This window comes from Equus caballus, chromosome 13 (genome assembly GCF_041296265.1).
Source record: "Equus caballus isolate H_3958 breed thoroughbred chromosome 13, TB-T2T, whole genome shotgun sequence".
NCBI classification, from domain to species: domain Eukaryota; kingdom Metazoa; phylum Chordata; class Mammalia; order Perissodactyla; family Equidae; genus Equus; species Equus caballus.
Genome location: NC_091696.1, coordinates 7,165,867 through 7,454,224, shown reverse-complemented (window position 1 = coordinate 7,454,224; position 288,358 = coordinate 7,165,867). Strand labels below are relative to the sequence as shown.

General features: G+C 50.0%; 5 protein-coding genes, 2 long non-coding RNA genes and 1 pseudogene across 57 annotated transcripts; 5 read left to right on the top strand and 3 right to left on the bottom strand.

Moving 5' to 3' along the window:
- Window positions 1–119,654: 119,654 nt before the first annotated feature.
- On the bottom strand, window positions 119,655–127,900 carry LOC138917082 (uncharacterized). The gene is made up of 2 exons (XR_011424527.1): window positions 127,793–127,900; window positions 119,655–119,812 (listed from the first exon to the last, which is right to left on the bottom strand). It is a non-coding gene; the product is annotated as an uncharacterized lncRNA (long non-coding RNA).
- On the bottom strand, window positions 120,306–141,133 carry LOC138914998 (olfactory receptor 2AE1-like; annotated as a pseudogene).
- Window positions 141,134–141,151: 18 nt separating this feature from the next.
- LOC138917079 (skin secretory protein xP2-like) lies at window positions 141,152–145,401 on the top strand. The gene is made up of 3 exons (XM_070231552.1): window positions 141,152–141,567; window positions 143,090–143,914; window positions 144,381–145,401. The coding sequence occupies exons 2-3, from the start codon at window positions 143,783–143,785 to the stop codon at window positions 145,380–145,382; spliced, it is 1,134 nt and encodes a 377-aa protein (XP_070087653.1). The 5' UTR covers window positions 141,152–141,567; window positions 143,090–143,782; the 3' UTR covers window positions 145,383–145,401.
- Window positions 145,402–148,886: 3,485 nt separating this feature from the next.
- Window positions 148,887–153,324, top strand: LOC138917076 (collagen alpha-1(I) chain-like). Its single transcript, XM_070231500.1, has 2 exons — window positions 148,887–149,160; window positions 149,610–153,324. The coding sequence occupies exons 1-2, from the start codon at window positions 149,029–149,031 to the stop codon at window positions 153,300–153,302; spliced, it is 3,825 nt and encodes a 1,274-aa protein (XP_070087601.1). The 5' UTR covers window positions 148,887–149,028; the 3' UTR covers window positions 153,303–153,324.
- Window positions 153,325–165,073: 11,749 nt separating this feature from the next.
- Window positions 165,074–169,094, top strand: LOC138917077 (collagen alpha-1(I) chain-like). Its single transcript, XM_070231501.1, has 2 exons — window positions 165,074–165,347; window positions 165,797–169,094. Exons 1-2 carry the CDS (start codon window positions 165,216–165,218, stop codon window positions 169,073–169,075), a joined length of 3,411 nt encoding a protein of 1,136 aa, XP_070087602.1. The 5' UTR covers window positions 165,074–165,215; the 3' UTR covers window positions 169,076–169,094.
- On the bottom strand, window positions 169,068–272,107 carry LOC138917078 (heparan sulfate glucosamine 3-O-sulfotransferase 4-like). Of its 50 annotated transcripts, none has more exons than XM_070231534.1 (21): window positions 271,849–272,053; window positions 270,715–270,886; window positions 270,363–270,567; window positions 259,663–259,760; window positions 251,405–251,499; window positions 251,056–251,238; window positions 248,938–249,415; window positions 248,722–248,841; window positions 246,875–247,080; window positions 241,898–242,170; window positions 229,193–229,348; window positions 227,800–227,925; window positions 223,982–224,031; window positions 222,481–222,582; window positions 221,655–221,778; window positions 220,660–221,245; window positions 200,291–200,366; window positions 199,801–199,951; window positions 196,634–196,727; window positions 196,379–196,554; window positions 193,308–193,880 (listed from the first exon to the last, which is right to left on the bottom strand). In XM_070231534.1, exon 16 carries the CDS (start codon window positions 221,132–221,134, stop codon window positions 220,709–220,711), a length of 426 nt encoding a protein of 141 aa, XP_070087635.1. In that variant the 5' UTR covers window positions 221,135–221,245; window positions 221,655–221,778; window positions 222,481–222,582; window positions 223,982–224,031; window positions 227,800–227,925; window positions 229,193–229,348; window positions 241,898–242,170; window positions 246,875–247,080; window positions 248,722–248,841; window positions 248,938–249,415; window positions 251,056–251,238; window positions 251,405–251,499; window positions 259,663–259,760; window positions 270,363–270,567; window positions 270,715–270,886; window positions 271,849–272,053; the 3' UTR covers window positions 193,308–193,880; window positions 196,379–196,554; window positions 196,634–196,727; window positions 199,801–199,951; window positions 200,291–200,366; window positions 220,660–220,708. The 50 variants fall into 50 exon arrangements, with proteins under 50 accessions (XP_070087648.1, XP_070087649.1, XP_070087650.1 ...); XM_070231514.1 differs by having other exon boundaries at window positions 196,379–196,524; window positions 199,906–199,951; XM_070231542.1 differs by having other exon boundaries at window positions 196,379–196,524; window positions 199,906–199,951; window positions 241,898–242,167.
- Window positions 173,246–188,665, top strand: LOC138917080 (odorant-binding protein 2b-like). Of its 2 annotated transcripts, XM_070231553.1 has the most exons (8): window positions 173,246–175,288; window positions 182,110–182,321; window positions 185,787–185,920; window positions 186,199–186,269; window positions 186,829–186,939; window positions 187,625–187,726; window positions 188,042–188,068; window positions 188,478–188,665. In XM_070231553.1, the coding sequence occupies exons 2-7, from the start codon at window positions 182,265–182,267 to the stop codon at window positions 188,065–188,067; spliced, it is 501 nt and encodes a 166-aa protein (XP_070087654.1). In that variant the 5' UTR covers window positions 173,246–175,288; window positions 182,110–182,264; the 3' UTR covers window position 188,068; window positions 188,478–188,665. The 2 variants fall into 2 exon arrangements, 1 of the variants encoding a protein (XP_070087654.1); XR_011424525.1 differs by lacking the exons at window positions 173,246–175,288; window positions 182,110–182,321; window positions 185,787–185,920; ... (1 more) ...; window positions 186,829–186,939; window positions 187,625–187,726 and having other exon boundaries at window positions 187,934–188,068; window positions 188,483–188,665.
- LOC138917081 (uncharacterized) lies at window positions 230,586–236,903 on the top strand. Its single transcript, XR_011424526.1, has 4 exons — window positions 230,586–230,820; window positions 231,567–231,612; window positions 232,211–232,271; window positions 232,550–236,903. It is a non-coding gene; the product is annotated as an uncharacterized lncRNA (long non-coding RNA).
- Window positions 272,108–288,358: the final 16,251 nt, after the last annotated feature.

The following is a 288,358-nucleotide window of genomic DNA, read 5'->3' as shown; positions in this document are numbered from 1 at the left end:
GCTTTCTTTGCCAGACTTTCAAGTGTGGGACACACACCTGTGCTCACAACGCTCCCCGGACAGCCCCCACTGCACCCCTAACGGGTAGACTTCCGCACAGTCCAGGGCTTTGGAAAGCACTGGCTCTGCACACAAATATTATGTGGCCCTCGACAGGCCACTTCCCCTGAACCGGCCTGAGCTTCAGGGGCACAACAGGCTTCAGGAAAACCCCAACGGAACGTAGCCTCGAAAAGAGGGAGACCTGCACTCCTCAGAATGCATGGAGACCAGTGTCCTTATCGACTTCGCGCCTGTCCTTCCAAGATGCCAAGACCACGGGGGCCGCTTCAGCGCCCGACTCCCGGGCACCGCACCCCCAGGCTGGCCCCGTGCCAGGCACACACCGCCCGTTCCATGAACGCGTGAAGCGCACGAAGAGACCCCCTCGCTCCCCGCGCCACACAGCTGTCCCGCGACCTGACGGGCACCTCTCGGCGCACAAGCCTATTCCTCAGGGACACGCTCGCCTCCCACCAGCCCCCAGGCCCACGCCCCCAGGTACCTCTCCCAGATGGCATCATCTTCGCAGGCGCCCTGGTCGTCCGTGTCCGGCGAGCAGGAAGAGCGGGAGCTGAAGGAGGGCCACCTCAGGCTAGCGGCCGTGGCTGTGGAGGGCCCGGGCTGCCGTGCCCAGCGGGGACACGGAGCGGCGTCCACGGACGAGCCCGGCCCGGGAGAGAGCCGCAGAGCGCGGCCGGACTCCGCCGGGCTCGGCTCTGCGCAGGCAGGCGCGGCTCGCCGCCTCCTCCCACGCCTCCCGCGACGGTGGCCCAGCAGCCGCGCGGGCTCCTCTCCTCGCGAGGGCGCGCGCGCGCGCGCGCGCCGCCGCCCAGGCGCTCCCCGGCCGCTGCCCCGCCCCCCCCTCGGGCGGTGCGCAGCGGACAGGGACAGGGACACCCTCCTGGGAGAACTCCTGGGGCCCCGCCCACATGCTCTGGACCTTCGCGGAGCCGCAAGGTGCGCTGACAGGGACGCAGGGGCCCCGCCAAGCTCGCTCTCGGGGAACTGCAGCCTCCTCCCTCGGGTTTTACTTGGACGTCAGACCCCAAACCATGCAACGTCTACAAGAAAACATAGGCAGTCAGCCCTTTGACATCAGTCTTAGCAGCCTATGTTCAAGTACCACGGCTGACTGGGCAATGGAAACAAAATACCAAATGAACAAATGGGACTACATCAAAGTAAAAAAATCTTCTGCACGGCAAAGGAAACCATCCACAAAACCAAAACGCAACCTAACACCTGGGAGAAGATACTTGCAAACCGTATATCGGATAAGGGGTTAATTAATACCCAAAATACAGAAAGAACTCATACACCTCAACAACAAAAGAAATCAACAACCCAATTAAATAAACGGGCAAAAGATCTGAGCAGTGACTTCTCCAAAGAAGATACAGGGATGGCCAACAGGCATATGGAGAGGTGCTCAACATCATTAGCGATCAGAGAAGTGCAAATGAAAACTACAATGAGATGTCACCTTACTCTGGTCAGAATGGCTCTAATCAACAAGACAAGAGACAAGCGTGGGAGAGAGGATGTGGAGAGAAGGGGAACTCTCCTGCACTGCTGGTGGGAGCGCAGACTGGTGCAGCCACTATGGAAAGCAGTAGGGAGTAGCCTCAGAAAACTAAGAACAGACCTGCCGTTATGATCCAGCTAGCCCACTGCTGGCTATTCATCCAAAGAACTCGAAGACACCAATGCAGAAAGACCCGTGCACCCCTAGGTTCACTGCGGCATTATTCACAACAGCCAAAACTTGGAAGCAACCTAGGTGCCCATCAAGGGAGGAATGGATAAAGAAGATGTGGTATGTAGACACAATGGAATACTACTCGGCCATAAGAAATGATGAGACCCGGCCATTTGCGACAACCTGGATGGACCCTGAGGGTATTATGTGAAGTGAAATAAATCAGAGGGAGAAAGTCAAACACCGTGTGATCTCACTCATGAGCAGAAGATAAAAACAATCACCAACACACACAGAGCAACGGAGACTGGATTGGTGGTTACCATAGGGGGAGGGGGGAGGGGAGAGAGCAAAAGGGGTGATGAGGCTCCCATGGGAGGTGACGGACTATAATTAGTTTTCGGGTGGTGAACACGATGTAATCTACACAGAATTCGAAATATATTACAACGTACATCTGAAAGCTATACGATGTTAGAATCCACTGTTACTGCAATAAAAGAAAAGAAAAGAAAAGAAAAGAAAAGAAAAGAAAAAAGAAAAGAAAAGAAGTGTAGGAGCCTCAAGAGGCTAACAGGCTTTTCAAAAGTTATTCTAGGGACTTTTATGGCTTAGCTCAGGGCGGCAGACAGCAGCCTGAGACACAGCTGTGACATCGCCACTAACTTCAACTAAATTATATTCCGACTGGAGGGAAATCAAAACTACTGTAATCATAATTTATTGAAGGCTTCACTTTGTGCCAGATCCTGTGCTAACCGCTTTGCACCAACTGTCTCATTTAATCCTCACATCCGAAAGGCAGGTTGCCGTTATTCTCCCCATTTTAAAGGTGAGGAGGCGGAAGCAGAATGATGGCAATCTGCCTGGAATTCACAGAAGGATTCTCTATGTCATGACATGACTTTTGGACAAGATTTAAAGGTTTAACACATTACAGTGAAGATGCAGATCACACTATCACAGAACGTGAAACACACTGACTCCTGCCAAATGTATTAAAACACTAATTATGGATCCTCACAGTCTCTTGGCCTGTTTTTTCCGATGAGGGAAAACCCAGTGTGAAAAACCGTTGATGAGATGTCTGCAGATGAGGACTACTTCTGGTCTTTAAAGCCGGGAACTATCCCAGTAGATTCTGAGTCAGTGGGTCCAGAGCAGGCCTTGAGCGTCTCTGTTCTTTTCAAAAGCCCCACAGGCTACACTTCCGTGCCCTTGGAGTTGGGAAGTACAGTCATGCCCTACATCGGGACGTTTCAGTCAACAACGGGGGTCCCATCAGAGTAGTCCCGTAGAGCCTAGGTGTGTAGGAGGCTCTGCCCTCTAGGGTTAGGAACTCCGTGGTGTTTGCACAGTCTCGAGATTGCCTGACCATGACACACTCCTCAGAACTTATCCCCACTGTTAAACAAAGCATGACTGGACTGCCTTAGATTCTCCACGGTTCCAGACCCTGCACTGTTTACAGGACTGCACACGCAGAGGGCACCGTGTCTGAGGCAGAGAGCAGCTGGAATCACACAAGCTCTCGACAGAGAGTCAAGGAAAGGCGTGCTCTGCTTACACGACTCTCTACTTTTCTCTGTGTCTGAACCATTTCATAGCTAATCTGCTTTTTTTAACCGAGCAGCTTTGCAAAGAAAGAAAAGAGGTTACCAACAAATACTAAACAAACCAATATAAACGATACATATTAGATAAACCTAACCCTACTATGCTACTGAAAAGGCTCTTATTTCCCTGGGATAATTTGGACAGCATTAGAGTGTTTTACCAAGAGCAGCCAAGTTGAGGGAGATTATTTCGAATTCCACAGTGCTACAGATGCGGTCAGTAGCAACTGCAAGCTGGAAAGGAAACAAAGTTGGCTGTAATCCATTCCAGTTCACACGCTTCACCAGGGACAGCCTCCAAGCCTTTAATACTTATGTATGCGTGTATCCATTTCTTTAATCAACCACTGCTAACGCCTACTAACGGCCAGACACTGCTCTAAGTACTTTACGGCTATGAAATATCCTCTCACCTTTACACTCACCTATGGAGTGTGTATGATAATCATCCCCGTTTGACAGATCAGGAAACTGACACACAGAATGGTACGGTAACTTGCCCAAGTTCACACAGCCCGTGGGTGGCAGAGCCAGGACCCATTTGACAGAGTCTGGCTGCAGAGCCCACGTTCCCAATCACCACGCTTGGTCTCCAAAAACCTACAGAAAGCGCCAGCCTTAACCGAAAAGTTGTGTTTTCCCCACCCCCCTACAGTCCCTACGTGGCCCCAGGCTCCAGGGCACTCTCTCAGCTCCTCTGACAGGCCATACTCCTCCCTTGCCCTGTCCCAACACTCTCCCGCACAAGTCCTCCTTTTCTTTTAGGCATCTGCTCTCAGCTTAAACATCACTGCCTAAGTCACAAAGTCTAACGGGAAATGCTGTATTTCTCAACACTCCACACAAAATTGCTCTCACGTATCTCCTAGGTAATTAGTTGCCGCCTATCTGTCCTTTCCAACTAGGCTGTGAGGTCCAGTACGTCAAACACCCTGTCAGTCTTGCTCCTCAAGTGTCCAGACCACTGAACCCGCACTGACCAGAGGAAAGGAAGGACTTGGCCCAAAGTCAACTCTCCAGACTTTCCGTGGCAGGAGGCAACGAACGGAGCACCCTCGAGCCTCACGCTTTCTTTGCCAGACTTTCAAGTGTGGGACACACACCTGTGCTCACAACGCTCCCCGGACAGCCCCCACTGCACCCCTAACGGGTAGACTTCCGCACAGTCCAGGGCTTTGGAAAGCACTGGCTCTGCACACAAATATTATGTGGCCCTCGACAGGCCACTTCCCCTGAACCGGCCTGAGCTTCAGGGGCACAACAGGCTTCAGGAAAACCCCAACGGAACGTAGCCTCGAAAAGAGGGAGACCTGCACTCCTCAGAATGCATGGAGACCAGTGTCCTTATCGACTTCGCGCCTGTCCTTCCAAGATGCCAAGACCACGGGGGCCGCTTCAGCGCCCGACTCCCGGGCACCGCACCCCCAGGCTGGCCCCGTGCCAGGCACACACCGCCCGTTCCATGAACGCGTGAAGCGCACGAAGAGACCCCCTCGCTCCCCGCGCCACACAGCTGTCCCGCGACCTGACGGGCACCTCTCGGCGCACAAGCCTATTCCTCAGGGACACGCTCGCCTCCCACCAGCCCCCAGGCCCACGCCCCCAGGTACCTCTCCCAGATGGCATCATCTTCGCAGGCGCCCTGGTCGTCCGTGTCCGGCGAGCAGGAAGAGCGGGAGCTGAAGGAGGGCCACCTCAGGCTAGCGGCCGTGGCTGTGGAGGGCCCGGGCTGCCGTGCCCAGCGGGGACACGGAGCGGCGTCCACGGACGAGCCCGGCCCGGGAGAGAGCCGCAGAGCGCGGCCGGACTCCGCCGGGCTCGGCTCTGCGCAGGCAGGCGCGGCTCGCCGCCTCCTCCCACGCCTCCCGCGACGGTGGCCCAGCAGCCGCGCGGGCTCCTCTCCTCGCGAGGGCGCGCGCGCGCGCGCGCGCCGCCGCCCAGGCGCTCCCCGGCCGCTGCCCCGCCCCCCCCTCGGGCGGTGCGCAGCGGACAGGGACAGGGACACCCTCCTGGGAGAACTCCTGGGGCCCCGCCCACATGCTCTGGACCTTCGCGGAGCCGCAAGGTGCGCTGACAGGGACGCAGGGGCCCCGCCAAGCTCGCTCTCGGGGAACTGCAGCCTCCTCCCACGGGTTTTACTTGGACGTCAGACCCCAAACCATGCAACGTCTACAAGAAAACATAGGCAGTCAGCCCTTTGACATCAGTCTTAGCAGCCTATGTTCAAGTACCACGGCTGACTGGGCAATGGAAACAAAATACCAAATGAACAAATAGGACTACATCAAAGTAAAAAAATCTTCTGCACGGCAAAGGAAACCATCCACAAAACCAAAACGCAACCTAACACCTGGGAGAAGATACTTGCAAACCGTATATCGGATAAGGGGTTAATTAATACCCAAAATACAGAAAGAACTCATACACCTCAACAACAAAAGAAATCAACAACCCAATTAAATAAACGGGCAAAAGATCTGAGCAGTGACTTCTCCAAAGAAGATACAGGGATGGCCAACAGGCATATGGAGAGGTGCTCAACATCATTAGCGATCAGAGAAGTGCAAATGAAAACTACAATGAGATGTCACCTTACTCTGGTCAGAATGGCTCTAATCAACAAGACAAGAGACAAGCGTGGGAGAGAGGATGTGGAGAGAAGGGGAACTCTCCTGCACTGCTGGTGGGAGCGCAGACTGGTGCAGCCACTATGGAAAGCAGTAGGGAGTAGCCTCAGAAAACTAAGAACAGACCTGCCGTTATGATCCAGCTAGCCCACTGCTGGCTATTCATCCAAAGAACTCGAAGACACCAATGCAGAAAGACCCGTGCACCCCTAGGTTCACTGCGGCATTATTCACAACAGCCAAAACTTGGAAGCAACCTAGGTGCCCATCAAGGGAGGAATGGATAAAGAAGATGTGGTATGTAGACACAATGGAATACTACTCGGCCATAAGAAATGATGAGACCCGGCCATTTGCGACAACCTGGATGGACCCTGAGGGTATTATGTGAAGTGAAATAAATCAGAGGGAGAAAGTCAAACACCGTGTGATCTCACTCATGAGCAGAAGATAAAAACAATCACCAACACACACAGAGCAACGGAGACTGGATTGGTGGTTACCATAGGGGGAGGGGGGAGGGGAGAGAGCAAAAGGGGTGATGAGGCTCCCATGGGAGGTGACGGACTATAATTAGTTTTCGGGTGGTGAACACGATGTAATCTACACAGAATTCGAAATATATTACAACGTACATCTGAAAGCTATACGATGTTAGAATCCACTGTTACTGCAATAAAAGAAAAGAAAAGAAAAGTAAAGAAAAGAAAAGAAAAGAAAAGAAGTGTAGGAGCCTCAAGAGGCTAACAGGCTTTTCAAAAGTTATTCTAGGGACTTTTATGGCTTAGCTCAGGGCGGCAGACAGCAGCCTGAGACACAGCTGTGACATCGCCACTAACTTCAACTAAATTATATTCCGACTGGAGGGAAATCAAAACTACTGTAATCATAATTTATTGAAGGCTTCACTTTGTGCCAGATCCTGTGCTAACCGCTTTGCACCAACTGTCTCATTTAATCCTCACATCCGAAAGGCAGGTTGCCGTTATTCTCCCCATTTTAAAGGTGAGGAGGCGGAAGCAGAATGATGGCAATCTGCCTGGAATTCACAGAAGGATTCTCTATGTCATGACATGACTTTTGGACAAGATTTAAAGGTTTAACACATTACAGTGAAGATGCAGATCACACTATCACAGAACGTGAAACACACTGACTCCTGCCAAATGTATTAAAACACTAATTATGGATCCTCACAGTCTCTTGGCCTGTTTTTTCCGATGAGGGAAAACCCAGTGTGAAAAACCGTTGATGAGATGTCTGCAGATGAGGACTACTTCTGGTCTTTAAAGCCGGGAACTATCCCAGTAGATTCTGAGTCAGTGGGTCCAGAGCAGGCCTTGAGCGTCTCTGTTCTTTTCAAAAGCCCCACAGGCTACACTTCCGTGCCCTTGGAGTTGGGAAGTACAGTCATGCCCTACATCGGGACGTTTCAGTCAACAACGGGGGTCCCATCAGAGTAGTCCCGTAGACCCTAGGTGTGTAGGAGGCTCTGCCCTCTAGGGTTAGGAACTCCGTGGTGTTTGCACAGTCTCGAGATTGCCTGACCATGACACACTCCTCAGAACTTATCCCCACTGTTAAACAAAGCATGACTGGACTGCCTTAGATTCTCCACGGTTCCAGACCCTGCACTGTTTACAGGACTGCACACGCAGAGGGCACCGTGTCTGAGGCAGAGAGCAGCTGGAATCACACAAGCTCTCGACAGAGAGTCAAGGAAAGGCGTGCTCTGCTTACACGACTCTCTACTTTGCTCTGTGTCTGAACCATTTCATAGCTAATCTGCTTTTTTTAACCGAGCAGCTTTGCAAAGAAAGAAAAGAGGTTACCAACAAATACTAAACAAACCAATATAAACGATACATATTAGATAAACCTAACCCTACTATGCTACTGAAAAGGCTCTTATTTCCCTGGGAAAATTTGGACAGCATTAGAGTGTTTTACCAAGAGCAGCCAAGTTGAGGGAGATTATTTCGAATTCCACAGTGCTACAGATGCGGTCAGTAGCAACTGCAAGCTGGAAAGGAAACAAAGTTGGCTGTAATCCATTCCAGTTCACACGCTTCACCAGGGACAGCCTCCAAGCCTTTAATACTTATGTATGCGTGTATCCATTTCTTTAATCAACCACTGCTAACGCCTACTAACGGCCAGACACTGCTCTAAGTACTTTACGGCTATGAAATATCCTCTCACCTTTACACTCACCTATGGAGTGTGTATGATAATCATCCCCGTTTCACAGATCAGGAAACTGACACACAGAATGGTACGGTAACTTGCCCAAGTTCACACAGCCCGTGGGTGGCAGAGCCAGGACCCATTTGACAGAGTCTGGCTGCAGAGCCCACGTTCCCAATCACCACGCTTGGTCTCCAAAGACCTATAGAAAGCGCCAGCCTTAACCGAAAAGTTGTGTTTTCCCCACCCCCCTACAGTCCCTACGCGGCCCCAGGCTCCAGGGCACTCTCTCAGCTCCTCTGACAGGCCATACTCCTCCCTTGCCCTGTCCCAACACTCTCCCGCACAAGTCCTCCTTTTCTTTTAGGCATCTGCTCTCAGCTTAAACATCACTGCCTAAGTCACAAAGTCTAACGGGAAATGCTGTATTTCTCAACACTCCACACAAAATTGCTCTCACGTATCTCCTAGGTAATTAGTTGCCGCCTATCTGTCCTTTCCAACTAGGCTGTGAGGTCCAGTACGTCAAACACCCTGTCAGTCTTGCTCCTCAAGTGTCCAGACCACTGAACCCGCACTGACCAGAGGAAAGGAAGGACTTGGCCCAAAGTCAACTCTCCAGACTTTCCGTGGCAGGAGGCAACGAACGGAGCACCCTCGAGCCTCACGCTTTCTTTGCCAGACTTTCAAGTGTGGGACACACACCTGTGCTCACAACGCTCCCCGGACAGCCCCCACTGCACCCCTAACGGGTAGACTTCCGCACAGTCCAGGGCTTTGGAAAGCACTGGCTCTGCACACAAATATTATGTGGCCCTCGACAGGCCACTTCCCCTGAACCGGCCTGAGCTTCAGGGGCACAACAGGCTTCAGGAAAACCCCAACGGAACGTAGCCTCGAAAAGAGGGAGACCTGCACTCCTCAGAATGCATGGAGACCAGTGTCCTTATCGACTTCGCGCCTGTCCTTCCAAGATGCCAAGACCACGGGGGCCGCTTCAGCGCCCGACTCCCGGGCACCGCACCCCCAGGCTGGCCCCGTGCCAGGCACACACCGCCCGTTCCATGAACGCGTGAAGCGCACGAAGAGACCCCCTCGCTCCCCGCGCCACACAGCTGTCCCGCGACCTGACGGGCACCTCTCGGCGCACAAGCCTATTCCTCAGGGACACGCTCGCCTCCCACCAGCCCCCAGGCCCACGCCCCCAGGTACCTCTCCCAGATGGCATCATCTTCGCAGGCGCCCTGGTCGTCCGTGTCCGGCGAGCAGGAAGAGCGGGAGCTGAAGGAGGGCCACCTCAGGCTAGCGGCCGTGGCTGTGGAGGGCCCGGGCTGCCGTGCCCAGCGGGGACACGGAGCGGCGTCCACGGACGAGCCCGGCCCGGGAGAGAGCCGCAGAGCGCGGCCGGACTCCGCCGGGCTCGGCTCTGCGCAGGCAGGCGCGGCTCGCCGCCTCCTCCCACGCCTCCCGCGACGGTGGCCCAGCAGCCGCGCGGGCTCCTCTCCTCGCGAGGGCGCGCGCGCGCGCGCGCGCCGCCGCCCAGGCGCTCCCCGGCCGCTGCCCCGCCCCCCCCTCGGGCGGTGCGCAGCGGACAGGGACAGGGACACCCTCCTGGGAGAACTCCTGGGGCCCCGCCCACATGCTCTGGACCTTCGCGGAGCCGCAAGGTGCGCTGACAGGGACGCAGGGTCCCCGCCAAGCTCGCTCTCGGGGAACTGCAGCCTCCTCCCACGGGTTTTACTTGGACGTCAGACCCCAAACCATGCAACGTCTACAAGAAAACATAGGCAGTCAGCCCTTTGACATCAGTCTTAGCAGCCTATGTTCAAGTACCACGGCTGACTGGGCAATGGAAACAAAATACCAAATGAACAAATAGGACTACATCAAAGTAAAAAAATCTTCTGCACGGCAAAGGAAACCATCCACAAAACCAAAACGCAACCTAACACCTGGGAGAAGATACTTGCAAACCGTATATCGGATAAGGGGTTAATTAATACCCAAAATACAGAAAGAACTCATACACCTCAACAACAAAAGAAATCAACAACCCAATTAAATAAACGGGCAAAAGATCTGAGCAGTGACTTCTCCAAAGAAGATACAGGGATGGCCAACAGGCATATGGAGAGGTGCTCAACATCATTAGCGATCAGAGAAGTGCAAATGAAAACTACAATGAGATGTCACCTTACTCTGGTCAGAATGGCTCTAATCAACAAGACAAGAGACAAGCGTGGGAGAGAGGATGTGGAGAGAAGGGGAACTCTCCTGCACTGCTGGTGGGAGCGCAGACTGGTGCAGCCACTATGGAAAGCAGTAGGGAGTAGCCTCAGAAAACTAAGAACAGACCTGCCGTTATGATCCAGCTAGCCCACTGCTGGCTATTCATCCAAAGAACTCGAAGACACCAATGCAGAAAGACCCGTGCACCCCTAGGTTCACTGCGGCATTATTCACAACAGCCAAAACTTGGAAGCAACCTAGGTGCCCATCAAGGGAGGAATGGATAAAGAAGATGTGGTATGTAGACACAATGGAATACTACTCGGCCATAAGAAATGATGAGACCCGGCCATTTGCGACAACCTGGATGGACCCTGAGGGTATTATGTGAAGTGAAATAAATCAGAGGGAGAAAGTCAAACACCGTGTGATCTCACTCATGAGCAGAAGATAAAAACAATCACCAACACACACAGAGCAACGGAGACTGGATTGGTGGTTACCATAGGGGGAGGGGGGAGGGGAGAGAGCAAAAGGGGTGATGAGGCTCCCATGGGAGGTGACGGACTATAATTAGTTTTCGGGTGGTGAACACGATGTAATCTACACAGAATTCGAAATATATTACAACGTACATCTGAAAGCTATACGATGTTAGAATCCACTGTTACTGCAATAAAAGAAAAGAAAAGAAAAGTAAAGAAAAGAAAAGAAAAGAAAAGAAGTGTAGGAGCCTCAAGAGGCTAACAGGCTTTTCAAAAGTTATTCTAGGGACTTTTATGGCTTAGCTCAGGGCGGCAGACAGCAGCCTGAGACACAGCTGTGACATCGCCACTAACTTCAACTAAATTATATTCCGACTGGAGGGAAATCAAAACTACTGTAATCATAATTTATTGAAGGCTTCACTTTGTGCCAGATCCTGTGCTAACCGCTTTGCACCAACTGTCTCATTTAATCCTCACATCCGAAAGGCAGGTTGCCGTTATTCTCCCCATTTTAAAGGTGAGGAGGCGGAAGCAGAATGATGGCAATCTGCCTGGAATTCACAGAAGGATTCTCTATGTCATGACATGACTTTTGGACAAGATTTAAAGGTTTAACACATTACAGTGAAGATGCAGATCACACTATCACAGAACGTGAAACACACTGACTCCTGCCAAATGTATTAAAACACTAATTATGGATCCTCACAGTCTCTTGGCCTGTTTTTTCCGATGAGGGAAAACCCAGTGTGAAAAACCGTTGATGAGATGTCTGCAGATGAGGACTACTTCTGGTCTTTAAAGCCGGGAACTATCCCAGTAGATTCTGAGTCAGTGGGTCCAGAGCAGGCCTTGAGCGTCTCTGTTCTTTTCAAAAGCCCCACAGGCTACACTTCCGTGCCCTTGGAGTTGGGAAGTACAGTCATGCCCTACATCGGGACGTTTCAGTCAACAACGGGGGTCCCATCAGAGTAGTCCCGTAGAGCCTAGGTGTGTAGGAGGCTCTGCCCTCTAGGGTTAGGAACTCCGTGGTGTTTGCACAGTCTCGAGATTGCCTGACCATGACACACTCCTCAGAACTTATCCCCACTGTTAAACAAAGCATGACTGGACTGCCTTAGATTCTCCACGGTTCCAGACCCTGCACTGTTTACAGGACTGCACACGCAGAGGGCACCGTGTCTGAGGCAGAGAGCAGCTGGAATCACACAAGCTCTCGACAGAGAGTCAAGGAAAGGCGTGCTCTGCTTACACGACTCTCTACTTTTCTCTGTGTCTGAACCATTTCATAGCTAATCTGCTTTTTTTAACCGAGCAGCTTTGCAAAGAAAGAAAAGAGGTTACCAACAAATACTAAACAAACCAATATAAACGATACATATTAGATAAACCTAACCCTACTATGCTACTGAAAAGGCTCTTATTTCCCTGGGATAATTTGGACAGCATTAGAGTGTTTTACCAAGAGCAGCCAAGTTGAGGGAGATTATTTCGAATTCCACAGTGCTACAGATGCGGTCAGTAGCAACTGCAAGCTGGAAAGGAAACAAAGTTGGCTGTAATCCATTCCAGTTCACACGCTTCACCAGGGACAGCCTCCAAGCCTTTAATACTTATGTATGCGTGTATCCATTTCTTTAATCAACCACTGCTAACGCCTACTAACGGCCAGACACTGCTCTAAGTACTTTACGGCTATGAAATATCCTCTCACCTTTACACTCACCTATGGAGTGTGTATGATAATCATCCCCGTTTCACAGATCAGGAAACTGACACACAGAATGGTACGGTAACTTGCCCAAGTTCACACAGCCCGTGGGTGGCAGAGCCAGGACCCATTTGACAGAGTCTGGCTGCAGAGCCCACGTTCCCAATCACCACGCTTGGTCTCCAAAGACCTATAGAAAGCGCCAGCCTTAACCGAAAAGTTGTGTTTTCCCCACCCCCCTACAGTCCCTACGCGGCCCCAGGCTCCAGGGCACTCTCTCAGCTCCTCTGACAGGCCATACTCCTCCCTTGCCCTGTCCCAACACTCTCCCGCACAAGTCCTCCTTTTCTTTTAGGCATCTGCTCTCAGCTTAAACATCACTGCCTAAGTCACAAAGTCTAACGGGAAATGCTGTATTTCTCAACACTCCACACAAAATTGCTCTCACGTATCTCCTAGGTAATTAGTTGCCGCCTATCTGTCCTTTCCAACTAGGCTGTGAGGTCCAGTACGTCAAACACCCTGTCAGTCTTGCTCCTCAAGTGTCCAGACCACTGAACCCGCACTGACCAGAGGAAAGGAAGGACTTGGCCCAAAGTCAACTCTCCAGACTTTCCGTGGCAGGAGGCAACGAACGGAGCACCCTCGAGCCTCACGCTTTCTTTGCCAGACTTTCAAGTGTGGGACACACACCTGTGCTCACAACGCTCCCCGGACAGCCCCCACTGCACCCCTAACGGGTAGACTTCCGCACAGTCCAGGGCTTTGGAAAGCACTGGCTCTGCACACAAATATTATGTGGCCCTCGACAGGCCACTTCCCCTGAACCGGCCTGAGCTTCAGGGGCACAACAGGCTTCAGGAAAACCCCAACGGAACGTAGCCTCGAAAAGAGGGAGACCTGCACTCCTCAGAATGCATGGAGACCAGTGTCCTTATCGACTTCGCGCCTGTCCTTCCAAGATGCCAAGACCACGGGGGCCGCTTCAGCGCCCGACTCCCGGGCACCGCACCCCCAGGCTGGCCCCGTGCCAGGCACACACCGCCCGTTCCATGAACGCGTGAAGCGCACGAAGAGACCCCCTCGCTCCCCGCGCCACACAGCTGTCCCGCGACCTGACGGGCACCTCTCGGCGCACAAGCCTATTCCTCAGGGACACGCTCGCCTCCCACCAGCCCCCAGGCCCACGCCCCCAGGTACCTCTCCCAGATGGCATCATCTTCGCAGGCGCCCTGGTCGTCCGTGTCCGGCGAGCAGGAAGAGCGGGAGCTGAAGGAGGGCCACCTCAGGCTAGCGGCCGTGGCTGTGGAGGGCCCGGGCTGCCGTGCCCAGCGGGGACACGGAGCGGCGTCCACGGACGAGCCCGGCCCGGGAGAGAGCCGCAGAGCGCGGCCGGACTCCGCCGGGCTCGGCTCTGCGCAGGCAGGCGCGGCTCGCCGCCTCCTCCCACGCCTCCCGCGACGGTGGCCCAGCAGCCGCGCGGGCTCCTCTCCTCGCGAGGGCGCGCGCGCGCGCGCGCGCCGCCGCCCAGGCGCTCCCCGGCCGCTGCCCCGCCCCCCCCTCGGGCGGTGCGCAGCTGACAGGGACAGGGACACCCTCCTGGGAGAACTCCTGGGGCCCCGCCCACATGCTCTGGACCTTCGCGGAGCCGCAAGGTGCGCTGACAGGGACGCAGGGTCCCCGCCAAGCTCGCTCTCGGGGAACTGCAGCCTCCTCCCTCGGGTTTTACTTGGACGTCAGACCCCAAACCATGCAACGTCTACAAGAAAACATAGGCAGTCAGCCCTTTGACATCAGTCTTAGCAGCCTATGTTCAAGTACCACGGCTGACTGGGCAATGGAAACAAAATACCAAATGAACAAATGGGACTACATCAAAGTAAAAAAATCTTCTGCACGGCAAAGGAAACCATCCACAAAACCAAAACGCAACCTAACACCTGGGAGAAGATACTTGCAAACCGTATATCGGATAAGGGGTTAATTAATACCCAAAATACAGAAAGAACTCATACACCTCAACAACAAAAGAAATCAACAACCCAATTAAATAAACGGGCAAAAGATCTGAGCAGTGACTTCTCCAAAGAAGATACAGGGATGGCCAACAGGCATATGGAGAGGTGCTCAACATCATTAGCGATCAGAGAAGTGCAAATGAAAACTACAATGAGATGTCACCTTACTCTGGTCAGAATGGCTCTAATCAACAAGACAAGAGACAAGCGTGGGAGAGAGGATGTGGAGAGAAGGGGAACTCTCCTGCACTGCTGGTGGGAGCGCAGACTGGTGCAGCCACTATGGAAAGCAGTAGGGAGTAGCCTCAGAAAACTAAGAACAGACCTGCCGTTATGATCCAGCTAGCCCACTGCTGGCTATTCATCCAAAGAACTCGAAGACACCAATGCAGAAAGACCCGTGCACCCCTAGGTTCACTGCGGCATTATTCACAACAGCCAAAACTTGGAAGCAACCTAGGTGCCCATCAAGGGAGGAATGGATAAAGAAGATGTGGTATGTAGACACAATGGAATACTACTCGGCCATAAGAAATGATGAGACCCGGCCATTTGTGACAACCTGGATGGACCCTGAGGGTATTATGTGAAGTGAAATAAATCAGAGGGAGAAAGTCAAACACCGTGTGATCTCACTCATGAGCAGAAGATAAAAACAATCACCAACACACACAGAGCAACGGAGACTGGATTGGTGGTTACCATAGGGGGAGGGGGGAGGGGAGAGAGCAAAAGGGGTGATGAGGCTCCCATGGGAGGTGACGGACTATAATTAGTTTTCGGGTGGTGAACACGATGTAATCTACACAGAATTCGAAATATATTACAACGTACATCTGAAAGCTATACGATGTTAGAATCCACTGTTACTGCAATAAAAGAAAAGAAAAGAAAAGAAAAGAAAAGAAAAGAAAAAAGAAAAGAAAAGAAGTGTAGGAGCCTCAAGAGGCTAACAGGCTTTTCAAAAGTTATTCTAGGGACTTTTATGGCTTAGCTCAGGGCGGCAGACAGCAGCCTGAGACACAGCTGTGACATCGCCACTAACTTCAACTAAATTATATTCCGACTGGAGGGAAATCAAAACTACTGTAATCATAATTTATTGAAGGCTTCACTTTGTGCCAGATCCTGTGCTAACCGCTTTGCACCAACTGTCTCATTTAATCCTCACATCCGAAAGGCAGGTTGCCGTTATTCTCCCCATTTTAAAGGTGAGGAGGCGGAAGCAGAATGATGGCAATCTGCCTGGAATTCACAGAAGGATTCTCTATGTCATGACATGACTTTTGGACAAGATTTAAAGGTTTAACACATTACAGTGAAGATGCACATCACACTATCACAGAACGTGAAACACACTGACTCCTGCCAAATGTATTAAAACACTAATTATGGATCCTCACAGTCTCTTGGCCTGTTTTTTCCGATGAGGGAAAACCCAGTGTGAAAAACCGTTGATGAGATGTCTGCAGATGAGGACTACTTCTGGTCTTTAAAGCCGGGAACTATCCCAGTAGATTCTGAGTCAGTGGGTCCAGAGCAGGCCTTGAGCGTCTCTGTTCTTTTCAAAAGCCCCACAGGCTACACTTCCGTGCCCTTGGAGTTGGGAAGTACAGTCATGCCCTACATCGGGACGTTTCAGTCAACAACGGGGGTCCCATCAGATTAGTCCCGTAGAGCCTAGGTGTGTAGGAGGCTCTGCCCTCTAGGGTTAGGAACTCCGTGGTGTTTGCACAGTCTCGAGATTGCCTGACCATGACACACTCCTCAGAACTTATCCCCACTGTTAAACAAAGCATGACTGGACTGCCTTAGATTCTCCACGGTTCCAGACCCTGCACTGTTTACAGGACTGCACACGCAGAGGGCACCGTGTCTGAGGCAGAGAGCAGCTGGAATCACACAAGCTCTCGACAGAGAGTCAAGGAAAGGCGTGCTCTGCTTACACGACTCTCTACTTTTCTCTGTGTCTGAACCATTTCATAGCTAATCTGCTTTTTTTAACCGAGCAGCTTTGCAAAGAAAGAAAAGAGGTTACCAACAAATACTAAACAAACCAATATAAACGATACATATTAGATAAACCTAACCCTACTATGCTACTGAAAAGGCTCTTATTTCCCTGGGATAATTTGGACAGCATTAGAGTGTTTTACCAAGAGCAGCCAAGTTGAGGGAGATTATTTCGAATTCCACAGTGCTACAGATGCGGTCAGTAGCAACTGCAAGCTGGAAAGGAAACAAAGTTGGCTGTAATCCATTCCAGTTCACACGCTTCACCAGGGACAGCCTCCAAGCCTTTAATACTTATGTATGCGTGTATCCATTTCTTTAATCAACCACTGCTAACGCCTACTAACGGCCAGACACTGCTCTAAGTACTTTACGGCTATGAAATATCCTCTCACCTTTACACTCACCTATGGAGTGTGTATGATAATCATCCCCGTTTGACAGATCAGGAAACTGACACACAGAATGGTACGGTAACTTGCCCAAGTTCACACAGCCCGTGGGTGGCAGAGCCAGGACCCATTTGACAGAGTCTGGCTGCAGAGCCCACGTTCCCAATCACCACGCTTGGTCTCCAAAGACCTATAGAAAGCGCCAGCCTTAACCGAAAAGTTGTGTTTTCCCCACCCCCCTACAGTCCCTACGCGGCCCCAGGCTCCAGGGCACTCTCTCAGCTCCTCTGACAGGCCATACTCCTCCCTTGCCCTGTCCCAACACTCTCCCGCACAAGTCCTCCTTTTCTTTTAGGCATCTGCTCTCAGCTTAAACATCACTGCCTAAGTCACAAAGTCTAACGGGAAATGCTGTATTTCTCAACACTCCACACAAAATTGCTCTCACGTATCTCCTAGGTAATTAGTTGCCGCCTATCTGTCCTTTCCAACTAGGCTGTGAGGTCCAGTACGTCAAACACCCTGTCAGTCTTGCTCCTCAAGTGTCCAGACCACTGAACCCGCACTGACCAGAGGAAAGGAAGGACTTGGCCCAAAGTCAACTCTCCAGACTTTCCGTGGAAGGAGGCAACGAACGGAGCACCCTCGAGCCTCACGCTTTCTTTGCCAGACTTTCAAGTGTGGGACACACACCTGTGCTCACAACGCTCCCCGGACAGCCCCCACTGCACCCCTAACGGGTAGACTTCCGCACAGTCCAGGGCTTTGGAAAGCACTGGCTCTGCACACAAATATTATGTGGCCCTCGACAGGCCACTTCCCCTGAACCGGCCTGAGCTTCAGGGGCACAACAGGCTTCAGGAAAACCCCAACGGAACGTAGCCTCGAAAAGAGGGAGACCTGCACTCCTCAGAATGCATGGAGACCAGTGTCCTTATCGACTTCGCGCCTGTCCTTCCAAGATGCCAAGACCACGGGGGCCGCTTCAGCGCCCGACTCCCGGGCACCGCACCCCCAGGCTGGCCCCGTGCCAGGCACACACCGCCCGTTCCATGAACGCGTGAAGCGCACGAAGAGACCCCCTCGCTCCCCGCGCCACACAGCTGTCCCGCGACCTGACGGGCACCTCTCGGCGCACAAGCCTATTCCTCAGGGACACGCTCGCCTCCCACCAGCCCCCAGGCCCACGCCCCCAGGTACCTCTCCCAGATGGCATCATCTTCGCAGGCGCCCTGGTCGTCCGTGTCCGGCGAGCAGGAAGAGCGGGAGCTGAAGGAGGGCCACCTCAGGCTAGCGGCCGTGGCTGTGGAGGGCCCGGGCTGCCGTGCCCAGCGGGGACACGGAGCGGCGTCCACGGACGAGCCCGGCCCGGGAGAGAGCCGCAGAGCGCGGCCGGACTCCGCCGGGCTCGGCTCTGCGCAGGCAGGCGCGGCTCGCCGCCTCCTCCCACGCCTCCCGCGACGGTGGCCCAGCAGCCGCGCGGGCTCCTCTCCTCGCGAGGGCCCGCGCCGCCGCCCAGGCGCTCCCCGGCCGCTGCCCCGCCCCCCCCTCGGGCGGTGCGCAGCGGACAGGGACAGGGACACCCTCCTGGGAGAACTCCTGGGGCCCCGCCCACATGCTCTGGACCTTCGCGGAGCCGCAAGGTGCGCTGACAGGGACGCAGGGGCCCCGCCAAGCTCGCTCTCGGGGAACTGCAGCCTCCTCCCTCGGGTTTTACTTGGACGTCAGACCCCAAACCATGCAACGTCTACAAGAAAACATAGGCAGTCAGCCCTTTGACATCAGTCTTAGCAGCCTATGTTCAAGTACCACGTCTGACTGGGCAATGGAAACAAAATACAAAATGAACAAATGGGACTACATCAAAGTAAAAAAATCTTCTGCACGGCAAAGGAAACCATCCACAAAACCAAAACGCAACCTAACACCTGGGAGAAGATACTTGCAAACCGTATATCGGATAAGGGGTTAATTAATACCCAAAATACAGAAAGAACTCATACACCTCAACAACAAAAGAAATCAACAACCCAATTAAATAAACGGGCAAAAGATCTGAGCAGTGACTTCTCCAAAGAAGATACAGGGATGGCCAACAGGCATATGGAGAGGTGCTCAACATCATTAGCGATCAGAGAAGTGCAAATGAAAACTACAATGAGATGTCACCTTACTCTGGTCAGAATGGCTCTAATCAACAAGACAAGAGACAAGCGTGGGAGAGAGGATGTGGAGAGAAGGGGAACTCTCCTGCACTGCTGGTGGGAGCGCAGACTGGTGCAGCCACTATGGAAAGCAGTAGGGAGTATCCTCAGAAAACTAAGAACAGACCTGCCGTTATGATCCAGCTAGCCCACTGCTGGCTATTCATCCAAAGAACTCGAAGACACCAATGCAGAAAGACCCGTGCACCCCTAGGTTCACTGCGGCATTATTCACAACAGCCAAAACTTGGAAGCAACCTAGGTGCCCATCAAGGGAGGAATGGATAAAGAAGATGTGGTATGTAGACACAATGGAATACTACTCGGCCATAAGAAATGATGAGACCCGGCCATTTGTGACAACCTGGATGGACCCTGAGGGTATTATGTGAAGTGAAATAAATCAGAGGGAGAAAGTCAAACACCGTGTGATCTCACTCATGAGCAGAAGATAAAAACAATCACCAACACACACAGAGCAACGGAGACTGGATTGGTGGTTACCATAGGGGGAGGGGGGAGGGGAGAGAGCAAAAGGGGTGATGAGGCTCCCATGGGAGGTGACGGACTATAATTAGTTTTCGGGTGGTGAACACGATGTAATCTACACAGAATTCGAAATATATTACAACGTACATCTGAAAGCTATACGATGTTAGAATCCACTGTTACTGCAATAAAAGAAAAGAAAAGAAAAGAAAAGAAAAGAAAAGAAAAGAAAAGAAAAGAAAAGAAAAGAAGTGTAGGAGCCTCAAGAGGCTAACAGGCTTTTCAAAAGTTATTCTAGGGACTTTTATGGCTTAGCTCAGGGCGGCAGACAGCAGCCTGAGACACAGCTGTGACATAGCCACTAACTTCAACTAAATTATATTCCGACTGGAGGGAAATCAAAACTACTGTAATCATAATTTATTGAAGGCTTCACTTTGTGCCAGATCCTGTGCTAACCGCTTTGCACCAACTGTCTCATTTAATCCTCACATCCGAAAGGCAGGTTGCCGTTATTCTCCCCATTTTAAAGGTGAGGAGGCGGAAGCAGAATGATGGCAATCTGCCTGGAATTCACAGAAGGATTCTCTATGTCATGACATGACTTTTGGACAAGATTTAAAGGTTTAACACATTACAGTGAAGATGCACATCACACTATCACAGAACGTGAAACACACTGAGTCCTGCCAAATGTATTAAAACACTAATTACGGATCCTCACAGTCTCTTGGCCTGTTTTTTCCGATGAGGGAAAACCCAGTGTGAAAAACCGTTGATGAGATGTCTGCAGATGAGGACTACTTCTGGTCTTTAAAGCCGGGAACTATCCCAGTAGATTCTGAGTCAGTGGGTCCAGAGCAGGCCTTGAGCGTCTCCGTTCTTTTCAAAAGCCCCACAGGCTACACTTCCGTGCCCTTGGAGTTGGGAAGTACAGTCATGCCCTATCGGGACGTTTCAGTCAACAACGGGGGGTCCCATCAGATTAGTCCCGTAGAGCCTAGGTGTGTAGGAGGCTCTGCCCTCTAGGGTTAGGAACTCCGTGGTGTTTGCACAGTCTCGAGATTGCCTGACCATGACACACTCCTCAGAACTTATCCCCACTGTTAAACAAAGCATGACTGGACTGCCTTAGATTCTCCACGGTTCCAGACCCTGCACTGTTTACAGGACTGCACACGCAGAGGGCACCGTGTCTGAGGCAGAGAGCAGCTGGAATCACACAAGCTCTCGACAGAGAGTCAAGGAAAGGCGTGCTCTGCTTACACGACTCTCTACTTTTCTCTGTGTCTGAACCATTTCATAGCTAATCTGCTTTTTTTAACCGAGCAGCTTCGCAAAGAAAGAAAAGAGGTTACCAACAAATACTAAGCAAACCAATATAAACGATACATATTAGATAAACCTAACCCTACTATGCTACTGAAAAGGCTCTTATTTCCCTGGGATAATCTGGACAGCATTAGAGTGTTTTACCAAGAGCGGCCAAGCTGAGGGAGATTATTTCGAATTCCACAGTGCTACAGATGCGGTCAGTAGCAACTGCAAGCTGGAAAGGAAACAAAGTTGGCTGTAATCCATTCCAGTTCACACGCTTCACCAGGGACAGCCTCCAAGCCTTTAATACTTATGTATGCATGTATCCATTTCTTTAATCAACCACTGCTAACGCCTACTAACGGCCAGACACTGCTCTAAGTACTTTACGGATATGAAATATCCTCTCACCTTTACACTCACCTATGGAGTGTGTATTATAATCATCCCCGTTTGACAGATCAGGAAACTGACACACAGAATGGTACAGGAACTTGCCCAAGTTCACACAGCCCGTAGGCGGCAGAGCCAGGACCCATTTGACAGAGTCTGGCCGCAGAGCCCACGTTCCGAATCACCACGCTTGGTCTCCAAAGACCTATAGAAAGCGCCAGCCTTAATCGAAAAGTTCTGTTTTCCCCAGCCTACGCTCCCTACGCGGCCCCAGTCTCCAGGGCATTCTTTCAGCTCCTCTGACAGGCCATACTCCTCCCTTGCCCTGTCCCAACACTCTCCCGCACAAGTCCTCCTTTTCTTTTAGGCATCTGCCCTCAGCTTAAACATCACTGCCTAAGTCACAAAGTCTAACGGGAAATGCTGTATTTCTCAACACTCCACACAAAATTGCTCTCGCGTATCTCCTAGGTAATTAGTTGCCGCCTATCTGTCCTTTCCAACTAGGCTGTGAGGTCCAGTACGTCAAACACCCTGTCAGTCTTGCTCCTCAAGTGTCCAGACCACTGAACCCGCACTGACCAGAGGAAAGGAAGGACTGGGCCCAAAGTCAACTCTCCAGACTTTCTGTGGAAGGAGGCAACGAACGGAGCACCCTCGAGCCTCACGCTTTCTTTGCCAGACTTTCAAGTGTGGGACACACACCTGTGCTCACGACGCTCCCCGGACAGCCCCCACTGCACCCCTAACGGGTAGACTTCCGCACAGTCCAGGGCTTTGGAAAGCACTGGCTCTGCACACAAATATTACGTGGCCCTCGACAGGCCACTTCCCCTGAACCGGCCTGAGCTTCAGGGGCACAACAGGCTTCAGGAAAACCCCAACGGAACGTAGCCTCGAAAAGAGGGAGACCTGCACTCCTCAGAATGCATGGAGACCAGTGTCCTTATCGACTTCGCGCCTGTCCTTCCAAGATGCCAAGACCACGGGGGCCGCTTCAGCGCCCGACTCCCGGGCACCGCACCCCCAGGCTGGCCCCGTGCCAGGCACACACCGCCCGTTCCATCAACGCGTGAAGCGCACGAAGAGACCCCCTCGCTCCCCGCGCCACACAGCTGTCCCGCGACCTGACGGGCACCTCTCGGCGCACAAGCCTATTCCTCAGGGACACGCTCGCCTCCCACCAGCCCCCAGGCCCACGCCCCCACGTACCTCTCCCAGATGGCATCATCTTCGCAGGCGCCCTGGTCGTCCGTGTCCGGCGAGCAGGAAGAGCGGGAGCTGAAGGAGGGCCACCTCAGGCTAGCGGCCGTGGCTGTGGAGGGCCCGGGCTGCCGCGCCCAGCGGGGACACGGAGCGGCGTCCACGGACGAGCCCGGCCCGGGAGAGAGCCGCAGAGCGCGGCCGGACTCCGCCGGGCTCGGCTCTGCGCAGGCAGGCGCGGCTCGCCGACGCCTCCCACGCCTCCCGCGACGGTGGCCCAGCAGCCGCGCGGGCTCCTCTCCTCGCGCGCGCACGCGCGCGCCGCCGCCCAGACGCTCCCCGGCCGCTGCCCCGCCCCCCCCCTCGGGCGGTGCGCAGCGGACAGGGACAGGGACACCCTCCTGGGAGAACTCCTGGGGCCCCGCCCACATGCTCTGGACCTTCGCGGAGCCGCAAGGTGCGCTGACAGGGACGCAGGGTCCCCGCCAAGCTCGCTCTCGGGGAACTGCAGCCTCCTCCCTCGGGTTTTACTTGAACGTCAGACCCCAAACCATGCAACGTCTACAAGAAAACATAGGCAGTCAGCCCTTTGACATCAGTCTTAGCAGCCTATGCTCAAGTACCACGTCTGACTGGGCAATGGAAACAAAATACAAAATGAACAAATGGGACTACATCAAAGTAAAAAAATCTTCTGCACGGCAAAGGAAACCATCCACAAAACCAAAACGCAACCTAACACCTGGGAGAAGATACTTGCAAACCGTATATCGGATAAGGGGTTAATTAATACCCAAAATACAGAAAGAACTCATACACCTCAACAACCAAAAAACCAACAACCCAATTAAATAAACGGGCAAGAGATCTGAGCAGTGACTTCTCCAAAGAAGATATAGGGATGGCCAACAGGCATATGGAGAGGTGCTCAACATCATTAGCGATCAGAGAAGTGCAAATGAAAACTACAATGAGATGTCACCTTACTCTGGTCAGAATGGCTCTAATCAACAAGACAAGAGACAAGCGTGGGAGAGAGGATGTGGAGAGAAGGGGAACTCTCCTGCACTGCTGGTGGGAGCGCAGACTGGTGCAGCCACTATGGAAAGCAGTAGGGAGTAGCCTCAGAAAACTAAGAATAGACCTACCGTTATGATCCAGCTAGCCCACTGCTGGCTATTCATCCAAAGAACTCGAAGACACCAATGCAGAAAGACCCGTGCACCCCTAGGTTCACTGCGGCATTATTCACAACAGCCAAAACTTGGAAGCAACCTAGGTGCCCATCAAGGGAGGAATGGATAAAGAAGATGTGGTATGTAGACACAATGGAATACTACTCGGCCATAAGAAATGATGAGACCCGGCCATTTGTGACAACCTGGATGGACCCTGAGGGTATTATGTGAAGTGAAATAAATCAGAGGGAGAAAGTCAAACACCGTGTGATCTCACTCATGAGCAGAAGATAAAAACAATCACAAACACACACAGAGCAACGGAGACTGGATTGGTGGTTACCACAGGGGGAGGGGGGAGGGGAGAGAGCAAAAGGGGTGATGAGGCTCCCATGGGAGGTGACGGACTATAATTAGTTTTCGGGTGGTGAACACGATGTAATCTACACAGAATTCGAAATATATTACAACGTACATCTGAAAGCTATATGATGTTAGAATCCACTGTTACTGCAATAAAATAAAATAAAATAAAATAAAATAAAATAAAGAAGTGTAGGAGCCTCAAGAGGCTAACAGGCTTTTCAAAAGTTATTCTAGGGACTTTTATGGCTTAGCTCAGGGCGGCAGACAGCAGCCTGAGACACAGCTGTGACATAGCCACTAACTTCAACTAAATTATATTCCGACTGGAGGGAAATCAAAACTACTGTAATCATAATTTATTGAAGGCTTCACTTTGTGCCAGATCCTGTGCTAACCGCTTTGCACCAACTGTCTCATTTAATCCTCACATCCGAAAGGCAGGTTGCCGTTATTCTCCCCATTTTAAAGGTGGGGAGGCGGAAGCAGAATGATGGCAATCTGCCTGGAATTCACAGAAGGATTCTCTATGTCATGACATGACTTTTGGACAAGATTTAAAGGTTTAACACATTACAGTGAAGATGCACATCACACTATCACAGAACGTGAAACACACTGAGTCCTGCCAAATGTATTAAAACACTAATTACGGATCCTCACAGTCTCTTGGCCTGTTTTTTCCGATGAGGGAAAACCCAGTGTGAAAAACCGTTGATGAGATGTCTGCAGATGAGGACTACTTCTGGTCTTTAAAGCCGGGAACTATCCCAGTAGATTCTGAGTCAGTGGGTCCAGAGCAGGCCTTGAGCGTCTCCGTTCTTTTCAAAAGCCCCACAGGCTACACTTCCGTGCCCTTGGAGTTGGGAAGTACAGTCATGCCCTACATCGGGACGTTTCAGTCAACAACGGGGGGTCCCATCAGATTAGTCCCTTAGAGCCTAGGTGTGTAGGAGGCTCTGCCCTCTAGGGTTAGGAACTCCGTGGTGTTTGCACAGTCTCGAGATTGCCTGACCATGACACACTCCTCAGAACTTATCCCCACTGTTAAACAAAGCATGACTGCACTGCCTTAGATTCTCCACGGTTCCAGACCCTGCACTCTTTACATGACTGCACACGCAGAGGGCACCGTGTCTGAGGCAGAGAGCAGCTGGAATCACACAAGCTCTCGACAGAGAGTCAAGGAAAGGCGTGCTCTGCTTACACGACTCTCTACTTTTCTCTGTGTCTGAACCATTTCATAGCTAATCTGCTTTTTTTAACCGAGCAGCTTCGCAAAGAAAGAAAAGAGGTTACCAACAAATACTAAGCAAACCAATATAAACGATACATATTAGATAAACCTAACCCTACTATGCTACTGAAAAGGCTCTTATTTCCCTGGGATAATCTGGACAGCATTAGAGTGTTTTACCAAGAGCGGCCAAGCTGAGGGAGATTATTTCGAATTCCACAGTGCTACAGATGCGGTCAGTAGCAACTGCAAGCTGGAAAGGAAACAAAGTTGGCTGTAATCCATTCCAGTTCACACGCTTCACCAGGGACAGCCTCCAAGCCTTTAATACTTATGTATGCATGTATCCATTTCTTTAATCAACCACTGCTAACGCCTACTAACGGCCAGACACTGCTCTAAGTACTTTACGGATATGAAATATCCTCTCACCTTTACACTCACCTATGGAGTGTGTATTATAATCATCCCCGTTTGACAGATCAGGAAACTGACACACAGAATGGTACAGGAACTTGCCCAAGTTCACACAGCCCGTAGGCGGCAGAGCCAGGACCCATTTGACAGAGTCTGGCCGCAGAGCCCACGTTCCGAATCACCACGCTTGGTCTCCAAAGACCTATAGAAAGCGCCAGCCTTAATCGAAAAGTTCTGTTTTCCCCAGCCTACGCTCCCTACGCGGCCCCAGTCTCCAGGGCATTCTTTCAGCTCCTCTGACAGGCCATACTCCTCCCTTGCCCTGTCCCAACACTCTCCCGCACAAGTCCTCCTTTTCTTTTAGGCATCTGCCCTCAGCTTAAACATCACTGCCTAAGTCACAAAGTCTAACGGGAAATGCTGTATTTCTCAACACTCCACACAAAATTGCTCTCGCGTATCTCCTAGGTAATTAGTTGCCGCCTATCTGTCCTTTCCAACTAGGCTGTGAGGTCCAGTACGTCAAACACCCTGTCAGTCTTGCTCCTCAAGTGTCCAGACCACTGAACCCGCACTGACCAGAGGAAAGGAAGGACTGGGCCCAAAGTCAACTCTCCAGACTTTCTGTGGAAGGAGGGAACGAACGGAGCACCCTCGAGCCTCACGCTTTCTTTGCCAGACTTTCAAGTGTGGGACACACACCTGTGCTCACGACGCTCCCCGGACAGCCCCCACTGCACCCCTAACGGGTAGACTTCCGCACAGTCCAGGGCTTTGGAAAGCACTGGCTCTGCACACAAATATTACGTGGCCCTCGACAGGCCACTTCCCCTGAACCGGCCTGAGCTTCAGGGGCACAACAGGCTTCAGGAAAACCCCAACGGAACGTAGCCTCGAAAAGAGGGAGACCTGCACTCCTCAGAATGCATGGAGACCAGTGTCCTTATCGACTTCGCGCCTGTCCTTCCAAGATGCCAAGACCACGGGGGCCGCTTCAGCGCCCGACTCCCGGGCACCGCACCCCCAGGCTGGCCCCGTGCCAGGCACACACCGCCCGTTCCATGAACGCGTGAAGCGCACGAAGAGACCCCCTCGCTCCCCGCGCCACACAGCTGTCCCGCGACCTGACGGGCACCTCTCGGCGCACAAGCCTATTCCTCAGGGACACGCTCGCCTCCCACCAGCCCCCAGGCCCACGCCCCCACGTACCTCTCCCAGATGGCATCATCTTCGCAGGCGCCCTGGTCGTCAGTGTCCGGCGAGCAGGAAGAGCGGGAGCTGAAGGAGGGCCACCTCAGGCTAGCGGCCGTGGCTGTGGAGGGCCCGGGCTGCCGCGCCCAGCGGGGACACGGAGCGGCGTCCACGGACGAGCCCGGCCCGGGAGAGAGCCGCAGAGCGCGGCCGGACTCCGCCGGGCTCGGCTCTGCGCAGGCAGGCGCGGCTCGCCGACGCCTCCCACGCCTCCCGCGACGGTGGCCCAGCAGCCGCGCGGGCTCCTCTCCTCGCGCGCGCACGCGCGCGCCGCCGCCCAGACGCTCCCCGGCCGCTGCCCCGCCCCCCCCCTCGGGCGGTGCGCAGCGGACAGGGACAGGGACACCCTCCTGGGAGAACTCCTGGGGCCCCGCCCACATGCTCTGGACCTTCGCGGAGCCGCAAGGTGCGCTGACAGGGACGCAGGGTCCCCGCCAAGCTCGCTCTCGGGGAACTGCAGCCTCCTCCCTCGGGTTTTACTTGAACGTCAGACCCCAAACCATGCAACGTCTACAAGAAAACATAGGCAGTCAGCCCTTTGACATCAGTCTTAGCAGCCTATGCTCAAGTACCACGTCTGACTGGGCAATGGAAACAAAATACAAAATGAACAAATGGGACTACATCAAAGTAAAAAAATCTTCTGCACGGCAAAGGAAACCATCCACAAAACCAAAACGCAACCTAACACCTGGGAGAAGATACTTGCAAACCGTATATCGGATAAGGGGTTAATTAATACCCAAAATACAGAAAGAACTCATACACCTCAACAACCAAAAAACCAACAACCCAATTAAATAAACGGGCAAGAGATCTGAGCAGTGACTTCTCCAAAGAAGATATAGGGATGGCCAACAGGCATATGGAGAGGTGCTCAACATCATTAGCGATCAGAGAAGTGCAAATGAAAACTACAATGAGATGTCACCTTACTCTGGTCAGAATGGCTCTAATCAACAAGACAAGAGACAAGCGTGGGAGAGAGGATGTGGAGAGAAGGGGAACTCTCCTGCACTGCTGGTGGGAGCGCAGACTGGTGCAGCCACTATGGAAAGCAGTAGGGAGTAGCCTCAGAAAACTAAGAATAGACCTACCGTTATGATCCAGCTAGCCCACTGCTGGCTATTCATCCAAAGAACTCGAAGACACCAATGCAGAAAGACCCGTGCACCCCTAGGTTCACTGCGGCATTATTCACAACAGCCAAAACTTGGAAGCAACCTAGGTGCCCATCAAGGGAGGAATGGATAAAGAAGATGTGGTATGTAGACACAATGGAATACTACTCGGCCATAAGAAATGATGAGACCCGGCCATTTGTGACAACCTGGATGGACCCTGAGGGTATTATGTGAAGTGAAATAAATCAGAGGGAGAAAGTCAAACACCGTGTGATCTCACTCATGAGCAGAAGATAAAAACAATCACAAACACACACAGAGCAACGGAGACTGGATTGGTGGTTACCACAGGGGGAGGGGGGAGGGGAGAGAGCAAAAGGGGTGATGAGGCTCCCATGGGAGGTGACGGACTATAATTAGTTTTCGGGTGGTGAACACGATGTAATCTACACAGAATTCGAAATATATTACAACGTACATCTGAAAGCTATATGATGTTAGAATCCACTGTTACTGCAATAAAATAAAATAAAATAAAATAAAATAAAATAAAGAAGTGTAGGAGCCTCAAGAGGCTAACAGGCTTTTCAAAAGTTATTCTAGGGACTTTTATGGCTTAGCTCAGGGCGGCAGACAGCAGCCTGAGACACAGCTGTGACATAGCCACTAACTTCAACTAAATTATATTCCGACTGGAGGGAAATCAAAACTACTGTAATCATAATTTATTGAAGGCTTCACTTTGTGCCAGATCCTGTGCTAACCGCTTTGCACCAACTGTCTCATTTAATCCTCACATCCGAAAGGCAGGTTGCCGTTATTCTCCCCATTTTAAAGGTGGGGAGGCGGAAGCAGAATGATGGCAATCTGCCTGGAATTCACAGAAGGATTCTCTATGTCATGACATGACTTTTGGACAAGATTTAAAGGTTTAACACATTACAGTGAAGATGCACATCACACTATCACAGAACGTGAAACACACTGAGTCCTGCCAAATGTATTAAAACACTAATTACGGATCCTCACAGTCTCTTGGCCTGTTTTTTCCGATGAGGGAAAACCCAGTGTGAAAAACCGTTGATGAGATGTCTGCAGATGAGGACTACTTCTGGTCTTTAAAGCCGGGAACTATCCCAGTAGATTCTGAGTCAGTGGGTCCAGAGCAGGCCTTGAGCGTCTCCGTTCTTTTCAAAAGCCCCACAGGCTACACTTCCGTGCCCTTGGAGTTGGGAAGTACAGTCATGCCCTACATCGGGACGTTTCAGTCAACAACGGGGGGTCCCATCAGATTAGTCCCGTAGAGCCTAGGTGTGTAGGAGGCTCTGCCCTCTAGGGTTAGGAACTCCGTGGTGTTTGCACAGTCTCGAGATTGCCTGACCATGACACACTCCTCAGAACTTATCCCCACTGTTAAACAAAGCATGACTGCACTGCCTTAGATTCTCCACGGTTCCAGACCCTGCACTCTTTACATGACTGCACACGCAGAGGGCACCGTGTCTGAGGCAGAGAGCAGCTGGAATCACACAAGCTCTCGACAGAGAGTCAAGGAAAGGCGTGCTCTGCTTACACGACTCTCTACTTTTCTCTGTGTCTGAACCATTTCATAGCTAATCTGCTTTTTTTAACCGAGCAGCTTCGCAAAGAAAGAAAAGAGGTTACCAACAAATACTAAGCAAACCAATATAAACGATACATATTAGATAAACCTAACCCTACTATGCTACTGAAAAGGCTCTTATTTCCCTGGGATAATCTGGACAGCATTAGAGTGTTTTACCAAGAGCGGCCAAGCTGAGGGAGATTATTTCGAATTCCACAGTGCTACAGATGCGGTCAGTAGCAACTGCAAGCTGGAAAGGAAACAAAGTTGGCTGTAATCCATTCCAGTTCACACGCTTCACCAGGGACAGCCTCCAAGCCTTTAATACTTATGTATGCATGTATCCATTTCTTTAATCAACCACTGCTAACGCCTACTAACGGCCAGACACTGCTCTAAGTACTTTACGGATATGAAATATCCTCTCACCTTTACACTCACCTATGGAGTGTGTATTATAATCATCCCCGTTTGACAGATCAGGAAACTGACACACAGAATGGTACAGGAACTTGCCCAAGTTCACACAGCCCGTAGGCGGCAGAGCCAGGACCCATTTGACAGAGTCTGGCCGCAGAGCCCACGTTCCGAATCACCACGCTTGGTCTCCAAAGACCTATAGAAAGCGCCAGCCTTAATCGAAAAGTTCTGTTTTCCCCAGCCTACGCTCCCTACGCGGCCCCAGTCTCCAGGGCATTCTTTCAGCTCCTCTGACAGGCCATACTCCTCCCTTGCCCTGTCCCAACACTCTCCCGCACAAGTCCTCCTTTTCTTTTAGGCATCTGCCCTCAGCTTAAACATCACTGCCTAAGTCACAAAGTCTAACGGGAAATGCTGTATTTCTCAACACTCCACACAAAATTGCTCTCGCGTATCTCCTAGGTAATTAGTTGCCGCCTAATTGTCCTTTCCAACTAGGCTGTGAGGTCCAGTACGTCAAACACCCTGTCAGTCTTGCTCCTCAAGTGTCCAGACCACTGAACCCGCACTGACCAGACGAAAGGAAGGACTGGGCCCAAAGTCAACTCTCCAGACTTTCTGTGGAAGGAGGGAACGAACGGAGCACCCTCGAGCCTCACGCTTTCTTTGCCAGACTTTCAAGTGTGGGACACACACCTGTGCTCACGACGCTCCCCGGACAGCCCCCACTGCACCCCTAACGGGTAGACTTCCGCACAGTCCAGGGCTCTGGAAAGCACTGGCTCTGCACACAAATATTATGTGGCCCTCGACAGGCCACTTCCCCTGAACCGGCCTGAGCTTCAGGGGCACAACAGGCTTCAGGAAAACCCCAACGGAACGTAGCCTCGAAAAGAGGGAGACCTGCACTCCTCAGAATGCATGGAGACCAGTGTCCTTATCGACTTCGCGCCTGTCCTTCCAAGATGCCAAGACCACGGGGGCCGCTTCAGCGCCCGACTCCCGGGCACCGCACCCCCAGGCTGGCCCCGTGCCAGGCACACACCGCCCGTTCCATGAACGCGTGAAGCGCACGAAGAGACCCCCTCGCTCCCCGCGCCACACAGCTGTCCCGCGACCTGACGGGCACCTCTCGGCGCACAAGCCTATTCCTCAGGGACACGCTCGCCTCCCACCAGCCCCCAGGCCCACGCCCCCACGTACCTCTCCCAGATGGCATCATCTTCGCAGGCGCCCTGGTCGTCCGTGTCCGGCGAGCAGGAAGAGCGGGAGCTGAAGGAGGGCCACCTCAGGCTAGCGGCCGTGGCTGTGGAGGGCCCGGGCTGCCGCGCCCAGCGGGGACACGGAGCGGCGTCCACGGACGAGCCCGGCCCGGGAGAGAGCCGCAGAGCGCGGCCGGACTCCGCCGGGCTCGGCTCTGCGCAGGCAGGCGCGGCTCGCCGACGCCTCCCACGCCTCCCGAGACGGTGGCCCAGCAGCCGCGCGGGCTCCTCTCCTCGCGCGCGCACGCGCGCGCCGCCGCCCAGACGCTCCCTGGCCGCTGCCCCGCCCCCCCCTCGGGCGGTGCGCAGCGGACAGGGACAGGGACACCCTCCTGGGAGAACTCCTGGGGCCCCGCCCACATGCTCTGGACCTTCGCGGAGCCGCAAGGTGCGCTGACAGGGACGCAGGGTCCCCGCCAAGCTCGCTCTCGGGGAACTGCAGCCTCCTCCCTCGGGTTTTACTTGAACGTCAGACCCCAAACCATGCAACGTCTACAAGAAAACCTAGGCAGTCAGCCCTTTGACATCAGTCTTAGCAGCCTATGCTCAAGTACCACGTCTGACTGGGCAATGGAAACAAAATACAAAATGAACAAATGGGACTACATCAAAGTAAAAAAATCTTCTGCACGGCAAAGGAAACCATCCACAAAACCAAAACGCAACCTAACACCTGGGAGAAGATACTTGCAAACCGTATATCGGATAAGGGGTTAATTAATACCCAAAATACAGAAAGAACTCATACACCTCAACAACCAAAGAAACCAACAACCCAATTAAATAAACGGGCAAAAGATCTGAGCAGTGACTTCTCCAAAGAAGATATAGGGATGGCCAACAGGCATATGGAGAGGTGCTCAACATCATTAGCGATCAGAGAAGTGCAAATGAAAACTACAATGAGATGTCACCTTACTCTGGTCAGAATGGCTCTAATCAACAAGACAAGAGACAAGCCTGGGAGAGAGGATGTGGAGAGAAGGGGAACTCTCCTGCACTGCTGGTGGGAGCGCAGACTGGTGCAGCCACTATGGAAAGCAGTAGGGAGTAGCCTCAGAAAACTAAGAACAGACCTACCGTTATGATCCAGCTAGCCCACTGCTGGCTATTCATCCAAAGAACTCGAAGACACCAATGCAGAAAGACCCGTGCACCCCTAGGTTCACTGCGGCATTATTCACAACAGCCAAAACTTGGAAGCAACCTAGGTGCCCATCAAGGGAGGAATGGATAAAGAAGATGTGGTATGTAGACACAATGGAATACTACTCGGCCATAAGAAATGATGAGACCCGGCCATTTGTGACAACCTGGATGGACCCTGAGGGTATTATGTGAAGTGAAATAAATCAGAGGGAGAAAGTCAAACACCGTGTGATCTCACTCATGAGCAGAAGATAAAAACAATCACAAACACACACAGAGCAACGGAGACTGGATTGGTGGTTACCATAGGGGGAGGGGGGAGGGGAGAGAGCAAAAGGGGTGATGAGGCTCCCATGGGAGGTGACGGACTATAATTAGTTTTCGGGTGGTGAACACGATGTAATCTACACAGAATTCGAAATATATTACAACGTACATCTGAAAGCTATATGATGTTAGAATCCACTGTTACTGCAATAAAATAAAATAAAATAAAATAAAATAAAATAAAATAAAGAAGTGTAGGAGCCTCAAGAGGCTAACAGGCTTTTCAAAAGTTATTCTAGGGACTTTTATGGCTTAGCTCAGGGCGGCAGACAGCAGCCTGAGACACAGCTGTGACATAGCCACTAACTTCAACTAAATTATATTCCGACTGGAGGGAAATCAAAACTACTGTAATCATAATTTATTGAAGGCTTCACTTTGTGCCAGATCCTGTGCTAACCGCTTTGCACCAACTGTCTCATTTAATCCTCACATCCGAAAGGCAGGTTGCCGTTATTCTCCCCATTTTAAAGGGGGGGAGGCGGAAGCAGAATGATGGCAATCTGCCTGGAATTCACAGAAGGATTCTCTATGTCATGACATGACTTTTGGACAAGATTTAAAGGTTTAACACATTACAGTGAAGATGCACATCACACTATCACAGAACGTGAAACACACTGAGTCCTGCCAAATGTATTAAAACACTAATTACGGATCCTCACAGTCTCTTGGCCTGTTTTTTCCGATGAGGGAAAACCCAGTGTGAAAAACCGTTGATGAGATGTCTGCAGATGAGGACTACTTCTGGTCTTTAAAGCCGGGAACTATCCCAGTAGATTCTGAGTCAGTGGGTCCAGAGCAGGCCTTGAGCGTCTCCGTTCTTTTCAAAAGCCCCACAGGCTACACTTCCGTGCCCTTGGAGTTGGGAAGTACAGTCATGCCCTACATCGGGACGTTTCAGTCAACAACGGGGGGTCCCATCAGATTAGTCCCGTAGAGCCTAGGTGTGTAGGAGGCTCTGCCCTCTAGGGTTAGGAACTCCGTGGTGTTTGCACAGTCTCGAGATTGCCTGACCATGACACACTCCTCAGAACTTATCCCCACTGTTAAACAAAGCATGACTGCACTGCCTTAGATTCTCCACGGTTCCAGACCCTGCACTCTTTACATGACTGCACACGCAGAGGGCACCGTGTCTGAGGCAGAGAGCAGCTGGAATCACACAAGCTCTCGACAGAGAGTCAAGGAAAGGCGTGCTCTGCTTACACGACTCTCTACTTTTCTCTGTGTCTGAACCATTTCATAGCTAATCTGCTTTTTTTAACCGAGCAGCTTCGCAAAGAAAGAAAAGAGGTTACCAACAAATACTAAGCAAACCAATATAAACGATACATATTAGATAAACCTAACCCTACTATGCTACTGAAAAGGCTCTTATTTCCCTGGGATAATCTGGACAGCATTAGAGTGTTTTACCAAGAGCGGCCAAGCTGAGGGAGATTATTTCGAATTCCACAGTGCTACAGATGCGGTCAGTAGCAACTGCAAGCTGGAAAGGAAACAAAGTTGGCTGTAATCCATTCCAGTTCACACGCTTCACCAGGGACAGCCTCCAAGCCTTTAATACTTATGTATGCATGTATCCATTTCTTTAATCAACCACTGCTAACGCCTACTAACGGCCAGACACTGCTCTAAGTACTTTACGGATATGAAATATCCTCTCACCTTTACACTCACCTATGGAGTGTGTATTATAATCATCCCCGTTTGACAGATCAGGAAACTGACACACAGAATGGTACAGGAACTTGCCCAAGTTCACACAGCCCGTAGGCGGCAGAGCCAGGACCCATTTGACAGAGTCTGGCCGCAGAGCCCACGTTCCGAATCACCACGCTTGGTCTCCAAAGACCTATAGAAAGCACCAGCCTTAATCGAAAAGTTCTGTTTTCCCCAGCCTACGCTCCCTACGCGGCCCCAGTCTCCAGGGCATTCTTTCAGCTCCTCTGACAGGCCATACTCCTCCCTTGCCCTGTCCCAACACTCTCCCGCACAAGTCCTCCTTTTCTTTTAGGCATCTGCCCTCAGCTTAAACATCACTGCCTAAGTCACAAAGTCTAACGGGAAATGCTGTATTTCTCAACACTCCACACAAAATTGCTCTCGCGTATCTCCTAGGTAATTAGTTGCCGCCTAATTGTCCTTTCCAACTAGGCTGTGAGGTCCAGTACGTCAAACACCCTGTCAGTCTTGCTCCTCAAGTGTCCAGACCACTGAACCCGCACTGACCAGACGAAAGGAAGGACTGGGCCCAAAGTCAACTCTCCAGACTTTCTGTGGAAGGAGGGAACGAACGGAGCACCCTCGAGCCTCACGCTTTCTTTGCCAGACTTTCAAGTGTGGGACACACACCTGTGCTCACGACGCTCCCCGGACAGCCCCCACTGCACCCCTAACGGGTAGACTTCCGCACAGTCCAGGGCTCTGGAAAGCACTGGCTCTGCACACAAATATTATGTGGCCCTCGACAGGCCACTTCCCCTGAACCGGCCTGAGCTTCAGGGGCACAACAGGCTTCAGGAAAACCCCAACGGAACGTAGCCTCGAAAAGAGGGAGACCTGCACTCCTCAGAATGCATGGAGACCAGTGTCCTTATCGACTTCGCGCCTGTCCTTCCAAGATGCCAAGACCACGGGGGCCGCTTCAGCGCCCGACTCCCGGGCACCGCACCCCCAGGCTGGCCCCGTGCCAGGCACACACCGCCCGTTCCATGAACGCGTGAAGCGCACGAAGAGACCCCCTCGCTCCCCGCGCCACACAGCTGTCCCGCGACCTGACGGGCACCTCTCGGCGCACAAGCCTATTCCTCAGGGACACGCTCGCCTCCCACCAGCCCCCAGGCCCACGCCCCCACGTACCTCTCCCAGATGGCATCATCTTCGCAGGCGCCCTGGTCGTCCGTGTCCGGCGAGCAGGAAGAGCGGGAGCTGAAGGAGGGCCACCTCAGGCTAGCGGCCGTGGCTGTGGAGGGCCCGGGCTGCCGCGCCCAGCGGGGACACGGAGCGGCGTCCACGGACGAGCCCGGCCCGGGAGAGAGCCGCAGAGCGCGGCCGGACTCCGCCGGGCTCGGCTCTGCGCAGGCAGGCGCGGCTCGCCGACGCCTCCCACGCCTCCCGCGACGGTGGCCCAGCAGCCGCGCGGGCTCCTCTCCTCGCGCGCGCACGCGCGCGCCGCCGCCCAGACGCTCCCTGGCCGCTGCCCCGCCCCCCCCTCGGGCGGTGCGCAGCGGACAGGGACAGGGACACCCTCCTGGGAGAACTCCTGGGGCCCCGCCCACATGCTCTGGACCTTCGCGGAGCCGCAAGGTGCGCTGACAGGGACGCAGGGTCCCTGCCAAGCTCGCTCTCGGGGAACTGCAGCCTCCTCCCTCGGGTTTTACTTGAACGTCAGACCCCAAACCATGCAACGTCTACAAGAAAACCTAGGCAGTCAGCCCTTTGACATCAGTCTTAGCAGCCTATGCTCAAGTACCACGTCTGACTGGGCAATGGAAACAAAATACAAAATGAACAAATGGGACTACATCAAAGTAAAAAAATCTTCTGCACGGCAAAGGAAACCATCCACAAAACCAAAACGCAACCTAACACCTGGGAGAAGATACTTGCAAACCGTATATCGGATAAGGGGTTAATTAATACCCAAAATACAGAAAGAACTCATACACCTCAACAACCAAAGAAACCAACAACCCAATTAAATAAACGGGCAAAAGATCTGAGCAGTGACTTCTCCAAAGAAGATATAGGGATGGCCAACAGGCATATGGAGAGGTGCTCAACATCATTAGCGATCAGAGAAGTGCAAATGAAAACTACAATGAGATGTCACCTTACTCTGGTCAGAATGGCTCTAATCAACAAGACAAGAGACAAGCGTGGGAGAGAGGATGTGGAGAGAAGGGGAACTCTCCTGCACTGCTGGTGGGAGCGCAGACTGGTGCAGCCACTATGGAAAGCAGTAGGGAGTAGCCTCAGAAAACTAAGAACAGACCTACCGTTATGATCCAGCTAGCCCACTGCTGGCTATTCATCCAAAGAACTCGAAGACACCAATGCAGAAAGACCCGTGCACCCCTAGGTTCACTGCGGCATTATTCACAACAGCCAAAACTTGGAAGCAACCTAGGTGCCCATCAAGGGAGGAATGGATAAAGAAGATGTGGTATGTAGACACAATGGAATACTACTCGGCCATAAGAAATGATGAGACCCGGCCATTTGTGACAACCTGGATGGACCCTGAGGGTATTATGTGAAGTGAAATAAATCAGAGGGAGAAAGTCAAACACCGTGTGATCTCACTCATGAGCAGAAGATAAAAACAATCACAAACACACACAGAGCAACGGAGACTGGATTGGTGGTTACCATAGGGGGAGGGGGGAGGGGAGAGAGCAAAAGGGGTGATGAGGCTCCCATGGGAGGTGACGGACTATAATTAGTTTTCGGGTGGTGAACACGATGTAATCTACACAGAATTCGAAATATATTACAACGTACATCTGAAAGCTATATGATGTTAGAATCCACTGTTACTGCAATAAAATAAAATAAAATAAAATAAAATAAAATAAAATAAAGAAGTGTAGGAGCCTCAAGAGGCTAACAGGCTTTTCAAAAGTTATTCTAGGGACTTTTATGGCTTAGCTCAGGGCGGCAGACAGCAGCCTGAGACACAGCTGTGACATAGCCACTAACTTCAACTAAATTATATTCCGACTGGAGGGAAATCAAAACTACTGTAATCATAATTTATTGAAGGCTTCACTTTGTGCCAGATCCTGTGCTAACCGCTTTGCACCAACTGTCTCATTTAATCCTCACATCCGAAAGGAAGGTTGCCGTTATTCTCCCCATTTTAAAGGTGGGGAGGCGGAAGCAGAATGATGGCAATCTGCCTGGAATTCACAGAAGGATTCTCTATGTCATGACATGACTTTTGGACAAGATTTAAAGGTTTAACACATTACAGTGAAGATGCACATCACACTATCACAGAACGTGAAACACACTGAGTCCTGCCAAATGTATTAAAACACTAATTATGGATCCTCACAGTCTCTTGGCCTGTGTTTTCCGATGAGGGAAAACCCAGTGTGAAAAACCGTTGATGAGATGTCTGCAGATGAGGACTACTTCTGGTCTTTAAAGCCGGGAACTATCCCAGTAGATTCTGAGTCAGTGGGTCCAGAGCAGGCCTTGAGCGTCTCCGTTCTTTTCAAAAGCCCCACAGGCTACACTTCCGTGCCCTTGGAGTTGGGAAGTACAGTCATGCCCTACATCGGGACGTTTCAGTCAACAACGGGGGGTCCCATCAGATTAGTCCCGTAGAGCCTAGGTGTGTAGGAGGCTCTGCCCTCTAGGGTTAGGAACTCCGTGGTGTTTGCACAGTCTCGAGATTGCCTGACCATGACACACTCCTCAGAACTTATCCCCACTGTTAAACAAAGCATGACTGGACTGCCTTAGATTCTCCACGGTTCCAGACCCTGCACTCTTTACATGACTGCACACGCAGAGGGCACCGTGTCTGAGGCAGAGAGCAGCTGGAATCACACAAGCTCTCGACAGAGAGTCAAGGAAAGGCGTGCTCTGCTTACACGACTCTCTACTTTTCTCTGTGTCTGAACCATTTCATAGCTAATCTGCTTTTTTTAACCGAGCAGCTTCGCAAAGAAAGAAAAGAGGTTACCAACAAATACTAAGCAAACCAATATAAACGATACATATTAGATAAACCTAACCCTACTATGCTACTGAAAAGGCTCTTATTTCCCTGGGATAATCTGGACAGCATTAGAGTGTTTTACCAAGAGCAGCCAAGCTGAGGGAGATTATTTCGAATTCCACAGTGCTACAGATGCGGTCAGTAGCAACTGCAAGCTGGAAAGGAAACAAAGTTGGCTGTAATCCATTCCAGTTCACACGCTTCACCAGGGACAGCCTCCAAGCCTTTAATACTTATGTATGCATGTATCCATTTCTTTAATCAACCACTGCTAACGCCTACTAACGGCCAGACACTGCTCTAAGTACTTTACGGATATGAAATATCCTCTCACCTTTACACTCACCTATGGAGTGTGTATTATAATCATCCCCGTTTGACAGATCAGGAAACCGACACACAGAATGGTACAGGAACTTGCCCAAGTTCACACAGCCCGTAGGCGGCAGAGCCAGGACCCATTTGACAGAGTCTGGCCGCAGAGCCCACGTTCCGAATCACCACGCTTGGTCTCCAAAGACCTATAGAAAGCGCCAGCCTTAATCGAAAAGTTCTGTTTTCCCCAGCCTACGCTCCCTACGCGGCCCCAGTCTCCAGGGCATTCTTTCAGCTCCTCTGACAGGCCATACTCCTCCCTTGCCCTGTCCCAACACTCTCCCGCACAAGTCCTCCTTTTCTTTTAGGCATCTGCCCTCAGCTTAAACATCACTGCCTAAGTCACAAAGTCTAACGGGAAATGCTGTATTTCTCAACACTCCACACAAAATTGCTCTCGCGTATCTCCTAGGTAATTAGTTGCCGCCTATCTGTCCTTTCCAACTAGGCTGTGAGGTCCAGTACGTCAAACACCCTGTCAGTCTTGCTCCTCAAGTGTCCAGACCACTGAACCCGCACTGACCAGAGGAAAGGAAGGACTGGGCCCAAAGTCAACTCTCCAGACTTTCTGTGGAAGGAGGCAACGAACGGAGCACCCTCGAGCCTCACGCTTTCTTTGCCAGACTTTCAAGTGTGGGACACACACCTGTGCTCACGACGCTCCCCGGACAGCCCCCACTGCACCCCTAACGGGTAGACTTCCGCACAGTCCAGGGCTCTGGAAAGCACTGGCTCTGCACACAAATATTATGTGGTCCTCGACAGGCCACTTCCCCTGAACCGGCCTGAGCTTCAGGGGCACAACAGGCTTCAGGAAAACCCCAACGGAACGTAGCCTCGAAAAGAGGGAGACCTGCACTCCTCAGAATGCATGGAGACCAGTGTCCTTATCGACTTCGCGCCTGTCCTTCCAAGATGCCAAGACCACGGGGGCCGCTTCAGCGCCCGACTCCCGGGCACCGCACCCCCAGGCTGGCCCCGTGCCAGGCACACACCGCCCGTTCCATGAACGCGTGAAGCGCACGAAGAGACCCCCTCGCTCCCCGCGCCACACAGCTGTCCCGCGACCTGACGGGCACCTCTCGGCGCACAAGCCTATTCCTCAGCGACACGCTCGCCTCCCACCAGCCCCCAGGCCCACGCCCCCACGTACCTCTCCCAGATGGCATCATCTTCGCAGGCGCCCTGGTCGTCCGTGTCCGGCGAGCAGGAAGAGCGGGAGCTGAAGGAGGGCCACCTCAGGCTAGCGGCCGTGGCTGTGGAGGGCCCGGGCTGCCGCGCCCAGCGGGGACACGGAGCGGCGTCCACGGACGAGCCCGGCCCGGGAGAGAGCCGCAGAGCGCGGCCGGACTCCGCCGGGCTCGGCTCTGCGCAGGCAGGCGCAGCTCGCCGACGCCTCCCACGCCTCCCGCGACGGTGGCCCAGCAGCCGCGCGGGCTCCTCTCCTCGCGCGCACACGCGCGCGCCGCCGCCCAGACGCTCCCTGGCCGCTGCCCCGCCCCCCCCTCGGGCAGTGCGCAGGGGACGGGCACAGGGACACCCTCCTGGGAGAACTCCTGGGGCCCCGCCCACATGCTCTGGACCTTCGCGGAGCCGCAAGGTGCGCTGACAGGGACGCAGGGTCCCCGCCAAGCTCGCTCTCGGGGAACTGCAGCCTCCTCCCTCGGGTTTTACTTGAACGTCAGACCCGAAACCATGCAACGTCTACAAGAAAACCTAGGCAGTCAGCCCTTTGACATCAGTCTTAGCAGCCTATGTTCAAGTACCACGTCTGACTGGGCAATGGAAACAAAATACAAAATGAACAAATGGGACTACATCAAAGTAAAAAAATCTTCTGCACGGCAAAGGAAACCATCCACAAAACCAAAACGCAACCTAACACCTGGGAGAAGATACTTGCAAACCGTATATCGGATAAGGGGTTAATTAATACCCAAAATACAGAAAGAACTCATACACCTCAACAACCAAAGAAACCAACAACCCAATTAAATAAACGGGCAAAAGATCTGAGCAGTGACTTCTCCAAAGAAGATATAGGGATGGCCAACAGGCATATGGAGAGGTGCTCAACATCACTAGCGATCAGAGAAGTGCAAATGAAAACTACAATGAGATGTCACCTTACTCTGGTCAGAATGGCTCTAATCAACAAGACAAGAGACAAGCGTGGGAGAGAGGATGTGGAGAGAAGGGGAACTCTCCTGCACTGCTGGTGGGAGCGCAGACTGGTGCAGCCACTATGGAAAGCAGTAGGGAGTAGCCTCAGAAAACTAAGAATAGACCTACCGTTATGATCCAGCTAGCCCACTGCTGGCTATTCATCCAAAGAACTCGAAGACACCAATGCAGAAAGACCCGTGCACCCCTAGGTTCACTGCGGCATTATTCACAACAGCCAAAACTTGGAAGCAACCTAGGTGCCCATCAAGGGAGGAATGGATAAAGAAGATGTGGTATGTAGACACAATGGAATACTACTCGGCCATAAGAAATGATGAGACCCGGCCATTTGTGACAACCTGGATGGACCCTGAGGGTATTATGTGAAGTGAAATAAATCAGAGGGAGAAAGTCAAACACCGTGTGATCTCACTCATGAGCAGAAGATAAAAACAATCACAAACACACACAGAGCAACGGAGACTGGATTGGTGGTTACCACAGGGGGAGGGGGGAGGGGAGAGAGCAAAAGGGGTGATGAGGCTCCCATGTGAGGTGACGGACTATAATTAGTTTTCGGGTGGTGAACACGATGTAATCTACACAGAATTCGAAATATATTACAACGTACATCTGAAAGCTATATGATGTTAGAATCCACTGTTACTGCAATAAAATAAAATAAAATAAAATAAAATAAAATAAAGAAGTGTAGGAGCCTCAAGAGGCTAACAGGCTTTTCAAAAGTTATTCTAGGGACTTTTATGGCTTAGCTCAGGGCGGCAGACAGCAGCCTGAGACACAGCTGTGACATAGCCACTAACTTCAACTAAATTATATTCCGACTGGAGGGAAATCAAAACTACTGTAATCATAATTTATTGAAGGCTTCACTTTGTGCCAGATCCTGTGCTAACCGCTTTGCACCAACTGTCTCATTTAATCCTCACATCCGAAAGGAAGGTTGCCGTTATTCTCCCCATTTTAAAGGTGGGGAGGCGGAAGCAGAATGATGGCAATCTGCCTGGAATTCACAGAAGGATTCTCTATGTCATGACATGACTTTTGGACAAGATTTAAAGGTTTAACACATTACAGTGAAGATGCACATCACACTATCACAGAACGTGAAACACACTGAGTCCTGCCAAATGTATTAAAACACTAATTACGGATCCTCACAGTCTCTTGGCCTGTGTTTTCCGATGAGGGAAAACCCAGTGTGAAAAACCGTTGATGAGATGTCTGCAGATGAGGACTACTTCTGGTCTTTAAAGCCGGGAACTATCCCAGTAGATTCTGAGTCAGTGGGTCCAGAGCAGGCCTTGAGCGTCTCCGTTCTTTTCAAAAGCCCCACAGGCTACACTTCCGTGCCCTTGGAGTTGGGAAGTACAGTCATGCCCTACATCGGGACGTTTCAGTCAACAACGGGGGGTCCCATCAGATTAGTCCCGTAGAGCCTAGGTGTGTAGGAGGCTCTGCCCTCTAGGGTTAGGAACTCCGTGGTGTTTGCACAGTCTCGAGATTGCCTGACCATGACACACTCCTCAGAACTTATCCCCACTGTTAAACAAAGCATGACTGGACTGCCTTAGATTCTCCACGGTTCCAGACCCTGCACTCTTTACATGACTGCACACGCAGAGGGCACCGTGTCTGAGGCAGAGAGCAGCTGGAATCACACAAGCTCTCGACAGAGAGTCAAGGAAAGGCGTGCTCTGCTTACACGACTCTCTACTTTTCTCTGTGTTTGAACCATTTCATAGCTAATCTGCTTTTTTTAACCGAGCAGCTTCGCAAAGAAAGAAAAGAGGTTACCAACAAATACTAAGCAAACCAATATAAACGATACATATTAGATAAACCTAACCCTACTATGCTACTGAAAAGGCTCTTATTTCCCTGGGATAATCTGGACAGCATTAGAGTGTTTTACCAAGAGCAGCCAAGCTGAGGGAGATTATTTCGAATTCCACAGTGCTACAGATGCGGTCAGTAGCAACTGCAAGCTGGAAAGGAAACAAAGTTGGCTGTAATCCATTCCAGTTCACACGCTTCACCAGGGACAGCCTCCAAGCCTTTAATACTTATGTATGCATGTATCCATTTCTTTAATCAACCACTGCTAACGCCTACTAACGGCCAGACACTGCTCTAAGTACTTTACGGATATGAAATATCCTCTCACCTTTACACTCACCTATGGAGTGTGTATTATAATCATCCCCGTTTGACAGATCAGGAAACTGACACACAGAATGGTACAGGAACTTGCCCAAGTTCACACAGCCCGTAGGCGGCAGAGCCAGGACCCATTTGACAGAGTCTGGCCGCAGAGCCCACGTTCCGAATCACCACGCTTGGTCTCCAAAGACCTATAGAAAGCGCCAGCCTTAATCGAAAAGTTCTGTTTTCCCCAGCCTACGCTCCCTACGCGGCCCCAGTCTCCAGGGCATTCTTTCAGCTCCTCTGACAGGCCATACTCCTCCCTTGCCCTGTCCCAACACTCTCCCGCACAAGTCCTCCTTTTCTTTTAGGCATCTGCCCTCAGCTTAAACATCACTGCCTAAGTCACAAAGTCTAACGGGAAATGCTGTATTTCTCAACACTCCACACAAAATTGCTCTCGCGTATCTCCTAGGTAATTAGTTGCCGCCTATCTGTCCTTTCCAACTAGGCTGTGAGGTCCAGTACGTCAAACACCCTGTCAGTCTTGCTCCTCAAGTGTCCAGACCACTGAACCCGCACTGACCAGAGGAAAGGAAGGACTGGGCCCAAAGTCAACTCTCCAGACTTTCTGTGGAAGGAGGCAACGAACGGAGCACCCTCGAGCCTCACGCTTTCTTTGCCAGACTTTCAAGTGTGGGACACACACCTGTGCTCACGACGCTCCCTGGACAACCCCCACTGCACCCCTAACTGGTAGACTTCCGCACAGTCCAGGGCTCTGGAAAGCACTGGCTCTGCACACAAATATTACGTGGCCCTCGACAGGCCACTTCCCCTGAACCGGCCTGAGCTTCAGGGGCACAACAGGCTTCAGGAAAACCCCAACGGAACGTAGCCTCGAAAAGAGGGAGACCTGCACTCCTCAGAATGCATGGAGACCAGTGTCCTTATCGACTTCGCGCCTGTCCTTCCAAGATGCCAAGACCACGGGGGCCGCTTCAGCGCCCGACTCCCGGGCACCGCACCCCCAGGCTGGCCCCGTGCCAGGCACACACCGCCCGTTCCATCAACGCGTGAAGCGCACGAAGAGACCCCCTCGCTCCCCGCGCCACACAGCTGTCCCGCGACCTGACGGGCACCTCTCGGCGCACAAGCCTATTCCTCAGGGACACGCTCGCCTCCCACCAGCCCCCAGGCCCACGCCCCCACGTACCTCTCCCAGATGGCATCATCTTCGCAGGCGCCCTGGTCGTCCGTGTCCGGCGAGCAGGAAGAGCGGGAGCTGAAGGAGGGCCACCTCAGGCTAGCGGCCGTGGCTGTGGAGGGCCCGGGCTGCCGCGCCCAGCGGGGACACGGAGCGGCGTCCACGGACGAGCCCGGCCCGGGAGAGAGCCGCAGAGCGCGGCCGGACTCCGCCGGGCTCGGCTCTGCGCAGGCAGGCGCGGCTCGCCGACGCCTCCCACGCCTCCCGCGACGGTGGCCCAGCAGCCGCGCGGGCTCCTCTCCTCGCGCGCGCACGCGCGCGCCGCCGCCCAGACGCTCCCCGGCCGCTGCCCCGCCCCCCCCTCGGGCGGTGCGCAGTGGACAGGGACAGGGACACCCTCCTGGGAGAACTCCTGGGGCCCCGCCCACATGCTCTGGACCTTCGCGGAGCCGCAAGGTGCGCTGACAGGGACGCAGGGTCCCCGCCAAGCTCGCTCTCGGGGAACTGCAGCCTCCTCCCTCGGGTTTTACTTGAACGTCAGACCCCAAACCATGCAACGTCTACAAGAAAACATAGGCAGTCAGCCCTTTGACATCAGTCTTAGCAGCCTATGCTCAAGTACCACGTCTGACTGGGCAATGGAAACAAAATACAAAATGAACAAATGGGACTACATCAAAGTAAAAAAATCTTCTGCACGGCAAAGGAAACCATCCACAAAACCAAAACGCAACCTAACACCTGGGAGAAGATACTTGCAAACCGTATATCGGATAAGGGGTTAATTAATACCCAAAATACAGAAAGAACTCATACACCTCAACAACCAAAGAAACCAACAACCCAATTAAATAAACGGGCAAAAGATCTGAGCAGTGACTTCTCCAAAGAAGATATAGGGATGGCCAACAGGCATATGGAGAGGTGCTCAACATCACTAGCGATCAGAGAAGTGCAAATGAAAACTACAATGAGATGTCACCTTACTCTGGTCAGAATGGCTCTAATCAACAAGACAAGAGACAAGCCTGGGAGAGAGGATGTGGAGAGAAGGGGAACTCTCCTGCACTGCTGGTGGGAGCGCAGACTGGTGCAGCCACTATGGAAAGCAGTAGGGAGTAGCCTCAGAAAACTAAGAATAGACCTACCGTTATGATCCAGCTAGCCCACTGCTGGCTATTCATCCAAAGAACTCGAAGACACCAATGCAGAAAGACCCGTGCACCCCTAGGTTCACTGCGGCATTATTCACAACAGCCAAAACTTGGAAGCAACCTAGGTGCCCATCAAGGGAGGAATGGATAAAGAAGATGTGGTATGTAGACACAATGGAATACTACTCGGCCATAAGAAATGATGAGACCCGGCCATTTGTGACAACCTGGATGGACCCTGAGGGTATTATGTGAAGTGAAATAAATCAGAGGGAGAAAGTCAAACACCGTGTGATCTCACTCATGAGCAGAAGATAAAAACAATCACAAACACACACAGAGCAACGGAGACTGGATTGGTGGTTACCATAGGGGGAGGGGGGAGGGGAGAGAGCAAAAGGGGTGATGAGGCTCCCATGGGAGGTGACGGACTATAATTAGTTTTCGGGTGGTGAACACGATGTAATCTACACAGAATTCGAAATATATTACAACGTACATCTGAAAGCTATATGATGTTAGAATCCACTGTTACTGCAATAAAATAAAATAAAATAAAATAAAATAAAAAAGAAGTGTAGGAGCCTCAAGAGGCTAACAGGCTTTTCAAAAGTTATTCTAGGGACTTTTATGGCTTAGCTCAGGGCGGCAGACAGCAGCCTGAGACACAGCTGTGACATAGCCACTAACTTCAACTAAATTATATTCCGACTGGAGGGAAATCAAAACTACTGTAATCATAATTTATTGAAGGCTTCACTTTGTGCCAGATCCTGTGCTAACCGCTTTGCACCAACTGTCTCATTTAATCCTCACATCCGAAAGGAAGGTTGCCGTTATTCTCCCCATTTTAAAGGTGGGGAGGCGGAAGCAGAATGATGGCAATCTGCCTGGAATTCACAGAAGGATTCTCTATGTCATGACATGACTTTTGGACAAGATTTAAAGGTTTAACACATTACAGTGAAGATGCACATCACACTATCACAGAACGTGAAACACACTGAGTCCTGCCAAATGTATTAAAACACTAATTACGGATCCTCACAGTCTCTTGGCCTGTGTTTTCCGATGAGGGAAAACCCAGTGTGAAAAACCGTTGATGAGATGTCTGCAGATGAGGACTACTTCTGGTCTTTAAAGCCGGGAACTATCCCAGTAGATTCTGAGTCAGTGGGTCCAGAGCAGGCCTTGAGCGTCTCCGTTCTTTTCAAAAGCCCCACAGGCTACACTTCCGTGCCCTTGGAGTTGGGAAGTACAGTCATGCCCTACATCGGGACGTTTCAGTCAACAACGGGGGGTCCCATCAGATTAGTCCCGTAGAGCCTAGGTGTGTAGGAGGCTCTGCCCTCTAGGGTTAGGAACTCCGTGGTGTTTGCACAGTCTCGAGATTGCCTGACCATGACACACTCCTCAGAACTTATCCCCACTGTTAAACAAAGCATGACTGGACTGCCTTAGATTCTCCACGGTTCCAGACCCTGCACTCTTTACATGACTGCACACGCAGAGGGCACCGTGTCTGAGGCAGAGAGCAGCTGGAATCACACAAGCTCTCGACAGAGAGTCAAGGAAAGGCGTGCTCTGCTTACACGACTCTCTACTTTTCTCTGTGTCTGAACCATTTCATAGCTAATCTGCTTTTTTTAACCGAGCAGCTTCGCAAAGAAAGAAAAGAGGTTACCAACAAATACTAAGCAAACCAATATAAACGATACATATTAGATAAACCTAACCCTACTATGCTACTGAAAAGGCTCTTATTTCCCTGGGATAATCTGGACAGCATTAGAGTGTTTTACCAAGAGCAGCCAAGGTGAGGGAGATTATTTCGAATTCCACAGTGCTACAGATGCGGTCAGTAGCAACTGCAAGCTGGAAAGGAAACAAAGTTGGCTGTAATCCATTCCAGTTCACACGCTTCACCAGGGACAGCCTCCAAGCCTTTAATACTTATGTATGCATGTATCCATTTCTTTAATCAACCACTGCTAACGCCTACTAACGGCCAGACACTGCTCTAAGTACTTTACGGATATGAAATATCCTCTCACCTTTACACTCACCTATGGAGTGTGTATTATAATCATCCCCGTTTGACAGATCAGGAAACTGACACACAGAATGGTACAGGAACTTGCCCAAGTTCACACAGCCCGTAGGCGGCAGAGCCAGGACCCATTTGACAGAGTCTGGCCGCAGAGCCCACGTTCCGAATCACCACGCTTGGTCTCCAAAGACCTATAGAAAGCGCCAGCCTTAATCGAAAAGTTCTGTTTTCCCCAGCCTACGCTCCCTACGCGGCCCCAGTCTCCAGGGCATTCTTTCAGCTCCTCTGACAGGCCATACTCCTCCCTTGCCCTGTCCCAACACTCTCCCGCACAAGTCCTCCTTTTCTTTTAGGCATCTGCCCTCAGCTTAAACATCACTGCCTAAGTCACAAAGTCTAACGGGAAATGCTGTATTTCTCAACACTCCACACAAAATTGCTCTCGCGTATCTCCTAGGTAATTAGTTGCCGCCTATCTGTCCTTTCCAACTAGGCTGTGAGGTCCAGTACGTCAAACACCCTGTCAGTCTTGCTCCTCAAGTGTCCAGACCACTGAACCCGCACTGACCAGAGGAAAGGAAGGACTGGGCCCAAAGTCAACTCTCCAGACTTTCTGTGGAAGGAGGGAACGAACGGAGCACCCTCGAGCCTCACGCTTTCTTTGCCAGACTTTCAAGTGTGGGACACACACCTGTGCTCACGACGCTCCCCGGACAGCCCCCACTGCACCCCTAACGGGTAGACTTCCGCACAGTCCAGGGCTCTGGAAAGCACTGGCTCTGCACACAAATATTATGTGGTCCTCGACAGGCCACTTCCCCTGAACCGGCCTGAGCTTCAGGGGCACAACAGGCTTCAGGAAAACCCCAACGGAACGTAGCCTCGAAAAGAGGGAGACCTGCACTCCTCAGAATGCATGGAGACCAGTGTCCTTATCGACTTCGCGCCTGTCCTTCCAAGATGCCAAGACCACGGGGGCCGCTTCAGCGCCCGACTCCCGGGCACCGCACCCCCAGGCTGGCCCCGTGCCAGGCACACACCGCCCGTTCCATGAACGCGTGAAGCGCACGAAGAGACCCCCTCGCTCCCCGCGCCACACAGCTGTCCCGCGACCTGACGGGCACCTCTCGGCGCACAAGCCTATTCCTCAGGGACACGCTCGCCTCCCACCAGCCCCCAGGCACACGCCCCCACGTACCTCTCCCAGATGGCATCATCTTCGCAGGCGCCCTGGTCGTCCGTGTCCGGCGAGCAGGAAGAGCGGGAGCTGAAGGAGGGCCACCTCAGGCTAGCGGCCGTGGCTGTGGAGGGCCCGGGCTGCCGCGCCCAGCGGGGACACGGAGCGGCGTCCACGGACGAGCCCGGCCCGGGAGAGAGCCGCAGAGCGCGGCCGGACTCCGCCGGGCTCGGCTCTGCGCAGGCAGGCGCGGCTCGCCGACGCCTCCCACGCCTCCCGCGACGGTGGCCCAGCAGCCGCGCGGGCTCCTCTCCTTGCGCGCGCACGCGCGCGCCGCCGCCCAGACGCTCCCCGGCCGCTGCCCCGCCCCCCCCTCGGGCAGTGCGCAGGGGACGGGCACAGGGACACCCTCCTGGGAGAACTCCTGGGGCCCCGCCCACATGCTCTGGACCTTCGCGGAGCCGCAAGGTGCGCTGACAGGGACGCAGGGTCCCCGCCAAGCTCGCTCTCGGGGAACTGCAGCCTCCTCCCTCGGGTTTTACTTGAACGTCAGACCCCAAACCATGCAACGTCTACAAGAAAACATAGGCAGTCAGCCCTTTGACATCAGTCTTAGCAGCCTATGCTCAAGTACCACGTCTGACTGGGCAATGGAAACAAAATACAAAATGAACAAATGGGACTACATCAAAGTAAAAAAATCTTCTGCACGGCAAAGGAAACCATCCACAAAACCAAAACGCAACCTAACACCTGGGAGAAGATACTTGCAAACCGTATATCGGATAAGGGGTTAATTAATACCCAAAATACAGAAAGAACTCATACACCTCAACAACCAAAGAAACCAACAACCCAATTAAATAAACGGGCAAAAGATCTGAGCAGTGACTTCTCCAAAGAAGATATAGGGATGGCCAACAGGCATATGGAGAGGTGCTCAACATCATTAGCGATCAGAGAAGTGCAAATGAAAACTACAATGAGATGTCACCTTACTCTGGTCAGAATGGCTCTAATCAACAAGACAAGAGACAAGCCTGGGAGAGAGGATGTGGAGAGAAGGGGAACTCTCCTGCACTGCTGGTGGGAGCGCAGACTGGTGCAGCCACTATGGAAAGCAGTAGGGAGTAGCCTCAGAAAACTAAGAATAGACCTACCGTTATGATCCAGCTAGCCCACTGCTGGCTATTCATCCAAAGAACTCGAAGACACCAATGCAGAAAGACCCGTGCACCCCTAGGTTCACTGCGGCATTATTCACAACAGCCAAAACTTGGAAGCAACCTAGGTGCCCATCAAGGGAGGAATGGATAAAGAAGATGTGGTATGTAGACACAATGGAATACTACTCGGCCATAAGAAATGATGAGACCCGGCCATTTGTGACAACCTGGATGGACCCTGAGGGTATTATGTGAAGTGAAATAAATCAGAGGGAGAAAGTCAAACACCGTGTGATCTCACTCATGAGCAGAAGATAAAAACAATCACCAACACACACAGAGCAACGGAGACTGGATTGGTGGTTACCATAGGGGGAGGGGGGAGGGGAGAGAGCAAAAGGGGTGATGAGGCTCCCATGTGAGGTGACGGACTATAATTAGTTTTCGGGTGGTGAACACGATGTAATCTACACAGAATTCGAAATATATTACAACGTACATCTGAAAGCTATATGATGTTAGAATCCACTGTTACTGCAATAAAATAAAATAAAATAAAATAAAATAAAATAAAATAAAATAAAGAAGTGTAGGAGCCTCAAGAGGCTAACAGGCTTTTCAAAAGTTATTCTAGGGACTTTTATGGCTTAGCTCAGGGCGGCAGACAGCAGCCTGAGACACAGCTGTGACATAGCCACTAACTTCAACTAAATTATATTCCGACTGGAGGGAAATCAAAACTACTGTAATCATAATTTATTGAAGGCTTCACTTTGTGCCAGATCCTGTGCTAACCGCTTTGCACCAACTGTCTCATTTAATCCTCACATCCGAAAGGAAGGTTGCCGTTATTCTCCCCATTTTAAAGGTGGGGAGGCGGAAGCAGAATGATGGCAATCTGCCTGGAATTCACAGAAGGATTCTCTATGTCATGACATGACTTTTGGACAAGATTTAAAGGTTTAACACATTACAGTGAAGATGCACATCACACTATCACAGAACGTGAAACACACTGAGTCCTGCCAAATGTATTAAAACACTAATTACGGATCCTCACAGTCTCTTGGCCTGTGTTTTCCGATGAGGGAAAACCCAGTGTGAAAAACCGTTGATGAGATGTCTGCAGATGAGGACTACTTCTGGTCTTTAAAGCCGGGAACTATCCCAGTAGATTCTGAGTCAGTGGGTCCAGAGCAGGCCTTGAGCGTCTCCGTTCTTTTCAAAAGCCCCACAGGCTACACTTCCGTGCCCTTGGAGTTGGGAAGTACAGTCATGCCCTACATCGGGACGTTTCAGTCAACAACGGGGGGTCCCATCAGATTAGTCCCGTAGAGCCTAGGTGTGTAGGAGGCTCTGCCCTCTAGGGTTAGGAACTCCGTGGTGTTTGCACAGTCTCGAGATTGCCTGACCATGACACACTCCTCAGAACTTATCCCCACTGTTAAACAAAGCATGACTGGACTGCCTTAGATTCTCCACGGTTCCAGACCCTGCACTCTTTACATGACTGCACACGCAGAGGGCACCGTGTCTGAGGCAGAGAGCAGCTGGAATCACACAAGCTCTCGACAGAGAGTCAAGGAAAGGCGTGCTCTGCTTACACGACTCTCTACTTTTCTCTGTGTCTGAACCATTTCATAGCTAATCTGCTTTTTTTAACCGAGCAGCTTCGCAAAGAAAGAAAAGAGGTTACCAACAAATACTAAGCAAACCAATATAAACGATACATATTAGATAAACCTAACCCTACTATGCTACTGAAAAGGCTCTTATTTCCCTGGGATAATCTGGACAGCATTAGAGTGTTTTACCAAGAGCAGCCAAGCTGAGGGAGATTATTTCGAATTCCACAGTGCTACAGATGCGGTCAGTAGCAACTGCAAGCTGGAAAGGAAACAAAGTTGGCTGTAATCCATTCCAGTTCACACGCTTCACCAGGGACAGCCTCCAAGCCTTTAATACTTATGTATGCATGTATCCATTTCTTTAATCAACCACTGCTAACGCCTACTAACGGCCAGACACTGCTCTAAGTACTTTACGGATATGAAATATCCTCTCACCTTTACACTCACCTATGGAGTGTGTATTATAATCATCCCCGTTTGACAGATCAGGAAACTGACACACAGAATGGTACAGGAACTTGCCCAAGTTCACACAGCCCGTAGGCGGCAGAGCCAGGACCCATTTGACAGAGTCTGGCCGCAGAGCCCACGTTCCGAATCACCACGCTTGGTCTCCAAAGACCTATAGAAAGCGCCAGCCTTAATCGAAAAGTTCTGTTTTCCCCAGCCTACGCTCCCTACGCGGCCCCAGTCTCCAGGGCATTCTTTCAGCTCCTCTGACAGGCCATACTCCTCCCTTGCCCTGTCCCAACACTCTCCCGCACAAGTCCTCCTTTTCTTTTAGGCATCTGCCCTCAGCTTAAACATCACTGCCTAAGTCACAAAGTCTAACGGGAAATGCTGTATTTCTCAACACTCCACACAAAATTGCTCTCGCGTATCTCCTAGGTAATTAGTTGCCGCCTATCTGTCCTTTCCAACTAGGCTGTGAGGTCCAGTACGTCAAACACCCTGTCAGTCTTGCTCCTCAAGTGTCCAGACCACTGAACCCGCACTGACCAGAGGAAAGGAAGGACTGGGCCCAAAGTCAACTCTCCAGACTTTCTGTGGAAGGAGGCAACGAACGGAGCACCCTCGAGCCTCACGCTTTCTTTGCCAGACTTTCAAGTGTGGGACACACACCTGTGCTCACGACGCTCCCCGGACAACCCCCACTGCACCCCTAACGGGTAGACTTCCGCACAGTCCAGGGCTCTGGAAAGCACTGGCTCTGCACACAAATATTACGTGGCCCTCGACAGGCCACTTCCCCTGAACCGGCCTGAGCTTCAGGGGCACAACAGGCTTCAGGAAAACCCCAACGGAACGTAGCCTCGAAAAGAGGGAGACCTGCACTCCTCAGAATGCATGGAGACCAGTGTCCTTATCGACTTCGCGCCTGTCCTTCCAAGATGCCAAGACCACGGGGGCCGCTTCAGCGCCCGACTCCCGGGCACCGCACCCCCAGGCTGGCCCCGTGCCAGGCACACACCGCCCGTTCCATGAACGCGTGAAGCGCACGAAGAGACCCCCTCGCTCCCCGCGCCACACAGCTGTCCCGCGACCTGACGGGCACCTCTCGGCGCACAAGCCTATTCCTCAGCGACACGCTCGCCTCCCACCAGCCCCCAGGCACACGCCCCCACGTACCTCTCCCAGATGGCATCATCTTCGCAGGCGCCCTGGTCGTCCGTGTCCGGCGAGCAGGAAGAGCGGGAGCTGAAGGAGGGCCACCTCAGGCTAGCGGCCGTGGCTGTGGAGGGCCCGGGCTGCCGCGCCCAGCGGGGACACGGAGCGGCGTCCACGGACGAGCCCGGCCCGGGAGAGAGCCGCAGAGCGCGGCCGGACTCCGCCGGGCTCGGCTCTGCGCAGGCAGGCGCGGCTCGCCGACGCCTCCCACGCCTCCCGCGACGGTGGCCCAGCAGCCGCGCGGGCTCCTCTCCTCGCGCGCGCACGCGCGCGCCGCCGCCCAGACGCTCCCCGGCCGCTGCCCCGCCCCCCCCTCGGGCAGTGCGCAGGGGACGGGCACAGGGACACCCTCCTGGGAGAACTCCTGGGGCCCCGCCCACATGCTCTGGACCTTCGCGGAGCCGCAAGGTGCGCTGACAGGGACGCAGGGTCCCCGCCAAGCTCGCTCTCGGGGAACTGCAGCCTCCTCCCTCGGGTTTTACTTGAACGTCAGACCCCAAACCATGCAACGTCTACAAGAAAACATAGGCAGTCAGCCCTTTGACATCAGTCTTAGCAGCCTATGCTCAAGTACCACGTCTGACTGGGCAATGGAAACAAAATACAAAATGAACAAATGGGACTACATCAAAGTAAAAAAATCTTCTGCACGGCAAAGGAAACCATCCACAAAACCAAAACGCAACCTAACACCTGGGAGAAGATACTTGCAAACCGTATATCGGATAAGGGGTTAATTAATACCCAAAATACAGAAAGAACTCATACACCTCAACAACCAAAGAAACCAACAACCCAATTAAATAAACGGGCAAAAGATCTGAGCAGTGACTTCTCCAAAGAAGATATAGGGATGGCCAACAGGCATATGGAGAGGTGCTCAACATCATTAGCGATCAGAGAAGTGCAAATGAAAACTACAATGAGATGTCACCTTACTCTGGTCAGAATGGCTCTAATCAACAAGACAAGAGACAAGCCTGGGAGAGAGGATGTGGAGAGAAGGGGAACTCTCCTGCACTGCTGGTGGGAGCGCAGACTGGTGCAGCCACTATGGAAAGCAGTAGGGAGTATCCTCAGAAAACTAAGAATAGACCTACCGTTATGATCCAGCTAGCCCACTGCTGGCTATTCATCCAAAGAACTCGAAGACACCAATGCAGAAAGACCCGTGCACCCCTAGGTTCACTGCGGCATTATTCACAACAGCCAAAACTTGGAAGCAACCTAGGTGCCCATCAAGGGAGGAATGGATAAAGAAGATGTGGTATGTAGACACAATGGAATACTACTCGGCCATAAGAAATGATGAGACCCGGCCATTTGTGACAACCTGGATGGACCCTGAGGGTATTATGTGAAGTGAAATAAATCAGAGGGAGAAAGTCAAACACCGTGTGATCTCACTCATGAGCAGAAGATAAAAACAATCACAAACACACACAGAGCAACGGAGACTGGATTGGTGGTTACCATAGGGGGAGGGGGGAGGGGAGAGAGCAAAAGGGGTGATGAGGCTCCCATGGGAGGTGACGGACTATAATTAGTTTTCGGGTGGTGAACACGATGTAATCTACACAGAATTCGAAATATATTACAACGTACATCTGAAAGCTATATGATGTTAGAATCCACTGTTACTGCAATAAAATAAAATAAAATAAAATAAAATAAAATAAAGAAGTGTAGGAGCCTCAAGAGGCTAACAGGCTTTTCAAAAGTTATTCTAGGGACTTTTATGGCTTAGCTCAGGGCGGCAGACAGCAGCCTGAGACACAGCTGTGACATAGCCACTAACTTCAACTAAATTATATTCCGACTGGAGGGAAATCAAAACTACTGTAATCATAATTTATTGAAGGCTTCACTTTGTGCCAGATCCTGTGCTAACCGCTTTGCACCAACTGTCTCATTTAATCCTCACATCCGAAAGGAAGGTTGCCGTTATTCTCCCCATTTTAAAGGTGGGGAGGCGGAAGCAGAATGATGGCAATCTGCCTGGAATTCACAGAAGGATTCTCTATGTCATGACATGACTTTTGGACAAGATTTAAAGGTTTAACACATTACAGTGAAGATGCACATCACACTATCACAGAACGTGAAACACACTGAGTCCTGCCAAATGTATTAAAACACTAATTACGGATCCTCACAGTCTCTTGGCCTGTGTTTTCCGATGAGGGAAAACCCAGTGTGAAAAACCGTTGATGAGATGTCTGCAGATGAGGACTACTTCTGGTCTTTAAAGCCGGGAACTATCCCAGTAGATTCTGAGTCAGTGGGTCCAGAGCAGGCCTTGAGCGTCTCCGTTCTTTTCAAAAGCCCCACAGGCTACACTTCCGTGCCCTTGGAGTTGGGAAGTACAGTCATGCCCTACATCGGGACGTTTCAGTCAACAACGGGGGGTCCCATCAGATTAGTCCCGTAGAGCCTAGGTGTGTAGGAGGCTCTGCCCTCTAGGGTTAGGAACTCCGTGGTGTTTGCACAGTCTCGAGATTGCCTGACCATGACACACTCCTCAGAACTTATCCCCACTGTTAAACAAAGCATGACTGGACTGCCTTAGATTCTCCACGGTTCCAGACCCTGCACTCTTTACAGGACTGCACACGCAGAGGGCACCGTGTCTGAGGCAGAGAGCAGCTGGAATCACACAAGCTCTCGACAGAGAGTCAAGGAAAGGCGTGCTCTGCTTACACGACTCTCTACTTTTCTCTGTGTCTGAACCATTTCATAGCTAATCTGCTTTTTTTAACCGAGCAGCTTCGCAAAGAAAGAAAAGAGGTTACCAACAAATACTAAGCAAACCAATATAAACGATACATATTAGATAAACCTAACCCTACTATGCTACTGAAAAGGCTCTTATTTCCCTGGGATAATCTGGACAGCATTAGAGTGTTTTACCAAGAGCAGCCAAGCTGAGGGAGATTATTTCGAATTCCACAGTGCTACAGATGCGGTCAGTAGCAACTGCAAGCTGGAAAGGAAACAAAGTTGGCTGTAATCCATTCCAGTTCACACGCTTCACCAGGGACAGCCTCCAAGCCTTTAATACTTATGTATGCATGTATCCATTTCTTTAATCAACCACTGCTAACGCCTACTAACGGCCAGACACTGCTCTAAGTACTTTACGGATATGAAATATCCTCTCACCTTTACACTCACCTATGGAGTGTGTATTATAATCATCCCCGTTTGACAGATCAGGAAACTGACACACAGAATGGTACAGGAACTTGCCCAAGTTCACACAGCCCGTAGGCGGCAGAGCCAGGACCCATTTGACAGAGTCTGGCCGCAGAGCCCACGTTCCGAATCACCACGCTTGGTCTCCAAAGACCTATAGAAAGCGCCAGCCTTAATCGAAAAGTTCTGTTTTCCCCAGCCTACGCTCCCTACGCGGCCCCAGTCTCCAGGGCATTCTTTCAGCTCCTCTGACAGGCCATACTCCTCCCTTGCCCTGTCCCAACACTCTCCCGCACAAGTCCTCCTTTTCTTTTAGGCATCTGCCCTCAGCTTAAACATCACTGCCTAAGTCACAAAGTCTAACGGGAAATGCTGTATTTCTCAACACTCCACACAAAATTGCTCTCGCGTATCTCCTAGGTAATTAGTTGCCGCCTATCTGTCCTTTCCAACTAGGCTGTGAGGTCCAGTACGTCAAACACCCTGTCAGTCTTGCTCCTCAAGTGTCCAGACCACTGAACCCGCACTGACCAGAGGAAAGGAAGGACTGGGCCCAAAGTCAACTCTCCAGACTTTCTGTGGAAGGAGGCAACGAACGGAGCACCCTCGAGCCTCACGCTTTCTTTGCCAGACTTTCAAGTGTGGGACACACACCTGTGCTCACGACGCTCCCCGGACAGCCCCCACTGCACCCCTAACGGGTAGACTTCCGCACAGTCCAGGGCTCTGGAAAGCACTGGCTCTGCACACAAATATTACGTGGCCCTCGACAGGCCACTTCCCCTGAACCGGCCTGAGCTTCAGGGGCACAACAGGCTTCAGGAAAACCCCAACGGAACGTAGCCTCGAAAAGAGGGAGACCTGCACTCCTCAGAATGCATGGAGACCAGTGTCCTTATCGACTTCGCGCCTGTCCTTCCAAGATGCCAAGACCACGGGGGCCGCTTCAGCGCCCGACTCCCGGGCACCGCACCCCCAGGCTGGCCCCGTGCCAGGCACACACCGCCCGTTCCATGAACGCGTGAAGCGCACGAAGAGACCCCCTCGCTCCCCGCGCCACACAGCTGTCCCGCGACCTGACGGGCACCTCTCGGCGCACAAGCCTATTCCTCAGGGACACGCTCGCCTCCCACCAGCCCCCAGGCCCACGCCCCCACGTACCTCTCCCAGATGGCATCATCTTCGCAGGCGCCCTGGTCGTCCGTGTCCGGCGAGCAGGAAGAGCGGGAGCTGAAGGAGGGCCACCTCAGGCTAGCGGCCGTGGCTGTGGAGGGCCCGGGCTGCCGCGCCCAGCGGGGACACGGAGCGGCGTCCACGGACGAGCCCGGCCCGGGAGAGAGCCGCAGAGCGCGGCCGGACTCCGCCGGGCTCGGCTCTGCGCAGGCAGGCGCGGCTCGCCGACGCCTCCCACGCCTCCCGCGACGGTGGCCCAGCAGCCGCGCGGGCTCCTCTCCTCGCGCGCGCACGCGCGCGCCGCCGCCCAGACGCTCCCCGGCCGCTGCCCCGCCCCCCCCTCGGGCAGTGCGCAGGGGACGGGCACAGGGACACCCTCCTGGGAGAACTCCTGGGGCCCCGCCCACATGCTCTGGACCTTCGCGGAGCCGCAAGGTGCGCTGACAGGGACGCAGGGTCCCCGCCAAGCTCGCTCTCGGGGAACTGCAGCCTCCTCCCTCGGGTTTTACTTGAACGTCAGACCCCAAACCATGCAACGTCTACAAGAAAACCTAGGCAGTCAGCCCTTTGACATCAGTCTTAGCAGCCTATGCTCAAGTACCACGTCTGACTGGGCAATGGAAACAAAATACAAAATGAACAAATGGGACTACATCAAAGTAAAAAAATCTTCTGCACGGCAAAGGAAACCATCCACAAAACCAAAACGCAACCTAACACCTGGGAGAAGATACTTGCAAACCGTATATCGGATAAGGGGTTAATTAATACCCAAAATACAGAAAGAACTCATACACCTCAACAACCAAAGAAACCAACAACCCAATTAAATAAACGGGCAAAAGATCTGAGCAGTGACTTCTCCAAAGAAGATATAGGGATGGCCAACAGGCATATGGAGAGGTGCTCAACATCATTAGCGATCAGAGAAGTGCAAATGAAAACTACAATGAGATGTCACCTTACTCTGGTCAGAATGGCTCTAATCAACAAGACAAGAGACAAGCCTGGGAGAGAGGATGTGGAGAGAAGGGGAACTCTCCTGCACTGCTGGTGGGAGCGCAGACTGGTGCAGCCACTATGGAAAGCAGTAGGGAGTATCCTCAGAAAACTAAGAATAGACCTACCGTTATGATCCAGCTAGCCCACTGCTGGCTATTCATCCAAAGAACTCGAAGACACCAATGCAGAAAGACCCGTGCACCCCTAGGTTCACTGCGGCATTATTCACAACAGCCAAAACTTGGAAGCAACCTAGGTGCCCATCAAGGGAGGAATGGATAAAGAAGATGTGGTATGTAGACACAATGGAATACTACTCGGCCATAAGAAATGATGAGACCCGGCCATTTGTGACAACCTGGATGGACCCTGAGGGTATTATGTGAAGTGAAATAAATCAGAGGGAGAAAGTCAAACACCGTGTGATCTCACTCATGAGCAGAAGATAAAAACAATCACAAACACACACAGAGCAACGGAGACTGGATTGGTGGTTACCATAGGGGGAGGGGGGAGGGGAGAGAGCAAAAGGGGTGATGAGGCTCCCATGGGAGGTGACGGACTATAATTAGTTTTCGGGTGGTGAACACGATGTAATCTACACAGAATTCGAAATATATTACAACGTACATCTGAAAGCTATATGATGTTAGAATCCACTGTTACTGCAATAAAATAAAATAAAATAAAATAAAATAAAATAAAGAAGTGTAGGAGCCTCAAGAGGCTAACAGGCTTTTCAAAAGTTATTCTAGGGACTTTTATGGCTTAGCTCAGGGCGGCAGACAGCAGCCTGAGACACAGCTGTGACATAGCCACTAACTTCAACTAAATTATATTCCGACTGGAGGGAAATCAAAACTACTGTAATCATAATTTATTGAAGGCTTCACTTTGTGCCAGATCCTGTGCTAACCGCTTTGCACCAACTGTCTCATTTAATCCTCACATCCGAAAGGAAGGTTGCCGTTATTCTCCCCATTTTAAAGGTGGGGAGGCGGAAGCAGAATGATGGCAATCTGCCTGGAATTCACAGAAGGATTCTCTATGTCATGACATGACTTTTGGACAAGATTTAAAGGTTTAACACATTACAGTGAAGATGCACATCACACTATCACAGAACGTGAAACACACTGAGTCCTGCCAAATGTATTAAAACACTAATTACGGATCCTCACAGTCTCTTGGCCTGTGTTTTCCGATGAGGGAAAACCCAGTGTGAAAAACCGTTGATGAGATGTCTGCAGATGAGGACTACTTCTGGTCTTTAAAGCCGGGAACTATCCCAGTAGATTCTGAGTCAGTGGGTCCAGAGCAGGCCTTGAGCGTCTCCGTTCTTTTCAAAAGCCCCACAGGCTACACTTCCGTGCCCTTGGAGTTGGGAAGTACAGTCATGCCCTACATCGGGACGTTTCAGTCAACAACGGGGGGTCCCATCAGATTAGTCCCGTAGAGCCTAGGTGTGTAGGAGGCTCTGCCCTCTAGGGTTAGGAACTCCGTGGTGTTTGCACAGTCTCGAGATTGCCTGACCATGACACACTCCTCAGAACTTATCCCCACTGTTAAACAAAGCATGACTGGACTGCCTTAGATTCTCCACGGTTCCAGACCCTGCACTCTTTACAGGACTGCACACGCAGAGGGCACCGTGTCTGAGGCAGAGAGCAGCTGGAATCACACAAGCTCTCGACAGAGAGTCAAGGAAAGGCGTGCTCTGCTTACACGACTCTCTACTTTTCTCTGTGTCTGAACCATTTCATAGCTAATCTGCTTTTTTTAACCGAGCAGCTTCGCAAAGAAAGAAAAGAGGTTACCAACAAATACTAAGCAAACCAATATAAACGATACATATTAGATAAACCTAACCCTACTATGCTACTGAAAAGGCTCTTATTTCCCTGGGATAATCTGGACAGCATTAGAGTGTTTTACCAAGAGCAGCCAAGGTGAGGGAGATTATTTCGAATTCCACAGTGCTACAGATGCGGTCAGTAGCAACTGCAAGCTGGAAAGGAAACAAAGTTGGCTGTAATCCATTCCAGTTCACACGCTTCACCAGGGACAGCCTCCAAGCCTTTAATACTTATGTATGCATGTATCCATTTCTTTAATCAACCACTGCTAACGCCTACTAACGGCCAGACACTGCTCTAAGTACTTTACGGATATGAAATATCCTCTCACCTTTACACTCACCTATGGAGTGTGTATTATAATCATCCCCGTTTGACAGATCAGGAAACTGACACACAGAATGGTACAGGAACTTGCCCAAGTTCACACAGCCCGTAGGCGGCAGAGCCAGGACCCATTTGACAGAGTCTGGCCGCAGAGCCCACGTTCCGAATCACCACGCTTGGTCTCCAAAGACCTATAGAAAGCGCCAGCCTTAATCGAAAAGTTCTGTTTTCCCCAGCCTACGCTCCCTACGCGGCCCCAGTCTCCAGGGCATTCTTTCAGCTCCTCTGACAGGCCATACTCCTCCCTTGCCCTGTCCCAACACTCTCCCGCACAAGTCCTCCTTTTCTTTTAGGCATCTGCCCTCAGCTTAAACATCACTGCCTAAGTCACAAAGTCTAACGGGAAATGCTGTATTTCTCAACACTCCACACAAAATTGCTCTCGCGTATCTCCTAGGTAATTAGTTGCCGCCTATCTGTCCTTTCCAACTAGGCTGTGAGGTCCAGTACGTCAAACACCCTGTCAGTCTTGCTCCTCAAGTGTCCAGACCACTGAACCCGCACTGACCAGAGGAAAGGAAGGACTGGGCCCAAAGTCAACTCTCCAGACTTTCTGTGGAAGGAGGCAACGAACGGAGCACCCTCGAGCCTCACGCTTTCTTTGCCAGACTTTCAAGTGTGGGACACACACCTGTGCTCACGACGCTCCCCGGACAACCCCCACTGCACCCCTAACGGGTAGACTTCCGCACAGTCCAGGGCTCTGGAAAGCACTGGCTCTGCACACAAATATTACGTGGCCCTCGACAGGCCACTTCCCCTGAACCGGCCTGAGCTTCAGGGGCACAACAGGCTTCAGGAAAACCCCAACGGAACGTAGCCTCGAAAAGAGGGAGACCTGCACTCCTCAGAATGCATGGAGACCAGTGTCCTTATCGACTTCGCGCCTGTCCTTCCAAGATGCCAAGACCACGGGGGCCGCTTCAGCGCCCGACTCCCGGGCACCGCACCCCCAGGCTGGCCCCGTGCCAGGCACACACCGCCCGTTCCATGAACGCGTGAAGCGCACGAAGAGACCCCCTCGCTCCCCGCGCCACACAGCTGTCCCGCGACCTGACGGGCACCTCTCGGCGCACAAGCCTATTCCTCAGCGACACGCTCGCCTCCCACCAGCCCCCAGGCCCACGCCCCCACGTACCTCTCCCAGATGGCATCATCTTCGCAGGCGCCCTGGTCGTCCGTGTCCGGCGAGCAGGAAGAGCGGGAGCTGAAGGAGGGCCACCTCAGGCTAGCGGCCGTGGCTGTGGAGGGCCCGGGCTGCCGCGCCCAGCGGGGACACGGAGCGGCGTCCACGGACGAGCCCGGCCCGGGAGAGAGCCGCAGAGCGCGGCCGGACTCCGCCGGGCTCGGCTCTGCGCAGGCAGGCGCGGCTCGCCGACGCCTCCCACGCCTCCCGCGACGGTGGCCCAGCAGCCGCGCGGGCTCCTCTCCTCGCGCGCGCACGCGCGCGCCGCCGCCCAGACGCTCCCCGGCCGCTGCCCCGCCCCCCCCTCGGGCGGTGCGCAGCGGACAGGGACAGGGACACCCTCCTGGGAGAACTCCTGGGGCCCCGCCCACATGCTCTGGACCTTCGCGGAGCCGCAAGGTGCGCTGACAGGGACGCAGGGTCCCCGCCAAGCTCGCTCTCGGGGAACTGCAGCCTCCTCCCTCGGGTTTTACTTGAACGTCAGACCCCAAACCATGCAACGTCTACAAGAAAACCTAGGCAGTCAGCCCTTTGACATCAGTCTTAGCAGCCTATGCTCAAGTACCACGTCTGACTGGGCAATGGAAACAAAATACAAAATGAACAAATGGGACTACATCAAAGTAAAAAAATCTTCTGCACGGCAAAGGAAACCATCCACAAAACCAAAACGCAACCTAACACCTGGGAGAAGATACTTGCAAACCGTATATCGGATAAGGGGTTAATTAATACCCAAAATACAGAAAGAACTCATACACCTCAACAACCAAAGAAACCAACAACCCAATTAAATAAACGGGCAAAAGATCTGAGCAGTGACTTCTCCAAAGAAGATATAGGGATGGCCAACAGGCATATGGAGAGGTGCTCAACATCATTAGCGATCAGAGAAGTGCAAATGAAAACTACAATGAGATGTCACCTTACTCTGGTCAGAATGGCTCTAATCAACAAGACAAGAGACAAGCCTGGGAGAGAGGATGTGGAGAGAAGGGGAACTCTCCTGCACTGCTGGTGGGAGCGCAGACTGGTGCAGCCACTATGGAAAGCAGTAGGGAGTAGCCTCAGAAAACTAAGAATAGACCTACCGTTATGATCCAGCTAGCCCACTGCTGGCTATTCATCCAAAGAACTCGAAGACACCAATGCAGAAAGACCCGTGCACCCCTAGGTTCACTGCGGCATTATTCACAACAGCCAAAACTTGGAAGCAACCTAGGTGCCCATCAAGGGAGGAATGGATAAAGAAGATGTGGTATGTAGACACAATGGAATACTACTCGGCCATAAGAAATGATGAGACCCGGCCATTTGTGACAACCTGGATGGACCCTGAGGGTATTATGTGAAGTGAAATAAATCAGAGGGAGAAAGTCAAACACCGTGTGATCTCACTCATGAGCAGAAGATAAAAACAATCACAAACACACACAGAGCAACGGAGACTGGATTGGTGGTTACCATAGGGGGAGGGGGGAGGGGAGAGAGCAAAAGGGGTGATGAGGCTCCCATGTGAGGTGACGGACTATAATTAGTTTTCGGGTGGTGAACACGATGTAATCTACACAGAATTCGAAATATATTACAACGTACATCTGAAAGCTATATGATGTTAGAATCCACTGTTACTGCAATAAAATAAAATAAAATAAAATAAAATAAAATAAAGAAGTGTAGGAGCCTCAAGAGGCTAACAGGCTTTTCAAAAGTTATTCTAGGGACTTTTATGGCTTAGCTCAGGGCGGCAGACAGCAGCCTGAGACACAGCTGTGACATAGCCACTAACTTCAACTAAATTATATTCCGACTGGAGGGAAATCAAAACTACTGTAATCATAATTTATTGAAGGCTTCACTTTGTGCCAGATCCTGTGCTAACCGCTTTGCACCAACTGTCTCATTTAATCCTCACATCCGAAAGGAAGGTTGCCGTTATTCTCCCCATTTTAAAGGTGGGGAGGCGGAAGCAGAATGATGGCAATCTGCCTGGAATTCACAGAAGGATTCTCTATGTCATGACATGACTTTTGGACAAGATTTAAAGGTTTAACACATTACAGTGAAGATGCACATCACACTATCACAGAACGTGAAACACACTGAGTCCTGCCAAATGTATTAAAACACTAATTACGGATCCTCACAGTCTCTTGGCCTGTGTTTTCCGATGAGGGAAAACCCAGTGTGAAAAACCGTTGATGAGATGTCTGCAGATGAGGACTACTTCTGGTCTTTAAAGCCGGGAACTATCCCAGTAGATTCTGAGTCAGTGGGTCCAGAGCAGGCCTTGAGCGTCTCCGTTCTTTTCAAAAGCCCCACAGGCTACACTTCCGTGCCCTTGGAGTTGGGAAGTACAGTCATGCCCTACATCGGGACGTTTCAGTCAACAACGGGGGGTCCCATCAGATTAGTCCCGTAGAGCCTAGGTGTGTAGGAGGCTCTGCCCTCTAGGGTTAGGAACTCCGTGGTGTTTGCACAGTCTCGAGATTGCCTGACCATGACACACTCCTCAGAACTTATCCCCACTGTTAAACAAAGCATGACTGGACTGCCTTAGATTCTCCACGGTTCCAGACCCTGCACTCTTTACAGGACTGCACACGCAGAGGGCACCGTGTCTGAGGCAGAGAGCAGCTGGAATCACACAAGCTCTCGACAGAGAGTCAAGGAAAGGCGTGCTCTGCTTACACGACTCTCTACTTTTCTCTGTGTCTGAACCATTTCATAGCTAATCTGCTTTTTTTAACCGAGCAGCTTCGCAAAGAAAGAAAAGAGGTTACCAACAAATACTAAGCAAACCAATATAAACGATACATATTAGATAAACCTAACCCTACTATGCTACTGAAAAGGCTCTTATTTCCCTGGGATAATCTGGACAGCATTAGAGTGTTTTACCAAGAGCAGCCAAGGTGAGGGAGATTATTTCGAATTCCACAGTGCTACAGATGCGGTCAGTAGCAACTGCAAGCTGGAAAGGAAACAAAGTTGGCTGTAATCCATTCCAGTTCACACGCTTCACCAGGGACAGCCTCCAAGCCTTTAATACTTATGTATGCATGTATCCATTTCTTTAATCAACCACTGCTAACGCCTACTAACGGCCAGACACTGCTCTAAGTACTTTACGGATATGAAATATCCTCTCACCTTTACACTCACCTATGGAGTGTGTATTATAATCATCCCCGTTTGACAGATCAGGAAACTGACACACAGAATGGTACAGGAACTTGCCCAAGTTCACACAGCCCGTAGGCGGCAGAGCCAGGACCCATTTGACAGAGTCTGGCCGCAGAGCCCACGTTCCGAATCACCACGCTTGGTCTCCAAAGACCTATAGAAAGCGCCAGCCTTAATCGAAAAGTTCTGTTTTCCCCAGCCTACGCTCCCTACGCGGCCCCAGTCTCCAGGGCATTCTTTCAGCTCCTCTGACAGGCCATACTCCTCCCTTGCCCTGTCCCAACACTCTCCCGCACAAGTCCTCCTTTTCTTTTAGGCATCTGCCCTCAGCTTAAACATCACTGCCTAAGTCACAAAGTCTAACGGGAAATGCTGTATTTCTCAACACTCCACACAAAATTGCTCTCGCGTATCTCCTAGGTAATTAGTTGCCGCCTATCTGTCCTTTCCAACTAGGCTGTGAGGTCCAGTACGTCAAACACCCTGTCAGTCTTGCTCCTCAAGTGTCCAGACCACTGAACCCGCACTGACCAGAGGAAAGGAAGGACTGGGCCCAAAGTCAACTCTCCAGACTTTCTGTGGAAGGAGGCAACGAACGGAGCACCCTCGAGCCTCACGCTTTCTTTGCCAGACTTTCAAGTGTGGGACACACACCTGTGCTCACGACGCTCCCCGGACAACCCCCACTGCACCCCTAACGGGTAGACTTCCGCACAGTCCAGGGCTCTGGAAAGCACTGGCTCTGCACACAAATATTACGTGGCCCTCGACAGGCCACTTCCCCTGAACCGGCCTGAGCTTCAGGGGCACAACAGGCTTCAGGAAAACCCCAACGGAACGTAGCCTCGAAAAGAGGGAGACCTGCACTCCTCAGAATGCATGGAGACCAGTGTCCTTATCGACTTCGCGCCTGTCCTTCCAAGATGCCAAGACCACGGGGGCCGCTTCAGCGCCCGACTCCCGGGCACCGCACCCCCAGGCTGGCCCCGTGCCAGGCACACACCGCCCGTTCCATGAACGCGTGAAGCGCACGAAGAGACCCCCTCGCTCCCCGCGCCACACAGCTGTCCCGCGACCTGACGGGCACCTCTCGGCGCACAAGCCTATTCCTCAGCGACACGCTCGCCTCCCACCAGCCCCCAGGCCCACGCCCCCACGTACCTCTCCCAGATGGCATCATCTTCGCAGGCGCCCTGGTCGTCCGTGTCCGGCGAGCAGGAAGAGCGGGAGCTGAAGGAGGGCCACCTCAGGCTAGCGGCCGTGGCTGTGGAGGGCCCGGGCTGCCGCGCCCAGCGGGGACACGGAGCGGCGTCCACGGACGAGCCCGGCCCGGGAGAGAGCCGCAGAGCGCGGCCGGACTCCGCCGGGCTCGGCTCTGCGCAGGCAGGCGCGGCTCGCCGACGCCTCCCACGCCTCCCGCGACGGTGGCCCAGCAGCCGCGCGGGCTCCTCTCCTCGCGCGCGCACGCGCGCGCCGCCGCCCAGACGCTCCCCGGCCGCTGCCCCGCCCCCCCCTCGGGCGGTGCGCAGCGGACAGGGACAGGGACACCCTCCTGGGAGAACTCCTGGGGCCCCGCCCACATGCTCTGGACCTTCGCGGAGCCGCAAGGTGCGCTGACAGGGACGCAGGGTCCCCGCCAAGCTCGCTCTCGGGGAACTGCTGCCTCCTCCCTCGGGTTTTACTTGAACGTCAGACCCCAAACCATGCAACGTCTACAAGAAAACCTAGGCAGTCAGCCCTTTGACATCAGTCTTAGCAGCCTATGCTCAAGTACCACGTCTGACTGGGCAATGGAAACAAAATACAAAATGAACAAATGGGACTACATCAAAGTAAAAAAATCTTCTGCACGGCAAAGGAAACCATCCACAAAACCAAAACGCAACCTAACACCTGGGAGAAGATACTTGCAAACCGTATATCGGATAAGGGGTTAATTAATACCCAAAATACAGAAAGAACTCATACACCTCAACAACCAAAGAAACCAACAACCCAATTAAATAAACGGGCAAAAGATCTGAGCAGTGACTTCTCCAAAGAAGATATAGGGATGGCCAACAGGCATATGGAGAGGTGCTCAACATCATTAGCGATCAGAGAAGTGCAAATGAAAACTACAATGAGATGTCACCTTACTCTGGTCAGAATGGCTCTAATCAACAAGACAAGAGACAAGCCTGGGAGAGAGGATGTGGAGAGAAGGGGAACTCTCCTGCACTGCTGGTGGGAGCGCAGACTGGTGCAGCCACTATGGAAAGCAGTAGGGAGTAGCCTCAGAAAACTAAGAATAGACCTACCGTTATGATCCAGCTAGCCCACTGCTGGCTATTCATCCAAAGAACTCGAAGACACCAATGCAGAAAGACCCGTGCACCCCTAGGTTCACTGCGGCATTATTCACAACAGCCAAAACTTGGAAGCAACCTAGGTGCCCATCAAGGGAGGAATGGATAAAGAAGATGTGGTATGTAGACACAATGGAATACTACTCGGCCATAAGAAATGATGAGACCCGGCCATTTGTGACAACCTGGATGGACCCTGAGGGTATTATGTGAAGTGAAATAAATCAGAGGGAGAAAGTCAAACACCGTGTGATCTCACTCATGAGCAGAAGATAAAAACAATCACCAACACACACAGAGCAACGGAGACTGGATTGGTGGTTACCATAGGGGGAGGGGGGAGGGGAGAGAGCAAAAGGGGTGATGAGGCTCCCATGTGAGGTGACGGACTATAATTAGTTTTCGGGTGGTGAACACGATGTAATCTACACAGAATTCGAAATATATTACAACGTACATCTGAAAGCTATATGATGTTAGAATCCACTGTTACTGCAATAAAATAAAATAAAATAAAATAAAATAAAATAAAGAAGTGTAGGAGCCTCAAGAGGCTAACAGGCTTTTCAAAAGTTATTCTAGGGACTTTTATGGCTTAGCTCAGGGCGGCAGACAGCAGCCTGAGACACAGCTGTGACATAGCCACTAACTTCAACTAAATTATATTCCGACTGGAGGGAAATCAAAACTACTGTAATCATAATTTATTGAAGGCTTCACTTTGTGCCAGATCCTGTGCTAACCGCTTTGCACCAACTGTCTCATTTAATCCTCACATCCGAAAGGAAGGTTGCCGTTATTCTCCCCATTTTAAAGGTGGGGAGGCGGAAGCAGAATGATGGCAATCTGCCTGGAATTCACAGAAGGATTCTCTATGTCATGACATGACTTTTGGACAAGATTTAAAGGTTTAACACATTACAGTGAAGATGCACATCACACTATCACAGAACGTGAAACACACTGAGTCCTGCCAAATGTATTAAAACACTAATTACGGATCCTCACAGTCTCTTGGCCTGTGTTTTCCGATGAGGGAAAACCCAGTGTGAAAAACCGTTGATGAGATGTCTGCAGATGAGGACTACTTCTGGTCTTTAAAGCCGGGAACTATCCCAGTAGATTCTGAGTCAGTGGGTCCAGAGCAGGCCTTGAGCGTCTCCGTTCTTTTCAAAAGCCCCACAGGCTACACTTCCGTGCCCTTGGAGTTGGGAAGTACAGTCATGCCCTACATCGGGACGTTTCAGTCAACAACGGGGGGTCCCATCAGATTAGTCCCGTAGAGCCTAGGTGTGTAGGAGGCTCTGCCCTCTAGGGTTAGGAACTCCGTGGTGTTTGCACAGTCTCGAGATTGCCTGACCATGACACACTCCTCAGAACTTATCCCCACTGTTAAACAAAGCATGACTGGACTGCCTTAGATTCTCCACGGTTCCAGACCCTGCACTCTTTACATGACTGCACACGCAGAGGGCACCGTGTCTGAGGCAGAGAGCAGCTGGAATCACACAAGCTCTCGACAGAGAGTCAAGGAAAGGCGTGCTCTGCTTACACGACTCTCTACTTTTCTCTGTGTCTGAACCATTTCATAGCTAATCTGCTTTTTTTAACCGAGCAGCTTCGCAAAGAAAGAAAAGAGGTTACCAACAAATACTAAGCAAACCAATATAAACGATACATATTAGATAAACCTAACCCTACTATGCTACTGAAAAGGCTCTTATTTCCCTGGGATAATCTGGACAGCATTAGAGTGTTTTACCAAGAGCAGCCAAGCTGAGGGAGATTATTTCGAATTCCACAGTGCTACAGATGCGGTCAGTAGCAACTGCAAGCTGGAAAGGAAACAAAGTTGGCTGTAATCCATTCCAGTTCACACGCTTCACCAGGGACAGCCTCCAAGCCTTTAATACTTATGTATGCATGTATCCATTTCTTTAATCAACCACTGCTAACGCCTACTAACGGCCAGACACTGCTCTAAGTACTTTACGGATATGAAATATCCTCTCACCTTTACACTCACCTATGGAGTGTGTATTATAATCATCCCCGTTTGACAGATCAGGAAACTGACACACAGAATGGTACAGGAACTTGCCCAAGTTCACACAGCCCGTAGGCGGCAGAGCCAGGACCCATTTGACAGAGTCTGGCCGCAGAGCCCACGTTCCGAATCACCACGCTTGGTCTCCAAAGACCTATAGAAAGCGCCAGCCTTAATCGAAAAGTTCTGTTTTCCCCAGCCTACGCTCCCTACGCGGCCCCAGTCTCCAGGGCATTCTTTCAGCTCCTCTGACAGGCCATACTCCTCCCTTGCCCTGTCCCAACACTCTCCCGCACAAGTCCTCCTTTTCTTTTAGGCATCTGCCCTCAGCTTAAACATCACTGCCTAAGTCACAAAGTCTAACGGGAAATGCTGTATTTCTCAACACTCCACACAAAATTGCTCTCGCGTATCTCCTAGGTAATTAGTTGCCGCCTATCTGTCCTTTCCAACTAGGCTGTGAGGTCCAGTACGTCAAACACCCTGTCAGTCTTGCTCCTCAAGTGTCCAGACCACTGAACCCGCACTGACCAGAGGAAAGGAAGGACTGGGCCCAAAGTCAACTCTCCAGACTTTCTGTGGAAGGAGGGAACGAACGGAGCACCCTCGAGCCTCACGCTTTCTTTGCCAGACTTTCAAGTGTGGGACACACACCTGTGCTCACGACGCTCCCCGGACAGCCCCCACTGCACCCCTAACGGGTAGACTTCCGCACAGTCCAGGGCTCTGGAAAGCACTGGCTCTGCACACAAATATTATGTGGCCCTCGACAGGCCACTTCCCCTGAACCGGCCTGAGCTTCAGGGGCACAACAGGCTTCAGGAAAACCCCAACGGAACGTAGCCTCGAAAAGAGGGAGACCTGCACTCCTCAGAATGCATGGAGACCAGTGTCCTTATCGACTTCGCGCCTGTCCTTCCAAGATGCCAAGACCACGGGGGCCGCTTCAGCGCCCGACTCCCGGGCACCGCACCCCCAGGCTGGCCCCGTGCCAGGCACACACCGCCCGTTCCATGAACGCGTGAAGCGCACGAAGAGACCCCCTCGCTCCCCGCGCCACACAGCTGTCCCGCGACCTGACGGGCACCTCTCGGCGCACAAGCCTATTCCTCAGGGACACGCTCGCCTCCCACCAGCCCCCAGGCCCACGCCCCCACGTACCTCTCCCAGATGGCATCATCTTCGCAGGCGCCCTGGTCGTCCGTGTCCGGCGAGCAGGAAGAGCGGGAGCTGAAGGAGGGCCACCTCAGGCTAGCGGCCGTGGCTGTGGAGGGCCCGGGCTGCCGCGCCCAGCGGGGACACGGAGCGGCGTCCACGGACGAGCCCGGCCCGGGAGAGAGCCGCAGAGCGCGGCCGGACTCCGCCGGGCTCGGCTCTGCGCAGGCAGGCGCGGCTCGCCGACGCCTCCCACGCCTCCCGCGACGGTGGCCCAGCAGCCGCGCGGGCTCCTCTCCTCGCGCGCGCACGCGCGCGCCGCCGCCCAGACGCTCCCCGGCCGCTGCCCCGCCCCCCCCTCGGGCGGTGCGCAGCGGACAGGGACAGGGACACCCTCCTGGGAGAACTCCTGGGGCCCCGCCCACATGCTCTGGACCTTCGCGGAGCCGCAAGGTGCGCTGACAGGGACGCAGGGTCCCCGCCAAGCTCGCTCTCGGGGAACTGCTGCCTCCTCCCTCGGGTTTTACTTGAACGTCAGACCCCAAACCATGCAACGTCTACAAGAAAACCTAGGCAGTCAGCCCTTTGACATCAGTCTTAGCAGCCTATGCTCAAGTACCACGTCTGACTGGGCAATGGAAACAAAATACAAAATGAACAAATGGGACTACATCAAAGTAAAAAAATCTTCTGCACGGCAAAGGAAACCATCCACAAAACCAAAACGCAACCTAACACCTGGGAGAAGATACTTGCAAACCGTATATCGGATAAGGGGTTAATTAATACCCAAAATACAGAAAGAACTCATACACCTCAACAACCAAAGAAACCAACAACCCAATTAAATAAACGGGCAAAAGATCTGAGCAGTGACTTCTCCAAAGAAGATATAGGGATGGCCAACAGGCATATGGAGAGGTGCTCAACATCATTAGCGATCAGAGAAGTGCAAATGAAAACTACAATGAGATGTCACCTTACTCTGGTCAGAATGGCTCTAATCAACAAGACAAGAGACAAGCCTGGGAGAGAGGATGTGGAGAGAAGGGGAACTCTCCTGCACTGCTGGTGGGAGCGCAGACTGGTGCAGCCACTATGGAAAGCAGTAGGGAGTAGCCTCAGAAAACTAAGAATAGACCTACCGTTATGATCCAGCTAGCCCACTGCTGGCTATTCATCCAAAGAACTCGAAGACACCAATGCAGAAAGACCCGTGCACCCCTAGGTTCACTGCGGCATTATTCACAACAGCCAAAACTTGGAAGCAACCTAGGTGCCCATCAAGGGAGGAATGGATAAAGAAGATGTGGTATGTAGACACAATGGAATACTACTCGGCCATAAGAAATGATGAGACCCGGCCATTTGTGACAACCTGGATGGACCCTGAGGGTATTATGTGAAGTGAAATAAATCAGAGGGAGAAAGTCAAACACCGTGTGATCTCACTCATGAGCAGAAGATAAAAACAATCACAAACACACACAGAGCAACGGAGACTGGATTGGTGGTTACCATAGGGGGAGGGGGGAGGGGAGAGAGCAAAAGGGGTGATGAGGCTCCCATGTGAGGTGACGGACTATAATTAGTTTTCGGGTGGTGAACACGATGTAATCTACACAGAATTCGAAATATATTACAACGTACATCTGAAAGCTATATGATGTTAGAATCCACTGTTACTGCAATAAAATAAAATAAAATAAAATAAAATAAAATAAAGAAGTGTAGGAGCCTCAAGAGGCTAACAGGCTTTTCAAAAGTTATTCTAGGGACTTTTATGGCTTAGCTCAGGGCGGCAGACAGCAGCCTGAGACACAGCTGTGACATAGCCACTAACTTCAACTAAATTATATTCCGACTGGAGGGAAATCAAAACTACTGTAATCATAATTTATTGAAGGCTTCACTTTGTGCCAGATCCTGTGCTAACCGCTTTGCACCAACTGTCTCATTTAATCCTCACATCCGAAAGGAAGGTTGCCGTTATTCTCCCCATTTTAAAGGTGGGGAGGCGGAAGCAGAATGATGGCAATCTGCCTGGAATTCACAGAAGGATTCTCTATGTCATGACATGACTTTTGGACAAGATTTAAAGGTTTAACACATTACAGTGAAGATGCACATCACACTATCACAGAACGTGAAACACACTGAGTCCTGCCAAATGTATTAAAACACTAATTACGGATCCTCACAGTCTCTTGGCCTGTGTTTTCCGATGAGGGAAAACCCAGTGTGAAAAACCGTTGATGAGATGTCTGCAGATGAGGACTACTTCTGGTCTTTAAAGCCGGGAACTATCCCAGTAGATTCTGAGTCAGTGGGTCCAGAGCAGGCCTTGAGCGTCTCCGTTCTTTTCAAAAGCCCCACAGGCTACACTTCCGTGCCCTTGGAGTTGGGAAGTACAGTCATGCCCTACATCGGGACGTTTCAGTCAACAACGGGGGGTCCCATCAGATTAGTCCCGTAGAGCCTAGGTGTGTAGGAGGCTCTGCCCTCTAGGGTTAGGAACTCCGTGGTGTTTGCACAGTCTCGAGATTGCCTGACCATGACACACTCCTCAGAACTTATCCCCACTGTTAAACAAAGCATGACTGGACTGCCTTAGATTCTCCACGGTTCCAGACCCTGCACTCTTTACATGACTGCACACGCAGAGGGCACCGTGTCTGAGGCAGAGAGCAGCTGGAATCACACAAGCTCTCGACAGAGAGTCAAGGAAAGGCGTGCTCTGCTTACACGACTCTCTACTTTTCTCTGTGTCTGAACCATTTCATAGCTAATCTGCTTTTTTTAACCGAGCAGCTTCGCAAAGAAAGAAAAGAGGTTACCAACAAATACTAAGCAAACCAATATAAACGATACATATTAGATAAACCTAACCCTACTATGCTACTGAAAAGGCTCTTATTTCCCTGGGATAATCTGGACAGCATTAGAGTGTTTTACCAAGAGCAGCCAAGCTGAGGGAGATTATTTCGAATTCCACAGTGCTACAGATGCGGTCAGTAGCAACTGCAAGCTGGAAAGGAAACAAAGTTGGCTGTAATCCATTCCAGTTCACACGCTTCACCAGGGACAGCCTCCAAGCCTTTAATACTTATGTATGCATGTATCCATTTCTTTAATCAACCACTGCTAACGCCTACTAACGGCCAGACACTGCTCTAAGTACTTTACGGATATGAAATATCCTCTCACCTTTACACTCACCTATGGAGTGTGTATTATAATCATCCCCGTTTGACAGATCAGGAAACTGACACACAGAATGGTACAGGAACTTGCCCAAGTTCACACAGCCCGTAGGCGGCAGAGCCAGGACCCATTTGACAGAGTCTGGCCGCAGAGCCCACGTTCCGAATCACCACGCTTGGTCTCCAAAGACCTATAGAAAGCGCCAGCCTTAATCGAAAAGTTCTGTTTTCCCCAGCCTACGCTCCCTACGCGGCCCCAGTCTCCAGGGCATTCTTTCAGCTCCTCTGACAGGCCATACTCCTCCCTTGCCCTGTCCCAACACTCTCCCGCACAAGTCCTCCTTTTCTTTTAGGCATCTGCCCTCAGCTTAAACATCACTGCCTAAGTCACAAAGTCTAACGGGAAATGCTGTATTTCTCAACACTCCACACAAAATTGCTCTCGCGTATCTCCTAGGTAATTAGTTGCCGCCTATCTGTCCTTTCCAACTAGGCTGTGAGGTCCAGTACGTCAAACACCCTGTCAGTCTTGCTCCTCAAGTGTCCAGACCACTGAACCCGCACTGACCAGAGGAAAGGAAGGACTGGGCCCAAAGTCAACTCTCCAGACTTTCTGTGGAAGGAGGGAACGAACGGAGCACCCTCGAGCCTCACGCTTTCTTTGCCAGACTTTCAAGTGTGGGACACACACCTGTGCTCACGACGCTCCCCGGACAGCCCCCACTGCACCCCTAACGGGTAGACTTCCGCACAGTCCAGGGCTCTGGAAAGCACTGGCTCTGCACACAAATATTATGTGGCCCTCGACAGGCCACTTCCCCTGAACCGGCCTGAGCTTCAGGGGCACAACAGGCTTCAGGAAAACCCCAACGGAACGTAGCCTCGAAAAGAGGGAGACCTGCACTCCTCAGAATGCATGGAGACCAGTGTCCTTATCGACTTCGCGCCTGTCCTTCCAAGATGCCAAGACCACGGGGGCCGCTTCAGCGCCCGACTCCCGGGCACCGCACCCCCAGGCTGGCCCCGTGCCAGGCACACACCGCCCGTTCCATGAACGCGTGAAGCGCACGAAGAGACCCCCTCGCTCCCCGCGCCACACAGCTGTCCCGCGACCTGACGGGCACCTCTCGGCGCACAAGCCTATTCCTCAGGGACACGCTCGCCTCCCACCAGCCCCCAGGCCCACGCCCCCACGTACCTCTCCCAGATGGCATCATCTTCGCAGGCGCCCTGGTCGTCCGTGTCCGGCGAGCAGGAAGAGCGGGAGCTGAAGGAGGGCCACCTCAGGCTAGCGGCCGTGGCTGTGGAGGGCCCGGGCTGCCGCGCCCAGCGGGGACACGGAGCGGCGTCCACGGACGAGCCCGGCCCGGGAGAGAGCCGCAGAGCGCGGCCGGACTCCGCCGGGCTCGGCTCTGCGCAGGCAGGCGCGGCTCGCCGACGCCTCCCACGCCTCCCGCGACGGTGGCCCAGCAGCCGCGCGGGCTCCTCTCCTCGCGCGCGCACGCGCGCGCCGCCGCCCAGACGCTCCCTGGCCGCTGCCCCGCCCCCCCCTCGGGCGGTGCGCAGCGGACAGGGACAGGGACACCCTCCTGGGAGAACTCCTGGGGCCCCGCCCACATGCTCTGGACCTTCGCGGAGCCGCAAGGTGCGCTGACAGGGACGCAGGGTCCCCGCCAAGCTCGCTCTCGGGGAACTGCAGCCTCCTCCCTCGGGTTTTACTTGAACGTCAGACCCCAAACCATGCAACGTCTACAAGAAAACCTAGGCAGTCAGCCCTTTGACATCAGTCTTAGCAGCCTATGCTCAAGTACCACGTCTGACTGGGCAATGGAAACAAAATACAAAATGAACAAATGGGACTACATCAAAGTAAAAAAATCTTCTGCACGGCAAAGGAAACCATCCACAAAACCAAAACGCAACCTAACACCTGGGAGAAGATACTTGCAAACCGTATATCGGATAAGGGGTTAATTAATACCCAAAATACAGAAAGAACTCATACACCTCAACAACCAAAGAAACCAACAACCCAATTAAATAAACGGGCAAAAGATCTGAGCAGTGACTTCTCCAAAGAAGATACAGGGATGGCCAACAGGCATATGGAGAGGTGCTCAACATCATTAGCGATCAGAGAAGTGCAAATGAAAACTACAATGAGATGTCACCTTACTCTGGTCAGAATGGCTCTAATCAACAAGACAAGAGACAAGCCTGGGAGAGAGGATGTGGAGAGAAGGGGAACTCTCCTGCACTGCTGGTGGGAGCGCAGACTGGTGCAGCCACTATGGAAAGCAGTAGGGAGTAGCCTCAGAAAACTAAGAATAGACCTACCGTTATGATCCAGCTAGCCCACTGCTGGCTATTCATCCAAAGAACTCGAAGACACCAATGCAGAAAGACCCGTGCACCCCTAGGTTCACTGCGGCATTATTCACAACAGCCAAAACTTGGAAGCAACCTAGGTGCCCATCAAGGGAGGAATGGATAAAGAAGATGTGGTATGTAGACACAATGGAATACTACTCGGCCATAAGAAATGATGAGACCCGGCCATTTGTGACAACCTGGATGGACCCTGAGGGTATTATGTGAAGTGAAATAAATCAGAGGGAGAAAGTCAAACACCGTGTGATCTCACTCATGAGCAGAAGATAAAAACAATCACAAACACACACAGAGCAACGGAGACTGGATTGGTGGTTACCATAGGGGGAGGGGGGAGGGGAGAGAGCAAAAGGGGTGATGAGGCTCCCATGTGAGGTGACGGACTATAATTAGTTTTCGGGTGGTGAACACGATGTAATCTACACAGAATTCGAAATATATTACAACGTACATCTGAAAGCTATATGATGTTAGAATCCACTGTTACTGCAATAAAATAAAATAAAATAAAATAAAATAAAATAAAGAAGTGTAGGAGCCTCAAGAGGCTAACAGGCTTTTCAAAAGTTATTCTAGGGACTTTTATGGCTTAGCTCAGGGCGGCAGACAGCAGCCTGAGACACAGCTGTGACATAGCCACTAACTTCAACTAAATTATATTCCGACTGGAGGGAAATCAAAACTACTGTAATCATAATTTATTGAAGGCTTCACTTTGTGCCAGATCCTGTGCTAACCGCTTTGCACCAACTGTCTCATTTAATCCTCACATCCGAAAGGAAGGTTGCCGTTATTCTCCCCATTTTAAAGGTGGGGAGGCGGAAGCAGAATGATGGCAATCTGCCTGGAATTCACAGAAGGATTCTCTATGTCATGACATGACTTTTGGACAAGATTTAAAGGTTTAACACATTACAGTGAAGATGCACATCACACTATCACAGAACGTGAAACACACTGAGTCCTGCCAAATGTATTAAAACACTAATTACGGATCCTCACAGTCTCTTGGCCTGTGTTTTCCGATGAGGGAAAACCCAGTGTGAAAAACCGTTGATGAGATGTCTGCAGATGAGGACTACTTCTGGTCTTTAAAGCCGGGAACTATCCCAGTAGATTCTGAGTCAGTGGGTCCAGAGCAGGCCTTGAGCGTCTCCGTTCTTTTCAAAAGCCCCACAGGCTACACTTCCGTGCCCTTGGAGTTGGGAAGTACAGTCATGCCCTACATCGGGACGTTTCAGTCAACAACGGGGGGTCCCATCAGATTAGTCCCGTAGAGCCTAGGTGTGTAGGAGGCTCTGCCCTCTAGGGTTAGGAACTCCGTGGTGTTTGCACAGTCTCGAGATTGCCTGACCATGACACACTCCTCAGAACTTATCCCCACTGTTAAACAAAGCATGACTGGACTGCCTTAGATTCTCCACGGTTCCAGACCCTGCACTCTTTACATGACTGCACACGCAGAGGGCACCGTGTCTGAGGCAGAGAGCAGCTGGAATCACACAAGCTCTCGACAGAGAGTCAAGGAAAGGCGTGCTCTGCTTACACGACTCTCTACTTTTCTCTGTGTCTGAACCATTTCATAGCTAATCTGCTTTTTTTAACCGAGCAGCTTCGCAAAGAAAGAAAAGAGGTTACCAACAAATACTAAGCAAACCAATATAAACGATACATATTAGATAAACCTAACCCTACTATGCTACTGAAAAGGCTCTTATTTCCCTGGGATAATCTGGACAGCATTAGAGTGTTTTACCAAGAGCAGCCAAGCTGAGGGAGATTATTTCGAATTCCACAGTGCTACAGATGCGGTCAGTAGCAACTGCAAGCTGGAAAGGAAACAAAGTTGGCTGTAATCCATTCCAGTTCACACGCTTCACCAGGGACAGCCTCCAAGCCTTTAATACTTATGTATGCATGTATCCATTTCTTTAATCAACCACTGCTAACGCCTACTAACGGCCAGACACTGCTCTAAGTACTTTACGGATATGAAATATCCTCTCACCTTTACACTCACCTATGGAGTGTGTATTATAATCATCCCCGTTTGACAGATCAGGAAACTGACACACAGAATGGTACAGGAACTTGCCCAAGTTCACACAGCCCGTAGGCGGCAGAGCCAGGACCCATTTGACAGAGTCTGGCCGCAGAGCCCACGTTCCGAATCACCACGCTTGGTCTCCAAAGACCTATAGAAAGCGCCAGCCTTAATCGAAAAGTTCTGTTTTCCCCAGCCTACGCTCCCTACGCGGCCCCAGTCTCCAGGGCATTCTTTCAGCTCCTCTGACAGGCCATACTCCTCCCTTGCCCTGTCCCAACACTCTCCCGCACAAGTCCTCCTTTTCTTTTAGGCATCTGCCCTCAGCTTAAACATCACTGCCTAAGTCACAAAGTCTAACGGGAAATGCTGTATTTCTCAACACTCCACACAAAATTGCTCTCGCGTATCTCCTAGGTAATTAGTTGCCGCCTATCTGTCCTTTCCAACTAGGCTGTGAGGTCCAGTACGTCAAACACCCTGTCAGTCTTGCTCCTCAAGTGTCCAGACCACTGAACCCGCACTGACCAGAGGAAAGGAAGGACTGGGCCCAAAGTCAACTCTCCAGACTTTCTGTGGAAGGAGGCAACGAACGGAGCACCCTCGAGCCTCACGCTTTCTTTGCCAGACTTTCAAGTGTGGGACACACACCTGTGCTCACGACGCTCCCCGGACAGCCCCCACTGCACCCCTAACGGGTAGACTTCCGCACAGTCCAGGGCTCTGGAAAGCACTGGCTCTGCACACAAATATTATGTGGCCCTCGACAGGCCACTTCCCCTGAACCGGCCTGAGCTTCAGGGGCACAACAGGCTTCAGGAAAACCCCAACGGAACGTAGCCTCGAAAAGAGGGAGACCTGCACTCCTCAGAATGCATGGAGACCAGTGTCCTTATCGACTTCGCGCCTGTCCTTCCAAGATGCCAAGACCACGGGGGCCGCTTCAGCGCCCGACTCCCGGGCACCGCACCCCCAGGCTGGCCCCGTGCCAGGCACACACCGCCCGTTCCATGAACGCGTGAAGCGCACGAAGAGACCCCCTCGCTCCCCGCGCCACACAGCTGTCCCGCGACCTGACGGGCACCTCTCGGCGCACAAGCCTATTCCTCAGGGACACGCTCGCCTCCCACCAGCCCCCAGGCCCACGCCCCCACGTACCTCTCCCAGATGGCATCATCTTCGCAGGCGCCCTGGTCGTCCGTGTCCGGCGAGCAGGAAGAGCGGGAGCTGAAGGAGGGCCACCTCAGGCTAGCGGCCGTGGCTGTGGAGGGCCCGGGCTGCCGCGCCCAGCGGGGACACGGAGCGGCGTCCACGGACGAGCCCGGCCCGGGAGAGAGCCGCAGAGCGCGGCCGGACTCCGCCGGGCTCGGCTCTGCGCAGGCAGGCGCGGCTCGCCGACGCCTCCCACGCCTCCCGCGACGGTGGCCCAGCAGCCGCGCGGGCTCCTCTCCTCGCGCGCGCACGCGCGCGCCGCCGCCCAGACGCTCCCCGGCCGCTGCCCCGCCCCCACCTCGGGCGGTGCGCAGCGGACAGGGACAGGGACACCCTCCTGGGAGAACTCCTGGGGCCCCGCCCACATGCTCTGGACCTTCGCGGAGCCGCAAGGTGCGCTGACAGGGACGCAGGGTCCCCGCCAAGCTCGCTCTCGGGGAACTGCAGCCTCCTCCCTCGGGTTTTACTTGAACGTCAGACCCCAAACCATGCAACGTCTACAAGAAAACCTAGGCAGTCAGCCCTTTGACATCAGTCTTAGCAGCCTATGCTCAAGTACCACGTCTGACTGGGCAATGGAAACAAAATACAAAATGAACAAATGGGACTACATCAAAGTAAAAAAATCTTCTGCACGGCAAAGGAAACCATCCACAAAACCAAAACGCAACCTAACACCTGGGAGAAGATACTTGCAAACCGTATATCGGATAAGGGGTTAATTAATACCCAAAATACAGAAAGAACTCATACACCTCAACAACCAAAGAAACCAACAACCCAATTAAATAAACGGGCAAAAGATCTGAGCAGTGACTTCTCCAAAGAAGATATAGGGATGGCCAACAGGCATATGGAGAGGTGCTCAACATCATTAGCGATCAGAGAAGTGCAAATGAAAACTACAATGAGATGTCACCTTACTCTGGTCAGAATGGCTCTAATCAACAAGACAAGAGACAAGCCTGGGAGAGAGGATGTGGAGAGAAGGGGAACTCTCCTGCACTGCTGGTGGGAGCGCAGACTGGTGCAGCCACTATGGAAAGCAGTAGGGAGTAGCCTCAGAAAACTAAGAATAGACCTACCGTTATGATCCAGCTAGCCCACTGCTGGCTATTCATCCAAAGAACTCGAAGACACCAATGCAGAAAGACCCGTGCACCCCTAGGTTCACTGCGGCATTATTCACAACAGCCAAAACTTGGAAGCAACCTAGGTGCCCATCAAGGGAGGAATGGATAAAGAAGATGTGGTATGTAGACACAATGGAATACTACTCGGCCATAAGAAATGATGAGACCCGGCCATTTGTGACAACCTGGATGGACCCTGAGGGTATTATGTGAAGTGAAATAAATCAGAGGGAGAAAGTCAAACACCGTGTGATCTCACTCATGAGCAGAAGATAAAAACAATCACCAACACACACAGAGCAACGGAGACTGGATTGGTGGTTACCATAGGGGGAGGGGGGAGGGGAGAGAGCAAAAGGGGTGATGAGGCTCCCATGGGAGGTGACGGACTATAATTAGTTTTCGGGTGGTGAACACGATGTAATCTACACAGAATTCGAAATATATTACAACGTACATCTGAAAGCTATATGATGTTAGAATCCACTGTTACTGCAATAAAATAAAATAAAATAAAATAAAGAAGTGTAGGAGCCTCAAGAGGCTAACAGGCTTTTCAAAAGTTATTCTAGGGACTTTTATGGCTTAGCTCAGGGCGGCAGACAGCAGCCTGAGACACAGCTGTGACATAGCCACTAACTTCAACTAAATTATATTCCGACTGGAGGGAAATCAAAACTACTGTAATCATAATTTATTGAAGGCTTCACTTTGTGCCAGATCCTGTGCTAACCGCTTTGCACCAACTGTCTCATTTAATCCTCACATCCGAAAGGAAGGTTGCCGTTATTCTCCCCATTTTAAAGGTGGGGAGGCGGAAGCAGAATGATGGCAATCTGCCTGGAATTCACAGAAGGATTCTCTATGTCATGACATGACTTTTGGACAAGATTTAAAGGTTTAACACATTACAGTGAAGATGCACATCACACTATCACAGAACGTGAAACACACTGAGTCCTGCCAAATGTATTAAAACACTAATTACGGATCCTCACAGTCTCTTGGCCTGTGTTTTCCGATGAGGGAAAACCCAGTGTGAAAAACCGTTGATGAGATGTCTGCAGATGAGGACTACTTCTGGTCTTTAAAGCCGGGAACTATCCCAGTAGATTCTGAGTCAGTGGGTCCAGAGCAGGCCTTGAGCGTCTCCGTTCTTTTCAAAAGCCCCACAGGCTACACTTCCGTGCCCTTGGAGTTGGGAAGTACAGTCATGCCCTACATCGGGACGTTTCAGTCAACAACGGGGGGTCCCATCAGATTAGTCCCGTAGAGCCTAGGTGTGTAGGAGGCTCTGCCCTCTAGGGTTAGGAACTCCGTGGTGTTTGCACAGTCTCGAGATTGCCTGACCATGACACACTCCTCAGAACTTATCCCCACTGTTAAACAAAGTATGACTGGACTGCCTTAGATTCTCCACGGTTCCAGACCCTGCACTCTTTACATGACTGCACACGCAGAGGGCACCGTGTCTGAGGCAGAGAGCAGCTGGAATCACACAAGCTCTCGACAGAGAGTCAAGGAAAGGCGTGCTCTGCTTACACGACTCTCTACTTTTCTCTGTGTCTGAACCATTTCATAGCTAATCTGCTTTTTTTAACCGAGCAGCTTCGCAAAGAAAGAAAAGAGGTTACCAACAAATACTAAGCAAACCAATATAAACGATACATATTAGATAAACCTAACCCTACTATGCTACTGAAAAGGCTCTTATTTCCCTGGGATAATCTGGACAGCATTAGAGTGTTTTACCAAGAGCAGCCAAGCTGAGGGAGATTATTTCGAATTCCACAGTGCTACAGATGCGGTCAGTAGCAACTGCAAGCTGGAAAGGAAACAAAGTTGGCTGTAATCCATTCCAGTTCACACGCTTCACCAGGGACAGCCTCCAAGCCTTTAATACTTATGTATGCATGTATCCATTTCTTTAATCAACCACTGCTAACGCCTACTAACGGCCAGACACTGCTCTAAGTACTTTACGGATATGAAATATCCTCTCACCTTTACACTCACCTATGGAGTGTGTATTATAATCATCCCCGTTTGACAGATCAGGAAACTGACACACAGAATGGTACAGGAACTTGCCCAAGTTCACACAGCCCGTAGGCGGCAGAGCCAGGACCCATTTGACAGAGTCTGGCCGCAGAGCCCACGTTCCGAATCACCACGCTTGGTCTCCAAAGACCTATAGAAAGCGCCAGCCTTAATCGAAAAGTTCTGTTTTCCCCAGCCTACGCTCCCTACGCGGCCCCAGTCTCCAGGGCATTCTTTCAGCTCCTCTGACAGGCCATACTCCTCCCTTGCCCTGTCCCAACACTCTCCCGCACAAGTCCTCCTTTTCTTTTAGGCATCTGCCCTCAGCTTAAACATCACTGCCTAAGTCACAAAGTCTAACGGGAAATGCTGTATTTCTCAACACTCCACACAAAATTGCTCTCGCGTATCTCCTAGGTAATTAGTTGCCGCCTATCTGTCCTTTCCAACTAGGCTGTGAGGTCCAGTACGTCAAACACCCTGTCAGTCTTGCTCCTCAAGTGTCCAGACCACTGAACCCGCACTGACCAGAGGAAAGGAAGGACTGGGCCCAAAGTCAACTCTCCAGACTTTCTGTGGAAGGAGGGAACGAACGGAGCACCCTCGAGCCTCACGCTTTCTTTGCCAGACTTTCAAGTGTGGGACACACACCTGTGCTCACGACGCTCCCCGGACAGCCCCCACTGCACCCCTAACGGGTAGACTTCCGCACAGTCCAGGGCTCTGGAAAGCACTGGCTCTGCACACAAATATTATGTGGCCCTCGACAGGCCACTTCCCCTGAACCGGCCTGAGCTTCAGGGGCACAACAGGCTTCAGGAAAACCCCAACGGAACGTAGCCTCGAAAAGAGGGAGACCTGCACTCCTCAGAATGCATGGAGACCAGTGTCCTTATCGACTTCGCGCCTGTCCTTCCAAGATGCCAAGACCACGGGGGCCGCTTCAGCGCCCGACTCCCGGGCACCGCACCCCCAGGCTGGCCCCGTGCCAGGCACACACCGCCCGTTCCATGAACGCGTGAAGCGCACGAAGAGACCCCCTCGCTCCCCGCGCCACACAGCTGTCCCGCGACCTGACGGGCACCTCTCGGCGCACAAGCCTATTCCTCAGGGACACGCTCGCCTCCCACCAGCCCCCAGGCCCACGCCCCCACGTACCTCTCCCAGATGGCATCATCTTCGCAGGCGCCCTGGTCGTCCGTGTCCGGCGAGCAGGAAGAGCGGGAGCTGAAGGAGGGCCACCTCAGGCTAGCGGCCGTGGCTGTGGAGGGCCCGGGCTGCCGCGCCCAGCGGGGACACGGAGCGGCGTCCACGGACGAGCCCGGCCCGGGAGAGAGCCGCAGAGCGCGGCCGGACTCCGCCGGGCTCGGCTCTGCGCAGGCAGGCGCGGCTCGCCGACGCCTCCCACGCCTCCCGCGACGGTGGCCCAGCAGCCGCGCGGGCTCCTCTCCTCGCGCGCGCACGCGCGCGCCGCCGCCCAGACGCTCCCCGGCCGCTGCCCCGCCCCCCCCCTCGGGCGGTGCGCAGCGGACAGGGACAGGGACACCCTCCTGGGAGAACTCCTGGGGCCCCGCCCACATGCTCTGGACCTTCGCGGAGCCGCAAGGTGCGCTGACAGGGACGCAGGGTCCCCGCCAAGCTCGCTCTCGGGGAACTGCAGCCTCCTCCCTCGGGTTTTACTTGAACGTCAGACCCCAAACCATGCAACGTCTACAAGAAAACCTAGGCAGTCAGCCCTTTGACATCAGTCTTAGCAGCCTATGCTCAAGTACCACGTCTGACTGGGCAATGGAAACAAAATACAAAATGAACAAATGGGACTACATCAAAGTAAAAAAATCTTCTGCACGGCAAAGGAAACCATCCACAAAACCAAAACGCAACCTAACACCTGGGAGAAGATACTTGCAAACCGTATATCGGATAAGGGGTTAATTAATACCCAAAATACAGAAAGAACTCATACACCTCAACAACCAAAGAAACCAACAACCCAATTAAATAAACGGGCAAAAGATCTGAGCAGTGACTTCTCCAAAGAAGATATAGGGATGGCCAACAGGCATATGGAGAGGTGCTCAACATCATTAGCGATCAGAGAAGTGCAAATGAAAACTACAATGAGATGTCACCTTACTCTGGTCAGAATGGCTCTAATCAACAAGACAAGAGACAAGCCTGGGAGAGAGGATGTGGAGAGAAGGGGAACTCTCCTGCACTGCTGGTGGGAGCGCAGACTGGTGCAGCCACTATGGAAAGCAGTAGGGAGTAGCCTCAGAAAACTAAGAATAGACCTACCGTTATGATCCAGCTAGCCCACTGCTGGCTATTCATCCAAAGAACTCGAAGACACCAATGCAGAAAGACCCGTGCACCCCTAGGTTCACTGCGGCATTATTCACAACAGCCAAAACTTGGAAGCAACCTAGGTGCCCATCAAGGGAGGAATGGATAAAGAAGATGTGGTATGTAGACACAATGGAATACTACTCGGCCATAAGAAATGATGAGACCCGGCCATTTGTGACAACCTGGATGGACCCTGAGGGTATTATGTGAAGTGAAATAAATCAGAGGGAGAAAGTCAAACACCGTGTGATCTCACTCATGAGCAGAAGATAAAAACAATCACCAACACACACAGAGCAACGGAGACTGGATTGGTGGTTACCATAGGGGGAGGGGGGAGGGGAGAGAGCAAAAGGGGTGATGAGGCTCCCATGGGAGGTGACGGACTATAATTAGTTTTCGGGTGGTGAACACGATGTAATCTACACAGAATTCGAAATATATTACAACGTACATCTGAAAGCTATATGATGTTAGAATCCACTGTTACTGCAATAAAATAAAATAAAATAAAATAAAGAAGTGTAGGAGCCTCAAGAGGCTAACAGGCTTTTCAAAAGTTATTCTAGGGACTTTTATGGCTTAGCTCAGGGCGGCAGACAGCAGCCTGAGACACAGCTGTGACATAGCCACTAACTTCAACTAAATTATATTCCGACTGGAGGGAAATCAAAACTACTGTAATCATAATTTATTGAAGGCTTCACTTTGTGCCAGATCCTGTGCTAACCGCTTTGCACCAACTGTCTCATTTAATCCTCACATCCGAAAGGAAGGTTGCCGTTATTCTCCCCATTTTAAAGGTGGGGAGGCGGAAGCAGAATGATGGCAATCTGCCTGGAATTCACAGAAGGATTCTCTATGTCATGACATGACTTTTGGACAAGATTTAAAGGTTTAACACATTACAGTGAAGATGCACATCACACTATCACAGAACGTGAAACACACTGAGTCCTGCCAAATGTATTAAAACACTAATTACGGATCCTCACAGTCTCTTGGCCTGTGTTTTCCGATGAGGGAAAACCCAGTGTGAAAAACCGTTGATGAGATGTCTGCAGATGAGGACTACTTCTGGTCTTTAAAGCCGGGAACTATCCCAGTAGATTCTGAGTCAGTGGGTCCAGAGCAGGCCTTGAGCGTCTCCGTTCTTTTCAAAAGCCCCACAGGCTACACTTCCGTGCCCTTGGAGTTGGGAAGTACAGTCATGCCCTACATCGGGACGTTTCAGTCAACAACGGGGGGTCCCATCAGATTAGTCCCGTAGAGCCTAGGTGTGTAGGAGGCTCTGCCCTCTAGGGTTAGGAACTCCGTGGTGTTTGCACAGTCTCGAGATTGCCTGACCATGACACACTCCTCAGAACTTATCCCCACTGTTAAACAAAGCATGACTGGACTGCCTTAGATTCTCCACGGTTCCAGACCCTGCACTCTTTACATGACTGCACACGCAGAGGGCACCGTGTCTGAGGCAGAGAGCAGCTGGAATCACACAAGCTCTCGACAGAGAGTCAAGGAAAGGCGTGCTCTGCTTACACGACTCTCTACTTTTCTCTGTGTCTGAACCATTTCATAGCTAATCTGCTTTTTTTAACCGAGCAGCTTCGCAAAGAAAGAAAAGAGGTTACCAACAAATACTAAGCAAACCAATATAAACGATACATATTAGATAAACCTAACCCTACTATGCTACTGAAAAGGCTCTTATTTCCCTGGGATAATCTGGACAGCATTAGAGTGTTTTACCAAGAGCAGCCAAGCTGAGGGAGATTATTTCGAATTCCACAGTGCTACAGATGCGGTCAGTAGCAACTGCAAGCTGGAAAGGAAACAAAGTTGGCTGTAATCCATTCCAGTTCACACGCTTCACCAGGGACAGCCTCCAAGCCTTTAATACTTATGTATGCATGTATCCATTTCTTTAATCAACCACTGCTAACGCCTACTAACGGCCAGACACTGCTCTAAGTACTTTACGGATATGAAATATCCTCTCACCTTTACACTCACCTATGGAGTGTGTATTATAATCATCCCCGTTTGACAGATCAGGAAACTGACACACAGAATGGTACAGGAACTTGCCCAAGTTCACACAGCCCGTAGGCGGCAGAGCCAGGACCCATTTGACAGAGTCTGGCCGCAGAGCCCACGTTCCGAATCACCACGCTTGGTCTCCAAAGACCTATAGAAAGCGCCAGCCTTAATCGAAAAGTTCTGTTTTCCCCAGCCTACGCTCCCTACGCGGCCCCAGTCTCCAGGGCATTCTTTCAGCTCCTCTGACAGGCCATACTCCTCCCTTGCCCTGTCCCAACACTCTCCCGCACAAGTCCTCCTTTTCTTTTAGGCATCTGCCCTCAGCTTAAACATCACTGCCTAAGTCACAAAGTCTAACGGGAAATGCTGTATTTCTCAACACTCCACACAAAATTGCTCTCGCGTATCTCCTAGGTAATTAGTTGCCGCCTATCTGTCCTTTCCAACTAGGCTGTGAGGTCCAGTACGTCAAACACCCTGTCAGTCTTGCTCCTCAAGTGTCCAGACCACTGAACCCGCACTGACCAGAGGAAAGGAAGGACTGGGCCCAAAGTCAACTCTCCAGACTTTCTGTGGAAGGAGGGAACGAACGGAGCACCCTCGAGCCTCACGCTTTCTTTGCCAGACTTTCAAGTGTGGGACACACACCTGTGCTCACGACGCTCCCCGGACAGCCCCCACTGCACCCCTAACGGGTAGACTTCCGCACAGTCCAGGGCTCTGGAAAGCACTGGCTCTGCACACAAATATTATGTGGCCCTCGACAGGCCACTTCCCCTGAACCGGCCTGAGCTTCAGGGGCACAACAGGCTTCAGGAAAACCCCAACGGAACGTAGCCTCGAAAAGAGGGAGACCTGCACTCCTCAGAATGCATGGAGACCAGTGTCCTTATCGACTTCGCGCCTGTCCTTCCAAGATGCCAAGACCACGGGGGCCGCTTCAGCGCCCGACTCCCGGGCACCGCACCCCCAGGCTGGCCCCGTGCCAGGCACACACCGCCCGTTCCATGAACGCGTGAAGCGCACGAAGAGACCCCCTCGCTCCCCGCGCCACACAGCTGTCCCGCGACCTGACGGGCACCTCTCGGCGCACAAGCCTATTCCTCAGGGACACGCTCGCCTCCCACCAGCCCCCAGGCCCACGCCCCCACGTACCTCTCCCAGATGGCATCATCTTCGCAGGCGCCCTGGTCGTCCGTGTCCGGCGAGCAGGAAGAGCGGGAGCTGAAGGAGGGCCACCTCAGGCTAGCGGCCGTGGCTGTGGAGGGCCCGGGCTGCCGCGCCCAGCGGGGACACGGAGCGGCGTCCACGGACGAGCCCGGCCCGGGAGAGAGCCGCAGAGCGCGGCCGGACTCCGCCGGGCTCGGCTCTGCGCAGGCAGGCGCGGCTCGCCGACGCCTCCCACGCCTCCCGCGACGGTGGCCCAGCAGCCGCGCGGGCTCCTCTCCTCGCGCGCGCACGCGCGCGCCGCCGCCCAGACGCTCCCTGGCCGCTGCCCCGCCCCCCCCTCGGGCGGTGCGCAGCGGACAGGGACAGGGACACCCTCCTGGGAGAACTCCTGGGGCCCCGCCCACATGCTCTGGACCTTCGCGGAGCCGCAAGGTGCGCTGACAGGGACGCAGGGTCCCCGCCAAGCTCGCTCTCGGGGAACTGCAGCCTCCTCCCTCGGGTTTTACTTGAACGTCAGACCCCAAACCATGCAACGTCTACAAGAAAACCTAGGCAGTCAGCCCTTTGACATCAGTCTTAGCAGCCTATGCTCAAGTACCACGTCTGACTGGGCAATGGAAACAAAATACAAAATGAACAAATGGGACTACATCAAAGTAAAAAAATCTTCTGCACGGCAAAGGAAACCATCCACAAAACCAAAACGCAACCTAACACCTGGGAGAAGATACTTGCAAACCGTATATCGGATAAGGGGTTAATTAATACCCAAAATACAGAAAGAACTCATACACCTCAACAACCAAAGAAACCAACAACCCAATTAAATAAACGGGCAAAAGATCTGAGCAGTGACTTCTCCAAAGAAGATACAGGGATGGCCAACAGGCATATGGAGAGGTGCTCAACATCATTAGCGATCAGAGAAGTGCAAATGAAAACTACAATGAGATGTCACCTTACTCTGGTCAGAATGGCTCTAATCAACAAGACAAGAGACAAGCCTGGGAGAGAGGATGTGGAGAGAAGGGGAACTCTCCTGCACTGCTGGTGGGAGCGCAGACTGGTGCAGCCACTATGGAAAGCAGTAGGGAGTAGCCTCAGAAAACTAAGAATAGACCTACCGTTATGATCCAGCTAGCCCACTGCTGGCTATTCATCCAAAGAACTCGAAGACACCAATGCAGAAAGACCCGTGCACCCCTAGGTTCACTGCGGCATTATTCACAACAGCCAAAACTTGGAAGCAACCTAGGTGCCCATCAAGGGAGGAATGGATAAAGAAGATGTGGTATGTAGACACAATGGAATACTACTCGGCCATAAGAAATGATGAGACCCGGCCATTTGTGACAACCTGGATGGACCCTGAGGGTATTATGTGAAGTGAAATAAATCAGAGGGAGAAAGTCAAACACCGTGTGATCTCACTCATGAGCAGAAGATAAAAACAATCACAAACACACACAGAGCAACGGAGACTGGATTGGTGGTTACCATAGGGGGAGGGGGGAGGGGAGAGAGCAAAAGGGGTGATGAGGCTCCCATGTGAGGTGACGGACTATAATTAGTTTTCGGGTGGTGAACACGATGTAATCTACACAGAATTCGAAATATATTACAACGTACATCTGAAAGCTATATGATGTTAGAATCCACTGTTACTGCAATAAAATAAAATAAAATAAAATAAAATAAAATAAAGAAGTGTAGGAGCCTCAAGAGGCTAACAGGCTTTTCAAAAGTTATTCTAGGGACTTTTATGGCTTAGCTCAGGGCGGCAGACAGCAGCCTGAGACACAGCTGTGACATAGCCACTAACTTCAACTAAATTATATTCCGACTGGAGGGAAATCAAAACTACTGTAATCATAATTTATTGAAGGCTTCACTTTGTGCCAGATCCTGTGCTAACCGCTTTGCACCAACTGTCTCATTTAATCCTCACATCCGAAAGGAAGGTTGCCGTTATTCTCCCCATTTTAAAGGTGGGGAGGCGGAAGCAGAATGATGGCAATCTGCCTGGAATTCACAGAAGGATTCTCTATGTCATGACATGACTTTTGGACAAGATTTAAAGGTTTAACACATTACAGTGAAGATGCACATCACACTATCACAGAACGTGAAACACACTGAGTCCTGCCAAATGTATTAAAACACTAATTACGGATCCTCACAGTCTCTTGGCCTGTGTTTTCCGATGAGGGAAAACCCAGTGTGAAAAACCGTTGATGAGATGTCTGCAGATGAGGACTACTTCTGGTCTTTAAAGCCGGGAACTATCCCAGTAGATTCTGAGTCAGTGGGTCCAGAGCAGGCCTTGAGCGTCTCCGTTCTTTTCAAAAGCCCCACAGGCTACACTTCCGTGCCCTTGGAGTTGGGAAGTACAGTCATGCCCTACATCGGGACGTTTCAGTCAACAACGGGGGGTCCCATCAGATTAGTCCCGTAGAGCCTAGGTGTGTAGGAGGCTCTGCCCTCTAGGGTTAGGAACTCCGTGGTGTTTGCACAGTCTCGAGATTGCCTGACCATGACACACTCCTCAGAACTTATCCCCACTGTTAAACAAAGCATGACTGGACTGCCTTAGATTCTCCACGGTTCCAGACCCTGCACTCTTTACATGACTGCACACGCAGAGGGCACCGTGTCTGAGGCAGAGAGCAGCTGGAATCACACAAGCTCTCGACAGAGAGTCAAGGAAAGGCGTGCTCTGCTTACACGACTCTCTACTTTTCTCTGTGTCTGAACCATTTCATAGCTAATCTGCTTTTTTTAACCGAGCAGCTTCGCAAAGAAAGAAAAGAGGTTACCAACAAATACTAAGCAAACCAATATAAACGATACATATTAGATAAACCTAACCCTACTATGCTACTGAAAAGGCTCTTATTTCCCTGGGATAATCTGGACAGCATTAGAGTGTTTTACCAAGAGCAGCCAAGCTGAGGGAGATTATTTCGAATTCCACAGTGCTACAGATGCGGTCAGTAGCAACTGCAAGCTGGAAAGGAAACAAAGTTGGCTGTAATCCATTCCAGTTCACACGCTTCACCAGGGACAGCCTCCAAGCCTTTAATACTTATGTATGCATGTATCCATTTCTTTAATCAACCACTGCTAACGCCTACTAACGGCCAGACACTGCTCTAAGTACTTTACGGATATGAAATATCCTCTCACCTTTACACTCACCTATGGAGTGTGTATTATAATCATCCCCGTTTGACAGATCAGGAAACTGACACACAGAATGGTACAGGAACTTGCCCAAGTTCACACAGCCCGTAGGCGGCAGAGCCAGGACCCATTTGACAGAGTCTGGCCGCAGAGCCCACGTTCCGAATCACCACGCTTGGTCTCCAAAGACCTATAGAAAGCGCCAGCCTTAATCGAAAAGTTCTGTTTTCCCCAGCCTACGCTCCCTACGCGGCCCCAGTCTCCAGGGCATTCTTTCAGCTCCTCTGACAGGCCATACTCCTCCCTTGCCCTGTCCCAACACTCTCCCGCACAAGTCCTCCTTTTCTTTTAGGCATCTGCCCTCAGCTTAAACATCACTGCCTAAGTCACAAAGTCTAACGGGAAATGCTGTATTTCTCAACACTCCACACAAAATTGCTCTCGCGTATCTCCTAGGTAATTAGTTGCCGCCTATCTGTCCTTTCCAACTAGGCTGTGAGGTCCAGTACGTCAAACACCCTGTCAGTCTTGCTCCTCAAGTGTCCAGACCACTGAACCCGCACTGACCAGAGGAAAGGAAGGACTGGGCCCAAAGTCAACTCTCCAGACTTTCTGTGGAAGGAGGCAACGAACGGAGCACCCTCGAGCCTCACGCTTTCTTTGCCAGACTTTCAAGTGTGGGACACACACCTGTGCTCACGACGCTCCCCGGACAGCCCCCACTGCACCCCTAACGGGTAGACTTCCGCACAGTCCAGGGCTCTGGAAAGCACTGGCTCTGCACACAAATATTATGTGGCCCTCGACAGGCCACTTCCCCTGAACCGGCCTGAGCTTCAGGGGCACAACAGGCTTCAGGAAAACCCCAACGGAACGTAGCCTCGAAAAGAGGGAGACCTGCACTCCTCAGAATGCATGGAGACCAGTGTCCTTATCGACTTCGCGCCTGTCCTTCCAAGATGCCAAGACCACGGGGGCCGCTTCAGCGCCCGACTCCCGGGCACCGCACCCCCAGGCTGGCCCCGTGCCAGGCACACACCGCCCGTTCCATGAACGCGTGAAGCGCACGAAGAGACCCCCTCGCTCCCCGCGCCACACAGCTGTCCCGCGACCTGACGGGCACCTCTCGGCGCACAAGCCTATTCCTCAGGGACACGCTCGCCTCCCACCAGCCCCCAGGCCCACGCCCCCACGTACCTCTCCCAGATGGCATCATCTTCGCAGGCGCCCTGGTCGTCCGTGTCCGGCGAGCAGGAAGAGCGGGAGCTGAAGGAGGGCCACCTCAGGCTAGCGGCCGTGGCTGTGGAGGGCCCGGGCTGCCGCGCCCAGCGGGGACACGGAGCGGCGTCCACGGACGAGCCCGGCCCGGGAGAGAGCCGCAGAGCGCGGCCGGACTCCGCCGGGCTCGGCTCTGCGCAGGCAGGCGCGGCTCGCCGACGCCTCCCACGCCTCCCGCGACGGTGGCCCAGCAGCCGCGCGGGCTCCTCTCCTCGCGCGCGCACGCGCGCGCCGCCGCCCAGACGCTCCCCGGCCGCTGCCCCGCCCCCACCTCGGGCGGTGCGCAGCGGACAGGGACAGGGACACCCTCCTGGGAGAACTCCTGGGGCCCCGCCCACATGCTCTGGACCTTCGCGGAGCCGCAAGGTGCGCTGACAGGGACGCAGGGTCCCCGCCAAGCTCGCTCTCGGGGAACTGCAGCCTCCTCCCTCGGGTTTTACTTGAACGTCAGACCCCAAACCATGCAACGTCTACAAGAAAACCTAGGCAGTCAGCCCTTTGACATCAGTCTTAGCAGCCTATGCTCAAGTACCACGTCTGACTGGGCAATGGAAACAAAATACAAAATGAACAAATGGGACTACATCAAAGTAAAAAAATCTTCTGCACGGCAAAGGAAACCATCCACAAAACCAAAACGCAACCTAACACCTGGGAGAAGATACTTGCAAACCGTATATCGGATAAGGGGTTAATTAATACCCAAAATACAGAAAGAACTCATACACCTCAACAACCAAAGAAACCAACAACCCAATTAAATAAACGGGCAAAAGATCTGAGCAGTGACTTCTCCAAAGAAGATATAGGGATGGCCAACAGGCATATGGAGAGGTGCTCAACATCATTAGCGATCAGAGAAGTGCAAATGAAAACTACAATGAGATGTCACCTTACTCTGGTCAGAATGGCTCTAATCAACAAGACAAGAGACAAGCCTGGGAGAGAGGATGTGGAGAGAAGGGGAACTCTCCTGCACTGCTGGTGGGAGCGCAGACTGGTGCAGCCACTATGGAAAGCAGTAGGGAGTAGCCTCAGAAAACTAAGAATAGACCTACCGTTATGATCCAGCTAGCCCACTGCTGGCTATTCATCCAAAGAACTCGAAGACACCAATGCAGAAAGACCCGTGCACCCCTAGGTTCACTGCGGCATTATTCACAACAGCCAAAACTTGGAAGCAACCTAGGTGCCCATCAAGGGAGGAATGGATAAAGAAGATGTGGTATGTAGACACAATGGAATACTACTCGGCCATAAGAAATGATGAGACCCGGCCATTTGTGACAACCTGGATGGACCCTGAGGGTATTATGTGAAGTGAAATAAATCAGAGGGAGAAAGTCAAACACCGTGTGATCTCACTCATGAGCAGAAGATAAAAACAATCACCAACACACACAGAGCAACGGAGACTGGATTGGTGGTTACCATAGGGGGAGGGGGGAGGGGAGAGAGCAAAAGGGGTGATGAGGCTCCCATGTGAGGTGACGGACTATAATTAGTTTTCGGGTGGTGAACACGATGTAATCTACACAGAATTCGAAATATATTACAACGTACATCTGAAAGCTATATGATGTTAGAATCCACTGTTACTGCAATAAAATAAAATAAAATAAAATAAAGAAGTGTAGGAGCCTCAAGAGGCTAACAGGCTTTTCAAAAGTTATTCTAGGGACTTTTATGGCTTAGCTCAGGGCGGCAGACAGCAGCCTGAGACACAGCTGTGACATAGCCACTAACTTCAACTAAATTATATTCCGACTGGAGGGAAATCAAAACTACTGTAATCATAATTTATTGAAGGCTTCACTTTGTGCCAGATCCTGTGCTAACCGCTTTGCACCAACTGTCTCATTTAATCCTCACATCCGAAAGGAAGGTTGCCGTTATTCTCCCCATTTTAAAGGTGGGGAGGCGGAAGCAGAATGATGGCAATCTGCCTGGAATTCACAGAAGGATTCTCTATGTCATGACATGACTTTTGGACAAGATTTAAAGGTTTAACACATTACAGTGAAGATGCACATCACACTATCACAGAACGTGAAACACACTGAGTCCTGCCAAATGTATTAAAACACTAATTACGGATCCTCACAGTCTCTTGGCCTGTGTTTTCCGATGAGGGAAAACCCAGTGTGAAAAACCGTTGATGAGATGTCTGCAGATGAGGACTACTTCTGGTCTTTAAAGCCGGGAACTATCCCAGTAGATTCTGAGTCAGTGGGTCCAGAGCAGGCCTTGAGCGTCTCCGTTCTTTTCAAAAGCCCCACAGGCTACACTTCCGTGCCCTTGGAGTTGGGAAGTACAGTCATGCCCTACATCGGGACGTTTCAGTCAACAACGGGGGGTCCCATCAGATTAGTCCCGTAGAGCCTAGGTGTGTAGGAGGCTCTGCCCTCTAGGGTTAGGAACTCCGTGGTGTTTGCACAGTCTCGAGATTGCCTGACCATGACACACTCCTCAGAACTTATCCCCACTGTTAAACAAAGTATGACTGGACTGCCTTAGATTCTCCACGGTTCCAGACCCTGCACTCTTTACATGACTGCACACGCAGAGGGCACCGTGTCTGAGGCAGAGAGCAGCTGGAATCACACAAGCTCTCGACAGAGAGTCAAGGAAAGGCGTGCTCTGCTTACACGACTCTCTACTTTTCTCTGTGTCTGAACCATTTCATAGCTAATCTGCTTTTTTTAACCGAGCAGCTTCGCAAAGAAAGAAAAGAGGTTACCAACAAATACTAAGCAAACCAATATAAACGATACATATTAGATAAACCTAACCCTACTATGCTACTGAAAAGGCTCTTATTTCCCTGGGATAATCTGGACAGCATTAGAGTGTTTTACCAAGAGCAGCCAAGCTGAGGGAGATTATTTCGAATTCCACAGTGCTACAGATGCGGTCAGTAGCAACTGCAAGCTGGAAAGGAAACAAAGTTGGCTGTAATCCATTCCAGTTCACACGCTTCACCAGGGACAGCCTCCAAGCCTTTAATACTTATGTATGCATGTATCCATTTCTTTAATCAACCACTGCTAACGCCTACTAACGGCCAGACACTGCTCTAAGTACTTTACGGATATGAAATATCCTCTCACCTTTACACTCACCTATGGAGTGTGTATTATAATCATCCCCGTTTGACAGATCAGGAAACTGACACACAGAATGGTACAGGAACTTGCCCAAGTTCACACAGCCCGTAGGCGGCAGAGCCAGGACCCATTTGACAGAGTCTGGCCGCAGAGCCCACGTTCCGAATCACCACGCTTGGTCTCCAAAGACCTATAGAAAGCGCCAGCCTTAATCGAAAAGTTCTGTTTTCCCCAGCCTACGCTCCCTACGCGGCCCCAGTCTCCAGGGCATTCTTTCAGCTCCTCTGACAGGCCATACTCCTCCCTTGCCCTGTCCCAACACTCTCCCGCACAAGTCCTCCTTTTCTTTTAGGCATCTGCCCTCAGCTTAAACATCACTGCCTAAGTCACAAAGTCTAACGGGAAATGCTGTATTTCTCAACACTCCACACAAAATTGCTCTCGCGTATCTCCTAGGTAATTAGTTGCCGCCTATCTGTCCTTTCCAACTAGGCTGTGAGGTCCAGTACGTCAAACACCCTGTCAGTCTTGCTCCTCAAGTGTCCAGACCACTGAACCCGCACTGACCAGAGGAAAGGAAGGACTGGGCCCAAAGTCAACTCTCCAGACTTTCTGTGGAAGGAGGGAACGAACGGAGCACCCTCGAGCCTCACGCTTTCTTTGCCAGACTTTCAAGTGTGGGACACACACCTGTGCTCACGACGCTCCCCGGACAGCCCCCACTGCACCCCTAACGGGTAGACTTCCGCACAGTCCAGGGCTCTGGAAAGCACTGGCTCTGCACACAAATATTATGTGGCCCTCGACAGGCCACTTCCCCTGAACCGGCCTGAGCTTCAGGGGCACAACAGGCTTCAGGAAAACCCCAACGGAACGTAGCCTCGAAAAGAGGGAGACCTGCACTCCTCAGAATGCATGGAGACCAGTGTCCTTATCGACTTCGCGCCTGTCCTTCCAAGATGCCAAGACCACGGGGGCCGCTTCAGCGCCCGACTCCCGGGCACCGCACCCCCAGGCTGGCCCCGTGCCAGGCACACACCGCCCGTTCCATGAACGCGTGAAGCGCACGAAGAGACCCCCTCGCTCCCCGCGCCACACAGCTGTCCCGCGACCTGACGGGCACCTCTCGGCGCACAAGCCTATTCCTCAGGGACACGCTCGCCTCCCACCAGCCCCCAGGCCCACGCCCCCACGTACCTCTCCCAGATGGCATCATCTTCGCAGGCGCCCTGGTCGTCCGTGTCCGGCGAGCAGGAAGAGCGGGAGCTGAAGGAGGGCCACCTCAGGCTAGCGGCCGTGGCTGTGGAGGGCCCGGGCTGCCGCGCCCAGCGGGGACACGGAGCGGCGTCCACGGACGAGCCCGGCCCGGGAGAGAGCCGCAGAGCGCGGCCGGACTCCGCCGGGCTCGGCTCTGCGCAGGCAGGCGCGGCTCGCCGACGCCTCCCACGCCTCCCGCGACGGTGGCCCAGCAGCCGCGCGGGCTCCTCTCCTCGCGCGCGCACGCGCGCGCCGCCGCCCAGACGCTCCCCGGCCGCTGCCCCGCCCCCCCCCTCGGGCGGTGCGCAGCGGACAGGGACAGGGACACCCTCCTGGGAGAACTCCTGGGGCCCCGCCCACATGCTCTGGACCTTCGCGGAGCCGCAAGGTGCGCTGACAGGGACGCAGGGTCCCCGCCAAGCTCGCTCTCGGGGAACTGCAGCCTCCTCCCTCGGGTTTTACTTGAACGTCAGACCCCAAACCATGCAACGTCTACAAGAAAACCTAGGCAGTCAGCCCTTTGACATCAGTCTTAGCAGCCTATGCTCAAGTACCACGTCTGACTGGGCAATGGAAACAAAATACAAAATGAACAAATGGGACTACATCAAAGTAAAAAAATCTTCTGCACGGCAAAGGAAACCATCCACAAAACCAAAACGCAACCTAACACCTGGGAGAAGATACTTGCAAACCGTATATCGGATAAGGGGTTAATTAATACCCAAAATACAGAAAGAACTCATACACCTCAACAACCAAAGAAACCAACAACCCAATTAAATAAACGGGCAAAAGATCTGAGCAGTGACTTCTCCAAAGAAGATATAGGGATGGCCAACAGGCATATGGAGAGGTGCTCAACATCATTAGCGATCAGAGAAGTGCAAATGAAAACTACAATGAGATGTCACCTTACTCTGGTCAGAATGGCTCTAATCAACAAGACAAGAGACAAGCCTGGGAGAGAGGATGTGGAGAGAAGGGGAACTCTCCTGCACTGCTGGTGGGAGCGCAGACTGGTGCAGCCACTATGGAAAGCAGTAGGGAGTAGCCTCAGAAAACTAAGAATAGACCTACCGTTATGATCCAGCTAGCCCACTGCTGGCTATTCATCCAAAGAACTCGAAGACACCAATGCAGAAAGACCCGTGCACCCCTAGGTTCACTGCGGCATTATTCACAACAGCCAAAACTTGGAAGCAACCTAGGTGCCCATCAAGGGAGGAATGGATAAAGAAGATGTGGTATGTAGACACAATGGAATACTACTCGGCCATAAGAAATGATGAGACCCGGCCATTTGTGACAACCTGGATGGACCCTGAGGGTATTATGTGAAGTGAAATAAATCAGAGGGAGAAAGTCAAACACCGTGTGATCTCACTCATGAGCAGAAGATAAAAACAATCACCAACACACACAGAGCAACGGAGACTGGATTGGTGGTTACCATAGGGGGAGGGGGGAGGGGAGAGAGCAAAAGGGGTGATGAGGCTCCCATGTGAGGTGACGGACTATAATTAGTTTTCGGGTGGTGAACACGATGTAATCTACACAGAATTCGAAATATATTACAACGTACATCTGAAAGCTATATGATGTTAGAATCCACTGTTACTGCAATAAAATAAAATAAAATAAAATAAAGAAGTGTAGGAGCCTCAAGAGGCTAACAGGCTTTTCAAAAGTTATTCTAGGGACTTTTATGGCTTAGCTCAGGGCGGCAGACAGCAGCCTGAGACACAGCTGTGACATAGCCACTAACTTCAACTAAATTATATTCCGACTGGAGGGAAATCAAAACTACTGTAATCATAATTTATTGAAGGCTTCACTTTGTGCCAGATCCTGTGCTAACCGCTTTGCACCAACTGTCTCATTTAATCCTCACATCCGAAAGGAAGGTTGCCGTTATTCTCCCCATTTTAAAGGTGGGGAGGCGGAAGCAGAATGATGGCAATCTGCCTGGAATTCACAGAAGGATTCTCTATGTCATGACATGACTTTTGGACAAGATTTAAAGGTTTAACACATTACAGTGAAGATGCACATCACACTATCACAGAACGTGAAACACACTGAGTCCTGCCAAATGTATTAAAACACTAATTACGGATCCTCACAGTCTCTTGGCCTGTGTTTTCCGATGAGGGAAAACCCAGTGTGAAAAACCGTTGATGAGATGTCTGCAGATGAGGACTACTTCTGGTCTTTAAAGCCGGGAACTATCCCAGTAGATTCTGAGTCAGTGGGTCCAGAGCAGGCCTTGAGCGTCTCCGTTCTTTTCAAAAGCCCCACAGGCTACACTTCCGTGCCCTTGGAGTTGGGAAGTACAGTCATGCCCTACATCGGGACGTTTCAGTCAACAACGGGGGGTCCCATCAGATTAGTCCCGTAGAGCCTAGGTGTGTAGGAGGCTCTGCCCTCTAGGGTTAGGAACTCCGTGGTGTTTGCACAGTCTCGAGATTGCCTGACCATGACACACTCCTCAGAACTTATCCCCACTGTTAAACAAAGCATGACTGGACTGCCTTAGATTCTCCACGGTTCCAGACCCTGCACTCTTTACATGACTGCACACGCAGAGGGCACCGTGTCTGAGGCAGAGAGCAGCTGGAATCACACAAGCTCTCGACAGAGAGTCAAGGAAAGGCGTGCTCTGCTTACACGACTCTCTACTTTTCTCTGTGTCTGAACCATTTCATAGCTAATCTGCTTTTTTTAACCGAGCAGCTTCGCAAAGAAAGAAAAGAGGTTACCAACAAATACTAAGCAAACCAATATAAACGATACATATTAGATAAACCTAACCCTACTATGCTACTGAAAAGGCTCTTATTTCCCTGGGATAATCTGGACAGCATTAGAGTGTTTTACCAAGAGCAGCCAAGCTGAGGGAGATTATTTCGAATTCCACAGTGCTACAGATGCGGTCAGTAGCAACTGCAAGCTGGAAAGGAAACAAAGTTGGCTGTAATCCATTCCAGTTCACACGCTTCACCAGGGACAGCCTCCAAGCCTTTAATACTTATGTATGCATGTATCCATTTCTTTAATCAACCACTGCTAACGCCTACTAACGGCCAGACACTGCTCTAAGTACTTTACGGATATGAAATATCCTCTCACCTTTACACTCACCTATGGAGTGTGTATTATAATCATCCCCGTTTGACAGATCAGGAAACTGACACACAGAATGGTACAGGAACTTGCCCAAGTTCACACAGCCCGTAGGCGGCAGAGCCAGGACCCATTTGACAGAGTCTGGCCGCAGAGCCCACGTTCCGAATCACCACGCTTGGTCTCCAAAGACCTATAGAAAGCGCCAGCCTTAATCGAAAAGTTCTGTTTTCCCCAGCCTACGCTCCCTACGCGGCCCCAGTCTCCAGGGCATTCTTTCAGCTCCTCTGACAGGCCATACTCCTCCCTTGCCCTGTCCCAACACTCTCCCGCACAAGTCCTCCTTTTCTTTTAGGCATCTGCCCTCAGCTTAAACATCACTGCCTAAGTCACAAAGTCTAACGGGAAATGCTGTATTTCTCAACACTCCACACAAAATTGCTCTCGCGTATCTCCTAGGTAATTAGTTGCCGCCTATCTGTCCTTTCCAACTAGGCTGTGAGGTCCAGTACGTCAAACACCCTGTCAGTCTTGCTCCTCAAGTGTCCAGACCACTGAACCCGCACTGACCAGAGGAAAGGAAGGACTGGGCCCAAAGTCAACTCTCCAGACTTTCTGTGGAAGGAGGGAACGAACGGAGCACCCTCGAGCCTCACGCTTTCTTTGCCAGACTTTCAAGTGTGGGACACACACCTGTGCTCACGACGCTCCCCGGACAGCCCCCACTGCACCCCTAACGGGTAGACTTCCGCACAGTCCAGGGCTCTGGAAAGCACTGGCTCTGCACACAAATATTATGTGGCCCTCGACAGGCCACTTCCCCTGAACCGGCCTGAGCTTCAGGGGCACAACAGGCTTCAGGAAAACCCCAACGGAACGTAGCCTCGAAAAGAGGGAGACCTGCACTCCTCAGAATGCATGGAGACCAGTGTCCTTATCGACTTCGCGCCTGTCCTTCCAAGATGCCAAGACCACGGGGGCCGCTTCAGCGCCCGACTCCCGGGCACCGCACCCCCAGGCTGGCCCCGTGCCAGGCACACACCGCCCGTTCCATCAACGCGTGAAGCGCACGAAGAGACCCCCTCGCTCCCCGCGCCACACAGCTGTCCCGCGACCTGACGGGCACCTCTCGGCGCACAAGCCTATTCCTCAGGGACACGCTCGCCTCCCACCAGCCCCCAGGCCCACGCCCCCACGTACCTCTCCCAGATGGCATCATCTTCGCAGGCGCCCTGGTCGTCCGTGTCCGGCGAGCAGGAAGAGCGGGAGCTGAAGGAGGGCCACCTCAGGCTAGCGGCCGTGGCTGTGGAGGGCCCGGGCTGCCGCGCCCAGCGGGGACACGGAGCGGCGTCCACGGACGAGCCCGGCCCGGGAGAGAGCCGCAGAGCGCGGCCGGACTCCGCCGGGCTCGGCTCTGCGCAGGCAGGCGCGGCTCGCCGACGCCTCCCACGCCTCCCGCGACGGTGGCCCAGCAGCCGCGCGGGCTCCTCTCCTCGCGCGCGCACGCGCGCGCCGCCGCCCAGACGCTCCCCGGCCGCTGCCCCGCCCCCCCCTCGGGCGGTGCGCAGCGGACAGGGACAGGGACACCCTCCTGGGAGAACTCCTGGGGCCCCGCCCACATGCTCTGGACCTTCGCGGAGCCGCAAGGTGCGCTGACAGGGACGCAGGGTCCCCGCCAAGCTCGCTCTCGGGGAACTGCAGCCTCCTCCCTCGGGTTTTACTTGAACGTCAGACCCCAAACCATGCAACGTCTACAAGAAAACATAGGCAGTCAGCCCTTTGACATCAGTCTTAGCAGCCTATGCTCAAGTACCACGTCTGACTGGGCAATGGAAACAAAATACAAAATGAACAAATGGGACTACATCAAAGTAAAAAAATCTTCTGCACGGCAAAGGAAACCATCCACAAAACCAAAACGCAACCTAACACCTGGGAGAAGATACTTGCAAACCGTATATCGGATAAGGGGTTAATTAATACCCAAAATACAGAAAGAACTCATACACCTCAACAACCAAAGAAACCAACAACCCAATTAAATAAACGGGCAAAAGATCTGAGCAGTGACTTCTCCAAAGAAGATACAGGGATGGCCAACAGGCATATGGAGAGGTGCTCAACATCATTAGCGATCAGAGAAGTGCAAATGAAAACTACAATGAGATGTCACCTTACTCTGGTCAGAATGGCTCTAATCAACAAGACAAGAGACAAGCGTGGGAGAGAGGATGTGGAGAGAAGGGGAACTCTCCTGCACTGCTGGTGGGAGCGCAGACTGGTGCAGCCACTATGGAAAGCAGTAGGGAGTAGCCTCAGAAAACTAAGAATAGACCTACCGTTATGATCCAGCTAGCCCACTGCTGGCTATTCATCCAAAGAACTCGAAGACACCAATGCAGAAAGACCCGTGCACCCCTAGGTTCACTGCGGCATTATTCACAACAGCCAAAACTTGGAAGCAACCTAGGTGCCCATCAAGGGAGGAATGGATAAAGAAGATGTGGTATGTAGACACAATGGAATACTACTCGGCCATAAGAAATGATGAGACCCGGCCATTTGTGACAACCTGGATGGACCCTGAGGGTATTATGTGAAGTGAAATAAATCAGAGGGAGAAAGTCAAACACCGTGTGATCTCACTCATGAGCAGAAGATAAAAACAATCACAAACACACACAGAGCAACGGAGACTGGATTGGTGGTTACCATAGGGGGAGGGGGGAGGGGAGAGAGCAAAAGGGGTGATGAGGCTCCCATGTGAGGTGACGGACTATAATTAGTTTTCGGGTGGTGAACACGATGTAATCTACACAGAATTCGAAATATATTACAACGTACATCTGAAAGCTATATGATGTTAGAATCCACTGTTACTGCAATAAAATAAAATAAAATAAAATAAAATAAAATAAAATAAAATAAAATAAAGAAGTGTAGGAGCCTCAAGAGGCTAACAGGCTTTTCAAAAGTTATTCTAGGGACTTTTATGGCTTAGCTCAGGGCGGCAGACAGCAGCCTGAGACACAGCTGTGACATAGCCACTAACTTCAACTAAATTATATTCCGACTGGAGGGAAATCAAAACTACTGTAATCATAATTTATTGAAGGCTTCACTTTGTGCCAGATCCTGTGCTAACCGCTTTGCACCAACTGTCTCATTTAATCCTCACATCCGAAAGGAAGGTTGCCGTTATTCTCCCCATTTTAAAGGTGGGGAGGCGGAAGCAGAATGATGGCAATCTGCCTGGAATTCACAGAAGGATTCTCTATGTCATGACATGACTTTTGGACAAGATTTAAAGGTTTAACACATTACAGTGAAGATGCACATCACACTATCACAGAACGTGAAACACACTGAGTCCTGCCAAATGTATTAAAACACTAATTACGGATCCTCACAGTCTCTTGGCCTGTGTTTTCCGATGAGGGAAAACCCAGTGTGAAAAACCGTTGATGAGATGTCTGCAGATGAGGACTACTTCTGGTCTTTAAAGCCGGGAACTATCCCAGTAGATTCTGAGTCAGTGGGTCCAGAGCAGGCCTTGAGCGTCTCCGTTCTTTTCAAAAGCCCCACAGGCTACACTTCCGTGCCCTTGGAGTTGGGAAGTACAGTCATGCCCTACATCGGGACGTTTCAGTCAACAACGGGGGGTCCCATCAGATTAGTCCCGTAGAGCCTAGGTGTGTAGGAGGCTCTGCCCTCTAGGGTTAGGAACTCCGTGGTGTTTGCACAGTCTCGAGATTGCCTGACCATGACACACTCCTCAGAACTTATCCCCACTGTTAAACAAAGCATGACTGGACTGCCTTAGATTCTCCACGGTTCCAGACCCTGCACTGTTTACAGGACTGCACACGCAGAGGGCACCGTGTCTGAGGCAGAGAGCAGCTGGAATCACACAAGCTCTCGACAGAGAGTCAAGGAAAGGCGTGCTCTGCTTACACGACTCTCTACTTTTCTCTGTGTCTGAACCATTTCATAGCTAATCTGCTTTTTTTAACCGAGCAGCTTCGCAAAGAAAGAAAAGAGGTTACCAACAAATACTAAGCAAACCAATATAAACGATACATATTAGATAAACCTAACCCTACTATGCTACTGAAAAGGCTCTTATTTCCCTGGGATAATCTGGACAGCATTAGAGTGTTTTACCAAGAGCAGCCAAGCTGAGGGAGATTATTTCGAATTCCACAGTGCTACAGATGCGGTCAGTAGCAACTGCAAGCTGGAAAGGAAACAAAGTTGGCTGTAATCCATTCCAGTTCACACGCTTCACCAGGGACAGCCTCCAAGCCTTTAATACTTATGTATGCATGTATCCATTTCTTTAATCAACCACTGCTAACGCCTACTAACGGCCAGACACTGCTCTAAGTACTTTACGGATATGAAATATCCTCTCACCTTTACACTCACCTATGGAGTGTGTATTATAATCATCCCCGTTTGACAGATCAGGAAACTGACACACAGAATGGTACAGGAACTTGCCCAAGTTCACACAGCCCGTAGGCGGCAGAGCCAGGACCCATTTGACAGAGTCTGGCCGCAGAGCCCACGTTCCGAATCACCACGCTTGGTCTCCAAAGACCTATAGAAAGCGCCAGCCTTAATCGAAAAGTTCTGTTTTCCCCAGCCTACGCTCCCTACGCGGCCCCAGTCTCCAGGGCATTCTTTCAGCTCCTCTGACAGGCCATACTCCTCCCTTGCCCTGTCCCAACACTCTCCCGCACAAGTCCTCCTTTTCTTTTAGGCATCTGCCCTCAGCTTAAACATCACTGCCTAAGTCACAAAGTCTAACGGGAAATGCTGTATTTCTCAACACTCCACACAAAATTGCTCTCGCGTATCTCCTAGGTAATTAGTTGCCGCCTATCTGTCCTTTCCAACTAGGCTGTGAGGTCCAGTACGTCAAACACCCTGTCAGTCTTGCTCCTCAAGTGTCCAGACCACTGAACCCGCACTGACCAGAGGAAAGGAAGGACTGGGCCCAAAGTCAACTCTCCAGACTTTCTGTGGAAGGAGGCAACGAACGGAGCACCCTCGAGCCTCACGCTTTCTTTGCCAGACTTTCAAGTGTGGGACACACACCTGTGCTCACGACGCTCCCCGGACAGCCCCCACTGCACCCCTAACGGGTAGACTTCCGCACAGTCCAGGCTTTGGAAAGCACTGGCTCTGCACACAAATATTACGTGGCCCTCGACAGGCCACTTCCCCTGAACCGGCCTGAGCTTCAGGGGCACAACAGGCTTCAGCAAAACCCCAACGGAACGTAGCCTCGAAAAGAGGGAGACCTGCACTCCTCAGAATGCATGGAGACCAGTGTCCTTATCGACTTCGCGCCTGTCCTTCCAAGATGCCAAGACCACGGGGGCCGCTTCAGCGCCCGACTCCCGGGCACCGCACCCCAGGCTGGCCCCGTGCCAGGCACACACCGCCCGTTCCATGAACGCGTGAAGCGCACGAAGAGACCCCCTCGCTCCCCGCGCCACACAGCTGTCCCGCGACCTGACGGGCACCTCTCGGCGCACAAGCCTATTCCTCAGCGACACGCTCGCCTCCCACCAGCCCCCAGGCCCACGCCCCCACGTACCTCTCCCAGATGGCATCATCTTCGCAGGCGCCCTGGTCGTCCGTGTCCGGCGAGCAGGAAGAGCGGGAGCTGAAGGAGGGCCACCTCAGGCTAGCGGCCGTGGCTGTGGAGGGCCCGGGCTGCCGCGCCCAGCGGGGACACGGAGCGGCGTCCACGGACGAGCCCGGCCCGGGAGAGAGCCGCAGAGCGCGGCCGGACTCCGCCGGGCTCGGCTCTGCGCAGGCAGGCGCGGCTCGCCGACGCCTCCCACGCCTCCCGCGACGGTGGCCCAGCAGCCGCGCGGGCTCCTCTCCTCGCGCGCGCACGCGCGCGCCGCCGCCCAGACGCTCCCCGGCCGCTGCCCCGCCCCCCCCCTCGGGCGGTGCGCAGCGGACAGGGACAGGGACACCCTCCTGGGAGAACTCCTGGGGCCCCGCCCACATGCTCTGGACCTTCGCGGAGCCGCAAGGTGCGCTGACAGGGACGCAGGGTCCCCGCCAAGCTCGCTCTCGGGGAACTGCAGCCTCCTCCCTCGGGTTTTACTTGAACGTCAGACCCCAAACCATGCAACGTCTACAAGAAAACCTAGGCAGTCAGCCCTTTGACATCAGTCTTAGCAGCCTATGCTCAAGTACCACGTCTGACTGGGCAATGGAAACAAAATACAAAATGAACAAATGGGACTACATCAAAGTAAAAAAATCTTCTGCACGGCAAAGGAAACCATCCACAAAACCAAAACGCAACCTAACACCTGGGAGAAGATACTTGCAAACCGTATATCGGATAAGGGGTTAATTAATACCCAAAATACAGAAAGAACTCATACACCTCAACAACCAAAGAAACCAACAACCCAATTAAATAAACGGGCAAAAGATCTGAGCAGTGACTTCTCCAAAGAAGATATAGGGATGGCCAACAGGCATATGGAGAGGTGCTCAACATCATTAGCGATCAGAGAAGTGCAAATGAAAACTACAATGAGATGTCACCTTACTCTGGTCAGAATGGCTCTAATCAACAAGACAAGAGACAAGCGTGGGAGAGAGGATGTGGAGAGAAGGGGAACTCTCCTGCACTGCTGGTGGGAGCGCAGACTGGTGCAGCCACTATGGAAAGCAGTAGGGAGTAGCCTCAGAAAACTAAGAATAGACCTACCGTTATGATCCAGCTAGCCCACTGCTGGCTATTCATCCAAAGAACTCGAAGACACCAATGCAGAAAGACCCGTGCACCCCTAGGTTCACTGCGGCATTATTCACAACAGCCAAAACTTGGAAGCAACCTAGGTGCCCATCAAGGGAGGAATGGATAAAGAAGATGTGGTATGTAGACACAATGGAATACTACTCGGCCATAAGAAATGATGAGACCCGGCCATTTGTGACAACCTGGATGGACCCTGAGGGTATTATGTGAAGTGAAATAAATCAGAGGGAGAAAGTCAAACACCGTGTGATCTCACTCATGAGCAGAAGATAAAAACAATCACAAACACACACAGAGCAACGGAGACTGGATTGGTGGTTACCATAGGGGGAGGGGGGAGGGGAGAGAGCAAAAGGGGTGATGAGGCTCCCATGTGAGGTGACGGACTATAATTAGTTTTCGGGTGGTGAACACGATGTAATCTACACAGAATTCGAAATATATTACAACGTACATCTGAAAGCTATATGATGTTAGAATCCACTGTTACTGCAATAAAATAAAATAAAATAAAATAAAATAAAGAAGTGTAGGAGCCTCAAGAGGCTAACAGGCTTTTCAAAAGTTATTCTAGGGACTTTTATGGCTTAGCTCAGGGCGGCAGACAGCAGCCTGAGACACAGCTGTGACATAGCCACTAACTTCAACTAAATTATATTCCGACTGGAGGGAAATCAAAACTACTGTAATCATAATTTATTGAAGGCTTCACTTTGTGCCAGATCCTGTGCTAACCGCTTTGCACCAACTGTCTCATTTAATCCTCACATCCGAAAGGAAGGTTGCCGTTATTCTCCCCATTTTAAAGGTGGGGAGGCGGAAGCAGAATGATGGCAATCTGCCTGGAATTCACAGAAGGATTCTCTATGTCATGACATGACTTTTGGACAAGATTTAAAGGTTTAACACATTACAGTGAAGATGCACATCACACTATCACAGAACGTGAAACACACTGAGTCCTGCCAAATGTATTAAAACACTAATTACGGATCCTCACAGTCTCTTGGCCTGTGTTTTCCGATGAGGGAAAACCCAGTGTGAAAAACCGTTGATGAGATGTCTGCAGATGAGGACTACTTCTGGTCTTTAAAGCCGGGAACTATCCCAGTAGATTCTGAGTCAGTGGGTCCAGAGCAGGCCTTGAGCGTCTCCGTTCTTTTCAAAAGCCCCACAGGCTACACTTCCGTGCCCTTGGAGTTGGGAAGTACAGTCATGCCCTACATCGGGACGTTTCAGTCAACAACGGGGGGTCCCATCAGATTAGTCCCGTAGAGCCTAGGTGTGTAGGAGGCTCTGCCCTCTAGGGTTAGGAACTCCGTGGTGTTTGCACAGTCTCGAGATTGCCTGACCATGACACACTCCTCAGAACTTATCCCCACTGTTAAACAAAGCATGACTGGACTGCCTTAGATTCTCCACGGTTCCAGACCCTGCACTCTTTACATGACTGCACACGCAGAGGGCACCGTGTCTGAGGCAGAGAGCAGCTGGAATCACACAAGCTCTCGACAGAGAGTCAAGGAAAGGCGTGCTCTGCTTACACGACTCTCTACTTTTCTCTGTGTCTGAACCATTTCATAGCTAATCTGCTTTTTTTAACCGAGCAGCTTCGCAAAGAAAGAAAAGAGGTTACCAACAAATACTAAGCAAACCAATATAAACGATACATATTAGATAAACCTAACCCTACTATGCTACTGAAAAGGCTCTTATTTCCCTGGGATAATCTGGACAGCATTAGAGTGTTTTACCAAGAGCAGCCAAGCTGAGGGAGATTATTTCGAATTCCACAGTGCTACAGATGCGGTCAGTAGCAACTGCAAGCTGGAAAGGAAACAAAGTTGGCTGTAATCCATTCCAGTTCACACGCTTCACCAGGGACAGCCTCCAAGCCTTTAATACTTATGTATGCATGTATCCATTTCTTTAATCAACCACTGCTAACGCCTACTAACGGCCAGACACTGCTCTAAGTACTTTACGGATATGAAATATCCTCTCACCTTTACACTCACCTATGGAGTGTGTATTATAATCATCCCCGTTTGACAGATCAGGAAACTGACACACAGAATGGTACAGGAACTTGCCCAAGTTCACACAGCCCGTAGGCGGCAGAGCCAGGACCCATTTGACAGAGTCTGGCCGCAGAGCCCACGTTCCGAATCACCACGCTTGGTCTCCAAAAACCTATAGAAAGCGCCAGCCTTAATCGAAAAGTTCTGTTTTCCCCAGCCTACGCTCCCTACGCGGCCCCAGTCTCCAGGGCATTCTTTCAGCTCCCCTGACAGGTCATACTCCTCCCTTGCCCTGTCCCAACACTCTCCCGCACAAGTCCTCCTTTTCTTTTAGGCATCTGCCCTCAGCTTAAACATCACTGCCTAAGTCACAAAGTCTAACGGGAAATGCTGTATTTCTCAACACTCCACACAAAATTGCTCTCGCGTATCTCCTAGGTAATTAGTTGCCGCCTATCTGTCCTTTCCAACTAGGCTGTGAGGTCCAGTACGTCAAACACCCTGTCAGTCTTGCTCCTCAAGTGTCCAGACCACTGAACCCGCACTGACCAGACGAAAGGAAGGACTGGGCCCAAAGTCAACTCTCCAGACTTTCTGTGGAAGGAGGGAACGAACGGAGCACCCTCGAGCCTCACGCTTTCTTTGCCAGACTTTCAAGTGTGGGACACACACCTGTGCTCACGACGCTCCCCGGACAGCCCCCACTGCACCCCTAACGGGTAGACTTCCGCACAGTCCAGGCTTTGGAAAGCACTGGCTCTGCACACAAATATTACGTGGCCCTCGACAGGCCACTTCCCCTGAACCGGCCTGAGCTTCAGGGGCACAACAGGCTTCAGCAAAACCCCAACGGAACGTAGCCTCGAAAAGAGGGAGACCTGCACTCCTCAGAATGCATGGAGACCAGTGTCCTTATCGACTTCGCGCCTGTCCTTCCAAGATGCCAAGACCACGGGGGCCGCTTCAGCGCCCGACTCCCGGGCACCGCACCCCAGGCTGGCCCCGTGCCAGGCACACACCGCCCGTTCCATGAACGCGTGAAGCGCACGAAGAGACCCCCTCGCTCCCCGCGCCACACAGCTGTCCCGCGACCTGACGGGCACCTCTCGGCGCACAAGCCTATTCCTCAGCGACACGCTCGCCTCCCACCAGCCCCCAGGCCCACGCCCCCACGTACCTCTCCCAGATGGCATCATCTTCGCAGGCGCCCTGGTCGTCCGTGTCCGGCGAGCAGGAAGAGCGGGAGCTGAAGGAGGGCCACCTCAGGCTAGCGGCCGTGGCTGTGGAGGGCCCGGGCTGCCGCGCCCAGCGGGGACACGGAGCGGCGTCCACGGACGAGCCCGGCCCGGGAGAGAGCCGCAGAGCGCGGCCGGACTCCGCCGGGCTCGGCTCTGCGCAGGCAGGCGCGGCTCGCCGACGCCTCCCACGCCTCCCGCGACGGTGGCCCAGCAGCCGCGCGGGCTCCTCTCCTCGCGCGCGCACGCGCGCGCCGCCGCCCAGACGCTCCCCGGCCGCTGCCCCGCCCCCCCCCTCGGGCGGTGCGCAGCGGACAGGGACAGGGACACCCTCCTGGGAGAACTCCTGGGGCCCCGCCCACATGCTCTGGACCTTCGCGGAGCCGCAAGGTGCGCTGACAGGGACGCAGGGTCCCCGCCAAGCTCGCTCTCGGGGAACTGCAGCCTCCTCCCTCGGGTTTTACTTGAACGTCAGACCCCAAACCATGCAACGTCTACAAGAAAACCTAGGCAGTCAGCCCTTTGACATCAGTCTTAGCAGCCTATGCTCAAGTACCACGTCTGACTGGGCAATGGAAACAAAATACAAAATGAACAAATGGGACTACATCAAAGTAAAAAAATCTTCTGCACGGCAAAGGAAACCATCCACAAAACCAAAACGCAACCTAACACCTGGGAGAAGATACTTGCAAACCGTATATCGGATAAGGGGTTAATTAATACCCAAAATACAGAAAGAACTCATACACCTCAACAACCAAAGAAACCAACAACCCAATTAAATAAACGGGCAAAAGATCTGAGCAGTGACTTCTCCAAAGAAGATATAGGGATGGCCAACAGGCATATGGAGAGGTGCTCAACATCATTAGCGATCAGAGAAGTGCAAATGAAAACTACAATGAGATGTCACCTTACTCTGGTCAGAATGGCTCTAATCAACAAGACAAGAGACAAGCGTGGGAGAGAGGATGTGGAGAGAAGGGGAACTCTCCTGCACTGCTGGTGGGAGCGCAGACTGGTGCAGCCACTATGGAAAGCAGTAGGGAGTATCCTCAGAAAACTAAGAATAGACCTACCGTTATGATCCAGCTAGCCCACTGCTGGCTATTCATCCAAAGAACTCGAAGACACCAATGCAGAAAGACCCGTGCACCCCTAGGTTCACTGCGGCATTATTCACAACAGCCAAAACTTGGAAGCAACCTAGGTGCCCATCAAGGGAGGAATGGATAAAGAAGATGTGGTATGTAGACACAATGGAATACTACTCGGCCATAAGAAATGATGAGACCCGGCCATTTGTGACAACCTGGATGGACCCTGAGGGTATTATGTGAAGTGAAATAAATCAGAGGGAGAAAGTCAAACACCGTGTGATCTCACTCATGAGCAGAAGATAAAAACAATCACAAACACACACAGAGCAACGGAGACTGGATTGGTGGTTACCATAGGGGGAGGGGGGAGGGGAGAGAGCAAAAGGGGTGATGAGGCTCCCATGTGAGGTGACGGACTATAATTAGTTTTCGGGTGGTGAACACGATGTAATCTACACAGAATTCGAAATATATTACAACGTACATCTGAAAGCTATATGATGTTAGAATCCACTGTTACTGCAATAAAATAAAATAAAATAAAATAAAATAAAGAAGTGTAGGAGCCTCAAGAGGCTAACAGGCTTTTCAAAAGTTATTCTAGGGACTTTTATGGCTTAGCTCAGGGCGGCAGACACCAGCCTGAGACACAGCCGTGACATAGCCACTAACTTCAACTAAATTATATTCCGACTGGAGGGAAATCAAAACTACTGTAATCATAATTTATTGAAGGCTTCACTTTGTGCCAGATCCTGTGCTAACCGCTTTGCACCAACTGTCTCATTTAATCCTCACATCCGAAAGGCAGGTTGCCGTTATTCTCCCCATTTTAAAGGTGAGGAGGCGGAAGCAGAATGATGGCAATCTGCCTGGAATTCACAGAAGGATTCTCTATGTCATGACATGACTTTTGGACAAGATTTAAAGGTTTAACACATTACAGTGAAGATGCAGATCACACTACCACAGAACGTGAAACACACTGAGTCCTGCCAAATGTATTAAAACACTAATTATGGATCCTCACAGTCTCTTGGCCTGTTTTTTCCGATGAGGGAAAACCCAGTGTGAAAAACCGTTGATGAGATGTCTGCAGATGAGAACTACGTCTGGTCTTTAAAGCCGGGAACTATCCCAGTAGATTCTGAGTCAGTGGGTCCAGAGTAGGCCTTGAGCATCTCTGTTCTTTTCAAAAGCCCCACAGGCTACACTTCCGTGCCCTTGGAGTTGGGAAGTACAGTCATGCCCTACATCGGGACGTTTCAGTCAACAACGGGGGTCCCATCAGATTAGTCCCGTAGAGCCTAGGTGTGTAGGAGGCTCTGCCCTCTAGGGTTAGGAACTCCGTGGTGTTTGCACAGTCTCGAGATTGCCTGACCATGACACACTCCTCAGAACTTATCCCCACTGTTAAACAAAGCATGACTGGACTGCCTTAGATTCTCCACGGTTCCAGACCCTGCACTCTTTACATGACTGCACACGCAGAGGGCACCGTGTCTGAGGCAGAGAGCAGCTGGAATCACACAAGCTCTCGACAGAGAGTCAAGGAAAGGCGTGCTCTGCTTACACGACTCTCTACTTTTCTCTGTGTCTGAACCATTTCATAGCTAATCTGCTTTTTTTAACCGAGCAGCTTCGCAAAGAAAGAAAAGAGGTTACCAACAAATACTAAACAAACCAATATAAACGATACATATTAGATAAACCTAACCCTACTATGCTACTGAAAAGGCTCTTATTTCCCTGGGATAATTTGGACAGCATTAGAGTGTTTTACCAAGAGCAGCCAAGTTGAGGGAGATTATTTCGAATTCCACAGTGCTACAGATGCGGTCAGTAGCAACTGCAAGCTGGAAAGGAAACAAAGTTGGCTGTAATCCATTCCAGTTCACACGCTTCACCAGGGACAGCCTCCAAGCCTTTAATACTTATGTATGCATGTATCCATTTTTTTAATCAACCACTGCTAACGCCTACTAACGGCCAGACACTGCTCTAAGTACTTTACGGATGTGAAATATCCTTTAACCTATTTTCAGATTTTAACAAGACTTCCCTATGATTTCTTTAGATTCCTTGCTCTGTTGCAGCAATAGCTGTGGCCCTGCATCCATGCAAGCTCCCCCACAAGGAAACCAGTGAGACCTAGTAAGGAATCAGAACTTCTACACCAACCTACAGAGATGAGGAGATCTTCCCTCATCATGTGCCATCAGAGGCTGAGTAGAAAAATTTGATTTCTACCTCCCTTGCAGTAACAAGACACTGTCCCCCACTCTTTCTCAGCCAGAAGTATAGCAGACAAAGCTAGATAAAACAGTAGGTTTAAATAAAATCCAGAACCTCAAAAACCAAAAAAATCCAGGGCCTCATATCACAATACACAACTTGCTCCAGTTTCCATAAAAAATCTCTCGTCATAGCAAGAAACAGTAAGGTCTCAGACTGAATGAAAAAAGAAAACCAACAGATGGTAACATGGGGATCACAGAGATGTGAAAATTATCTAATAAATATTTTAGCGTAACTATGATAAAAAATGCTCCAATCAGCGATTTTGAAGACACTTGAGACAAATGAAAAAATAGAAAGCCTCAGCAAAGAAATGGAAGATTTCAGCAATGAACATCAGTGTCAGTATCCTGGTGGTGACATTGTACTGGAGTTCTGTGCCATGTTACCATTGGACGAAACTGGGTAAAGGGTACACAGGATATCCCTGTATTATTTCTAACTGCATGCGAATCTGCAATTACCTTAAAATAAAAAGTTCAAGTTAAAAATTACGTAGCTCACATTTAGGAAAACAGACTGAAACACAGCATTTTAATGTCAACTAACACCCAGAAATTTAGGTTTATTGAAGATCAAGGTGTGGTTATTCTGTCCCATCTCATTGTTGATAATCAGTCAATTAGTTATTCAATAGGTTACTGTATTTGTATTCACCAATATGTATATTAAACAAAAACAGATTGAGTGCCTATTGGGTGCAATATACCATGTTAGGAGGAAGTAATACCAGCTACAAATACCAGTTACTGAGAGACTACAATACAGGAATATACATATGTACTCATTTTTTTCCATAAAAATACTTATGGGGGTCGACGTTATCATCATTACCTTTTTTTTCTGGGAGTTGAGTTTACTGTGACTGTAAATATTTAAAAGTTAAGCCCATGACCCTCAAAAATACAAAATAAACTTCTATCAAATATTTTATTCAACTAAGTAATGTGGAAAACATTGAGATGATCAAAGTGGTTCCAAGAATCACAAACCCTTTTTGGGAAACAGGGGATTATATAGTTTATCAGTAAAAGCAGATTTGACAACACAACATCAACCAAAGAATGTTAGATCAAGGTTGTTAGGTTATATAGAAAATGGTTAAGATCCTAAAGGTCAATAAAACTGTAATCTCTACTTTATCTTTCTCCTGGACAGAAATCTACAGATTAACATATAACTGCACAATGTTTGGGTTCTAATCAAATAGTAAATCATAAAGTCAAACAGATACATTGTTCTAGATAAATGAATAAGCCTTAGGTTGGCTGGTTAGATGATGCTATGGTATGCCAATGAAAGGACATTCAGTCATCTTCTTACATTATTTCCAAGTTTTTAATAATTTTTATGAATGAAATTGATTAATGTTAGACCCCCTAATAAGTGGAAGAGCCCAAATTTCAATACTATTCTAACTCCAAATCTTATTCTCTTTCAAATAAACCACGTTTCCGTCAAACATCTCCAGCCTAATGATATAAGCAGGAAAGTAAAGAAAAATTCCAATAAAGTATAAAAAGTGATTATAGAAATATAAGTAGGATGTACTGGGGACATAAGGAGTCAATAAGCCTTACAAAGACAAGGAATGCTACTCAGGTGAGACGATTCAAGCTCAGTCTAGAGACAGGTGTTGATAGTCAGATGTAGAAGGAAAGACTGATGCCCCAAGAAGAAGAGAAAGCATGTGTTACATGCACTTGTACGAGGATAATGGAGCATTTTGAGAATTGAAGATAGATTTCTTTTAAGGTTTTAATAGTGTTTAAAGATTTCAAAGGGCTACCCACCCAAAAAGGCTCTAGGTCCAGATAGGTTCACATGGAAATTTCATCAAATCTTCAGGAAACAGATAATTTTCACGCAATTTGAACTAAACCACAAAATTAAAAAGAAGGAAAGCTTCAGGAATTTTGTTGTTTGTTTTTATTGATTATAATTCATAATAAAATTTATACCAATATTTGGACTGTCTTGAACTCATCTCTGCCTCACTATAAGCTGAATGTTCTTTGAAGTTTTTCCATTTGAAACACTTAAAAAGCCCTAATTGAGTGTAGTGTGCCATTTCTTTAATGTGCTTGATTATATTTTCTAATATTTTATTTAAGGATTTAGGCTTTCATTAATGAGATTGGTTTATAGTTCTTTTTAGTGATGAATTAAATTTATGAAATTAAATCTTCAGAAATTCTTCTTGAGAAAAAATATCAAAATACAGAAATATCTATAAATCCTATAATTCTAAGAGTATGACAACTTTTTAAGAGAAAAGATTGTGATGAACATTAAAGTCAGCAAAAGGTATGTAATGGAAAGATCACTGGCTTTGGAGTCAGACAGTACTGAGTAAGGCCAGGACTAGGGAAAGGTAGGTGAGGTGCCTGGGGTACAAAATTTATGGAGGCACTCACTCTCAGGGTCATTCAAGGGCAGGGTTGGCACATGAAAGTGAGTGCTTCCTTAAATTTTGCACCTCTGGTTTTTCATTCCCCTCACCCGAGTCTGGCCCCGTGCTCTTAAGTCTGGATCCTAGCCCAGCCCTCACTACCTTCAAGATCCCAGGTGAGTTATTCAAGCTCTTTAAGCCTCAATTATTTTATTCTGCTAAATGTGTTGATACTGTCCACCTACCTCAAACGATTCTGTAAGAATTAAAGAAAGATATATTATGTGATATATCAAGCAAATTGCCTACAATACCACAGATCCACAATAAAATGTGTACTTTTATCCTCACTACACAACTCCTCTCAAAAAAGGTGCTACAGGAAAAGTAGTTAGAAGCAAGATAATCATGCACGTTTTCTATGTTGCTAGGAGTTTGGATTCCATCGAGAATGATGGTTCTCAAAGTGTAGTACCTATACCAACAGCATCAGCCTATCATGAGAACTTATTAAAATTGTAAATTCTGAGTTTCTGAATCAGGAACCCCGATAGCAGGGTGAAGCAACCTGTTTTAACAAGCCATCCAGGTGATTCTAACATGCACCAATATTTGAGAATCAGTGGTCTAGAAGAAGATGAGTATAACTGTGATATTTTAAGCAAGGAAATTACGTGGATGGATTTAATAATAGAAATATGAATGGGTGTGATTGAATGGGTGAGAGGTGAGAGGGATTCAAGACAGAAGACAGGAAGACTTGTTAGGGAGTTATTTTATTAAAATAGATGTTATTCAAATCTGAACAAAAATAATAGAAGTGGGAACGAATAGGAGATAGGTGTGCAATAAATTGGATGGCAGAAATGTAATTTTGAAGCTTCAGTGACAGGTTATATCTTGGCCATCTCTATATCTGCAAACCTCCGGAAATTAGGTCACTGAAAGTTATCAACAAGTGCCTGCTTTTGAGGGAGCGAATCGAGGATATGTCCTACCCTACCCATATTTAAGTGATATAAAAGGTGTAATTTTTGTTTCTAAGAAAAAACTAATTCCCTTGCATACAGAAGATGAACAAAAGAGGTGAGGCTAGAGCTCCTTGACCTTTGTTATACCGAGAACACAATAGACACCATTATCTTGGAATTTCTCTCCCTATAGCATTCCTTTATTTGTTGTCTAATCATATCGATTTGGCCAAATGTGAATATTTTGAGGACTCTTAAGAATCATTGAACCCAAGTTAGTGGCACCATGCTTTTCTTGCCAGATATGAAGCAATGTATGAAGTGTCCAGACAATCAATACCCAAACAGTGATCGAGATCATTGCCTCTCAAAAGTTGTGATCTTCTTGGCCTATGGAGATCCTATGGGGATGGTACTTGCCTGTGAAGCTCTTTGCCTGTCTGTCCTCACAGCTGTGGTTCTTGGCATTTTTGTGAAGTATAGCGACCCACCCATAGTCCAAGGTATTAACTGGGCTCTCAGCTACTCCTGCTCACCTCCCTCATCCTCTGCTTCCTCTGAGCTTACTCTTCATTAGACATTCCAACCCTCCACCTGGATCCTGCAACAAATGTTGTCTGGAATCATGTTTATTGTGGTGGTTCCCACCATTTTGACTAAAACCATCACTGTAGTTCTGGCTTTCAAGTTCACAACCCCAGGGATAAAGATGAGGCAGTGGTTGCTGTCAGGGGCACCTAATTCCATCATCCCCATCTGCTCATTGATTCAGTTGACTTTCTCTACTGTCTGGTTGGGAAACTCTCCCCCTTTTGTTGATGTACATGCACATTCTGAGCCTACCCTCCCCATAATTCTGTGCGATGAGGGCTCTGTCGTTTTGTTCTACCTTTCCTTAGGATACTTGGGCTCCTTGGCCTTCATGAGCTTCACCTTGGCTTTCCTGGCCAGGAGCCTGCCTGGCAATTTCAGGGAAGCCAAGGGCCTCACATTCAGCATGCTGGTGTTCTGTAGGGTCTGGATCACCTTCCTCCCTGTGCATAACAGCACCAAGGGGGAGGTCATGGTGGCTGTGGAGATCTTTTCCATCTTGGCTTCTAGTGCTGGGCTACTAGGATATGTCTTTGCCCCAAGAGCTATAAGGTTCCACTAAAGCCAGATAGGAGTATCCTGCCAGGATTAAGGGGTAAAACAACTCTCACGGAAAATGAATATTCTATGGAATTACTGGATTATACAGTAATTTTATTTTCTCATTTTTGAGGAAACGTGAAACAGTTTTCTATAATGGTTGTGCCATTTTACATTCCCACCAACAGTGCACAAGGGTTCCACGTTCTTCACCTCCTCACCAACACTTGCATTCTGTTTCTTTAATGATAGCCATCCTAATGGACATGAAATGGTGTCTCATTGTAGTGTTTGTTTGTTTGTTTGTTTTTATTAAAGGGTGAGATTTATTGTTTCCTGTTTTATTAGATATAGTTGACACATAATATTATATTAACCCAAGGTGTCCAACACAATAATTTATGTATCTATCGTGAAATGATGACCACAGTAAGTTTAGTTAACATCCATCACCTCAGAACATTATACATTTTTTCTCGTCGGAAGAACTTTTATGATCTATTCTCTTAGCAACTTTCAAATATACAATACTGTTTTGTGAACTATAGTCACCATGCTGTAAACTATATCCATAGAACTTATCCATCTTATAGCCCTTACTGTCCTCGAATAAGTATCCATAATGTTGGCTTCGATTGTTTTGTTCTCAAATAATCTTATAGGATTCCTGACAAGGGCATTGTTGTGTGTGTAGAGAGGGAGAGGCAGCAGAAGAATAACCCCCTGTCTCTAACTGGGATTGTGAGCTAGCTGTTTATGAATCACCCTTGGGACTTCAGAAACAACCCAGGTATAGTTTGTGTAAAAATTAATTCTACTTGTCATTGGAGTATTACAAAGTAAATCCAACCTCAGGGCTAGGTGGGTAAGATGACACCCAGCTCATGAGGGGTGGCTCACCTGATTACAGATGGCTAAAAAGCTGTTTCTCAGGGGAAAATACTTAGTTGTCGAAGACAGTATAACTTTCCTCTCAAATCTTAAGAGTTATTATTCTGAAGATGGACCCAGGGATTCATGACATTTTTAACTAGTAGGGAAAGCAGGATATAAAAATTTGTCCCTCACTCTGGCATCCCTCAGACCATTAGACCCCAGGAAAGTTCACTGGGATGCCAGGCCTCTGCATATACACGCGATTAATATCTGGCTGAGACAAATGATTCTTACCAAGCTATCCACTGTAGTATTCTTTTTATAATATCTTCAGCTCTTTGAATTAATTACCTTGAATGTCATGTGGGACAGTAAAATAATCCAGGTCCTTTTCATTTATTAACCCATGCAACAAATAGTTATTGAGCAGTTGGTTCATGTCAGGCTCTTTTCTTGACTCTGGTGAAACAATAGTACACAAAGTAAAGTCCTTGCCCTCAGGGAGATTGCATACTTGTAAAATAGACAATAAGTATAATGTAAAGTAATTTTGTGTAACATCTTGTAAAGTAGTGCTACAAAGTGAAAGAAGGGCACACAGAATGGAGAGTGCTGCTTTGGATAGGGTAGTCAGGAACATGCTTAGAAATGCTTACATCTAAAAAGAGATAAAAAGGAAATGAGAGAGTGTCAAGCACTTTCAAGGCTTGATATTGGACTTCTCAGTTGGCAGAACTGAGAGAAAACAATGTTTGTTGTTTAAGCCACCCTGTGTGTGGTATTTTTGGAATAGCAACCCAAATGGAGTAAGATAGTACTCTATGGTGCTTTGATGCCTGCGACCAAGTTAGAATACTGGAATTGTGTGCTGACCACTTCGTTTATGTAGTAGTCATCGGGAACCTGAACCCTTGAAAACTCTTAAAGGTTTACTCAGATCACTGTAAGGAGATTATCCCATTCTATTGGCATACTCAGGGCAACTCCAATTGCTGTCTCTCCCCAGCACTCTCCTCAGAGCCTTAGCTACATCCTTATTCCGGAGAGTATAAATCAAAGGATTCAGTGTGGGAGTAATGATGCTATAGAAAACAGAACCAACTTTGTCTTGCAATGGAGTGCACTGGGACCTGGGCCTCATATATGAGAACATGCAGGCACCAAACCAGAGGGAAACCACAGTGAGATGAGAACTACAAGTGGCAAAGGCATTTCTCTTACTCCCAGCTGCATGCATCTGAATGATGCTGTGGAGGATGAAGGCATAGGATGTAGAAACCAGCAAGATGTGGAGGAGGAGAAGTAGGATGCTGCTGATGAACACTGTGGTCTCATAGACAGTGATGTCTCCACGTACCAACTTCACAACAGCTGGAAACTCACAGTAGAAGTGGTGGATTTTTCGAGGCCCACAGAAAGGGAACTGCGTCAAGATCACCGTGTGAATTAGGGAATTTATGGATGCCCCCAACCATGACACAAGAGCCATCATAAGTCCCACCTTTCTGTTCATGAGAACAGTGTAATGCAGTGGATGACAAATGGCAACATAGCGGTCATAGGACATCAGAGCTAGGAGAAGACACTCAGCACCAGCCACAGACAAATAGAGGAAGTGCTGGGTGGCACAGCCCACAAAGGAGATGGACTTCTTGCCAGATAGGTAGTTGGTAGCCATCTTGGGGATGGTTGTGGAGACATGCATCGGATCCATGAGGGAGAGCTGGCTGAGCAGGAAGTACATGGGTGTATGAAGCTGGGAATCTGCACGTATGAGGAGAATGGTGAGGATGTTGTCACTCGCCGCAATCAGGAAGACCACCATGGTCAAGATGAAAAGAAAGGTGAGTGAGGGACTCATCAAAGAGCCCTTCAAGGATGAAGTCTACTGGAGAGGTCTGATTCCTCTGCCGCATCTCCCCTTTCTCTGTCCCTGGGGAAACAGGAAGTGGAGAAGAATTGTGATATCAGAAATAGTGGAGTTCAGCATACCTTACAATAAGACCATTTGATTTACCACACGATTTTTGAAGACTTTTTTTTCTATTTCTAGTTATTCAACAGCCCAAATTCTTGAAATAGCCCTTTAAAATGAGAATGTCAAATCTTTCTTCACAAACATGACACTTAGAAATTCCGGAATTTCTAACCTCTAAGTGCCAAAAATCAAACAAGAGCCTCTCCTCATTAAGAAAGAAATACACACACACACATATATACTTTTTATAAGTATATATATATATATATGCTTTATAGAGAGAGACTAAATGTTTACTAAACTAAATTATATTTAGTATAATATATATTATATATGTATATATATATATATATAAAGTACACATATATGCTTTCTTACTTATTATGTCAGAGTTTATCCAGAGAAGCTGAACCACTGAGAGTTTTATACATACATATGTATATATACATATATACATATGTATGTACTTAATGGGATTGTACAGAAATTTTGCATTATGCAATAGTGAAAGCTGCTTAAGCGGTCTATATAAGGCTGTCACCCTTGTGTCTGATGCTGGAACTTCAAGTCCATGGCACAAGCAGTCAGGAAGCTATAAAGTGGATATAAAGTGTGGTAGATCAAGGGCCTGCTGGAACCCACAAGAATGAGATATAACCCCAAAAGGGCAGACTGAAAGCCATGTCTGTTCTTGCTGCCACTGGAATTGGCGGTGTGAGTGTCTTACAGAAGCTGAGGCCCATATTCAGGAGCCTAAACACACACACCTGGCCTGGAAGTCAGAGGCGCTAAAGGAGGACCCAGGGGAAGGCAGAACAATTGCAGGCCCACCTGCTGCTTCGCACGGATGAGGAGAATCAGCAGATCAGATGCCATCTCTGTACACTACAAAATGGCTGCTTCTCTTCTGCCTCTAAAGCTCTGGGACAGTCTCTCCTGTGACCCACCTTAACCAGAAACACAAAAAATGGGAATTCTGGGAAATGTAGTCCATCCTAGCCAAGTTGACACATTACAAAGCCACCAGAGTCCATCTCCTGCCAATCTGGCACACATGCACATCTCCTTAAGCCACACTTCATCCCAAAATAAACACAACAGTCATCCTTTTACCTAACATGATATCACTATCCCACATAGAACCAAAAACATGTGAAATAGTCATATAAAAACAAGGAAGAAATATCCATTCCTGCCGTCCACAGAATGAGACATCCTATCCAAGTGCTAACCCATTCTGTGGAAGACAGTTACACTCTTCCTCAGTCACTCTCGTTCATGATAATGGCCTCACAAACAGAGTAGCCAGGGAAACCAGGATGAAGGCTACACATGGGCTCAGCAACATGGACTCCTCCTATCACTGAATCAACAAGCAAAGGAAGTTACTATACACTGCCTTGCATGGCTGATCCTGACTAGCAAGGGGTTACTGAGTTTCTACTACACCATGGGGATGAGGAGAAGCATGTCTGGAAGGCAGGAGATTTTCTAGGGGGCACCTCTGTACTCAAATGCCCTGTGATGAAAGTCAGTGGAAAACTATGCAAATCCAATTCACACAGGATTGGTAATGACCCAGATCCTTCAGGAACGAAAGTTTGGGTCATCCCACCAGAAAAGGAAACATGATGAAATGCAGACAAAGGAAATATGGAATGGTGTGAAAGAAGACTGTTATATACACCAGACATGACTATGTGAGCAGCTGCAGAAACAAAAACTGTAGTAGTAACAGGTATTTCTTCTTTCTTTTGTTATGAATACTTTCTAAATATAATTAACTGAATTGTTTGAGTTTTCCCCCTCAGATATCCCCTTTCTAACGTATGGTATATTAATGTAGTTAGGTTCATATCTAAGTATATCAGTCATAAGACATAAAAAGGGGAGTAGGAACCAGATAGAAGTAGAATGAATTTCAACCAAGACAAGGAAGCGATTTGGTATCTTCTTAAGTGGAAAGGGTTGGTGTGATTTATATCCTTTTCTTGGGAAAAGATTAACAAGTTTTTGATTGTATGTGGGGTAGTCGCACTATGTTATATGGAAGGAGAACTTGGTATGGTCTTTATTTGGAGATTAAGTATGGTTTATGAGATATATACGGGTACCATGTTGACAAATAACAAAACCACCATTGTTATATACCTGAAAACAAACAAGAGATAAGTCCTCAGTAGACCTGAGTCTCTTTAAATTATGGATCAGGCTGATCAAATTAAGATTATAACATTTAATCAACCAAATTCTATAACATTTAGTCAATCACATTCCCACTTGGCCCTTTATCTCATTCTCACAGGAATGCTGATCAGAATGAGCGCTTCATCTCCATGGTGAAGCCCAACTTGAAAAATTGATAATCTAAATTAATCTCCAAAATATCCACCCAATACCTCTTTGTATTTTTTCCTAAACATCTCCTAGATCTTCTTGCTTTCCACATTATCTGCTTACCATTTAGAGCAAAGAAGTCAGAACTGAATGTTTTCTCCAAAGGATAAATTGACCAGTAAGAAAGAGGTCACATATATTATCTCTCTCCAATTAATGCAGCCTAGGGTCATCTTTTTGGCTGTCTCCTCGTACTGTTATTTCAAACTCAGCTTCTTGTGAACGAAGGGTCCAATATCCCATGTTCCCCCTGGTCACTCCAACCCTATCAAGCCATCCATATATTTCCCTTGTATTAAAGTATTCATCTACGTCTCTATCTCTTTCCTCATTAATTTCCACCTTTTAAATGTCCATAGCATTGGTTTTCTCATCATCTGAGTCCTGTCTCTCTGCCTCCCTTAGACAACTTTCCTAATAATTTCCCATTCTGATTTGTGACCCTCAGTTGACTTTTTTCTCTGCTTTCTCAGCCAGCTTTCCTCACAGACTGACCAATATCACCCTCTGACTTTAGGGATGAGGGAATAAGCTAACAATGCCAGAGGTTGCCCTAGTTTTTAGTGAAGGTTTCCTGAACACCTCGAGCCCCAAAATTATCTTACCTGGAATTTCTGCTGCAGAGAATTGTGGAGAGAACAAGTATAGAAGTGAAATGGCGAGGGCAGCATAGATCCACACTAACTCAAACATTGGCTACTGATCATCCAAACAAGTCTTTTCTGAGGTGCTCATCAGACTTCCTTCTCTAACCCTGGTCATCTGCATTTACTGGTAGAATGGCATAGAACACCATGTCCTACACAGTCATCATTGTCTACACTAATTATCCTAGCGACAGAGCATCATCAGGAACAATAGCATCCATAGTAATGCTCTTGCAATCTGGGCTCAGATTTTGAACTCCATCAGCACACATCAGGACAGATTAAGTAACTGAACCTATTGAACTTGTAATAGGTGGGCCTTTGAATAATGAATATCCTTCATCTGCCTCTAAATATATATTTCAGGTACCTCTCCATCCAAAAGGACAACAAGAGCTTGGGCAAAAAGAATTTCCATTAATGTTACCAGATTAAGAAGGTTCATTTAATACCAGCTTAATCATCAATAGGTCCAGAGCTAAAAGAAAATCTGTTTTGGAGTTTCTGCTATTTTGGATCACTCAAGGCACTCTCTTCTTAGCTTTACACCTCCTTTCCTACCAAATAAAACAAGAATTTGCCTCTAGCACTGGTATTTTTTAGTAGAATCCCCTTCTTGACTGCATGAATCTTTCCTCAGCAGGAATCATAGCGGTAAAAATGAGAAGAGACTTGGCCAGAATGAGCTAAACATGAGGGAAAAGAAGCAAACATCTGTGAGAAATAAAACAGCCTTCTAACAGAGAGGCCCTATTATGTCAGCTGAGGCAAATCAAGGGCACTCAATGTATGGCGTCAGGGATTCAACCCAGAGGACACATCCTGAGTCTCTTCTGGAGAGCATTACTTCAAGATGTCAATTACACTCCCTGTGTGCATTGAGATAAGCATTCCCAAAGGGCTTTCTTGGAGTTCGTTGGGAGGTGTCAGGGCATGAGATATTTCAAGGAGCATCACTCTGACGGTAACATGGGAATGACTTCTCCAAGGGCCAATTAAGCATGGAGAGAAACAATTCCTAGAGTCTCTGGCTTGTTTTTCATCTTTAAACACAGATCTTTCTAGCTCCTTTCTATCCAACCCTTTTGAGAAGACAGACTGCAAAAAATCTAGTCTCCTTTGCTCATAGGACACTTTTGGGGGTTCTGCCACGTGCAATATCATAGAACAGAAGTCAAGGAATAGAGACAGGCAATTGCCAGTAGTGTTTCCCACTCTAGCTCTTGGTCATACTCCAGTTTCATATTCAACATTAATATAACATGTCAAAAGACTTCAGATACAGATATCAAAGAAGAAAATGGCATGTCCCTACATCTCCTTCATATTTACTCCCATCTCATTGTCATACACTGCTCTTTCTCTCCATTACATGTTGAGCTATTCCTTGTTTCTCTAACTCAACTCAGTTGCTAAAATGTCTTGTTTCACTGATCTTATCTTGTTTATTCTTGGTGTAGGTTCAATGTATCATCACTCTCTTCAAAACCTGCTCTCTAATGCTTTTACCTGGTGCTCTTCTTCTCACCAGAATATAATATCTCTGTGGTTAAGACAATGGTGGCATTTATATAATTCAGTAATTTATTTGACAAATATTTGATGAGCTTCTGCTATGTCCCCAGTGTCATATTGGGTAGCATGATATATGGTGATTAACAAGCAACCATGGTCTCTCCCCCCATGGAACTTACTGGTAAAACTAATAAATAAACATTGTATATCATATGGGGTTAAGAATTTGTAGTAATTAGAAGACATCATCATCATGGTGGTGTGAGAGGATCCTTGAGTCTCTGCTCTTCGATCTACAATGATTAAAACATTCAAAACTCAACAAAAGCTAAATTGCACCAAACATCAGGGTGATGGAAAGATCTACACATCAGTACATGCAAAGAAAGTGAATTGGAGCACACAGAAAAGCCTAAATGAGGGAGCAGTGGAGGCAGCACCCAGGATCCTGGATCCCCAGCCATGGCAGATGAGCCAGCCGCCCCTGATCCCAGAGGACACAGTGGTCTGCAGCAGAGGTGTACGTGTGACTGCAGCCAAGCAGGGGCAGTGACACCTGTGGCTACAGGAAGCAGAGGAGCTACAAAGGTGGAGTCCCATGATCCCAAACCCCTGTCCTCAGCTCAGAGCCTGGTGGCACCAGGTGTGCACAGCACTCCCACTTCCCAACAGCAGTGTTTCCTGGGACCAAAGGGTAACAGGCAACAGCTGAGACAGTGTTGCTTGTACCAGTCTCTCTCGCCACCTCCCCAACCCCAATCCCCACAGCTGTGCTGGAGCTTCCCACTCAGTAGATCTCAGATGTGGCTTTACATTGACCATTTCCGTGTCCTGAGAGCAAAGCCAGCAACCACAGAAATGCAAGCAATAAAAAGCCATCAGTGGGCCCCAGAAGGGCAGGCAGCAACAAAGAGAGTATCCATGTGACACAAAATAGAGGAGCTGGAGGATAGAACTTGCAGATCCGCAGATATAGCCAGACACAGCTCAGGTAAGAGAAATCAAAAACAATTACTATAATGACACCTACTGAAAACAAAAAAAGGCTTCTAATCTCTAAGCAATTGAAAAGTTTGAATCAAAACAAAACTGTACCTAAATAAAAAATGTATTTGCTACAGAAAACAATCCTCCGAAACCCAAACATAAAGTCATGGGAGATTCCGATCTAATGGACAAAAAATTCAAAATAGCTATCATGAATAAACTCAGTGAACTTCAAGAAAACTCAGAAAGATGGTTTCATGACCTCAGGAATGAAATCAATGAACAGAAGGAATACTTCAATCTCCAAAGAGATCGAAACTTTCAAGAAGAACTAAGCAAAAATTCTGGAGGTGAAGAACTCGATGAATGAGATGAAGAATGCATTGGAAAACATTGTAAAAAGAGCATGTCATGTGGAAGAGAGAATTAGTGAGCTTGAAGATAGCTATAAATGGGGCAGGTAGAAGAGGAGAGACAGCTAACACTTTTTAAAATGTAGAAATTCTACAAGAACTATCTGACTCCTTTTGAAATGACAACATAAGGGTAATGGATATCACAGAATGAGGAGAGAGAGAGAAGGGAGTAGAGAGCTTATTTAAAGAAATGGTAGCTGAGAACTTCCCAAACCTGGGGAAGGAACTGAATGTACAAATCCATTGTGCAAGTAGAACACTCAATTATCTCAACACAAAAGGACCCTCTCCAAGACACGTGATAACAAAACAGTCAAAAATCAATGACAAGAGGATTGCTGGGAAGGTGGTAACACAGGACTCTGAACTGACCTTCTCCAATGGACACAACAAATTTACCCCTGTGGAATGATTACCTCTGAGTGAGAACTGAAGACTGTGTAAAACGAACCCCGAAAACAAAGAACAACACTGACTGAGTTGTAAGAGGCAGAGATACCTTCCTGCTGAGGAAAGAGTCACATTCTTGCCATGGTGCTTCAAGCCAGAGACATTTTAAGGTATGAAGCTTTTCCTGAAGGAGCAGGGGATCTGAGGGGGAGAGTGATGTCATAATAAGCAGCCTTCAAATTCAGCACAACCAAAGACAAACTGGCTTTGCTGGTTATTAAACCCAAAGGAGAATACCCCCCAGAAAACCTATTGAAGAGAAGAGAAAGAAAAGCCTGCTTTCAAGGGGCCCATGGAGAAATTCACCCATTCTAAAAACCAAACAAAATCACCAGAAAGAAAGGTGCATAGTCCTTTGGTTAAAAAAAAAGACTCACTGGATAAGCTCTGAGCACATCTCAGAGAGGCAGAAGGTGATTGGGATCACCACCCCAGGGAGTGAACACTGGTCGGAGCCATTATTGTGACATAATACAGGCCTCTGAGACAGACAGTGGCAGATGCAATTGTATTTCTTCCCATGGTCTGTTAGCTGAGGGGTTTAGCCTACCCACTAGAGCAGTGATTTAATCCAGCTCATCCAGGGAAGGCGCCCTGCCCTAGGGACTCACCCCACCCACTAGCCAGCCAACAGGGAACTTGTGGGGCTGTGTAGGTGGTGTGTTCTGGACCTCTACAGCAAGACAAGCAGGTCTGCTTCAGCAGAGCAGGGCATGTACACAGGGTGGGCCTGTGTTGATGGGGTTTATGGTCCCACAGTGGGGTGGTGAGACTTCTCAGGTGCAGCAGGCTTGTGCTGTTGGCATTCTTATACAACAAAGAGGGAATCTGCCCACCTTCCAACACCTGAAATGATTGTGTGCTCCCATCCCTGAGTCTGGCGTCACAAGGTTGAGCTCCTGAGAGAGCTAACAACAGCCCCGCAGACCAAAGGCCCAAAGAAAATGTGAGGCCGTGACACTAGCAACCAGCCACACTGGGGCCTGACTCACTTTATAGCAAAACAACAGCAGGTATGTGCTATTAGACCTTTCAGCCAGCTGTGTTGGGGCTCACTTCACCCAATAAAGTGAGTAAAGTGACCATAGCAGCAACACACAGCTGAGCCTTACAATCACCTGGTCAGGGGGTCAGCCCCACTTTCATATGCACCTTCAGCAAGACCTAACTTGCCACAGCTTCTAGTCTATAAGCCTGGCCTGCAGACTGTGGACTCGCCAGCCCACATGCTCACACAGGCCAGTATATTAAAGTCAGTCTCTCTCTCCACATACGTATACACACATCTGTATATGTGCGCACATGCACGTGGGTGTGTATCCTGTTGCTTGTTTTCGGGAGAAGCCTGGCAACCACATTGCTGAAGTCCCTTTGTCCTTCACTTTTCCATTTCAGAATCCATGTCATTCGAGGGCTTTAGAAACTCAGCGCCATAGGAAGTTTGCAGATGAAGCATTTGTCCAGTCCAGACCTTGTACTGCATGTCGGGCGCTCCCAGCACCGCCAGGGAATTCTGGGGAAAGCCCAGGTGACCCTTTCCTAGCTGAAGACACAAAGGACCCCAAGGCCCCTTACCTGCGACAGGCCAAACTGAGGAACAGAAAGCTCACCCTCCTGAGGGCCGTTCGACAACATGGTCAGCAACCAAACTCCTGCAAGACAAAAGCAATATATGAGGCCTCAGGAAATAAACCCAAAGCAGTATTTGCAGAATGCGGACTTCCATGCCAGAAAGGGCTGTCGAGAATATGTCGCATTTCCTTTAACACACTTCTTGGGGAAGTCAACATTTTGCCTGTCTATTGTGACCCTTTAGCACTCGCACTCGATACATGCTCCTTCCTGCACGGTCCTCTCCTTTTGTGCTAAATGCTTCCACTCTACAGTCAGTCAAGAGAAGAAAAATGATGGCGTGTGCATGCCAGAGGGAGTCAGCACCCTCACAAATCATCAGGAGCATGTGAATTTCTGCCATCACTTGTGTGGAGTGGGGGCCGCCCCTAGCTACGCAGCAGCCAGGCAAGGATAACCGGGGGCAAGAGGTCTAGATGACTCCTTGGACAACTTTTAGCAAGGATTTGCTGGGTGGATTCTGATTTGCTTCCAGAGAGGTCTGTGTGTTTGTGTGAGGGAGAGAGATGGAGGGAGAGGGCAGGGAAGGTGATTTCATGGTTTGAAAGCTGCTGGGAAAGCTGATTCCCACTAAATGCAGAAAAGCCATTGGACAAAATCCAACGCCCTTTGTGATCAAAACACTCAGGACACTAGAAACACAAGGCAGCTCCCTGAGCCTGGGAAAGGGCATCTGTGAACAAGACAGAGCTCACATGCATCATACTTCACGGGAGAGACTGGAAGCCTCGTCCCTGACGTCAGGACAAGGTGAGCAAGGGCCACTCCCATCAATTCTATTTTACATTTACGGGAGGTTTTAGCCATGTCAGATAGGCAAGAAAATGAAATAAAAGGCATCCAGATTGGACGGAGTGAAGTAAAACTCTCTCTATTTGCAAATGACATGACCATGTATATAGGAAATCAGAGAAAACACAGAAAAAGTATTGGAACGAATAAACGACTTCTGCAAGATGGCAGGATACAAGATCAGTAAAAAAAAACAAAACCACCACCAATCTACGGAACTACAAGTTGGTGCAGCCACCATAGAAAACAGTATGGAAGTTCCTCCAAAGATTAAAAATAGAACCACCATATGATCCAGTAATTCCACTTCTGGGTATTTACACAATGGAAACAGAAACATTCCTGCAGACAGACATCTGCCCCCCGTGTTCACTGCAGCATGATTCACAGGAGCCCAGACACAGAAGCAACCCACATGTCTGAGCTATAGATGCAGAGAACAGGTTGTCAGCAGCCAGGGGGAAGGGGTAGTGGGTCGGCAAAGGGAGCAAGGGGGTCAAAAGGTACAAATTCCCTGTTCTAAAATGAAGAAGTCCTGAGGACTTAACGTGCATTGTGGTGACTAGAGTTAGCAGTACTATATTGTCTACTGGAAAGTTGCTAAGAGAGTCAATGCTAAAAATTCTCAAGACAAGAAAAAAAATTTTGTAACTATATGAGGTTGCAACAGCACAGAAAACACTGACCATCTTAAACTAGTTTTTCTCCATTAAAACAGGTTGTTGATTAATCAATCCTGGTGCTCAACTGCACAGACAGCACTGTGCACATGCCAGGCAGGAACCCATGACCCCAGGAGGTCCCCAGAGACAAGAATCCTCAGAAACACTGACACCGGAAGCAAGCAGCCCTTCAATAAGGACAATCTGGCTTCCAGCAGCCCAAGTAGCTTGATTACCGAGTCAAGGCCAGCCCGGCAGCCCACGTGGTCCCAGCAGCAGCTTACTAGTCCACCAGTGCTGAAATGTGACCCCAAACCTGCATTGGGAAGACAGATTGGAGAGATTTGCCCCCTGTTACCTTGTGAGACGACCTTGCAATGAAGCTCTTCTTTTCTCAAAAGCCAAGGCCATAGTCCTGGCTTCTATGCGCATCAGGCAGCAAGCCCTTGCTCAGTAACAAGGCGATGGATTCAAACTTGACTCACGGCGGTAGGATTTGGGAATATACACATATATGGAATCATTATATTTTACACCTGAAACTAATATATTTCAATTAAAAAGTCAATTTTACTTCTCCATGCTAGCAATGAAAAACTGACAATGAAAGTAAGAAAATAGGTTAATTTACAATAGCATCCAAACCAATAAAATCCTTAGTAATAAATCTAACTTAAGAAGTACAAGACTTGTACAACAAATGCTCCAAAACATTATTGAAAGCAATTAAAGAGGGCCAAAATACATGAAAAGACTGCCCATATTCATGGATCAGAAGACTTTATACTATGAAGATGGTGATACTGCATGGAGAGAACTGCAGAGTCAATGCAACCTCGAGCAAAATCTCAGCAGCCTCTTTTGCAGTAACTGACCAGCCAATCCCGAAATTCATAGAGAAATGCAAGGGAGCCAGAGGAGCCAAAGCAACCTCGAAGAAGAAGAACAGGATGGAGAGCTCACACTTCCTGCTTTAAAACTCATTGTGAAGCTGCAATAATGAAAACAGTGTGGTACCGACAGAAAAATAAACACACAGATAATGGAACAGAACTGAAAGACCAGAAATAAATGTTCATGTTTACAGTCAGTTGGATTTTGATGAGAGATGAGACAGTTCAAAGGGAAAAGAATAATTTTTCAACAAATGGGATCGAGACAACTGGATATTCACATGCACAGGAGGAAGTCAGACTCCTTCCTCACAACACTTCCAGAAATGACCTCACAGAGATCCAACACCACATAGGAGGCAGAACTACACAACTCCTACAGGAAAACACATGGGATCACAACTTCTGACCTGGAGTCAGGCAATCATTTCCCAGGGATGACACCGAAAGCACTAGTATAAAATAGAAAAGAAATAAATTGGACCTCAACAAAATTAAAAACACATGTGTCTCAAACGAGAGTATCAAGAAGGTGAGAAGACAACCTGCTGAATGGGACAATACCCAAGCAAATCACAAGTATAATAAGAGACCTGCGTATAGAAAACATACTGAACACTTAAAAGTCAATAATAAAGAAACTACAGGTGTGGACTGAGCAAGATGGTGGGGTGAGCTGACACGGGACTGTCTCCCCTCCAAACTGCAACAAAGGACTGGAAAAAAACTCAATTTCAGCAAATAAACCTAATGCCAGGACGTTGGAGACCTACAGTATCAAAAATATGGAGGACAGAGACCCTGCTGCTGGCCTCGGAGGAGCTGGAAGGCAGTAGGAGAGAACTTCGCTCCCTCCCCTAGAGTGTGGGATTGCTGCCGCCAGTGAGGGAAGGAGCGGGGGAGGGGCCGCACAACAGGGGTATCATCCAGGACTCCCGCTGGTGGTACAGTGGAAACCTGCTGACGGGGGGAAAGCTTCTGTGCGCAGGGACCCCATAAACCCAGGGCCCCAGGAGACCAGAGAACAGAAATGACCTGAATCCAGACTGGCACGTGAGAAAAACCGCCCCTTCCCCTGGCGAACCACGCTGGGTGCAGCCATCTTGCCCGAAGGCGCAGAGCTCAGAACATGCAGCTCTCGACCCCCATCTTGTGGCGACAGGCTGTAACTGCAACCGAATTCTACCACCATGGGAAAAAACCGCTCCTCTACCATCCAGCAACTTATAAAAGCTCTAGACCAGAAGGAAAACAATAAAAACACAGAATTAAGTCCTGAGGACTTGGAAATAGGTAACCTAAGTGAAAATGAGTTCAGAGCAGCTATAATCAAAAAACTCAATGAGGTAGAGAGAAAGATAGAGAAACAAGCCAACGAGTTCTGGAGTTGCTTCACAAAAGAGATTGAAATTATAAAGAAGAATCAAACAGAATTATTAGAGATGAAAAACACAATGGACCAGATAAAACAGAATACGGATTCCCGGAATGCCTGGGTAGACACCATAGAAGAGCAAATTAGCATAATCGAATATAGACAGGCTGAATGGCTCCAGACAGAGTAAGAAAGAGAACTAAGAATTTAAAAAAATGAGGAAAATCTCCAAGAGATAGTGGATTCAATGAGGAGAAAGAATTTAAGGATCAGAGGAATTCCTGAGAACACGGAAAAGGAAAATGGAGCAGAAAGTGTGCTTAATGAAATTATAGAAGAGAACTTCACAAATCTAGGGATTGAGGGAGAAATGTGTGTAGAGGAAGCTTTCAGATCTCTTAGATTTGTCAATGTAAACAGACCTACTGCAAGGCATATAGTAGTACAAATGGCAAAAATGAAAGACAAAGAAAGAATACTCAGGGCAGCAAGACAGAAGAAAATAACCTACAAAGGAACTCCTATCAGACTTTCAGTGGGTTTCTCTACAGAAACCTTACAGTCTAGGAGAGAATGGAGTGACATATTCAAAACTTTAAAAGATAAAAATCTTCAGCCAAGAATACTCTATCCAGCAAGAATATTCCTCAGATATGAGGAAGAAATTAAATCTTTTCCAGACAAACAAAAATTAAGGGAATTTGTAATCAGAAGTCCTCCACTACAAGAAATCCTCAAGAAGGCTCTCATACTTGAAAAAAGAAAAAATGGAGAAAGGGGTCACAAACCACAGAGTAGCGAGACAGATAAATAGAACCAGAATAGGATAGCAAATATTCAACTATAGCATTAGGGTAAAGGTAAGGAAACTACCAAAGCAAAGAGGATCTTATCACTCTAACTACAAACTCATAACATGAGTTGGAATAAGAAACGAAGATAATAATTTAGGAGGGGAAGAGCAAAGGGACTAAATCAGTCTAGGCCAAGTAACTAAGAGACCACCAGAGAATAGACTATATTATACACGAGATTCTAAATACAAACTTCAGGGTAGACACTAAACTAAAAAACAGAACAGAGACACAAATCATAAATAAGGAAAAATCTATGAAACCCAGCGTAAGAAATCGCCGTATCACATGGGTAGGATAAAGCACACAGGAAGAGAAAATCAGGAAAGCCAGATAATGAGAAACAGATTGACAGCTTTAAGTCCACATGCATCAATAATCACTCTCAATGTAAACGGATTGAACTCTCCAATAAAAAGACACAGAGTGGCAAAATGGATTAAAGAAAAAGATCCAACAATTTGTTGCCTCCAGGAAACACACCTCAGCCCCAAGGACAAACACAGGCTCAGAGTCAAGGGGTGGAGGATAATACTTCAAGCTAATAGCAAGCAAAAAAAAAGCAGGTGTTGCAATTATTATATCAGACAAAGCGGGTTTCAAAATAAGACAGGTAAAGAGAGACAAAGTGGGACAATATATAATGATCAAAAGGACACTTCATCAAGGAGAAATAACACTTATAAATATCTATGCACCCAACATAGGAGCACCAAGGTTCATAAAGCAACTATTAACAGACCTAAAGGAAGATGTTAAAAACAACACAATAATGGTAGGGGACCTCAACACCCCACTCACATCAATGGACAGATAATCCAGACAGAAAATCAATCAAGAAATAGTGGAGCTAAACGAAAAACTAAAACAATGGGACTTAGTAGATAGATATAGATCACTTCATCCTAAAACAGCAGAATACACATTCTTCTCAAGTGCACATGGAACATTCTCAAGGATAGACCATATGTTGGGAAACAAGGCAAGCCTCTACAAATTTAAAAAAATTGAAACAATAACAAGCATCTTCTCCGATCATAATGCTATAAGGCTAGAAATTAATTACAAGAAAAAAGTTGTGAAAGGCACAAAGATGTGGAGACTAAACAATACACTACTGAACAAGCAATGGATCATTGAAGAAATTAAAGAAGAAATCAAAAAATACCTGGAAAGAAATGAAAATGATAACATGCCATATCAGCTCATATGGGATACAGCAAAAGCTGTATTAAGAGGAAAATTCATCACAATACAGGCACATCTTAACAAACAAGAAAAATCCCAAATAAGCCATCTTAAACTACACCTAACTGAACTAGAGAAAGAAGAACAAATAAAGCCCAAAGTCAACAGAAGGAGAGAAATAATAAAAATCAGAGCAGAAATAAATACTAGTGAAACGAAAAAGGCAGTAGAAAGGATCAATGAAACAAAGAGCTGGTTCTTTGAGAAGATAAATAAAATTGACAAACCCCTAGCCAGACTTACAAAGAAAAAAAGGGAGAAAGCTCAAATAAACAAAATCAGAAATGAAAGAGGAGAAATAACAACAGACTCTGCAGAAATACAATGGATTATAAGAGAATACTATGAAAAACTCTATGCTAACAGAATGGATAACCTAGAGGAAATGGATAAATTTTTGGACTCCTGCAATCTCCCAAAGCTCACTCAAGAAGAAGCAGACAATTTGAACTGACCAATCACAAGGAAAGAGATTGAAACAGCAATCAAAAACATCCCAAAGAATAAAACCCCAGGACCAGATGGCTTTCCTGGGGAATTCTACCAAACGTTCAGAGAAGATTTAATACCTATCCTTTTCAAGCTATTCCAAAAAATTAGGGAGGATGGAACACTTCCTAACACATTCTGTGAGGCCAAAATCACGCTGATACCAAAGCCTGACAAGGACAGCACGACAAAAGAGAACTACAGGCCAATATCACTGATGAACATAGATGCAAAAATTCTAAACAAAATTTTGGCAACCAGAATTCAACAATTCATCAAAAGGATCATACATCAGGATCAGGTGGGATTCATACCAGGGACACAGGGATGGTTCAACATCCACAAATCAATCAACGTGATATGCCACATCAACAAACTGAGGAATAAAAACCACATGATCATCTCAATAGATGCAGAGAAAGCATTTGACAAGATCCAACAGCCATTTATGATAAAAACTCTGAACAAACTGGGCATAGAAGGAAACTACCTCAACATAATAAAGGCCATATATGACAAACCCACAGCCAACATCATACTCAATGAGCAAAAACTGAACGCCATCCCCCCAAAAACAGGAACGAGACAAGGATACCCTCTTTCACCACTCTTATTTAACATAGTACTGGAGGTCCTGGCCAGAGCAATCAGGCAAGAAAAAGGAATAAAAGGAATCCAAATAGGCAGGGAAGAAGTGAAACTCTCGCTGTTTGCAGACGACATGATTTTATATATAGAAAACCCCAAAGAATCCATTGGAAAACTCTTAGAAGTAATCAACAACTACAGCAAAGTTGCAGGGTGTAAAATCAATTTGCATAAATCAGTAGCATTTCTATATTCTAATAACAAACTAACAGAAAAAGAACTCAAGAACACATCACCATTCACAATTGCAACAAAAAGAATAAAATAACTTGGGGTAAATTTAACTAAAGAAGTGAAGGACCTATATAATGAAAATTACAAGGCCTTTCTGAGAGAATTGAATGATGACCTAAGGAGATGGAACTACATTCCATGTACATGGATTGGAAGAATAAACATAGTTAAAATGTCCGTTCTATCTAAAGCAATCTACAGATTCAACACTATCCCAATCAGAATCCCAAGGACATTCTTTACAGAATTAGAACAAAGAATCCTAAAATTTATATGGGGCAAGAAAAGACCCCGAATTGCTAAAGCAATCCTGAGAAAAAAGAACAAAACGGGAGGCATCACAATCCCTGACTTCAAAACATACTACAAAGCTACAGTAATCAAAACAGCATGGTACTGGTACAAAAACAGGTGCACAGATCAATGGAACAGAATTGAATGCCCAGAAATAAAACCACACATCTATGGACACCTTATCTTTGACAAAGGAGCTGAGAGCATACAATGGAGAAAAGAACGTCTTTTCAATAAATGGCGCTGGGAAAACTGGAAAGCCATATGTAAAAGAATGAAAATTGACCATTCTTTTTCACCATTCACCAAAATAAACTCAAAATGGATCAAAGACCTAAAGGTGAGACCTGAAACCATAAGGCTTCTAGAAGAAAACGTAGGCAGTACACTCTTTGACATCAGTAGTAAAAGGATCTTTTCGGACACCATGTCTTCTCAGAGAAGGGAAACAACAGAAAAAATAAAGAAGTGGGACTTCATCAGACTAAAGAGCTTCTTCAAGGCAAATGAAAACAGGATTGAATCAGAAAAACAACCAACCAACTGGGAAAAAGTATTTGCAAGTCATATATCTGACAAAGGCTTAATATCCATAATATAAAGAACACTCACAACTCAACAACAAAAAATCAAACAACCCGATCCAAAAATGGGCTGGAGACATGAACAGACATTTCTCCAAAGAAGATATACGGATGGCCAACAGGCACATGAAAAGAGGTTCATCATCGCTGATCATCAGGGAATTACAAATCAAAACTACACTAAGATATCACCTTACACCCGTTAGAAGGACAAAAATATCTAAATCTAATAGTAACAAATGTTGGAAAGGTTGTGGAGAAAAAGGAACCCTCATCCACTGCTGGTGGGAATGCAAACTGGTGCAGCCACTACGGAAAACAGTATGGAGATTCCTCAAAAAATTAAAAATAGAACTACCATACGATCCAGCCATCCCACTACTGGGTATCTATCCAAAGAGCTTGAAGTCAGCAATTCCAAAGTCCTATGCACCCCAATGTTCATTGCAGCATTATTTACAATAGCCAAGACATGGAAGCAACCTAAGTGCCCATCAACAGATGATTGGATAAAGAAGATGTGGTATATATATACAATGGAATACTACTCAGCTGCAAAGCAGAACAAAATCATTCCATTTGCAATAACATGGATGGACCTTGAGGGAATTATGTTAAGTGAAATAAGCCAGTTAGAGGAGGATAATCTCTGTATGACTCCACTCATATGAGGAATTTAAAAAGATGGACAAAGAGAACAGATTAGTGGCTACCAGGGGAAAGGTGGGGTGGGGGGTGGGCACAAAGGGTGAAGTGGTGCACCTACAACACGAATGATAAACAATAATGTACAACTGAAATTTCACAAGATTGTCACCTATCATTAACTCAATAAATATAAATAAAAAAATAAAGAATTAAAAATAAATAAATAAATAAAAAATAATAAAGAAACTAATAACTCAACTTAAAAATGGGGAAAGGAGCTAAACAGACATTTCTCCAAAGAAGATACACAAGAGGCTGAAAAGCACAGGCAAAATGCTCAAGATCATTATTCAGAAGGGAAAAGCAAATCAAAGCCACAATCAAGATATCACTGCCCATCCACTAGGACGGTGGTAATTTAAAAGGTAGACAGTAAGCAGTGTCGACAAGGATGGGCAGAAATTCAAATCCTCATACGTTGCTGGCTTGAAATAAAACATGGTGCAGCCCTTTGGAAAACAGCCCGGCAGCTCTTCAAAATCTAGACGCAGTTTCCATACGACGCCACAATTCCACTCCCAGGTATGTACCCAAGAGAAATGGAAACATATGAAAAGTTTGAACACGAATGTTCATAGCGTCAGGATTCACAAGAGCCAAAAGTTGGAAACAACCCAAATACCCCTCCACTGGTTAGTGGATAAACAAAACATGGTATATCCAGACAACAGAATATTATTTGGCATAAAAGAGAATCAATTACTGACATGTGTTATAAATGCAGATGAACTTTGAAACATCCTACATTAAAGGAGCCATCAAAGGACCTGTATTGTATTATTCCGTGTATATGAAATGTCCAAAATAGACAGAGAGAGACAAGAGTAGTTGAGGGGTTCCCTAGGGCCATGGGGATGGGGGAATGAGAGTGACTTCTCATGGGTACAGGGTCTCATTTCGAGGGGATGAACATGTTCTACTATTGTGGGGATGGTTGCACAGCTCTGTGAATATCCCACAAACCACTGAATCGTACACTGAAAATGGGTGGATTACACGGCATGGCAGTTATATGTCAACAAAGCTGTTTCAAAAAAGAAAAAGAAGAGCAATTTTCTTTTAACTTTGCGATGTGTCTTTGTCCCACGATAAGTAGCACGAGGCACTGGCTACAGCTGAATCCCAACCAATCCAAAGGATGTGGGTCACAGCCCCACAAAGCCCACCCCCAGGGAAATGGGCAAAGACATCCTCAGAAGGAAAGGATGGGGGATGCTGGTGTCAGGAAGGGGGTGCAGACTTGCTCCAGCCAGCAGCATGGGCGGGAGCAGCCCTAACCCTAGCCTTCACACTAAAGAAATGTTGCCTTGAATTTATGCCTCGATCTTCCCAAGGGAAAGCAGGTGCAGCTTATGGTGTCTCTCTAGGCAAGAGGGTAGCTGGCAGAGGACAGAGTGGAAATTTTATCTTTTGATTTTCAAAGCAGCTATTCCATGTGGGAAACACACCGAAAGGGAGAAAACGAGAGTGCATAGGCTGTAACATTCTCTCTAATTCAATCACTCCAAGACACGGAGGTTTCCTTAGAAACTTGCCCAGAACAGAGCTGGAGATGGGATTTTAAACAACAGGACTTGGAACAAGTGAACATTATTGACTCATTGGTGTGATAGTCAGGGACCCATGAGGGTGAACACAGATCCTGCTGAAAGATGAATGAAAGTGCCCAAGGGCATCGATGAACTCTGGTGAGACGGAAGGAGCAGGACCTGTGCAGTGAGCACAGAAATGGGAACTTTCCATGACACACAGGCTGTGAGCGAGTTTCACTGGAACCACTCATCTGAGAGCTCGGCCTCTCTCGTCTGTCTGTTTACCAGTTTAGACCCTCAAGGGGAAAAAACTATTTTTGTCCCCTGTTTCATGTCTTCAGGAACATTTGGTAACTTAAGGCATCAGCTGTCAGAGCTGCAGGAACTTCTGGAAACCACTTAGGCCCTCCAGCCGAGCCCGATGTTACAGATGAGGAAACTGAGACACAGGGATGCTGGTGGTGTCTCTGACAGCTGGCCCAGGGCCTTTCAACCTGGTGAGACATGAAAATCTCTGCTCCCTGTGCCAGGAGTGGCCTGATCATTAGAACAAGACATTTTCGAAGAAAGCTGCCTGTTTACCATCAAGTGACCCCCAAACAAAACTTGAAGGATACCAGTAACTTTTCACATCATTTTAAAGAAACAAAGGTTGGTGCTTTATTTTTGCAAAGGGTAAAATATACCATCATTTTCGTTCTTTCCCCAACGCAGAAAGGAAACAGTCTACTGGACAGGAGAAAACTCTAGGGCGAGTTGCCATTTTCAGTTTATCCCCACGGACATTTGAACCAAACGACTTGAGTCCTGACCCCTTCGTCCCTATAGTCCCCCACAGTAAACGCATCAACTCATCATAAATGAGCAGAGACACATTGGTCTCCTCGGCCAGGTAGCATCCACATTTGCGACAGGTGTGCTCCTGCCACCAGGTCCCTGTCCCTCCCTCAGGGGTCCAGACAGGGCCGGACACACGGGTGGCAGCATGGTGCCGCCTTTGGTGGCGGGCAGCAGCTCTCTCACCTGCAGGCTCACCAGGCCAGGGCCGTGTCCTTCACCGAGGTGACGGAGGTCTCCTGCTGTCCCTGCAGACGCCGACGAACAGCCCTCAGTGATAAAGGACCGGGACACGGAGCAAAGGGCCCCTGTCCCCTGCGTCCGGCCCACAGGGCGAACCACAGGCGGGTCTCCGGGCTCAGAGGCCTTCTCTCCAGCCCCGGAGCCTCTTCTCCCGGCCTCCGGGCGCCGGCTGGCCCGGGACGCGGGGCCGAGGCTTCTGGGGGAACAGGCCACCTCTCTCTGCTCCCCTCGCCGCGCCCACAGCCTGGCCCCTGGGACCCAGGACCTCTCCGCACGCCCCACCCAACCTGGCCATGGAGCAGAAGGCAGGACAAGACCCTTGGGAGCGGCCCTTGGGCGCCATTGGCGGTGCGCATGCGCGCGGCGGGCGGTCACGGGCACGCGCTTTCTCTGGCCGTTGTGCACAGGGCCAGGACGCGAGCCTGGTTGCCCTCGGGGTCCGCCCATGTCCGGCCGCTGGAAGGAGGCCCTGCAGCTCCGAGTGCGTCCCCGCCACAGCCCGCGGAGAGAGCCCGGCCATGGCCACGCCAAGCTGGACTGCTGCAGCCCCACCACCCGCCCCTCAGGGGACAGTGGGGAAACGGAGGCCAGGAGCGGCAGGGACTGGCTGGGCCCTTGAGCTGGGCAGAGGCCAGAGGACAAGAAAGAGAGGCTCCTCCCATTTGCATCGCGGCGTCTGTGTTTCCGTTCACTGGCTTATTCATCCACTCATTCACTCATGGCCTCACTCACTCACTCATTCAGCCAGTCATTCATTCATTCAGGCCTTCACTTGTTCCTCATCCGTTCATTCGTTCAGGTAGGAATTCATTCTTTTAATCATTCAGCCAGTGGCCTCTATTCCCTGCTTGTGTGCCCAGCACTGTAACTTCACCAGGGAGCAAAACCCAATATGTTTCCTGCCCACGTGGAGCTCAGGTCCCTTGTGTGACATGAAGAAAACGTCAGAGAAATCCCATGCTGGGCGCTGCCATCTTGGGTGACCCTTGATCCCATGTTCAGGCCCAAGAGCCCATTACCACGTTTCCTGCAGGCTGCAGGCAAAGGCGGACCCTGAGGGCAGCCGTGGCTCAGGGAGGCCTGAGGAAGATGCCCCATGGGGGCTGAGGGTCTCTGGGCTCAGGGTGGGGAGGCAGGCGGCACAGGGAGGGAAACGGGGTTCCTGGGCCAGGCTGCCGAGAGGCGGGGTGAGTGGGCGCTGGGAGCCACCACCTTGGCTCTGAGCTTGTGTCTTTGCCTCTGTGCCTCTCCCTGGTGAGAAAAGCTCAAACCGTCTACACTACCTCCACCCCTCGCCCCTCGCCCCTCGCCCACCCCATCCCTGTACAGTCCAGAGTGGTGAAAGCCAAGGAGGGGAGAGGCAGGGACAGGGGGAGCCCTGGGCACCGCTTCCCTCACTCCAATTAGAAGTGTCTGCTCTGGCTCCACCCTCGGCGTGGGCTCCCCTGGTTCACTACAAACCTCCTTCTCCCTCAGCCCCAGTCCTCACCCACAGAGAGTTGGGGGGGGCTGGCTCTGCATCTCCATCCTCCACGGGGGTCTCCCAAGTCCCCCAAGAGGTGCTGCCCATGCCACTGCCCTCCGCCCAGGCACTCATCCAAGCTGGAGAGGTGTGCACACCTCAACTCTCAAGATTCACGGGTTCCAGAGCCCCCCAAGCACCAGCAGGCTCCCCTCCCACCCTCTGCAGGCCACAGGCCTCTGGTGGAAGAGAGGGAGCCGGGGAACTCAGAGATGCCCACTGTGGCCTCCCCACCGGGCAGCATGGCCTCAGTGACCAGTGTGGTGTCCACAAGGAAATGCAGGGTCTGGTGGTGCTCATCCCCTGTGAGGTGACAGAGGAAGCCATGGAGGTCAGCAGAGAAGGCTCTGGAGAGACAGGAAAGTCGCGGCCCCCACGCCAAGCTGATGGCACCAAGAGAAACTTGCCCACCTACCACAGGACCCTCCTGGCAGCATCTCTCAGGCTGACCTTTAGGACCCCATGGCCATCTTGGGCCACCTTTCTGAGCCACTGGGTCTGGATGTGGGGACATGTAGGGTCCTTCCCAGCCCCAGCTAAGAGAGGGGACCTTGGGGAGCTCGCAGATGAGAGCAGAGCACGCCAGTCCTGGGACTGAGGAAGTTTTGATGCCACTCTGTGAGTGGACACTGGGCAGAGGTTGGCAGGAAACCCCCCAATATATCTGTGCCCATTGTAATCCAGGGCAGGGGGCAGCTGGGCACTGCTGTCACAGCCACAGGTTGGCTTTGTGAGCGGAGCTTGGGGGAGGGAGATGGGGTCTGCCAGCACTGGAAAGACACAGGCTTTGACTTTTCAGCTCCTGCTAGGGCTGTGGAGCCAGCTGAAGACAGGGCCCAGGAGCTGGGAGAGCCATCCCCTGCTCCAGCTCCTGCCAGGCTGTGGAGCCAGCTGAACATGTGACCCCGGAACAGGGAGAGCCATGCCTTGCCCCAGCTCCTGCCAGGGCCCAGGAGCAAGCTGAAGTCGCAGCCAGGGAAGAGGGAGAGCCATCCCCTGCTCCAGATTCTGCCTGTGCCTGGAAGACTGCTGAAGCCCCAGCCATGGTCCAGAGAGAGCCATCCACTGCTCTGCCTCCTGCTGGGGCTGGCGAGCCAGCTGAAGCCACAGCTGGAGACCACGGACAGCCATCCCCTGCTCCACATCCTCCTGGAATCCTGGAGCCAGCTCAGGCCCCAGCCCTGTCCTCGGGAGAGCTCACTCTCCAACGCCCATCCTCCCCAGCTCCTGACCCATCCCTTCCACCTTCTTCCTCTTCACAACCTCCCTTCCTCTCCCACCTTAACCTGTATGTCTGTGTAGCCGTTTATAATTTTCATTTTCTTGTCTTGTTGTGGTGTTTGTGTCACCTTGAAATAGATTTATGGATTTATATTTTAAGACATCTGTGTTTTCTCCTTTTAAATTGTACAATTCCTGAGCATTAAGTTCCCAGCTCCTAGACACAGCCCCCAAGAGCTCAGTCATCTAGCAGTTGTCTAGAAGGAGCACCATGATTTCCTGTTGTCTTCCCATGTGCCAGGGCCGCAGCCTCAGCAGAGCTCGCAAGGAGCGCCCAGGATGCAGATACGGGCTCCTGTCCCGCTCGACACAACTCAGGACGTTTGTATGCACGGACACAAAGGTGACACGGGGACGGCCTGAGTGGGAAATCAAGGCCAGGCCACCAATGTGGTCTCACTGGGACAGCCCTAAGTCCCCTCCCTGGGTGTGTGTGTGTGTGTGTGTGTTAGTGTGTGTGTGCATGTGTGTGTGTGTGTGTGTGTGTGTGTGTGGAAGGGTGGTTTGTGTGAGTGGACCACCGCGAGGAGGAGCAGGCTGATGAGGGGTTAGAAGCCTGGTGGGCCGGGCCCATTCCCACCCCAGCTCATGGCTGATCGGGTGGGGCGTGGAGTGCCGGGCAGCACCGTCTGCCCGAGGTTTCTCCCGAGCCCCTGAGGTCTATCTGTTTCATCCCGGGGAGAATTCTGCGCAGACACAGGGTGGTGCCTGATGTGGGAGCATTAGGCGCAGAGGGCAGAAGAAAGAGCAGGGGCAGCTGAGCAGGGCTCTGATGCTTCTGGGCTGACTGTTGGTCACTGTCTTTGCAGAGGTCCACTCGGGACACGGAGTCCAGCTCCCCGAGGGAGGAGAAGCTGGGCAGGAACAGCGTAGCGGCAGGCGTGGGGAAAAGGCTGCCGTCCTCAGGGACTGTTGCACAAGGATCAGAGCCAGCACAGGCCCCAGCCCGTGTGCGGGGAGCACAATCACCTCCAGCAGCTCCTGCACAAGGGCAGGAGACAAGCAGCGCCCCAGGACGGGAGCAGGGAGAGCCAGCCCCTCCTCAGGCTAGGGCAGGAGCCATGCAGCCGGATCTCATGGAACCAGCGGAGCAGGGAGAGCCATCCCCTGCTCCGGCTCCTGCCAGTGCCCCGGGTCAGGCTGAAGTGGTCGCCAGGGAGCAGGGAGAGCCATCCACTGCTCCGGCTCCTGCCAGTGCCCAGGGGCAGGCTGAAGTGGTCGCCAGGGAGCAGGGAGAGCCATCCCCTGCTCTGGCTCCTGCCAGTGCCCCGGGTCAGGCTGAAGTGGTCACCAGGGAGCAGGGAGAGCCATCCCCTGTTCCGGCTCCTGCCAGTGCCCCGGGGCAGGCTGAAGTGGTCGCCAGGGAGCAGGGAGAGCCATCCCCTGCTCCAGCTCCTGCCAGTGCCCTGGGGAAGGCTGAAGTGGTCACCAGGGAGCAGGGAGAGCCATCCCCTGCTCCGGCTCCTGCCAGTGCCCGGGGGCAGGCTGAAGTGGTCGCCAGGGAGCAGGGAGAGCCATCCCCTGCTCGGGCTCCTGCCAGTGCCCTGGGGCAGGCTGAAGTGGTCGCCAGGGAGCAGGGAGAGCCATCCCCTGCTCCAGAGCCTCCTGGAGCCCTGGAGCCCGCTCAGGCCCCAGCATTGTCCCCGGGAGAGCTCACTCTCCATCCCCCGTCATCCCCAGCTCCTGACCCATCCCTTCCACCTGCTCCCTCACCACGACCTCCCTTCCTCTCCCTGCTTCCCCCTTATGTCTGTGTAGCCGTTTATGTTGCTCGTTTTCTTGTCTTTCTTTGGTCTTTATGTAAATTGTAAAATAAATTTATTTATATTTTAAGAACTCCGCATTTTCTCCTTTTCAAGTGTACAATTCCCGAGCGTTAAGCACAGTCCCAATGCTCGGCCTCCATCACCACTGTCCGCTTGCTGGACATTCCCTTCTCCACAAGGGAAGCCTTTTCCCAAAGCGCTCATGCCTCATTCCTCCTTGGCTCCCTGACAACGCCTATTCTGTGTTCTGGCAGGTTTTGGTCAATCTTTTCTGGATGGCTCCTATCAGTGGAATCATGCAATATTTTCAGAAGCACTGATCGAAAGCAGCCGTGTCAGGAGCCTCTTGTGGTCCACAGGCGTGCTGGGGGCGGGGACCCCCACGTGTGCTGCCGGCAGGGCTGCTCTGTGTGCCTGGCCGGGGACAGGAGGCCCGGCTGCCCCGAGGGAGAGAGGACTGGGAGACCCGTCACACCCAGGGGGGCAGGAGGCCAGGGCTGTGTCCATGCCGAGCAGGGCTGATGCGGTTCCTGCGCAACCCTCACGGGACAGTTGGGAAGCTGAGGCCAGGGGAAACAGGGACCGGCCCTGGGCCCACGAGGTGGGCAGAGTCCGGAGGAGAAGCGAGGCTTCCAGGCCCCTGGGCCAGCTCTAGCGTCCCAGGAGATTGGCCTTGGGAAGGAGAGCCCCTAAGATCCTGGGGGACCTCTGTCCACGCCCTCCCATTGGGGGCCCTTTCCTTTGGGCATCCGCACCTGGGCGCACACTCACTCTCACACTCACACACACTCTGCCTGCCCAGGGTGGGGGTCAGGAGGGGAGTGCACACTGGGGAGGTGACAGCTGGAAAGAAGAAAGAGGTGGCTCTGCCTCGGCCCAGGGTTTTCCAGTCCCCTAGCAACATGCCCAGGTCTGCAGCATGAGGAGGAGAGATGCCTGACAAGGTCTGGGGTCCTGTGTCCACCACTCTGGGCACCTGGATGGAGGATGTCCCCGCCCCCAGTGTGGAAGGGGCTAGTGGATGGAAGGCCTGAGGTTACTCCTCCGTCAATTGAGGAGCCTAGAGGAGTGACTCCAAGGACCCCACAAGCTGGTAGAAGAGTCTATCGATCTCAGTTGTCCATCCATGACCCACCGTGCTCCGAGGCCTTGGACTGGGCCTTCTAGTCCCTCGAGGCCTTTCTGGGCAGAGGGCAGCCTGAGCTGTAGGTGGGCTGGGCACCTGGCTACTGCAGAACGTGGCAGAGCACAGGACCCCTCCTCTGCAGAGCAGGACCGAGGCCATCCTTGTTGGAGCCTCGGGGTCCTCATTTGGACGTGGAGTGGAGTCAGTGCCCTGGCTGCGGTGAGGAGGCCTCGTGGGGAAAGTGCACACGCCGGGGCCAGTGCAGGGAGAGAGGGAGCAAGAGAGGCTTCGCAGGTCCCTCACATCACCCCCGGAGCCTGCACGGCCTTCTCCTTTGCGCCCTGGGCCCTGCTGGAACCGCTGCCTCCAGGCCCCGAACCGAGGTGTGTCTTTCACGGCCTGCTTTCCCGCCTGTTGCTGCAATGCTGGGCCTGACCACCAGGGGCTTGGTGGCCACTCGTGCTCGTGCTCAGAGGAGTAACTGGAAGAGGGAAGGTACACTCAGCGGTGCTTCTGGGGGTTCCCCTGGCCAAAGCAACAGGTACCTTTCATGATTGGCGCCCATGGCCACGATGGGAGGTGCTCGGAGGCGGAAGGGGGCTCTGAGGTCATCCCCTTCTTTCAGCTGCTGTGGCCCTGCGCTCACTCTGGGAAGGCGCGGTGTGAGCCTGGGGGCGGTTCTGAAAGCCCTCACGTGGCCCGTGTCCTCCAGGACCTCACCGCCTGCAAGGGGAAGGGACCAAGTGAGGGAAGCAAACCCATGTGGTAAAGACGCGCAGGTGCTAGAGGGCAAGGAAGCAGGGTGCTGGAGGGAGGGCCTGCAGCCCTGAGGTGGGTCGAAAGTCCTCTGAGCGGACATTGGTGCCACGAGCAGAAGGACACGAGGAGCCAGCCCTGCACACAGCCGGGAGCAGTGTGCCAAGGGAAGCTCCGAGGGCCAGACACTCGGAGGCGCAAGGGAATCTGGCCGAGAGGAGGTGAGAAAGGAGCTAGAGTGGCTGCAGAGAGCTGGGGAGGAGAGGAGGCTGGAGGGGAGGAGGGCAGGGCCAGACTCAGGCCTGGAAGGAGCTCCTAGCTGTCTAGGCTGGGTGTGAGCACGACCCTGACTTAGTACTCGTGAGAACAAACAGGCACCACCTCCTCGTTTCTCTCCCAGGATCCAGGCTCAGCTCTGCTAGGAACCTCTGCCTCCAGGTCTCCCGGGAGGCTGAGGCTGCAGGCTCAACGGAGGCTAGAGGGGCGGGGGCTGTCTCGGACACCACTGCCCGACTATCGGCAGGACGCCATTTGGATGGATTTGGGAGTCTTTTCCGTCTGGGAGCCGGGACCCTCTGCTAGCTCTTTGCACGAGGGCCACCAAGCGCAGCTCCTAATATCTCGTCTTGCTTCTCCTGAACAACGGATCAGAGAGACAGAGAGAAACACCGAGAGAGACACAGACAGAAAGCCAGAGAGGAGAGACAGAGAGACAAAGAAGAAGAGACGGAAATGGAGAGAGAAAGAGACAGAGAAACAGAGACCGGGAGAGACTGAGAGAGACAGAAAATGACACAGCCCCACAGAGAGACACAGAGGCCCAGAGAGACGCAGAGAGACAGAGAGAGACAGAGAGAGAGAGAGAGAGAGAGAGAGATGGAGAGAGAATGAACACAGGAGAGAGGGCGGCAGGCAGAAGCCACAGACATGTCCTGAACTCCGTCTTGGAAGGGACATCCCGTCCCTTTGCCATATTCTACTGGTTGGAACCCAGTTCCTTCCCCGCGAGGAGGCCGGATCACATAAGATGTGTGGCTAGGGGGTGGGAACACTGGGAGCCATTCTGGGGTCTCCCACGCACAGAGGCGGACAGGAGGCCGTTGGACCTGAGTCTGAACCTAACAGGAGGCCCCGGAAGGTTGTGAGCCAGAGGGAGATGATGTCTGAACAGCATTTCATGACAACGCTCCCTGGGGACACTGGGAAACAGGCAGGAGGGGCAGTGCCTTTCCCAGATGCCAGAGCAGCCCCAGGTCTGTTGGAGTTGTCTTGTCTGTCCCGCCCAGCCCTTTGGGGAACCCTTCCCGTGCTAAGTCTGGGCAGGAGCTCCACGGGGTAGCGGCCCATGGGTTGACAGGCGCTAGAGGGATTGATAGGTCTAGACACCTGAAGACACCCTTAGCAAGTAGGTACTAGAAGGACCCGCACTGCACACATGGGGGCATGGGGAGGCCCTGAGAGGCACATGGCTGTCCAGGGGGACATCACTGGCAAGAAGGAGGAGCCAGGTCTGACCAGCTCTGCGTCCCCAACGCTGGCATCTGACTCGAGCCAGGCCTCCTCGGGGACGGTGAGGTGGGCTGTGTTGGTGCAACTGTGGATGGCCGTGGTGTTGGGATGGAGGGTGAGCCGTCAGCGGCCCAGGGGGCCCTTAGGGAGGTCTCGTGTGAGCAGGAAGCCTAGGGAAGGGACCCCAGGCAGCGACCTCACTGGGCCCAAGAGAACTTGGAACCCTGGTCTCTAGGCACCCAGCTCCTAGAGACAGCCCCCAACAGCTCACTCGTCTAGCACTCGTCTAGAAGGAGCAGCATGTTTCTCTGCTGTCTGCCTATCTGCCGGGGCCGCAGCCTCAGCAGAGCCCGCAAGGAGCGCCCTGGACGCAAAGGCGGGCTCCTGTCTCGCTCAAGACGTCTCTGGACGTTCGTGCGGAGGGACACAAAGGTAACACAGGGACGCCCGGGGTGGGCCAATCCAGGCCAGGCCACCACTGTGGTCCCACTTGGACAGCCCTACGTCCCCTCCCTGGGTGTGTGTGTGTGTGTGTTAGTGTGTGTGTGCATGTGTGTGTGTGTGTGGAAGGGTGGTTTGTGTGAGTGGACCACCGCGAGGAGGAGCAGGCTGACGAGGGGTTAGAAGCCTGGTGGGCCGGGCCCATTCCCACCCCAGCTCATGGCTGATCGGGTGGGGCGTGGAGTGCCGGGCAGCACCGTCTGCCCGAGGTTTCTCCCGAGCCCCTGAGGTCTATCTGTTTCATCCCGGGGAGAATTCTGCGCAGACACAGGGTGGTGCCTGATGTGGGAGCATTAGGCGCAGAGGGCAGAAGAAAGAGCAGGGGCAGCTGAGCAGGGCTCTGATGCTTCTGGGCTGACTGTTGGTCACTGTCTTTGCAGAGGTCCACTCGGGACACGGAGTCCAGCTCCCCGAGGGAGGAGAAGCTGGGCAGGAACAGCGTAGCGGCAGGCGTGGGGAAAAGGCTGCCGTCCTCAGGGACTGTTGCACAAGGATCAGAGCCAGCACAGGCCCCAGCCCGTGTGCGGGGAGCACAATCACCTCCAGCAGCTCCTGCACAAGGGCAGGAGACAAGCGGCGCGCCAGGATGGGAGCAGGGAGAGCCAGACCCTCCTCAGACTCGGGCAGGAGCCATGCAGCCGGATCTCATGGAACCAGCGGAGCAGGGAGAGCCATCCCCTGCTCCGGCTCCTGCCAGTGCCCCGGGGCAGGCTGAAGTGGTCGCCAGGGAGCAGCGAGAGCCATCCCCTGCTCCAGCTCCTGCCAGTGCCCCGGGGCAGGCTGAAGTGGTCGCCAGGGAGCAGGGAGAGCCATCCCCTGCTCCGGCTCCTGCCAGTGCCCCAGGGCAGGCTGAAGTGGTCGCCAGGGAGCAGGGAGAGCCATCCCCTGCTCCATCTCCTGCCAGTGCCCTGGGGCAGGCTGAAGTGGTCACCAGGGAGCAGGGAGAGCCATCCCCTGCCCCGGCTCCTGCCAGTGCCCGGGGGCAGGCTGAAGTGGTCGCCAGGGAGCAGGGAGAGCCATCCCCTGCTCCGGCTCCTGCCAGTGCCCCGGGGCAGGCTGAAGTGGTCGCCAGGGAGCAGCGAGAGCCATCCCCTGCTCCAGCTCCTGCCAGTGCCCCGGGGCAGGCTGAAGTGGTCGCCAGGGAGCAGGGAGAGCCATCCCCTGCTCCGGCTCCTGCCAGTGCCCCAGGGCAGGCTGAAGTGGTCGCCAGGGAGCAGGGAGAGCCATCCCCTGCTCCATCTCCTGCCAGTGCCCTGGGGCAGGCTGAAGTGGTCACCAGGGAGCAGGGAGAGCCATCCCCTGCCCCGGCTCCTGCCAGTGCCCGGGGGCAGGCTGAAGTGGTCGCCAGGGAGCAGGGAGAGCCATCCCCTGCTCCGGCTCCTGCCAGTGCCCCGGGGCAGGCTGAAGTGGTCGCCAGGGAGCAGCGAGAGCCATCCCCTGCTCCAGCTCCTGCCAGTGCCCCGGGGCAGGCTGAAGTGGTCGCCAGGGAGCAGGGAGAGCCATCCCCTGCTCCGGCTCCTGCCAGTGCCCCAGAGCAGGCTGAAGTGGTCGCCAGGGAGCAGGGAGAGCCATCCCCTGCTCCAGCTCCTGCCAGTGCCCTGTGGCAGGCTGAAGTGGTCGCCAGGGAGCAGGGAGAGCCATCCCCTGCCCCGGCTCCTGCCAGTGCCCGGGGGCAGGCTGAAGTGGTCGCCACGGAGCAGGGAGAGCCATCCCCTGCTCCGGCTCCTGCCAGTGCCCCGGGTCAGGCTGAAGTGGTCGCTAGGGAGCAGGGAGAGCCATCCCCTGCCCCAGCTCCTGCCAGTGCCCCGGTTCAGGCTGAAGTGGTCGCCAGGGAGCAGGGAGAGCCATCCCCTGCTCCGGCTCCTGCCAGTGCCCCGGGGCAGGCTGAAGTGGTCGCCAGGGAGCAGGGAGAGCCATCCCCTGCTCGGGCTCCTGCCAGTGCCCCGGGGCAGGCTGAAGTGGTTGCCAGGGAGCAGGGAGAGCCATCCCCTGCCCCGGCTCCTACCAGTGCCCCGGGGCAGGCTGAAGTGGTCGCCAGGGAGCAGGGAGAGCCATCCCCTGCTGGGGCTCCTGCCAGTGCCCCGGGGCAGGCTGAAGTGGTCGCCAGGGAGCAGGGAGAGCCATCCCCTGCTCCGGCTCCTGCCAGTGCCCCAGGGCAGGCTGAAGTGGTCGCCAAGGAGCAGGGAGAGCCATCCCCTGTCCCGGCTCCTGCCAGTGCCCTGGGACAGGCTGAAGTGGTCACCGGGGAGCAGGGAGAGCCATCCCCTGCTGGGGCTCCTGCCAGTGCCCCGGGGCAGGCTGAAGTGGTCGCCAGGGAGCAGGGAGAGCCATCCCCTGCTCCGGCTCCTGCCAGTGCCCCGGGGCAGGCTGAAGTGGTCGCCAAGGAGCAGGGAGAGCCATCCCCTGTCCCGGCTCCTGCCAGTGCCCTGGGACAGGCTGAAGTGGTCACCGGGGAGCAGGGAGAGCCATCCCCTGCCCCGGCTCCTGCCAGTGCCCGGGGGCAGGCTGAAGTGGTCGCCAGGGAGCAGGGAGAGCCATCCCCTGCTCCGGCTCCTGCCAGTGCCCCGGGGCAGGCTGAAGTGGTCTCCAGGGAGCAGGGAGAGCCATCCCCTGCCCCGGCTCCTGCCAGTGCCCCGGGGCAGGCTGAAGTGGTCGCCAGGGAGCAGGGAGAGCCATCCCCTGCCCCGGCTCCTGCCACTGCCCCGGGGCAGGCTGAAGTGGTCGCCAGGGAGCAGGGAGAGCCATCCCCTGCTGGGGCTCCTGCCAGTGCCCCGGGGCAGGCTGAAGTGGTCGCCAGGGAGCAGGGAGAGCCATCCCCTGCTCCGGCTCCTGCCAGTGCCCCGGGGCAGGCTGAAGTGGTCGCCAAGGAGCAGGGAGAGCCATCCCCTGTCCCGGCTCCTGCCAGTGCCCCGGGACAGGCTGAAGTGGTCACCGGGGAGCAGGGAGAGCCATCCCCTGCCCTGGCTCCTGCCAGTGCCCGGGGGCAGGCTGAAGTGGTCGCCAGGGAGCAGGGAGAGCCATCCCCTGCCCCGGCTCCTGCCAGTGCCCCGGGGCAGGCTGAAGTGGTCGCCAGGGAGCAGGGAGAGCCATCCCCTGCTGGGGCTCCTGCCAGTGCCCCGGGGCAGGCTGAAGTGGTCGCCAGGGAGCAGGGAGAGCCATCCCCTGCCCCGGCTCCTGCCAGTGCCCGGGGGCAGGCTGAAGCGGTCGCCAGGGAGCAGGGAGAGCCATCCCCTGCCCCGGCTCCTGCCAGTGCCCCGGGGCAGGCTGAAGTGGTCGCCAGGGAGCAGGGAGAGCCATCCCCTGCTCCGGCTCCTGCCAGTGCCCCGGGCCAGGCTGAAGTGGTCGCCAGGGAGCAGGGAGATCCATCCCCTGCCCCGGCTCCTGCCAGTGCCCCGGGCCAGGCTGAAGTGGTCGCCAGGGAGCAGGGAGAGCCATCCCCTGCTCCGGCTCCTGCCAGTGCCCCGGGGCAGGCTGAAGTGGTCGCCAAGGAGCAGGGAGAGCCATCCCCTGTCCCGGCTCCTGCCAGTGCCCTGGGACAGGCTGAAGTGGTCACCGGGGAGCAGGGAGAGCCATCCCCTGCCCCGGCTCCTGCCAGTGCCCGGGGGCAGGCTGAAGTGGTCGCCAGGGAGCAGGGAGAGCCATCCCCTGCTCCGGCTCCTGCCAGTGCCCCGGGGCAGGCTGAAGTGGTCGCCAGGGAGCAGGGAGAGCCATCCCCTGCTCAGGCTCCTGCCAGTGCCCTGGGGCAGGCTGAAGTGGTCGCCAGGGAGCAGGGAGAGCCATCCCCTGCCCCGGCTCCTGCCAGTGCCCCGGGGCAGGCTGAAGTGGTCGCCAGGGAGCAGGGAGAGCCATCCCCTGCTCCAGAGCCTCCTGGAGCCCTGGAGCCCGCTCAGGCCCCAGCATTGTCCCCGGGAGAGCTCACTCTCCAACCCCAGTCATCCCCAGCTCCTGACCCATCCCTTCCACATGCTCCCTCACCACGACCTCCCTTCCTCTCCCTGCTTCCCCTGTATGTCTGTGTAGCCCTTTATGTTGCTCGTTTTCTTGTCTTTCTTTGGTCTTTATGTAAATTGTAAAATAAATTTATTTATATTTTAAGAACTCCGCATTTTCTCCTTTTCAAGTGTACAATTCCCGAGCGTTAAGCACAGTCCCAATGCTCGGCCTCCATCACCACTGTCCGCTTGCTGGACATTCCCTTCTCCACAAGGGAAGCCTTTTCCCAAAGCGCTCATGCCTCATTCCTCCTTGGCTCCCTGACAACGCCTATTCTGTGTTCTGGCAGGTTTTGGTCAATCTTTTCTGGATGGCTCCTATCAGTGGAATCATGCAATATTTTCAGAAGCACTGATCGAAAGCAGCCGTGTCAGGAGCCTCTTGTGGTCCACAGGCGTGCTGGGGGCGGGGACCCCCACGTGTGCTGCCGGCAGGGCTGCTCTGTGTGCCTGGCCGGGGACAGGAGGCCCGGCTGCCCCGAGCGAGAGAGGACTGGGAGCCCCGCCACACCCAGGGGGGCAGGAGGCCAGGGCTGTGTCCATGCCGAGCAGGGCTGATGCGGTTCCTGCGCAACCCTCACGGGACAGTTGGGAAGCTGAGGCCAGGGGAAACAGGGACCGGCCCTGGGCCCACGAGGTGGGCAGAGTCCGGAGGAGAAGCGAGGCTTCCAGGCCCCTGGGCCAGCTCTAGCGTCCCAGGAGATTGGCCTTGGGAAGGAGAGCCCCTAAGATCCTGGGGGACCTCTGTCCACGCCCTCCCATTGGGGGCCCTTTCCTTTGGGCATCCGCACCTGGGCGCACACTCACTCTCACACTCACACACACTCTGCCTGCCCAGGGTGGGGGTCAGGAGGGGAGTGCACACTGGGGAGGTGACAGCTGGAAAGAAGAAAGAGGTGGCTCTGCCTCGGCCCAGGGTTTTCCAGTCCCCTAGCAACATGCCCAGGTCTGCAGCATGAGGAGGAGAGATGCCTGACAAGGTCTGGGGTCCTGTGTCCACCACTCTGGGCACCTGGATGGAGGATGTCCCCGCCCCCAGTGTGGAAGGGGCTAGTGGATGGAAGGCCTGAGGTTACTCCTCCGTCAATTGAGGAGCCTAGAGGAGTGACTCCAAGGACCCCACAAGCTGGTAGAAGAGTCTATCGATCTCAGTTGTCCATCCATGACCCACCGTGCTCCGAGGCCTTGGACTGGGCCTTCTAGTCCCTCGAGGCCTTTCTGGGCAGAGGGCAGCCTGAGCTGTAGGTGGGCTGGGCACCTGGCTACTGCAGAACGTGGCAGAGCACAGGACCCCTCCTCTGCAGAGCAGGACCGAGGCCATCCTTGTTGGAGCCTCGGGGTCCTCATTTGGACGTGGAGTGGAGTCAGTGCCCTGGCTGCGGTGAGGAGGCCTCGTGGGGAAAGTGCACACGCCGGGGCCAGTGCAGGGAGAGAGGGAGCAAGAGAGGCTTCGCAGGTCCCTCACATCACCCCCGGAGCCTGCACGGCCTTCTCCTTTGCGCCCTGGGCCCTGCTGGAACCGCTGCCTCCAGGCCCCGAACCGAGGTGTGTCTTTCACGGCCTGCTTTCCCGCCTGTTGCTGCAATGCTGGGCCTGACCACCAGGGGCTTGGTGGCCACTCGTGCTCGTGCTCAGAGGAGTAACTGGAAGAGGGAAGGTACACTCAGCGGTGCTTCTGGGGGTTCCCCTGGCCAAAGCAACAGGTACCTTTCATGATTGGCGCCCATGGCCACGATGGGAGGTGCTCGGAGGCGGAAGGGGGCTCTGAGGTCATCCCCTTCTTTCAGCTGCTGTGGCCCTGCGCTCACTCTGGGAAGGCGCGGTGTGAGCCTGGGGGCGGTTCTGAAAGCCCTCACGTGGCCCGTGTCCTCCAGGACCTCACCGCCTGCAAGGGGAAGGGACCAAGTGAGGGAAGCAAACCCATGTGGTAAAGACGCGCAGGTGCTAGAGGGCAAGGAAGCAGGGTGCTGGAGGGAGGGCCTGCAGCCCTGAGGTGGGTCGAAAGTCCTCTGAGCGGACATTGGTGCCACGAGCAGAAGGACACGAGGAGCCAGCCCTGCACACAGCCGGGAGCAGTGTGCCAAGGGAAGCTCCGAGGGCCAGACACTCGGAGGCGCAAGGGAATCTGGCCGAGAGGAGGTGAGAAAGGAGCTAGAGTGGCTGCAGAGAGCTGGGGAGGAGAGGAGGCTGGAGGGGAGGAGGGCAGGGCCAGACTCAGGCCTGGAAGGAGCTCCTAGCTGTCTAGGCTGGGTGTGAGCACGACCCTGACTTAGTACTCGTGAGAACAAACAGGCACCACCTCCTCGTTTCTCTCCCAGGATCCAGGCTCAGCTCTGCTAGGAACCTCTGCCTCCAGGTCTCCCGGGAGGCTGAGGCTGCAGGCTCAACGGAGGCTAGAGGGGCGGGGGCTGTCTCGGACACCACTGCCCGACTATCGGCAGGACGCCATTTGGATGGATTTGGGAGTCTTTTCCGTCTGGGAGCCGGGACCCTCTGCTAGCTCTTTGCACGAGGGCCACCAAGCGCAGCTCCTAATATCTCGTCTTGCTTCTCCTGAACAACGGATCAGAGAGACAGAGAGAAACACCGAGAGAGACACAGACAGAAAGCCAGAGAGGAGAGACAGAGAGACAAAGAAGAAGAGACGGAAATGGAGAGAGAAAGAGACAGAGAAACAGAGACCGGGAGAGACTGAGAGAGACAGAAAATGACACAGCCCCACAGAGAGACACAGAGGCCCAGAGAGACGCAGAGAGACAGAGAGAGACAGAGAGAGAGAGAGAGAGAGAGAGAGATGGAGAGAGAATGAACACAGGAGAGAGGGCGGCAGGCAGAAGCCACAGACATGTCCTGAACTCCGTCTTGGAAGGGACATCCCGTCCCTTTGCCATATTCTACTGGTTGGAACCCAGTTCCTTCCCCGCGAGGAGGCCGGATCACATAAGATGTGTGGCTAGGGGGTGGGAACACTGGGAGCCATTCTGGGGTCTCCCACGCACAGAGGCGGACAGGAGGCCGTTGGACCTGAGTCTGAACCTAACAGGAGGCCCCGGAAGGTTGTGAGCCAGAGGGAGATGATGTCTGAACAGCATTTCATGACAACGCTCCCTGGGGACACTGGGAAACAGGCAGGAGGGGCAGTGCCTTTCCCAGATGCCAGAGCAGCCCCAGGTCTGTTGGAGTTGTCTTGTCTGTCCCGCCCAGCCCTTTGGGGAACCCTTCCCGTGCTAAGTCTGGGCAGGAGCTCCACGGGGTAGCGGCCCATGGGTTGACAGGCGCTAGAGGGATTGATAGGTCTAGACACCTGAAGACACCCTTAGCAAGTAGGTACTAGAAGGACCCGCACTGCACACATGGGGGCATGGGGAGGCCCTGAGAGGCACATGGCTGTCCAGGGGGACATCACTGGCAAGAAGGAGGAGCCAGGTCTGACCAGCTCTGCGTCCCCAACGCTGGCATCTGACTCGAGCCAGGCCTCCTCGGGGACGGTGAGGTGGGCTGTGTTGGTGCAACTGTGGATGGCCGTGGTGTTGGGATGGAGGGTGAGCCGTCAGCGGCCCAGGGGGCCCTTAGGGAGGTCTCGTGTGAGCAGGAAGCCTAGGGAAGGGACCCCAGGCAGCGACCTCACTGGGCCCAAGAGAACTTGGAACCCTGGTCTCTAGGCACCCAGCTCCTAGAGACAGCCCCCAACAGCTCACTCGTCTAGCACTCGTCTAGAAGGAGCAGCATGTTTCTCTGCTGTCTGCCTATCTGCCGGGGCCGCAGCCTCAGCAGAGCCCGCAAGGAGCGCCCTGGACGCAAAGGCGGGCTCCTGTCTCGCTCAAGACGTCTCTGGACGTTCGTGCGGAGGGACACAAAGGTAACACAGGGACGCCCGGGGTGGGCCAATCCAGGCCAGGCCACCACTGTGGTCCCACTTGGACAGCCCTACGTCCCCTCCCTGGGTGTGTGTGTGTGTGTGTTAGTGTGTGTGTGCATGTGTGTGTGTGTGTGTGGAAGGGTGGTTTGTGTGAGTGGACCACCGCGAGGAGGAGCAGGCTGATGAGGGGTTAGAAGCCTGGTGGGCCGGGCCCATTCCCACCCCAGCTCATGGCTGATCGGGTGGGGCGTGGAGTGCCGGGCAGCACCGTCTGCCCGAGGTTTCTCCCGAGCCCCTGAGGTCTATCTGTTTCATCCCGGGGAGAATTCTGCGCAGACACAGGGTGGTGCCTGATGTGGGAGCATTAGGCGCAGAGGGCAGAAGAAAGAGCAGGGGCAGCTGAGCAGGGCTCTGATGCTTCTGGGCTGACTGTTGGTCACTGTCTTTGCAGAGGTCCACTCGGGACACGGAGTCCAGCTCCCCGAGGGAGGAGAAGCTGGGCAGGAACAGCGTAGCGGCAGGCGTGGGGAAAAGGCTGCCGTCCTCAGGGACTGTTGCACAAGGATCAGAGCCAGCACAGGCCCCAGCCCGTGTGCGAGGAGCACAATCACCTCCAGCAGCTCCTGCACAAGGGCAGGAGACAAGCGGCGTGCCAGGATGGGAGCAGGGAGAGCCAGACCCTCCTCAGACTCGGGCAGGAGCCATGCAGCCGGATCTCATGGAACCAGCGGAGCAGGGAGAGCCATCCCCTGCTCCGGCTCCTGCCAGTGCCCCGGGGCAGGCTGAAGTGGTCGCCAGGGAGCAGCGAGAGCCATCCCCTGCTCCAGCTCCTGCCAGTGCCCCGGGGCAGGCTGAAGTGGTCGCCAGGGAGCAGGGAGAGCCATCCCCTGCTCCGGCTCCTGCCAGTGCCCCAGGGCAGGCTGAAGTGGTCGCCAGGGAGCAGGGAGAGCCATCCCCTGCTCCATCTCCTGCCAGTGCCCTGGGGCAGGCTGAAGTGGTCACCAGGGAGCAGGGAGAGCCATCCCCTGCCCCGGCTCCTGCCAGTGCCCGGGGGCAGGCTGAAGTGGTCGCCAGGGAGCAGGGAGAGCCATCCCCTGCTCCGGCTCCTGCCAGTGCCCCGGGGCAGGCTGAAGTGGTCGCCAGGGAGCAGCGAGAGCCATCCCCTGCTCCAGCTCCTGCCGGTGCCCCGGGGCAGGCTGAAGTGGTCGCCAGGGAGCAGGGAGAGCCATCCCCTGCTCCGGCTCCTGCCAGTGCCCCAGGGCAGGCTGAAGTGGTCGCCAGGGAGCAGGGAGAGCCATCCCCTGCTCCATCTCCTGCCAGTGCCCTGGGGCAGGCTGAAGTGGTCACCAGGGAGCAGGGAGAGCCATCCCCTGCCCCGGCTCCTGCCAGTGCCCGGGGGCAGGCTGAAGTGGTCGCCAGGGAGCAGGGAGAGCCATCCCCTGCTCCGGCTCCTGCCAGTGCCCCGGGTCAGGCTGAAGTGGTCGCCAGGGAGCAGGGAGAGCCATCCCCTGCCCCGGCTCCTACCAGTGCCCCGGGGCAGGCTGAAGTGGTCGCCAGGGAGCAGGGAGAGCCATCCCCTGCTGGGGCTCCTGCCAGTGCCCCGGGGCAGGCTGAAGTGGTCGCCAGGGAGCAGGGAGAGCTATCCCCTGCTCCGGCTCCTGCCAGTGCCCCGGGGCAGGCTGAAGTGGTCGCCAGGGAGCAGGGAGAGCCAACCCCTGCTCTGGCTCCTGCCAGTGCCCTGGGGCAGGCTGAAGTGGTCGCCAGGGAGCAGGGAGAGCCATCCCCTGCTCCGGCTCCTGCCAGTGCCCTGGGGCAGGCTGAAGTGGTCACCAGGGAGCAGGGAGAGCCATCCCCTGCCCCGGCTCCTGCCAGTGCCCGGGGCCAGGCTGAAGTGGTCGCCAGGGAGCAGGGAGAGCCATCCCCTGCTCCGGCTCCTGCCAGTGCCCTGGGGCAGGCTGAAGTGGTCACCAGGGAGCAGGGAGAGCCATCCCCTGCCCCGGCTCCTGCCAGTGCCCGGGGCCAGGCTGAAGTGGTCGCCAGGGAGCAGGGAGAGCCATCCCCTGCTCCGGCTCCTGCCAGTGCCCCGGGGCAGGCTGAAGTGGTCGCCAGGGAGCAGCGAGAGCCATCCCCTGCTCCAGCTCCTGCCGGTGCCCCGGGGCAGGCTGAAGTGGTCGCCAGGGAGCAGGGAGAGCCATCCCCTGCTCCGGCTCCTGCCAGTGCCCCAGGGCAGGCTGAAGTGGTCGCCAGGGAGCAGGGAGAGCCATCCCCTGCTCCATCTCCTGCCAGTGCCCTGGGGCAGGCTGAAGTGGTCACCAGGGAGCAGGGAGAGCCATCCCCTGCCCCGGCTCCTGCCAGTGCCCGGGGGCAGGCTGAAGTGGTCGCCAGGGAGCAGGGAGAGCCATCCCCTGCTCCGGCTCCTGCCAGTGCCCCGGGGCAGGCTGAAGTGGTCGCCAGGGAGCAGCGAGAGCCATCCCCTGCTCCAGCTCCTGCCGGTGCCCCGGGGCAGGCTGAAGTGGTCGCCAGGGAGCAGGGAGAGCCATCCCCTGCTCCGGCTCCTGCCAGTGCCCCAGGGCAGGCTGAAGTGGTCGCCAGGGAGCAGGGAGAGCCATCCCCTGCTCCATCTCCTGCCAGTGCCCTGGGGCAGGCTGAAGTGGTCACCAGGGAGCAGGGAGAGCCATCCCCTGCCCCGGCTCCTGCCAGTGCCCGGGGGCAGGCTGAAGTGGTCGCCAGGGAGCAGGGAGAGCCATCCCCTGCTCCGGCTCCTGCCAGTGCCCCGGGTCAGGCTGAAGTGGTCGCCAGGGAGCAGGGAGAGCCATCCCCTGCCCCGGCTCCTACCAGTGCCCCGGGGCAGGCTGAAGTGGTCGCCAGGGAGCAGGGAGAGCCATCCCCTGCTGGGGCTCCTGCCAGTGCCCCGGGGCAGGCTGAAGTGGTCGCCAGGGAGCAGGGAGAGCTATCCCCTGCTCCGGCTCCTGCCAGTGCCCCGGGGCAGGCTGAAGTGGTCGCCAGGGAGCAGGGAGAGCCAACCCCTGCTCTGGCTCCTGCCAGTGCCCTGGGGCAGGCTGAAGTGGTCGCCAGGGAGCAGGGAGAGCCATCCCCTGCTCCGGCTCCTGCCAGTGCCCTGGGGCAGGCTGAAGTGGTCACCAGGGAGCAGGGAGAGCCATCCCCTGCCCCGGCTCCTGCCAGTGCCCGGGGCCAGGCTGAAGTGGTCGCCAGGGAGCAGGGAGAGCCATCCCCTGCTCCGGCTCCTGCCAGTGCCCTGGGGCAGGCTGAAGTGGTCGCCAGGGAGCAGGGAGAGCCATCCCCTGCTGGGGCTCCTGCCAGTGCCCCGGGGCAGGCTGAAGTGGTCGCCAGGGAGCAGGGAGAGCCATCCCCTGCTCCGGCTCCTGCCAGTGCCCCGGGGCAGGCTGAAGTGGTCGCCAGGGAGCAGGGAGAGCCATCCCCTGCCCCGGCTCCTGCCAGTGCCCCGGGGCAGGCTGAAGTGGTCGCCAGGGAGCAGGGAGAGCCATCCCCTGCTCCGGCTCCTGCCACTGCCCCGGGGCAGGCTGAAGTGGTCGCCAGGGAGCAGGGAGAGCCGTCCCCTGCTCTGGCTCCTGCCAGTGCCCCGGGGCAGGCTGAAGTGGTCGCCAGGGAGCAGGGAGAGCCATCCCCTGCTCGGGCTCCTGCCAGTGCCCCGGGGCAGGCTGAAGTGGTCGCCAGGGAGCAGGGAGAGCCATCCCCTGCTCCGGCTCCTGCCAGTGCCCCGGGCCAGGCTGAAGTGGTCGCCAGGGAGCAGGGAGATCCATCCCCTGCCCCGGCTCCTGCCAGTGCCCCGGGCCAGGCTGAAGTGGTCGCCAGGGAGCAGGGAGAGCCATCCCCTGCTCCGGCTCCTGCCAGTGCCCCGGGGCAGGCTGAAGTGGTCGCCAGGGAGCAGGGAGAGCCATCCCCTGTCCCGGCTCCTGCCAGTGCCCTGGGACAGGCTGAAGTGGTCACCGGGGAGCAGGGAGAGCCATCCCCTGCCCCGGCTCCTGCCAGTGCCCGGGGGCAGGCTGAAGTGGTCGCCAGGGAGCAGGGAGAGCCATCCCCTGCTCGGGCTCCTGCCAGTGCCCCGGGGCAGGCTGAAGTGGTCGCCAGGGAGCAGGGAGAGCCATCCCCTGCTCAGGCTCCTGCCAGTGCCCTGGGGCAGGCTGAAGTGGTCGCCAGGGAGCAGGGAGAGCCATCCCCTGTCCCGGCTCCTGCCAGTGCCCCGGGGCAGGCTGAAGTGGTCGCCAGGGAGCAGGGAGAGCCATCCCCTGCTCCAGAGCCTCCTGGAGCCCTGGAGCCCGCTCAGGCCCCAGCATTGTCCCCGGGAGAGCTCACTCTCCAACCCCAGTCATCCCCAGCTCCTGACCCATCCCTTCCACATGCTCCCTCACCACGACCTCCCTTCCTCTCCCTGCTTCCCCTGTATGTCTGTGTAGCCGTTTATGTTGCTCGTTTTCTTGTCTTTCTTTGGTCTTTATGTAAATTGTAAAATAAATTTATTTATATTTTAAGAACTCCGCATTTTCTCCTTTTCAAGTGTACAATTCCCGAGCGTTAAGCACAGTCCCAATGCTCGGCCTCCATCACCACTGTCCGCTTGCTGGACATTCCCTTCTCCACAAGGGAAGCCTTTTCCCAAAGCGCTCATGCCTCATTCCTCCTTGGCTCCCTGACAACGCCTATTCTGTGTTCTGGCAGGTTTTGGTCAATCTTTTCTGGATGGCTCCTATCAGTGGAATCATGCAATATTTTCAGAAGCACTGATCGAAAGCAGCCGTGTCAGGAGCCTCTTGTGGTCCACAGGCGTGCTGGGGGCGGGGACCCCCACGTGTGCTGCCGGCAGGGCTGCTCTGTGTGCCTGGCCGGGGACAGGAGGCCCGGCTGCCCCGAGCGAGAGAGGACTGGGAGCCCCGCCACACCCAGGGGGGCAGGAGGCCAGGGCTGTGTCCATGCCGAGCAGGGCTGATGCGGTTCCTGCGCAACCCTCACGGGACAGTTGGGAAGCTGAGGCCAGGGGAAACAGGGACCGGCCCTGGGCCCACGAGGTGGGCAGAGTCCGGAGGAGAAGCGAGGCTTCCAGGCCCCTGGGCCAGCTCTAGCGTCCCAGGAGATTGGCCTTGGGAAGGAGAGCCCCTAAGATCCTGGGGGACCTCTGTCCACGCCCTCCCATTGGGGGCCCTTTCCTTTGGGCATCCGCACCTGGGCGCACACTCACTCTCACACTCACACACACTCTGCCTGCCCAGGGTGGGGGTCAGGAGGGGAGTGCACACTGGGGAGGTGACAGCTGGAAAGAAGAAAGAGGTGGCTCTGCCTCGGCCCAGGGTTTTCCAGTCCCCTAGCAACATGCCCAGGTCTGCAGCATGAGGAGGAGAGATGCCTGACAAGGTCTGGGGTCCTGTGTCCACCACTCTGGGCACCTGGATGGAGGATGTCCCCGCCCCCAGTGTGGAAGGGGCTAGTGGATGGAAGGCCTGAGGTTACTCCTCCGTCAATTGAGGAGCCTAGAGGAGTGACTCCAAGGACCCCACAAGCTGGTAGAAGAGTCTATCGATCTCAGTTGTCCATCCATGACCCACCGTGCTCCGAGGCCTTGGACTGGGCCTTCTAGTCCCTCGAGGCCTTTCTGGGCAGAGGGCAGCCTGAGCTGTAGGTGGGCTGGGCACCTGGCTACTGCAGAACGTGGCAGAGCACAGGACCCCTCCTCTGCAGAGCAGGACCGAGGCCATCCTTGTTGGAGCCTCGGGGTCCTCATTTGGACGTGGAGTGGAGTCAGTGCCCTGGCTGCGGTGAGGAGGCCTCGTGGGGAAAGTGCACACGCCGGGGCCAGTGCAGGGAGAGAGGGAGCAAGAGAGGCTTCGCAGGTCCCTCACATCACCCCCGGAGCCTGCACGGCCTTCTCCTTTGCGCCCTGGGCCCTGCTGGAACCGCTGCCTCCAGGCCCCGAACCGAGGTGTGTCTTTCACGGCCTGCTTTCCCGCCTGTTGCTGCAATGCTGGGCCTGACCACCAGGGGCTTGGTGGCCACTCGTGCTCGTGCTCAGAGGAGTAACTGGAAGAGGGAAGGTACACTCAGCGGTGCTTCTGGGGGTTCCCCTGGCCAAAGCAACAGGTACCTTTCATGATTGGCGCCCATGGCCACGATGGGAGGTGCTCGGAGGCGGAAGGGGGCTCTGAGGTCATCCCCTTCTTTCAGCTGCTGTGGCCCTGCGCTCACTCTGGGAAGGCGCGGTGTGAGCCTGGGGGCGGTTCTGAAAGCCCTCACGTGGCCCGTGTCCTCCAGGACCTCACCGCCTGCAAGGGGAAGGGACCAAGTGAGGGAAGCAAACCCATGTGGTAAAGACGCGCAGGTGCTAGAGGGCAAGGAAGCAGGGTGCTGGAGGGAGGGCCTGCAGCCCTGAGGTGGGTCGAAAGTCCTCTGAGCGGACATTGGTGCCACGAGCAGAAGGACACGAGGAGCCAGCCCTGCACACAGCCGGGAGCAGTGTGCCAAGGGAAGCTCCGAGGGCCAGACACTCGGAGGCGCAAGGGAATCTGGCCGAGAGGAGGTGAGAAAGGAGCTAGAGTGGCTGCAGAGAGCTGGGGAGGAGAGGAGGCTGGAGGGGAGGAGGGCAGGGCCAGACTCAGGCCTGGAAGGAGCTCCTAGCTGTCTAGGCTGGGTGTGAGCACGACCCTGACTTAGTACTCGTGAGAACAAACAGGCACCACCTCCTCGTTTCTCTCCCAGGATCCAGGCTCAGCTCTGCTAGGAACCTCTGCCTCCAGGTCTCCCGGGAGGCTGAGGCTGCAGGCTCAACGGAGGCTAGAGGGGCGGGGGCTGTCTCGGACACCACTGCCCGACTATCGGCAGGACGCCATTTGGATGGATTTGGGAGTCTTTTCCGTCTGGGAGCCGGGACCCTCTGCTAGCTCTTTGCACGAGGGCCACCAAGCGCAGCTCCTAATATCTCGTCTTGCTTCTCCTGAACAACGGATCAGAGAGACAGAGAGAAACACCGAGAGAGACACAGACAGAAAGCCAGAGAGGAGAGACAGAGAGACAAAGAAGAAGAGACGGAAATGGAGAGAGAAAGAGACAGAGAAACAGAGACCGGGAGAGACTGAGAGAGACAGAAAATGACACAGCCCCACAGAGAGACACAGAGGCCCAGAGAGACGCAGAGAGACAGAGAGAGACAGAGAGAGAGAGAGAGAGAGAGAGAGATGGAGAGAGAATGAACACAGGAGAGAGGGCGGCAGGCAGAAGCCACAGACATGTCCTGAACTCCGTCTTGGAAGGGACATCCCGTCCCTTTGCCATATTCTACTGGTTGGAACCCAGTTCCTTCCCCGCGAGGAGGCCGGATCACATAAGATGTGTGGCTAGGGGGTGGGAACACTGGGAGCCATTCTGGGGTCTCCCACGCACAGAGGCGGACAGGAGGCCGTTGGACCTGAGTCTGAACCTAACAGGAGGCCCCGGAAGGTTGTGAGCCAGAGGGAGATGATGTCTGAACAGCATTTCATGACAACGCTCCCTGGGGACACTGGGAAACAGGCAGGAGGGGCAGTGCCTTTCCCAGATGCCAGAGCAGCCCCAGGTCTGTTGGAGTTGTCTTGTCTGTCCCGCCCAGCCCTTTGGGGAACCCTTCCCGTGCTAAGTCTGGGCAGGAGCTCCACGGGGTAGCGGCCCATGGGTTGACAGGCGCTAGAGGGATTGATAGGTCTAGACACCTGAAGACACCCTTAGCAAGTAGGTACTAGAAGGACCCGCACTGCACACATGGGGGCATGGGGAGGCCCTGAGAGGCACATGGCTGTCCAGGGGGACATCACTGGCAAGAAGGAGGAGCCAGGTCTGACCAGCTCTGCGTCCCCAACGCTGGCATCTGACTCGAGCCAGGCCTCCTCGGGGACGGTGAGGTGGGCTGTGTTGGTGCAACTGTGGATGGCCGTGGTGTTGGGATGGAGGGTGAGCCGTCAGCGGCCCAGGGGGCCCTTAGGGAGGTCTCGTGTGAGCAGGAAGCCTAGGGAAGGGACCCCAGGCAGCGACCTCACTGGGCCCAAGAGAACTTGGAACCCTGGTCTCTAGGCACCCAGCTCCTAGAGACAGCCCCCAACAGCTCACTCGTCTAGCACTCGTCTAGAAGGAGCAGCATGTTTCTCTGCTGTCTGCCTATCTGCCGGGGCCGCAGCCTCAGCAGAGCCCGCAAGGAGCGCCCTGGACGCAAAGGCGGGCTCCTGTCTCGCTCAAGACGTCTCTGGACGTTCGTGCGGAGGGACACAAAGGTAACACAGGGACGCCCGGGGTGGGCCAATCCAGGCCAGGCCACCACTGTGGTCCCACTTGGACAGCCCTACGTCCCCTCCCTGGGTGTGTGTGTGTGTGTGTTAGTGTGTGTGTGCATGTGTGTGTGTGTGTGGAAGGGTGGTTTGTGTGAGTGGACCACCGCGAGGAGGAGCAGGCTGATGAGGGGTTAGAAGCCTGGTGGGCCGGGCCCATTCCCACCCCAGCTCATGGCTGATCGGGTGGGGCGTGGAGTGCCGGGCAGCACCGTCTGCCCGAGGTTTCTCCCGAGCCCCTGAGGTCTATCTGTTTCATCCCGGGGAGAATTCTGCGCAGACACAGGGTGGTGCCTGATGTGGGAGCATTAGGCGCAGAGGGCAGAAGAAAGAGCAGGGGCAGCTGAGCAGGGCTCTGATGCTTCTGGGCTGACTGTTGGTCACTGTCTTTGCAGAGGTCCACTCGGGACACGGAGTCCAGCTCCCCGAGGGAGGAGAAGCTGGGCAGGAACAGCGTAGCGGCAGGCGTGGGGAAAAGGCTGCCGTCCTCAGGGACTGTTGCACAAGGATCAGAGCCAGCACAGGCCCCAGCCCGTGTGCGGGGAGCACAATCACCTCCAGCAGCTCCTGCACAAGGGCAGGAGACAAGCGGCGCGCCAGGATGGGAGCAGGGAGAGCCAGACCCTCCTCAGACTCGGGCAGGAGCCATGCAGCCGGATCTCATGGAACCAGCGGAGCAGGGAGAGCCATCCCCTGCTCCGGCTCCTGCCAGTGCCCCGGGGCAGGCTGAAGTGGTCGCCAGGGAGCAGCGAGAGCCATCCCCTGCTCCAGCTCCTGCCAGTGCCCCGGGGCAGGCTGAAGTGGTCGCCAGGGAGCAGGGAGAGCCATCCCCTGCTCCGGCTCCTGCCAGTGCCCCAGGGCAGGCTGAAGTGGTCGCCAGGGAGCAGGGAGAGCCATCCCCTGCTCCATCTCCTGCCAGTGCCCTGGGGCAGGCTGAAGTGGTCACCAGGGAGCAGGGAGAGCCATCCCCTGCCCCGGCTCCTGCCAGTGCCCGGGGGCAGGCTGAAGTGGTCGCCAGGGAGCAGGGAGAGCCATCCCCTGCTCCGGCTCCTGCCAGTGCCCCGGGGCAGGCTGAAGTGGTCGCCAGGGAGCAGGGAGAGCCATCCCCTGCTGGGGCTCCTGCCAGTGCCCCGGGGCAGGCTGAAGTGGTCGCCAGGGAGCAGGGAGAGCCATCCCCTGCTCCGGCTCCTGCCAGTGCCCCAGGACAGGCTGAAGTGGTCGCCAGGGAGCAGGGAGAGCCATCCCCTGCTCCATCTCCTGCCAGTGCCCTGGGGCAGGCTGAAGTGGTCACCAGGGAGCAGGGAGAGCCATCCCCTGCCCCGGCTCCTGCCAGTGCCCGGGGGCAGGCTGAAGTGGTCGCCAGGGAGCAGGGAGAGCCATCCCCTGCTCCGGCTCCTGCCAGTGCCCCGGGGCAGGCTGAAGTGGTCGCCAGGGAGCAGCGAGAGCCATCCCCTGCTCCAGCTCCTGCCAGTGCCCCGGGGCAGGCTGAAGTGGTCGCCAGGGAGCAGGGAGAGCCATCCCCTGCTCCGGCTCCTGCCAGTGCCCCAGGGCAGGCTGAAGTGGTCGCCAGGGAGCAGGGAGAGCCATCCCCTGCTCCATCTCCTGCCAGTGCCCTGGGGCAGGCTGAAGTGGTCACCAGGGAGCAGGGAGAGCCATCCCCTGCCCCGGCTCCTGCCAGTGCCCGGGGGCAGGCTGAAGTGGTCGCCAGGGAGCAGGGAGAGCCATCCCCTGCTCCGGCTCCTGCCAGTGCCCCGGGTCAGGCTGAAGTGGTCGCCAGGGAGCAGGGAGAGCCATCCCCTGCCCCGGCTCCTACCAGTGCCCCGGGGCAGGCTGAAGTGGTCGCCAGGGAGCAGGGAGAGCCATCCCCTGCTGGGGCTCCTGCCAGTGCCCCGGGGCAGGCTGAAGTGGTCGCCAGGGAGCAGGGAGAGCCATCCCCTGCTCCGGCTCCTGCCAGTGCCCCGGGGCAGGCTGAAGTGGTCGCCAGGGAGCAGGGAGAGCCAACCCCTGCTCTGGCTCCTGCCAGTGCCCTGGGGCAGGCTGAAGTGGTCGCCAGGGAGCAGGGAGAGCCATCCCCTGCTCCGGCTCCTGCCAGTGCCCTGGGGCAGGCTGAAGTGGTCACCAGGGAGCAGGGAGAGCCATCCCCTGCCCCGGCTCCTGCCAGTGCCCGGGGCCAGGCTGAAGTGGTCGCCAGGGAGCAGGGAGAGCCATCCCCTGCTCCGGCTCCTGCCAGTGCCCCAGGTCAGGCTGAAGTGGTCGCCAGGGAGCAGGGAGAGCCATCCCTTGCTCCGGCTCCTGCCAGTGCCCCGGGGCAGGCTGAAGTGGTCGCCAGGGACCAGGGAGAGCCATCCCCTGCTCCAGCTCCTGCCAGTGCCCTGGGGCAGGCTGAAGTGGTCAGCAGGGAGCAGGGAGAGCCATTCCCTGCCCCGGCTCCTGCCAGTGCCCGGGGGCAGGCTGAAGTGGTCACCAGGGAGCAGGGAGAGCCATCCCCTGCTCGGGCTCCTGCCAGTGCCCCGGGGCAGGCTGAAGTGGTCGCCAGGGAGCAGGGAGAGCCATCCCCTGCTCGGGCTCCTGCCAGTGCCCCGGGTCAGGCTGAAGTGGTCACCAGGGAGCAGGGAGAGCCATCCCCTGCTCCGGCTCCTGCCAGTGCCCCGGGGCAGGCTGACGTGGTCGCCAGGGAGCAGGGAGAGCCATCCCCTGCCCTGGCTCCTGCCAGTGCCCCGGTTCAGGCTGAAGTGGTCGCAAGGGAGCAGGGAGAGCCATCCCCTGCTCCGGCTCCTGCCAGTGCCCCGGGGCAGGCTGAAGTGGTCGCCAGGGAGCAGGGAGAGCCATCCCCTGCTCCGGCTCCTGCGAGTGCCCGGGGGCAGGCTGAAGTGGTCGCCAGGGAGCAGGGAGAGCCATCCCCTGCTCCGGCTCCTGCCAGTGCCCCGGGGCAGGCTGAAGTGCTCGCCAGGGAGCAGGGAGAGCCATCCCCTGCTCCGGCTCCTGCCAGTGCCCCGGGGCAGGCTGAAGTGGTCACCAGGGAGCAGGGAGATCCATCCCTTGCCCCGGCTCCTTCCAGTGCCCGGGGGCAGGCTGAAGTGGTCACCACGGAGCAGGGAGAGCCATCCCTTGCTCGGGCTCCTGCCAGTGCCCTGGGGCAGGCTGAAGTGGTCGCCAGGGAGCAGGGAGAGCCATCCCCTGCTCGGGCTCCTGCCAGTGCCCCAGGGCAGGCTGAAGTGGTCGCCAGGGAGCAGGGAGAGCCATCCACTGCTCTGGCTCCTGCCAGTGCCCCGGGGCAGGCTGAAGTGGTCGCCAGGGAGCAGGGAGAGCCATCCCCTGCCCCGGCTCCTGCCAGTGCCCCGGGGCAGGCTGAAGTGGTCGCCAGGGAGCAGGGAGAGCCATCCCCTGCTCGGGCTCCTGCCAGTGCCCCGGGGCAGGCTGAAATGGTCGCCAGGGAGCAGGGAGAGCCATCCCCTGCTCCAGAGCCTCCTGGAGCCCTGGAGCCCGCTCAGGCCCCAGCATTGTCCCCGGGAGAGCTCACTCTCCAACCCCCTTCATCCCCAGCTCCTGACCCATCCCTTCCACATGCTCCCTCACCACGACCTCCCTTCCTCTCCCTGCTTCCCCTGTATGTCTGTGTAGCCGTTTATGTTGCTCGTTTTCTTGTCTTTCTTTGGTCTTTATGTAAATTGTAAAATAAATTTATTTATATTTTAAGAACTCCGCATTTTCTCCTTTTCAAGTGTACAATTCCTGAGCGTTAAGCACAGTCCCAATGCTCGGCCTCCATCACCACTGTCTGCTTGCTGGACATTCCCTTCTCCACAAGGGAAGCCTTTTCCCAAAGCGCTCATACCTCATTCCTCCTTCCCTCCCTGACAACGCCTATTCTGTGTTCTGGCAGGTTTTGGTCAATCTTTCCTGGATGTATCCGATAAGCGGTGTCATGCAATAGGTGGCCATCCTAGTGTGCTTCCATATTTTCAGAAGCACTGATCGATTTTTCATTTCTCTTTCTACTTGAATAGCATTTTTCCCAGCTGATAGGAAAGTCCCAAAGGCTTATGGATTAGATGCTTCAAATGAAGCCCTTTTAGTAAACATGTGCATTATGTCAGGCTACAGACCGCTCTTCTAAGGGGGACACCAGAGCCACAAGCCACACAGGAAGTGCCTGGTTCTTCCTGTGGCCAAAACACAAACAAGAAAAAGGGAGACAGCTGGAAAGACAAACCAGAACCTCGAAAGCATTCCTCCTAAACCAAGGTGAGAGAAAGGTGCAACCTCCCTCTGGACCAAAGAACTCCCGAAAGTCATTGTTTTCAAGGGACAGAGAGTAAACACATGCAATTCCCCCGAGAGGCGACGGCATGTCAGAGATGCTCGACCTCCCCCTAGAGGACACGTGCAAACGTAAACACCATGGAGACGGCATTGGTCACAAGCAGACTGGCACGTTTCTGGTCTGGTTGCGGCCAGCCCTGGTGAGAATTTGGGGAAGCAGAGGCCCCCGTAGATCCCTAGAGAGCAGGGGGAAAGGGCACTGCTCTCTGGGAGAATAGCCTGCAGGACCCTTCCAAGTTCCCCAGGACCCCACCTTTGCTGGCAGTGCGAATGCCAGGAGTGTGGCCCACAGGAGGTCTTGCCCAAGGTTTCCAAGATATCTTTTCAAGAGTAGTCATGACAGCACTGGTTGCAATGGCTGGGAGCTGGGAACACAACTCAGGTTCATGGAGAGGCAATGGGACCCATGCGGCCCATCCGTCAGAACACGGATATGTGACATCAACAGGGAGACAGACATCTATGAAAATGAATGTGCGTGTGAGAGAGAGACAGACAGAAGGAGACAGAATGAGAGCAACCGCGCCAGGGAGATATGCACCAAACTGTTCACGGGGCTCGCGACTTTCCAGTCTCTCATCTGCTCCCGGTGGGATGTTGAAACTTCTTAGAATGTGCGTGTATTCCTTTCCTAATTCTAAAAAGGTGAATATCACAGCTTCAATGAAATCCATTGATGATCCACCTTTGGAATAAAGTACATTCTTTAGTTTCTATTTTTGAAGATTTCTGTTCCAAGACAATGAACGTTTATTGTAGTAAAAGAATGAATTTTAAGAGACTGAAGAATTAAGGAAGCGGCAACTCAGGAGTGCCCTTCACAGGTGATCTTCACCTTTCCAGTCCTTTCCCTTGGTGTCCACATGTGTGTGCGCGCGGGCATGTGTGTGTGTGTGCCCGTGTGCCCGTGCGCGGGGGTGCATGTGTGTGGGGTGATGCATGTTCACACCTGTGCTGCGTGTGTGCACATGGATATGCCGGTGTGTGCATGAGAGTGCGTGCATCCTGTGGGTGCTGAGTGCGGAGGCCTGCAGGGCGTGTGCTCCTCTGGATCTGATTTCTTCAGGGGCGGACCCTGGTCAGACAACACTCTTCCTTTTGGATATCCCGGCTTCCGAATTTCCAAATGGCCCCGATGTGGAACGTGCCCCGTTTCTGACTTTCCTCTCCCCTCCTCACGCTGAGGGGAACATCAGCCTCCCTCAATCTCTGATCCTGGAGGACATATCCCCAGAGGGGGAGATTCTGGTGCATGATGTCAACACGGTGTTCCGCTGTCGGTCACTCTCTGACCTTCGAGGTCTCCTTCTCTGCTGTGAGCCTGTTTTGGGAACATGGGGATGCAGAGAGCCTGGGGCAGAGAACTCAGGGAGGGATGGACAAGGACTGGCTGCTAGGATGCAGGTGAGGAAGGCACCAGGGGTGACCTGCCCAGCTGGAGGGCTCCCCTCCTGCCCTCCTGGTCCTGCTGCTGGCCTCATCCCTGGTCCCACCCTCCACCTCCCTAGCCCACTTTGGCCTCCCAATGCCCCTCCCGGCCTCTAACTCTCCTGAGCTGAGCAGCCTGACCTGCTGACCAGGACAGAGGATGAGGAGGGCCCACACACTCCTGCCTGCTCTCTCTCCCTCCAAACCCCATCCTCCAGGCAGGAAAGCACATCTAGGGCAGTGCACAGAGTCACGGGGACCACCTCGAACGTGCTCCGTCCAGGGGTCGTTCTCAGCTGCATGCGCAGGACCCGCTGGACCTCGTGTGAGCAGAAGGGACTTTGACAAGGTATGGCGGAGGCCTCGTGGAAGGTGCCAGAGCTCTAAGCCTGGGGCTGGGGGCTTTAGAGAAGGTCATTGAGCACAAAGCAGAGCTAGGGTTCTCTAGCAGTGACCCTTGCCTCAGGCTCTGTGCCAGCCCCTGGTCCACACAGCCAGCAGACTCTGCTTCTGGGAGGGAGGGGCTCTGCTTAGTGGGGACGAGGGAGAGAGCCCTGGGCGCCTTGAAAAGGGACTGCCATTCGAGCCTCGCTTTCCTCCCCTGTCCACTGGGCTGGCAGCCGACCTGCCGTGGTGGTGTGAGACAAGTTCACGGAGGCTGCACTTGGAGTGGCTGCTCCTTTGAAGAGCTCCACAGCTACTAACTCCCATGATGAGGAATCCCAGGAGGAGAACTGGGCCGGGGGCCTGGATCCCACCCGGACTGGCAGACCGTCATGGCACCGGATGGGGTGGAGAAAGTTATTCCAGAGGAACAAAGGAGTCAGAGCGAGTTGGGCATGCCTGGTGGGAGAACAGAGTGGGCAGAGGCCAAGGGCCTCAGGGGCTCTCCTGGGGGTGACGTCAGCAGGATCGGCTCCTGGGCATGAGCTCGGACCACACCTCTGTTCGCCACATGAGCTGTCTCTCCGAATCCTCCTGGCAGCCCAGTGGGGCATGAGGGATTCTGGCCTTCAATTCACTGATGAGGAAAGCGAGGCTTAAAGAGACTGGGTCCCTCTGTGCCCAACAGAGGAGCAGAGCCAGGACTGGAAGCCAGTGCCTGTTAGGCCCCATGGCCCCCCTGACCAGGAACGACCTCTTATCCCTAAAGTCCTGACAATCTTTGGTGCTGGTGCCCAGAGAGACCTCATCCTGTGGGGGGATAGGCTGGTCCTGGTCCTCGGAGAGCCCACAGTGTCTGTGGCTGGCCAACCTGGTCACCACCCCAGCCCCAGGCAAACGGGATGGCCCTGGGCCTCGAGTTCAGTGAGGGCTGGAGGCCAGAATGGGGCAGGCCCCAGGAGAGACAGGAGCCCTGAGCTCCAGGAGGTTGCAATGTGGGACACTGGGCAGAATGACCCCGGGCCGGAGAGACAGGGGTCCTGGGCGATGCTCAGCCTCTCTCTAGCTGGCGACTGCAGGGGAGGCCCTGAGCCTCAGCTTCCCCTTCTGCGCAATGAGGAAATGACTGGGCCTCGTGACGGGCTCTTGGGAGACTCCGCTGAGGAAGGACTTGCGGATCTCTTGCCTGGTGTCCGGAGCGCATTGGGAACCACCTGCCAGGCTGTCACAGTGGTCCTCCTGGGTGCAGGGTCCAGGGAGTCCCTCCTCGGCTTCCCTCCTGCTGCCCTGTCCCCAGGAATAGCCAGCATTCCTTGAGGTGGAGCTGAAGAAGATCCAGGCGACTCTGTGTTGCAGGTGACAGGGGCTCAGAGCCAGAAGGACAGCTGGACACGTTCCACACCGCTGTGCAGGGCCTGTGCTGTGACAGCCTCGGAGCCCACCAGAAATCAAGTCTCCTCCTCGGTGGATCCCAGCTGCTGTGGCTTTAGGCCCTCCCTCACTCATTCACTGAGGCTTTCATTCCCTCCTTCCTTCCTTCACTCACTCGCTCACTCACTCACTCACTCACTCACTCAGTCATTCATTCATTTCTACTCTCACTCATACTTTTCACTCATTCAGCCCAAATCCTCTGGTCCCTGCTGTGCACCCAGCAATGTGACCTCACCAGTGAGTGTGATCCGGTGTGACCCTTGTCCCCGCGGTTCACATCTGCTGTGTGACATGGAAGACGGCCATCTCTCGGGTGAGGGGGAGTGATGAGCACCAGCAATCCGCTTCTGAACAGAGAGGCCAGTCATCCACAGGAAAGAATGGAGAGAACACGTGCACGGCTCCTCTGCTAGAACAAGAAAAGAAGGAAAAGTTAGGACAAAGAAATATGCCCTATGTTGAACAAAACATGGGCTCTGATTACAAGTGTGCACTGATTCCTAAAACCAACAAAGAAGAAATTCAATGGATTGGGGCTTGGTGACACCATTTTTCTGACCAACAATGGCATTTGAGGAAACATCTTCTAGGGCTCACACTTTTCCTAAGGCCTCTTTCACCTCCTAGCACTTCAATCTTCCTCCTTGGAAGCCTCTGTCCTGGTCCCTCCTCATCCAATGGCTCTTCTGCTGCTCGGGGGCCTGCCCTGCGAGGCCACCGTCATCCATCCGGGACTGTCCGCGTCATTGGGACAGGCTGCCCGCATTCCCCCCTGGGCCTCATGAGCTCCTGCTTCTTTTGCAAGGCTGGCACTTTCACTTAGGATCACTTGGCGTCTTTCTTTGCAGTGGTTTGCATCGTCATACACTGGGTCCCGCCTGATGACTCCCTGAGGGAGGCCATTTGTCAGCATCTTCCAGGCGAGGAAGCTCAAGTCCAGAAGGCTGTACAGCCTGTCCAGAGACACGGCCAGTGTGGCGTCTCAGCAGAGTTTGGTACCCATGCAGAGGAGGATGGAGGGGAAATTGTTTGCAGGTCTTCCCAGGAAGCCTGAAGGAGGATGCGAGGAGTGAGCCTGGAGGATTAAAGCCTTAGCGGGGCCCGAAGAACCAGCACCACTGTGGTGAGCATCACTCTGTCCCAGCAGGAGACCAGGTCCTGCCTGGACTGGCTCGGTCCCCTCAGGTGGAGGGAACACCCCAGGGCATTCCTGCACAAGGCCGCACAGCCTTGCAGGAGAGGGAGGGCCCATGGGGCAGGAGAGCCCTCAGGCAGGGAGGAGGGATGCAGGCACTGCAGGGGGCCGCTATCAGTCTCCTGGGCACTGGCTCCCAGCTGCAGGGGCACTCAGGTGGGCTGAGGGAACAGGAGTGTGACCACAGCAGTGTCTGCGGCTGGGCTCTCCACAAAGGTCCCGCCCTTCTGCCCAGAGAAAGACTCATCTGCATGGCATTTGTCCTTCCAACACAAAGTGGGGTCCAAGACCACCCCTCCACCCCACCTGCCCGATTCCTTTCCACTCATCTCAAGTGACAAGCAATTCCGAATATTTGATTGGTGTTGGATGCCCAGAGACAGTGGTTTTTGGGGCCCACGTTGTAACCTTGCTGGCATTTTCAAGATCTCAGGATTTTGATGCAAAACAGGAAAATGCTGAGGACCCCAGAGAGCTTTCCGGAAGCAAAAAGCTTTGCAGTACTGCCTTCCCACCAGCTCTTCTCAAAATCCTCCAGGCCCCGGAGTCTCCATCTTGGGTGCTCAGATTGCTGGAAGGATGTGCCTTCCAAACGTCCTCAGGGTGGGCTGGCAGGACACACGGAATGGTGGAGCGAGGAATTCAGCAAATCCGCCTCCCGCACAGCAATGACCATTCTGGAGAAGCTGGCAGAAAACCACCAGTTCAGCACTCTGCCAAGAGACCGAAGGCACACAGCCCACCGAGGAGCATCTGAGGCTGAGGGAGACCAATGAGAGTCTGTGGTGTTTTCACCCAGGGCAGCTCCCGGCCCCCACACCCTCAGTGTCAGGGCCCTGTGACAAGGGCAAGCCTGAAGGCGGCTGCTTCCCTGTCAGAAGTTGCCTACTTGGTTTCTGCACAGGTGGGGAATCCCCAGCCCCTGAGCATTTCTGGAAACTGGAGCCATCTCAGCAGCAAGCTGCCATGGAAGGTCAACTTTGTAGCTGCCTGAGGTTGGATCCAGAACAGAGCCACGAACTAGCCAGAAAGTGGAGAGGAAGAACCAGGCAGTGAGACAGACACAAGGACTTGACGGGCTCCACGCATCCCTGGGGGTCTGGACGGTTGTGCACACGTGCAGGTCTGTACACACTCAGGAGAGACCAGGCAGGTGCGCATTGTGGGGAGGTTAGAGACCTGCCACCAGCCCAGGCCCTGGCCCCAGGCCTTGCTGCCTCCCAGAGGGTCCCAGCTGACTGAGGGGCAAAGCCCAGCCCTGTGGGGGCTCCCTGTCCTCTCTGGGGCTCGCATGCAGAAAGGCCTTCCCACCTGGAAACTTCTCCCTGGCCTTCTTCATAGGGTGAGCCGAGGCGCTCTGAAGGTAGAGAAGGTGGGGAGCAGGGAGGAGAGGCTCCTGAGGCCTCAGCCCTCCTGGGACAGGAAGAGAAGGAGCTGGGAGTGGGGAGGGGGACCCTGCTTTCTCGGCCCTCAGTGCCCCTCCGTGTACACCTCCCTCTGAGGAGATGGAGTCCAGGAAAACCTGGAGAGCAGAGCTGGTCCCGATGAGTAACACTCCCAGGGAGGAGGATCGGAGCTCAGCCCAGGACGAGCCCAGGGAGGAAGCGAGCCTTTCACCGCGGGACACTCCACTCACGGTCAGTGTGGCCCTGGCAGGCATGCATGTCACTGCCTGTCCAACACACCCCTGTGGAGCCGCTCAGTGGGCAGGGACTGGCCTCTGACCGACAGAGCACAGCACAAGCGATAGATCAGCCCTCCAGATCTCATTCCCCAGGCTGTCCTTCCCACTTCCTCCCGCTCTTGTGTTCCCTCCTTCTCTCGCCCCCTTTGTTTCTCTCTCTCTCTCAGTCTCTCTCTTTTTTTTTTTAAAGATTTTATTTTTTCCTTTTTCTCCCCAAAGCCCCCCCCGCCCCGGTACATAGTTGTATATTCTTCGTTGTGGGTCCTTCTAGTTGTGGTATGTAGGACGCCGCCTCAGCGTGGTTTGATGAGCAGTGTCATGTCCATGTCCGCGCCCAGGATTCGAACCAACGAAACACTGGGCCACCTGCAGCGGAGCGCGCGAACTTAACCACTCGGCCACGGGGCCAGCCCCTCTCTCAGTCTCTCTTACCCACGGACCTGGGGACCATGCATGGATGTCCTGAGCTCCCCTATGTAGAGGCCACATAGGGGTGAACCAGGGGCATGCCCTGGCCAACAGGGAGCAAGGAGCTCAGCTCTCAGTGAAGCTGATCATGACCACGCCCACGGGAGTGATCTCCATAGCAAATCTCACCCTAGCACAGCCTCAGTTGAGGCCACAGCCCCAACCTGCAAGACGCCAGGAGGCAGAGACTCCAGCTCAGCGGTGCTGGCGTCCCTGGCCCACAGAGATGGCGAGATCGTCAGTATTTGTAGTTGAGAGGTGCAGGGTTGGGAGCAATGGAGTCCAGGAGGAGCAGATCCCTCGCGCTGCCTCCCAGGCCCTGGGTCTGGCCTGCCCTCCTCCCTCCGCTCTCCTCCAGGCTCTCTGCAGCCACACTGCCAGCCTTTCGAACCTCCTCTGGCAAACTCGCTTAGGCCTGCACGTCTCTGCACCAGCAGTGCCCTCTCCCTGGCACACTGCTCCCGGCCTGTGCAGGGCTGGCTCCTCCTGTCACTCTGCTCACAGCCAATGTCACCCCGGGGAGGCCTTTCATACTCTCCTACCCTGTGAGACCCCAGCCCTCCCTGCAGGACACTCTTTCTTGTCGTTCCAGTTCATGCTCTTCTCTTTCACATGTCTCGGATGTGGTGCTTTTGCCCGTCTCCCTCCAGACTGAGCTCCTGGGGCTCAGGGACCACTAGGCACTTTTTAGCACCACCCCAGGGCCGACCAGGGCTCCTGGCCCAGGGTGAGGGCTTGGCACACAGCTGCTCAATGAGTAAATAGGGGGATCTTCGGTTTCTCCTTCCTGCTTTTGACCTGCTGCAATGGTGGAGACGAACGCTAGTAATAGGAGGTGCAAGCAGGTTCTGAGGCGGGGGGATGGGCAGGGTGACTTCCACATGACTCCTCCTTTGTTCAGTTGCTCCAGCACAGCTCAGTGGGCCCCCCTGACACTGGAGGTTCCCCCCAGTGGCCAGTACTGGACAGAAGCCACGGCAGGGACAGCACAAAACCACACATTCACCTCTACTGGAGCTTCTCAAGACGGTGACTCTCTAGGTTCTCGGTGGGACCTACGACACCAAGGACAGTATGAGGGGCTTTGGAAGCTTCCTTCCCCCCGCCCATGTGTTCATTCTTCGGCGTCATCTTCACTCACGAGGCATCCTTGCCTCAGCTAGGACAATGACTTGCCTCGACTTCCAAAAGAGCACCCCAACAAAAACCATCTTTCCTTCTACTTTGGCATTGCTGCATCGTGCTCTGGCATGTCCTTCTCTAGCCCGATCCTCATCCACCAAAGTCCCTGAACCTCTCCCTAATCCACAGGCCTTCAAGGTCTGGGAAGCATTATCCCAGGGTCTTGAAGCATAGTGGGTCATTGATGGAGAGCCAAAGCCTACAGACACTTTGCAGTCATGTGGATCACCGACTTCAAGCGCCCTAATTTATACAGGAGACACTGTGGCCTCTCTCCTCTAGCCCCTGTCTACGCTCGGGAGTGTGGGGTCCTGGAAGTTCCAGATGCCCACAGAGGTTGGTAACTTTCCATTTGAAGATTCTTCACTTAATCACACTGGGATAGCAAATTTTACCATGAAGGTAACACATATACAGGCTCTGGGGACTAGGATGTGGACATCTTTGGTGACAGCCATTACCAAGCCTACTCCATGGGAAAATTGATCATCACCAGGGTTGCAGTCAAGGAGCAGGGTAACCCTAGGGAGAGATGTGTCCTCAACAGACACTGCCAGGGGAGTGACAGAGACAGAAGTGCAGGGAGTGCCGTGGGGTAGCATCTTCCATAGTGTGGCCTTGGGAGGTTTCTCTGAGGAGTTGATTTAAATATGTTTTATTTATATATTAATTTCCATACCAAAAAATTCACCATTTTAAAGTGTATAATTCACTCTGAATAGAGAACACAATGTTGAATGAGAAGAACAAAGTTGGAAACTACTTGACTTCAAGACTTACTAGAAAGCTACAGTAATCAAAACAGTGTGATATTGGTGAAAGAAACGACAAATCAATCAATAGAATAGAATAGAGAGTCTAGAAATAAACCCACAGGAATATAGTCAACTGAGAATTGACAAAGGAGCAAAGGCAATACACTGGAGCCAAGATCAGATCTTCAATCAATGCTGCTGGAACAATGGACATCCACCTGCAAAAATATGAATCTGGACACAGATCTTACACCCTTCACAAAAATTAACTCAATATAGATCATGCATCTAAATGTAAAATGGAAAACTCCAAAACTCTTAGAAGATAACATAGGAGAAAACCAAGATGACCTTGGGTATGTTGATGATTTTTTAGACACAACTCAAGGCACAATCCATGAGAAATGGATAAATTGGACTTCATTAAAAGTAAAAAGTTTCTGCTCTGTGAAAGATGATAACAAGGGATTGAGAAGATAAGTAACAGACTACGGTAAAATATTTGCAAAAACACATCTCATAAAGGACTGATATATGAAATGCATAGAGAACACTTAAAACTGAATAATAAGGAAACAAACAACCTCATTAATCAATGAGTGAAAGATCTGAACAAATGCCCAAGTGGTTGCTGAAGATTGATGGGGGCAGGAAGAGGGGTGAATCTGCAGAGCACAGAGGATTTTTAAGGCATTGAAAATACTCTGTATGATAGCCTAAAGATGGATACATCTTATTCTCTTGTCCAGAGTTATAGAATGAACAAGGCCAAGAGTGAACATTAAGGTAAACTATGGACTTGGGGTGAGTATGATGTGCTAATGTAGGCTTATCAATCATAACACATTTACCGCTCTGGTGGGACATGTTGAAAATGGGGGAAGCCATGCATGTGTGGAGGCAGGGGACATATGAATAATTTCTATGCTTTCCCCTCAATTTTGCTGTGAACCTAAGACTGCTCTAAAAAATAATCTTAAGTTTTAAAAAGCGTATAATTCAGTGGTTTTTAATATATTCACAAGGTTGTGCAATCATCGATGCTAATTCCAGAATATGTTCATTACCATAAAAACGTTCCTCATGCCCATTAGCAGTCATACTCCATACTTCCTTCCCCCCAGCCACTGGCGTTCATTAATCTACTTTCTGTCCTTCTGGATTTGCCTATTCTGGACATTTCCTATAAATGCAATCACACAACAGGTGGTATTTTGGGTCTGGCTTCTTTCATTTTGCATAATGTTTTCAAGGTTCATCCATGTTGTACCAGGTATCAATACCTCATTCCTTTTTACAGCTGAATAATATTCCATTGTATTCATATATCATTTTTGTTGATCTATTCATCAGTGTAAACTGCCAAACTATTTTCCTGAGCAACTCTACCTTTTCACATTCCCACTGGCAAGCAGTGAATGAGTGAGGGTTCCAAATTCTCCATATCCTCACCAACACTTGGTATTATTTGACTTTTTTATTACAGTCATCCTGGTGTGTGTAACGTGATATCTCATTCTGGTTTTGATTTGCATTTCCCTAACAACTGATAATGGGGAGCATCTTTACCTGTACTTACTGGCCATTTGCATATTAATCTGGAGAAATGCTTATCCAAAGGCATTGTCCATTTACAATTGAGCTATTTGTATTTTTATTATTGAGTTGCAAGAGTATATTATATATACTCAACGGTAGACCCTCATCCGATATGTAAAGATGTGCAAATATGTTCTCCCCTTCTGTGGGTTGTCTTTCCACTTCCTTGACCATGTCCTTTGATGCACAAAAGTTTTACTTTTGATGAAGTTCAATTGACCTATTTTCCCTTTAGTCGCTTGTACTTTGGGCGTCATATGTAAGAAACCATTGCCTAATCCAAGGCCATGAAGTTTACTTGTACATTTTCTTCTAGAGGTTTTGTAGTTTTAGATCCTACATTTACATTCCTGATCCATTTTGACTTACGTATTGCATATGGTGTGAGGTAGGGGGTCAACTTAGTTCTTTCACATGTGGATATCCAGTTATCCCAACACTGCTTGTTGAAAGACTATTCCTTTGCGATTTTCTTGGCATGTCAACTAATTCTAGAATCTGTGTGTGTTGGATGTGGTTTGACTTACAGTTCGTTGGAATCATTTTTTATACAAAGGATTTTCTTTTCTGGCCTTGCGGACTTTCCAACAATACATATGTAGACCGGCCATTAGTGAAGAAATCATTTCATTTATTCTGACCAGTTTTCTCTTTGTTTGCTGTGGGTATGTAATTCCACACCCCGTTACTCCCTGATGGCTGGCAGGCCTCATTGCACCATCGTTCTGGACTGGATTATTGGAGCACCTTTCAAAGTAGTTTCTCTGCCTCTATTTTTGCCCCACAAATTTATCCTCAATGCAGCAACTGGAGTGATGTTTTAAAACCAGAAGTCAAATTCATTGTAAAATCTCACCAGAGGCTTTCTATTACTCTCAGAGTAAAAGTTAAGGTCCTTATCATGGCCTACAAGCCCAACTGAATCGGTCCCACCCTCTCTCTGACCTCATCTCTGGCCACTCTTTCCCTGTATTAATCTCTCCAGTCCCTCTGCCCTCCATTATGTCCCTGGTGCACGCCAGGCACTCTTCTACCCAAAGACTTGAACTCTATGTTCCTTCCACCTGGAATGCTCTTCCACCTGATGATTTCATGGTTCATTTCCTTCATTATCTTTAATTCTGTGTTCAAATGTCACCTTGGTGAGGCTTGTCACAACCATGCCATTTAAAATAAAACTATCCCCTTGTCCTGACACTCCTTAAACAACTTGTTCCACTTAGATTTCTCCCCATAGCACTTATAAGCTTTTAAAATAATATGTAATTATGTGAATCAATGTCCAATCAGGACACAGAAACTATACAAAAGATTGAGCAGGAATAGTTTCTATAAGGAAAAATTAAGTATAAAAGTGTAAAGAGAACTATAGAGAATAGCCCAGAATTACAGTGGAGTAGCTAAGAAACAAACAAATGTGGGAGGGGTCCACTTCTGCAAGGCCGGGTTCAGACTTTGTCGGAGAAGGTGTGGCTGCAGTTCAGGGATGGTGGAGGAGTTTGCCGGTTGCCAAGGGCCAGAGCTGGTCCATGGTCAGAGCAGCGTTCAGCGGGTAGGGAAATGTAGGCGGACAGTGGCAAGTGCCAAAGTTGTGTCCCCTCCCAGGGGCAGGTGGGCTGAGGTTATGATACCTACAGGACTCACCGGGATTCCACTTGTGGGGGTGCCACTCAATCCCCCTAGGAAGCTATCCAAGGGGATCCACTGATTCCACTGTTGATCACCCACTGTGGGTGAGTGCCTGTGGACATCCCCAGATTGTGCCACTGCTGGTTGTACACCAGGAGAAAGAAAATGAAAAAACCTGGAAGCACCCTGGAACCAGGAAGGAAGCCCCTTTGCCCTAAGCCTTCTGCTAACAAAGCTTAACCCCTGCCAGGTGCAAAAGAGAAATGCCTACTGGGTCCAGCTCCATTATTGCAGAGCAAACAATGGAGGGCAACACATTGATGTTGTATTACAGAGGCAATCCCTTGATAACTGGTAACATAATTCACTGATTTATTTTGTTTATGTTTTCCATGCTTTTACTTCCAACTTACTCCTATTATTTCTAGTAAGTTTTTTGAAGACAGCATATGGTTGTATCATGGTTCTTAATCTACTCTGCCAATCCCTGTCCTTTAGTTTGCATGGTTAGTCTATGTACATTTGCTATAACCATTAATATGTAAAGGCTTGTATTTGTTTCCTAAGGCTGCTGTAAACAGTGCTATAAGCCAGGTGGCTAAAACATAAACATTCATTCTCTCACAGTTCCAGGAGGAGAAGTCTGAGATCAAGTGAGACGGGGAAGGTAGAAAATCCAATAAAGGGTATGCCAATGAGATGGTCACTATTGTGGGCAACTGGGACTCAGTCTTCCTGAAGATCCTCTGAGAAATAGGGTGGAACCATCTCAAGACTGCCCCATGGGGAACAAAGACATTAGGACTATTAGCCCATCAGTTACCGTCTCTACTGACTCGGTAGGTGAATTCACCTGCACTTCTAGTGTCACCATGTGTGCATAGGAAGCATAGGGGAACAGAGGATGCAGGCATTGGGTTGGGAAGCTGTGACCCTCTCAGTGTGCAGGAACTACAGGTGCAGTGGGCTGAGGGGGTGGGCCATCAGCACTGTCAACCATAGTCCACCCCTTGCACTGCATTGATGCACTCATGCTCCAAACCAAATCTGTTCTGGCGAATTATGGAACTGAGGCTTCAGGGTAGTAACCAGCCACAATCTCTAAAATAATGACAGGAGATGGTTAGTAGAAACAAGCTGCAGTCCCAGCTTTCCAGGTGGTCTGGGGGCCTTAATTTGCAGCCATCCTGCCTCCTCTCCTGCCCCTTCTCCATGTCCACCTATCCCAGCCAGCAAGCCCTCTAGTCTTGGTGATTGTTTGGTAGTGCCATGAAAACCTTCTTGTTCCCATATGCCAAGGAAGGCCCAGACATTTTCCCCCTTAGTGAGACATCTGGGAAGTAGCAGCTGTGAGGAGCTGTGACCACTCTGAGATTCAAAGGAGAGGTTGTGAGAGGTGTCACCAGAAGTGATAAGAGCTACAGCTGTGGAGTAGAGGCAGTCATCATGGTGTGGGTGGTATAATGGTCTCCCATCATAACGGGATGCAGCCATCCAAAGAAATGCCTCAGGCCATTGTGTACTGGGGGGCGGAGATAGGTCTCCCCTCCTGCCACTGTTCTCCCAGTGGTGTCTACCACCAGTTGAACACATCCAGTATCCAAAAAAACACCACACAATTGGAAAGCTCTGTAGAGTTCACCTGAGGTGGCACAGCACAAGATGGTGGACGATGGGCAGCCCCTGGAAACCTCCAATTGCACTAAGCATAGGGTTCATGGGGGCAGCCCTGTCCTCCCAATGACCCCTACGTGGTGTTCCATCATCTTTTTCAAGGATGGAATTAAATTTGTCAATGTCATAAGATGCTTAGATCAGTGACTCCATATAATGAGGGAAATCAAGGTCTCTGGGGTACAGTCAACAAGAACAGGACACAGGAAAAGCTCTCCCATTGACATAGAGACTCCAGCATGTTTACTAATCTCTGGTCCTAAAGTGCACTTACCTCGCCCTTTCCTACTCCCAGGACGGAAGGTTTTCTGCTCAGCAGCACCTTCCAAGCTGGCAGTTGATTACTGGATCGTGTCAGCACCCTCAGTACAATCCCCCAGGGGTTATTAGAGAGGGCTTATTATTGTTATTTAGTGAGTACTTGGGGGTGTGCAATCGGCAGTGGTGTCCAATCTTCTGCCAGAGAGGCACAAAGCTGCCCTTGTGTGGCCGTAGCACCTGTGTACAGGGTCTACGTCAGCTGTGGGTCTCAGCGGAGATGATTCAAGCCCAGGAAGTACAGGGTCAGGGAGGGAGAAGGCCAAATTCTTGCTCAGAAGGCAGCCAGGACTGAGGCCAGCAGAGCCAGGTGCCCAAGTGTGCTCAACCATGAACTCAGAGCACAGGCCCCTCGTGGCCTGTTTGTGCCTCACTCGGCCCATTTATCCAAAGGGAAGGAGATGTGAGGCCTGTCTTATGGTACATGAGGCAGTCAAAGCTGAGGAGGGAGGTGAAAGCATTTTGGAAAGTCGGGGTTCTAGAAGAATGAATGTAAGCAACTTGCAGTATTGGGGGTTTGGACAGGCTCTGATGGATCCTGGTCCCTGGTCCCACTCCAGGCAGAAGGAGGGAGGAGCCCTCATTCATTGAGCCTTGTACATGTCAGGGGAGCCGGGTCTTTGCAGGCCCACTCAGCAGAGCCTTACAAAGATCCAAAGTGATCGAAGTTGTGGGTGCCCCTGTGGGGGCGGAATCCTCTGAGGCTCAGAGAGATTCAGTAACTGGTTTATTCTTGAATGAACGAACGACCAAGAGCACCTAGCACGTGGATGGAGCTCCTCCCTACAGGCCATCGAACTCGTGAGACCCGGGAATCAAGCCTTCCCCTTTGGGGAACTTAATTCTAACAGAGAAGATGGGCACTGAACACTCATGGGGAGAAATGAGCAGACAACCCAGAGAGTAATGAGAGCTCTCCGGGAAACACAGCCTGGCCTGGAGGTCCAGAATGAAGGGGGTGGCACAGCCAGATCGCTCCCTCCTGTGGCCTGGGGAGGCCCCTCTGAGGAGGTGATATTTAAACTGATCCTGAGACATAAAATAGTGCCCCCAATGCCGGGAAGATGTGGCCTGAGGGTCCCAGGCCCAGGATGAGCAAATGCAGGGGCCCCAGGGCAGGAGAGAGCTCGGACTCTGGGGACCCTGTGGGAATCAGCTGATTGCACACCCTGTCTCTGTAGTTGTAAAGCTCTGTCCCTCTCCCCTCAGCAGTGAGAGGCCAGTTACCAGAGAACTGGCAGAAGATCCCGCCCTGGGATCCTGGGGGAGGGGGAAGGGCGGGGGTGTAAGGAAGCCCTTGGCCTTCCCTCCATGACTGGGAGTGCAGACATGCACCCCTGCCCCTTCTGATAATGTCCTCATCCAGATGGCTCACTTGGAGTAAGCACCCTGGGAGGCAGGAAAAAGGGATGGTATTATGTGTCTTTTATTCTATGGGTGGCACTTAATTATCACTCATCAGATTCCAACAATAATGACAGTCCACCTCCCCTGATGCAGAATTGCCAGGATGCTAGGTGGGAGGGGTGTGGCCAGTGCCAAGTGTTTATGGGCACGAGCCGAGCTGGGCATAAAGGGCAGCACTGTGAGGACCTCGCACAGCCTCCTCCAGACCCCAGTGACCTGCCGGCGGCTGTGAGCACAGACCCCTGGAGATGAAGGTTCTGTTCCTGACCATCATCCTTGGCCTGATCACAGCCCTGCAAGCTCAGGACCCTCTGTTCTTCCCCTCAGAGAACGAGAATGTGAGCCCAGGGGTGGGCAGGGAGAGAGGTATGGGGGAAAGGCGGTGACTACCTGTTGGCCAGCAGTGACCAGGGGCCTTGTGTTAGGAGGTGTCACTCAAGGTCGAAGTTCTGACCCTGTGCTCCCTGCAGAGTGTGGTCAGAGGAACAGGAGGCTCTGTTCTTGTGTCTTCAGACAGCGCTCCTCCTTGGGCCCAGAGGCTGAAGCAGGGGAGCGGGTTCAGCATAGGGACTGTTGGTCTGACACTTTGGGAACCCAGAGGCACTGAGGACTCTGTGGAGTAGAGACTCATCCAGGGCCAGGGCCCGGTCCCAGCAGAGAAGAGACTCATGGGGTGGGAAACCCCCTGCCTCTGTTTAGGGTCGGGAGCCCTGAGTGCTGGGCTGGTTCTAACAGAGCCCAGGGTGTGGATGTATGGGACCCAGCCAGCCTTTGGAGGACAGCAGCTGGGGTGCTGGGGATGTCTGGTGACGGCTGCAGCCCATGCACCGGGGATGGGGGTAGTGGGGTGAGGAGGAGATTCTGGGCCATGTTCGTGCTGGACTCACGGCCCCCACCCTGCTCAGATCATAGGGACATGGTATGTGAAGGCCGTGGTGGCTGACAAAGACCTGCCTAAGGAGAAAAGGCCCAAGAAGGTGTCCCCCTTGACAGTCACTGCCATGGATGATGGAGACTTGGAGGCCATGGGCACCTTCATGTGAGTGTTGCCTCCCAAGGGTCCTGCTCTCCCCTCCTCCTCCCTCTCCCCAGGCTGCGAGGTGGCCCAGAGCAGCCCCTCTTTGTGCCTCTTCCCATCCCAGTTTGGGATGTGGGTAAAATGAATGTCCCCCTGACCTTGAAGGGAAAGAGTCCAGACTGTGGGGGGTGACAACGGCACTTGTGGGGACACCAGGGCAGAGGCCAATGTGCCAGGTGAGCTCAGGTTGGCTCGAGTGTGTTTCCTGACAGCCTCTCCCTCTGCCTCCCGTTTTCCAGGAATGGGGGCCAGTGCCACGAGAAGAGAGTTGTGATGCACCAAACTGAGGAGCCTGGCAGATACAGCGCCTGTGAGTCCAGACCAGGCTGTGCCACATTCCCTGCCAGAGCCCAGGCCTCCCCTTCCCCTGAGGCCGCCTGCTGCCTGGCAGTCCCTGCCCTGTGCCCTCCCAGGAGCAGCTAACCACTCCCTTCCCAGGAGTCTCCTTGTCCTGACATTGGACAGGTCTCTCCACAGCAGGGATGACAGTACCAAACCCTCCCTCTGGATGGTCCTAGCAATTCAGCTTGCAGAGAACCAAGGGTTGAGGATGAGGATGCAGGGCGGGGCAGGTGCTGGGAGAACAAAGGAAAGAGCCCCAGCCTCTGATGTCTTCTGGCCTCTGGTGACTCCACTGCTTGGGTTGGAACCTTCCTCATGAGGAGTCTCCCTCTCCAGAGTGTGGTCCATGGTTCTGAGCAGCAGTGTGTCCCGGGCACTGGACCAGCTTGGGCACCTGGATTATGGGGCAGTCAGTAGAGCTAAGGTGGCCGAGAAACTGAAACGTTCCAAAATGTTCCCTAATGTCTCAAATATTTTCTGCAGGAATGAAGACACTAAAGACCAATTTTCTCTATGTCTGTCTGCAGTTGGGGGAAAGAGGCACATGCACATCCTGGACTTGCCAGTAAAGGACCACCGCATCTTCTACTGCGAGGGCCAGCTCGGAGGGAAAGCAATCCGCATAGGAAAACTCGTGGGTAAGAGGCTGCTGCCCCAGGTCCTCAGAGATCCACCTCTCCTGACCCACCCCCACAGGCTCTGCTTCTAGAAGCCAGTGGAACTGGCTTCAATCCTGATTCTGGGGAATATGAACACCTGCTTGTCTTTGGGGGCCGGGCACAATTTGCTGCCCTTGGGTGGCCAGTCCGAAATCCCTCAGTGAGCTGACTTCTCACAAAGGGGATATGGACGCAGCTGCAAAGTCCCATCTCCTGGGGTCTGGGGTGTGAGGCCAGGTCAGCATTGGGGAGTGCACTGTTGCTGACAGAGGTCTTCTTGTGGCAATGACCCTCCAGATTGGGGTGAAGCCCAAGAATTCTCTGGCCAGAGAGCATCACAATTCCTCCAGGCCATCAGCTTCCTCCAGGCCATCAGCTTCTTCCAGGTCAGGGGTGTGACCCTGCAGCTTGGCTTTGAGAGTGGGCCTGGGACCCCAGGGGCCCTCGGTGTCTCGGAGCGTCTCCCTGGCTATCCTCCTTCATAGGAACCTGTCACCTGGGTGGTGGCCTGTCTCCTCTGGGCCTAATCTGTATACTTTCAGGGGAAACCCTCCATCTCAGCCTCAGCCATTACAGGACAAAGCCCCCCAAGTGCTGGGAGGCGCTGTCTCCTCTTGGGGTCTGCTTCCCGAACCTGGGGCTCACCTGGTCACCTCGCCTACAGGTAGAAATCCTGACATGAGCCTGGAAGCCCTGGAAGAATTTAAGAAATTCGCAGAGCGCAAGGGATTGCCACAGGAGAACATCATCATGCCCGTCCAGACGGGTAAGAGGACAACTCTGCCCAGGTTCCCTGTGTCCACTCTGCATGTCCCTTTGTCCCCTATGTCCCTCCCTGTGTCCCTAGCAGGTTCCTCGTGTCCCACTGTGCCCTTCAAGTCCCTCTGTGTCCCCCATGACCTTCCTCTCCCCTTCCCCTGCCCCCCCCCCCATGGGGGAGACATCAGCGCTGTGTTGTGTCACAGGGGCACAAGGGCCCCACTCCGGGTCTCTGCTATTGGTGTCAGAGCTGCGGCTTGATGGGGTCTGGGCCCTTGGCCAGGGTCTCTTCTCATTGCTGAAATCTCCTTGGTTTCTACAGAAAGCTGCATTCCTGAAAGTGACTAGGGTAAGTGACCCTTGAAGCAAACAAGAGTCCTGGGTTCAAAGGAATGTCAGGAGTCACCAAGGCACCCCCAAGGTGGAGACAAGAGGGACTTCATGTGAGCCAAGCAGAGCCTTGTCTGCTCTGAAATCCCTTCTGGGATTTGATCCTTACTTGGGATGTCTGTCCCTGAACATCATTCCTGGGACATTTAGGGACTCCTTTTTTTCTCTGTCTCTGTAACTTGGGACCAATGGGCCAGGGTCTGTCCTCCACCACACCCATGCACCTGGTGGAAGTGGGAACCTGCCCTCCATGCAGCAGCCCTGAGAGCATTACATGTGCCCCCAACACTGCCACCCCTGAGAACCCCACACCTGCCCCCCCTCCCCTCCCCTGTCCTGGACTCACTGACCCTCTCCCTTCTTTCTAGGGCAGGGGGCACCAGGACCCCACAGCAGCCCCAGGGTGACACCACCAGGACCCTCTGTCCTGCAGGCCATGGAAGGAGCCCCTGCCTCTAGAGCCTGACCTGCTCTGCCCCTCCAGTTACCTTGACTCCCCTTCCTCCCCCAGCCATGCATCCCCTCTCCTAGTTCCACATAAAGAGCTTCAGCAGTTCCTGGTGACTCTGCCTGTCTGTGGGGTCCCTCGCGTGGGCTGGGAACTGGGAGGAAGTGGGCAAGCCAGAGAAGGCAGGACAGGAGGACCCATCTATGTCTGCATTCTCCTTGAGAGTTAGACCAATCCAATGGGCATTAGGGTCCAGGCCGAGGGATGGGTGCTACAGCTCTGACCAAGGGTCTAATGGGGGACAGGTCTGACATCCAAGAAGCTCAGGTTCTGGGTGGTCACATGGTTGGGGAGAAGGAATGTGAAGATAACAGGGTCGGATACAGCCCAGAGGTGATGACATGTGTGCAGGTGGGGATCACCTGGCCCCCTGATTCCCAACTGCCTAGATGTGGTGACAGGAGTGCTGGGAGGCTGCCTTTGAGGGTGCAGGCAGGAGACCAGACTTCCACAGGCCATCAGGATGGGGACAGCAGGACGCTGGAATCCCAGCCTGGGTGGGACTCTGCTCCTGCCCCTTCCCCCTAGGCCTGGCTGGACACATGCACTGCCCCTGGGGAGGGAGCCACTTCAAGAGGGACCTTGTTCACAATTGTAATGTCATCACTATGGTTTCCCAAATCACCCTGGGGCTTTGCAGTGACAGCCAGCCAACTGAGGTCAGGGTCTCCTTGCTTGTGGTGGGAGAGGTGAATGCAGCCCAGCTTCCCTAGAGACAGGGGGGTGCCTGGAGCTCCCTTCATGCAGGGTCAGTGCACCTTCCCAAGTCACAGGCCCAAGGTCCCCGGTGGGATGGCCAGCATCCCTGGGCCTCTCCTGAACACAGCAGACCCCAGATGCAGACTTCTGGCACCCTGGTACTTGTACGTTCCTTCCTTGACAACGAAATACTAGGTAGGGAGTCCCTGCTTGGTGCAAGCCCCCCACAGGTTGAGGCGGTGCCCAGGGTCCAGGCAATCACAGGTTACAACTGCCTTGGCTTTGTTTTTTCAGCTTCCATAAGGATAACAGTTCTTATACCACTGTCTCCGCAATGGCACGAGGCCATCAAGGCAGGAGCCTGGGAGGAGGGAGTCGGTGGAAGCCTCTGTGCCCGCAGGCCCCTGTCCTGGGATTCCAGGACCCTGTGCCATTTGTCCACCTGGTGCTGACCTGCCCCTAAACAGCGGTGTCCCTCTGCTGTGGCAGCCCCAGGGGTCTGTGCAGAGAAGGGGCTGTGAGCTGGCCAGGGTCAGGGTGCAGGGTCCTCAAGGGTCGAGGGGTTAAGACTTGGGGTAGGGATGCTAAGATCTGACAGGTGACAATCCTCAGCAGAACTTCCCTAGGGCACATCCCTCCAGCTGGAGAACAAGTGGGCAGAGCTGAAGAATCCCTGTGCCCAACCCATGGGCTCATACAGAGGCGATTTTCAGGGTCTGTCTTCCTAATCGGGAGGCAACAGAATTCCTACGTGGAGTCTTTTCTTTGGTCTGGGAATCCAAGTCCAGTACCTGCCCCAGCACTGTCTGCACCACAACAGCCTTGGCCCTGCCTGCAGGCCGTCCAGGTGCCCGGTCTGTGCTGGGCAGTGGTTTTCAGTGGATTCCTGGACCCTGGAGGGCCTGGTGTCCGGGGAGGGCCTTCATGGGCAAGATGGGGCAGAACAAGTGGAATCTTAACCGAATCCTGCAAACCACACTTCCCATGGGACAGGACCCTGTATGGACCCCAGGAAGACCACAGACTTTCTCAGAGAGGCAGCTGGCATCCTGGGGACTCAAGTCCCTGTGGTCAAACCACCATGCTTTACTCCCCACGTGGACTTCATTCTGGGTGGAGCCCAAGGAGCATCCCTGAAATGAAACCACCCCAAACAGGTCCAGGTCTGAGGTCCTAGCTGTTGTGGCCTCAAAGCAATGGGTGGACAGACAGAAAGAAGAGTAAGAAGCGGACCCCACATAGAGTTCATCGTTCCTAGACAGGACCCTTCTATTTCTCCCTTTCTCCTCTGGCTTGTTTACCTGATTTCTTGCTCAGTTGGTTCCTCTGAGAATTGGCCACTGAGCCGGGTAAGAGAGCAAGAGGGGCCTCGGGGTTGATACCTGAGAAAGACCAGGAGGGAGGAAGCCAAATGAGGCAGGAGACTCTCCAAGGAGCCGAGCTGGCCCAGCGGGGAGTTGGGAGAAATGGCTGCCCATGGAGGAGCCTGCATGGTGGAAAGGCCAGCTCAGCACTCTCCTCCCCAAACGCCCAATGGGCTCGGTCCTGGGGTGCTGCCACCGGTGTCTTTAGCCAACTGTCATCCTTGCAGCTCATTGGTAGGCTCTCTCCTGAAGGGGCTCAGAGCGTCACCCTGCGTGGACACTATAGCCCACCTGTCATGTCCTGAGCTCATGTAAACACCTCTGCTCGCCTTTAGGGAGCACCTCCTCCAGGTCCTGGGAATCCTCCTTTCAAGAGGACACTCAGAAGAGAGAAGACAGCGGTCAAACCACAGCCCCTGACCCACTGTAGCTGGTCCTAGGGCCAGACTGACCCACACAGCCACCCTTCAGTAGTTGCTTCTCTATGCCACACACCCTGAGACCCCCCCCCCATCTCAGTGGGGTCCAGATGGATGACCCAGATGTTCCTGTTTACTTGCTGGTCAGAGGGCAGTGTATGTCTACTCATGCTCACCACACATGGGAGCACCACGTCTGCACAGATGAGCACTCGACCCCTGACCTCTAGTTAAGAAGGTGTTGGGAAGAACCATCTAGAGCAGGAATCAGGCTGGTCTCCTCCCGAGAGACCCAGTTCAGGTCAGCCCAGCACTTAAAAGGCCCTGCTGTGCAACTCAGCAGAAGGAAATGACTCCCCACTGCCGGGGAGCTGCCTCTGTGGGGGCTCACTGACCTCAACTCACCCCTTCTAGGGTCAGCCTTGAGGGGACCCAGGCCACAGGTGGGGATTGCCTAGGTCACTTGGCCAGCTACCATCACTGACCACTGCACTTTCGCTCCACGTCAAGTTCAGAAACTCCACACAACTCCTCCCATCTCCTTCTGAGAGGCGCAGTCCCAGCCTACCCCTTCACTAATTCCAGAATATTTTCATCACCCCATAAAGATTCCTCAGGCTTTAGCAGTCACTTCTCATTCCTTCCCCTTCCGTGACCCCTGGCAATCACTAATCTACTTCCTCTCTCCCTGGATTTGCCGACTCTGAACATTCTTATAAATGGAATCCTGCAATATGTGGCCTTTGGTGTCTGCCTTCTTCCACCCAGCATCACGTTTCCACAGTCCATCCATGCTGCAGCTGTGTCAGAACTTCATTTGCTTTATGAGTGAATGCTATCCCATTGCTTGGATAGATCGCATTTGGTCATCCATTCTTCAGCTGGTGGACATCAGGGTTGTTTCCACCCTTTGACTACTGTGAATAGTCAAACCTGAGCTTTGTCGTGACCACCATCAGCGGTGATGAACGTCCAGCAGAGGAGCAGCATGGCCAGGGCTGGAGGGTTCTGGGGCCTGGTAAAGGTGGAATCACCCATCCTTCGGAGCAAGAACTGGGTACCTACCCGCACTTGGTTAGGGTCTCAGTCCTGTTATTCTGAGCCCCACATGGACCTGGGCCAGAGTTTTCTCTTGTGTCCTTGGTGACATCTCCCAGGCACAGCAGAGCATCTTCCTGCCCTCTAGTGGAGGGGGGACCTCAGTGAGGCCTTGGACAGATTTCCATTCACCATAGGTCCCTCCACCCTTTTCAGCAAGAACTGGACCGGGTAGCAGTGGGAATGTTGTGGAGCCTCCCCTTACCATACCCAGGCACACACACACACTCTCACATACAGACACACCTGCAGCACAATATAAACACAGAGAGACACATACGCAATTGTGCACATGCACACACTCAGATACACATAGAGACTATTATGCACACAGAGAGACATATACACACATGTGCATGTGCACACGTGTGTACATGCCTACATATGGATATACATGTGCACAAATGAACATGTAAATTTGTGTACAAATGCATACACAAATGCACACATAGACAGACACATATGCAGATACACATACATGCACACAAACACACTTAAGCACACATGCACATGCACAGGGGCAAGATGATGCCATTTGCATTTGGTGGAAAGTTCTGGGAGCAAAATGGAAGAGGAATGAGGGACAGGGAAAGCAGAGGCCACTCAGGATATTTCAGTCAGAGATCTCATCCCAATACTTCCAAGTCTCGAGGTAGGAAAGGGGCAGCAGCAGCAAAGGGAGGAGGTGGACTGCGGGCATGCATCTGAGCAAGGCCCCAGGTGGTGTGGGGAACAGAAGTGAAGGGTACAGAGGGTCAGCGAGGTCTCCCAGGGTCTCACTGGGAGCAGTGATAAGAATACAGAACACAGGAGCCAGGGTACATTTGAGAGGAAGGAGATCAATTCCGCCTGCAGGGAGAAAGGCAACTGCAATGGGAGCCGTGGGCATCCTTGTGGGGATGTTTGGAGCTGGCTGGAGGCTTTGCTTGGAGTTCAGGAGGTCTGGCGGGAAAGGGGAGGTGAGGGGACGTCAGCTCCAAGGTGGGATCTGTAGCCTGGACTGGACCAACTCTTCCAGGGATGCTCGAGGGACGGGGCTTGTCGAGGATCCCTGGGGCTCGTACAATAAAGGCCAAGGGGAGGTGGAGGATACACACAAGGAAGCCATTGTTTTATCTTGCTAACTCTCAATGCAGATGTTTACTACTTCCCATTCTGATGACATTCTCCCTTCCAGATATGTTTTTTCAGAAGGAATCAAACCCAAGAGTAATGATGGCTAATTACAAAAATTTAAGAACATCCATTCACAGGAGCCAAACAATATAATCAGCAGCTACATGGCAAACTTGAAGAGCCTTTATGAAGGTGAGGGAGCGGCAGGATCCTGTCTGCAGGTCAGCCTAAGCCAGAGGATAAAAGGGCAGCTGGCAGGCCAGGTGAGCAGGGAACAGATAGAGGGCCTCCCACTGGGCCATGCAGCCCTCCCTCCTGAAAGCATGGCTAAGTCTGCTCTCTGTGCTATGAGAAGAGGGGACCCAGTTTATTCCTACCCACACTGAAAAGGTGAGGTGAGAATATCAGTAGGGATGAGCAGTTGGCCTGTACAGGTCCCAGGTCAGCCACCTTCACGGGCTTAGAGTCTCAATTTTGTTATTCTGAGCATCAGGTGAGCTTGGGCCAGAGTTTCCTCTCGTGTCTTTGGTGATGTCTCCCGGGGAGAGCAGAGCATCTTCCTGACCGCTGCGTGAGTGGGCAGTTCAGTGAGGCCTTGGACAGATTTTCGTCCACCATAGGTCCCTGCCAACCCCTTACTTCTGGTGAAATTATGGGCAAGTCAGGTAGCCTTTCTAAGATGTAGTTTCTTTAGCAAAGTCATGGTTTGGAAGGAACTTTGCATATTTTAAGTCTACCTATTAATGTGAAGAATGTTGTCCCTATTATGTGTTTATATTTTGCAAGGTACTACACTGTGGTCAATATTAAAAGTCAAACACATTATTATCAAACATGTTATAAATTTCCAAAATCCATAGTGCTGTTGAAACAATATTTGAGGTCTGCAAATATCTAGATGACACCAGTCCCTACACGGGGACCATCACAGCCTCACCTCCCCTGTGCCTCTTCTTGGTATTTTTGTGACCTGGACCGCCCTGACACTCAGCCCTGGGCTCCAGGCCTCCATAACACCTGACCTCCCACTGAAGAGTCCAGCGTTTCTTCCCCCTCTCTGCCCATTTGTCTCCGCATGTCCACCTTTCCTCTCTGGGTGATTGTCAGCTTTCCAGCCTAACTCTTGTCCACCTGGGCCTGAGGAGACAAGTGGTCCCCTCTCTTTGCCTTTTCTCTGGTATATGCCCATGTCTGGATCTTCCCTCTCCCTCACCCATGAAAGGATTGTTTCATTCAGTCCTGAGATTTAACCTCAGCCTCTCAAGGAACGTGAGCCGCAGAAGACACAGGGATGAGGCAGGAGCTGGTGCTGGGAAACCAGATCCTGGTGGGTGGCCATGTCCAAGATCTTGGGAATAGCATGAATATGTGTGCTCATCATCGGAACAAAACTGCACTTGATTTCAGGGGACAGAGCTTGACAATGGTAATGGTTTAGAGGATCTGGAGCCCTCAATAGCGTCAGGGCAGAGGAAGGGCCGGCAACACAGTCATAATAATTTTTATCCTATGTTCCCAAATTACCTAGTAAATGGATAGATAGATGGTGAATAAATGGATAGTGGGTGGGTGGGTGGATGAATGGATAGTGGATGGTTGATGGAAGGACTGAAGGATGGTGGGTGGATAGTAGGTGAATGGATTGATAGTAGGTAGTGAATGTATGGTGAAAGGATGGAAGGATGGTGGACGGATGGTAGGTGGATGGATGGATGGTGGTTAGGTGGGTGATGGATGGATAGTGGATAGATGAGTAGATGGATAGATAGATCAATGTATGGAAGGATGGACAGATGTTGCATGGATGGGGGATAAATGACAGGATTTTGAATGGATAGTGGGAGGAGGGATGGATGATGGCTGCCTGGCTGGATAGTGTATAGATGAGCAGATGACTGGATGGATGGATAGATGAGGGATGCATGGTGGATAGATAGGTGGGTGGGTGGACGGATGGATGGATGAATGGCTAGATGGATGGAAGGATGATGGATGGATGGATGGTGAATGAATGGATGAACAGATGAGGGATAGATGAATGGATGAATAAATGGTGGATGGATGGCTTGTGGATGTGTGCACGATGGATGGTGGATAGATGGATGGATGGATGGATGGCTAGATGGATGGATGAATGAATACCTATGAGGCAACGATTGCCAAGGCACACTTGGACACTTCTAAGGTAAGTGAGTCTAATCCAATTGAGCATCACTGTGAGCTCTATGCACATCTGCTCCATCTACTGCTCTTCCTTTCTCGTCCCTTCCTTATTCTGGATTGGGGAGATGTCCAATTCTGACAAGGTTGTGGCCCTTTCACAGTTCTCCTCTCAATGAGCTCATCAACAGCCCCTCCCCTTCAGGATATTAGGGTCTTCGCAGTTTCTGTGGAAATCTCATCGGACATTTCCCACCAGTGTCAGCTTCCTCAGCTGACGCGATGGGACAGCAGACTCAAGTGGAGGGACAACTTGCTGTTTGCCTCTCGTATCTCCATCAACCATATGATCTCTTTCCTTGTTTCACCTGACTTCACAGCCCATTTTCCTGAGCTATGGACATCTGCTCTGATATTAGTCATTTTAAAGACATCTGGGCTCAGTCCCTTCAATCTTGTTACATTTTTCTCCATAAAGCCCTTATTACCGACATCTTTTTTCCCAAGCTTTCAGGAAAATGGTATACAAAGTGCTGAGCAGGAACCATTGATATCACCAGAGTAAAGTGATGCCATCCCTGCCACCCTTCGGCTTCAGAATGAACTTCAAGGTTTTTGGAATTCAGAACGCACAACATGGGGGTGTCCCTCCCTCTCGTCCCACCCCTGAGCTCCCCAATACCAATCCTGGGGTACTGGAAACAGGCCTCATCTCCTACCTGCACATTGGAGCCAGGCAGTGGCCTGCCATATAGGTCCTATGTCTTCTAATTATTAATGTGCTGGTGTTTCTAGGACACTTCACACGATAAAGATGGTGGTGGTGTTAATGAAAATAAGGGAGAGTCACCACCATGTACTAAGAACTAATTACAGTGTGGTTCCCTGGGTAATGCTTTACTTGCCTTCTCTCATTCACAACCTGCAAAAGCCCAGTGCTGTGGGTATTTGAGGAAGTGGAGGCTTCACAGTTCTCACATGAGCTGGAAGGTGAATAGACTGATAGGCACTGGGGATCTCTGAGCCCAGAGTGCGAGCTCTGGACTGGCTTCTGCTGAGACAAAGAACAGAGGCCTCTTGTCTACAAGACAGGTGGGCAAATGGGCCAGGGGCAGCCATTGTCATCCTCTTGTACCCAGTGGGGCCCCTGGTGGACTCACCTGGCAGCTCAACTCTGTAAGCGAGATGGCCAAGGAAGAGGTTTGGGGTATTCTCCATAGCACACCAACAGCCTCTCTAGGATCCTGTTGGGAACTGTCAGCAAGACAAGAATTATGTGTCCTTAGACTAGGCCTTATGGGGGAATTGTGAAAGTCACTTAGTGAGAGGCAAAATGCTCTGTTCCTCAGGGGGAAGTGGGGCTAGTCAGGGCATTGACTGTTCTGTTAGCTCATTCCATTCAGCCTACCACATGTGCTGGGTGTTGTTTACACCATTCTGGGCACTGGAGACAAGGTAAATAAGATGAGGTCCCCACTCAAACTTTCAAAGTCTTCTTGAGTGGCAGATGGGCAAGCTTTACCCAAGAGGAATGCCAGTCCTGAAGCCTGCAACCCACAGCCTCACTGTGCTTGAGATGGGAGGACTTCACCCAGGAGTGATCTCCTGGCTGAGGTTGGGGGAGGAGGAGTTTGTAAGATTCACTGGACAGTCTCTTGACCATCCATGCTATGCGGCCACATCAGCAATGCCTGGGGACATTTGTGAGGGAGGTCACGGAGGTTCACATGCTTCAGGAGATCATGGCAGTACAGTGTGATGAGAGGTGATGACAGGGGCTATGGGATTGAAACTATCCTTTCATTTTTTTTCAGCCAAGATGCTGCAGAACCCCAGTTCAGTGTCCTTGGTGTATTGGGGTGGGACTGACAAGGCAGCGGCTGGGCTTAATGGATAAAATGGTGGCACAACCCTGGGTTGGAAGAGGCAGGATGGGCATTGAGAGAATGAGGAGCGTGCCCTTTGGTTGACAAGTCAGTATTCACCCCCTGGAAACCTTGGGATGCTTCCAATGCCAGAACAGGTCTCGAAGGCAGCTCCTGTTTTCTAGGAAGGCAAGTGGATGCAAACTGTTTATAATGCCCTTTGTGGAATCATTGCCTCAAAATTCAAAATCTGGTAGTGGCCACTGGCTCAGCTGCATGGATGGCCTTGGCTTCCAGGGGGCAGCACTTTTGCTGGAATGTGCCAGGTGACCACCCAGTCTGTGAATCTGGGTGAACCACCATGTGACAGACTCAGCTCCTACTGTACTGTGGAAACCTCAGATCTCTACTTGGGGAGACAGTTTTTCCTCCACTGCTCAGAGCTGTCAATCATCCTGGCTCCTCCCCACCCATAGCTCATGTTCTTTCCACACCCCATCCAAGGACCAACTTTCTCCAGTTTTCCAAAGCCCGGGCACGCCCTTCCGTGATCACCCCTCCACCTGTGAACCTGTCTCGCTGCAGCTGGCCTTGTGCCCAGGGACAGGACAATTGTGCTTCCCCGGCCTCACAGGATCCCCACCCTCAGCGGACACAAAAGTTGCTGGTACAGAGCCTGTCACCTCCTCTTATTTCATTCAGAGACCAGGTCAGGAAGTCTCAAGTTCAGGTCACCTGCTCCTAAGCTCCTGCAGCATTTGAGAGAACTCGTGAAAACAAGCCTCCGGCAGCCTTGGCTGATGACAGCGATCCTGAGGCCAGCAAAGAGACGCAGGTTGGACAGCCTCCCTGCCGGCCACCAGCCATCTCCACTCTGCACTGCTGGGGATCTGGGCCTGCATCCCTCCTGGCCACGCAACTCCCTGCATCGGGGTTTCCCCCACGTCTGCTCTTCCTCCTTCAGGCATTAGGACCTTCCCCAACCCCACAGGCCACAAGGAGTCCAACATGGCTCTAACCCATGTCACCTCCAGGGTGGCAACCCACCATCAACGTCTGGTTCATCCTGGAGAGAGACCATGGTATCGAGTGCTTCAGGGACAAGATGAATAATCAGGGCATGAAGATGATGAAGCTCTTGAGTGGGGCTCTCCACAGAGCAGGAGGCACCTTAGGGACAGTGGCATGGCCACAGAGAAGGGGCTGCCCACAAGGGCTGGCACCTCTGGCAGCTGTGCTCAGCCATTGGGCCAAACTGCACCCTATGCGCTGATCAGGGTCCCTGTGTGTGTGTGTGTTCATGTGTGTGTGCGTTCGGGTGTCTGTATAAGTCTTCACTGTCTGTCTCTTCACCATCACTGCGACTCGACCCTTCTTGGTCACTCTGCCATCCACCCAGATGATCCTTCTGACATCCTGGACCCTCAGGGCCCTGTCCTCCCTCCTTCACTCAACCCCTGCCACCCACTACCCTGGCCTCACTCCACACATATAAACCTCTCCAGCATGACTGATAACCCATTTCAGGCCAACCCCTTCCAGTCGGCACCCAGTGGTGTCTTTGCAGCCCAGTCACTGTGGGCTCCCTCTCCTCACTCATCCTCAGCCACTGGGTCTCCCCATCTGCAAACTTGGCTCCATGTTCACTCTCCTCCCCCTACATCACGTCCTTTCTTCCTCTGCAGACACTGAGCTCCGGGACAGCCCCACGCTCCTGTCCTGTAGCTCTGACCGACCCCTTCCATGGTCCTGGCCAGGTGAAATCCACCCTGGGAACCCAACTCTCTGCCTCCTGCGCATCTGCCCCCAGCCGGGAAAGGGGCAGAGGCTGGTGCAGTGAGGGCTGGTCCCACCTTCACATCACAACCACAGACTACAAGGGCCCTCAGTGCTGCCCACACCTCTCCCAGTGTCCCCAGAGGACCTCATTTCTCCCTGTTCTACATACATTTCACGCATTCCTTCTCTCCTCACCATACACCCTGCCTCCCTGTGCAGGACAAATCTTCACCCCACACAAGGCTCAGTGCCTGGATTGTGTGCACTATATGTGTACACAGCTTGGTGGGGCAGGATGTGGGTGTGACATACACATTGCCAGCTAGGAGGGGCCTGAGGTACAGCTTCTGAGACCCAGATTCCCCCAAGTAGAGGCCAAGCCCAGGAGGCTGGGAGAGACTGACATCCTAAGGGAGACAGAGTCCACACCAGGGGACTCTCCCTTCTCCAGGATGCACGTCTTGAGAAGGGGAATTCGTGCTCTAATGGTCCAGGCTGGGAAGACGGGGTTCCACTCAGGAGGGGCTAGGGGCTGATTCAGGGTGAGAGGGAGGAGAGTGGAGGCCCTTGGAGTCTGGGCACTGGCAGTCTGAGCCCCCTTCTCTTGATGCCCCCCCCCAGCAAGCCATCGAATGTGGGGATGTCCCTTAAGGACGGGCTGTGGCAGAGTGGACAGAGCATGCCTGAGCGCAGGGGCTCGATCCTATCCCATCCACAGGGTGTGATTCTCTGCTCTCCAGGACACAGGGGGCTGCCTTTCATGTGGAGTCTTCAGATAAATGAACCACCTCAGGGTCCTCAGCCACGCAAGCAGCTCCTTGGCTCAGGCTACTTCTGTCCAAAATGGAAAAACGCACAATGAAGAATATAGAAACGACCTATAATCCCACCACCGATATCCAGCTCCCTTCACGCCCAGACCTGGTCCTTTGTGTTTGAATGGGGATCAAACCGGGAAATTTGTTTTTAAATTTTCGTGGCATTTCTATTGCCCTCATGACTCTTCAATGTCCGAGCTGAAAGGACTAACCAATTAGAGATGACCTGGTTTAGTTCCCTTCCTGTGTTTACAGATGGGCAGGAACTGAGACAGGGAAGGATGGAGGGGCCCCAGGCCTTGGACCCTTCCTCCCGCACCTCAGCATCAGCTCTGCTCTGTCCCCTCAGGCTCACCTGGAGACTGTGTCTTGACTGGATCCCCCTCCTGCTCCTCCCTCTGCCACAGGACACCATCCACCAGCTCCCTCACCTAAAGAGATAAGAACAGCAAGAACAACTATAAAAGCTGTCATTCAAGGAGTTCTTGCCCTGTGCCAGCAAGGAGATAATTATCTCACTAAGTAAGAGGAACCAAAATTAACTCATTTTACAGATGAAGAAACCAAAGCCCACACGGTTAATCAATTGGCCAGGGTCTCTCTGACATAAGAAGAGGTTAAATCCAGGATATGAACCCACATCCATAATTCTGGAGTCTTGCACTAATAACTATGCCTTGGAACTAATCAGTAAAAAAGTCTATAATCATGTGATTGGATTTGCAATTTGGAGCATAGCATCCATACCAGAAAGTATGGAAATCGTACTTGCATAGCTCCATGAATTATCCAAGGGAACACACCCGGCAACCATACTCACAAGAAACAGAAGGTGACTAAGCCTCCAGTGGCCCCCTGATACACCGATCCCAGGTCACTGCCCTCACTCGCCCAAGGGGAACCAATATTCTAACTTATGAATTTGCTTTCCTTGTCTTGGAACTGTGTTTAAACAAAATCATGCAGAGTTTCTTCTTCTATGTCTGACTTCTTTCATTATGCTTGTAAGATTCATAAATTTTCTTGAATGTGGCTGTGGTTGATTTTTATTTCTGTATACAATTCCATTTTAAAACATATAACCCATTTTATTTATCCATGCCACTGCTGATGAACATTGGGTTGTTTCCAATTTGAGGAGGTGGAAAAAACCAAAGTAGTATCTTTAAAAGTACACATTTTTGTAAGAAAGTGATTTATATATACTTTGTAAGTATGGTCATGCATCGCGTAATGACGGGGATACATTCTGAGAAATGTGTCGTAAGGCGATTTTGTCGTTGTGCAAACATCATAGAGTGCACTTACACAAACCTAGATGGAATAGCCCGCCGCACACCTCAGCTATACGGCACCAGCATCAGATACACGGTGGATCATTGACCGAAACGATGTTATGCGGCACACGACTGTACTGAAAAATTTAGGGAAGAACATACGCTAAACTATTAGTAAGAGTTATCTTTGGGTGAGAGGACTTTTTTGTGCTGTCAGCATTTTCTCATTGTCTTCACTGAGTATGTATTGCTTAAATAATAACAATTTAAGTGAAATCCTACTGTGTCCCAGGTGCCCCACCAAGCGCAGGGCAGTTAGGAAGACTAGGACCCGACCAGGACCAAAATGCAGGACTTGATAGTGAGACTGGCATCCAGACCAACTTGCGTTAGGATCAGGGTGACCCGGGGCAAGTGACTTAACTTTCCCTACCTCAGTTTCCTCCTGTGTAAAATGGGGATAAGAACAGTCTCGCTCCTGTTATTATGGAAAGATGTTTATGATTTATTGAGTAAAATAAAATTTAATGGGTGTAGAGTTTCACATCTAGAAGATGAAAAAGTTCTGGAGATCTATTTCACAACAATGTGAATATACTTTACTGAACTTCAAAGTGCTTAAGACGGTAACTTTTATAACATGGTTTTTTTTTTAACACAATAGAAGAGAAACAAATTAAACTACTTTAGAAAAGCATCCTCTCTCTCATGGGGTGGTCACGAGGACTGTTTTTCGGGAGATTAACGCATATAAAAGTTCCTGGCGGGCATGATGAGCATGCTTGTTATGCTCCTCTACTCCGTGCCAGGTAACTCTGCACCAGGAGTGCTGGTGTCAGAGCTTTGCAACGAGGCAGTAATGTTATCACTACAATTTTAGCCAAAGTTCTGTTCACGAAAACACTTTTCCAAAGGTAATTGTTAACCTCAGGGGGCAAAAAAACATTCTTCACTAGGAACAAAAGGGTGGCCGTGATGTCACTGAATAAACCACTGTGTCTGCGAGCAGCCCCTCTCTGCACAGACACGGCACAACCGAGGCAGAGGGTCAGAAGCATCCCTAAGCAAGATGATGGAGAAGGGTTGCCTTCCATCCCTCACACTGCCTTCAAATAGCCTAGGTTGAAGGGATTTTTCTGATCCCCTTATTTTTAAAAAATACACAGCCCAGGGCAATTCTCATGCCTTGGCTGCCCCATGCAGAGAGGGGAGGCTGAGTCACTGGGTCTCGGAAGCTGCGGGCTCACAGCAGGGCTTGGAAAATCAGTATCTGTCTCTGAAGTGATCCGAAGTGCTGAGACCTTTACCCCAAATGGCAGTAGGCAGACATTAGCAACAGTCTTTCACAGCCTTCGAAGATGTGGGTTTCCTTCCCAAACAGCCTCGAAAGGCAGCAACGGGAGCTATCCTCTAAGATGCAGACATCTGGAATTCGGCTGCAGAAGTGCTTTCCAGAGAATCCCAGCTCTGTCTGCAGACAGGCACAAGAGACAGCTGGACTCTGGGTGACTGTGGATGGACCTACACCTGAGCATCTCCTCTCTCAGAGAAGAGCACAGCACTGTGGCTAACAGAACACCCTAAATGCTTATCTTCGAATCTAGGTCCCGTCACTAATGACCTGTGAACCTTTGGGTATCATTCTTCCCCACTCTGTGCCTCAGTTTCCACATAACATACAGCACGTCTTACTCAACAGGGCTTGCCCTGAGGATTAGCTCAGACAAAGGAGGGGCAGGGACGCATCGGGGTTTTCTTTTAGTCACATAAGCACTCAAAGGAAGTTAGCTACTGTTCCTAAGAATGCCTAACACGCAAAAGCACAATTACTGGAAAGTGAAAATCACAAAAATTAACTTCCTGCATAATCTACTGGTTTTTAAATTTTGCCTTTTCCTGAAATAAAAGAGAATTTTGAGGAAGTCTTCAGACTCATCAAATCAGTCACAAGAAATCTGGATGAGCACTCTCTTTCTGAAAACCAGAGTTCAAATACATGGGCCCAACAGAGACTGGAGGACCAGCAGTAAGTGGTATTGTGTTACTCCTCCTCGTTCCTCCAGCTCCTTCACCTCCACCCGGCAAACCCTTAAAGGGAAAGGTCTGTGGTCTTCTTCTCAGGGGAATGAGGAAAGAGCCAGACTCCTCCTCCACAGCCAGGACAGGGGCGGGACCAGGGGGATCCTGTCAGGGAAGGCTGGAGACTGGAGCCATAGAAAGTTCAAGAACCATACCGGAAAGTGACCTGGACCTGACAACTGACCCTGGGGCTTCACAAGCCCAAGGTCCACGAGTTCCCAAGGCTTCCCTAGAGAGAGCACCTTCAAGAGACACCTTTAACACAATACACACGCACACACACAAACACACACACAGAGGAAGACAACGTCATTGTGTGCTAATGAGAAACCCAAAAAGTACACAAAGTATTTTTAAATACAACCTATTTTTAAACAAAACATCAAGACACTAGATTTAATAAAGGAATTTTTTTCTCCCAAAATGTGGATTTCCATAAAAACTCTTACAAAAGCATAAAAGACTGAATCACACTTAAATCTATATTGTAGGCCTTACCACAAATGAAAGGAGGAAAATGACACAGAAGCAGGATGTTCTAGAAATTCCGGGCAATCTAGTTGTTGTATTAAGACTGATCAAACACCAAATCATTTCTCCCTCTCCACTTGAAGTGAATCTGGGCAGGAAGATGAACGTACGAAACCATTTCACTTGCTATTTGAGGAATTCTCTTGTAAAATGTACAATCCCTTTACATTTTCCCAGGCAGCTGCTAGGGGTTGCTAAGGAAGTGATGGAAATAGAAAATATTCTAAGTAAATAATTAGTGATTTCTGAGGGGCAGGTTCTTTAGATATTTTTCTCAGAATTGAACAGCTCTTAGGCACAGAGACTAGACAAGTTTCCTTTCTTGCTTTCCCTCTCTCTCTCTCCCCTTTCCTTCCTTCCTTTCTTTCTGTGTTAAAGAAGAGATGCAGAGTCTCCAAGCAGTGAGCTGGCAGAGGGAGATCTGGAGCCATTCTACTTGTGCCCACCTCAGGAGAGCCACAGAAGAGGATCCGGGTCCCCCATCTCCACGCAAGCCAGCAGAACTCTCGGGATGTCTGTTTTATTCATTGGTACTTCGGTGAAAGATGACGTTTGAACAGTAGAGTCTCAAAACAGACATCTGTTGTTTTGGCACCAGCGTGCATTTCCCTTCTTTGATAACCGTCTGCTGGCTTTGCTTTGGGAAAATGCCCGCATTTCATCCTCTGTGCCCACAGGGGAACTCCTCCCACCTCTGCTCCAGGGAGGCAGTGCCTCAAACCCCACACCCCCTCTGGCACCAAGGACTGCTTGCTGGATGTGCACGTGACCCCTAAGAAAGCAATGAGCTACCCTGAGGCGTTAGCAGAGACTTCTGGGACAAAGATGGCACACTTTTCCTACTCCATTTGGAGCAAGAAAATTGGGCTGGCACCCGCTTATGACCACAAGGGGACAGGTTTTAAGAAAGCAGCCAACCACCTCAGAGGCAGCAGAATCCAGAAGTGGGAGATCCAGTGACACTGTTTAAGCCCTAATGAGGCCACCCCTTCCCAGGACTTCTCAGATACATAAGCCATTAAATTCTTTTTCTTTTTCTTTTCTTTGGTGAGGAAGATTGGCCTTGAGCTAACATCTGTTGCCAATCTCCCTCTTTTTACTGGAGAAAGACTGTCCCTGAGCTAACATCTAAGGAATCTTCCTCTATTTTTTGTATGCAGAGGCGGCCACAGAGTGGCTTGATGACCGGTGTGTAGGTCCGCGCCTAGGATCCGAACCTACAAACCCCAGGCCACAGAAGTGGAGCATGCCAGCTTAACCACCACGCCACCAGGCTGACCCCTAAATTCTTTTTTGATTCATGCTTATTTCAGATTTCACCTGGAATTTCCGTGTGTTATAACCAGAAGAATCCTACCCAATAGATTTCTGCAGCTAAAGCTAAGTTTCAAAACACTGGGAAAGATTTTCTTTAAAAGTGCTCTAACATATCATGATTTGGGGCAATTTCTTCCTCCTGGAGGATGAGAGGTAAAGGGACTGAAAAGAGACACAAAGCCAAGAAAATCTAGGAGCATCAAGGCCAAGAGTTGAAGGTAAACCAAAACACTAGACTTTCAACCCAGCAATTCATAAGTGAATGAGAACCAGTCAGTACGGACAGAACAAACTCTCTGTTTCACTCTAAATAAGGAAATCAGCGGTTCTGGGTGAGGTCATGCGGTTTGTTGGTTGAACCTGTCATGCGATTCTCAGAATCTAAGTGGGTAGTTTACCTATTTAATATTGGGCATATATGTTATAATAATAATTTCTAATATTAAATGTCTTAACATATATTTATGGTAACGTGGTATGTTCATTATCCATATTCAGACAGTAACAGGAATATTCTTCTGTATCTGAACACAAATGAAAAACTAGCTAGAAAGTGGGTAGAGAACAAAAGATACTCAACTATACTTGAGTTTGCTTTAAACATTGCTTTTGGTGTTTGTTTATTATTTACTGAAAGTGAGCCTTTCCTAAAGCGTCTTATTTTCAGGGGCAAATGTGGAGGGTTAACCTAGCTTGGAAGGAGCAAGGAGCCACGCACATCCCACATCTCAGGAAAACGCCTCACTCTGGACTCAGCCTGTATCGCATCACCACCCCCTAGAGGCAGTCTACTTAAATAACAGGAACGGCTAAGAGTTACCTAAGCATCTTTTCAACTGACCACAGCAACATCGAGGTCATTTTGTGCCACCAGACCAGAGCAAGATCTTTCGTCAAGAATGGGGGGATTAAGAACCAAGAAATTAAGACACCAGAACGTTGGGTTGGGGTAGTGTAACTGGGGAACGTAGGCAAATATTAATGGCAATATTGTGTTTACCAGCATTTTCCAATGAGTGGAGCTCTTTCTTAGCACCAAGAATGTACAAGGGGAGTCCAGACAGTACAAGAAAAAGCCATATTGAGGAGGGAGGGACAGCCCAGCAGAGGCTCGAATGAAGGAGGGATGCAAGCCAAGAAATTATCTAAGGAAAAAGCATTAAAGGCAGAGCGGGCAACAAGTGCAAAGGTCCTGAGGCAGGGCCATGTTTGGCTTCTCAGATACAGCAAGGAAGCTAATGCGGCTCAAGGAGAGGAGCACAGAGAAGATGACAAGTGAATGTGGCTGAAGAGGTTGGCAGGGTCTGATCCTGTAGGGCCTTGTAGATCATGGCCAGGACTTAGAAGTTTTCTCTAGGTTGACAACAAGCCATTGGAAAATTTAAATTAGGAGAGTGATGTGGCCTGCTTTATGTTCTAAAAGGATCACTTCCCCCAGCCACTGTGTGGAGAGCAGATTACAGAGGGCAAGAAAGTCAGCGGAACAAGAACAGAAGTCGGCTGCAGCAGCCTGGGCGAGGGGTGAGGGGGTACCAAGGCAGGTGGTGCCAAATAAATAGATACACAGAGAAAGAGATGTCTACTGATAGCTACCGACACACACACATACATAGACATGTATGGACATGCACGTCTATCTCCACCACAACAACACACTTATAGTATGATATAGTCTTTACAATGATTGAAGAAAATTATTTTTCACATAAAAAATCAATATAGGCAAATACATCTATATGGAAAAAGAAAAAATAAAGAAACTTGCAGGAATACTACTCACGACTGAAGTTTAGAAGATACCAAACTCTTGATATCAAAATACACACTATCAGAGCTTTGGGTAAATTTTATGTGTGCTCCTAAAATATCCTGTGACCTCCTAAAATAGTTCTGTGTTCCAACTGCAAAAAAATAATTAAAAAAATACCTCGTCAGTTTATTTCACCCTGCCAATTGGATTGACTTTGGATAGAAGAGAATAAAGAAATACAGTATGACCACATCCTTGCGTGAGTTACTGTAGCAGACAGCTGACTGTCCCCAGACTCGTTCTCTCCTCCTTCCTGGGCACACAGACACTCAGTAAGTTCCCCAGAGTCCTCTGTAGCTGGAGGTGGCCATGCAACGAAGTCTCCCCAGCAGAAGGAGAGCGGAAGTTATGAGCGTCACTACTGCCTCACCTGCTGAAGAGAAACCCGCTCCCGGCCTTCTGCCCTCGCTGCTTCACGGTGGCTGCAATGCAGACAGGGTGCAGTCCCAGTTCCCATCACGCAGCAGAGAAAACCCTCTAAGGCAGGGGTTCTCGATCAGAGGGAGTTTTGGACCCCAGGGGACATTTGGTAATGTCTGGAGACATTTTTGGTTACTAAAACCGGGGGAGGGCCTAACTACTAGTGTCTGGTGGGGTAGAGGCCAGAGAGGCTGCTAAACAGCTTACAATGCACAGGACAGCCCCCTGCAACAAAGACTTTCCTGGCCCCAAGTGTCGCTGATGGTGAAGTGGAACCACCTTGCCGTTAGGCCATTTTTCTCAAACTTCGTGCATAATAATTACCCAAGTATTGTCTTAAAACATAAATTCTGCTTCAGAAAGTCTGGGATGGGATCTGAGATTCTGCTTTTCTAACAAGTTCCCTGGGGGGCTCTGGACGGCAGAGCAACCAGATGGGAAGAACAGAACGTGGGTCTCTGAACGGTCTCCTGGAGCACAGCTGCCCCCGCAAGACTGGCTGGAGTGCTCATGCACGGCTGCTGTTCAAACACACACGCCTGCACTCACTGTGGTCAGCTTGGGTCTCTCAGAGTGGCTGGTCGCCACACAGCCCTGACTGCTACAAACTGTGAATATCAACTTTCGTTGCGTAGTAGAAAAATCATTGTCTGTCTTACGGAAGCCACTGTGTTGGGGTCTCTTTGTTTTCACCCTAACTCGTACAGTTACCATCTGCAAATATTGGATGGGTACATCTTTTTTGCTGTTTGGCGAGAGAACTAAACAGCCCCAGAGGGGGTATTTTCCAGAAAGGGAGACGAAGCAAAGGGAAGAAATGGAATGAGATGGAGACCGCTCGAGCTATCTGAGTAGAGCGTACTGCTGCTGTAACAAATGACCATTCACCGATGGCTTAACTGTTCTGGACGCCAGAACCCTGACACGGGTCTCCACGGGCTAAAATCAAAGTGTCCACACGCTGCGTTCCTCTGGAGGCTCTAAGCAAGGATGGATTTCCTTCCCTGTTCCCTAGCTTCTAGAAGCTTCCTGAATTCCTTGGCTCATGACCCCTTCCTCTATCTTCGAAGCCAGCAACAGCAGGTTAAGCCCCTCTCATGCTGCCATCCCTCTGACTCTCGCTCCGTGCCTCCCTCTTCCACTTAAAAGGACCCCTGGGATCACACTGGGCCCATCCAGATAATCCAGGATTATCTCCCATCTCAAGGTTAGCTGTCTAGAAATCATAATTCCATGTGCAACCTTAATTCCCCTTTGCCACATAATCTAGCATATTCACAGTTTCCAGAAATTAGGACGTGGTTATGGGGGGGGGGGCATTATTCTGCCTTCTATAGGTGAGAAAGTAGGTTAGTCAGGCAGCCAGAAGGTAAGAAGTTAATATGCCAACCTGGAAAAGAGACAGGGTGCAGAGAAAAATGAAATGATAGGTCATTTGAGAGTAAAATGGAAGAATCTCCTGGTCACTCCCAAAGTTCGGGAGCCGCAGCGCAATCCTAAGAAGCAAGTGTACCCCACCGCTCTGTACGTTTTCAGTACAAAAGAATGACGCATCAGTGGTCCTGAGCTGGGTGAAAGAGTGATACAGACAGAGGTTCTCCAGAATTCCAGGATCTTTATGCAGTCTGCCCTCACGATGTTTGATATCCATGGTGTATAATAGTTTCTGTAAATTAAACTTCTTAATCTAACTTTATGATAAGAATGCTTGTCCTGTATTTCAGGTACTCCCTGGAGGGCAATATTCCAGAAAACCAGTTACCTGGGGGTATTCACGAAAACGTGCATGGATTAATAACAACTAACAGACGTAGACAAAACAGATCCCAGCACAGCATCATCCTTCTATCCTTGCAAAAGCACCATGGAATTATTAGAGGCTGGTACTCCTATTTGAGAGATGAGAAAACAAAGGCTCAAAGGCTGAATACTTATCTATGTGCACAAGGCAAGGTAGACACAGAACTCAGACTCAAAGCCTTAATTCTGACTTCAGGTTCAGCTTTTTCTTTCAAAACACAACATAGCTCCAAACAGTCCAACTGCCCTGTGACAGAGGCGCTCAGGCAGTTAGGCTCAAATACTTCCTCAGCTCCAGCGACACCCAACCCTCCAGCCCCCTGCAGAAGGCTCAGCCAGGAGGCACCGGGAAGGGTGCCCCTGTACCTACAGTGAGTGACATATCAAACACGGGCCTCAGCGTAATGTTTTGATTGTTAAATGCCAACTATGTAATTTCGATACTGCATTTAGAGAAACATAATCCACTCTTAGAGCATAACGGTCTATCGGGAGTAATTGAACTCTTCTAAAACTTCGGCAGCATCAGCAACAAAGGCCAGGAACCAAAAGCCACGTTACAGTGAAGACACCTGGCTTGTGCCAGCCTGCTGTGTGACCCTGGGACTCCTGCCCGCCCTTCCAGGTCGCATTTGCTCTCTGTGTAACACTGGGATAAGAAAGTCTCGACTTCACGAGGCTGCAGTGAGGAATAAAGGAGGTGATGTCCTGTGCGGTAGGCAGCTTGTGGGAGACTGTTGAGCCCACATGGTTTGTTTGAGTGGGTTTCTCTTTCTTGTACCCAAAATAGTCTTGCAAAAGTAGGACGTGAAAGAGCTGACAATTCTTAGCCAGAGTTCCCAAGAAACATGAGTGTCATTTCTTTTCAGAAGCCTGGAGTTTTGCAAGAAAAGTTAGCACACAGCAGGCCCTCCTTCCATTCATTAATTCATTGATTCAGAATTAGTGATTAATAAACTACCATGACGGAGTGCCTGCTGGGTGCTAAGCACTGTTCTGGACACCGGCAAGGAACGAGATGGACAAGACCCCCACTCTCATGTAATCTGCCTTCTGGTGAGGAAGAAGTAACTAAGTAGCATGATTTTGGAAAGTAGTAAATGCTCTGAAGAAAATAAAACAGCGTCACAAGCTCAGACGCGGAAAAGGGTCTTTAAATTAGGTAACTGGGAGAGGTATTTTCCAGGAGCTGAAATTTGAGCTAACACCTGAAGGACAGATAAGGAGCCGAGGGTAGTTTAAGGATCTGGGGCTGAGCATTTCAGGAGAAGGGAACAGTGGGAATGAGCCTCGTCCCAGAATGGAAGCCACTGCCACAGTTTGCTGCTGGGTCGAGAACGCCTCAATTAGCCCATCCGCCTCAATTAGCCCATCCGGTAGGCAAGCAGTCCATCTGCATGCGGAAAATCACAAGCTCCTAGAAGGGAATGCCAGCAGTTATTATTCACTCCCGTGATGCTGAAAGACATCACCTACAGTGGGAAAGAGATTTGAAACAAATAAAAGGAAATGCTGCATGTTTGTGGCCAAACACCTGGGTCTGAATCCCAACTCCACATTTCGAGCGAGTTACTTGACCTCTCTGTGCCTCAGCTCCCTCGCCTGTAAAATCACAGCACCTGTCTCGCCAGGTCCTCTGAAGACTCAATGACTCCACTGCTTGGAGCAGAGCCTGGTGCACACACAGGAATACAATATGTGTCTATCACCACTGCTGTCACTACCACCACCACCATTATTCTTTCCCATCCACACTGTCATCTCCCTGTCCCATTGAAAATAACCATCACTTGTCCCTGACTGGACTTTTGCTTTGCAACAACAGGAGTGCATCTAAATTTACTGATTTACACCAACTCAACTATTAATTCACATCTTGGCACAGTCCTACCACCCCTGAACTTGGGATAGAAAACAATCAGCACCCACCCCACTGTTTATGAATCTAAACAGTAACAGCTGTCTTACCATCTTCTCCGTAATGTGGAAAGTAAGGGAATTCTATACATGAAGTACAACATTTTCGCCACGTTCATATAACCAATACTTTCAGACCACTCTCAAACACACCCTCAACTTAGCAGCAAAGAACTCTAATCAAAGGAGGAGGGAGGGGGGAGGGAGGAGGGAAGAGCCAGGGACAAGATGAGAGGGAGGGAGGGAGGGGGGGGAGGGAGGAGGGAAGAGCCAGGGACAAGATGAGAGGGAGGGAGGGGGGAGGGAGGGGGGAGGGAGAAGGGAAGAGCCAGGGACAGGATGAGAGGGAGGAGGGAGGGAGGGAGGGGGGAGGGAGGAGGGAAGAGCCAGGGACAAGATGAGAGGGAGGGAGGGGGGAGGGAGGGGGGAGGGAGGAGGAAGGGAGGGGGGAGGGAGAAGGGAAGAGCCAGGGACAAGATGAGAGGGAGGGAGGGAGGGAGGGAAGGGGGAGGGAGGAGGGAAGAGCCAGGGACAGGATGAGAGGGAGGGAGGGAGGGAGGGGGAAGGGATGAAAAAAAGACATGCTAGCCAAGAGAAAGAGGTCACTTTCCATTTACTCCTCTTTCTTTGATGCCCCTCCATAAAGTACTAAAATTTGGTACTTAAAAGTCCCTTGCAACTTTTGCTAAATATATTTCAAGTTATTCTGTTTGGTTGGCTGGTTCTATAAATAGAATATTTTCTCTCATTATATTTCCAAAACGGTTGGGGTAGGCATACAGGAAAACTACAGATTTTGCATAGTATTTCCTCATCAGTGCCCTTAATGAACCCTATTATTGTTTCTAATAGATTCATGGGGGGATTGGTTATCTTAGATTTTCCAAAAGAAATGAAATTACTGGCAAATGCTGATAATTCTACCTCCCCCTTTCTTATTCTTTTTTGTATCTAACTGCATCATCTATTAATTACTGAGCAATGGTAAATAATAGTGATGATAATGGGCATTCTAGTCTTGCTCTGGATTTAATGGGAATGTTTCTAGTATTACACCATTAAAGATGATGCTGGCTTTGGGGAAGATCCCATTTTATTAGGAGGTGTTCTAAAAATTAGAGATAGATGCTAATTTAATCACATGCCTTTTAGCATCCATCAAATAAATCATAGAAATTTTCTCATTTACCCGTATTAAGAATAAGTCAAATTATTAGATTTCCTAAGATCGAACCATCCTTCCATTCCTGGAATAAACCCCACTGTGTCAGGACTTTTATTACTTTGTGAGCTAACCATTCACTTGTCCGTTTCTCCACTCTGCAGGCTCTTTCAGGTCACCGGCCATGACTGATTCATGTCTGCCCCAGCACAAAGTTGACAGTCAATACATGTTTAATGAATAAATAAATGAATGAATAAAATAACAAGTGCATGGAACCTCCCAAAATTAACCCTTTGTCCCTCGTTCCGGGTTAAAACACTCAGAGAGATCATACACCTGTCCCAAGTAGATCTTTATAGGTTTAATAAACATGTGGCTAGACTGGTCCCCACTTCTTCTAGCAACAGAACCCTCGAACACCTCATCTTCATGGGGAAACTATTCCCTATGGTCTCAGTGGGACTAGCCCTGGTTGCTTACTCCCCCCACCACTCCAGGCCAAAGGGGTGGCTACATCAGCCAGGCCCGATGAGGGTACTACACAACGACAGCTTTAGGAATGAGCACATGACCCAACCTGGACCACAGGCATCTCCAGGAATTTCTTGCAGAAGCTCTTAAGAAAAGTTTTTTCAAAATCACTTATCTACCCTAAGTTTCATGTAGCCTCATTATTAGTTATCTCAGTGATCAGACATCACAAATGTGAACTTACATTTATAAGTAAAGTACTTTGTTCAGTGTGCCCATACATCTTTAGATCAGCAAAACTGTACTCATGAAAATATGGGTCTACGCTTCTCCTTTGGAGGCAATCCATCATGGAATCTTCTTGGCCTTCGGGAACTCAGCTTTGCTTGAATGTGTGGTCATTTCATATGGGCCTTTGTGGTGGAGCCGTCTGTGTTTTAATGGAGAAGTTATTTCCTTCTCTATGGTTTACTACTGCTTTTGGTTGAGGGTATTTTTACGTGAATAGAGCTAGCTGAAAATTTTCAAGAGACCAAGAAAAGAGACTATAAAATTTAGAAAATTTTATATTTCTGGAATTTGCAATAGCATTTACAATTCAACACAATGCAGAGGAAAACAATACACTAGAGACTTCCGTAATGGGGTTTAACAATTCTGTAATTTGGGGGAAAGCATAAACCTCTCAATTTAAAAAAAATGTATTACTTCCAAAAGAATTAAATAAACATATAATGTTTGTCTCGGGTTGCTGCTTACCATCTTGCCTAAAATGTAGTGAGATAATCTATCTGAGAATGAGGCAAGGTAGAGACAAACCCGGCAAAGAATGGAAAGAGACAGAGACCTTGTCAAATCACTCAAGCCCCTGGATTCAGCTTTTCCTGAAGCCACTTACCCCACAGACTTCCTAATTACATAAGCCAATAAAGCATCTTTTTTTGTTTATAATAATTTAAGCTCAATTTCTATCATTCACAACCAAAAAAGTATTGCCTAATTGATGTGCTGCTTTGTTTCCCTGTAAATATGCTTTACACATTCTTAAATAAAGATTGCAAAAAAAAAAAAGTAAAGGCAGGCAACCCTAACTAGTGAGTGTTAAGAAAAAAAAAAAAATCAACCACTTGCTTTTAATGAATGGCAAGATGGGCTGAAAAGCTCCCTTAGTGAATTATAATTTCAGACTGAAATTCCCAAGACAGTTACAGAGGAGCTTGTCAAACCGCAGAGACCAATGGAATCAAGAGATTACTTGAAAGATCGTTGGTTCAATCAGTTTCAGAAATAGCATCCATTATGCAAACCCAAAACCTTTAAAACTTTCTAACGTACAACCCTGGCAATCTCTCATTCACCTAAAGTCTCAAGGCCCCTCTCCTGACTCAATTTAAAACTAAAAATGCCTGGTATGATTTACAAAAGTTAAAATAATTAAGTCATGTTATGATGGCTGGAGAACTCCAGGGAAAGTGGCCAAATAGCAACATAGGAAGTTTGGCGGGGTCTGCCAGAACAGTCCTGCCTTCTCCAGTGCCTTCAGCTCTGCAGAAAAATGGAAGGCAAAGCATGCCCTCAGCATTCTAAATGCCTCAGTCTCTCTCCACTGCAAGTGGCCTCCTTCCTACAGTGGGCTCAAGAAAATATGAGAAGGAAGGCCCCGAGAGCCTGCCCCCTTCCATCCCCCGTCCCCTTAGTGGAGAAGGCTGGCTGCAGGTACCCCAGGAAATCAGACTCTTCTCCTCCTTCGGCTCATGTCACAGTAGACCCAATTCTGGAATCGGTTTGGATTATTCTCTGGAGAGCTACTTAAGATCTGCTTCAGGGTTTGAGATCCCTCATTCAGACATAATCTTGAAATGAAAGACGATTTGCTAATGAAAAATGCATTACAGCTTTCTCTGTAGGGCCTTCTGTACTGATAGGCAAGATAAAAGGAAGGAATTGAAGGAAAATGAAGGAGAAATGCAAAGGAAAAGGAAAATTAGGGGAGAGAGAGAGGAGAGAAGGAGAAGAAGAAATTTATCATGTCATACACTCTGCGTGGGGGCACTTTTTAAGGGCCACTTCATTTCACCCTCACATAATCACTTGCAAGTAAGTAACATTGAGCCCATTCTGCAGACAAAAAAATGGAGGCTTGGTGATATTAAGTAACTTGTCTAAGGTCACACAAGGAGGATGCAGTGGATTCTGACTCAGAGATACAAAAACTGGCTCCAAATAATGTTGCTCCTACAGTGCTCTCCTGCTTCCTCTGAAGGGTCTAACACAGACGTCTGCTCCAGAACCAAAGCATTTTAGTGGGCGAATGGGCCCTACGGAGACAGTATAACCTCATCAGAAAAGAAACAGGGATTTAAAAAAAAAAGATGAAAAGAAAAGAAAAGGAGAGAAAGAAACAATTTAATATAAGTAACCCAACGCCCAACAGAACTAGGATGGGGCAAGGCAAAGCCAGAACTCAATTTTTCTAACTCTCAGGTCTTACTCAATCCACCTGACCAGACCCTATTACATAAGTACAGTTTATCAATATGGATCAAATAGGGGACTGCCTCGTTAATGAGTGAAAAGCTGAAAATTTTCTCAACTTCTGGAAAATGTTCATTGGGAACAAATGGGAAATTTATTGGGGAATTGTCTTTTTCTGCCTCCATGTTCCTCTTTCTACCCAGCTCCTTTTGCTGTTGTTGCAATGTATCTGGGAGGTATTTGCCCCATGCTCTTGCAACATCTGCAAAGGGGGAAAACTGTAACCTAAAATAGCACACAGAAGCCACAATTCTGACAACCACAAAGGGTACGGGTGTGCCAGTTACTTTCCAAAATGAGTTTAAGCCAGAGCCACAGACTGGTAGCCGGCTGGCTGTACCGAGCCCACAGGTGGGTTTTGTTTGTCTGCAGTGCTGGCCCACACTGCGCTCGGAAGAAATTTCCATCTGTTGCCAGCATTAAACACCAGATAATTTCACATCAAAAACTGGATTTCCAGTTTCTCTCACCAAGTGGAAGATCTGATAACCCTGATGCCACATTTGCACGTGGAAAAGAGTAGCTGCCCCTTTAGACAGAGCTTGTGCGTCCCAGTTTCTCCCCACCTGGTCTATTTCACTCATTTATACAATCGCTGTGGGCCCAGAAGGCATGTGAGTTGGTGACCCTTGGTTTAAGAGGTTAAGCAGATGTAGACTGCAAAGCCAATCATTATTAGACTTTTCCTAAAAACACCCCCAATAACAGACTCTTCTCTCAGTATTAAGACAGCTGTGACAGAAGCTAAGGCATATGAGACCAAAAGGATTTGAGAAATGGAAAAACCCAGTAGTTGAGTCCATTTGGATTTTTGGTCTAGGATACTCACTTTTTGCTTAGAAAATACATTCACTTTTATTATTTCATTTATTCCTCTCAACAATCCTGCAAGGCAGGCATTATTCTCAGATAAACAAACTGAAAATGAGTGATGTTAAATCAGTTATCCAACCAAGATCATCTAACTAGTAAGTTGCAAAACCCAATTTTGTCCAGCTACAAACACCTTGCTTTTGAAATAATGAAAGAACACTCTGTAAGCCCATAAGGCCTGTTTCCACCTCAGGGCCTTTGTGCCTGCTGTTCCCTCTATTGGAAACCTCTCCACCTACATATCCACATGGAAGATTCTTACTCTTTCACTTCATTTACATCCCCTCCCCAGAGAGGTTTCCCCTAACCATTTGACTTAAAATAATATCTGTGCATGCACACACACACACCCCAATTACTCTCTAAACTCCTGCTTCTCAAAGTGAGGTTCAGGGATCAGCAGCATCAGCATCAACTGGGAAGTTAGAAATGCAGAGTCTGAGGCCCCTCCCCAGACCTGCTGAATCAGAATCTGCATGTTAACAACACCCCAGGTGATCCATGTGCATTTCAAGTTTAAAAAGCACTGCTCTACAGGAGCCCTGCCCACTGGAAATGCAATGGGAGTCACAAGTGTCATTTTAAGTTTTCTACAGCCACATTAAAAAGGTTAAAAGAACGACTCGTTTGTTTGCTGTCTCCCCTACCACCCTACTAAAAGATGCCATTTCCACAAGAACAGGTCCTCCCTCTGTCTTGTTCTCCACTTTATCCCCAGTACCTAAAACAGTACTGGGCACATGGTAAACGTTATTAAGTGTTTGTTGAATGAAAGAAGGAAAAGACATTCCAGTACTTTCTGAGTGGCAGCGTGGCACAGGGAAAGAAACCAGCACTCTGAAATTGGACAGATGTGGTCAACTCAACCACTGACCAGCTGAGCAACCTTCAGCCAGTGGTTCACCCTCCGGGAGCCACCTGGAGTGTAAACCAGGAATGTTGCTGTTTAACTCACAGCCTCATCATGACACCCCAATGTGATAACATGTCTGTGAAGCACCAACCACCACAATCACAGGCATTCAATCAATGCCAGCGCCTTTCCATTGTCCTCTTTCATTCTCTCCAAATACCACATGCGAATAATGGTGCTGACCACTTTCCTCTGTGTGGCATGAGCATGACTGAAGCTGTTTTCCTGAGTTATTTTCCCCCAGCCAATGGGACCTGCCTATTAACTGCTACCACTGCAGACAACTGGAAACCGTGGAGGGTCCCTTCTCAGCACCCTGGAGCTGAGTGGCTCCCAGAGCAAAGTGGTCACGGTTACTGTTCAGTCTGTAAACCACGAGGGAGGCCACAGCTCGAGTCGTCTCTGTCACTTTGATGAGTTCTGCCGTGGCAGCCAGTTGGCCTGCCACAAGGTCCCATCCCTTAGGAGAGTTCAAGGCCTCTGCCCAGCCAGAGTGTATCGGCTCATACTGAAAGGTGTGTTCTGGCTTTACCCTTTTATTTGGGGGGTGGACAGAGGAAGGAGTGGAGGGTTTAATCTACTCCCACTTATTAATCACTGGCCTCTGTCCATCCACCAAGTGAGGCTTGCTTCTCCATAGCTTTAACACACACATCCTAATCCATCAGTCCATACTGCCCTGAAAATCCAATGCACATGTCCTCATCTCAGATGTGTCTTTGACTCACGTTAGATCAACAGCACAGAAGAAAGCAAAACCCAGATTTAGATACAGCCTGAGGGACACCAGAAATAAAACTGCTAGGGCTGCCTAGTTGGATATGAGGAAACCCCAAGCCAGCTGTGCCGAGAGCAGCCCCAATTTCTTCTCGCTCTCCCTCTTGCTGAAAACACAACCAGAACAGAAACACTAGCACAATTAGTAGGCTATTGGGAAACACACTGAAAAGAAAAACAAAAACAAAATAAATATATGGGGGAAATCAAAGCCTTTAATTAACCTGTGGATCTCTAACCAGTTAGACAGTAGAGTAAGATTTCAGGCAGAATACGTGGTATAACCATTTAAGTAGCGATGCCACCACTGAAAAGACCCAGTTGCATCAGGGAACCAAGAGGAAGGGTTTCTGTTACTGGTTTGAATCAATGCCACTGTTTCCTTTCCTACAATAGAGTGAGGTTGTCGTCCCCTCTTCGTACATGGGAGAGAGAGGAGCCTGAAGAGGTGCAGCAAGTAAAAATCCCACAAATGTCCTCAAAGCACTGCTGTCCCTCATAAGGCTGGAGAGCGGTCCAAGGCCAGTGCCAGCCCACTCGGCTCCTGCAGGTCCAAGGGGTTTCTGGGAGTCTTCTCAACAGCCAGGTTTGGGTGGCTAATGATTACCTCTATGTTAGACAGATTCTCCTCCCGCACTTCCAATCGGCACCACTGAACATAAGGGTCTCCCACAGGCAAGTCACTGGCATAGCAGATCGAGGACACAGAGACACCGTATGGTCCTCTGAAGTGAGGATCAAGAGGATCCAGTTCTGTCCACACCTCTCCAGTGGAACAGTTCTACAGGTGGCTACCAAATACTGACACCCAATACCACAAGGCCCAAATACCACAAGTGATGGCTGAGAGTACCACCAAGCTGGAATGACATCTTCAGTAGCCATGTCACGACAGCGAGGCCAGTTCATACCTTCCTTTCCAAGCCACAGTGTAAAAACAACATGAGAAAATCTGGCGTCTTCTATCCTTTCATTCAGAAAATTCTCCAGACCCTACGATGGGACTTCCTGACACGCACTCCACCACGCACACGTCATCAACGTTATTTTAAGTCACCTGAATCAAACACCCCATCTCTATTTCCAGCTGCCACAAAGCAACACAACACATGTTGGAAAGGTCTGATCCTCAGGCCTTCCTCTCCCCCAAAGGGCATCTGACACTTCTCACAAGATACACAGCTTTAAAATTAGAACTGGAAAAGACCACAGTGACCCTCATAGGGCTGAAGCTGCCCCACAGCAGAAATCAGAACATTCCTACAACCAACAATTAAACAACCGAAACGTTCCCAAACATCCCCTTCTTTCTCTGGTTTGCTGTTGCTGCATTAATCATCCTGACACCTTTTTAATTATAATCGCAAACTCGAAGCCATGACTTGCAATGTTATAAATACTGATTTTCCAGTTCAAGCAGGCATTGACTGGTTTCTGTTTTGATAGGAAGCGGCTGTTTGAAGCCTCCTAAAATGTTGCAATTAGTTCTCTTGGTTGAAACAGACAAGACATTAACAGACACATTTGCTGTTTCCATTTAACCTGCTGGAATGTTTATGCCTAAGTGTACTTTTCTCAAGCTTTGAAAGCATAAGGGGTATTTTCTAAAGCGGAAGAAATCAATCAATACATATTATATATTCATATATAATAGATATTATATAATACATACCTATAGTAATATATATTATTATATAATACACATTTACTATATATTTCTGAAGTTAGGTTATTTCTAAAACTTTCACAGGCTGTAATTTAAACTTAGAAAGCACATCTCTTCAACAGCAAGGCAACTTGTCAGGAAACAATCCTTATTTTACCTATTGGCCTTGTGAAGATGATAATACCACTTTAGCTGACAAAGCCTGTGTTTGTCTGACAATTCCAATTAATTACTGAGACGCAACAGAGATGGGACCAGCCATCCAGATGTTTTCCAGAAAGACATAAAAAGAGGGGGGGGGGAGCAAAGGAGGTTTGCCTTTTGGGCATCTGCTCCAGTGTTTTTTAAATGTTATGGCGGGCAAGAAAGCCGGATCACTAATTTATTTTACCTGCACTTAACTTTCTACTCTCCTCTCCTTTCCCTCACCGCTGGGAGACGGTGGAAGACAAGGAAGATGAACATCTCACAAGACAGAAGCTCTAATCTGTTGCCAAGGAGGCGACGGTTAGAAAGGGCAGGGGTGCAGGATGTAAAAACTCTTAGGGCACCGACTGTCGTGCAGACCTTGATGCTCCTGATGCCAAAGCAACCCAGGGTTGCTGGAGATGGGGAACATCCTCAGTCTTTTCTAGCAAGCCAAAACTCGCCAGCATCATCTTTTTAACTGTTCCCTGATCATTTTGCTCTAACCTGAAAATACTAAAGTCGGATTCCAGAGACGCAAATACGTTTGAGGGCGATTTTGAGAGATTCCAGGAGATCTCAAAGCCCTTCAGTCAATCTAGCTATCCTGCTTCATGCCTTAGCGTCCCCAACGCAGCAGCGCTGAGCCCCACGAGAGACTGGCCTGGGAAACACCCCGTGGGCACCTGGGCTGGGGATTTCCAGGCGTGGAGCTAGGCAGCTTCAGAAAGCAGCTCCCTGGTTGAGGAACCTGAGGCAGGCAGGGCAGTGTGACACCAGCTCCCCTAGCCCTGAAATACAGTGATCCCTGGCCAGCCTCCAGCCCTCTCCACGAACCCCCGAGCAGGCCCGCCAGGGTCCGCAGAGCCCTCGTGGGGCGAAGGGCTCTCGGGGAGGTGCCTGGATGTCGAAGGGCGTGAGAAGCCGCAGCTTTCCCTCTGGGTCTTCCCCACCCATCCATCGCCTGCGCCGAGCCCAGGGTCCTACCTGTACCACTCCAGCCCCTTTTCGTAGTTCCTGTCGAAGAAGTGTGGCTCTATGCCCACGGCCCGCAGGCCCGCACGTCCGGGTGGACTCGGATCGCCTCCAGCAGCTCGCGGGTGCCTCCTTTCTTGATCCCGATGATGAGCGCCTGTGGCAGCTTCTTCTCCCCATAGTTGAGGGTGCTGAGGGCGCCGCCCCTCTCGCTGCTCCCATTCACCGCTCTCTGGCCTGCGAGCTCCTCGTGGGTGGTGCTGGACTTCTGCGCTTCCCTCTCCAGCAGCGCGCTCTGCGCCGTGATCATCTCGCCAGGGGCCACAGGGGTCCGGAGCCAGGTGTCCCGAACGAACCCGCTGCCGCTCGCCAGACCCCAGCCGTCGGCCCCGGGGGCAGGGGGCTGCTTGGAGGGCTCCGGAGGCTCCTCGCGGCTCGCGTTGTCCGGCGGCAGCGCGGAGGGCTGTGAGGGGGTGCCGAGGCGCATGGGGGGCGGCAGTAGAGAGGGTGGCGGCGGGCTCGGCGGGGGCTCGGCGGCAGTGCCGGCGGCTCCTGCAGCACCACGGGGAACTGCAGGGTGCCCGAGCCGCCCAGGAGGCTGTAGCACAGGTAGGTGACAGACAGGGACAAGGCGCAGAGAAAAAGCAGCTTGCGCGCCAGGCGGCGGCGGCGCGGCGAGAAGTAGAGGCAGAAGCGGAGGAGGTGAGGGCCACGGGGTCATCGCGGCTCCGGGCTCGCTGCGGCAGCGGTGGCGGCAGCCCCCGACGCAGCCCGGACATGGTTTCAGCCGCCGCCAGCGCCCCCGCCCGGCCCCCCCCCCCCCCACCCAGCCGCCCAGGCAGCGTGAAGCGACGCCACTGCACCCCGGCCCTGGCCGCTGTCGCGCTGCGCCGGGGAAGAGCCCGGCTGCATGATCCCCCTACCCACTCTTCCCACGGAGTCCGGGTGGCCCCCCACCACCCCCCTCAGCCTCCGGCAAGGGGACCAAGGGGGGCGCGCGGACCCACCGGCTGCACCTGCTCCGTCTGCAGCGCCCCCGCTTCCCCGGCTCCGACGCGGCTCCTGCTTCAGTCTCTGCCGCCGCCGCCGCGCCCTGTTGCAGCCCCGAGTTCCCTCCCCGCTGCTAACTTTCTGCGGGTAGAGAAAGGAGTGGATGGGAGGCGGAGGGGCCCGGGCGCGCGGTCCGCGCCGCCGAGGGAAGGGGGAGTGCGCCTCGAGCGCGCCTGCAGAGGGGGATGCAGAACAGAGGCGGCGTGCGCTAGGCCTGGGGCACCCGGCAAAGCGGAGATCGTGCCCCCCTCCCCCGCCCCGCACCACATTCATGCTGGAGAGGTTCCCCTCCCCTGGGAGCCTGGGACGCCAGTTTCTCCTTCCCTCTCCTGATACTTTCAGAGACTTAGAGCCCGACGCCTGCCGCCAGTGCCGCCCAACAGGTAGCTGGCAGCCACAAGGTGGTGAGCTCTCGCTTCCCCTTTTCTCATGGGACTCCAGGCAAACTCGGTCCATCCGTGACCCGCCCTTCTCCCTTCCTGGACATCCTCCTGCCTTTGACCCAGGAGGAATTTCTTGTCCATACCAGGATTCCCATCCCAACTTCCATCTTTCCAGCCTCCCCATCTTAGCTTGAAGCTCCTGATTGGTGGAGCTTTGACACAAACCCACAAATTTCCTTGCCCTAGAGCTTCTGCCTCTGTCCCGCCACCGGTTGGTTGACTGTGCTTTCTGCTCCAAAAGGAGAGGCTGTCTCCTCCTGGACACCCTGAACCACAGATGCACATGCGCCCTGGATTTCCCTGGACCAAAATAGGCTGAGACTATCATCGCTCTAAACACCTTATAAGCAGAGAGAAGTTGTGTTGCTGTGTTTGTGCATCGCTTCATTGAATTACAAAGTATCTTCTTTGCAGAGAGATTTCTGTCCCTCACGTCCCTCTCCTGGGGGGAATGGTAAACATCAGAAGGCTTTGGAACATTCAAAACTACACTTTGCTTCCTGTTTCCTTTTGCTCAGGGAGGTAGAGGAAACGCGAGGCTGGAATGGCAGGAACAGGCAGAGCGGTCAACTGAGGCACTCCAGCGAACTCTGCTTCCTGGGGGCAGGGGCTGGCCCTGCACGCACATGGCGCCAGTCTTTCCCAGAGGCTGGCTCCAGTGAGTCCTGTTTACCCTGCTAGCCACAGCTGGGTGCCTGGAGGGTCTGCTTTCACCTACAGGGCTGATGTGGTTGGCATCTCCGGTTTTGTTTGATCACATAACAGGGACAACAGTTGAAAGAAAATGTATATAGTGTCTAAATATTAACTAGATACCTAGTGCCAAAGAGAGAAAAAAATGTTACTCCAACAACATGAACAGAGACTTTTCCCTGAGTGAACAGAAGCTCACGGCTGCTCTCAGCTGGACGTGAGCTTCCTTCACTGCAGCTTCAGCTCAGATAAAGATTATTCCTTTAGAATATATTTTTTATGGTACACCGGAGACCTCTGAAATGCAGAGTCTGGTGTCCTGTAAATCATTTCGTGGAACTAGGGATGCTTTTTCAAACACCACGCGACTGCACTCCTGTAATGTTAATGGGAAGGGGCCAACTGGAGCTGGGAGCAGCACAGCTTGCCCATCCCTCCTTCGGCTCCAAGCCCAGCTCTGGGTGGTCGCCCAGGAGGGCCCGGTTGCAGCAAATATTGTCACTGCCGTAGTCCATCTACCTTTCAAAGCTAAGGCACCAGGATGCCCAGCACGTGGTCCAGGGGCCTCCCTACAGTCCCTGCCCGGCTCCCAGACTGCTCTATCCCTGCTCTCGGCGATCCAGATGAACTTGCTCTGTAGCTAGTTTTACTAAAGATGTGCTTTCAAATTTGGAAAGGTTTTGATGAAATGGTACTAACATTTAACCTAGAGGTGGCAAACTGGTAACAAATTAAGAGCTGAATGTGGCCAGCACAGTGATATTAAGAAGTTTAAACTGGTTGCAATGTTTTAAAATTGAGGACTTTCCCAAAAAATTTGGCTATGAGGTTTCTGCTGAAATAGTAGATCCAGCAACTTTGGGCCCCTCAGCCAGAACCGAGAGGCCCCCCTGACATGGAGCATGTGCCCTGTTCTTCACGGTGCCCCCCTAGAGTGCCCCCATTCATTTATGTTACTTGCCTGGATGCTGCTAATGAGGACACTTCCCAGTGTCCCTTCTCCCTCTTGTCCACAGATAGTCCTACTTAAATAAGAGACTCTTGAAAGAACGGAACCCCGTTGGTGAAATGTTAGGCCCCACAACTGATGGGGAAGAGGTGATTTTTGGGGGAGAGGAGCTTTGTAGATTTCTCACTTGGGCACTTACCTGTTTTGTTCTCCATCCAGGTTTTTTCTGGGAGCCAGTTCTTGAGAAACCTATAATGAAAAGTAGGAGCTATCTACATAGGGAGAACTCAGACTTCGTTCAGCAATTCCCTGGGCGTCTGGAGACTCGATAGAATACTTTTTTCTTTTTCCATTGCCAACACCCATGCCCATTCAGGCCTATGTGAGTTTTTACAATGCTGCTCCAACTGGTCTCCAGGCCTCCAGCGTGCCTCATTTCTCTTCATCGTAGAGGACAACAGTGGATCAATGTTTCTGAGGCATGGCTCCACCAGTGCCCTCTCTGATGCAGAAACCTTCCTCTCACTGCCTACCTGATAGACTCCAACTCTCTGCCTTAGCACTCAAGGGCCCCTCCGCCTTGCATGTATCCCACAGTCCTGCCAAACCGAACAGTACCCACTACCCAAAAGCACACATTGCATTCTTCTCTTTCACCTCTGCCTGATCAGATGATGGAGTAAAAACAAAGCCATCATTTGCTAGTTAAGTGACTTTCAGACAGGTCATTTCACCTCTCTGACCCTCAGTTTCTGCATATGTAAGTGATGAATAGTAAGACTCACCTCATATTGTTTTTATAAAGAATTAAATTGACTTAGCATATGCAAAAACACCTGGCTCCCTGCCTGACATGCTGCAGCCACCAATAATTATTCGGACCTAAATATTGGCTCATGCCATGCCCTGCTTCTTTTCCTATTAAAACCTTATCCTTGAAAAATAGGTGTGTACCCTTTCTTCAAAACCAGCCCAAGGTGTAAACTGAAGTTCACTTTCCTAAGCCGCTCAGTGACATTTATAACGCCAAGTCTAATGCCTTAGATCGTTTTTTTTCTAATAAGCAAAAGAAGCTAACTCTGCCTAACTTCAGTTTTCTTATTAAAGAAATTGACTAGAAGGATTTATGGTAACTCACATAACTGAAGGGAATTTTTGAGAAATTAACAAACAAAAAGCAAAAATAAGCTTTGGAAGTCACAATACAGCATAGTGTATAGTTATTATTACTACCGTTCACCAGATATTGTCGGCTCTTCTCTGGCATACAGAAGGGATGTATCTTCTTGGCCCCTTAAAGTCAGATCTGACTCTGTGACCCTTTGGCGAATGAAACTTGAGCAAAAGTGAGGTTGTCTCTTCCAGACAGAACCTTTCGCAAACAGTGGGAGTGTGTTTTTCCTGCCTGGCAGTTGTGCAAGAAGTTGGATCGAGCCTCTTTTAGCTGCCATCTACTCAATCCTCCAGACTGAGGAACGATAATACAGAGCCAGCCCCTGATGACATGGAGCATGTTCGAGAAATAAACCTTGGTTATTTTTAGTTGAGACTTGGGAGTTTGTTGTGAATACAGCACAACATGGACTGTCTGACTGATGAAAACATACATATTATCAATTTCCTCTGCTGTTGACCAAAATGACTTCAGTGAGCCAATATCAGAATTCCTTTCACAAAGGTGGATAAGTGACAGAATAGAAGTCTACACTGTCCTAGTAGTGTAGACAGATACCATGTCTTATATATAGCAAAGATATTTCCTCATTTTGTCCTTTACCTGTCAATAAAAAAGTATATCTATAGAAATCTGGAGGTAAAGCTCCAGACAAAACCAACATGGTGACAATGAGGAACATTACATACTTGTAAAAGGAGCAACGGATGAGAAAATAATAATAATGGCTGGGAACTTATAGAACCTTGCATTGAAAGGGATCTCATATGGAACTTAGGAAATATTATAGCTGAAAGCACTACATGACAAAATCTGGTGGATGGAATTAAACAATACTTAGAAGAAACATATCTTCAATATACTTATCTAAAAAGAAAAATTAGAAACCAACGAGCTACTTGTTCAAGAAGCTAGACAAAGAGCAAGACAGTAAAGTGAGGAAGAAAGGAAATGATAAAGAGAAATGCCAAACCTTTGTTCCTATTTATTTGCTCTTTATTTATTGCTATGGACTGAATTCTGTCTCCCCACAGTTCATATAATGGAAGCCCTGACGCCCCTTGTGACCATGTCCAGACACAAGGTCTTTAGGAAGTAATTATGGTGAAAATGAAGTCATAATGGTGGAACCTAAATCAGATAGGACTGTGGCCTCATCAGAAGTTGAAGAGATCTCTCTTTCTGTTTCTTCACACACATACACACACCCCGCCATCTGAGGACTCAGTGAGAAGGGGACCTTATGCAAGCTGAGGAGACAGCCCTCGCCAGAACCTGACCATGCTGGCATCCTGCTCTCAGGCTTCCAGCCCCCCAGAATTGTGAGAAAATAAATTTCTGTTGTTTAAGTCACCCATGCTATGGCATTTTGTTATGGGAACCCAAGCTAAGACGCTTATCTTTCACAGTTTGTTCCTAGGTTCTGGTACCAATTCCAACGTGTGTAGGGTTGGGGGTCGGGGGAGTCCCCCACACCAACAAGCAATTCTTGGGACACCAGCTGGGTGTCCTGCAATTCAACTCGATTCTGACATTATGTACCCAGACACAGCATCACATCCCACAGGTTAAGGGTTCAGCCCCACAAGACTGCCCCACTGCAGGTGCCAACAGCAAGTCTAGGTTGTCGCCTATGCTTCTGAGCAACTGGCTGTCAGTAGGAGGTTCTCAAGACTCTCTACTCCGGTTCGACTAATTTGCTAGGGTGGCTCACAGAACTCAGAGAAACCTCTTACTTACTAGATTACTTGTTTATTAGAAAAGGATATGACTCGGGAATAGCTCGATGGAACAGACGCATAGGGCAAGACATGGGGAAAGGGCACTGAGCTTCCACGCCCTCTCCAGGTAACCACTCTCCCAGAACCACCACTCTCCCAGAACCTCCACATGGTCACCAACTGGGACGCTCTTGGAAATCTGTCCTTTTGGGTTTTTATGCATAAGCCGTTTATTTATTCTCTTACCCTCGGCTGCTGTTTTTCCTTCCCCATTTATAGCCCAAAGCCAATCAAAGAAGGACATGTGCAGTGTGATGCTGTTCCTGTACATTTTTTAAGTGCATAACAATGTAAGAATTTGTTAACGGAGACATACACATGTATGTCTTGACTATGCATAAAAATGTAATCTTTTGTTAATGGAGCCATGCACATGGATATTCTTGGAATCATAAAGAATGTAATTAATTTTAGGATATTGATACCTATGATGAGGGAGGGAGGAGAACGGGATGGAAATGTGAATTTTAGGTGTGACGGCAACATTTTGTTTCTTAAAAACAGAGATATCGTTGTGGGCTGAATCATGTCCCTGAAAATTCACATGTTGAAGTCCTAACTCCAGGACCTCAAAATAGGGCTGTATTTGGAGAGAGGGCCTCTAAAGAGGTAATTAAGGTCAAGTGAGGTCACATGGGTAGGCTCCAATCCAATGTGACTGATAGTCACGTAAGAAGAGAAGATTAGAACTCAGACACACACAGAGGGAAGACCGTGTGAGGACACAGGGAGAAGCGGCTGGGGAGAGAGGCCTCAGAAGAGACTAAACCGGCCAACGCCTTGATCTTGAACTTCGGCCTCCAGAACCGTGAGAAAATAAATTTCTATTGTTTAAGCCACCCTACGTGTGGCATTTTGTCATGGCAGCCCCAGCAAATGAATGCAACATCGGAAGCAAATAGGGCAGAATTGAACGTCTGTTCTTTCTGGGTATTGGGGCCGGAGATAGAGGTCATACTATGTACTCTTCTGCATATTTGAAATATTTCCATAATAGTTAAGAAAATAACAAGCACATCCCGAAAAAGAATAACCAGAGAGTAGAAATTTATGTGTGATTACCTTACAGGCCAAGGTGGGTTTCGCGTTGGGCAGGTGGTTCTCTTCCACAGGGTGTGTCAGTCACCCATGAATTCCCGTCTCTTGGCTCCGCCATTCCTGACGCCTGTATCATTGTCTGCAACCAATCTGCACAAGGAGAAAGAAGGAACACGGAGAAGACACACCTGCTTTCAAAAGTTCCAACCTGGAAATGGCACACAGCACTTCCACTCCCATTGCATTGGCTGAAACATAGTCACACGCCACACCTCACTGCAAGTTGCTGGGTGACTGCCTTCCTGGGCACCCAGGACAAGGATGTGGACAAACAGCCAGTAGTCCCACCCACAATGTCATCAGGTTGACCCTGGTCTTCATGCTGCTGCTCAGTCCACAGCGTGTCTGCCAGGCCTATGGTTAGGGTTTAGATATTTTACAAAGGCGCGGGGTTGGGGGTCATGGTTTGGGACTTCAAAGAGGAGGAAGCCAATTCACAAGGAGACAGAAAACCAAATGTTTGCTGGGCCATCTCTAAACAAATGAGAGAGAACTTGTGTAAAATGGGCCCGGCTAGGTACCTTCTTCTCTACCACATCTGGAGTTCCCTACGTTGAAAGCTCCTTCCTGGAACAGGCCTTCTGTCTTAAATTCTTTTAGGCAGGTAGGGGTGAGGCCAAAGTTTCTTTCATATATAAATTTATAGAACTAAATAAATGAATTTAAATATAGATACAATGGATTATATATTCTATTATATAGCAATATTAATATATACTATATATACATATATATATATATATATACATATATATATATATATATATATATATAATCTCCTTGGTTCTCCAGAGAACCCTGACGAATACAGGAGGAGTTAATATTCTTTTATCGATGGCATTTACATTTAATCATTTGAAATTCTTAGTTATGACATTGTTATGGCTTGTAAGGAAGTGTCCTTTTCAGTGTTTCATTTAGAGGCCTCAAGATACCAATTTTAAAAAGTTTCCCATTTTATTTGCTTGGTTTGATAGGCTTTTTCCAATTGAGTGCACAGATAAACCAATTTAGGAATTTCAAAGGAGCCCCATTTAGGCCAGTGAAGCCTTAAATCACCCTGAGTAATCTGAGCCCAGTGGGACAAAAATCTACATGTAGAAGGTCTGTATTCTTTAAAGACAAAACCAGCAGGAGTCCCAGAGTGGGGCTGTTCTTTGGTGGTCCTCTTAGAAAATGGATTTCTCATTTGTATGAACTTACCAAAGGATCAAAGGCCCAAAAAAGGAGTGAAAGAAACAGAAGTTTCTAACAAAGCTGACAACGGAAGGATGGCCAGAACCAGTATCAAAGGACGCCTACAGAAAGAGTCTGGACCTCTACCAAAAATGCGAGGTCCAGGCCCAGGAGGACTTACCACCAGGAACCAGAGCCACCAGGAGGAGACGACAGAGCACAAAAGATTCTTTGCAGGCACCTTGCTTGTGTCTGTGAAGTGGCACCAGAATTGAAGGTCAGTAGCTAGGGATCCCACTTCTGTCACCATGTAAAGTCAGCAAATAAGAGGCATAAACTGCAAAAGAACCAAAAAGTTTATTTGGGGTCTCAAGAATTCCAATTCAGGAGATGTAGATTCGAGTAGAAGCTCAAATGTGCTCCTAGGAAGACAAAGGAGGCAGGGGTAGATAAAAGGAAAGGACACAGGCTTACAGAGGTCTACAGTGAACAGTTACTGACTGGTTCTGGCATGGGGTGAGCTGACTTGCCAGAACATAGTTGGTCCTAGGCAGACTGTCCCTTCTTGGAATGAGGAAACACTTCAAGATGTGACCTCTGCTGTCAGGTAAAGCTCAAAAGTTCAGTTAACATCTGGTGGTGGATGTGGTGTACAAGCATAAGCCCCACTTCCTTAATGGCCTCCCAGCTCCATTTTAGAAGCCTTGAAAATGGTACTCCATTTTGTCATTGTCATCCACCACAGTCACGCACCACGTAACAATATTAACGATGTTTCGGTCACTGATGGACCACATATATGACAGTGGTCCCATACGGGTAGCACCACATAGCCTAGGTGTGTAGTAGGCTCTACCACTTAGGTTTGTGTAAGTACACTGTGTGATGTTCACACAACAGTGAAAGTGCCTAATGATGCATTTCTCTAAACATTTCCCTTTCATTAAGTGAGGTACGCCTGTACTGATTTTAGTCTTGTGAGTGTTGAATAATGAATTACTCATTTCAATTATTTGAGTCAGCCCCACTGGCTGAAGATGGTAAAGGCTGACTGAAGCAAAAAACTAAAATTTGTTATTCAACATTCACAAAACCAAATGAGTACAGAAGAACTTTGAGTTCTATATCAGGGTTCATGTAAGGCAAAAACATTCTAAAGGAAAGATGGATTTGAGGACATATATGATTCTGAGTGTAAATGTCTGGGTACAAGCAAAAATTCCAGGGAGCATTTCAGACTTTCGAGGCAGTGGAATTGGTGAAACCAAAGTCAAGCTCTCCAAACAGTAAAGGGGGCCCAGGTAATATCTGGAGTACAGGTGGAACAGGCAGAAAATTTCATTAATGTAATTGTATGATTTCATGAACGGACAGAGTTGGAAAATAGGATGGCAGGGTAGGGCAGAGGGACCTGGAGGGCCCAGGATGGATGGAGAGATCAGCTGGGCTGGTGGGAGGAAGGGGCCATGGGCACACCCTCTTCATGTCCCCTCCCCCACCCTCTGAAACCCTTTGTGACTCTTCAGTGCTCTGTGATGCAGGCCTGGGATTATAGGCAAGTGCGGACACTCTCAGAGCTCAGTTGCCTCAGGCAGCCTTGCGATTCAGAAAATGGAGTTCAGTCAATGGAATGTTCTCTCATTTCTGAATAGCCATATGGAGTTGTTTTTGAGCATCTGCTCAACATTCTTAGATAGTGACTATAACCTCACCATCGTGTGTGGGTTGTGGTTGCTTCTTCTGTTCCTGTGCTTCCTGGTGGGGATTCCATCTTTACCAACCTTCTGGAAAACCAAAATCTACCAAAAGGTAAGGATCCCTGGGCAAGCCACCAACAGGGATTTTTTATTGTTGTTTCCATTTCTAGTCCCACATTTTTAAATGAGTTGGTCCAGAGAGACTCCTAAGATGGCAAGTCTGAATAGACGATAGAACATCATCCTTCTAGGGGAATAGGCCAGGCAGGACTAGGGGTTCAGCTGGGACTGTTTCCCATTTAAAACTCACAGACCATCTGGGTATGGTGGAGGATTCCCGGATAAAATCCCATCAGTGATTTCACGGCCCTGCATTAGGTTATTTAGAGAGTTTGGGATCTGTGTAGGAGAACACTGTTCCCAACACTGGATCACGAGTCACATTCCCATGACGGGCGTCATTCGACCAAACCATCCTTTGTATTGGGCAGATCAGGAGAGCAGGGCTGAGCCTCTGAGCAGACACTGGAGTGTGAGCTCTGTCCCAGGATACAGGGGCCTATCTGAGGAAGCACAGATGTGACTGGGGGCCTCAGAGTCTATGCCCGCCTTGAGCAGAGGACTTCTGACTGAGAAGATCAAGTGTGGACTCTAGCCAAAAATCCTCCTTCGAGGTTTTCAAAGAAGGAGAAATTGAAAGTATCTTATCACCTTTAGAAATTCAGAAAGGGAAAGAACACAAAGTGCTAGTAATAAAAATAGAGAGTGACATTAATCTTGGATGAATATCTGAGTTTCCTAGAGAGAGGAGCAAGCCAACTAAGTCCTCGCTCCTCATTCTTTTCTTTTTGTTCTCAGCGTCAGGGCAGAGCCAAGAGGAGAAGAAAAGGTGGAACATCAAGTGGTAAGGTTCCACCTATCCCACCTGAGCTCTCCAAGGGTGACCCTTCCTGTCCTCTCCATGAGGTCCCAGGTCCATGGTCTCTGAGGATGTCAGTCGCTAGATAGAGTCCCTCTCAGAAAATAGAGGCCTCAGAGGAAAGGCTCATGGGAAGGTAGTCAGAACCCGAGACATTTCTCAGATTCCTGCTCTGCCCAGCTCTGGGCATGAAGCAGTGATGGGCCTGGACAATGGGTGTTGCCCAGTGGGTTGCCGTGGGAGACGCCAAGAGTCAGAACTTCTGTGTCCTGACCTTGTGAAACTACGTTGACTTCCTGGATGATCAGACTCCTCTTTGAGGTAACCATTGACCTATGTTCCTCACATGGTGGTTTTGAACATCCCATGGGATAATGTATGTGACAGTACTTTATAAATGAAGCAACAAACACATGTGAACCTTATTAATATTATCATTGACCGTTTGACCACATCTACTGATTCTTGGGGCTTTCAGAGTTAATATCCCGTTAATATCCCAAGGGTCTCCCATAAAGGGACTCCCGTGTAACACCTATGCTTCTACCTTTATTACATGTAATTCACTCTTCTGGTTTCCCAGGTTGGAGAAACTACCAGAGGGAAACAGAGGAGAAAAGGAGGCTAATTTCTATTCTGAAAAGGTGACTAGTCTTTTCTTTCCTGATCCCTCTTTGACATGTTCTCTGCAATTCCAGGGATTCAGTACAGCCTGCAGTAGTCATGGGAGGGGTTTGCCATAGGAACGGGTATGTGAATGAAGGCCTTGGGGTGAGGGCTGCTGAGTGTATGGTGAAGTCATAGATGTGGGGCATTGTGAAGGGGCAGCAGGCTTCAGGTGGCCCCTCCCCTGACAGGCCAGCAGGTCCTCCTTTCCTTGTTCTGGTCCTGGCTACAGTTTTCTACTTCCTGTCTCCCGCAGGCCCCTAGGCCGGCCTCTCGATACCACCCGCATTCGTCAACTATTATGCCCAGACCCCTCCTGTGAGGTGTGTAATAGCACAACTGCTGAGATCAATCGGCTGCTGTTCCTGGAGGACCTGGAAGATGATACTGCCTCTGTGTCCTCTATGGCTTCCACAGCTTCTGGGACTGAGTCATCATTCACTCTGTCCTCTGCCTTCTCAGAAGTCCCTCCAGGAGACCTAACACCATCCCCTCCACCTGACCCTTCCCCACCGCCCCCCTCCGTTCTCTCACCTAACCCAATGACACCCTTAGCTGACTTTCTTTCACCCTCACCACCGGGTCACTCTATGCCACCAGAGCCTATTCCTCCCTTGGAGTCCAAATTCCCAGCAGACCATTCCCCACCCCAACCCCTTGCCCTTCCCCCTCTCCCACCACATGACACCCAGGCAACGGGTCCTATTCTCCAACCAGAGGCCACTCTGTCTCTGAATACGATCTTCTCTCTTGACCGCACCCTTTCCCAAGATATTAACCCCTTACCAGATTTGTCCCAGATAATGAATCCCAATGACTCACTGGCTTGTCATCACGCACCACCAAGCCTGTCTGTCTCACCACCGACAGACCACCCTTTAACTGTGACTCAATCTAAATCGGTTTCCATCTTATTGAAGTCTGTTCCAGAGAACTCATCTCCAGATAGCCCTGGTGGGTTGTCCACTTATGTCCCAACAATCAGAGGCACTGACCATTCAAGCCTGTCAATTTCAGAATTATCCTGGTGGCAAGCTTGTGCCAAAGACTTGTTCTTAGCACCTTCCACCTTGGCACCACGTGATTTTAATCGAGAGTTTCTTGCCCTCCATTCTCCAGAGTCCTCTCTGGAGAGACACCCTACAGCTAACCTTATAGAGCCTGGTAACCTCTCATTTCTCAGCCCTCATGTCCTGGCACTCCTGGAGAGACAAGTCCGAAAGAGGAGTGATTTCCTGATGTGGAAGGAAAAGGAGAAGGAGAAGGGCTCTTTTCCAAAAAAACTTAGGCCAGGCCACCAACTAACTCCTTCGGGGAAAATGTCAGAGTCAAATGCTGATGAGTGTGACTCAGCATTCTCCCTTCCTTTCTGGAGCAGTGCAGGCAAACCAAAGGAGCTGCACATGCATGAGCAGCCCCCATATCCTAAAATCTTGGAGGACCATTTACAGGAAAAATGTATGCAGCTCTTCTGGGGTCTCCCATCTCTGCACAGCGAGTCCTTGCCCTCTGCTATCCGTGACTCACGTGACTGCACCACAATCTTCCTTTTCAATACCATCTCAAATGCCTCCATGGGCCAAGAATCCCCAGTACCTCTCCATCGCCCACCTCCATCCTTGCCTGAGATCCAGCCCCAACCCTTGCCTCAAACCCTGCCCCAATCCCAGCCCCTACCTCTCACTCAGGTCAAGTCCCAGGCCCACCTTAAATCCCCACTCCCAATCCTACCATCTGGTCCTCTACCCCAGATAAGGATCTGTGGAGTGTGTTACCATAGACCCCCGGATGAATCAGAGTCTCTCACCTCATCTGAAATTCAACAACTGGAATGGAAAGTGTTGCAGAAGCAACAGGAAAGTTTGTGGGGTTCCCCCTCTGTAGTCCAAAGATCTCAGGAAGAATTTTGTTCTTCAGCTCCCAACTTTCCTTACCATCAGGCCTCCCAGGCCCATGCCTCCATCTCCACCCTTCCCGTAGAGTTTCCTCTCAGTGATGAGCTGAGGAAGAAACTGGAACATCACCTTCGAAAGAGGCTCATCCAACACCGGTGGGGCCTGCCCCGCAGGATCTGTGAGTGTCTGTCACTGATGATGCCTCCAAGAGATTTCTCAGAGATAGCTAAGTCAGAAAGCAATCGTGGACTCTCACGGATCTCGGTGAACAAAGATCTAAATGTTGGATTGAGCCAATCCAAAAGCTTCCATGAGAGGGGTTCAGAACTGCTTCAGGTAGAGAAGGAGATGGGGAAGGATCAGGGGCATAGCCCAGAGAACGGCCCAAAAGCTCATCTGTTGAGTGACCCAGAGAGCTCTTCAGATAAGGATCTGGCATATGACTCTGAGAAAGACCTAAATAGTCACATGGCAAGTCTGTCAGGGAAAGCTTCAAGGGCCTTGGAGGAAAGTCTAGATCAGAAACAACTTGAAAATGTCCTGAAAGCACATTTGAGCAAGAAGTTTGAGGAAATCAGTGAGGCTCGGCTCCCTGGGACGGTGCACAGTTCATGGCATGCTAGCAAGCAGACATTGCTGCTTTCTGACAAATCCCGCACCCAAATAACTCAGAGGAGTTTGCCACCTTCAGTGGGTGGGGACTCCTCCCTGAATACCTTCCAGGAGCTTTGCTTCATTGATTCCAGTGCACAACAGATGATGGAAACCCATATTAAAAGTTTCCGTATGAGGATGGAGTGGGGCCTGCCCTGCAGGGTCCTTGAATCCATACAGGCGTTTAAATTGGAAGATGCTGCATCCCAGTCCTTGCCCTATTTCTACTGGCCCCCCTCAAATAACCCAACTTTGGAAGTCGACTCCAAATCCGAGGGCTTCGAGCCCCATAGAGGAAGCTCTAAATCTGTTCTTCAAGAAAAAGCAGAAACAACAAATTCAGCCCTGGTCCTGGATCGTCTTTGCCCTGCTACATCACCTATGGGCAGGGAAGGACAAGGGGTGCCGAGACAATCACCCTCTGGTATCAACCAAGAGATTGCAGAGGTTGTTCAGAGGAGTAAGGGTGCCAGGCAGACTCATCTGCCTGTCACATGTGGCATCACAGGCAAAACGAGTCAGAAATTTACTCAGCTAGGCAACAGATGCCCCCCAGAGCTGCCTGCAAGGCAAGCTGGTGCCAAACCTGAGACAAAAGATGAGAGAGTGAGTTCCAGTGATAGAAGAGAAGGGCGACAGGACAAAAAGATGAAGTCGGAACCCTTTTCCATGTACAACACGGCCAGGGACATATTCAGGGCCAAGGAGCTCAATGCTCTGCAGTCAAAAACTGGTAGTGTGTTGACAACCAGCAAGCCAGGAAGCTCCCAAATGATACGTGAGAATCACAGTAAAATAGAAATTACTGGGACCATTGAAAGCCCTGCACCAAAAAGACAAGTTCCCCAAGACCCAAAGTCATCGGATCTTAAGGAACATCTGTTTGGGGAATTAAAGTCAAAACTAGAGAAGAGGAATCAGAGCCAGGTCCAAGGCCAACACACTGACAGGGCCCCTGCCTCAGAGAGCTTGACTTACAAGGCCTCACTGACTCATGCCCACGGTGTCTCCAGTGGGGACATGGGAGCTTCCCAGGTGCTGCGTGTCCATCTGGAGGACAGTGGGATCAGCAGGCAGCAGCGGCAAGAGCCTTGGGTCCCTACGAAAGACCTAAAGAGGTCCGAGGATAAGAAATTCCCACCAGCTACAATGAGACTGAGCCCTCCGGGCCCCAACAAAGAAGAGCTTGGTGGAGGGGATGCAGGGTTGGGGACATCCCAACCTACAAGAAAGAGTTTCCCTACTCAGATCACAGCATCAGAGGAGACGCTTGGGAGCAAGTCTTCCCAGACCTCATCACAGAAGGCACAGCCTCCTCCTGAAAGTCTGTTCCGAAAAAAGATGAACCACATTTTTCAATGGCTTCGTCCTGGGACAAAAGGCAAAAAGCAAGAACATCCCCCGGAAAAGGGCCGCCCCATATCATCTGCACAGAGCAGAGGCCTGGTTAAAGAGAGAGCTGCCGTTACTGGGACCACCACGGCTCAGAAGACCAGGACGGTCCCTGGGAAGTTCCCAGTGGAGAAACTGGGGCAGCGGTGTGCAACAGAGGTCACCCGCCCTCAAGAGCCCCTTCCTTCCCTGAGGAAGTTTGTGAAAACTGAGCAGAAGGCAGAAGAGCAGGCCCAGGCAGAGCCCGTCCAGGGGCATCCTTCCAACTACAGGGCTCCCTCCTGTAAAGTGCCAAAGGCCAAGTCCTGCCACCAAGAAGTTGTCTTTGCTGGCCAGAATTATCCTACATGTTCTAGACGGATCAGAGACCACAACAGACACCCTCAGAAAGTCGTGGCGCTTAAAGATCAGCTATTGGATCAGAAGCGTCCCTTATCTGTGCCCCGCAGGGAGCATGTGCCCCATCCAAGCTCCACCTGCAGGCGTCAAGCCGGCCCAGGGGCCTCCAGCTGTTCTCACCACTGCTAAAGGCACTATGTTTAGGGATCCGTCTCTATGTCAACAGAAAACGCTTTTCCAGCGTTTCGAGAGCGGAAAATTTCCCACCACAAAATAATTCCTTCTCGTGGAGAATATTAATTCTCCCCAATAAATGATTCTCTAATAATAGTGATGTCTTTTCTGTGTCCTGTGTTGGGGGCATGGGTTTCAGGTAACTCAGGGCTTGTGCTTAGGGAAAAGGAGGAGTGAGTTCAGCTCTTACTGATTGCTTCCTCTGGCTTCCGAAAGGTCACCAGTGCTCTGCAGCTCTTGTTGACAAAGAGATATCACGTGCCCCCAAAAGCCCATTTCCTCCCTGATGAAGTTTGAGGAGGTGGGCTCTGCCTCCTGCCTCTTCGCTTAGCCTTAACGAAAGTGTAGAGCAGCCCACACCTTCCGCTCACTGAATGTTTTACATCCTTCAGAGAGTAGGGAAGACAGGTGTTCTCTATCCGAAGAGGGTCAAGAATAGGTATGCAATTCATAAAACAACAATGAAGAAAAAACAGTGGCTTCATCATGATTTAGAGGTCAGTGACCAGAGGACCCCACAGGGGGTGAACCCTGAATGGGATTTGGGGGTGGGGGAGGGTATTGCTGCAGTGGATCCTGGGCTGGTGGGGGAGGGGCTAGGAACAGCACAGACACTCCTTAAGAATCTGTCATGTGAGTCATATTAATGTGTTAGGGAAGAATACTTTAAACTTTACACTGAGGTTTCCCTACTGGAAAGGCACCTGGGGGAAGTGGTTCCCCTCTGTAGGTATTTCTTCAGACTGCCCAATGACATTTTGTTGCAGAGCAAAAGCATCACTCAGCTGCCAGTAGTAACAATGTTGACCAAGTAGCCACCTACCTCCCAGGATAAAATAAAGCTGAGAGTAAGGAAAAGATGACTTGGAGTAAGCCAGGAGGAAAGAAAAAATGAAGAGGGGAAAGAAGGACCTTGCTGGTAGAACAAAGCTTTATGCCACATCATCATCCATATGGTGACCCTGTCCTGTTCCCCCCGCCCCCTCCTCAATCTGATCCAGGCATCACCACCTTGAGGCTGATCCAGGCACTGCACAGCACACTGATGCCTTATTCCAAAAAGGCACTGGGCTGTTCTTTGAATACTAAACACTATCTGCAGGGAGGTCATCAGGCATGGCATCCCCCTCTTTGGGAAGGTGATCTTGCTGCCTTCCGTCCATCTATGCTTAACAGGAATATACAAGATCTTGCCCTTAATGTGTACAGTTCACCTATCAGGATGGAAGTGCCGCCTCTGATATTCACGGCCTCGGTGGAGCCATGGTTGGTCTCCCCCAGAACACCTGCAGCTCATGAACCAGAGGTGAGTCCCAGACTATGCACCAGGTTACAGATATATGGGGGTCTCACCATGGACTGCACACATACCCACCCTTACAATAGGGGTTTGGAGGAAAGGCAACTCCACTTAGACAGACTGGGACTCAAAAATTGGCTGAGTGTCAACTGGGGCAAAATTCAAAAAGCATTATGATGGTGAGCGTGAAATACATTAAGTTGTAGATGTCTAAGTAAAATAAAGATGGTTACAAGGGTGGAAAAATAAAATACCAATTTTGTTTTCTAAAAACAACATGATTTGAAAAATGGAAGGGAGGAGAAAAAGGGAAAAATAGAATAAAATGATTGTTCTGTAAGTAATAAGAGGGGGTCAAGACATAGGTGACAAACGAAATAAGACTCCAAGTAAGGGAAAGGAATTTGAGGTTTCCAAGCCCCTTGAGGGAAGCTCTAAAAGTTTTCAGGGAAATAAGGTGCAAACAACGAATTCAGTCCCCATCCTGGATCTTCCACTCCCTGCTACCTCATCTGTGGGCAACGAAGGACAGGGGGCCCTAAAACCATCCCACTCTGATAGCGACCAGGAGCTTGCCAAGGACATCCAGTCAATCGAGCATGGCAGACAGACTTCAGAGATCCTCACACACAGCTTTATAGACAAAGTGAGTCAGAGTAAGACTGCACTAGACAATAACAGATGCAGCCGAGAGGTGCCCACAAGGCAAGCTGGGGTTGGACATGTGCCAAGGGATGAGAATGTGAGTTCCAGTGATAGAGAGGACATGATTCAGGGCCAAAAGATGGTGGAGAAGAATTGAAAACATTTTTCCACGTCCACCATGAACTTCAGGGAGATAGTCAAGGCTGAGGAGCTGTGCGTTCTTACATCACAATCTTGTGACATCTTGACAACCAACAAGTTGGGAAGCTCCCAAATGGTAAATATCAATGTGAGCAAAGTAGAAACTACCCTGACCAGTGAATGTCCCTTACCAAAAATACCAGTTCCCCAAGATTCCAAGCCATCAGACATTAAAAAACAGCTCCTTACCAAGTTGAAGTTTCAATTGAAGAGCAAGGAACATAGCCAGCCTAAAGGCTCTCCCGCTGACATATCCCTTACTTCAGATAGCTTGCCTTCCGACTCCTCACTGACTCAGTCCCAGAGCGTCTCCAGTGGGGACATGGGAGCTTCCCAGGTGCTGCAAGTCCACTTGGAGGACAATGGGCATTGGCGGGAACCCTGGGCCTCTAAGCATGTCTCATGGAAATGCCAGGATAGGAATTTCCCACCAGCTGCAAAGACAGTGAGACCTCTGGATTCCAGAGCAGGAGAATGTGGAAGCGAGGATTCAGGAGTTGGGACGTCTAAAGCCAGAAAGAAGAGCCACTCTATTGAGGACAGAGAATTAGAGGGCACTTCCCCGTATCTGTCACAGAATGAACAGTTTCCTCCTGAAAGTTACTTCAGAAAAAAAATGAGGCAGTTTTTTCAGTGGATTAATTCCAAGAAAAAAATCACAGGGCAGGAAAGTCCCCAGCAAAAAGCCAAGTTCACGTCAACCTTTGCACCGCTCCGAGACCCAGCTCAAAGTGCAGCTCTCGTGAGCTGTGGGCCTCCTGAAGCTCATGAGCTCATGGCAGCCATCGGGAAGATCCTAGAGGAGAAACTGGCATGGAGATACGAACCTGAGGCTGCAGAGTTAAGTCAGCAGAAGGGGGAACTGCAGGCCCAGGTAGAGCCTGACGAGGGACATCCCTCCAACTACGGGGCTCTCTCTGACCCACAGCCAGGGGAATGGGCAAGGACCACATCCTGCAGCCAAGATGCTGTCCCTCCTGACAAGAGTTTTCGTACAAGGGTTAGACAGAAAAGAGACAGGATCAGACAGCCCTGGAAAGTTGTGGCCTTCAAGGACCAGCATTTATGCCAGAGTCAACCCCCTTCCCCACCCTAAAGGGAGTCTGTGCCCCATCCAAGACCCACCTGCATGCATGATGTATGCCACGTCCCTCCGGCCACCCTCACCTCTAATGAAAGCACTGTGTTCAGAGATCTGACTCTTCTATTCAAACAGGAAATGCTTCTCCAGCACTTCCAGGGAGGAAAAATGTCCCCAAAGAAATCATTCAGTCCTTGTTGAGAAAGCATTGCCATTTTCACGAGAACACATCCTCTGATGAGAACCATGGTTAGCACAACCAAGAATACTGATCGTCCTCAATAAATGTTTCTGCTAGGAGAGAGTAGCGTTCTCTGTGTGGTGCTTTGGGGGAGTGGGTTTGGGGTTCCCAGCGCTTATGCTCAGGGAAAGGAAGGAGGGAAGTCAGCTCTGACTGATTTCCTCTTTTGGTTTCTGCAAGATGACCAGTCCCTTGTAGGGGGCCTGACAGTGGCTTTCTCAGTTTTATCTTGGGTCCTGTATTTGACCTTACTCAGATGTCCTGTACTTAAAACACTTTACTTTTTCATAAAAAGTACAAAAAGTTTACTCTAAAAACTTCCGGGCCTTCTCAAAATGAGAAGAACCCTTCAAGTCCAGAAGTTGGCTCAACTTGTCTTTCCATCTGCTCCCTCACTATCCTGAACTATACACAGCTGCAGGGTGGGATGCGTTCCTCTGGAAGGATACAGCCAGAATTTCCCCTTGTTGCCTCAGAAAGTTTTGGAATTGGAAGTGTGGGGGTGTTTAGGCCCTGAGGTGAGTGGCAGGGGGAAATGTTGCTCTTGGATCTCTTGGTGAGGAATGAATGTCACCTGCTCCTAAGAGCCTTTCTCTCCCTCAGGAGGTCTGGGTGGTGGGCCGCGTCCCCACGCCTCAGCTGACCCTAACGAAAATGGGGGGCAGTTCACCCTTGCCCTTCCTCTACCCTTCCTGGAGCAGACGGGAGGAGAGACCTTGCAGCTCTGAAAAGGACCAGAGATATGAATCTTTTCCTGAAAACGGTAACTTACCTTCATTTAGAAAAAGTTGCTGATTCCTGAGTATCTCACAGGTGAGCAGTCAGTGCAGGTGTGCGTATGGGTGGGTTTTGCGATTGTGGACACTGGAGTGGCCAGGGCAGGGTCCAGGAACTGGGTGGGTCCCACCGAAGAATCTGTTATATGTGGGGTGGTAATCTGTCTGGAAGGCACATTCTGAGCTCAACAATGAGGTCTCCCTGCATGTGAGGACACCTCAAGGAAAGGGCAGAGATGCTCCCGAGGGAAACTTCCTCAGGATGCCCAGCTTGGTAGAATTATTGCAAGACCAAGAGATCACCTGGCTATCATTTGTAGGAATGGTCGTCAGGCAGCCACCCAGAATTTGGGGCAAAAGGAGACAACAAGTAGGGAAAAAGGAATGGTGGAGTGAGTGGAAAAGGAAAGAAAAAATGAGGAGGGGAAGAATGACCTTATCATCACTCCTCATGATCCCTGAGGGTCACTTCGAGCTCAAAATGTCCCTTCCAGACAGATTAACACCCCACATCCTGGCCATCCACTCCACCCAGCACTACCTTACCTAGGCCTCACCTCCTGGAGACTAATCAGGGCTGGGGGGAGCACAATGATACCACTGCAGCTAAGAGAACTTGGGATAGTCTTCGAGATTGAAGACAGTATCTCCAGGAATGTTGTCAAGGAGGTTGTCCTCTCATTTGGTGCCTGCCTTCCCAGCCATGCTATATCTTACACCAAGGTTACAGTAATTTAGGGGTGTGTTAGTTACTATATAACAAATACCCCAAAAGTTAGTGGCTAAAAAAACCAAGTATTTATTAATTCATAGTTTCTGTTGGTGAGGGATCTAGGCAAGGCCTACCTGGGTTCTCTGCTCCAAGGTCTCTCACAAGGCTGCAATTAAGGTGGCAGCTGGGGCTGGGGTCTCAGCTGAAGGCTTGACTGGGGAAATACACACTTCTTTGCTCACTTCTATAGCTGCTGGCTGGATGCAGTTCCTCAAGGCCTGTTGGACTGAGAGCCTCAATTCCTGGATGGCTGTTGGCTGGAGTTGGCTGGAGGCAACCTTCAGTTCCTTGTCATGTAGGCCTCTCCACCATGGCAGCTTGCTTCATCAAAGCCAGGAGAGAGTCTGCTAGCAAGACAGAAGTCACAATCTTGTAAACTAACGAGGGAAATGATATCCCATCACCTTTCCCTTATTCTATTAGTCAGAAGCAAATCACGAGGTCCAGCTTACACTCAAGGGGAGCAGATTATACAAGGGTGTGACTAGCATAAGAAGGGATCTTTGGAACCTTCTTAGAACTCTTCCTAACACAAGGGTTTCTTCTTGGACATCCCACTGAGTTCACTGAAGCAAAAGTGACCAAAGGGACCAAGTGGATCCTTGTGCTCATCCATATCCACGTCATCAAAGGTAAAGCTGTTTAATGGCTAAGCGGAGAAACGTCTGGTAAGAAAAACATCAAAGAGATTGAAGCATCCAAAGAAGCAGGGAAAGGTGGCATGGAGGTAAAGGCGGTGTGGGGTCATCATGAACGGTAAAGTGAAAGGAGCCCTTAGAACCACCTGCCTCACCACTGCCAGTATTCAGACTTAGAGGGGAGGAAAAATTAGGAGCAAGACGGCTCATCCTCGCTCCGCCACCGTATCTCCACTCTGCTCTAGCTCCCCGACTATAGGCCTAAAGAAGAAACCTTCAGTTCCCATAGAGATAGCCAGGCTTATCGAGGAAGCAAACCCTACAGCTTGCAAGGTTTAACTTCTGCTCTTATTGATATATTTAATATAGCACATCCATCATTTCAAATTTGCTTCTCACAGCTTGAACATCAGAGAGAATGAATCACACAATCGATGGCAAAGCCAGTACTAGGGAATTCAGCATGTAGCTCCCATTCTGGGATGTTTTCCATGAACCCATTGCCAAAGAGCTTCTAACCAAGGGAGAGGTGGTGGCTCAAAAGGGCTGACTTACTGGCTGGGGTCACAAGACAAGTCATACCTGGTGCCCAGATATTTGCTTCTATTCAGAGAAACACTGGATGAGGCAACGAGACAGAATTTGCACACTCAGCACATCTAGGCAGTGAACTGTCCAAATGAGGGGACAGTACCACCCAGGAGTGATCCCACACTCTTGTTCTGCTTCTAGTACTGTTTTCCTTTTTCCCAGATTCCAGTTCCTATGGGAAAGCAGGACTCTTACCAAAAGAAGGAAAACGTATTAGCTGAACAGTGACTGGAGAGATGAGGAGGAATTTCTCTAGAAACAGATTTCATGGGCTTGCTGCTTATACCCAGAGATCAGTGCTGTGCAGCTTGGGGGGTGTGGGGGGTGGGGGTGGGGGTCTCATTTACATGGTACTCTGTGGCACCTGAAGAATTTTCAGTGACATAGAATGTGATGGGAATGGGTTACCTGAATTTTTATACCCTCAAGCCCACACTCCAAACCTAATGTCAGGGCGAATAAAATGCATGAATTGACTGGTACCTTGATGTGGCTTGGGTATGGGAACCCCAGATCTCAGCTTCAGGCACTGTGAATTTCTCTGGTACCAGGTGCTGCCTAAGGGAATCAGCTTTCTTGAGGCAGCCTTCACATGGATTAACACTCAGAACTGTGCCGTAATCTGCAGCCACAATGAAGGGGCCCAGGCTATGAGAAGGGGCTCTTCTCTCTCTTTTTTTTTTTTAAAAGATTGGCACCTGAGCTAACAACTGTTGCCAATCTTCTCCTTCTTTTTTTCTCCACAAATCCCCTCAGTACATAGTTGTATATTTCAGTTGTGGGTCCCTCTAGTTGTGGCATGTGGGACGCCGCCTCAATGTGGCCTGAGGAGCAGTGCCACGTCCACACCCAGGATCCGAACCAGTGAAACCCTGGGCCGCCAATGCGGAGCGTGCGAACTTAACCACTTGGCCACGGGGCTGGCCCCGGGGCTCCTCTTGAGGCCTTTCCTCTGGAACTTCCATTGGCCCTGGATCAGAGCCTAATTTAGGTTATTTTCCTGGGGTCACAAGGACACGTTTGGTCTTCCTTAGGGAGGCCAAGTGGAAGCTCAGAGATTTGTGGAGGCTGCCTCCCTATCTCTCCCAGGAGACTCGGGGTCTGTTCCTTCCTTCTATGGGGGCCAGGAGGTAGAGAAGGAACTGAGTATTATGCAAGTTTAGCAATGCTTCACTGTGGGAGGGGGTTGGGCTGACAAGAGTAGGTAATTTTCCTTTGCAGGGATTCTTGCCCAGCTTGAGGCAACCTTCATTTGAAGCAGGATAATGCTGTTTCTACCCTCCACCTGAGGGGATTCCAGAAGGAATAAAAGTTACCTTTCCTCATTTGTCTTACAGGAAGTTCTGGGCTTCTGGGTTCAGGAGTTATTAATGGCTTTCATGTTTCCTGAACCCAAGCAGAAGTTGTGAGATACCTGTTGTACAGTCCTGTCCAGACCCTCATGTGGGAGGAGACTTTAGCTGGCTGCTCCAAGGAGAGAGGAGATAGGGGTTGACACAAGTGCTGGGGTGAGAGAAGGAGAGTTGCCTAAAGGTAGCAGTGGCTCCAAGACCCTGAGAATCAGGATGTAGAGATGAGTCCCTTAGGTGGACGGGTTCTGTGTGGAAGTCCTCTAGGAGACAGCACAATGTTTTAAGGGATGAAGTGATGATGCTGAGATGACTAATCATCAAGCCCCATCATCTTGAGAGCTGTCGCAAGACACGGCATTGCTCACACTTAGCACAGAGGCTGTGCAGCCACTGGCCTTTCAATGGGCCTGAAGGGCTTGGGCAATGAAAGTCCCAGGGGCAACCAAGATGGACTCAAGATCACAGGCTCTTACCTACATATTTCATGGTGAATACTTAACTAAATAGGCAAAAAGTTCCCATTAATGACTACTATTGTGTATCTTCCTACCCTTGAAAATGGGGTCTTTGAGCCAGATTTAATTTAGAAAAATTAAGTACTCCTTATTGTACTTCAATGTTGTGGAACAAATTTATGCTTTTTATGTATATTATCCCATTTAAACTTTACAATGCTTTGAAGTAGGTTTCTTTACCCTCTTTTATAGAAGGGCACGACCTGAAGGACAGAGAAGGTAATATATATTCAGAGTGCTAGCACAGAAGAGGGAGCCAGGGATGGAGAGCCCCCTTACGCTGTGAGGGATTCTTTGGATGTAAATGATGGCAAGCGCAATTCAACTGACTTTAAAAACAGGATCTGTTGACTCAGGCACCTGAAAAAGCTCTGGGAGTAAGGCTGCCCTCACGCAGGAGGATTCATATTGGGGCTCAGCTGATGTCATCAAGTTTCAGTTTCTATCCATTTCTCTGCTCTAGATTCTGGACTGGCTACCTTGTAAGTCTGTCTGGCAAGTTCGTAGCTACATCTTCCAAACTAAAAGCGCAGCTAAAAATGGGTTGTTTCTCCCACTAGTCCCTTCAGAAGTCCCACTGTGCCTTATTGTTTCCTGTTGGGTCACATGCCCATCCCTGACCAATCACTGTTGCCAAAAGCATGGACCAATCTTTTTGGCCAAGCCTGACTTCAATGCCCTCCTTTAAAGTAAGAGCGTTAGTGATAAACAACTCCACTTGACATGGACTGAAACTGACAACGGGGTTAGATCCCCAGAGGGCAAAAGAAGGACTATTTTTAGAAGGTGAGTGAATGCTGAGTGTCAAAATAAAAACAAAAACAAAACGGATGTCTACTTCAACCCTCTCTCTCACCACCCCATTTCTGCCTTCTTGTCCAGAGTCATGCCATGGACTGAAGGTTAGAGTTAGAGGAAATGCCAGTTCTGTGGACAGGAAAGGAACTCAAAGGGGAAGGAATCAATCAGAGGCCCCAACATCCATGCAGATAGACCATCCAATGATCTGATCTCTCACTGTCTGCTCCTTCTCATCTTAGAGTCCTTTACCTTCATTCCAGTTCAGTTATGGCCATATCCTAGAACTTATCACCAGCAACACTTGTGTGTTCTGAAAAAATACAGTCTGACATTCCTCCCTTTATCCTCTCAGCTTATGCCCTCAGCATGCTAATGCCTCAACCTATTCAGGAACTACAAGCCACTCTATACTTTCCCCTACTTACCTGACAACCTTTGTCTTCATTACCTCCCTCTCCAAGGAAAACTTCATGGGGCATCACTTAATCCTAAACCTAAATATACTGCTCTGCTCTAAACAGCCTACCCCCTTCTTTCATTCGTCCTGCCTAGCAAAATCCAACTCTGCCTGTTTTAGAACTGCCTTCAAATAAGGGTCTGCTTCCTCTTGGATAAAATCACACAAGTGTGTTTGTGCCCCATAAACTTCTGTTCTACATCTGTTGCTCAGCTCCACCACTGCCTCAGAATCCAGTCATTCCTCCTGTGTTACCATGTGCCAGACGCTCTTCCAAGCACTTGGGACACCCAGTGGAGGCAACAAACAGAGGCCCTGTCTCGGGGGAGCTTCTGTGATTGTTTTCTCAGTCAACTCGCTTGCCTAAGTTCTCAAAACAATTCCACTTTCCTACACCTTGTCCACACTCCTCGCTCATTGATCATATGTGCTGGACCACCAGAGGGAAACAGAGAAGTCATCAGATGGGAACTTTTCTTCATAAACACTTCAAAACAAAACAAAACCAAAACCAAAATGAGATCCTCCATCTCTTCTTTCCTCCTTCCTTCCCACCATACTGAAAGGTTTCCCTCAATGCTTTCCTTAATCCTCCCAACCTGGGATCTGCCCACCCTTTCCAAGTCACAACACTTTCACATGTGTGGACTATCTGCCTTAATTATCTACTTTTCCAGAGGACCAAGACTACATTTACCTCATCACAGCTGGAAACACCAAGCAGAGCTCAGAATCCTCTGGAGGAATACATTGGCAATGGGAGGGATCTATGGGGAGGTCCTGCCCAGCATGCTCTGGGGCGGGGCCACGTCCGGGGGCAGGGCCTGAGAGACTCTGAGAGCCTGTTTGGCTTCTTGAGGGCGACGGCACTAGCAACACGGCCAGACATCTCACCTCAGGCTTCTGGAAGATATGAGTTGAGATTTAATTCAAAGACAGGTTCTGAGGAAGGTTTCTGGATGCCTGAGTGACCTTCCCCACTGCCCAGCCTGAAGGATCCTTTCCTCCATCTGCCATTTCCATTACGGTGGGCAGGCCCTCACAGCCCCTGGGCCCCCAAACTCTCACTCCAGGCCCAGCCTGAGAAGGCGCTCAGAGGCCTGGGGGCGGGCTGTGCCTGCCCAACACCACCCCCTTTGACGATGGCACTCTTAGGAACTCCACCAAGGTGAGAATAGTAATAAATAGAGTAACAACATTGACAACTGTTAAGGCTTCACCTTACACTGGCTGCCTGGCCTTGCACAAGTAGCCTGAGTCTCAGATCTCATCTATTATGTGCAGATACTGACGTGTACTGATAGGGTTGGTCCTCGGAACTGGAATGAATGAGTAAAGAGTTTTGAACAGTGTTTACCTAACACTAGAAGTTTAATATGTGCTACCCATTATTATCACTCATTTAAAATGCTAGGCCTCCTCTTTATTATTTTAGAAGTATCAATTTACCACTCATTCATTCTTCCTTCCTTCAGAATGAATTTATTTAGTACCTAACATGTGCCAGACACTATGCCAGGCTCTGGAATACAATGGTAAGCAAAAAGGTAGAGTCTCTGCCTTCATGGATCTTACAGTCTAGAGGGGAGATCAGGCAGAAATTAATCATACAAGATTGTGTAAATGTCCCATGTTACATTCTATGAAGGGTTCATGAGCTGGTTGTCGGTGCCAAGGGAGTTTAAAACATGGGGATTTGGCCTAACCAAGGAGAAGAGGGTCTTCCTCACCCACCCCTCAGGAGCTGATAAGGCTTAAGAGGTAAAAGGTGAGTAGGAGACAACTTGGCAAAGCAGGGAGGGAGAAGTGTTCCAGGCAGAGGAATCTGGGTGATGAGAGCAGGGAGAGTGAGGAGGGAGGAACGTGATGCAGCAAGAAGAGGGTAAAGCGTGGGAGGCACCGATTAAGCAGAGTTCTCTGGGCCAAATGAACTAGTTAAGTCTTTGGAGCAATGGGGAGCCAGGGGAAATTTTTAAGTTAGGATTTCTTTATATGTGTAGGGTATTCAGATTTTAGTTGTATTATTTGAGTTTCCAAAAGATTACTGTGAATTAATACTGTGAATTAATGAATTACAGTGATTTAATGTGAAGAATGCTTTGGATGGGGTAAACAGGATGTGAGAGACCAGTGAGAAGGCCACTGCAGTAATCTACGAGAGAAATGATGTCAGCATGGACCACAATGGTGGTGACCAAAGTGGAGTAACGTGGACGGATGTGAGTGGCATGACTTCATTAATTCTAATAAGACGGAACATTTTTCCTTTTGTTTCACTCCAGTGCCCAAGAGGTACAGGTTGGTGCAAGATGTGGGGTCTTTTATAGAGTTGGACAAGTCAGCAGACACGAAACATTTGAAAAGGCTGCTTGAACTGCTGACTAGCCAAAATCAAAGAGGAAGTTGACCTTCAACCCTTTGTTTTATTCCAGCTGCAGAAGTCATTTTCAGTTACTCTCTGACTCAAGTAAACACCACTCCCTGTCACCTTATCCCTTTGAGGGTTGGTTCACTTCTACATTTTCACTGGGACATGATTCTCACCGACAGTAGAAAGTTCGGCACCCAGACCTGCAGATGTGAAGACACTTGCTCCTCTCTCGAACTATTAGTGCTTCTGGGAAACACGTCCCAGTGCCAAACTGTCCTGGTCCTGAAATGACCCTGTTATTTGGGGAGGTAGTAAAGGAAATTACATGTGTTAAACCCCGAGCGGCACTCTCTTTGGACATCGAAAGGTGTAAATGATAAAATACTTACTAGACTTAAAGACCAGGGAGTAAACGGGGGGCTGGATGCTGCCCAGACTCTGTGTGTCAGCAAAACATATCTGAGCTCAGCGAAGTAATCCAGGACCAAGTGTTTTCCTCAGTGGAATAATTAGACAACAGAGGTGGGCAATTTAGAAAAGATAACTTCTTCTGTCCATGCTTTAGAATTTCTATTACAAACAAAACCCAATCCTTAGCAAGATTTAAGAGCATGGGACAAAGACTACTAGATGTTGAACTGCTGGGAGTGGAGCCCACGTTTTACTTATCTTTGTATCCAAGCACACCCGCAGTGCTTGCCACAAGGCAGATACTCAGTGAATGTTGGGTGGATCAAGGATTCCTCTGTCTTTTCATGGGGTATTTATATGGTATGGGAATTCAGTCATTTTTTGCCCCACTAGGTAGAGATGGATGCTTTCTGTTCTCCATGTTTACTTTGAACACCATTTAGCTACAGGGATGTTCTAAAATGAAATAATAAGGAAACCAGCTTTAATACGATTTTATATATACAGACAGATACACTTTCTGACCACGTGCAGATATGAATGCTCTCCCTGGAAGATGCTTTTGTAACCTAAATTGCACTAGAATGAGGTTAGAGATGGGGAAGAAAGGGAAAGTAAGGCAAAGCTCACAGCTTAATTTCTAGACAGGATTGCTGCTTTAAAAATGAATTTCAGGTGCTTCTTGGCATACTTGGCCCAAGCACTGGAGATTTAACAGTGATTTGTGATTTGGTGTGACCCAGAACATGGCCCAATGGTCCTCTATCCTTTGAAGCCGTCAGTCTGTTTTCTTGATTGCTGTTCTGGACTTTCTCACCGTCACTAACCATCAGGGCCCCATTCCTTCTGCTCTGTCCTAGTGGAACAGTCCCTTGACCTTCATTCTCCCACTACTCTAGTCTCGACTTCTCCTTGTTGCCAGATTACTCTATTATTGCTTCTCAAATTGTGGTTCCCAGACCAGCAGCATTAGCATTGCCTGGGAACTTATTAGAAATGCAGATTCTCGGGCCTCACTCTGGACCTACTCAAGAAGAAACTTTGATGTGGGGCCCAGCAATTTTAACAAGCAAGGTAATCTCCAAGGTGAGAACCACTGCTGTACGTAAAGCTCAGTTCTGAGCATATCACCCCTTTGCCCAATACCCTTTATTGCTTTCCTGCCGACAACCACATGAGTGTGTGTGTGTGTGTGTGTGTGTGTGTGTGTGTGTGTGTCTGTGTGTCTGTGCGCGCCCTTCTATCCAAGGCCTTCTGCAATCAAGCGCCAGCTCAGGTGTCCCCACGCAGGGAGGTGTGTTCCACAGTCATCCTAATGGGTCACCTGTTCTTCCCTCTGCTCTCCTGCCGCCTCTCTCTGTTAATGTTGGGTCCTCTGCTATAAATACCCACCTCCTCCCTCTCCTTGGAGAAACCTTACTCATTCTTTAAGGCTCACTTAAAAATTAATATTTATCTAAGGAATCCATACCTGTGCCTTTAAAACCAAATAGTACTGAAGGCTTTATAAAGAACCACGGCAGGCCCTCCCCCACCTCACAACCCCAATCCTTCCTATCCCCCCAGTTCCATTCCCCATGGAAACCACTTGAGCCGTTTCTATCATAGTTGTTCTGGTGTTTACCTCTATTTATATAACTAATACGCAAATACTTGTATTTAAAAGTAATTTAAAAATATTAGACACTAACTTCTTGCCGTGGTAGATAAAATTTGAGTAAGTAAAATTGCAGGTGGATGAAATTTGGTCGACACCCCATTCCCCTCTTCACTCTTCTCAATCTTTCCTCACTTAAATCTTTATTCATGCAAAGTTCATCTTGGCATGGAAGGTGACCCCTTTCCTGGAACGTGTTCAGAGACTGCTCCTCCCCTGCTCCCACAGAGCTGTGTATCTCTCTTAGTGCACTGTCCCCCTTGCCCTTCCACGTTTGTATGTATGTGTCTCCCATTCCCACCAGCTTGTAAGAGCCAGAAAAGTCTAATCCGTCTTTTACTTTCCCAGAATCCTCCCAGGGCAAAGCACAGGGCCTGGGATATAGCACACACTGAGCAAACGTGGCCAATTTAACCGTAAAGTAAAATATCTGCCTGACCTTTGAAGCTTGCTGGTGTGACAGCAGTACTTGGAATGAGTCTTCCCGTTCCAATGTGGTTTTCCAACATTATTGTGGGAAATAGTAAACTGGAGTCAGGAGACTTGAGCCACACCACCTTCTTGGTGACTTCTTTTAAGACCTTGGGGAAGGCACTTAATGGTTTTGCTTCCGTTTTTTCATCTATAAAGTGGCAACAATAATATCTATGGACAGAGTTGTAGGGAGGACCAAATACAACAGCACAGGTTATCGGGTATAAGGCGTTACATTGATTCCTTATGTTTAAAACAAAAAGGCAAACCATTTTCTGGTAGCACATAGGGCTATAATGAACATTAAAACCAACCTTTAAATAGAAAACTTTATTTTTAGATGATCCAGGGGGTCTTTCTTCCAAGATCAGCCTAAGATTTTTTCGGAGGAAACTGTATTCTCATTGTCCTGAAATTTGAAGCAAGAAAACTCAATCGTTTAAGACCATTTGCCTATTCTTACTTGTTGATGAGAAGTCACGACTACTGCCACCCTTTTAGCCTCTGAAGGAATTGTAAGCTTTGTCTTGATTTGATGGCTCAAAAATAAAATCTACCAAAGGTACGTTTTCTAAGCCTCGTCTGGCTCTACCCATTAGAAAAGTGTGAGCTACTGTTCTATCAAAACTAATTATATTTTAAATCTACAACCAAGTCTCAATTACCAAGGTTAATGGGACTACATACATACATAATTCTCTCTTACATTTATCCAGTGTTTTTAACTTCTTCAAAGCACTTTTCACTGTACTGCATATATAAAACAGATGCATTTTTTTAAATCCACAAATAAGGTAAAAAATAAATCTTCAGATCAATAATTTCAACTTTGTACCTGTCAAAAGCTATTAGAACTTGCAAAATTGTCTAATAGGACTTTCATTGCCCTACTCTCCTCTCGACCCCTCTCAACTAAGGCCAGAAAAGACCGAAAGATCTGGAGGAATCTCCAGAGGAGAGGAAGCCAGAGAGGGAAGGAAGCCAAGGACCTGGGCCATCCACAGCCTGGATCATTAGCTCCAGCGTAATTGAGAATAACTGACTGTATGTGTGACTATGGCCAGAAAATCCAGAAAGAGATAAAAAGGCAAAGAAAATGACGTGTGAGTAACAGTATTTACAGGGTCTGTCTTTGTCATTCTCTCAACAAGCATTACTGAGTGCCTACTGTAATGACAGGTGCTTTCAACAAAGAGGATGGACACAGCATGAACAACCCAGGCAAGACTGCTATTTTCATAGTGATGACCTTCCTGAGTGGTGCAGACAGACAACAAACACAAAGACACACAACTTCACATAAACGAGATAACTTCAGGTGGCACTAAGCTCTGTGGAGTCCATAAACACAGGAATGTGATAGAGCCTTGGGGAAGGGATGCTGTTGTCGATAAGGTTGCCAGGGAAGGCCTCAGGGTATCGGAGCTGCAATCTGTGAGAAGAGCCCACCCTGTGCAGGTCTGCAAACCAGATGATGGAATGAGTGAACTCGCCAAGTATGCTAGAGGGAGAGGGGTCCAGGCCAGTTTCAAGGGTTTCCAGGAAAGTCACTGTTCTGTGGTTATTCACTTTGTGTCCTTTTAGGGATATTACTAAAACCTCTCCAGGACCCCGGATTTATTGCCTCTACAATGCGGGTTGCTAACACTGATCACCTGGACAGGGGAGCGCTGAGAAATAATGGGTAAACAATTGTGAGGAGCCACATAAATGCTAAATAATGCTCATGGTAATAAGCTTTTATTAAAGTCAGCACCTTGATAGGCAGCTCACAATCGGATACCTTGGCAAATGTGTAAATTGACGTGGCTGCTCCCTGTGCACACCAGCACCATCCTTTAAAACAGAAAAAAATAAATGAGCCTATGGTCATGATATTCGAAGTAGTTAGTGATCAAACAACTGTCTGGAGAGAAAGCTGGTGTGTGAAGTGTACAATGGGAGCAGGAAGATAACGGCACATCACAGCCCAGCTCACGCAGAGGATAACTCATGAATTGACTGGATGCTTGCTGGTGCACACACCATCCGCTCCAGGGTGGTACTCTAACCCCGTCAGGACTAGGTGCTGCCACCAAAAGGCCCAGCAGACAGGAAGGGGAGTGAGAAGGAGCCAGAACAGAAGCATCTCTGGCAGCAGCCCTCTCTGGCCCTCTTGGCCTTGGAAAGCCACCCCTGGGGGAGGAATGAGCAGCCAGCACCAAGGGCCCTACCTTGGAAGGGCACCAAGGAAGTGGTGGGGGGTGTGAGGGAGGAGGGATGAGCATTGCATTTCTCCCTACGAGAACGAAATATGCCAACGCCAGGAGAGACTTCAGTTGTCGTTATAACTGAGCCTCCCCACACAGAGATATGAGTCCACCCCTTAGAAGCAAATCTTCCTCCCCCAAAACCTCCCCCCAAAATATAACATTAACATCACAAAAAATGAATTCTTTTTTGTGGGTCCTACCATCTCTTTGATATAAATACACAAGTGCCTAAACATTCTTTCCCATCTCCCATCCCACATCGGCAATCAGATTGTGACACACACACACACACACACACAAGCACATGCTCACACAAATACCACACACACCCAATTCCTTTGTTAAGCCCTGGCTCAGCTATTATAAGGTACCTGTGGAGTGTAGGTCACATAGTAGAAAAGTTTAAATTACTGTTGCTTCTACTCTGAAAAGCAGACAGGAAGAAAAGACAATAAAAAAGAAAACACTTATTTTAAGGCTGATACTAAACACTCTACTCCACGTTCACTGAGGTCAATTTCCCACTGTGGGATGGGGAGAATCGAGATGATCTCTGAGGTGCTATGAACCCACAGTGCAGACTTCACGTTTTGAGGCTTGACTAGAAACGACGGGGACGTGAAAAAGAACATGGCGAGATAATCCTAGTCTTCAGGAAATTATGGTTTAAACTGGGCTGGAGAAAGACCAAGATCCTCAAAAAAATCTAAGTGATTTTAACCAAATGGAGTAATTTTAAAATGTTAAATACACTGGGATATCATATTAAAAGTATTCTGGGAGAGCATGCCGCATGGGACATGGTAAGTGCTGAATTTCCTGCTGCTAAGGGAGGCATTCCTATCTGCCAGTGTCTCATGCTGCTCAGACCTGAACCATTCATTTAGGTAGACCATTTGTCCAAGTGCGTCATTTCCCAAAATAGCCAATGGAGGACTCCAGGGAGAACTGTCCTGAGGAGATGTGGTCATCCTCAAGGCCAAATCAGTCTAGACTAAGATGGTTCTTAGCAAGACTGCCCAAAGGGCTTCTAGACTTTGTTTGGTAAGTGTTAATGCCTTGGTAACAATGGACTGTTGACAAGGTGGGAGATAATGTCAGAAGGAAGGAAGGTATCCGCTCACATCTTTTGCTTTTAACTTAAGTTAACCCATAAAATCCATTATCAAACCCCAAGGAATGCTCCCAATTATTGTCTTGGACCCTTCATTTTGCTTTGCTTTGTTTTTCTTTTTTTCAACTCTCTATTTCTGTTTTTACCTGGCACTGACTTGCTTGACTCCTCTTCTCCCCTCAGCTTCTGGCTCTGTGCTCCCCCTTTAGACTTGATGAGTAATTTTGGTTTTCCTGCTTTTCACCTTTGGCACCCCTTCAAAAATGGGTTAGGTTTATCTTCTGGCTCTTTCTACTTCTGACTGCTTGGAAGTTTGGATCATACTTAGCCAAGTTTTGATCCCAGGACCTTTCCCTGGCTTTGACCTGTCTCAGTGGCATCTGTGCTGGGCTTGACTCCTCCAGGTGAGGGCGTCGGCAAGAGGGAGGATCAAGCAAAGATCAAGCAAGGAAACAGGAAGAATACCTGGCTCAGCTTAAACTGTGCAGGGCACTGAGGCCTTGCTGGCCGTCCAGTCTCTGCCTCCTTCTTCCTCTGCTGCTTTCATTCCCTCCCGTCTCTGACTTTCAATTTTTATTAAGTTTCCACCTTCTGACTGCTCAATCCTCTTCTAGCATCCCTTTGTAAGATTGAAATGGGAGTGGGAGTGATATCCATTAGCCAAAATAAGTTCCATAGCTGGGAGAAACTGCTGAATCTCTGGTGTCTTTATAGCACTTATCAAATCCCAATTAACCATATTAGTTGGCAAACTGCTCTGGCTTCCCAGGGGGTCAGCTGGTAGGTGAGTCAATAACTATCTGTCAGATGAATGGATGCACACACACTAGTTGTGTAGCATGGCATCAGGTACTTTAAATAATACAAAGTATAAGACTTCATCCTTGGCTGAAGAAGGACATCTTCTCACGGCCATTCACAAAAGGACTGTTTGGAAATATCACCAAGCGCTAGACCAGCTTCGCTATTTCTTCTAGAAAACAAGAAGAAATCTCTTGTTTCAAGAGATGTTTGTGTCATCTCTTAATGCACAACTGGCTTCATGTGGGCAAAAGGGAACGTGAGCAAAGCCCTGGTTAAAGCATAACAGACACCCTTGGGCTAATGAACTGTCGAAGGTAGTAGTGTCAGCGGATTTTCTACATAACTGCTTTGTAAACAGCAACACGCATAAACCATAAACAAGGAGAATGAAGTGAGCACCCACAGTCCCACCACTCATGTCAAATCATATAATGTTGATATCACCCCAGAAGCCTCCACTCTCCTGTCTGATAATCTTTCACTTACTTTTCTTTATAATTTCATCACCTTTATAGACTCCCATAAAACATTTAGTTATATCCAGTTTGGGAATCAAAATAGATGAAAAAACAACAATTGCAGGTGCATTCAACATTGGACATGAAAAAGAAAACTGGTTTTTTAATAAGATACTTGAAGTGTACACTTTCCGTAGGTGATCAAGACATTTACTCTTTCGTCCATTTTTATATTTGCTGACTGCCAATCACTCTACTCCTTAATACTTCAAAGGTATTTTTCCCAAAGCTGCCTTTTGTCTTACACTAATGCTTTCCCGGACTCAAGTGAATTTTGAAGGAGACTGAGCTCATCATGATGAAATGGATGTTGACATTCCATAACCATCACTGTAATTATTCCTAATTTGTACTTTGCTTCAAAAACTCTCTTCCCTTGCCCCCTAAAGTCTGTACTTTCAGAATAGCATCTACAGCTTTAATTATACCTGACAATAAACTACTCTCACCACAAAATCTTGTTAATCACGGTACGTTACTATCTTCAAATATCCTGTTTTTTTAAAACTGCATTTATATCAGGTTCCCATAAAGTTACAATATTAGCAATGAATGTTTTAACTGTTTCTGTAATTACTGTTTGTAATTACTACAAATTAAAGTTGTACAAACTTTGGATTGGAGGCTGGTTGAATTATCTACCAAACTGGGGTGAATGGTCTTTTAATCAACTGTATACTGAACAAATCTACAGAGTAAAAACTGAGATGGAATTTGAGTGACTTGGTGTCCATCGAGAATCAAATCTGATGCTGTAGTGTTAACAAGGGACTTCAGGTCCAGAATGATTCTGCTAATCACACTTCTTCCAAATTAGTCAGTTAATGTTGTGGGTCCTGATGAGACAGGATTTAGGAAGGCAGAGAGCGGCGGGGAATGCTCCTGGTGATAGGATCCTTAGAGCAAAGGACAGAAGACAAAAGGAGAAGGCTGTATTCGTGAGAAGTGAGCTGGACCATAAGCGCTATAATTAGAAGCTTATAATGTCACCACACTGCTTTCTGTAATGTAATATTTTTGTTGTCTGTTATTTTCCTTGATTCAGGTTTTGTATTTTTCATGATGTAATAGTGAGATCTAGTCTCATTTTTCTGTGTATTTGGATACACTGAGTAGAGTGCTCTGGCTGAGTAAAGAGTTTCACATATGGGAGACTTGAGAAACAAGAGTGGCAAGGAAAGTTAGGTCAGATTATGAAAATTCTTAAAATGTTTATATTGGACTTAATCCTTCAGAAGTCATTTAGTGTTCTCTTTTCTTTTTTTGTAATTGAGAGCACCATGAGGAAAGGAGTGTTTCTGATGATCTATTTTATTTTATTTCTTTCTCTTTTCTTGGAGGAAGATTGGCCCTGAGCTAACATCCGTGCCCATCTTCCTCCATTTCATCCGTGGCTCGCCTGCCACAGCATGGCCTGATCAGCAGTGTATAGGTCTGTGCCAGAATGGGAACCTACAAACCCCAGGCCGCCAAAGAGGAGCACACAAACTTAACCACTACACCACCGGGCTGGCCCCATTTTTGATGATTTCTAAGGGGTAAAAACTAGACAGGGAGATTAGGTAAGATGATATAGCAAAAATTCAGGCATTAAGAAATAAGGTTAGACTAGGGTGGCGATGGCGGCCATGGATTGGAAAGGAAGGAAGGATGGATGCAGCATCATAAGGGAAAAATTTGCTTCTTTCCCTTTGTCTTTTCAGCCATTTGGGCTTAACGGTGTTCAGTGCTCCTGATTTATTTCCCTTCCCATTTATATTTTCCTTCTTCCCTCGATAATCTACTTTTGCTTTCCCATTTTTCCCTCTCTTCTCTCCTTTGCTTGCATTCTTATCACCTTCCCTGATAGGACGATGACTGAATCAGGCAGGTAGACATGAAATGGGAGATCTGAGTAGAAACTAACTATAAGATTTACTAATTAGAGTATGTTGCTGCTTAACACATTTTTTTTTAACCTTTCATCTGCAGTTAAAAAGAAGAAAAGAAAGGTGAGGAGGCAAAAAAGGAGTAGAGAGGAAAAGGGAGAGACTCATTTATCCATTCATTCAAGAAGTGCTGTGTTTCCAGAGAAAGAGAGAGTGCCAAAGAGATAGAGAAAACACCACACAATAATTTGTGTTATTGTAGTTGTATCATCTATTTCCCCTTCTAACTCAGTTGGGTAAAGTAGAGATGCCAGATGGGAGGCTAAAGACTAAGGTGAGATGGGCAGTCTCCCTCCCTCCCTTATTGCCTGCTGCTTCTCATATCAAAAGATGGAGTCTACATCCCTCCCCCTAGGCCTCAGTGACTGGCTCAACCAATAGGATGCTGTGGAGGTGACTTTCTGGGACTTCTGAGGCTAGGCTGTAAGAAGCCTGGTCTTTTGGAATATATCCTCTTGGGATGCTTTCTTTTGGAACCCAGCCACCACTTTGAGAGATGTCCAAGTCACATGAAGAGGCCACATGCAGGCCCTCCAGTTGGCAGCCCCGAATAAGATAACAGCCAGCATCCTCAGCAAACACAGAAATGAACCATCTTGACATCCAGCACAATAGAGGCAAAGAGGATTTCAGCCCAAGCTGACATCTGACTGTACTTCCTAGGAGACCCCAAGCAAGAACTGCCCAGCGAATCCCAGCCAATCCACAGAACAATAAGAGACAAGAATAAGTTACTGTTTCAAGCTACTCTACTTTGTTGTGGTTTGTTATACAGCAATAGATAACTTTTTTCATCCTTACACGAGACACAAAGAATATCGAAAGTTTGAAGATTCATAATGCCACCCGGAATGCATGTATATTTTTTACGTATTTTTTTCCTTTTAAAGGTCACTTTCTTATTCGTTAGCCTTGAAATTGGAATTTGAATTGACCTTGATCAGAAATCCTAAGAAATGCTTAAGCAAATATTTTAAGCACTATCATATTTTGAGTACTAGTTCAGGATAAAGTGGTATTGATGTGACAAGAATAATGGATGTGTAATTAGAAGATGGAGTTTAAGTCCTAGTTCTGTCATTTATTACTGTGTGGCCTACAACAAGTTATTTAACATTTCTGCTTCCCAGTTTCCAATGCTATAATGTAATCGAAGGTATTTAGTGATGCATGACAAAACACAGACATTCAGTGAATTTCCATTTCTTTCCTTCCTATGAAAGTCCTGTACTCATAAGTGCAACCATATCAGAGCCTATCATACTGCTTCCTAAAACTAAATATTTTTATTACGTATCAAATGTTTCCCTTGATAACTATTTCATAAGCTTCCATAGTGTTGCCTTTACTAGTGTGATCTGCCTCACTTTTCCTGTGGGATAGTTTATTTAATAGATTTTGGGGACTCATCCTGTTGCTGGATTCTTACAAAGACTCTTTTGTGATAACCTTCTTTGGTTTTCAAGGACATGACCCTGTTTCTCGAGTGTGGTTCCCTACTGTAGCATAAATGTTAACAAGTTAAATGCATATCACATAAGAATTTTAATTGTTCATCATATGTTTATGTATTGAAATATAGAGTCGAATTGATATAATTGGTAACATTACCCATTTGCTTTGATTTGAGATGTCAAGTGATTGAAAAAATTTTTAATTCAGAATTGAATTACCTTGCTTATTTGAATTTATCATTTTTGCGTAATTAGGATGAACTAATTTTTTTTTTATTAATGTTATGATAGATTACAACCTTGTGAGATTTCAGTTGTACATTTTTGTTAGTCACGTTGTGGGTACACCACTTCCCCCTCTGTGCCCTCCCCCCACCCCCCCTTTTCCCTGGTAACCACCGATCAGATCTCCTTATCAATATACTAACTTCCACCTATGAGTGGAGTCATATAGAGTTAGGATGAACTAATTTAATTTGCAGTTATCCTTAAATGACTTAACTGATGTCTGCTGAGGTTCTCAAGGCCACAGGATTATGGAGTCACGCTGAACATCACTCTGTCTCTTAGGGTTGGAAGTACAAGTGCACCTTGTGAAGCCTGGAGACAGAAGTTACAAGCTTGATTTTTTCTCCATTAATGTTTTTTTTCTGTTTTGTCCCCCTCACCTCACTCTAGGCTGCGTCATGTTTCCCAGAAGGACCACATATTGCATTTGGAGGTGGTCCTCCTTTTCCAACTTTGTTCTGATTTTATGTCATTTTTACTTGGTGTTGAGCTCACATCTCAGTTCTGCAATGGAAAGCTGGTTATTTATCTGGTAACTTGTGGTTGGAATCCCCAAGAGAGTGCTCTTTATAGAGACTGAGGGTCCTTTAGCAAATATTGCTTTTTGATGATGCATTTTAATAAGCCTTTTAAAAATCTGGATACCAGACTACCGGCTAGGGTACCTGGAAGCAATAATTTTAAAATAGTGCTTTTCAAACTGTCACTCCTGACCCACTAGTGGATTATGAAATAATTCTAGAGGGTGTGACAAGCACTTAAAAAACAACGAAACAAAATGGAATAGATAATATTAGAGTGTATTACACGTAAAAAGGTAAGAACAGTTTCATAAAATTTTTATATTCTTTTGGTGTGTGTGCGTATATACTGATTTACGATAAAACATAATTTATAGATTTATTTTGTGAGTTGCCATCAAAAGAATTTGAAAGTCACTGCCATGGATTTAAAGTTATCTGAAACACAGTTTTGTAATATAGCAGTTTGAAATGAAGCCCCAACAATATATGTAACAAATAAAAGTGTAGATAGGTTTTAGCTGCAAATTTTAAAGGGATTGGCAAGTTACTTTTCCTGAGAAGTCTAGCCCTGGGATGACTGGGTATTTTCCAAAGGGCCAGGAACCAGTTATCCCAATAAACGGTAGGGGCCTAAATGCTCTCTCCCTGGGAGGCTCTGAGGTAACGTTCCTCATCTCACTTGTAATGCTGCTGGTGCCCTGCTGCAGTGGCTGTTGGAAGTACTGCGTCTTCCCTAACCAGATCAGAAGGACCCAGTTTTCCCAAAGTCTTGGTCTGCCAGAAAGATGGCATTGCACTTCTCCCCGATTTGTGGGACCTGCACCCAGCTTGGAGAGCTGGAAAACTCCAGCCCTTAACTCCCCTCTTTGCTAGGGAACCACGTTTTCCTTCCCACTGGATCCTTGGAAGATGGGAAGCAGCAGTAAGGTTACTTGTGTTTTATCCACACCATGTGAGTCTGTGTTTTTGTGTGAAGGCTGACTCATGTGGAGGAAAGTTCTATGCCTAGAATTATAAAATTAATGCTAATCAGAGTAATGCAGCATCCCACTTCCAATCTGCTAATGAGCTTTGGGGAGAGATGGCACATCTTCCTGCAGCTGATGGATGCCCCTTTTAGAGGATCTACGACATCCTCCCCAGGTCTTCCCTCAGCTGGGCTAACACACTTCAGAACAAAAGAATCCTCAGGGCAGGATGGGACCCCTTGCTTTTTGGTTCTTGTCCCTTGAATCAGTCTACTCTCTGTGCCACTAAAATGGCTGCCTATTAAACTCATCAGTGGAATCTGCCATACTGTGTCACTTAAACTTTTTCCATCTGCTTATGGTTTTTACTTGTTTTGCATAGAAAGCCCTGACCTAAATCTCTACTCTTCTTTTATAATGCTTTCATTTTGACCTTACTACTGCTGAAAGTCAACCAAACTCATTCATCACTCTCCCTCCCCCCAATCTCCATGAACATTATCCTGTTATCCAGGTTTTTAACATACGCTCAAGAGATTGTCAACAAAAATGGACTAAACCTTTACATGGAACTTCTTTACCCCCACATGGGACATTTTCAAGAATAGGAGCTTTCAGATGAATTAGCAATGTAGATAAATTTGTTACCAACACTAGAATCTCATTCTAAAATATTTTCTACAGCTCAAAACATGGCATAAGGCAGATTCCTATTTAAGAGAAAGGGCCTTCTTTTAAGTTGTCTTGAAGATTCTGAGACTGTCCTTAAGAGCAGTGCTATGAGAGGATATGAGGCACAATCTCAGTCACCCCAAGAGTTAATTTAAATGGAGAAAGTGAGATGGTTTCCCAAAACATTGGAATTGATTTTTCCCTGAGTCTCTCCATAGTTGTAGATTCTGATAATCACAGAATATAGAGAAGGAAGAAACTTGGTGTTCCTTCTAACTGCCTCATCTCACAAACCAAGAAATTGAGGATCAGAGACATGAGGTCATTAGAGTCATCCAGTTACTTAGTTGCTTACTTCGACTAGGGTGGTTTCAGAAAGGATGCAGAAAAGTACAAGTATTTGAGAGCTACTTAGGGACTGTAGTAATCAACACTGTAATAATCAGCTCTGTGCCCTTGGGTGCTGCGACAGCTGGGGGTCCACTGCTGCAGCTGACAAATAAAGTGTGAGGAAGAAACAAAAACTGAGGGAGTCCATCACCACTAGACCTGCCTTATAAGAAATGTCAAAAAGAGCTCTCCTGTCTGAAATGAAAAGGCAAAGGATACAAAGCTTTAAACAAGTTGATAAATAGATAAAATCAGAAAACTGCAACTCTGTATCAGAACATGTTAGTAAACAATTACGATGCAAAGGTTAAAGGGAAAGAAAGCATTAAAAATAACATTAACCATTCCAATTTGGTAACAAATTCACAATACAGAAAGAAAGAATTTTGACAACAAAAATAGCAAGGGAAGAAGAAAAGGACAGAACTTGCCTAGTCAAATGAAGCAAAAATGCTATCAGCAGAAAAAGAACTATCTCATCTGTGAGACCTTTTATACAAACCTCATGGTAACCACAAAACAAAAATTAAGGCAGAGTCATGAAACATAAAAAAAGAGGAAACTGAAAAACACATCACCAAAAACCGTCAAGCTGAAATTGTAGTGAGAAACACAAGGAAAAAGAAACAAAGGAAATATAGAGCAACCATAAAACAAAAGATAAAATGGCAATAGTAAGTCCCTATATATCCATAATCATCCTAAATGTAAATGGATTGAATGCACCAATGAAAAGACAGAGAGGCTGGACAGGTTAAGAAAAAGACCCAAAAATGTGCTGCCTCCAGGAGACCCATCTCAGCTCTAAAGAAAAACATAGGCTCAGAGTGAAGGGGTGGAAGATGATACTCCAACCAAATGACAACCAAAAGAAAGTGAGTGTAGCCATAATTCTATCAGACGAAATAGACTGCAAGCCAAAAAAGACAAGAGACAAAGATGGGCATTATATAATGATAAAGGGGATAATCCATCAAGAAGACATAACATTTATTAATATATATGCACCTAACGTAGAAGCACCAAAGTCTATAAAACAACTATTAACAGATCTAAAGGGAGAAACTGACAGCAACACCATAAGAGTAGGGAACTTTAATAACCCACTTACATCAATGGATAGGTCTTCTAGAGAGAAAAATCAACAAAGAAACGTTGATCTTCAATGAAACACTAGACCAGATGAATTGAACAGATACATATATAATATTCAATCCAAAAGCAGCAGGATATACATTTTCTCTCCAGTACACATGAAACATTCTCAAAGATCCACTGTTTGTTGGGAAACAAAACAACTCCCAATAAACTTAAGAAGACTGAAAAGATATCAAGCATCTTTTCCAACCACAATGGTATGAAACTAGAAATCAAACACAAGGAGAAAGCTGGAAAAGTCACAAATAGGTGGAGCCTAAACAACGTGCTATTCATTAACTATTGGAACAACAACAAAATTAAAGGAGAAATGGAAAAATATCTGGAGACAAATGAAAAGGAAAATACAGTGTACCAAAATCTATTGGATACAGCAAAAGCAGTACTAAGAGGGAAGTTCCTAGCAACACAGGCCTACCTTGAGAAACAGGAAAAATCTCAAATAAACAATCTAACAATACATCCAAAAGAATCAGAAAAGAAGAAAAATGAAGTGCCCAAAGTCAGGAGAACAAAGGAACTACTAGAAATCAGAGCTGAAATAAATGACATGGAGAGTAAAAAGAAAATAGAAAAGATCAGCGAAACTAAGAGCTACTTCTTTGAAAATATAAACAAAATTGACAAACCTTTAGGTAGAATAAGACAAAAAGAGAGAAGCCTCAAATAAAATCAGAAAGAGAAGAAATCACAAGCAATATAACAGAAATACAAAGGATTACAACAGTATTCTTTATCAATGTTATAAACTACATTAACAAAATGAAGAATAAAAATCACATGATCATCTCAACAGATGCAGAGAAAGCATTTGACAAGATTCACCACATATTTATGATAATAACTCTCAATAAAATAATCATAGAAGGAAAGTACCTCAACATAATAAAGGCCATATATGACAAACCAACAGCTAACATTACACTCAATGGTGTAAACTGATAGCTATCCCTCTAAGAGCAGGAACAAGACAAGGATGCCCACGCTCACTCTTCTTAGTCCTAGCCAGAGCAATCAAATAAAAAAAATAAAACATATTCAAACTGGAAAGGAGGAAGTAAAACTGTCACTAGGAAGAAGTAAAACTGTCACTACTTGTGGATGATGAGATTTTACATATAGAAAACGCTAAAGAATCCATCAAAAAACTAAAAACAAACGAGCAGAAATAAAAAATCAAGAATACAATCCTATTTAAAATCACAACAAAAAGAATTAAGTGGGTAGGAATAAATTTAACCAATGAGGTGAAAGACCTATACACTGAAGACAATAAGACATTGTTGAAAGAAATTAAAGAAGACATAAAGAAATAGAAGGATATTCTGTGCTCATGGATTAGAAGAATCAACATAGTGAAAAAGTCCATGTTACTTAAAGCAATCTGCAGATTCAATGTAATCCCTATCAAAACCCCAATGACATTTTTCACAGAAATAGAAAGAAGAATTCTAAAATTTACTGGAAACAACAAAAGTCCCCAAAGAGCCACAGCACTCCAGAGAAAAAAGAACAAAGCTGGAGGCATCACATTCCCTAATTTGAAAGTATACTACAAAGCTGTATTAATCAAAACAGCACGATACTGGCAGAAAAGCAGACACAGATCAATGGAACAGAATTGATAGCCAAGAAATATACCCATACATTTAGGAACAGCCAATTTTCAACAAAGGAGCTAAGAACATACAATGGAGAAGGGAAAGTCTCTTCAATAAACACTGTTGGGAAAACGGACAGCCGCACACAAAAGAATGAAAGCAGACCATTATCTTACACCATGCACAAAAATTAACTCAAAATGGATGAAACACTTGAATGTAAGACCTGAAACCATAAAACTTCAAAGAAGAAAACGTAGGCAGTAAGCTCTTTGCTATCATTCTTAGCAGTATCTTTTTGAATATGTCTCCTCAGGAAAGGGAAACAAAAGAAAAAATAAGCTAATGGGACTACATCAAACTAAAAAGCGTCTGTATGGCAAAGGAAACATCAATAAAATGAAAAGACAACCTAGCAACTGGAAGAAGATATCTGCAAATCATTTATCCAATAAGGGGTTGCTATCCAAAATATACGAAGAACTCAACAACAAAAGAACAAACTTAGTCAAGAAATGGTCAGAGGATTTGAACAGACATTTTCCCAAAGATATACAGATGGCCAACAGGCACATGAAAAGATGTTCAACATCACTAATTATTAGAGAAATACAAATCAAAACCACAATGAGATATCACCTCATGCCCATCAGAATGGCTATTATTAAAAAGACAAGAAATAAGAAGTGTTGGAGAGGGGCCAGTGCCATGGCCGAGTGGTTAAGTTCGTGTGCGCTACTTCAGCAGCCCAGGGTTTTGACAGTTTGGATCCTGGGCCTGGACACGGCACCACTCATCAAGCCATGCTGAGGTGGCATCCCACACAGCACAGCCAGAAGGACATACAACTAGAATATACAACTATATACTGGGAGGGTTTTGGGAGAACAAGAAGGAAAAAAAGATAGACAACAGATGTTAGCTCAGGTGCCAATCTTTACAAAGAAAACAGAAGTGTTGGAGAGGATGTGGAGAAAAGGGAGCCCTCATACACTGCTGGTGGGAATGTAAATTGGTGCAGCCACTGTGGAAAACAGTACAGAGATTTCTCAAAAACTTAAAAATAGAATGACCAGGCATGACATCAGCTTCACGGCGGAGTGAGCTCTTCCCTTAGACTCTCCTCCCTACGAAACAATGAAAAGGACATTCATAAACCAACAGAGGACAGGCACACAACACAAAAGACATCTGAGAGACCCATGCAGCCATATGTCTGAAGGTGGAGGTGCTGGACCCCCCAGGAGGAAGAAGGAGGAAGTAAGGGGATCTCCTCTCCCTCCCCAGCAATGACCTAGGGCACAGGACCATGCACAGCTCTGAGAAAAGAGGGGCCTAGGGGGAGACTCTGTGGGAATGCCTTCGCTCTCCAAGTTCCCTCACATCCCATAGGAAAGCTCCACAGAGGAGGCTAAGCTATTGTGGGGTTGTCTTCATGAAGCCAGCACGCCAGGAGGACAGACAGCGAGGGCAAAGAGAGAACACCCACGGGATGGCACATGCAAAAGAAGTGCCCCTCCCCATGCTGGGCTCACAAGCTCAGCCAGTCAGCCAGAGCAAGGGACCCCGTCTAGAGTGCCCGTGCGTACATTAGCAAAGCAGCAGCTACAAGCAGGCAATCGCACATGGGTCCTGTCAGCATAGATTCCAAAGGACAAGCACAGACACCAGGGATCACAGCAGGCTCAGAATACACAGCTCCTGAACCTCCTCCAGTGGTGGCAGGTGGAATCTGCAACCAGATACTATCTATGTGAAGGCACAAACCAACCCCATCAAATAGTATGAAGAAATATATTAATAGTCCAGACCAGAAGGAAAATGAAAAGCACCTAGAAATCAATCCTGAAGGCACACAAATTTACAATGTAAACGACAGAGAATTCAAAATAGCTAACATTAAAAAACTCAAGTTACAAGGAAATTCAGATAGTTCAATTAAATCAGGAATAAAATTAATAAACAGAGGGAATACTTCACAAAAGAGATTGATCCTATAAAGAGAAACCAGTCAGAAATGTTGGAGATGAAAAACACAATGAGATAAAGAAAAATCTGGATACCCTGAATTACAGAGCTGACATTATGGAAGACGGAATTAGCAATCTGGAGGACCGAAATATAGAAAGGCTTCAGATGGAGGAGGAGAGAGAATTAAGACTAAAAAGAAATGAAGAAATTCTCTGAGAAATATCTGATTCAATTAGGAAATGCAACATGAAAACTATGGGTATTATAGAGGGAGAAGGGAGGGAGAAAGGAGCAGAAAGTCTGTTCAAACCTGGGAAAGGAGCTGCAGTTACAAGTAAAAGATGCTAACAGAACTTCTGATTACATCAATGTAAAAAGAACTACTCCAAGGCATAGAGTAGTAAAACTGGAAAAAGTCAGTGACAAAGAAGAAATATTTTTAGAGGCAGCAAGGCAGAAGAAAATAACTTACAAAGACCATATCAAACTTTCAGGAGATTTCTCAGCAGAATCTTTACAGGCTACGAGAAGGTAGAATGAGATATTCAAAATTCTGAAAGACAAAAACCTTCAGCTGAGAATACTCTATCCAGGGAAAAATATCCTACAGATATGGTGGAGAAATACAAACTTTCCCACATAAACAAAAGCTGAGGTAGTTCATCGCCACAAGACACCCCAAACAGGAAATGCTCAAGAAGACCTTCATACCTGAAAAAGAAAAAAAAAGAGTTCACAAAGCCTTGAGCAAGGAGATAAATAGGCAGCCAAAGTCAGAAAATTGCAGCTCTCTACCAGAAGAGGTTAGCAAAAACTTAATTATGACATGAAAGATAAAGGGAAGGAAAGCATCAAAAATAACTATAATCTTGTGATTTTTAACCACAAAATCACAACACAAAACAGAATGTGCTATGACCAACAAATCAGAGGAAGAGGAAAGGGATGGACCTGGCTTAGACCAAGGAAATAAGAGGCTATCAGAAAATGGTATATCTCATCTACGAGATTTTTTATACAAACCTGATGATAACCACTAAACAAATAATCAGAACAGAGACACAAATGATACAAAAAAAAGAAAACTGAGGGGCTGTCCCAGTGGCATAATGGTTAAGTTCGCATGCTCTGCTTCAGCCACCCAGGGTTTGCAGCTTCAGGTCCCAGGCACAGACCTATGCATCTCTCATCAAGCCCTGCTGTGCTGGCATCCCACACACAAAAAACAGAGAAAGACTGCCACAGATGTTAGCTCAGCAACAATCTTCCTCAAGCTAAAAAAGAGGAAGATTGCTTACAGGTGTTAGCTCAGGGCCAGTCTTCCTCACACACAAAAAAGAGAAAACTGAGAAAACCATCATAGAGAACTACCAAACTGAACTGGCAGTCCAAAATACACAAGACGAGAAACAAGGGAAATACAGAGCTGGAAAACAAGTGATAAAATGGCAGCATTAAGCCCTTACATATAAATAATCACTCTAAATGTAAATGGATTGGATTCTCCAAGCAAAAGACAGAGTGGTGGGATGGACTGAAAAACAAGACTCATCAATATGCTGCCTCCAGGAAACACTCTTAGCTCTAAAGACAAACACAGGCTCAGAGTGAAGGGACGGAAGATGATACTCTAAGCTAATGGCAAACAAAAGAAAGCAGTTATTGCAATACTTATATCAGACACAGTAGACCTCAAGATAAAAAAGGCAATGAGAGACAAAGAGGGGCAGTATATAATGATAAAAGGGACACTCCAACAAGAAGACATAACACTTATAAATATACGTGTACCCAACAAAGGAGTACCAAAGTACATAAAGCAACTATTAACAGACCTAAAAAGAGATATTAACAACAACATAATAATAGCAGGGGGCCCCAACACTCTACTTACATCGATGGATAGATCATCCAGACAGAAAGTTAACAAGGAAATAGTGGAATTAAATGAAAAACTAGACGAGATGGACTTAATAGATATATATGGAACATTCTATCCAAAAATAGCAGAATACACATTCTTCTCAAGTGCACATGGAGCATTCTAAGGACAGACCATATGTTTTGAAACAAGACAGGCCTCAATAAATTTAAGAAGATTGAAATCACATCAAGCATCTTTTCTGACCAAAATGCTATGAGACTAGAAATCAGCTACAGGAAAAAAGCTGGGAAAGTGACAAATATGTGGAGACTACACAACATGCTACTGAACAACCAATGGATCATTGAAGAAATTAAAAGAGAAATCAAAAAATATCTGGAGACAAATGAAAATGAAAATACACCACACCAACTCATATGGGATGCAGAAAAAGTGGTCCTATGAGGGAAATTCATAGCGATACAGGCCCACCTTAAAAAACAAGAAAGATCTCAAATAAGCAATCTTAAAATACAGTTAGAAAATGAAGAACCAACAAAGCCCAAAGTCAGCCAAAGGAGGGAAATAATAAAAATCAGAGCAGAAACAAATGAAATTGAAACAAACAAACAAACAAAAAAATCAGTGAAACAAAGAACTGGTTCTTTGAGAAGATGTGCAAAATTGACAAACCCTTAGCCTGACTCTCTAAGAAAAAAAGAGAGAAGGCTCAAATAAATAAAATTAGAAATGAAAGAGGAGAAATTACAACAGATACCACAGAAATATAAAGGATTATAAGAGAATACTATGAAAAACTATATAGCAACAAACTGGACAATCTAGAAGAAACAGATAAATTCTAAGACTCATACAACTTCCCAAAACTGAATCAAGAAGAAACAGAGAATCTGAATAGCCCAATCACAAGTAAAGAGATTGAAACAGGTAGCTTAGTGGGAAACTACTTACCCTGACAAGGTTACCCACTCAAAGCTAACAGCCAACATCACAATTAATAGTAAAACACGGTATACTTTTCCTCAAGACTGACTTGATTTCTACTATTTCTACTTCTCCTTTTCCTTTAATGCATGGATCCTGCTAAACCTTATAAATCCATTACAATATAAAGTGGGGAATGAATAAAGAGCTCGCCTGAGGGATGTTCACTTTCTGTGGCTCCTGGGCGAGTACAGAGGACTGTGGTTCAGCTGAGGGGACAGAGAGAAGACAGGGGTCCTGAGATTTAGCTGTCTTACAGCTCTTAGATTCGCCTCCTCAAATCTCAGCACCCCAGTTGGGGATCATCCTCCCCATAGGCACAGGGCCCTCTGGGCCTTGAAAAGGCACAAGAAGGATCATGGACAGGCAGCAACACCTGTCTTTGTGTGATTCTGAAATGACCATGGAGCTGAAATCTGCAGTTTTTTACTGAGTGAACATAAACTTTACTCGATTGATTTAACAATAACGCATGCGTCCTTCTGGATAACAGAAAGAAATAAAAACAACCGATCAGTTGAATTAAAGTACGCCAAACGACAAGACACTATTCCTTCATTAAAGTTAACTTAGCAGAAAAATGCTCAGTATGCATCATTTATCTATTTTTCTCAGTAATATTATTTAACCCCTGGTATACACAATCCACGGAAAGCCTAGTAAAAGAGATGGGAGGATTTAAGGCAGGAATTTTTAATTGTTATTTCAGCTGGGAAGTATTTCTCAAAAGGCCCTTTCGATAGATGCTTTTGGTAACTTACCTGTGAGAGAGTGAACTGTCACAAACTGCGTTTCCCTGGACAAGTCACTGAAATTTTCAGGCCCAATGTCCTTAAATCTTTCAAAAGAGTTAGAAGTAGGTGACCTTGGAAAACTCTTCACAGATCATCATTCTTGGATCCTGTGACATCAGGATAACGTCACTAATGTCACATGTGGTGGTGGACATGTGTGACAGCAGCGCATCTGTAAATAGCGGGGGCCATTTAAGGGGACTGGAGACAGAACTTCCTCCCTCTGCCTGGTTGTCCCTTACCCCCAGACCTTGCCCTCACGGCTCTCCAACAAAGCAGCCTTTCCTGAGCAGCCTGCCCCTGGGCCACCCCAGCTCACCTGTACTTCCCAGGGACGGCCCAAATGCCCCACTGTCACACAGTGTGGTGGCTCCTGAAGGTGGCATCATCATCAAGTCTGGTTCATTCTGGGCAGGAGGATCAAGACCTGCTTCTGATCTTGCAAATCTAGCATCTGCTCCTTTCTGGGCTCTTGTCTCTGCTCTGAAGCTCTGGAGAGAGGTCTAAGGTCAGAGGGGCGCTCTCTTCCAGGTACGACTCCCTCACAGAGGCCCCCTGCTTCCTGCCTCACAAGGGCTGGTTTGTTTCAAGGCAACTGGGACATGGATCTGAGAAATAAATTCATCTTAGGGGCAAAAAGCCTGACTCTTAGAATTCATTATAACGTCAGACTTCAAGGACAGAAAGCCTGACAATGCAGAGGGGGCCAGGCACCTCTGTCTGACCCAAGGGACCTGAAGAGACACTAGAAATCCCAGGATACATGTGACACATGGTGGGATTCCATCCACATCCTTTCCTTTACATCCCTGGGGACGCAGGGTCAGGCCATGTTCCTAAGTGCTGTGAAGGCTGTAATGCCAGTCTTGGGCAGGTGTGACATCAGACAAAGCCTGAGACTGAAGCCAAGCACACCTGCCCTCGAATCCAAATTCCCTGGCTGGGAGCTCCTGACTCGAGCACATCGGGCCACCGACCCGAGCCTCCGTTTCTGGTGAAGTGGTTGTCAGGGTACATTAAACTATCCAGTAAAAAAACAAAGCGTCCTCTAACTATAACAGCAGTTGTCACTTACTTAAAGCTTCCTACCTGGCACTTGTCTAAAACAGTGATCTATGTTTCCAAACGTCGCCGTGAAACAATCATTATTAATATTTAGAGAGGAGAACCCTGACTCTCGCCCAGGTTCCTTCTGTCGCCCCTGCTAACAGGTGACAGAGCTGGCACTGACCGGGCCTGTAGTGCTCCAGAGCTCGGGCTCCACCGCACACCCACGGTCACCGTCCGCCTGATAAACGCACTCCTCCCTCCCGCACCCACCGCCGCCGACACGGGCTTCTCTCCGGTCGGGCTGCAGGCGGGCTGGTCACACGATCCTCGGGCATCCCGGACCGCCCCGAACACCTGCGCCCCCCGGCAGCCCGAGGGCCGGGGTCTCCCCCATCGGCCTTACCCGCTCTGACGGCCCGCCCGGGTTTATACACCGCCGCGGGGGGCGACGAGGTCCCAGACACTTCCTGCTCCCATCCCCAAGCACAGGCACACCCTTCCCAGCTAGTCCCTCGCCCTCGGTGCGCACCCTGCATTTTCCGAGCACACCCCAAAGTTCCCCAACGGTTCTCTGGAGTCCTGAGAAGACAAACGAGGAGGCTACGGCTGCACATGCGCAGAAGGAGCGTGGCGTCCCCTTCCCGGAGTCCAGGCGGTGAACCTCACCTATTTAAAACTACATTTCCCATAGGCCTCCGCGTCTACATTTCAAGTCACTTTTGGCCTTTCCGCGAAAGCGGGAGGACGGTGTTCTTAAATCTCTCCTGCCCAGGGTCCTCCGAGCCCGAAGAGGTTAAGGGTTAAGCCTGAACTCTGCTGTCAAATGCAAAGGTAGTCCGCTATTGGCTCCCGATTAAAATAGCATTTTTTTCATAAGTCATTTGGAGGTAATTGGGGAAATTTGAATACGGATTGGATATGGAAAATATTAAAATATTACTTAGATGGTGTGAAAAAAATTTGGAGTTAGGTAGGAAAATTGACTTTGTAAAAAGAAAAAGACATGACGACTGAAGTAGTTAAATTATATAGCTGTAAAATTATAATTTTACAATTTTTCAACCTGGGACCTCCACCCTGTTCCTTTACAGCCGCCGGACCCACCAACCCCTGAGCCCCATCCTGGCGCGCCTGGGGCCCAGTGTGCAGATTCTACTGAGGGTCTGCACAGGTGCTCCAGGGGTGGATGTTTATAGGAAATCTGTCGGGTCTTATACATTAACATTGATTCTTGCTGAATTCTCTTATTGTTTCATAAATTTTTATGTTAAATATCTTGGATTTCCATGCACATAACGACAAGTTTGCTTGCTTTTTGCTGACGTTTATAATTCTTTGTCATTCTTTACCAAATTACAGATAAAAGCACAAGAATGCTGGTTAAACTATATTAAATCAATCATAATAGACTTTAACATAAAGATCACGAAGGAGAGAAAGTGGTCACACATATGTCGTTTAACAAACATTTATTGAAAACTGACTGTACAATCGACATCATTCTAGGTGCTGGGATAGCAACATCAAATAAAAGAGAGTAAATTCCCTACCCCCATGGAGTTTATGATCAGGCTTGTTGTGGGGCCTATTAGTCAGGGTCCCCTGAAGAAACAGGTGTCAGTTGTCAAGAAACCATGGGACACTTGAGGAGAGTCTAATAAATAGGGCTCTAAAAATGTGGGTAGGGTTAGTGAAGCATCCTGTAACTAGTGTTGGTAGAGAGTTATCATCACCCCCAGGGCTGTAGTGAGAGTAGGTAACATTATCAGAACTTAGCACAAAAGGCCACCCTTATGAGAGCTGTGGTCTTAGGAAGAGAAACATTGTGAATGCCCATTACATGGCTCAGCACGGAGAGCCAAAGGAATAAATACCCAACACCTCACTTGTTCTCTTCCCTCTGATATCCTATCCTCCATTAAGCATTTATAAACCCCATTCAATACCTATTCTTAGAATTCCATCCGCATATGTCTCTTCTAGACCTTTTGGTCACCAATTTTCCAGTCTTATTCTTGTTTAGCCCCCTACTACCTGTCAACTCACTGAGCTACTGGACATAAATCAGTATAAATCGAAACTCAAGTACATGTCAGTTCTTCACAAAGTGAACTAAATATACCTCCTTAAACTCTACCCACTGGGAAGATTTTTTTTTCACCACACATTTCAGAACCACCCCTAAGTGAGACTGTAATCGTAGCAGCCATAATTTCCAATGATGCCACCATACACTGTAAACCCAGTTTGAAGGAGAGTTGATGGGTATGTGGCCACAGGTCTCCCTTGGGGACTTTTGGGGAATGTTTAATTGTATATTCTTGTGACCAAGTTATGAGGAATTTTGTCAAAGGGACCCAGCCTTCCCTTTAGTCAAAGCCTCCTGTCTATAAAGTAGGATATATCAAGGATTTAGAAAGAGAATCTAAATCCCTGTTGTGGTGATTTGTGTTCGTTTTATGCCCACAAGATCCAGAATTTCACATGTATATAGATATATATCTCAAGAAGCATCTTAGTAGAATACCCATCTATTTCATTTCAATGAACTTCATGATCAAAGAGCCACCACCACTGATCCCTTCATATCACCACAAAAGATGGCTGCACATGAGAAACACTCTAAGAGTTTCAAAAAACATTTGTCAGTATCCCATTAGAGAAAATACATATTTCATTGCTTTGAAATGCAACATGGGCTGCTCCTGAGTCCACAGGGAGTATACTCATATTGATTAATTTGAGCCTATCCAAACATAATTCATCCTTCCTAATCTAATATGGTAAGGATCCACCCCCTTATGTGCTACCTAGTTTCTGCTTTATTGGGCAAGATCTTGAGTTCCTTTTGTGTTTTTGGTTTTTTAATTTCTGGATTTCTTGCAATTTTACTCTGAACATAGCTGGTTTTTTATTCCTATTATGGGCCTGGAGCCAGTAAGGAAGTTCGGACAGGGCCTGAGGATAGTGTGTATCTCCTTCAGGGGTAACTTATACTAGGATCACCCCTTAGGATTTGGAGAGAGAGAGAGAAGTGAGACAGACACTGTCAGAATTCAGTTACTCTTCACTTCTTTTTCTAAGCTCCTCAAAGCAGTGACTTTTAGTATACCTTAAAGGCCTTAAAATTGCAGAGTGTGTGGCAGGTACAACAAACTTGAACTGTCTAATAAGCCTCAAAGCTGTGCAGAGGCAAGTGTACACCTGCCAGGCAAAGTGCACAGAGTTTAGAACATCTGTTCTGACCAAGTAGTAGTATATGTTTGACCATATCCTTCTCCTCTGATAATAACTTTGGGCTTCCTAGATGCTCGGTAAATCCATGTAAGTGAAGGAATACAATTTCTTCACCTTAATCTTGACCTCACACTGATCCATCCTCGCAGTAATTGGGGGAGGTGTACTTACCTGGCATTCACCCTCATATGGCTAGTGATCATTTTATAAAATATTGAGGAACATAATGTCCCTCATGAAGATATTCCTGTATTCAAACCTTATCTGAGTGAGTAACTGAGGCAATCTATTGAGAGCCCCAGTATATTGGATCACTTTTCAAACTGTTCAGACACCTCCATCTGGGAACTGTTTCTCTCTACACCTGTCAATATTAGATTAGTTTTATCTTTTTAGGGTTTCATGCAAAAGGAATCATACAGTGTATTTTTGTGTGGCTTTTTTTTCACTCAGGATAATGATTTTGAGATTCATCCTATAGTTGAATACCAGCAATGAAGGAACAGCCTCACACAGGGAGAAACAACTGCTTATGAAATCAAGGGAGACTCATTGTGCCCAATGAGTTCAGCTATATGTGAATCCAAATACATGTAATCATTCCAATTTCCAGGTTCCTAGACTTTCCCAGTAAATGTCCCAAATCTCATGTAATACACCTCCTCAAATTGTGGATCTAATAGTTATTGTAATTGTTTGAAGAAATAATGTCCAAAACTTCCCAAAGTTGATGAAACAATGTTAATTTACACATCCAAGAAGCTTACTGAACTCCAAGTAGGATAAATACAAAGATATAGTTTTACCTAGACACATCATAGTCAAACTGTTGGAAGCCACACACAAAGAGAAAATCTTAAAAGAAGAAAGAGAAAAACAACTGAACATGTACAGGAGAGCATCAACATAAATAATATCTAACTGTTCATCAGAGAAAATAGACCCTAGAAGGCAGTGAAATGGCATATTCAAAATACTGAAAGAAAAAAAGGTAACGAAGAATTTTTTTATCCAGCAAGACTATCCACTAATTATAAAGGTGAAATAAGGACATTCTTAAATTTAAAAGGACTGGAAGAATTTCTTGATATCAGAACTGAATTGTGAGAAATACTAAAGGAAATTCTTTGGGCTGGAAGAAAATGACATCAGACAGTACCTCGAATCAGCTGGAAGAAATTAAGAGAGCCAGAAGTAATAAATTTCTGGGTTTTAAAAAAAAGAATCTATAAATATATTTTCTCATTTCTTCTGTTAAATTCTTTAAAAGACATGAGATTGTACAAAGAAATAATTGTAACATTCTAGTATTGGTTTTGTAACATATATAGATATAATATATATAAAAACAAGAGCACAAGAGGGGAAAGTAACAGAGTTACATTGGAGGAAACATTCTATATTTCACAGGAATTAAGTTAATATTCGTTTGAAATAGACCATAGTCAGTTAAAATGCATATTGGAATCCCTACCACAGACACTAGGAAAATAGCTCAAAAACAGTAAAAAATATTCAATAGAGGAATTAAAATGATATACTGAAAGATTTATTTAGCACAAAAGAAGTTAATAAAGGAAGGACAGAGAACAAAAAAGCCTGAAGACAAAGAAAACAAATAGCAAAATGGCAAATGTAACTCTGATCCTATCAATAACTGCACTAAATGTGAATGGTCTAAAAAAAACAATTAGAAGACAGAGATTGGGAAAATGAATAATAAAGCAAGATCCAACTATATGTGATCTACAAAAGACACATCTTAGATTCAAAGACAAACAGAAGTTGAAACTAGAAGGATGGAAAAGACACATCACACAAATAGTTACCAAAAGATTGCTGGAGGGTTGTGTTAATACTGGACAATGTAGATTTTAAAACAAGAAATATTATTAGAAGCAAAGAGGGACATATCCAAATGACAAAATGTCATTAAATCAGAAAGATATAAAAATTATCAATGCTTACAAATGTAACAACAGAGCTTCAAGATACGTGACGTAAAATTTGACAGAAATGAAAGGAGAAAGAGACAATTCAACAATACTTGGAAATTTCAACTGCCTCCTGTCCATAATGGATTAAAAAGAGGAAAGACAATCAGCAAGGTTATAAAAGACTTGAACAGCACTATCAACCAAATTAAATTAAGTGACGTGTATAGATCACTGCACTCAATGACTACAACACACACATTCTTTTCAATAGCACATGGAACATGCTCCAGGATAGACCGTGTACTCAGCCATAAAATAAATTCAACAGATTTAGCAAGAATGAAATTATATAAAATATGTTCTCCAACCACAATGGAATGTGAGCTATCAAGAATGGAATATATCTGGGATATCCACAAACATTTGGAACTTAAATGACACCCATCTGAATAACATATGAGTCAAAGAATAAATTGGGAACAAAATTTGAAAGTACTTTGAAGTGAATGAAAATTTAAAAGATAGAATATCAAAGTCTATGGGATGTGCCTAAAGCAGTACTTAGAGAGAAATTTAGAGTATTAAACACCTATAGTGGAAGAGAGGAAAGTCTCAAATCAATAATTTAAGTTCCTACCCTAAGAAAGGAAAGAAAGGAAAATAAACCAAACTGAAAACAAGCAAAAGAAAGGAAATACAAAAGACTAGAACACATGTCTGTGAAATACAAAACACAAACATCAATAAAACCAGAAATTGGCTGTTTACCAGATAAAGTTGACAATCCCTTAGCTAGCATCCCCAAGGAAGAGAGAAGATAGAATTTACCAAAATCAGAAATTAGAAAGGGCCACCCACAGAGAAATTAAAGGATTATAAGAGAATATTATGAACAACTTTATGCCACAAATTAGACAATTTATAAGATATTGGCAAATTCTTAGATCCAAATTTCCAAAACTGACTCAAAGAGAAATAGAAAATCTCCATAGATCTGTAACAAACAAGAAAGTTAAATTACTAATTAAAACCCTTTCAGGGAAGAAAAGCCCAGATTCGGATGACTCAACTGGTGAATTCCATTGACTATTAATGGAGAAAATAATCCCAATCTCCCACCATCTATTTCAGAAAATATTAGAAGGAGAGAGCTGGTCTCACATCATTGTATTATGCCAGAGTCACCTTAATTTCAATGGCAAGTGAAGACATCACATGCAAAGACAAGACCACTATCCCTCATGAATATAAATGAAAAATCCTTAACGATGTGTTAGTGAGTGATGTCACCAAGATGGGGGAGTAGGAGATGTTAGCCTCTGTCCTCCCAGAAAGATCAACAATTAGACTGCTACCTACCCATGATCAAAAAGAGTTCTGGGAGAGCTCTAAAGCCCTCTTAAGAAACTTTAGCAACATAGCGGAACAAAAAATGTGAGAATAACCACACATAAAGAGAAAGAAGAACAGCTTCATTTTGCCTGCATCACCCCGTCCTTTAAGCTGGCATTACTCAGTGCTAAGAGGGAACTCCTCAGCTAGAAAGAGCTCTCCTTTCAGGGAAAGAGAGAGCAGAGTGAACGACCAGCGTCCCAGCCTTTCAGGGCACACAGGAAGTACCCACTTTGGTTTCCCCCCACCCAGAGACTGGCAAAGCAGAGAGATATAGAGATGGCTAGGGACAGGGAAGAAGAGCAGGGTTTACCAATATCGGGCACACAGCAGTAAAGACCACAGCTGTGTGACCTGTTCTATAGATAACCCCAACGTGGAAGGGCAAGGGGAACAGTGCACTAAGAGAGACACACAGCTCTGTGGGAGCAGGGGAGGAGCAGTCTCTGAACACGTTCCAGGAAAGGGGTCACCTTCCATGCCAAGATGAACTTTGCATGAATAAAGATTTAAGTGAGGACAGACTGAGAAGAGTGAAGAGGGGAATGGGGTGTCGACCAAATTTCATCCACCTGCAATTTTACCTACTCAAATTTTATCTACCACGGCAAGAAGTTAGTGTCTAATATTTTAAAATTACTTTTAAATAGAAGTATTCGTACTAGTTATATAAATGGAGGTAAACACAAGAACAGCTAGGATAGAAATGGCTAAAGTGGTTTCCATGGGGAATGGAACTGGGGGGATAGAAAGGACTGGGGTTGTGAGGTTGGGGAGGGCCTGTCACGGTCCTTTATAAAGCCTTCAGTACTATTTGATTTTAAAGGCACAAGTATGGATTCCTCAGATAAATAGTAATTTTTAAGTGAGCTTTAAAGAATGAGTAAGGCTTCTACAAGGAGAAACTGGTAGTTTCTCAGTTTAGTTTTCCTGCCACTCTAGTGCCTACGACCACAGGGCGTGGGAAAGCCCTGGCCCCGGCTTCAGAGTGGCTGTGGCTTCACGGGAACATGGATGATCTGTCCCTGTGGTACCACAGCATCACGTCTGCCTGCGATCCTGCTCTAAACCAGCAGCCTCTGTTACTGCCAGAATCCCAGCATCATCCCCGCTGGCAGTTCTTCATGCCAGGCCCCACCCACTGGACCAGACTCCTGAAATGCTGAAATGGACCTGAATCCCTACTTTCTCCATCCCTAGTTCAGCCTCTTCTTTTTATACGTGGCCCACGTCAGCCTCTGGACAGCATCCACGATGCACTGATGGTCTCCCAGCAGAACTCATTTGTACATTTCTGCCTGTTCCTCCTTCACCCGCTCTCTTCCTGCAGAATGGCTTGGCTGCTCCTTGGAGCTCCTGCAGGATCGATGTATCACTTAGAGCAGCTCTAAGGAAACATCTGGTGAGGGGGAAACAGGACTCACTCCAGGCAATTACCAGACGTAGGAGGTACTGCCGATTTCCACAACCAAATAATGCACTGCACCAAGCTCCAAGGCAGGAAAGGGCAGAGATCCTAGAGCCAGGCTGCTGAGGTTGGAATCCCTATAATACCACTTACCAGCTGTGTGATTTGGGGCTCTTGATTGAACCTCTCTCTGTCTCAATTTTCTAATCTGTAAAATGGGGCTACTAATGGATCATGGAGGATCCAAGCCGAAGATACTGAAATTGGTTAAGAGGTTCTTGCATTAATCCAGACAAAAGACAATAAGGGTCTGAACTGAGGCAGTGACAGGGAGGATGAAGCTGAGGAGACCGAATTAGAAAGTTATTTCGGAGGCTGAATGGCACAATTTGGTACCAAGTGACCATGGGGGATCAGGCACGAGAAGAAGGGGACAGGTAGGAGGAGAGAGAAACCATTTAAGTGTAGCTCCTAATTTTTTTATGAGGGTAGCTGAGTAAATGTGGATGCTATTAACATTGACAGTTCACAAAAGAGACTCATATTTGCTGTGTGTGTGGCAGGGAGGGGCATATTCCAGAGAGTTCTGTTGTAATGATGACGTATCTCCTTTCATTTTCATCACCACACTGTGGTTCTGATCCTCAGATGACGAAAGTGTGTCTGCAGCCTGACAGTTGTTACCTCACTTAATCCTCACACGAGCCCCATGAGGTAAACGTGCTGCTACTATCTCTGTGACGTAACAGGGTACTTGAGTCTCAGAGAGGTAAAGCAACTTGCCCAAGATCACACAGCACCTTGGCTGGGATTTAAATCCAAGAGGATTGGACGCCTTGAGCTATCAGCCTTCCAGTATTGCACGCTGCCTCTCAAATACACTCTTCCAGAGAGGCGTCCTAGATATTTTCATCTGTGCAGTCCTCCTGCATGAGATAGTTCAGATTCTTCTACCTAATTTTCATTTGAAACTCTCCTTGTATACTCTAGAATTTGTCCCAGCTGGTGAAAAGGTGTTTTACCATATTATATACTTGTCACAGCTGCTCTATAAACCTGCCTGTGTGCACTGTGTTGGCACGGTGTGGTTTCTGTGTCTAATTACAGTGTTGAAAGCTACTACATGCACAGACAGATATGTATATAGAGATTAGGAACACAGAGCGGTTCCCCTTTCACATAAAAGTGCATGTGCTGTAGAGGAAGAATAGCATATTTTTAACTCTTGAGCACTATTTGCTTAGCTGATAGCTAAGTGAAATGAGGGGGTGTTAGAAAGCTGTGAATAATGTTCAATATGAATATTATAGGTTACCTGGGAAAAAGGGGTTTTACAGTATAAAATGATACTGCCAAAATCCAGCAAAAGGCTTAAAAGTCCAAACCACTCTAAACATTCATTTGACTCAATCGTGCCATTTAGAACATTCCATTTCCCCAGAAAGAAGTCATTCCTGAGAAAAACTGTGCAAATGGAATGTAAGAAGGAGAGAGAAGAAAAACTAAGATTGCAGATCCACAATGAACAGCGTCCACTTTCACCTTTTGGGAAATTTATTTCTACCCCTCAAAAAAAGAGAGCCGCAAATAATGGTTTTCCCGATGAAACCACCCCAGCTGGATCATGCTAAAAAGCTTTCAGGAGGGAAGCAGTAAGTAAATTCAACTGTTCAGATGCATTTGGAAGTCATCCTAAAGCAGCAGCCCCAGTAATCGCTGCGCCATCAACAACTAAAAGGATCCAGACTATTAGATGTGGACAACAGAGAAATAATGGATGCTAAAGAGGTCGGAAACAGAAATGATGGCATTCACCCACTACATAGCTTCAAAGCGGATGACGGGAAAATGGAGGCTCCATTTTCTAACTACTGAACTATTAAAACACACACACACACACACACACACACACACACACACAGACTGATAAATGCCAGTATCAGTTTTATCACGTAGGTGGTTAAACAGTCACTTTCTTCTTCAATATTTTGAAATATACAAGGACTTTGGTCTTCTACTAATTTCAGAGTTGAAGAGGCAGGACGGCTTCCTTCTCTGCCAACGTGCAGACTGGGAAGATGTGATGCTGGGGCACCCAAGCTTCCAGAACCTTGGAGGCAGGATGCTGGAACATAAGGCAGGCAGGGACGCACAAAATGTCTATCCATGAGCTTAAAGAATTGTTGGATAAGAACCAGTTCTGCTTCTCCAGCCAAGCTTTCGCTACTTGCCAAGAACATTATGCTTTGGTAGCCCAGTGATTCTTGCAGTAAGGACCCACGAAGTCTGCTTACATCAGAATCAGCTGCATCCCTTGTTGAAATGCAGACGCCCAGGCCCCAACCTACTGAAGCAGAATCTCTTGAGGTGGGGCAAAGATTCTCATGCCACTGTCCTTGAGACTTAGCAAGGTAATTAATGTGACCAGATGTCCTGGTTTGACTGGGACAATCCGAAATTCCAAGATCTTCGAAGTATTATGATATAGACTAGGGGTCCACAAACTACAGCCCATGGACCAAATTTGGCTGCCGTTTGTTTTTGTAAATGGGTTTCAATTGGAACACAGTCATGTTCGTTCATTTTTGTCTTTGGCTGTTTTGACCCTACAACAGCAAAGGTGGATAGTTGCCACAGAGACTGTATGGCAGGCAAAGTCTAAAATATTTACTATCTGGCACTTTACAAAAAAAGCTGGTTCACTCCCAATGTAGACCAAAGGTTTTCAACCATTTCTGCACATCAAAATCATGTAGGGATTTTTATAACACCACTTCCCCAGACCTAGTCCCAGAGTTTCTGAATCAATTGGCCTGGGGTAGGACTGGATATAGCTATCATTTAAAAGCCTGTTCAGGTGATTCTAATGCGTGGCCAGGAAGAGGCCAATTGCTCTAAGGGAGACTGCACATACTTTGGAACCAGGCTGAAAAGACTCTGCTCCATAATCCCTCCCTTCATAATCCAGCTGAGTGTCCTTGGGCAGCCCATGTAACTTGCATGAGTCTCAACTGCTTTATCTGTAAAACAGAGCTACCAATAGTCACTTTGTTGGGCGAGGTATTAGGAAGATGAGAGACTATATAGGCATACCTCCCGAGACAGGGCTTAGCATCCTGTGAGACTAAATAAATGGTACTGGCGGTGATGAGGAGGATGATAATGATGATAACCATGATAAAGGGTAATGCCTACGGCTTCAACAATGCAATTGGATATAAATTCATTAAGCACTGTCTGTGTGCTCTGGAAGGGGAAACCTTGATAAATAAGATGTGATGACCACCTGAAGGAGCTCACAGTCAAGTAAAACAAACAGGCACGTAAGATAGTGACAGCAAGAGAAAAGAAAAACGGGCCAAGAAGATGGAAAAACGAGTCACAAGAGAAACTAAATTCTAATAAATATAGACAAACATGTAAACTTCAGCAATAATCAGGGAAATGAAAAACAAAACTCGAATGAGACATTTTCTCCCAGCAAATAGGCAAATATTAAAAATATCCCACCTTCACAGAAGCATAATTTTTACAGGCTTTTTAAAGGGTGAATTGACAGGTTAAAATCTGCACACTTTTCAAATCCTCTATTTCCCTTCTAGGTATGTAGTCTGGAGAAACACATATGCTCTAACAGACCTGTGTAGGAACTTTCACTGTGGCATGGCTGCAGCAATGTGAAGCATCTAAATACCCATAAGATGGGGAATGGCCAACTAAATCTTCATGCCTTCATTCTATCTAATTCAATGCTAAATTATTTTTTAAAGTGATTTAAATGCATACAGGTACAAAACAGACAATCACACAAAGTACTCTGTGTCAAAGATGCAAATCATAGAAAATGCCAGAACATAGGTATAATAAAGCACACACATGCACACTCAAAACAAAACTTTACTTTTTTATCCATGTATGTGTATGTAAATTCCCAGACAAGATTACTTCTGGAAAGGAAAGGTAGATTTTGAGAGTAGCCTAGAGGAGATCTTTCACTTACTATATTGTTTGAATATTTAATAAAGTGAACGTATTCATGTACTGCTTATGTACATCTTTTAAAAGAAAAAAAACCACCAGACAATAATTGAATGTAGTGAGTATTATTAGAGAAGTATGTGTAAAGCATGACGGGGGAACCAAAAACAATGCTGCTGGGGTGGGATGGAGAGGAGGAGGTGCCGCAGAGATAGGGTAATGCTGAGCTAGGCCTTGAAGGAGAAGATGATGGTGGCATCCCAGACAGAGAGGGGACCATATGCAGGGGCTCAGGGGCATGGCATGTATGCTTTCATTCATTCATCCCATTATTCACTCAACAAACATTTGTGGAGTGTCACCTCTGAGCTCAGGAGTGTTGGAGGTGCTGGAGAGACAGCAAGGAACAGACAGACAAAGGTCCCTGCCCGCACGTTGCTTCTCTTCTAGTCTGTCTAGATAGATAACATGCAAGAAACAATCAAGACGCATAGTGTGACGGGGAGTGCTGTGCGGAGAATAATGCAGGGAAAGGAGGTGGGAGATGCTGCGGTGGGAACGGGGCCCCCTATTTTAGTTGGGGTCACCAGAGAAGATTGTGCTAGGAAGTAGCATAAACAGAGAGCTGAAGGAGCTGAAAGAGCTAGCCACGGGGACAACCAAGGGAAGAATGTTCCAGCCACAAGGACAGCAGGTGCAGAGGACCCCATGCAGGGCTGAGCTTGACGTGTCCCAGCGACCACCAGAAGGACAGCACGGCTGGAGTGGGTCAGCAAGAGGACAGAGAGACGGTGGATGGAGGCTGGGAGGTGTCGTGCAAAGCTTTGCGAAATGTGGAAAGGATTTTGACTTTTCCTCTGGGCGGGTTAGGTGGGGGTGGGGAGCGGTCACCGTAGGCTTTTAAACTGGGAAGTGGCTTGATTCATTATATGTTTAAAGATACCTCTGGATGCTTGACTGAGAAGACTCCAGGGGGCTAACGTGGAGGCAGGGAGACAGTTGGGAGCCTCCGGCATTTGCAGGGTCTGCTCAGGGCCTGGGCAGCTGAGTCACGGGGCGCTGGGTCACTAGACACAGGGGTGGGAACACGGGATCTCAACAGCACGTGGACATCACTGGCCTCTTCCTCGGGTAGCAGCATCCTGATGCTCTTTGACCGACCTGCCTATACCCTTGCAGGACCCAGAGGAAGCGTACAAATGAAGGGCCATATACCACATGCCCAGGGATTTGAAAGTGATAAAGCAATCTATTAAAGTGTCATTTAAAATATGTACTATCCTCCTATCTTCATAATGACCCGGAAGGCCAAGTTCAAATTTGGAATCCTCTGGCTTCTCAGATTTTCTTGCCAGAATATAGCAGCATGGGGAGAGCTGGCTCCTGGCTTATGGCTCCCGGATCCCTACCCTCAGCCTGTTCCCCACTTCTCTTCCTACTCCCAGCTCTGCCCATCACTGTAGTGGCTTTTTGTACGTGTGTGAGTACATCACAACCTGCACAGTGAAAATGGGTGGACAGCAGTCTTTACATCCCCTCTGGCTTTCATGTGCCATGTGCCCTCGGGAGGACAGATCCAGGGAAGAGCCAACTTAGGCAGGGAAGTCCAGGGTCTCTGTGACCAAGAGAATGGTCCAGAAGGGAGGGTGCAGGTTGAGGTGGGCAAGTGCCCTTGGCCTGTGGCCTCCTTATCCCCTGGGAAGACGTGATGGGAGAAGGACTAGAGTGGAGACTTCTAGGGCGGATGACTCAGTGCAGGGATGTTTTCTGCATGGGCTTAAGAATGGTGCTGCCCTCCGCAATCAAGCCGGCTGAGCTTAGGTCACTGCTCCTTACCCAAGGGACGTGGGACACCTTGGTTGGGATTTCCTCTAAGAAGCCACACAATGGTGGTGGGAGGTGGTTCTTAGGAATTTAAATCATGAATGGAGGGGCTGAGGGAAATGTCTTGGAGCTGGTTTGTACCAGCCACAGCGTCTTGAAGAGAGTGTCGCTTAAGTCCTATTCTCTGGATTATTGGAGGTCTCCTGGTTCCAGTCCTTTCTTAGGCTTCTTTGATCAGCTATGCCTTCCATTCCATGAGCTTTCTAAGGCTTGCACCATTCAGAGATAGTTACTGTGCCTGTAACCAAGAAACCCTACAAGATGCAGGCTGTGTTACAAAGAATTCCATGTGCCACATTAGAGCAGCTGAACTTTAGTCTGCAGAAAATTGGAGGCTTTTAAACAGAGAGCTGGCTTCTTTTTTTTTTAATGTCTCTAGAGAGACACAGAAGATGGGCTGAAAGGGAAGAAACTCATCTGGCCTTCCTTGCTCCTCCAGCACTTCAAACGGTGGATTAAACAGAGGCACCTATTATGAAATATAAGTTCAACTTCAAGAAAGAAAGAAGAAATCTTCAGGGTAGGTAGGTGAGAGAGACACCAGGAGACTGGCGATGAGTAATTGAGCTCATTTTCAGGCAAGAACAAAGATTCAAGGCTGACTCCCAGGAATTAGAGATCGGGTAGTACAACATCATATCCCAGTTCAATTCTAGAAGACATTATAGAACAGATGGTTTCTGAGCAGGGAGAAGCCAACGGAGGTTCAGTATGACCAAGTCATGCCAGACTCCTGTCAGCCCCAGACTGCTCCTGTATAGCTCCATGAACTGGAAGTCTTCAGCAGTCAGATGCATATTAGGTGCCTTGGCCTCACCACTAGTGCGGTCTTACTAACGCTGCCCTAAACTTGATATACGTGCCCTGATTCCACTCAGTCAGCTTTTCCCTAAGCCTATAAGGTCTCTTAGTCTCTTGCTGAAACCATTATCTCAGCCCACCTGTACAGGGTCTTGAAATCCTGTTAATCTCTTGCAAAGTTCTCCCTTGACAAAACTCTCCCTTGAGAGACTGTCCTTGTGGTGGATGTCTGCTGTCTCTCCATGACCAGCATCCACTTCTCCTTGTGCTGTAACAGCTTCGTACCTGGCCTTGATAAAGGATCCTTCCTCCACTCCCACTTCCGTGCTCAGCTGGGGAGAGCTCACTTTGTCTCCAGCTCTAGAGCATATCTTTATCATATGAGCAAGGAGCCGCCACTGAAGAGTTTTAGTATGTCCCTATGAGGACAGAGTCAATGGCAGGATGACGTGATCAGAGATGCATCTGGGTAGAATCCCTCTGGGTGCAGGGTGAGGAAGAAACTGCATGCAAGAAGACCAGCCGGAAGACTGTGTGGAGTTTTGAGGAAAGAAATGGCAGTTTGGACTAGCATATTGGCAGGAGGTGGAAGAGAAGTAGATCGACTCGAGTGACTTTTAGGAATTAAAGTCAACAGGCTGGTGATGAATTGGATATGGGGGATGGAGGGAGAAAGAGATGTCACAAATGATTCCTAAGTTTGCGCTTTGTGCAAGTGAATGGATCACGGTGACTTCACCGATAGAGGGAAATCAGAAAGAGAAGCAGACTTGAGGAAGGGAGTCATGAAGAGCATGGCTTCAGTTCGGAGTATTTTGAAACACCTAAGAGAAAGTGTTGAGGCAATTGGATATACAAATATGGAACACTGAGGATGTATCTGAGTTGGAGATATTAACTTGCCAGTCCACGTAGAAAGCCAAAGACGTGCATTATATCAGTGAGAGGAGAAGAGCGAGCCAGAGACCAACCTCATAACTGCCCCCTCTGTGTTCCCTCCGACAACTCTCTCTTTCCATCTTACATTTATGCTCTTGGTTTTTCTACCTCTCAAAATGCACGCACACATGACTTGTTCCTACTTAAACCCAATATCCCCCCCTGCTAATTTCTGCAGATGGTATTTTGACTTTGTTAAATATTTTTCATGGCAGAATCCTAGCAATGCCTTGCACAGAGACGGCAAAAGAGATGTGGGCAGACGATGAGGCTAATTCTACTTTGTCTTTTATTGGTTCTTCAAATGGAGACACCAGGCATCTGGAATCTGAAACCCTGTACTCTATGCGTCCAGACCTCCTATTCCATACTTCATGAAGCATCTCCAGTTTGGGAGATTATACATTAGGACAGGAATGGATGAACTAGTTTATGTCCTGTGGACAAGGGTCCAGCACAGAGAGCAGGCTGGAAGCCATGCAGGATGGGGAGCAAGGTCACTTGGGGATATTATCTGACTTATTCCATGTGGTCCCAAGAATAAGGGCAGGATCCATGACTTACACCTCTTGTGTTCTTGGGCCAGGACAGGCCTGTTACAAAGCGGGCTTCAATAAATGTGTGTTAATAACTCTGCAGATGATGAATATATGGAGCAGTGATGAGGCCTGGCTGAGGATGCTGAAGATGTCATTCAGACATCCTGGCATATATTACCCTTAAGTGCTGCCTCGGTGGTTGGGCATCTGCACTTAGAACCCAGCAGAGTCTTGCCCCTGATATCAAGATATCCATGGGCCTGCCTCCCGCCGTCCCTCCCTCACCCTACCCTCCGCCCAAGAACCTGTGGAACTGAGTCAGACACCAGAGACTCCAGGAAGGTCCTAGAGAAGAGGCGATCAGGGGTGAGACTCTCTCAATCATTTATTGCAGCTCTCATTGGCTTTCCTAGAATCAGCCAGAGCTGAAATCTGATTGTGGAACCTTGGATTCTGGATTGCGGGGGTATGGACCCAGGGAACATTTATTAAGCAAGACTATATGTAATGTCCACTTAATTCTCACTGCACACTGGCGTTCTTATTACTTTTGCTTAGGGAACTGAGGCTCAGAGAGGCTGAGATTGTCCAGCCTGCAAGCAGTGGAGCATGCATCAAATCGAGACCAGCCCAATTCCACAGCCTGTGTTCATTCCACTCAACTTCACAGCCTCTCTTCAAGGTCTTGATGAGGGGGGTCTCACCTCATACACACTCTCCAGTGAGTGTAAAGAGAACACCTGAGCTAGAGCCACTTTCTCCTAACGTATTATGAGGATACTCTGGCTTAGAGTAGAA

Excerpts from the sequence above, each read along its gene's own strand:
- LOC138917079 (XM_070231552.1), top strand. The coding sequence starts at position 143,783 with ATGATTTCCTGTTGTCTTCCCATGTGCCAGGGCCGCAGCCTCAGCAGA. Across the intron at positions 143,915-144,380 it reads TTGTATGCACGGACACAAAG|AGGTCCACTCGGGACACGGA; the intron begins GTGACACGGGGA and ends CTGTCTTTGCAG.
- LOC138917076 (XM_070231500.1), top strand. The coding sequence starts at position 149,029 with ATGTTTCTCTGCTGTCTGCCTATCTGCCGGGGCCGCAGCCTCAGCAGA. Across the intron at positions 149,161-149,609 it reads TCGTGCGGAGGGACACAAAG|AGGTCCACTCGGGACACGGA; the intron begins GTAACACAGGGA and ends CTGTCTTTGCAG.
- LOC138917077 (XM_070231501.1), top strand. The coding sequence starts at position 165,216 with ATGTTTCTCTGCTGTCTGCCTATCTGCCGGGGCCGCAGCCTCAGCAGA. Across the intron at positions 165,348-165,796 it reads TCGTGCGGAGGGACACAAAG|AGGTCCACTCGGGACACGGA; the intron begins GTAACACAGGGA and ends CTGTCTTTGCAG.
- LOC138917080 (XM_070231553.1), top strand. The coding sequence starts at position 182,265 with ATGGGGAACAAAGACATTAGGACTATTAGCCCATCAGTTACCGTCTCT. Across the intron at positions 186,940-187,624 it reads CCGCATAGGAAAACTCGTGG|GTAGAAATCCTGACATGAGC; the intron begins GTAAGAGGCTGC and ends CCTCGCCTACAG. Across the intron at positions 187,727-188,041 it reads CATCATGCCCGTCCAGACGG|AAAGCTGCATTCCTGAAAGT; the intron begins GTAAGAGGACAA and ends TGGTTTCTACAG.
- LOC138917078 (XM_070231506.1), bottom strand. The coding sequence starts at position 222,528 with ATGAAGCGATGCACAAACACAGCAACACAACTTCTCTCTGCTTATAAG. Across the intron at positions 221,779-222,480 it reads AACTTCTCTCTGCTTATAAG|AAAGTTAGCAGCGGGGAGGG; the intron begins GTGTTTAGAGCG and ends CTCTACCCGCAG. Across the intron at positions 221,246-221,654 it reads AGACGGAGCAGGTGCAGCCG|CCTCCTGGGCGGCTCGGGCA; the intron begins GTGGGTCCGCGC and ends CCTGTGCTACAG.